At 45.8% G+C, this 288,358-nt stretch overlaps 3 protein-coding genes across 3 annotated transcripts; 1 reads left to right on the plus strand and 2 right to left on the minus strand.

Moving 5' to 3' along the window:
• Window positions 1-95,444: 95,444 nt before the first annotated feature.
• LOC119161158 (uncharacterized) lies at window positions 95,445-227,071 on the minus strand. Its single transcript, XM_037413510.2, has 9 exons — window positions 226,906-227,071; window positions 207,026-207,170; window positions 185,080-185,222; window positions 169,926-170,022; window positions 153,323-153,435; window positions 152,204-152,348; window positions 137,429-137,562; window positions 98,229-98,334; window positions 95,445-95,778 (listed from the first exon to the last, which is right to left on the minus strand). Exons 1-9 carry the CDS (start codon window positions 226,952-226,954, stop codon window positions 95,541-95,543), a joined length of 1,170 nt encoding a protein of 389 aa, XP_037269407.2. The 5' UTR covers window positions 226,955-227,071; the 3' UTR covers window positions 95,445-95,540.
• Window positions 165,029-168,120, minus strand: LOC142777009 (uncharacterized). Its single transcript, XM_075881317.1, has 3 exons — window positions 167,182-168,120; window positions 166,385-166,506; window positions 165,029-165,739 (listed from the first exon to the last, which is right to left on the minus strand). The coding sequence occupies exons 1-3, from the start codon at window positions 168,118-168,120 to the stop codon at window positions 165,199-165,201; spliced, it is 1,602 nt and encodes a 533-aa protein (XP_075737432.1). The 3' UTR covers window positions 165,029-165,198.
• Window positions 227,072-245,689: 18,618 nt separating the features above from the next.
• LOC142777277 (uncharacterized) lies at window positions 245,690-247,778 on the plus strand. Its single transcript, XM_075881592.1, has one exon. The coding sequence runs from the start codon at window positions 245,781-245,783 to the stop codon at window positions 247,413-247,415; it is 1,635 nt and encodes a 544-aa protein (XP_075737707.1). The 5' UTR covers window positions 245,690-245,780; the 3' UTR covers window positions 247,416-247,778.
• The last annotated feature ends 40,580 nt before the right edge of the window (window positions 247,779-288,358 follow it).

Here is a 288,358-nt window from a genome sequence, read left to right on the forward strand (position 1 = left end):
CTCATTGATTCCACATTGCTGATGACGAGTGTAGTCATCAGCTGTCCTACTCTAAAAATGTTTTGATGGCTATACTCGTCAATGGTCGCAAAAAGCTCAAAGAAGCTACGTTTGCAACAGTAATACAACACATTCACTCTCTTCCGTTGCGATTACTGTGAACATGAGTATGGTTACGTGTAATGTTAGCAGACTATGAAGTGCAGTGCCAGCCCATGGCAGCACCCAGTCGCAAAAATCACACATGAACCAAACACTGCTGTAAATTTCTGTTGGATATTACATAATAGTATGCCATCTGCTATTTGACATCAAACAACAGGCCTGAAGAGAGTGAGCACATGTTCCTGTATGAAAAAATGGCAGCTTTGACCTGTGCCTCTCAACTCTTTTTTCTGCGCATGACAGCAAGATTTGGCTGAGTCGTAAACAGCAACGCCTGACATCCACAGCATGTGCTCTCTTACAAAGCCCAAGGGGTGGTTCATGACTCCTTAAAAAACAACTTCTCTTTAATTTGTTCTTTCTTGTACTGTGCCAGCTGTGCATAGCAAACATCAATGTGTACGATGTGTACGTGTCAGTACAAGCAGTGTCTTAGCATGCTGTCCCATTAAATCGTTATTCAAGATATACCAAACATAGCACCTGTTGTAGATATGGCTGCTTTGATGAGCCAACAACACCAAGTGTTTGCTCACTTCCAATAAAAGGTACAGTGTTCAATATCTTTATGCTGCCACAAAAACTATTGCGATGCAGATGAGCTTGAAAACAAAATGTATACTTTCTAAGATGGTGAGCACTGATCGCTGCACCAAACGTGCCAGTTGCCGCCAAAGTCACACTGCTTCAAGCTTTGAGCCAACAGTCAAGACAACAGAATGCCATTATCTGAAATATCATAGGTTGCATTGTCCGAGGAAAGCGAAAGTCGTTCGGCACAGCTTGGACCATATGTATGCCAAAAACAATAAGAGGAAAAATAGCCTCATCAGCAATAAGCTTCATGCTAGTCAAACATTTGCCAAATCAAGAATAATGCAATTTTAACTGCATGAAAATGACAACTTGCTTGCAGAAACAAGTAAAAGCTGAGAGTTCACTACCATCAGCACATTCTTGTGATCTCAGCTACTTTCTTGCAGAAACAAGTAAAAGCTAAGAGTTCACTGCCACCAGCACATTCTTGTGATCTCAGCAACTTGCTTGCAGAAACAAGTAAAAGCTGAGAGTTCACTGCCATCAGCACATTCCTGTGATCTCAGCAACTTCCTTGCAGAAACAAGTAAAAGCTGAGAGTTCACTGCCATCAGCACATCCCTCTGCTCTCAGCAACTTGCTTGCAGAAACAAGTAAAAGCTGAGAGTTCGCTACCATCAGCACAATCCTGTGATTTCTGCTGTGCATAAGGGTACAAGCACATAAAATGAGAACTTTCACAGAATTTTGCAGCCTGGAGGCTTCAGGTGAGACAATCTTTTGGCCAGAAATGCTATTTTTTCTTTAGTTTATGCTGCTTCCTGATGGGACACATACAATTCCATTTGTCAAGGTTGAATTATAAACAACAGCGTTGGTGAAGGTGTGAACTTGTAGGTCATGCCTGAAGCATGATTACTCATGAATAAATCTAGCCACCATTATCAACATTTTTTTTTGCTGCTTTAAATAAACGTGCACCTTGAAAAGTCCACAGAAAAGCAGGCTAGCTTCTCAGCAGAATTGTAGGCTCTCTGCTACCTGGTCTCGATGAGAAATTGCATAATAGCTCCAGTTGTCTCACAGGTCAGATTTAATCACTACCTTTAAAGGTGTTTCAGGGCACCTTTAAAAGAACATATAGGGTTTTTCTTTTAACCAATGTCGATTTCAATTAAAAGTCCTATGACAGCGAGGCTTCTGTTGTTTTTGTATACGAAAATCACGTTGAGGCGGAAGTACTTTGCTGCAGTTAACAAGACACTTGTGTGACTAATTAACAGGTTTGTTCATTAACTTTCAAATTATTGACATGAGGGCTAGTGTTTATATATTACAAAGTTGTACTTATATCGAAATATTCATCATCAAACTCGACGGGAGAAATTGAAATTTATCACGCGAGGCAAGAATAAAGTACGACCGGTCTATGACGTCAGAGCAGACCAACCTGTCACATGGGAGCGACGAATTTTGAATGACAGTGCACCGCGTTCTTACGTTTTTATGAAAAGCTGCAAGTAGTCCTGCTTGTGCCGGTGCATCACCTTACCTTCGTGCATGGTGTTCTGTGCTTATCTATTAGTGAAAAGGGTACAGGAAAACTAGAATAGAAATTTTTTCATCATCTAGGAAGAACAAAACACTGGGGAGTCCACTGCGGCACTTCTTGCACAGAGCAAAAACAGTTTTTCACACCTCTTCACAGTGTAAGCGAGAAAGCGGTTTTCTAAAAGTCATCAAGATTTTCCTTACCAGGTTTAATAAAACTTCACAGGCATTTTTAGTGTTTTTTGCTCATTTCAAATATACAATCATTTTTAAGATATATGAATTAGTTTTTTCAAAATTAGTTAATGTTGTTTCTAGGAATATTGCAGCAATAACTACTCACCATAACCTTGCTTTAGGCTCATAGCCAGTTACTAGGAAACATAAGTTTCACAAAGGTAGAAGCATTTTTTTACATGACAACTATTAACAACTATACAACATATGAAAGATTTCTACCCAAAACGCGGCTAACTAGTTTTTCATGAATCAACAATTAAAATACATTCAAACTGACATACAAAAAGTTCTACCCCTGAGGGCAATACTTATACAGCACAGTACTGCAACAAGATTTGCAATTCTAAGTGCTCCAATTACTTAGAAATCACTTCCAAAAGGTTGCGAAGAGAAAAATATTTGATTTTTCACAAGTTACATAAAAATAAATAATGCCAGTTTTAAAACTCATGTAACACAAGACATCAACAATTTTTTGAGTGGATGGTCAGAAGCTATCAGGGATATAATCTGCATGTCTAATGCTGCAGCATACATCATTCAGGAGCAGAAAAATTTGAATAAGCCCAGTATTGCACTTTTTTCAGGTAGATTATAGGCTATCTTTGTGGTGTAAATTGCTGTTATGGCCCAAATATCAATCCAAGGTGTGAGAAACTGTAAGCACTTGCAGCTATGCCTGCATGTTGCAAAAAGTTGTTTTAAACTATTGACTTTTTAAAGGGCCCCTGACAGAGAAAGTTTTGTTTGCAACTTTTTTTACAGTAATTAGCAACTTTGCATCTGGTAAGGCCAAAATTGAATCACAAATACTCTAGCGCATTCTAAAATTAATCAGAATTATTAATTCAGAACAATTTCGCATCACTCCGAAATACCTGCCTGAATACCATAAGAAACTAGTGTGTCACAGCGGGGCAGCGCCTGAGACTAGGTGCACTAGAGCTTCGGTGATGCTGAACGAGCAGTTTTTAGGAGGAACCGTGGGTCGCGAAGAATGAATTGATATAGTTGCTTTACACATGTCCCCCTCGAAAAAAAAAAGAAAAGCATTCCTTGCGTAAGGAGCCCAAACCACCTTAGGAGCAGATCAACAACAAAGCGATAGTTCTCGCAACCAATAGTTCTCGCGGGGAGCCAGTCGGGTTCTTATGCGTGCCCCACAAACGTTGTATGATGTTTACAATACTTACTTGACATCTGCTACATTAAGGGAGAGGAGGGCCTCTGTCTGCATCAAACCATAGAAAATGTCGATGCGACCTGCCTACTCGGAAGAGCACTCACCCCTTCTGTAAAACCAAATTAAGATATCTAAGGGCAACACCGGTGACTAATAATCGATCAGAACCCCCCCCCCCCCCCCCTGTATGCAGGACTCTAAAACAACATAAGCATCTCGGGTTTCCAAATTTGGTGCCTGTGTTTCGCTGCTCTAGGAGCGTGCGCTCCAGGCAAGATTATTTTGAAACTTCGTCCATCAAGTTCAATTATGAGTATCTCGAACTACGCAGAATTTCAGTGATTTCTGAAAAAAATATATAGGTAGGACTTAAATTGGCACACGCTATAACTTATAGGAACTTGACTTAAATAATAGTTTTTAAGCAAATTTTGTTAATTATTCACAACAGCAACATGTTAACTGCAGGAAACTTGTATTTGTATCGTTGCGTGGTACTCATGTAAGAGGAACAGGAGCATCATTGTCAAAGGATTGTTTAAAACTTTTGTATTCGCTTACAAAAAAACACCCTATCAAACACAGTCAAGACTAAAGGCACAGCACTAGAATGGAGATATTCATCATAGCATTCATGAATAACCAATAAGAATAAACAACGCATGCACCATTCCTCAAAGTAGTGCTAAAATAGATGCCTCCAGCTAGGTAAGAAGTCAACTGCTAACTGCGAAGTGCTATATTGCCAAGGAACATGACAGTTTTTTTCCTCCCTATATTCATCACTATATGCTTTACCACTAATCCTTTAATCTTCTCAGCGCACAATTTTATATATTTTGATAGGACTCCACAAACTATGCAACAAAACTTAAGGCCGTCAAGCAAGAGTATGAGGCAAAAACTTCAGTATGCAACGATTTTGAAGTCATAACATTCTAGCCTTGTGGCTGCCTAAGCATGCTAAAAGAACAGGAGACACTGAGACAGTCACGTGGTTAGCAGCTGAATGTGAACACTTTCAGACACGAAGAAAAATGAAAGACGGTAAAACCTGTGGGATACCTCTGTGGGATGCCTCTGTGGGATGCCTCTGTGGGATGCTTCAACATAACCATGCATGCATGGTAATGATGATCAACAAAGATAAAGATGAGGGTACTGTAGAATGAAGAGCTGTGTGCAAGCAAATGGGCCTTGAACGGGAATAATGATAGTGACAAAAGCTTTGAACATGATGATTAAGGTGATAATAAAGAATAACAATGAAACTTTTGAATCACAGCCATTAACCCGTAGTCAAGTCAATGTTTAAGATGATGATAATAAATGTGCTGAAGTGATGATGAAAAAATTCATTATGTCAAGTAGTCATTATGATAATGAATGATGTGTTGAGATGCTTATTGGCAAGCAAAGTTCGCATGTATGATCAAGGATGATGAACCCAAAGTAAATCGAGTTCTTGATGCTGGGAAAACAGAACTACAGCTAACTTGGCAGGTTTCTGGTTTATTCTCACTTTTGTATTTATGGTTAATGCATATACGAAAAAAATAATTGCCCGACTAGCTTGGCCGGTGGGATACGAAGGGTCAAATTGGTTTCAAATATAATCACGAGTGTGCATATGAGTTGGAAGCACCTAGTGACATTGCTAGTGCTCCTAATGGAATGTTAAAGTTCTCAATACCAGTGTAACAAAAAGAACACTAACTTCTGCAAGTATGACAGTCCAATCACAACCCTCTAAATATCACATTTTTTGGACAAAACCTGCAGCCCAAATTGGTCTGAAAGTGTGACAACATGACAATGTAGAGAGCCGATTCAGTAATGTGAATATATATGTCACCTTTTTTTCTTTCTCTCATATCTTATTCAACCAGGATGATCTCCACACATATGTAATTTCATGCACCTTTTGCTGTGTAGAGATTTGCATAGCAAAAAAACTCCCAAGCATTTCCCCGAGGATGAACTTGGTTAAGTGCGAATACACAGGGTGATGCTATGAGCGGTATTTATGAATTCGAATTATTATATTTATTAATCACACTATGGTGCCTTCATGGTGTAATGGTTCCTGGGAATCGCAATTTGATCACACGGGGGAGTTTACGTTAACTCACTGGCGAATGCCAACGGATTTTAACTTTACTCCCCCTCACGACCCGCTCTCAACGGGAGACTGAGAGAGAAGGCGGGCGCGCGAGAGAGAGGGGTGCGCGCGCAGCTGCAGCGAGTGAGGAGAGCGGAGGAGTGGGCGAAGGGGGAGGGGGTATAAGGCACGTTACTGACACCGATATCAGCGTCGCGTCCGTGGCTTATTCGGTAGAGCGTCACGCTGCGGCCCGCCAAGTCCTCTTTCTTTTAAAGATAGAGAGAAGACTGCGGACGCCGCCGATGGCGGTGGATAGTTTGGGGTCGCTTATAAAGTGTATTCACACTTAAAACAATGAAGCAGTGAAATACTTTTACTTTCCACCAGTGTACAACAGTATGGAGTGTCTGCAGTTGACTAGTTGACTAAGATGTAGAAAGAGTGTTAGAAATCACCATGAGGTCTGTAAGAATTCACAGCCACGGTAAAAAATTTTATAGACCATGGGAGCACATGGCCCCAGAGCTCTTTTTTATGGCAGCTTGCAATGCTCGAGAGTGCATACCCCACACACGCACATCTTTTTACTTGCCAGCCAGCTCATTGCAGGCACCAACACCAGAACACCAGAGAAAGTGTGAATGCAGAAGGAAAACATCCAAACACTGCAGAATAAAAAGGTGTGAAAGCTGCTGATCAGCACAATATAAGTTAATGTTTATATTAATACGAAATCATAAGGGCAGTGATTGGAGTTAACTGAGAAATATAAGGTATTCCCTTTCAGACGAGCAGCGAAATGTACCTTACACTTTATAGCCGCTGTGTTTACTAATTTGCAATATTTATATTTTACACTAAAAATAGGTTACTTGTAATCTGATTGCTATTCCCACAAACTGCCCTTGTTTGGCATAGTTTACTCACATTGATAGCCCCCAGAGGCTATTAGTCAGACTTGAATTGAGACAACAAACCTAATTTTTGCACGATTCTGTTGCATAGCTATTAAATATGATGTATCTTTTGATCATGATGACTGAACTGGTATTTTTTCTTTATTGAGATACCACAGCTGTATTTCCTAAAGCTGCACTAATCTCTAAAGTACAAAGAACATGGGGCCCCTGCATTTTCATCAATTAGTTTACGGCTCTAGGAAAGCTCCCATATACATACACATGAAATATCATGGCAATGTTTTTTTCTTTGGCAGTTCTCGTGAAGCACTTCTGGTTACAAATTATTCTGGACTAGCTTAAATGTGGTGACATATTGCAGGATGGCAATCTTCTTGTGCTACCGTGCAGAGGCACCAGGTTGACAGAATACATGAAAATACGACTGTGTATTTGGTAATCCAGCTACAGCATGCTGTTTGGTTGACAGGCTGCAGGGAAATCACAAACCAAATGCCTCGTGTTTTCTTTGTATGTGTGCATTAGAACAAGCCCAGTTTTGCCAAACCATTTTAATAAAGCTAGTATTAACAGCATGAAAAATAATGTAAAAATGGAGATAGTACATATTACGAAGATACTAAACGATGGATGCGATAGCATGCCTTTGCCGTATTGAACTTGTAATAAATAACATGCAATTAATTACTTGTAATCAATTATAATATATTTTGAAAGCTTTATGACTCGCAATCTACAAATCCCGTCAATCGCATGCTAAAAAGTGATGCGGAAGTTTTCAGTAGTTGAAAATGATGCATCTACACCACAGAACACTTTCAGTCGTCTCTCGATGTGGCATCATGGTTCCACATATAAGAACAAGAAAACTAAGGTGCCCAGTATTTATTTTCTGTAACATCTGTTTCCACTCTCGATATCACGACCTAATAAGGAGCCCTCACTCTTCTCCTCGAGCTTTTAATTGGCTCTTTAGGGAGCACCAATTTTGAGTGCTGATAACATTGAATCGATGTTGAAATCATAATCTTGCACAATCTTCAGTATGTTACAACACCGTTCTTCCCACCAGTGCACATATAAAGCATGTTTTCAGCAACATTGCTGAGGCTTTCGCAATGAGACGGGTGAATAATTTCTCAAAGGACTTCAGTCATCGTATATCACATGTACATGGCAGTTTCTTGACAACCTTAAGCCCTGATTTAAAAAAGCCCCTATCTTGCTTTAGACAGCCTTCAACCTCCTATAAAAAAGTATTATAATATAAGTGAACACACGCATCAAGTTCAGAGTGGCATCATGATCAATGTGAAACACGGCAGCCCTATGAGCCACAGGTGCACTACATATTCAAAGAAATGATCCCTTTTCCTCTCTCAGCCTTTTGATAATTTTCAATGACCAGCTATGGCCATGACGTCAACAAGTCATCTACCCCCACCAAAAAAAAACAAAAAACGTTTGACTTGAACTTGAAGGAATAATAGCATGGGAAGATTGGTATTCCATCTTAATACCTATGGCACAAAAAAAGAGCTAGAGTCCTCGCAATCCTTGTGTTCCTGTCCCTTCTGCCTTCTATGTGCTATAGGTGTAAAACTGTTTGACTGTTCACAGGTATTCATGCTTGTCACTGTTCCTCCTCACTTGGCGTGAAGCACACGGCCAGTAAAAGAGATGAGCCAACAAACAATGGAAGATGTGAAATCAGCGAGGGCCTCTTTTGAATATCATCAAACCCGTGCTACTCCGCTTTTACGGCACCATTTAGAAAAATTCTCGTGGCTAGGTGTTCTTTGTAAACTTGTTAACTGCAAAACCACAAATAAGTTTGTACTTCTAAAAGGTTTTGAAGCCCTTCATGTGAGGATGCTAAATGTAAAAAAAGGTTTCTTTGATTATTCTGAAGCTTCAAGCAATAAAAGTTTTGCTGCTTACATAGGTTTAAAGCTGATTTTAAATATGCAATCAGTTTATTAGTAAGTTGCATACTTATTGTTTTGTACTATGACAATGTGTAACAGAGAGCTCTTTTAGATACACTTCTTCTACCACTTAGTATTCATGGTTATCAATCATTATAGGCTCTTATTGCTCCAAATTAGCTATAGAATGCAAATAACAGCGAAGTGTGCATAGAGCATTTGAATCAATAAGAAAAATTGTAATGTGAGGCGTCTCAAAATGCTCAGCAACCATAGTTATTGCTTACCTGAAGTTCACAATACCTATATAATTTATATCAGCTTTTAAATGAGATAACTGCCCTCATAGCATGTTAAAGAATTTGTGGAAATAATTTCACCCTTGTCTGTTTTCGTCCTGATCTGGCTTCATCCAAACATGATGTCCAAACTCCATCAAAAAAGTACGGGAAATATAGCTATTTTTAGTATGTTGCTTTTGTGAACGCATGCAAAATGCAATGGCAAGTGACCAGGTGACAATTTTTTAGGGGACTAGACAATAAGCTCCTTAGTTTAAGATGGCCATCATGTGCTCTTTCAAGGCGATTTTAACCTACTTTGAGCTTACCTACAACCTTAATTACCTACAACCTTACCTACAACCTTAACTGTTTTGTCATGACCGTAAAGAAACCAAACTTAAGAAAGCAAGTTTAAAAAAATATGCAATTATGAAACAAAAAAACTGAGTAGCTTTTTCACTTAAGCTCTTTGTGAATATACCCATTAAGAAATGCTGAATAATTTTACGCTGAACAATTTTTATTCATGACATTGCTTGTGTATAGACACAAATTACCATGGCCGAAATTCGGAAAGGGGTCGAGTTAGAAACATAGCAAACAAATAATTAAAAATTTAACAGTAAAAGAGATAATAGGGGGCAACAAAGATAATTAACATCACTTGTGCAGGGGTGCAACAGCCAAAGTATAAATTGAAGCAAATTTTTGGAGCAGCAAAGTGTTACTTTTGGAGCACAAGGAGGGTATGGCGAAAAAACATGCATTTTTTCACATAAAATACCAATCCTCAAGCATTATTAAAAAGGCTTCCATTTTTTAAAAAAATGCATAAATCATTCAACATCACCTAAATTGTGCAGTGTGAACATGAGCACTGCTATTACAATGAAAGTAGTATTTAAAGCTACCCCACTGAGAATACAATGATAATGTCCATATGAGCATTTGTTCCACCTGTCAAATCGTTTGAGACACTCTGCGAATTTATACATGGATCTGCCAAGCTCACGACCAGGAAATTCGAGAGATTCGTAAGGCTGAGCAGTGCCGAAAAAAAACTGGTGCAAATTTTTTCCCCTCTTTTATGGAAGTGGAAATGTCATACACTGCTCCAAATCATTGCCAGTGGCTTATTTAGACGTCAAAGATTATACTGTTACTCAGAATGATGCGGTGTACAAATGCCATATGAACAAAATGAACAAAATGTGCAGTGCCACAGGACATAGGTGTGCTGCGGCAAAGGTGGCTTAAGCAGCAGCCTCTGCATTGGTTAGAACTGAAGTAAAAAAAAAACGTCAAATCACTATGTCCCCCCCTTCCCCCTTTACCGGTTCCCATCCTTTTTTTTTTCACGACATTGTTAGGTGCCGCTTTGGCTGACTTGCAAGGCGCGTTCGACCAGGTAACGTAACAATGGCGTGCCCCGTTGATCCGCGGAAGATACCGGATATCTGTTGCCAGAACCCCAGCAAGGACGATGCAACTTCAAGACCAAACTTAAAAAAAAGATGTGTTTTTTGTGCCACTGCATATAAATCAACATGGTCTCTGGCAACACCAGCATTTGCCGCTTGTCAAGTATAACCTTCCAGCTTAGTTGCTAACAAGCCATAGCCGCTTTTTCAGGCTAGGAAATTTACATTTCCTGCAAAGCATTGAAAGCTACAGCAATGCATTTTTGTCTTGAAGGTGCATTGTCCAGCCAATGGGTATTCACTGCAATCAGCGTACCGATGAGAGCTTAGCTTTGTTACTTCTTCTGGTCCATTGCGAGAATTTTTAAGTATATTCTAGGCACTATAGATAGGGTCTGTGCGCTTTGATTGATGGTGCAAACTGTAGGTGGCCATCGTGGTTTGCAATTTATTCTCGTCGAAATTAGTGCATTTGAGAAAATGTTGAGGCTGGCTGGGCATTTTGGTGATGCGTGGTGCAATTTCAGCAAAATTTACAGTTTTGGCACAGCTGGCTGCAACAACAGAGAATTATATCAAATTGGTGCAATAAATGTAGGTCTGCACCCGTGCTAGTGGACTGTATATAGAAGAAGTGAAAAATGCGTGCCAAAGCACTACTACAATAAGCTCTGAACAATTTCAGTACCTAGAGGTGTAACCTGGAACCTGCTCCCAAACTCGAAGCCACATCAAGTGAGCTGTAGGATTCTAAGTGTACAAGCAACATCGTAATAAGCCAAAGCATGACCAATTGAAACTTCAGTAATCTCAGATGCCTAATGAAAAAGACGTACACATCCACTTCTTGATCTCACGTTCTGTCTCTGCAGCTACAGCTACAAGAGTGATATTCTACTTTATACATACTAATATGAAACATCAGTAACTAAAACTGCCAATTAGTAGTGCTTCATTACCCTCATTTAACATTTCTAAAGAAGAGTGATCAAAAATGTTTCAACACATATATTCGAAAGTGACTCCCACAGACAGTGCATGCTTTCTCCAATGCAACGATTACTCAGACATGATGGACACAGCTTTCTTGCAGCGCACAAGAAACATGGAATGAAGTTAAATTGTTAAAACCATAACATGGCACAGACCGCACAAGTGTCAAGGCTGCTACACAGAGGCTCAAGTAAAAAAATATAGCTACCATGCAGCTAAACTTGGTTATTATGACAAGGCATGTGTACAATCTACAATTCATTTAAGCTTTAGAGAAAAACATACAAATGAATGATGAACACCTTATCAACCCTGCATCTCATTACTCTTTTTTTCGTTGAGCTGGCCAATACACTGCTCAAACATATGAAGTGTCAGAAGGAGGCATTCCTCAATGGACCATTTGCAAAAATCTGCAAGACTGGTTTTCCTGCAAGGTTGTTTTTCAACCAAGAAGTCTCGTTCACAAACTGCTTTTCTTGCTCATAGTGCTTTTGCCATTCCCAAAGCCAGTGAAGGCACGCTAACACCAAAATATGGCTTCTGTCCTCATTATTACTAAGGGGTTGCCCCTTTTTGTACAAACCTTCAGCCTTAACGTAGTGGATGAGGCATCTATTTTGTAATTAAGGTGGGAGAGGCAAATGCGTCATGAGCAAAAAACTTTTTAACTTGAACGACAAACCACATCATTTACTATAACCAAATAATGTTTTTTAAATGTCATGCTGCATATTCCTTACAAAGGCTTCCTCTGGATGTCTTCTCTGCATTGCTTGTCAAACATAGTCTACTAGATAGTAAAAGAGGAAAGCAAGGTGTGTGTGGCAACCATCCAACTTTTTATCATTAAATGTCTGTGAGCACTCAAGCAAACCACATTTGTTATAAAACTAGAAATGATACTTTCTGAGTAAACATTTCAACACAGACATAATTCCGCTATTGACTCATACTTTAGCAATGTGGAATGGTGCCTTTGTGAACAATTCTATGCACCTCGACTTTGCACTGCACTTGATGCACACTTTGCCAGCCACAGCAAACAAGAATATAATGAACAATTTCCAGTATATTCAATGAATTACGACGTATGAGAGGTGGCCATCTAATAAAGTAACGAAATTGAGGAAAGAAAATTCTTGTGTTCAGGATATCCGTTTAATTGGAAAAACCAAGCTAGTGTTGTCATCTTTTAGCCGCTTTGCGAGGAAAACAAGGACAAAGCAAGGAGCACACACGGACAAGTAGAACATAACTGGTTTATTTCTGAAAATACATCTGCTCATGTGCCCAACATGATCTACGCGATCTTGTCAAAAACAAAATTACTCGCGCATATAACAATTCACACGATTAAAGTTCCTCGGAGCAGCGTGTACACTGCAACAGACTACATCAAACGCACATCTAGGAAACTAACATGTAGTGTTGGCTACTTGAGCAGATGTACTATTTTCAAAAGTAAACCAGTGGTTAGATTGCACTTAGCCCTGTGTACTCCTTGCTTCATCCTCGTTTCTCTTGTGCTAAATGATGAACTCTTTCCAACTAGGCCGAATATCAACTTCCTTAAGTGTAGCCAGAAACAAACTCATAATATTGCATGCTATGACCTCTCTTTGAATGCACTGCGAAAATCGGCAAGTGTTTGGACCAAACAAATATAGCCCCAGACAAAGAGCAAACTGCAGCATAAATGTTGAAGTTTAAAAGTTCGGGAGGGAGCTGTCTTGCCTGATTTAACATACAGAGAACTTCCTTGGCCATAAAGGTGACAACAGAAGTTGGAATTTATTCTTTTGGAATTCACTGTTGGAATTCACTGTTTGAATTCAAGTTGGAATTCACTGTTTTTATTTCAGCAATTCAGCTTGTTTTTTTTTCTCTTGAGTATTTTCAAATGACCGCCAAATTGACTGCAACGTTTGGTGTAGAATGACCATCATAATCAAGATTTATAAGCAATATTCCTAAGTATAGGCTCAATGATTCACTCAGATTCAGTTGGGAAAATGTCACAGGGTGTATCTACTCATAGAGGATATCCGAAGGGCTGAATAAATAATATTTTTATTTTCGCATGCCATCAAGAGCACCATAACAAATGTTGCTTGATCCACTACAACAGTATCAGAACAAGGTACATTATCTGCAAGTGTGCCAGTTGATGTGGGATCCATAGTGTTGACCAAAGAGAAATATCGTATCATGGGATGAAAGAACGCATGTGGGGCTGAAGCTTGAAGAATAAAGTTAGGGACCACACAATGTGCAAATCAACAAAAATTAGACGCATAGCACGTCCGGAAGACAGCAGGATAGGTCAAGGAACAAGTAGAGATAGCAGATATTTTAGTTGACATTAAGCAATAGAAATGACTTTGGACTGGACATGTACTGGACCAAAGTGATGGTCAGTCAAGCAACAGATTGGGACGAGCAGGCGAGGGCGGCAGCGAGTTATATGGAGTGACGAAATGAAGTAGTTCATAGGGATATAATGGCAGTTGCTTGGGCATGAATGGGTAAATTGATTGGAGATCATTGGTAGAGGCCTTCGTCCTGCAGTAGGTGTATAATAGGCCAACGAACAGATGACTGCTGTCAGCTGTGCTTCAGCATGATTTTCATGAAAAACAATTGTGCATAATGTTTTCCACAGTTTACAGTTGAAACTTTAGTGAACCTTATAGATCCATATGGCAGCTAGCACTGTTGCCTATTCCTTCTCACTGGTGAGACTAGACAGATCAACAACATGCACAACTTCAATATACCCTCAGCTCTCTCAGCTATGAAATGAGTGCCTGCAGACTGGAAGATTACTTTCGAAGAGCAGTATATTGCCCTTGGTAAGGAGTCTTCCAGTCTACAGGCATTAGTTTTATAGCTTAGGGTATAGCTCTTCGAAAGTAATTTTCCTGTATGCAGGCACTCGTTTAATAGCTCAGAATATTGAAGTCATGTGCATGGTTTATCTGCCTAGGCTTTCACCTTCTCAGAGGGAATAGCAAGCAGTCAAGCACAATGTGCAGCAGCCATGCAGGCACATATATACTAAGTTAATTGCAGGTACCATACACAAAGTGGCATAGTACTGACAATTAGATCAATGAGAGGATCAATTATTATAGTCAAATGTGGATTATGAAAACAGCAAATAATATAGAAGAGCCTTTAAAGAAGTAAAGGGCCGAATGCTGAAATTTTGAAACGCAAAAAAAGAAGTGTTTTCTAGCTCAATTAGAAGATCCGCTTAATAGGCCTGCCTATTCCCTCTACATGATTATACCTATTCACTTACGAGTTCAAATCAGACTTCAAGGGATTGAACGCTCCGCGATGGCCGCTCTTAGCAGTAACTGCACTGCAGCGTGACTAACTAAATTTTAGCGTAGCAATATCGTAGCAATATTCTCTCGGCATTCTGCAGCTCAAATTAAGCATACTGCCATCACATGATGGTAAAATAGAAAACAACAAGCTATCGCTCCTCGGAGAAAAAGGTACGAGAAACTCACAGGCCTCTTGAGACTTAGGAAACCAACCATCCACAATAAATTGCGAGACGATGATGATAATGATCCTTGGTACTCTGGCACACACCCACAAAGAGAAACCGGCCAAGAACTGGGTGGCAGGATCTTAAGTAAAAGGCTTATGGTTTTTCAAACACAAAGTAATTTTGAACTAAAAAAAATTATATAGAAAGAAAAGCCAAAAATAAAAAAGGAGTATATCTGAGCAGGGATCGATGCACCGACACCGAAACCGAAAATGGTCCACATAAGTAGAGCAATAATAAAATATTTAGCGCAAGTACACGAATCTTGGGGCGTGCATCATGCTTCTTGGAGCTAGCAGATGTAATTTGAGACAGAGGTAATGGTGGGTACATATTATTGTTTCAACGTAGCTATTGTTTCAATGTTGCCTAATTTTAGGTGTTTCATAAAATACAGCGTTGCCTAATTTTTTTATCCGTAAAGCTGTTTTAAATGTACCCATCTATTCGCAGATCAATCAATGTTTCTCCTTCGAATATTGATTTTTTTACTTTGTATTATGTCAGGACCGACTTCACATTGCAACGTGTTTGCAAGTGTTGCTAGACTCGACCAAATCTGGCTAGACACTGTTTTTGTCGATTGTTGTTTTTCGCCTGTCAATCATGCTAGCGAGTCATGCTGTCAGTGTCACTGCTGTCTTTCTCCGATCCTCCTTTCGACGCGCCGTTTGTGCTACTGCCCTCTGGTTATTTTATTCATTATTCTAATAAACTTGTTTACAAGCAACTTTGTGCTTTAGCGGCTTTTATCTCAGTCCTTTTATTTTAATGCGCCCCTACTTTTCCTGTGGTGCTGGGCCATGTGACGTGCTGCCTTATAGACTGCAGAAAAAGAAAGCGTCATTTCATTGCATAGGTGTCGGTAACTGTCAACCTTTTTTTTTTTGAAATTTGAATGCTTTAAGCAACCTTCGCTCAAGAGCATACACGAAAAATACCTTGTAGCTCCACTTGAAAAATTAGGATTACAATTCAATGTGGCTGTAATTTTATCGTATGGCAGCACTAAATTTGGTTATAGCCACAGGGACGTCTGTTGTGGCTATAACTCTGCTTTGACTATACACACACACACACACACACACACACACACACACACACACACACACACACACATATATATATATATATATATATATATATATATATATATATATATATATATATATATATATATATATATATATTAAGGACCAGGAAGGTTATAGAAAAACGTACTCGTTGTGAATCGCACATTTTTATGCTTAGAATGTATGTCGCGGCGACAAGTGCTCCTAAAGGTTTACAACTAAAACTGCAGCCGGCCACATCAGAGATGTCAAAGAAAAACCTGTCAAGGTGGCACAACACCTTAAATCGGGCGTCTGTTGAACTAACCAGCATACTTATTAGCCATTATGAATCATCAGAAAAAGGTCTGCGGAATCAGGAAAAGCAGCTTGTGCAATCCTCTCAGTTTACGACTGAAGAATTAAAAACTCTCGAATTATATCGGTCACAGAAGTTAGCCGAGCTGGATGCTAAAAAGTCAAAGAAGGTCGCGCGCGACAATTTAGGAAAAAAGGTATGCTCCCGACGAGTAAACATTCTAACTACAGCTGAAATGCGCCAGCCCGAGCTGGAAAGTAAATCTTCTGGACAGGATAACATTATAAATTTGTCATGTTACGATCTATCAAATGAGGAACGTAGTGTGTTATCTCGAGGACTTAATTTTTGCCCTGCAACAGGAGGCTATAGTGAATTTCAGTTGGTGAAGGATCTTCACAATTTTGAACGTAACATGCGCCTCCGTGAGTACTTTTATGATTGGTCCTCGGCTCACAATACCGATATCTCATCACTGCCATCTTACAAGCATTGGACACCCCCCTCCCAAAGAGACAAATATCTGGACCTTTATATCAGAGCTGTACAACGCGATGTCATGCAGGCATATAAAGAACGTACACCATTGCACCGCAACCTTACTGACAGAGAGCAACAAGCAATTGAATCCCTCGCTAGTCGTAATGACATAATTATAAAACCTGCAGATAAAGGAGGCGCCATTGTTGTAATGGACAGAAGCAAATATATCAGCGAAGGCCATAGGCAGCTCAGTGATGCATCATATTACAAGCGGCAAGATCATGACCCATCAAACGAGTTCAAAGATATTGTTCGTGATAATTTGACTGCGCTCTTTAATAATAAAGAAATGAGCTATGTCACTCTGAAATCCCTAATACCGTTGAGCCCAGTAGCTGGCAGGTTTTACCTTCTTCCCTAAATTCATAAGAAAGATAATCCCGGTAGACCGATAATTTCTGGTATTGGAACAGTGACTGAGAACCTTTCCCGTTATGTAGACAGCCTCATCAACACCATTCCGTCAAGCTTTTCTTCTTACATTAAAGATACCAATCACTTTCTATCAGAGATTGTTGACCTACAGGTTCCTCAAAATTCGTTTCTCGTTACGTTAGATGTCATGTCACTATATACTAATATCCCTCACTCAGATGGCATCGAGGCAGTTATCTGCGCGTACAACGATTGCGACGCCAACAAACCAGTTTCTGCATCGACGTTAGCTACGTTGCTTACGCTCATTCTTGAACTTAACAATTTCGAATTTGATGAGATACATTATGTTCAAGTTAGCGGTACATCTATGGGCACAAGAATCGGACCAAACTACGCAAACATATTTATGGGACTCCTTGAAAACAAATTTCTTGCAAATTGTGAATATAAGCCATTTTACTATACGCGGTTCATTGACGACATTTTCCTAATCTGGCACCATAGTGAATCGCAACTTCTTTCTTTCATAGCAGATCTTAACAACGCTCATCCGGCGATTTCTTTTTCGCACTCATATTCACCTGTGAACATAAACTTCCTTGATGTCTTGGTCACTCTACGTAACGGGAAGCTGATAACTAATCTTTACAGAAAACCCACGGATAGGCAGCAATATCTTCACTTTAGCAGTAGTCACGTGAAACACAACAAAACTAGTATTCCCTACAGCCAAGCAGTCCGTTTTAAAAGAATATGCTCTGATAGCAGCGAATTTTCCCGCCACTGCGAACAACTTCGGAGCGCGCTCGAAAAACAGAGCTCTCCGGCCAGCATAGTCACAGACGCCATCAAACGTGCAGAAGAGCTTGACCGTTCAGACTTGCTGAGTACTAACAAAAGACCCAAAGACTGTTCGCGGACTAATCTAATTTTGACACATGGGGCCTCAGCGCCAAATGTGAACCATATCTTAAAGAAACATTTCAACATTTTAATACAGAGCGAGCGGCTCAAAGGAATCTTTACAGAACAACCACGCGTGGTCTACCGGCGGTCGCGGAACCTTCGTGATTTACTAACCTCATCTAAAACCACGTGTTCACATCATGAAGGCTGTCATCCCTGCAACAAACCATGTTGCAAAGTGTGCGCGCACATGACGACATCTAAAACAGTTTTAGGTACATCGTCCAGTTTTTCTTTAAAGATAAATGGGAACTACACGTGTGATAGTATCAACGTCATCTATCTTCTCGAGTGTTCAACATGTGGAGCTCAGTACATAGGTCAAACAGAGACAAGTTTCAGAATTCGTTTTAATAATCACCGTGCACATGCCGTAAGCCTCCCTAATCTACCGCTGTCGAAGCACGTCAGTATGCCTGGCCATGGTTTCGACAAAATTAGGGCCATTATTATTCAGTCCGGTTTCAAGACAAATCACGATAGGGAAGTGAGGGAATCTTTCTTGATCCATAAATTTAACACCATTCGTTCTGGTATCAATGAAAACGTAGGAAAGCTCACCTGCCTCACACTATAACAACACGACTTCTTAGATTAGTAAAATATTTTAGTGTATAATAAAATGTATATTAGTCAACCGTGGTTTCTTCACTTCAGAGCTCTTTTGCATGTCCTGCCAACCATACTGCGCCCCGCGTGTCGATGCGCAAGGAAATTTGAGACTTGTATATTCATGCACCCGTCACATGTCAGTCATGTCAACACAAGGTTCTGACAGATTACCATTTTTTTACTTTGATTGTCCTAGTTGCTATACCGAGAGTTCATCACGTGAGCCTATAAAAGCGGCTGCATTGTATCATACCTACTTACTCTGACGAAGGCCGTGCCACGGCCGAAACGTTAGTAAATACGATCCTTTTCTTATGTGCTATCTGCAAGTTAATTCAATATAGAAAATACCCGGACCTGTCGTGCCTTCCCTTCAAGTTCTATATATATATATATATATATATATATATATATATATATATATATATATATATAGTCAAGTACCGCACAGCAGACGTCCCTGTGGCTATAACGAAATTTAGTGCTGCCATACAATAAAATTACTGCCACACTCAATTGTAATTCTAATTTTTTAAGTGGAGCTACCAGGTATTTTTTCCGCTGATAAGAATATGGCGACAGAATAAAATGAAATGATCTATCGTTTCCATTTCTTCGCAAATATGACATAAAGGAGACGCCTTTAGACCAACTTTATGCAAATAATAATTTAGTTGCGGTATTCTGCAGCGGAATCTTCTATAAGTAACTTCCAGTTGCCGTGTTGCGCACCACTGTCTATTCCAGCAGCATCTTAAAGGTGTGGTGCCACCAAATTCCAAGGCTATCCCAAGCTTGTTGTGAATTTCCTCTGTATACAAGGACTCTCCACACGAAGGGTCGGACCCTACGTACAAATACGTACAATATATCTTAATTCACTACTAAAAGTGTAGCTGAATGCTCGCTCTCGCGATCTAGGCCCATCGCTTGCGCAGCAGCACTGATGTTTCAGAATAGGAGAAGCAACGGCAGTTGTCGTGACGTCACACCAGGTATATACTGACGTGAGTGACCTCCCCCATCTCTGAAACGAGCATACCCCACGTTGCATCGGTTGCTGTATTACTGGCAGAGTTTTGATCGCTTCTTGGCTAAGTGCTACGCAAGGAAACCTGCGAAGGCGTTCTCTTTTGATGGCGCTTGTCTGGCACCTGTGTGTGAGAGCAGACGAAATTCAGCACGATTCGCGTCACAGCCTTGAGTGATCACGTGACCAAGCCACCTATGTATCGACGTCACTGCCCAACTTGGCGCCGCGAAACCGAACCGAAAATGGTCCACATAGGTAGAGCAATATTGAAATATTTAGCGGAAATACACGAATCTTGGTGCGTGCATCATGCTTCTTGGAGCTGAAGGAAACGCTTACAGCAAAGAACAGGCATGCCACAAATTCGGTGGCACCACCCCTTTAAGTGTGTGAAATCTCCAAATTTATCCAATGAGTAGCAGTTGGATTCATGCGAAAAGACGTTTCTAAATCCTATTGTTGTCGCGTAAGTAGTATCAGGCAAAATCGGGATAAGGGGACCGCTAAGAGATACTGTGGCCTGCGCGTGATGGAGTATACGCGCTTCTTTTTCTCCCTCCACACGACGATGTTAAGTTTCGTTTTCAGCAGAAGGACCAATGCTACCAAATAATGAGACTGCGTCCCCTCGACCGAAATCACTACGATCATTTCAGTCGAGAAGTGTCGTGGGGGATGTAGCCTCGATTGTTGGTGGCACTGGTCTTCCTGATCTCCAGAAAAAGAAATTAAAAAAAAACTAAGCAGTTTGTTGCGCCACAATAAATATATTTTGTTTCTCTTGAAGCGCTAACAAATTTGTTTCTGACAGCTACGTCTGTAGGCCATCGGAAAACGTTGGCTGTTACGTCTAATGAATTGGGGAATGAATTGGTGCCATAGGACAAAACGTTCGTGTCTTTAAAATATTGCAGCTTTTTTTGTTTTCTAGCGCATGGCAAGGCACGGCTATGGCCGTAGAAAACACGAACACTTCCTTAATTTAATTCCCGCTATCCGCTACAAGAAATGTCACGCGTGAACTAAGTAAGACCTTTTCACGGCATTTGGCAGCAGATGCCCACGACACTGGAGTAAGCAGACGACGTCAGTCCAACTTGTGTCCCATTTCACAAAAAGCATCTCTTTCCGACTGCTCCTCGATAACGTAAAATCAACAACGCTGCATAAACACATATTTTACGGGTTACTCGAAGCCCCAAAGCTACCACGACCACTTGTTTCGAGGCGACGCGCGCAGCCGGAGCGCACTGTTACCGACGTGCACGGCTGCGTTGCACACTTGGCGGAATAGCTTTCGCCGACTAGCGTTGAGAAAGCCGAGAAAATGTGGCAATGAAATTTTTGATTGCCGTTTTTGTGTCTTCCGTCACAGTTACCATTGATCGGCAACGCGTTCCCCTCATTCTCCCTACAAATCAAATATCACCTATTTTACCTGTTGCTAAAGGAAAAATGCCATACGTGATTCCCTAATGAGTCATTCAAAGGCTTTCCTGAGTTCCCTCTACTACGGTCCCTAGAACATACATCTACTTGGGCCCTACCCCGCCGCGGTGGTCTAGTGGCTAAGGTACTCGGCTGCTGACCCGCAGGTCGCGGGATCGAATCCCGGCTGTGGCGGCTGCATTTCCGATTGAGGCGGAAATGTTTTAGGCCCGTGTGCTCAGATTTCGGTGCACGTTAAAGAACCCCAGGTGGTCAAAATTTCCGGAGTCCTCCACTACGCCTCTCTCATAATCATATGGGGGTTTTGGGACATTAAACCCCACAAATCAATCAATCATTACTTGGGTCCTACACACGGGCCTCTCTGATGGGCGCTCATTTTCGTTCAGAGTGCGCGCAATGTCTTGCCGCAAGTCTTCGTGGAAGACCCAGAAAAGGCTATGCTCGAGCTCAAAACTTGGCGAGAGGACTGCTGGGGTGCAAGTCCCGTTACCAGAGGTAACGCAATGAAAAAAAAAAGTTTGACAGCAGGGCAACAGTAGAGCAACAGTGATTTGATAGTGATAAATGAAATCTGCGATGAAAATTTAATTTCTTTCGTCGTTGGTCGTTCAGTAAACGTTTCTCATGTATGCTTTTGAGCTAAGGTTGTTTACGAGCATTCAAATTTCAAAAAAGAAAAAAAGGTTGACAGTTACCGACACCTATGCAATGAAATGACGCTTTCTTTTTCTGCAATCTATAAGGGAGCACGTCACATGGCCCAGCACCACAGGAAAAGTAGGGGCGAATTAAAATAAAAAGACTGAGATAAAAGCCGTGAAAGCACAAAGTTGCTTGTAAACAAGTTTATTGGAATAATGAATAAAATAACCAGAGGGCAGTAGCACAAACGGCGCGTCGAAAGGAGGATCGGAGAAAGACAGCAGTGACACTGACAGCATGACTCGCTAGCATGATTGACAGGCGAAAAACAACAATTGACAAAAACAGTGTCTAGCCAGATTTGGGCGAGTCTAGCAACACTTGCATACACGTTGCAATGTGAAGTCGGTCCTGACATAATACAACGTAAAAAAAATCAATTTTCGAAGGAGAAACATTGATTGATCTGCGGACAGATAGGTACATTTAAAACAGCTTTACAAAATAAAAAAATTAGGCAACGCTGTATTTTATGAAACACCTAAAATTAGGCAACATTGAAACAGTAGCTACGTTGAAACAATAATATGTAATTCACAATAAAATATTTTCAGTGCAATAAAAAAACATTAAAAACAACTTCACAAACCACAACAATTTATTTTCAGTTTACACAGAAATTTGGCCACAAAAGTTTCTGCGCAAAAATCTGGCCACACCATAATGAATTTCTTGTCAAGTTGCGCAGTCAGAGGCGCTGTGGTCCCGTTGCGGATGTAAAGCTTGTCACGTACGTGTGGTAGCGCCACAAGCGAAACCTTTCCATGCCCCAGGGAATGCTGCGGTTTTGCTGCCTAGCATTGTTATTCAAATATTGTATAAACCAGATGAATAGGTAATAGAGTGCAGTGCAATAAGCAGTCGCCATTGCTCATGACACGTAAATGCGAAAAGCTTCCCTTGTTTCGCTTTGAAAATGTCACTTTTGTCTCCGGTGTACTACGGCCCACATTTTTGCGAAGTATCTCGTGCGTTACTAGAACTTCACTGCACAGTTTCTTAGCGGTGTCTAATTGCAGTTTCTTAAGGTACGCAGACCTTTGTCCTCAATAGCCTTTGTCGGCTTCGAATAAAGTGGGCCGGGCGGTGGATATATGAGTAAACATTAACAAGTCTAAATAAGGAAATACACTCGTCCATACCATACGCACGCACGCGAATTTCCGATTTCCTGTGTCTTTTCTCTCTGTGTTCTTCTAATTCAGGTATATGTAAAAGAGAGGGACGTGGTGACATGAGTTAATAACGTGCGGCCATCATAATATCATAACTGTAAACAATCTGAAAACGTAGCTGCAAAATGACAAGTTGCCAAGTACCGTAACCCATGTACCATCCCACCTTCAACACATTACCGAGAATAGATTGACCTAGTATATGAATACAGGTGTGCGCCGGAGGTCGGCGCACCGCTGCACAAACAGTTTCGCTACACCGCCGCTGCCGACGCCAACAGATTGGCGCACCGCCGCCGCCACCAACGTGCCTTTTTGGTGCGTTATTTAAATAGGATTTTTTTTCAGCTTACCTACTTTTATTTTGCACTTTCTGTCAGCAGTTTGGCCTTGATTCTGTCCACTTTGCAAACGAATCAAAATTAGTTCACCTGACCTTTCAATTTAACTAGGTGGACTATAAAAAAGAGAACTTGTCCAGTGCTCCTAACAATGTTGCAATAGATTTACACGTGACTTTAAAGATACTTTTGAGTTCATTGTATTTCAGTGAATCCCGCTCAGTGACAGTGCCGATGGTGTTGTTTGGTGAGGACTGTCGACATATTCTAGCTGACGAGAATATGTAATATGTGAGGCGGGCTTTGAACAAAGATGAAAAGTGTGGAAAGTCGGTACTGGAATATTCATAATTATGACTGTGGAAGTAAATTGAAGAACAACGGCAGTTCAAATGCGAAGGATGGGGGCCAGAACTGGGGACGGGCAGGGTAGAAGAGCGATGTGTATGGAAGGTATTGTTATAACTGAGGAAGAGCTAGCTGTTTAAGACATATTTACAAAAAAAAACAGTCAAGAAACTTGACCACACGCACGGCCTTTAATAAACAAAGAACGGTAAAATTACAATTTTTACACGAAATACTCTATCAAACAGAAACGAACCCCATTGTATCGGCAGGTTGAGCAAGATCAAACATATTGGACGAAATGGTGATCACCATAAATTAAGTGTGTGTCAACTGTGAAGTAACACACAGAAGATGAATGGGGACAAAACACTGCAGCGTGAGCTCGTGTTTTCAACGTACTTTTTCCTGCTCACTGTGCGATGCTCCACGCCGCACTATCAAACCACGTAATCTGCCTTTTGCTTCACCAGTTTTATCTCGGACCTAATTCAACTAACTATAGATGCAGATTTGTCACAACCGTGTTTCAAAAAAGACACCACATAGGAAGCTTGCTCGGCGAGTTGATTTATAATATTTTTGGAAGAACAAACGGAAGAGCTCAACCTGACAGGACATGAAGCGAAATCTTTATGGCGGAAAGTGCACAAACCCATTTAACAGAAACGCATTGATGAAAAATAGGCTGATGCGTTCCACAGCGGCACACCTAACATTACAAAGGCAAGAAGCGTGTCAAAACGGTACAAACAGCACACTGCCCTGATCAACGCCACGTGCAACCGCTATCTAGCAATGTGAACTCCTTATCTGGCTGTATGGCCAACTCGAGTATCACCAATACATGCGTTGCACTTGGCCCTTTTTTGTTTTTAAGGCTTGAAAATCTTCTGGTTCAATTAATTTGTTTCTTTGCCAATTACACACATATAATGGGGACTCAAAGAGAAGTGAAGAGTTCAGTTTTGTGCCTTAAGAATTTACACACTGCCTATAATTGTGTCACTAGGCGTCGAACCTCTGATCTCTGTAGACACGGCCGCATGACAAAGGAATTTCTTTGAAATCTTTGATTGTCATTGGCAAAGGAAAAATTAAGGGTGAACGCGAAACTCGCGAAGCCTTTGAAATAAAAACAGATTGAAGTTTCATGTGTGAGTGATCCCCCAGCTTTACTCACAGATAAAGAACTCGCAGTATAGATAGCGGGTATACTAGCATTGATATTTTGGTGTTCCATGGAAATAGACAGCTTAATACCACCTCGAAACATCGTTGGAAAAAAATTACGGTTAATTGTGCAGCTGTGGTTTATATAGCATTTTCAAGCATGTTTTTCTGGTTCATTTTTGTAGGCCTTTCTTTATTAACACTATAGCTTTAGGTCCAGCACTTGTCTTTCCTGGTTACTACGCTGCATTCGTGTTTTTCGTTGATTTTTTCTTACGTAGATCGGTAAAGATCATCCCTATTATTGATATGAGGGCATAGCAACCACAATTCCATTCTGCCCCATTCTCCCATATTTCACCATCGTGAAGACACACAAAAGGTTTTCATCAAAGCGTGGTGTGAACGAGACATGTGTTCCGATTATAAGTCGGTAAATTCACTGATTAGCCTATCATAGAAATTGAAAGACTTAGTTTAAGGCGTGAGTCAAAGCGATTGATTCCGGCTAAGTTATACTTAGGTAATCCTTAGTCCGAGTGAGCCCGGCAGAGTTTTGCCACGGTGAGTCTGAGTTAGAGCGAGTTCCTAGTTCGATTCAGCAAAATCTTGGTTATTCTGGTTCCTTGTGAGTCCTACGCGAAAAAAAACCTATTTAAGGAAAGCGTTTTTTTCTTTTGCTGAGCTATGGCTACAAATATTTGTGGTCTTATTTTATGACGTGCCTTGTGATCGTGTAGGTGCCAGCTTGTAAAGCCACAGAATCGATTTTCCAAATGACAAATCTGTATGACTCCCCACACCCTTGGAACTCGTTCCAGTGAAGATTCTTCATAAAAACCACTTGATCATATCTTCGAATAAAAGTGATCACCTTAACACAAAGGCACGCAATGAAATGGCAATACAAAATGCACCACTTAGGTGAGATATCAACATTAAAATGCTAACATGACTAAGAAGACAAGGTATAACACCTACTTCCAAGGTGCAAAACTATCTGTAAATTTGTTTGCAGTGTATTTGGTCACGGAGTTAATGCCGTTCACTTCGGCGTAATTTCATATTTTGAAGTTAGAATTTCATATGTAACGTTAGGGGTTTATCCTAAATAACCCGTAATGTTTTAGTGATGTAATGGTGATATTATGCATCGCACTGGCTTGAATTTTGATGCCTATAGGTAATGCGTTCATAGAGTACACCATTCGCAGACTACGCCAAAGTATACTGAGCAATTTATGCTCATGCATGCTAGAAACCTCGTATGATCTTTTCTCAAAGAACAAATATCGAATAACGAGAAGAACAACTGAATAATAAATCCGTAACTTTTTTATGGTGTATCTGGTGTAATTCACAATTCTTCAAAATAAATGAACGTGGTTTCAAAAGTGCGTGGAAGTGGGTTGTGCAGCATGTTCTGGCTTATATGCAACTCCCGGAAATTTCATTACGCAATATCGTGATTTACATTGAGTTTGATCTACAATTATGTATGAAACTAACGGATCATGAGCACTGTATTCCACCTTCATAAATCATGCGGGTTCCAAGGTGACAGAGCAGCATGATTCGCGAACATCAAGCACCCCTTCGCTCTCTCCTGCATTAAAATGCTTGTTTTTAGACGACGCTTCTATGTTTGCATGAATAAATGTGGCGATTGGAAAATTAAGGAGCGCAAAAAAATATTCACAAGAACGAGAGAGTTGAAATGGGTGCTTGTGAACGCCCCTTTGATGTATTGCTCGGCGCTAAAGAAGTTTCCAATAGCAATGCACCATCTCAACGGATTTCACGTATTTTTAAAAATGTAGTGACAACACATGCTATCAGCTTTTATATCATTTTCTACCATGTGATACGTCGAGTGCTTTCCGAGTGGATTCCAATGAGGAAGGGGGCACAATAAACACACCACTCCTGCCATACGCGACGCTTTGTCACTGACAAAATCGAATTCCTTCGAACTGGAATGCTTTCAAAGATTTTTGTGGCGCCCTAAGAACCTAAGGAGCTTCTAAACATTTTGCCAGCACGCCTGCAGTTAGGGGCTCCGTACCGACATGGCATAGCATGTGTGACAATTGTGCTCTTTTTGTATTTTTTCTTATTTAAACACCTTTCCACTCATAGTCAGATTTGACATCCGGAAGCCCTTTCGGTGGTTCCTCACCCGTCATTGTGTTCGCTCAGTCCATTCGGCGAAATGATTGACGACAGGGGCTTTTCCCAGGCTCAAGGGACTCATATCTGAGCTTTTGCGTTCTTTGCACGCCCCAAGAGGACGACGACGAAATGATTCTCTCACAGAATGCTTGGGCCCGTGTCCTAGTATTGTCAATTTGTTTTCCTGGAAATCTTGGGCGCTGCCACTCCCTCCTTGCAGTGATGCTTCAGGACACACCTGAGAATGTTCCAGGCGTGCAACCATCGCGCCGGGCTTCGTCGTCCAGGAAGCGTAGCAACGCATCGAGCGACACGTACAGTGAGGCAACCGATTTGTACTTGGATGGCTTTGAGTCATCGGATGATGATTTTACGGTCGTTATGAATCAATCTATAAAACGACGACTGCTGCGGACGGCATTGTCGGCAAGCGTTTCCACCGTTAAGATTGCATCACAGCGGTGGCCGCACACCATGCTGTTTATGCCCGAAGACCCTGCATCTAACTGGCGACTCCTCAACAGGCAAGTTCTTTCTGTGCTTCTCGAGGAAACCGCGCCAAATGAGATCAAAGACGTGAGGATCAATGCACGAAAGAATGTCCTTGGTGTAAACGTTATGCACCGTAGCGCACTGCAAAGCTTTCGGCACATAACAGAAATCGGCAACGTGAAAGTTCGGCCAATGGTCGCTACAGGTTGTAATGGCACTGTAGGCGTAATTTATGATGTGGATCTTTCCATCTCAGCTAATGACCTGCCAATACTAATAAAGCCAGCGACTGAAGGCACCCGCATCACGCACATTACCAGACTCGGCAACTCACGCTGCTTGAGGCTTGTGTTCGAGAGAGACAGCCTTCCCTCGTATGTCAAAGTTGGCCATGTTCGCCACTCAGTGCGTCAATACATACCGAAGCCACTGCAATGCTACAAGTGCTTCAAGATGGGACACATAAATGCTGTCTTTGAGAACAAAGTTGTGTGTCCGCGGTGCGCTGAGTCTCACTCAAAAGACATCTGCAGTGCCACCGTGCTACGATGTCCAAACTGCCACGGCGCTCATGAGGCCTCATTCAAAGATTGCCAGCGGGTCCGAAATGAGCACGTGGTACTCAGGCGTATGGTGCGGGACAATTCAACGCACAGGGAAGCTGCTGCTACACTACGCCGACGACGGCGTCGTGGTCGAAGACCATCACGGAAAAACTGCTCTACCGATAGAGAGATGTCATCCTCTATCAAAGAGGTTGACCCACAAACACCGAGCTCATTGAAGACGGATACTGCCAAACAGAAGAAAGGGACAGCAGCCGCACCTTCCGAACAGTAGCCCTCACTTCCACGAAGTCAACGTACTTCGAAGCTGCATCAAATCCCGCCACCCTCGACGACCCCTCAAACCAGTGATGCGATGAATGAAGATCAAGTGATAAGTTTGCTGCAATCGCTGATGAGTACCATGCGTGTCCTACTGAGTAATATGAAGACTTTGGGTGCGCAGACCGCACTGCATGTGCTGGACACCCTGAGTCCGGTGCTTGCAGCTCTAAGGTAAAACCATGGCCAGCGAGGCACCGTCGTTTCGAGCGGAAGACAAGAATGCATCTGTCTTTCAGTGGAACGCCAGAGGACTGAAGTCACGCATGTCTAACTTTAGACAGTTTGTATTTGTGAACCGCTTCCCCATTATTGTGATTCGTGAACCCAACCTGTGTGCTTCAATCAAGCTGTCAGGATATGAGTGCTTTATGTCCTCCACTCACAGAGACTGCAGCAAAGTTATTGTATTCATGCGCCATGACCGCACTTACGTTCACCACAGAGTCTCGCCTGATGAAGGGAATCAGTATGTGTGCCTTACTGTGAAGAAGGATTAGGTTGCTTTCACGATTATCGGAGCTTACTTATCTCCATCAAGCCGCCTTGACAGCGAGCGCTTACGCGGTATTCTGACATCGACTCCAAGGCCATGGGTGATCACTGGCAACTTCAATGCCCACCATTTCCTATGGGGAAGCTCCAGAGACAACTCTAGAGGAAGAAAATTGGTGTCCTTAGCCTCGGAGTACAAACTCTGCGTTTGTAAGGATGGAAGCCTTACATATTTACGCGGATAAGCCTATAGCAGCTGCCTGGACCTTACATTGGTTTCTCGCTCACTCACCAGGAAAGTGCACTGGTTTTCGGATCTGGAAACGTGGGGCAGCGACCATTTACCAACTTACCCGTGTATAGAAGGTTTCACCAGTTCCAAGTCCTCGAGAGGCCTCAAATACACCAATTGGCCGAAATTCAAAATGTTAATGGAAGACTCCTGTACTGACGGCTCATCATATAACCTAGAGGACTCGATAAAGGATGTCTTGCAGAATACCACGCTTACACATTTGACTAGTCACAAGCGCACTGATTTCGACATCGAGCTTGAGAAACTTCCCGCAATACGTCGTCGTGCAGAACGAAGGTACCGACGGACAAAGTGCATGGATGATTTGAGGCTGGCTAAACGCATTCAAAAGAAAATGCAGCGGCACATGGATAAACTGGCTAAGCGACGTTGGACATCCTTTTGCGAGTCGTTGGATCCACGAAAGCCCCTATCACTGATATGGCGATCTGTCCGGGATCTTAGCACAACCTTGGGTCAGCGACACACGTTTACATCTCTGGCACTTCACCTTCAATGCAGAGAGACTGACGTCGCAAAATCTTTCTGTAGAAGAATTGCCGGTGATTCCAATTTCACAGTATCAAGAATGGGAACATTAGATAACCTACCGCCCTCACGTGATCCCCGTATGGAATGCCAGTTTTCTATGGATGAGCTAGAGGCGGCACTGGCACTGTGCAGACGTTCTTCAGCACCCGGACCGGACGGCATTACCTATCGTGCCCTTTGTAATCTTGGAGACGAAGCTCGGAAGGCACTTTTACGCCTATACAACGACTCCTGGCAGACTGGTACAATTCCCCAGGCATGGAAGTCAAGTCGCCTCATTCTACTTCTAAAGGCTGGTAAATCTCCTTTGGATATTGCCTCATACCATCCTATCGCACTTGCGGGTTATGTGGGAAAAACGATGGAACGAATGATTCTAACGCGAATGGAGTGGTATGAGCACTACGAAATTTATCCAGTATCCATGACTGAATTCAGGCGCGGCCATTCGTCAATCGACAACGTTGTTGATCTGGTGACATATGCTCATCACCAGAAAGCCTGTAAGAGACTGTGCGCCACCCTGTTTCTAGACGTTAAGGAGGCTTACGACAATGTCACCCGTGAAGCCATTCTTAGTGCTTTGGAAACAGTAGGTCTTGGTGGCAAGATATATATGTGGGTGTACAGCTACTTACAGCTGAGATTATTTTACGTGATGACAGCGAATGGCCCAACACCTGATTATTACAGCAGCTGAAGAGTTCCTTAGGGAGGAGTGCTAAGCCCTAAACTTTTCAACCTTACTCTCATTGGTCTAGACGAGCAGCTACCTAGCACTGTAAAACTTTCTGTCTATGCTGATGACATCTGCATTTGGACATCAGGTGTGACAAGGCCTCAGCTTCGCGCCCGCCTTAAGAAGGCTGCTACAACGACGTCATGCTACCTTCGTAAACAAGGGTTCGAGATGTCCTGCGGAAAATGTGCAGTGGTAGCGTTCACGTGGAAACCAATGTCTGCTTACAGCATATCGATTAATGAAGAATACATATCGTTCAGCAGAAACCACATGTTCTTGGGAGTCATAATAGATAGAAACCTGTCGTGGACTCAACACGTGAACTATGTGAAGAAGCGGCTGATTGCAACATGCCACATGTTCGAATTCCTTGCAGGAAAGAATTGGGGAGTGCCCATACCATCCATGCTACAACTGTAAAGAGTGCTGTTTATCGGATTCTTACGGTACAGCTTACCTGCAATATCTAACACCCGCAAGACCAACCTGCGCGCAACTCAGAGCATTCAAGCCCAAGCACTTAAGATATGCCTTGGATTACCCCGCAGTGCTTCAACGGCTGAAACCATTGCCATCGCTCAAGATCACTCGATAAATACGCATATTATTACCGAAACAATGCGCACGCTCTCCGACATTATGCCAAGACCCCTCCTCGCCAACTGGCGAGCCTAGCTGCTGAAAGGCCCCGCACGACATACGGCACTATTGCCTACAAGCATCGTTCATCGTTTACTGAGACATACGCACCTGCATCAAAGCCACTGCTTCCTACTTGGAGCTTGAGCCGGCCGCGAGTTCACTTAATGATTCTAGGAATGAGGAGAAAATAGGACTTACCGACATACGCCCTGAAACAACTGAGTCTATTTCTACTGGAACAAAACTACAGTAACCACGTGCAGATTTACACGGATGGCTCTACTACGCCGTCTAGTTCAGGTGGAGCAGTGGTTATACCATGACAAGGGGTAACTCGGTGTTTTAAGACTTCACATGTGACAACGTCAACGACGGCAGAACTCGAGGCTCTGCGCGATGCACTGGAACTCATCAATTCAGAAGAAAGACCAGGTAAGTGGGCTGTGTTTTCTGACTCAAAACCAGCGTTACAGTGCCTGATATCAGTTCTCCGACGCGGATGCCACGACCAGTTGACCTACCAGACCGTGAAACTTCCCCACCTTTTAATACAAATAGGCCCTGACATCGTCTTTCAGTGGTTGCCTGGGCATTGTGGTATAGGCGGCGATGATTCTGCAGATCATGCTGCTCGCATGTCACATAAAAAAGCCTAGAGCGTTCCGATTCCGCTTTCAAGAGCGGATGCGGTGAGGCAGATTCGTCAACTGGCCTGCAGTCTTACACTGGCGGAGTGGAACACACCAAGCATACGACGTACAAGACTGCACGAGCTCGACCCTTCGCTACAATTCCGGCTTCCACCCGGCCTACATCGACGTCCAGCTTCGCTTCTCTATCGCCTTTGGCTGGGAGTTGCTTTCACGAAAGATTATACCACGCTAATCGGAATCACTGACAATGCGGCGTGCGATGTTTGAGGCACCGACGAAAACATCAAACACCTGCTGTGCCATTGTTCTCGATTTGCCTCAGATAAACAAGTACTTGCCAACGCAATGCGGCGACTAGATGATCGGCCTCTTTCTGTGCAGGTGCTATTACAGCAACGTCCACATGCCTCGACAGTCCACAAGACAGTGAAAGCCCTGCTGTGTTACCTGAGAAAGACTGGCTTGTGTGAACGCCTCTGACATGCGGTAGAGTTCTACACGCTGCAGTGAAATTACTGTCAGTCTCTCCCCCATTTCTTTTCCCTCTCTTCTCTTTTTCTCATGTTTCTTGTCTCCTTCCCTAATCCCCCAGTGTAGGGTAGCCAACCGGATGTCTTTCTGGTTAACCTCCCTGCCTTCTCTCTTTTTGTTGCTTCCCCCAAGGAATGCAGACAGGCTACAAAACGCAACAACGTGCTCTACTCGCTGGGTTCAGGGTGTGCAGCACAGATATCTGTATTATTTCCAAGGTGAACATTCTGCAGAAGACTGCTTGGTTGGGATAACAGGAAATGAAGAAAAAGAAACCTGAAAACTTCAGTCAATATTTATATTCAGAAACCTGAAATTTTGAAGCCTGGTCAGCTTTTTTCTACAGGGGTGAGAAGGATGGAGATGTTTGCAAGCAGCCTTTGCAAGCTTTGGAAGTAGAAGGTGAGCAGAGTTCCCAGTGATGTGGTTGTTGTCTTCCACTGCCTATTGACTGTACCAGGATGCAAAGCGGAGCTGCCGGCGAAGGTTTCTTTTTCTTCAGAAGATCACCGCGCCGTCAGGACTTTTAGGGTGACCAACCCGCTCACAATGTTCTGCCACTGCGCTCCGTTCACTGTTCATTTGAGGGAAGTCATTTCTGTGCTTCCACATTTTTTCATAGAAGTTCTTGGTTTAGCCAGCGCACGCGATCATGCACACGATGCCCTGCGCTCTTCCCGCAGCTGCAATGTTTTTGGACCAGCGGATTAAACTGCTGATGGTGGTGGAAGGGTCGGGGCCACCTCGACTCCTGTATTTTTAACTTCGCTGGCGCCCACGATGTAGAAAGGGGATCGACACGTGGCGTTGTTGCGGCGCGGTGGTGTCGTCATTGCACCTTCTTTTTTCTTACGGAGGGCTCTGCGAATAAACGCATTTGTAAATAACTGTTGGTGCCGAGGTCACGGATTATGTTCTGCCTTCCACCACTGTGGTGACGAGTGGTAATTGGATGATTGGTTATTTTTGATTGGAGTTTTCACGCTTGTTCAGATTTAATTATTCTTGCCCAAGAAAGGTGATTTCGAACATTTCTGTAAATTAATGGTTGCTTTACAGGGGAAGCCTGCAGTAACTGATCTGGGAGGCTGGTGGGATTAGCTGAAACGCCTCACCCACAGCTGGCAAGCCCAAAACAAAGCTTCGCGGGGTGTCATGACTCATGAGAAGGCATGGAGATAGCAAGCACAGCAAAGATGAAAAGAGAGGATTTTTTGCGCAATGAAGCGTTGCTGAAGTCTTTGCGGCAACCATTTAATTTACGATCATCCTCACTTTCAGTCGTACAATAAGCCCCCTCCCCCGGCCCCATCACACTTTGATAGGAGATAAGACTGGTGCGCGTCATAAATAGCCCCCATTCGTTGAACTCAATGAGCAAAGGAGCACTTACGCAAAAAAATTCGCTTTTTTGTAACCCACGGTCGTAAATCTCGCATGCTCGATCGCGCAATGTTACTTTTTGAAGTCTTGATTCCAAAGAGCTCGGAGTGAGGCGGGACCCAGAGGTGTTTTCGCATGGAAGAAAGTAATCCTAGGTTTTCGTGCAAACCTAACTGGCTAGGTTGACGCACAAAACCGCGTCAACGTGAATCGCCATGTCGACAAGTCTTTTCAACGAGGTTTTGTGGGAGCTCCTGTGATCTCCTCTCCTGCATTGCATAAATGCGCGGCCCCTTCAAAAAATGCCACTGAAGCTCGACCTCCAGCCTTTGTATTCTCATACAAGTCTGCCCCTCTTTCGGCTGAAATTGTTCGCCAGGAGCAGCCAGCACAAAAATCGTGATGCGAGGTGTGGTTGTTTGTTTACTCGAATGACGAAGGCATAATTAGTATGCCGTTCAAAATAATATTGACTACGTTCTAGGCGACGATATTTGTTTACATTTCGTAGATGATGTGTGTACCTACACAAATCTGTTTGACAGGTTATCTCGCTTTCAAAATTTTGTTGCAGTACTCCTTTTAAGGGATCGAAAGGGTGAGAGCCGATGGGCTGGTATGTAAATAAAAAGTGGTCTCACAAACAAACGACACTCAAACACTGCTCTCCACCCCCACCCCCCTCCCTGCACCTCCTTGCGCCTTACAAGAATTGAAGTCTTTGAAAATGAAAACAAAGAAAAAGCGCATGTGGCCCTATATTCATTTCGCTCTTTTTGTATTTGTTGCGTTGGTGCACTTGCATCATAAGTTGCTGAGCAGTGTCCCCTCATGGAGGACGAATGAGCGCCTTTCTCAAGTGTTTCATGAATCACTATATGCCATTATGACCTACATAAATTACCCACCGGTTTGTTACTAAAAAAGCAGTACATTACGCACGAAGACTGCGAGCTCTACTTGCCCCTACTTACCCGTTGAAAAGAGGCTCCTTCATTATTCAGTTATTTATTACTAGCCTCAAGGCCAGAAAGCATTACACAGGCAAATGGTACAGTTGATAATAAATAAAAGATTCACATTTACTTAAAAGCAAGAACCATACAGACTGTAAGTTAATAAGACATAATACTTAGCAGATATAACAGCAATTCTGGGAGAGTAAAAAGAAATGAAATTTTTTGTGATACATGTTTGCTACTGTAACAAACGGGGTGCACTGAAATAACCAATATTCATTATGTAGGCTGAAAAACAAATTATTTACGGAACGTTTGCCAGTTTTCTTCCATCCACATGCTGTTCTCTCAGGCATTACTAATGAAACTACTGAACTTCAGCTGAATAAGCATAGAACACACAGTAGAATAGTTTTTTTATTTTACTTTCGGTTTACACGCCACCGGCGCCACCGCCGCTGACGAAAAGTGGCCGTGCGCCACCGCCGATCATTTTGCCTGGCGTGCACCGACGACGACACCGCTGCAGTGTACTAGAAAGAGGTAGTGGAATGAACGAGGCGGCCGCGCCACATCTCGGCTGATTTTCCGGCGGGTGACAGTAGCGGCGGTGCTGTAGTCTCATGGTACTGAAGACCTCAGGAGCGTTTGGATTGGGAGCGTGCACGCCGTAGCCTGCGAAAGCGTGGAATCGCTCGTTATTAGCGCGTTTAATGTATTTCTGAGCCTTTATCAGGGTACGCACACCTACTACGTTCCATGGTGCACGAGTGAATGTACACGCACACCGAAATTGCGTCGATACATTCACTGTTTCAAGAGCCTGGCGACCCACAATAGAAAGGAAGAAAAAACTTTCAATCGGAATTTGTACGGATCTCCCTAACTTCTAATTCGAGCAGCGCTTTGAGCTGCGTTACGCCATAAGCCACTACTGGCGAATCACGAAGAGAGTAGAAGTATGAAAACCATGATTAAATAACAAGCTTAATTTTTTCGGCAGTCTCTTCGATATCCAGAGCACAGTGTTCCGCATATCAGCCTACATGCGATCGATTGTTTCATGAGAAACCCGATTATAAGTAACGCTCATATCGGTGACGACTCAGTTTTATCATGCCAGTTTTGCGGAAGATAATAGTTATCTTTTGGGAAGGCTTAATACATATTAAACTTAACTATTATTGCTTTTGGAAAGGCTTATTACGTATAAACTTAATAAACACAACACAGAAACATATTAAAATGTTCCAATTGTATATTTAGCCCGTCTGTTAATCTGCGTAATTCATTGTAAACACTGCTCAATTTGTGTCAACAGCTTAAATTTTGCTGCTTTTCGAATATTCTATTGGCGTAATGCCACTGCAAGGCAGCAAATTTATGACGACGTTTTGTAGGCATAGTTTTATTATTAGGTGTCAAAGTGTAGGCAGGCAGTGGTGCATCTTGTTTTCAGAAATTTAATATGTACAGAGCAAACACACACACACACACACACACACACATACATACATACAAATATATATATATACATATATATATATATATATATATATATATATATATATATATATATATATATATATATATATATATATATATATATATATATATATATATATATATATATATATATATATATATATATATATCATCTCACCCCCTTAACAATACCCATGCAAGGCCCCTTAGCACGGCTACTATTTTTAGGCGGCACATTTCTCGTCCGACTACCTTAGACCTGGACTAAACTTAAGACTTCATACTGTCGAAAAGGTGAAAGTTATTGTGCGCATTTGTACGGAGACATGCTATATTCAGCTTCGCCAACTGTAAACGTTCGGTGCATGGCTACCCAGAATTTTTTTGAGGGGGGGGGGTGCAGCATAACGACTAAGTTTGACAATTGGTGGTCTCTGTGAAAGCGAGTAAATTTTTTAGTATACCCTGAAAAGTTAAATTATGAAAACATTTGCCGGTTTATAAGTGGTTCAGATTCCCTTTCTCTCCCCTTTTTACTTATCTCTTTCTAGTTCTGCGTGCGTTTGACACGGTATTTGTTTTTTCAATCTCACAGCTTTTAGAGCACCACTAACTTCCATTATATCAGCTGCTCAGTTATTCAGAATATTGTAGACACCTAACCAACAAAAAAAAAGATTTACGACAAAAGAAATCAGTATAAGATATGCCCTTTCTGAATTTTTTACATCTCTCAGAAGGGCTTTTATGGAGCTCAAATTCACTAGATTGGCGTGTCATATTTCAAGGGCTATGACATCATGTGCTAGACATGCATGATGGGCAGGTACGAATAAATCTGCACCAAGGAAGCGCGATGGAGGAGCTGAAGCGCATAGCAGTTCCTGCACGCGGTGCGCGGCTCTTTCAGAACTATTCGACTGCTGCGCCCATGCCACGGGCAACGCGGAAGGGATCAGGCGGCGGGGCGCGGTTACGCCACTCAACAATTACTTCACACCGAAGGTGGTGCGGCAAAGCGCGATTTCCGGAGCGGCGAGGCGGCGAGTGCGTGAGCTTGTTCAGACCGCATGCCTCCTTCGTCTAGCCGCACGGCAGAAGAGGCGGGCATCTCGCGATTCTGTACACGTGCCGCCATGACGTGTCAGTGTTTCTACCAAACGTACACCCGTGCCACCACCACGCCTCCGCTGCGTGGCGTTCTGATTGGCTGCGGCTAAGCGGCGAGCCTCGGCAGGCCGCGAAAAATTGCTCCGAGAGCGATCGGCCTTGCCGCCTGTTTTTTTTCTCGCTTTCGCCGCCCGGAGAGGAGATTTTTCTCGCTTCCCGCGTTACCACCTCGCCGCTTTCGCCACCCCGTCTTCGGTGTGAACGAGCCTTGAGATTTTACGCCACCGCCAGTCGAAACCGCCTCGGCGCACACCTCTAAATATGGCGGAGTGTCCAAAGCGCCGTGCCAATACATGTTATAAGTGAGGACCTTTTGCGGTGAACTTCCACGTCGCGGCGTTGTCGTGCCTGAGCCATATACTGACCCAACAGGCAAAATGATCATGAATATGTGTGAAAGGCATGATTGGATCATTTGCAACAGTACTGAAAAGTGTGAAGGGCAAATAACATGGTAGGTAGGAAGGCTGCAATCGAGGATAGATAACGCTCTGATGTCACATTGGATATATGATAGGCTAAGGGGAATGCGCATAGAAGAAAATGGCCCCCGAATTGAAGGTGGTGATCACAAACGTATCAAGCTAAGTATCGGAAGACCAATTAAAGTGGGAAGGAGACAAGATGAGCAACTACAGGGGAATTTTTATTCAGAAAGGCAAATAGAAACAGCTACTAAACAAGTTGAGAAAGTAATCGCTGAGGATAATAAAACAGTGGGGACGTACACGAATCTAGTTAGTCTGTTTGAGGTAGAGCTTGGTAAGGCATGTGATAAGTCACCCCGGAAAAGGAGGCACAAACCGAGGAGTTGGTGGGGTGGAGAAGTTAAGAGAGCCATAGAAAAACGTCAGAAAGCCTCTTGGGAACACAGACATGCTAAGCAGCGGGGTGAACCAACAGATGATGTTGGAAGAAAATGCGACATTTTTCTAAGCTGTAGAAGGGAAGCATCCCTTCTGATCAATTGAAAAAATCAGAAGAAAGGGGGTCCAGTGGCTGGCAGCAGTATATAACAAGGAGAGAAAGGCAGCTGTAAAGTTTTGGAACCACCTAAACTCTGTAAGGAAGGAGACAAGCCTGTAGCAGAAGTTTATAACTATAGCTCAAGGTGTTAGGCTACAAGGGGATGAAGCTATTGAACATACAAGAACATCATCATCATCATCATCATCATCATCATCATAATCATCAGCCTGTCTACGTCCACTGCAGGACAAAGGCCTCTGCCATGTTCCACCAGTTATCCCGGTCCTGTGCTTGCTGCTGCCAACTTATACCCTCAAACCTCTTAATGTCATCTGCCCACATAACCTTCTGTCTCTCCCTAACCCACTTGTTTTCTCTGGGAATCCGGTTAGTTACCCTTATTGACCAGCGGTTATCCTGTGTACGTGCTACATGCCCGGCCCATGTCCATTTCCTCTTCTTGATTTCAACTATGATATCCTTGACCCCCATTTGTTCCCTAATCCACTCTGCTCTCTTCTTGTCTTTTAAGGTTACACCTACCATTTTTCTTTCCATTGCTCGCTGCGTCGTCCTCAATTTAAGCTGAGCCCTTTTTGTAAGTCTCCAGGTTTCTGCACCGTAGCTAAGTACCGGCAAAGTACAGCTGTTATTTACTTTCCTCTTGAGGGATAGTGGCAATCTACCTCTCAATATTTTAGAGTACTTGCCGAATCTGCTGCTCTACCCCAATTTTATTCTTCTAGTTACTTCAATCTCGTGGTTAGGATCCACGGTTTTTACCTGCCCTAAGTAGACATAGTCTTTTTACTACTTGAAGTGCACTATTACCTATATCGAAGCGCTGCTCTCTTCCGAGGTTGTTGTACATTATTTTCGTTTTCTGCAGATTAATTTTAAGACCCACCTTTCTGCTCTCCTTGTCTAACTCCGTAATCATGAGTTACAATTCGTCCCCTGAGTTACTCAGCAATGAAATGTCATTGGCGAAGTACAGGTTACTAAGGTACTCTCCATTAACTTTTATACCTAACTGTTCCAATTCTAGGCCTCTGAAAACTTCCTGTAAGCACGCGGTAACTATAGCATTGGGGAGATTGTATCCCCCTGCCTTACAACCTTCTTGATTAGTATTCTGCTCTTTTATTTATGAAGCACGATGGTAGCAGTTGGTCCCCTGTAGATTTCCTCCAGGATGTTTATATATACTTCATAGACACCCTGACTGCGCAGTGTCTACATGACGGCTAATACTTCTATTGAATCAAACGCCTTCTCGTAATCTATGAAGTCTATGTATAGTGGTTGATTATATTCTGAGATTTCTCTATTACCTGATTGATAGTATGAATGTGGTAGATTGTTGAGTAGCCTGTGAGAACTCCTGCTTGTTTGTTTGATTGAATTGTAATGTTGTCTTCATTTTGTTTGTTAGCAATCACCTTTGTAAATAGCCTGTATACTACGGAGGGCATGCTAATCGGCCTGTGATTCTTTAACTTCTGGTCATCTCCTTTCTTATATATTAAGATGATGTTAGCATTCTTCCAAGACTCTGGTACTCTTCCCGTCAGGATACCCCTCGTAAACAGGGTGGATAGTTTTTCTAACACAATATGTCCTCCATCTTTCAGCAGATCTGATGTTACCTGATCCTCACCAGCAGCTTTGCCTCTTTGCATGCTCTCCAAAGCTTTTCTGACTTCTTCTATTATTACTGGTGGGGTGTCATCTGGGTTACTGCTAGTTCTTATAGTATTAAAGTCGTGGTTGTCCCGGCTACTGTACAGATCTCTGTAAAACTCCTCCGCTACTTTAACTATCCTATGCATATTGGTAGTTTTTTTGCCTTCTTTATCCCTTAGTGCATATATCCGATTTTCGCCTATCCCGAGTTTCCTCTTCACAGCTCTGACGCTTCCTCCGTTTTTCAGAGCGTGTTCAATGCTCTCCATGTTATACCTTCTTACATTGCACACTTTACGCCTAATAATCAACCTTAAAAGCTCTGCCAGTTCTATTTTGTCTTTTGTACTTGAGACTATTGATTTGGCACTTCTTAATGAGATTCTTCGTTTCCTGGGAAAGCTTGCCAGTGTCCTGCCTAACTACCCTGTCCCCAACTTCCACTGCACACTCCGTAATGATACTCGTCAGATTATCATTCATTGTATCTACGCTAAGGTTCGTTTCCTCACAAAGAGCCGAGTACCTGTTCTGAAGCGAGACTCTGACTTCTCGTACTTTCCTTCTCAGTGCTAGCTCATTGATTGGCTTCTTGCGTATCATTTTTGTCGTTCCTTTTTCAAGTCTAGGCGAATTCGACACCGCACCACTTTATGGTCACTGGATCGTACCTTTTCAAGCACTTCCACATCCTTCACGATGCCTGGGTGTGCACTCAATATAAGGTCTATTTCGTTCTTATTTTCGCCATTAGAGCTCCTCCATGTCTATTTGCGGTTTCCTCGTTTTCGGTAGAAGGTATGAAAAGTTCGTAAGGTATTGAGTTCTGCAAATTCTATTAGTAGCTCTCCTCTGGCGTTTCTAGTACCGATGCCATAATCTCCTACTGCCTGGTCTGCAGCCTGCTTCTTCCCTACTTTTGCATGAAAGTCTCCCATCAGTATAGTATACTGTGTTTTTGCCCTACTCATTGCTGATTTCACGTCTTCATAGATGCTTCCAGCTGAAGTGTGATCATGGCTGGATATAGGTGCGTAAGCCTGCACCATTTTCATCTTGTATCTCTTATTCAGTTTAATCACAATACCTACCACCTTTTCAATAATGCTATAGTATTCCTTTATGTTGCCAGCTATGTTTCTGTGAATTAGGAAGCCCACTTCCAGTTCTCTTCTGTCAGCCAAGCCCCGACAGCAAATGACGTGCCCATTCTGTAGCACTGTATGGGCCTCATCTGTCCTCCTAACCTCACTGAGCCCTATTATATCCCATTTAACACCCTCTAACTCCTCGAATAGTACAGCTAGACTGCCCTCACTAGGTGATGTCATATAGTTAAACATTGCCAAGTTCCGGTTCCAATGGCGGCCTGTCCGGATCCAGAGATTCTTAGCATCTTCTGCTGCGTTGCAGATATGACCGCCACCGTGGTCAGTGGCTTCGCAGCTGCTGGGGACTGAAGGGCGTGAATTAATTGACGTATGCATGTGGGAGGTAGTGGCCAGATACTGCACCAGGGTGGCAAATCCTTCTCTGGTGAGGGAGTGCGTTACCGGCGGTGGTTGCCGGTGAGGCCGCACCCCAGGCCTCTTAATGCAGTTCCATCACCATGTTGATTTTTTTTATCTAGTTGGGAACTGCACGGCACCGCGATTAGAACCGCGGACGTTTTGCATGCGAGGCGGATGCTCTAGCCACTACGCCATCGCCGCATACAAGAACAAGGGCGACAGAAAAATTTCAACAAAGAAGTGCCTAATGCACCTTAATACACAAGAATGAGTCAAGTGGCGCAGGGGCTCCATTTTCACAACGAGAGACGGAAAGGGCTAAGAGAGTGTTTATAGTAGTACATCAACAGGCCCGGATGGCATTCCAAGTATGCTGATAAAGACATGGGGTTCCAAGTCTTTGAGAGGGCAGCAAGCTAAACAGTCATTGATGGTGAAGTCCTCAATGGATTAAAACTTCGCAGGATGAGCATGATCTATAAAAGAAAGGGGGGCAAAGCTGACATAAACAACTACCGTCCGATAACAGTGACATCAGTGGTCTACAGGCTGGCGATGCATATTATAAAGGAAAAACTGCAGGCATGAATAGAGGATGAGAGGGTGCTAGGGGAACTGCAGAATGGGTTTCGTAAACACAGGAGGTTGGAAGACAATCTGTTCTCACTGACGCAGTGGATCGAAATAGAAAAGGAACACAGACCCCTGTGGCTAGCGTTTTTCGATATCAAGGAAGCGTACGATATCGCGGTTCGAAAGGACTTGTGGGGAATACTGGACACACTAGGTGTGGAAGATGGAGTCACTAATATTTTAAAGTATATCTTTAAAGGTAACAAGGTAGTTATAAAGTGGGAAAAACAGGTATCCAAGCCCACAGAGGTAAAACGGAGGCTTAGCCAGGGGTGTCCTCTGTCACTCTTGTTATTCATGATGATGATATGTAGGTTTTAATAGCGCAAGGGCCATGTCTTTGCCAAAGAGCGTCATGGAAAAGATGGAGGAGTGACAATGATTCGGAATGTAACAATGACTAAGATGATGCTACAGAGCTGTATAAAAGCCTAAAATTGCTCGCCTTAAGGCGTATAAAACATAATATAATAAAACAATGTGAGTGAGGTGAAATGATTAGCTATAAACTAATGACAATACTCATAATAAAAGAATAAAAAAAACGTTTGCACTGACATGTTATGCAGCACATTTGCCTCGTCAGTGCCCTTGAACACAAGAGCCACGACGCAGGGTGCTGGCTATGCGGCCACCGCAACAGCAACCTCCGGATGGAGGCCGTGCTGTGGGTCACCTCGAAATATAGTATTAAAACCCTGCATTTCTTTTAAAAATGCCATCAATGTTTTTTGTTTAAACAGTGCATCCCTACCAATAAACATAGAAGGGTGCAGTGGAAGCTGCTGTCGATAGGGCAGTAGAAAATGCTTTTTCTGATACCATTCAACTCGCTGCACTGGACAAGGATGTGTAGAACTGTAAGTCGTTCACCACATTTGTCACAGCTAGGTTGTTCACCACCAGACAGGAGATATGAATGTGTGCTATGTGGGTGTCCTATTTGTGGCCTGGTAAGTGCTACTTGTCTGCAGCGTGATTTAGATACCGGTGGCCAATTTAAGTTTGGTTTGATAATATGTAGTTTTTTTTTCAGTCTCCCTGTCCCATAGGCGCTGCCATAATGCTCATAGGCTTTGTTTTAGGAAGTGCTTCTTGTCAAGTGCAGGGACAGTCAAAGATGGATTAGTGGCAGCATTGTCGTGCGCGGATACAGCTAGCTGGTCCGCGGCCACGTTTCCAGCAATCTCGCGGTGCCCTGGCACCCAGTACACTACAACTTGACGTTTGAGGGCGTAGATCGCACATGAAAGCGAGTAAAGTGATACAAGCACAGGATGTTTTTGTTTTTTTATTGTTTTAAAGCTGTTACAACACTAGAGAGTCCGTGTATACAACCGTGCGTTCTAGTTTTATTTACTTACTATGGTTAGCAGCAACAGATAGCGTAGAGCTTCTGCGGTGAAAATGCTTGTTTGTGGGTGCAGAATACCGGAAGCTGAAAAGAATGGCCCTACAGCTGCATAGGGCACAGAAGTGAGAGACTTGGAGGCATCTGCAAAAAATTCAGGGCAAGCGTATTTGTGTTTAAGTTCTATGAAGTATGCGTGTAAATGTGCAATAGGTGCATGCTTCATCACTTCGGCGAAGGATACATCACATTCTATCACCTGCCACTGCCACGGAGGTAGGTGTGCAGCAGGAACCATGAGACACTGTCCAAAAAGCGGCACACCTGTTATCTCGGCTAGGCCCCTCACGCGAAGTGAGTAAGGCTGCCTCATCGAGGGCCGGTTTCCAAAAAGTGCACAACTAGGCAGATCATTAGTTATGGAATGCGTTGGGTGTTGCTTATCGCCGTTCACTTTCAGATAATAGATAAAAGACATGTAGGACCTCTGCAAGGAGAGTGACACCTCATTCGACTAAGCGTAGAGGCTCTCTACAGGGCTAGTTCGATAAGCACCTGTAGAGAGGTGGATGCCCAGGTGATGTGCAGGATCCAGAATCTTCAATGTGCTTGGCGAGGCTGAATGATATACTATTGCCCTATAGTCAAGACGTGAACGTACCAGGCTTTTGTACAGATTCGGCACTTTCTGTCGCTGCCCCAGGATGTGTGCGACAGTAAATTCATGATATTCATTGTTCTCATGCATTTATTTTTAAGGTGTTTGATGTGTGATACGAATGTTAGTGTTTTATCTAAGACTATACCTAGGAACTTATGTTCTGTGCTTACGGGCAGAGGTTCGCCTTTGATGACAATCTGAGGATCAGGGTATAGGCCTCTTTTCTGTGTGAACAGGACACATGTGCTTTTTTGTGGGTTGACTTTGAACCCATTTTCATCAGCCAATTTGGACACTTTGTTTATAGCAAGCTGGACCTGTCGCTCACAAATGCCGAGGGAACACGATTGAAAAGCTATCTGGAAGTCATCAACATATGTGGAGTAAAATATTTTATGGGGCATGTACTGATGGAGAGAGTTCATTTTTTAATAAAGAGCGTGCAGCTCAGTACCCCATCCTGTGGTACTTCGGTTTCCTGTAGAAATGTTCGGGACAAGACATTGCCCACTCGAACTCGGAATATGTGATCAGACAGGTAACTTTCGATGATATTGAACACAATACCACGTACACCCATATGCGAGAGGTCTCTCAATATCCCAAACCTCCACGTTGTATCATAGGCCTTTTCCATGTCGAGGAATACAGATCGTAAAAACTGGTTATGAACAAAGGCTTCACGTATGCGTGTCTCAATTCGTACGAGATGATTAGTGGTGGATCGGCGTTCTCAAAACCCGCATTGGTTTGGGTCTACCAGTTTGTTGGATTCCAAGAAGTGGAGTAGGCGGCAAATAATCATTTTTTCAAAAGCTTTAGAGATGCAGCTGGTTGATCCTATAGGCCTGTAATTTGATGCAAATGACGGATCCCTACCCTGCTTTAAAATTGGAATTATCACAGCTTCTTTCCAAAAGGAGGGTATCACACCAGAAAACCAGATAAGACTGTAAAGGGAAAGGAGAGTTTTTTGTGTTACGGAGGGTAGTTGCTTCAGCATCTCATACGTTTTGGTGTCAGGACCTGGACAATATGTGTAGCAACAGTTCAGTGCTCTTTGCAATACTGCTAAGCAGAAGGGCTCATTATGAGCCTTCATTGTTTTAGATTTCCTTTCTAGATTTTGTTTTTCCAACTGTGCTTTGTATTTTTGGAATGCGTCAGAGTAGTGTGAGGAGCTCGATATATTTTCAAAATGTGCATCAAGAAAGTTGGCTTGGTCCTCCAAGCTTTCTCCGAGGGTATTTACTAATATGAGAGAATATGTTTGTTGGCCTTTAATTTTCTGGACTTAGTTCTACACTTTTCTTTAATCTGTGTACGAGTTGAAGCTCGTAATCAACTTTTTTCAGCTCTCGTATGGCTTGTCTGCGTGTTCTCCTTGCCTGCGATTTGACCACCCTAATATTTCCCAGGTTTTTTACTGTTGGAAAATCAATAAGCAATGCCCACGCTTTGTTCTGGATTGTTCGAGCTTTCCTACAGGCATCATTCATCTATGGTCAGAGCAGACAACTCAGTCCCTGTCATCTGGGTAAGATTTGGGTACTTTTCCCAAACAGCTGAGTCAAAGTCCACCTCGGAACCTGCGAAGATAGTTAGCCTTTATTTGGCACGCTCAGAATGATCGGGAAGTGGTCACTCCCATAGGGATTTTTAAGAACATTCGATATTAAGTCGGCTAAAAGTGATGGTGATGATACGCTAAGATCTATCGAAGAGTTTGAATTGTTTGCGAGGCTAAAATACGTAGGCTCCTTCGTATTTAGGAGACATAGCCTAGACGAATAAAGAAGGTGTTCAATGAGACGTCCTCGGGCGTCACAGTGAGAATCGCGTCACAGGGCATCGTATGCGTTAAATTCACCTAAAATCAAAAAAACTTCTGGCAGTTCATCTACTAATGATTCCAAGTCATGCCTTTTAAGCTGATGGTGAGGTGGTATATAGAAAGAGCATAAAGTGATGAATTTGTTAAAAAGTACAGCTCGAATGGTCACTGCCTCAAGAGCTGTCCGGAGCTTGATCTGCTGACATGCCACACTTCTATCAGCTATAATGGCTACTCCGCCGGATGATACGGCAGCATCTTCATGTTCCTTCCGGAAAGTAATGTATTGGCGGAGAAAGTTGCTGTATTTTGGAGTTAGGTGTGTTTCTTGCTCACACAGCACTTTTAAAATGAACTTGCTGAGAAGTTCTTGAAAATAATCTAGATTTTTGAGGAGCCCTCTAACATTCCACTGAATGATTTTATCAATTATGAATTGAAAAAAAGTGCTGTGTGTAGACAAGATTGAGATTGGTTCATTTTACCGGGCCTTTGTGAGGCCATGTAATTGGTGTTTTGTCTTTTTTGAAGTGGTCGACAAGAGGTCGCCGCTCCTTTGGCGCTACGGGCGCTGTTTGGCTAGAAGTGGTGTCCATAGTCTCCTGTGAGGTACTGGACAGCCACTCCAAAGAGCGATCTGTGTGTCGCTTGGATTTCGCCTCAGTTGGCGACGTCTTTTCCCCCACCGGGCAGGAGGTTGTTTGGGCCTCCTTGGTCTCCTCATTGCTCTGACTGCTGCCAGGACTTGTAGAGGCCACCGTTGTGGACTGGTTGGCTGTGGGTGGGGCAGCGCTGGCTGCTCCCACCAGAGGGGCAGGTGGATTTGACCTGGGCATGCTAGTCGTGGTTCAGGTAGCTGCCCCTCGTTGCACCACTTCAGCGAAGGAAGTTATTAGTGCGAAAGTAGGTGAGACTCGCTGTCGTGCTTCATGGAAGGTCATATTTTCGTTAACTTTTAGGGTGATAATTTCTTTTTCTCTTTTCCACCTGGGCACGCTCTGGAGTATGCGGCATGACTGCCTTTGCAGTTTGCACAGTGAGCTTCATCATATTTGCACTCATCAGTACCATGAACAGTTATGCCGCATTTACCACAAGTAAGCTGACCTCGGCAGGTCTGGGATCTGTGTCCGAATCGCTGGCGTTTAAAACAACGTCTCGGGTTAGGCACGTATGGACGCACACGAAGTTTTACATAGCCGGTTTAGAGTGTCTGGGGTAGAATGCTTGAATTGAAAGTAAGTATTAGGTGGTTTGTTGCGGTTTCAGTGTTGTTGCGTCTGATTTTTATGCGCTGCACATATGTTATGCCTCGGTACTTCCATCCGTCAAGGAGTTCGTCTTCGCTTAGTCACGCAAGGTCTTGATCGGATACTACGCCCTTCACAGTGTTCAAAGTACGATGTGCACTAACTGATACAAGGGTATTGCCAAATGCTACGAGGTGTGAAAGTTTGTTGTACTGTCCTTCGTCTTTTATTTCGAGGAGAATGACCCCACTTGCCATTTTTGTTACCATATAGCCGGTCCCAATGGTGTCTTTTCAGCACTTGGCCACGAGAAAATGTGATATTGCTCTGGCTTTAGTTGATATTTTTTCAGTGTGAAGAACATGATATCTTGGGAGAGTTTCAATGTTCTGGGTGAAAAACAAAGAGGATGCAACGGTGCGTACCCTTTTCAGGGCACGATCAGTTACAGGAGGGTACTGAGGTACCATGAAAAATGACTTCTTCGGCATTGGTGCCTTCCACCCACCACGGAGCCCAACAAGGGGACGCGGCAGGTCATGGGATAAAGTCTGCCCTACGCCAGCAGTACGCCATTGCTACCAACAAATATGGTTTACCCTAGGTAAGATAGCCACACAAGGTTAATCATAGCCGCCAGGAAGCAATGAAGTAAACAGAAAAAAGAAGAAGACAGGACAGATATAAAGAGGAGAAAAGGACGAAGATGTAAGGAGAGACAGGAAAAGGCGACTGCCGATTTCCCTAGGGGGGTCAGCCCAGGGGTGCCGTCTACGTGAATCCGGGGCCAAAGGGGTGTGTTGCCTCTGCGGGGGAGGGGAGCATAAAGGTCCCAGTCAACCGGCGTCGGCTCAACCTCCAGGATCCCCTTTTCCCCGGGCACGGCAGAGCCACGCACGGCTAGGCTTGAGAGGGAGTCGTAACTCCCCCGTTAGCTCGGGTCCGTGGTTTCGCTACGCACCAGACGCCTACTTACGGAGAGGCCCCTGCGGCGCTTGTTATTGATGATGTGCCTACAAGGATTAGAGGCTAAATCAAAGGGAAGTGGACTTGGATCCAGCCTCTCTTTCGTCAAACAAGGAAAACTCATTGAACAGGCACTACCAGCATTGATGCACGCAGATGATATAGTGTTAATGACCGACAGCAGGCAAAATTTGCAGAGATTGACATATCCGGTAATGAGGGAGATAGGTTAGATTTAAGATTCAGTAAAAAAAACAGCAGTCTTGATTTTTATTCCTAATGAAGGTAGTGAGCTTAAGGTGCAGTTGGTCGCGCTAGAGATAACAGATAAATACTAACATCTGGGTGCATGGATAAGCAATGGGACCCAGTACCTAAGGGAACACGAAATATACCTAACGCCTAAAGGTAACAGGAATGCAGCGGTGATGAAAAATAGGGCAGTGTGGAAATAGGTATGATGTTGTGAGAGGAATCCGGAAAGGGGTCGTGGTTCCTGTTCGGACTTTCGGCAAAGCGGTCTTGTGCATGAGTTGAGATGTCCAAGCAAGATTAGAAATTAATCAACGTGGAATAGGTAGGCTTCTTTTAGAAGCTCACAGAAATGCGCCAAATCAGGGAGTACAAGGTGATATGGAATAAACATCATTCGAGGGCAGGCAAGGTAGCAGCAAGATAAAATTTGAGAAGCGATTGAGAGAAAGGGGGGAGGAACGCTGGGCTAGGAAGGTTTTCAACTACTTGTACATGAAGAATGTGGATACAAAATGAAGAAAGCGAACCAAAAAGTTGACGAGGAAACACTTAGAAAAGAGCAGGGGGCCGAACCAAAAAGAACTATTGGTTAAGAAGAAGATGAATGAAACGTAGACCATCATGTGGAGCATTGGCCTGGTTAAAAAGTCTGCACTAGAGATCTATCGGACTCTTAAGCAGGAAATTGCCAAGGAAAGTATCAATGGTAATACTCGGGGTTGTTCTCTACTGGGTGAGGTCACGACAGGAGTATTGCGCACCAAGACTTGTCGGGCCAAATACGAAGGAGTAGACATGGTGTGCTGTGCGTGTGGAGAGGAGGAGTAAGCTGCCCAACACATAATAATGTTCTATAAAGGGCTTCACCCTATAGTTCAGAATGACGGCGCAGAGTATTTTAAAGCACTGGGGTTTGAGGACACCGAGAGCAAAAAGACTTTAAGCGGGTAGAAAGAACGAGAAGGAGGTTGTCTGCATGCTGGCTAAAATCAAGGCACGAGTGAAAATTATATCCTTCGTTTCAAAGTACCTGTCCTCAGCTTCACCATTTAAAGGAGAAAAAAATTAATCGAGGTTTGGCTCACTAAGTGTGACGGCTAGGTGGTGTTAGCCGCCACCCGATGTACAGAGTACAGTCATATCAATCCATCTATCTATCGAGTGCTTCTCCCGCTATGAAAGCCGCGGCAAAGCGACAGGCGTCTGCTACGCGCCTGATATTTTTGGGGCTCTTAGCCAACATGGCGATAATATTGCGATATCGAATACTATGGCCCTGCAACGTAATAATTTATTAACTCACCGCGCTTAGATTGTGCTTTTGAGGTGCGAAAGGGAGATTTGGTTTGTTTACGTCTAGCTTGTATATCACCGCAATGGTGCACACATAGTCGGCCATCTGAGAAACGCTTTCTGGACGCACTTTACCATGAGTTAAGGGATATAATTTATTTTCGCGTGGAAAGACGAATGTAGACATGCAGTAGAAGATCATAAGCTATATAATTGTATAAATACCACTAGAAGGTAGCGGGTGTGTGCGTAGTAAGTGGCTAGCTTATGCTATTACGTTTGAGACCTCTTTCTTGTTGTGCTTGAGATTTAATTTCTAAGTTTTCCTTCTGCCCTATTCTGTTTCTCGGATAGTTGAAAGCCTTTAATAACTCAAACAAAGCGGTATGTGCCCGTGAATGTGGGCGTGGTACTAAAAAAAATAGGTGATTGGTGTGTGTCTAGTGTCTCGTTCAATTGGTTTATGATCGGCACCATAGTATGACTAACATGACTAATCGAAGACGAGATCAATAACTGAACATGTTTCCCTATTACGCCACCATTAACAATAACAACTTGCAAGGTCCCTCGTTGTGCTCTCACCTTAGACAGCTCGATGGGGATTACACGTTGTTGTTTTTTTCAATCGATAAAAATTTACTTTACCCCCCCCCCCCCACCCAAGAATTTTCTGCAGCTTACGTGGTTTTGCACTACCTGTAGGGTCTCAAGTAATTTAATTAAACCTTCTGCAACTTACTTTGTTTTGCACTGCAACCGTGATTGGTTAGCTGATCACTGAGACAGTGTAAAGCGACGATGCCATAATGAGGCGAGATGATGGCGTGACAAACTTTGGCAACGGTCTTGTCAACGCCCGTGTTTTGTATTTTTTTTCAAACGACTTTCCATTTATAGTCAGCTATGAAGTGCCGAAGCACTTTCGATGGTCTGTCACACATGATTATGTTCAAGCAGTTTACACTGCAAAAAACTTCGAGGCACAGTCGTTTCCTAAGGTCAAGTTTCTCCTACCTGTTTTCACGCTCTTTGTGCATCCCAAGAAATTCAGTAAGTCTACAAAACAAGTCTACAAACAAGCCAAACAAGCCAAAGAGTCTACAAACAAGCCAAAGAGGTCGACACCGCACCGTCGGGACTGGTATGGTAGTAGAACTGCTCGCAGTGTTATGCCATTGTGCTCTGGACGCTGTTGCATCGACGGAGGTCATTCTTGTACTGCTGCATTCCTTCATAGAAGTTCGCGGTTTCTTCAACCTACAAAGCGGGGCACTTGTCGCATGGGATTTGGCACACTATGCTCTGCTCTTTTTCTTCAGGTGCATGGTCTCTGGGCCGACGGCCGAAACTGTCTATGGTCTCGATGGACATTCCGTCTCGGTTAGACATTCAGGCTCTTTGGACATTCCGTCTCGATGGACATTCAGTCTCGGTTAGACGTTTAGGCTCGTTAAACATTCAGTCTCGGTTGGACATTCAGGCTTGTTAGACAATCCGTCTCGTTGGGCATACAGGCTCTCGATCCCTCGGAAGGCACGGGCTTTCACCGTCGCAATCACCATCGCTAGTTTGAGGCACAGGCTTGAAGACTACGCAAGAGCGTGTTTTTACGGATCACGTCGTCGCGTGCTCGTACTGCGATTGTAGGTAATTTAGGGGCATCTGTGAAACTTATTAGCCCATGAATTCAAAGATTTTTTTTCGTGGTAAAAAAAAGCTTTCAGTTTTCAGTAATTTGTCCAGCTGTACTTCTGTCATTTATGAAATTGGCAAAGAGAACTGCGAGAGCGAAATTGCTGTAAAATGTTATAGGTCTGCACTAGGTGTCAAACTGCAAAAGTACGTGATTGAGACTTGTTCACCTGAGACCGTCTCTAAAAGTCGTGGCGCTTTAGAATCGACTCACTTCCGTAGCATCGATTGCTTTCATTTTCAAGCGCTAGAATGATCGTCCTATGTCCCGATGCACAATGGTATAAATAATTAAATTGATTATTTCCCTTTCTGTCTTCTACAAGAGGCCGCTAGGGCAAACGGTCCCAGGGCTGTCGTTAATTCCGTGGGTGAGCGATGTGAATTTTTTTATGAAGTATCATGCGGCCTTTAGAACACACGGGATCGCAAACTGCAGGAATTATACTGTTTAAGTGAATTCGAGTCATTCCCCATGAAATTAATGAAAGTCCTGGGCGACTGACGCGCCCTATAGTTGGAAACAGAAAGTGAATTATTGTCACAGAACAAGCGCTCAAAAAGAGCGCGCCGCCAACTCCTCGCGACGAAACGCCAGAGTGACGCCGCGAGGTCAACGATAAAAGAAAAAGAAAAAAGAAAACAAGCTCCCCGGGCACGCTCCCTCTCCCCGCGCAAGCGTGGCTTCGCCGACGAACCTCCTCACCCCACAACGGCAGCCGAGCAAGCTCTCGATTTTTCTAGATGGAAAGGGGCGTGGTCATACCGAGTTGAGTCATCTGCCGCGGAGGACATTCCAACCGACTCGCCCTCTCCCCAACCTTCGCTGCGTATCGCGCCGACGAAATGACGAGAACCTTCTGGAATCTCGCGCGGAAGGTATTTAATCGAGCAGCCGAGACGAGAGAGCAGGAGAAGACCGAAGTTAGCGCCAGAGCGCGTAGGGTATTCCGCCATGTAGTCGGCGAAAAATTTGTCTGTAGGGACAAAGCAGGAGAAGACGTGAGGTTTCTCGGAAGAGAAACTTCGGAGGAGAAGACGGAAGTTAGCGCCAGAGCGCGTAAGGTATACCGCCGTGTAGTCGGCGAAGGTTTTGTCCGTAGAGACAAAGCAGGAGATGAAGAGGATTTCCACCTCAGGGGTGAAGGCTCGAGCTACAGGCAAGAGCGTGTGTCTACCGCTATCGAGCGAAGACGCGCGGCAACAGCTGCGTGTGTGAAGCCGACGTGTTTCCGGCGAAGAAGTTTGAAGCTTGGAGAGTGACCTATTGAAGACGTGAGGTTGCCTGGAAGAGAAACTTCGGCAAGGTTTCCTGGAAGAGAAACTTCGAGGGCTGCGGAATGACAACAACGCTGGACTTTGAGTGAGTGATTCTCGGAATATCATTCAGACTTGTGTTCCAAGAACTTTGGACTGGATAAGTTTTCTATCTCTTTAGTCTTTAAGTGTCTTGGTTGTTAAATGCATGCGACTGCGTTGTAGAGCGTATTGTTGTCTGTGTCCGTTGTTTCGAGTGAGGCTGATTGTACTGTGTAGTACGTTGTTTGTTTGGCGACATATTGTACTCAACTATTGTGGAGTGTGCATACTTGAGTGTTGTTTTGGATCTGCCATTATTAAGAATATACTTCTGTTTTGTTTATCAACTCTCGGCTCTGACTTGTTCTTTGGGCCACAGCCGGCGTCCGCCGGCACGCCAAAAAGGACCACTTCTAAATTGTCCACGCTTTCGTGGTGCGGTTCGGGGGGCCGATATTTAGGCCCTTGGAATTATCCCTGCGATCGCCTCCCTAATTAACGGGACCCGTGTGACAATTAATCTGGCGTCCACGACACAGGACCTTTTGGTGCACAGTGTGTCCAAAGTAGTGAGAAAGAGCCTCGAGATGTTGCTATCGGAACGATTTTGTGTGTTGTTCAGTGTTCTCGTTAACGAGTGCAGGGGAGTGTTCCGATAGGCTGATTTAGGCAGTTAATTTTTGCACACAGCAAGATTTTAATTGCGAGACACGATGGATCTCGAAAAGTTAGTAGCTCTTGGTGAGAAGATGGGTCTTTCTGGTGTCGAACTACAGAAGTGGTTAACCCAGAAGGAAAAAGAAGAAAAGGAGAGGGCCAAAGAAGAAAAGGCAGCTGAGCTGGAAAAAGAAAGGTTGGCGGTCGAAAGAGCCAAAGTGGAAAAAGAAGCTGAATTGGAACGAGAAAGGTTGGCAGCTGAGAGAGCCAAGGAAGAAAAAGCAGCCTAGTTGGAACGACAGAGGTTGGCAGCTGAGAGGGCCAAGGAAGAAAAAGCAGCTGAGTTGGAGAGAGAAAGGCTGGCCGCTGAAATGGTGAAAGAAGAAAGAGATGTAAAGGAGCGACAGCTGAGAGAAGAAAGAGAGCAGCAATTGAAGTTGGAGCTGGAGAGAGAAAGACTGGCAGCTGAGAGGGCGAGAGAAGAAAGAGAAGCGGAGATGGCTGAAAGAAAACGGCAGCGACAGCACGAGATAGAACTCGAGCGGCTCCGTTTGCAACAGCGAAGGGAAACTCCCGTCCAAGCTAGAGTTGAAAGCAGCGAACGGGAAGATCATGGCTTCCGCTTGAACCCAAGTAAGCTGCTCGTAGCGTTTGGTGAAAGGAAGGACGACTTTTACGCGTACCTCCACAGACTTGAGACGATTGCGGGGAGCCAGAATTGGCCGGAACAGCAATGGGCAACTGCTTTGAGTACTTGCTTGAGTGGTGAAGCGCTCAGTGTGTACGGTAGGCTGACGCCGACCGATGCAGCCAACTATGAAAAGGTGAAAACTGCTTCGCTGAAGCAATTTAGATTCACTGTGGAAGGATTCCGGGACAGATTTCGGACAGGAAAGCCAGCTGATGGTGAGACGGCTACGCAGTATGCTACCCGACTTTGCCATTATTTCGGCAGATGGATTTAACTTTCAGGGACAGCGCAGGAGTACGATGAGCTTAGAGAGCTCCCAATTAGAGAACAATTTCTTACTAGTTGCCACCCAAGCCTGTCGCTGTACTTGAAAGAGAGGAAAGCTGACTCACTTGAAGGAATGCTTGAATTAATTGGCTGATCAATTCCTGGAAGCGCAAGGTGGAACTAATTTGGCCAAGGTCAAGAAAAAGTGTCCCGAAGACTCGGAAAATTCGGCACCCGAACCAAGGAAGCGTGCACCGGAGAGTGTTCCCCAATGTTTCCTGTGTAACCGAGTGGGTCATCGCGCGAGCAACTGTCGTACTAACTTTACGAGCCCTGCGGTAGTAAAATGTTTTAAGTGTGGACAGACTGGGCACAAAGCAGACGCATGTCGAAACGGAGCGAGTCAAACTCACCAGGTATCCTGTGTGCAAGCGGCACCGAAATCCGGTAATAATGCCGTCACCGACGGATTCGTAGAGTTGAAAAATGGGGAGAAAATTCCTATTGTGGGTGCTGTAATGACAAAACAGCCAACTGGTGTTACAAAGGGAATGCCAACGCTGCCTGGAAAAATTGCGGACAAAAAGATTATGGTGTTAAGACATACCGGCAGCTCCACTGTTATCGTGCGGAGAAATCTGGTGCGGGAGAGTGAGTTAACAGGCAAAACGAAACCGGTTTGACTAATTGACCGTACGGTTCGGATGCTTCCCGAAGCAGAAATTGAGGTTGAAACCCCGTACTTCAGCGGAAAGGTTACTGCTCTATGCATGACGATCCCCTGTACGACCTCGTCGTCGGATAAATCGACGGGGCGCGAGGGCCGAATGATCCAGAACATTTGGGGGAAGACCCAAAGATAGAGCCCTCGCCAACCCAGCGACCGCGAGATACAGTGGAGGAGCATTCCGTGACGGATCTGACTAGAGCCCAAGGTGAAGCCACGGCGCAGGAGAACGCGAATGAGAAGATTATCGTGCTGAATGAGTTCACGTACTGGGCAGCTGGACTTACGTCGGCACGACCTCAAGTGAGCGACAGTGTAAAGGTGACGGAGTTGGCCAGCCTGGCCACATGTCGGGACGTGAACAAGCGGGTAAATAACCGGGCAGGATCGGTTGAGTGTCATGACCCGTTAGCAGTGTCGGAAGTGACAACGATGGCTGAGACGCTGCCTCAGATACCGTCGTTGGAAGGGGCTCGCCGGAACAAAACGAGCAAAAACAATAGGAAGAGATCGAGAGAGCACCGCAAGAAAGGGCCCAAGCGCCGCTCGAAATGCACAGGATAGGTGCTGAGGTCAAATCGGAATGTGTTTGGCAGGGCTGAGTGCTATATGTGTTGTTAATGCTCTTGTTATCCTGTGTCACAAGTGTCGAAGTGTTTGTGTTGTGACGTGATGTATATAGTATTGTAGAATTGTGGTAATGAGAACATTGTACATTTGTATTGATGGAATATGTGATGGAGTATTGTACTCATGTACCTGTGGTTATATTTCATGTGTTGTGAGATTGAATTACAATGTACAATTGTCTTGAGTGATCTGTTGTGAATGTGAAGTGTCATGAGCGCCGGATTGTGTTACAGTCTGTGAGAGTGTGTGGTCACTGTTCGCGCTCGTTTGTGTGGTTGTGAATATTATGAGATAATATTCTTAAAGTGGGGGCAGTGTCACAGAACGAGCGCTCAAAAAGAGCGCGCCGCCAACTCCTCGCGACGAAACGCCGGAGTGACGCTGCGAGGTCAACAATAAAAGAAAAAGAAAAAAGAAAACAAGTTCCCTGGGCGCGCTCCCTCTCCCCGCGGAAGCGTGGCTTCGCCGACGAACCTCCTCACCCCACAACGGCAGCCGAGCAAGCCCTCAATTTTTCTAGATGGAAAGGGGCGTGGTCATACCGAGTTGAGTCATCCGCCGTGGAGGGCATTCCAACCGTCTCGCCCTCTCTCCAACCTTCGCTGCGTATCGCGCCGACGAAATGACGAGAACCTTCTGGAATCTCGCGCGGAAGGTATTTAATCGAGCAGCCGAGACGAGAGAGCAGAAGAAGACGGAAGTTAGCGCCAGAGCGCGTAGGGTATCTCGCCGTGTAGTCGGCGAAAGTTTTGTTCGTAGGGACAAAGTAGGAGAAGACGTGAGGTTTCCTGGAAGAGAAACTTCGGAGGAGAAGACGGAAGTTGGCGCCAGAGCGCGTAGGGCATTCTGCCGTGTAGTCGGCGAAGGTTTTGTCCGTAGAGACAAAGCAGGAGATGAAGAGGATTTCCACCTGAGGGGTGAAGGCTCGAGGTACAGGCAAGAGCGTGTGTCTACCGCTATGGAGCGAAGACGCGTGGCAACAGCTGCGTGTGTGAAGCCGACGTGTTTCAGGCGAAGAAGTTTGAAGCTTGGAGAGTGGCCTATTGAGGACGTGAGGTTTCCTGGAAGAGAAACTTCGGCGAGGTTTCCTGGAAGAGAAACTTCGAGGGTTGCAGAACGACAACAACGCTGTACTTTGAGTGAGTGATTCTCAGAATATCATTCAGACTTGTGTTCCAAGAACTTTGGACTGGATAGGTTTTCTATCTCTTTAGTCTTTAATTGTCTTGGTTGTTGAATGCATGCAACTGCATTGTAGTGCATATTGTTGTCTGTGTCTGTTGTTTCGAGTTAGGCTGATTGTACTCTGTAGTACGTTGTTTGTTTGGCGACATATTGTACTCAACTATTGCGGAGTGTGCATACTTGAGTGTTGTTTTGGATCAGCCATTATTGGGAATATAATTCTGTTTTGTTTATCAACTCTCGGCTCTGACTTGTTCTTTGGGCCACAGCCGGCGTCCGCTGGCGCGCCAAAAAGGACCACTTCTAAATTGTCCACGCTTTCGTGGTGCGGTTCGGGGGGCCGATACTTCAGCCCTTGGAATTAGCCCGGCGATTGCCTCCCTAATTAACGGGACCCGTGTGACAATTATTTAATTTATTTGTTCAATTCAATTGTTCATATATACATGAATTCGGACACACAGGACAAGTAGTCAAGCGCTTGAAAATAAGCGCAAGCGGTGCTATGGGCGCGAACGGGGGCATGTTAGTATAAAATATATATATATATATATATATATGAATATATATATATATATATATATATATATATATATATATATATATATATCTCGACACCGCATCGAGATGTACTGGTATGTTTTTGCAGGTTGCTCTCTGCTGGGCGTTCTGTTCTGGTCTGCCCGGCAATTTCCGATCCGCAGCTGATTCACCATCTTTCGACGAGCCATCATTCTTGCTTAGTGAGAACAAAACGGTCCACCTTAGCGAGAAGCCAACGTCTACTACAGCCACCTGGCCCTTGTGTCTCGACGGGATTGGCTCTGGCCGACTAACTACCGTTTCACTCGAGCTGAAAGAGCCGCCTCGAAAGCGACCAATGCCAAATCTTGGTGCTACAGGCTACTTCGTCTGGCAACGAAAATCGACAACAGCGACGGTGGAAGTGCGTGCCACGGGATAAAAATGCCGGTCTGCTGCCTCACACTTTGGGCTCGACACCGCATCGAGAATGTCTCGTTTACGACCCATGTTTTTGCAGGTCAGTTATCTCAATCATGCTACCAGCATAAAAAGCAGCAATTATTGTCTTCTCGCGGTGTCGGGCCCACCAAAGTGTAGTGATCTAGTGAAACGGGTGTCATTTTGTCTGTCTTTTGCATGTTGTACTTGGTCCTACCTTTTGTTGTTGCTTGCGGTTGACGTTGAGGTAAATCCAGGGCCTATGTCGAAGGCGGAGGCTGACGCATTCGCCCAGGCACTGGAAACTGTACTGGAACTCAAAGATGAATACGCTGCTTTGGTAACGCAACATAACACAGTCCTCGACGAAATGAAGCAAGTAAGGCTAAAGGTTGATGCGTTATAAAAGGTTCAGGCCACCGGAATTGCGGCCAAGGACAGTACAGAACCAGCTCTTCACGATATGTCTGAAAAGCTGAAGTCAACTGAACATGAGATTAAGCACCTAAGTACAAAAGTGGTATCACTTGAAGAGGCACAGTCTTCGGCAGGTATGAGTTCTAAGGCCACACCTGCAGACACACTGCGAGGATTTACGGATCAGCTTACATGAATATTTTCACGATGTGATGAAGCGGAAAATCCAACCTACTCTTTTTCGGTTTGGAAGACAATGCTAATGAGAATTAGACAGCTTCTGAACAAAAAATTATCAAGTTTTGTTCTGAAAAATTGCAGGTTACACTCACTGGTACTCAGTTTGAAAGGGTTCATAGATTGGGTAAACATGATGAAGAAAAGTGTCGACCAATTCTTGCCAAACTTACCTTTTTTAAAGATAAAGACCAAATCTTGTCGCGTGCCCGAAATCTGAAGGGCACTACGTTTTGAATACGCGAAGATTTTTCATTGGCAACGCGAAAGACCCGCAGAAAGCTAATAGAATTTGCCAGAACTCAAAATAAGCCATTTAGGCTTGTAGTGGACAAGCTGCGCATCGAAAACGTTACTTACGTCTATGACGCCATCTATAAGTCAGTTAAACGCTCAAGCAGATAGCTAGAAGGAAACGTACAAACGTTTAGGAAGCCGGAGCTGCATAAGCCTTGCACTCCTCTATCACTAACAATATCATTCACTAATATTAGAAGCATCTTGTCCAAACGTGAAATAGTGTCATCGTATATCGATGATAGCCTTTCTGATATTCTTGTCTTCACTGAGACATGAGTTAACGCTGACGTCCATGACAATGAGATTTTTACGTATGCTTACAAATACAACGTCTATCGAAGCGATCGTACAGACAGAAGGGGTAGTGGTGTTCTTATAGGTGTTAAAAAAACTATCACGTTTTATGTCGTCGCTTCCCATTATGAGATTGAAATTATATGGGTAGTTTGCACAATTCATTCCACAAGGATGTTGCTCGGCAGCTGTTATCGTCCTCCCGATTGTCATCATTCTTTCTTAGAAGAGTTGCGAAGCAGCATTAATTCTGCCATCGAAATCTGTGAGGCTCGCATCGTTTATTTATTCGGTGATTTCAATCTACCATTTATTGATTGGGAGCAGCTGCCATCTTCTTGTAAGTACTCAACTGACTTCATTAACTTAACTTTAGACTTTCATTTGGCTCAGGCTGTCACTCACTCAACTCGTGGTTCAAATACACTTGACCTCGTTCTTACAACTGCACTTGAAACTATCGACCACATAAACTATTTGAATGGCTTTAGAGACCACAAACTGCTGCAAGTTGATCTTTCTATCTTGCCCCCTTTTGCAGGAACCGAATCAAAGAAAATTAGAGATTATAATAAAGCCAATTACGAAGCCATTAACATAAAACTCTTGTTTTTCCTTGACAATGTGCTATTGCCTTCTTTTACAGTCGCTCAGTTGAGGAAATCTGGGTACTTTTCAAGAATGCGATTTCAGCCCTAATGGAAATACACGTGCTGTTGATAACGATTACGAATGATAAAACTAATCCATGGTTCACCAAGTCTTTGCGCAGGCTTAGAAACAAAAAGAAGCGGCTTTATCGGTCTGCCAAAAAATTCGCGTTCACATACGTCTTGGGATAGATACGAGAAATGTCTAAAGAAATATTGCCACGAAAAAACAACTGCGAAAAATAAATACTATTCCCAGGATTTGCCTTCATTCCTAAAATCTAATCCGGAAAAATTCTGGAAAGTAGTAAGTCCTGATCGGGATGATAACTTCATTTCATTACACGATGCAAATAACACTCCTTTTACCGACACTGATTGTCCTCATGTCTTTAATTCATTATTTTCATCCGTGTTTACTAGCGAGCATGCTCATCTTCCAGAAATTGTTGAACGCGATTACTCATTCATATCAACTATAGATATCACAATTGAAGGCATAGTTAAAATTATTGAAAATCTGAAGATGTCATTATTTTCTGGTATTGACGCTATCAATTCAAAACTATTAAAGAACACTGTTTATGTGTCTGGCAATATTCTGTTTCACATTTTTCGGCAGTCGCTCGCTACAGGAATGTTGCCTTCTGACTGAAAGATAGCAAAGGTAGTGCCAGTTCATAAAAATAAAAGTGGTAGTAAAAGTTCACCTGAAAATTATCGCTCCATTTCCTTGACGTGCATATGTTGCAAGGTGCTTGAGCATATCATAGCTTCTAACATTTATGCGCATCTAAAATCTAACGATTTCTTTTTCTCAAACCAGCACGGGTTCCGAAAGGGTCGTTCTTGCGAGACTCAGCTCTTTGAGTTCACTACCGACCTACATTCTAACATGAACAGCAATCTACAGACAGATTATTTATTTCTTGATTTTGCAAAGGCATTCGATCGTGTTGCTCATTGTCGCTTGATATTAGAACTGTCATCACTAAAACTTGATTCACTCACGCTAACATGGCTGAGAAACTTCCCAACTAACCGCCAACAATTCACTATCGCCAACAATCACTCTTCATCACTCTGTTACGTTTCCGAAGGTGTACCACAGGGCAGCGTTCTTGGTCCCTTACTTTTCCTCATCTACATTAACGACCTACCTGACAACTTATCCTCATGTATGCGTATATTTGCCGATGACAGCATTATCTATCGTCCCATCTGAAACAATAGCAATCATCTAACTGTTCAAAAAGACCTCGAGCATATAATTGAGTGGTGCAAAACATGGCAGATGACACCTAATGTTTCCAAATGCGAACTAATCACCATAAGTCGCAAACGTGATAACTTTAATAGCCAATACATAATTGATAATAGCATTGTAGAACGCACTGATCATTACAAATACCTAGGCATAAACTTGACTTCTACACTTTCGTGGTCCACATATATCACTTTTATCGGTGCCAACACATCAGGATCACTAGGTTTTCTGTGCCGAAATCTATACAGTGCTCCCTTCGATGTGCGCAAACTGGCTTATCTTGCTCTAATCTGTCCTCAACTGGAGTTCGCATCCTCCATTTGGTCACCATATCAACAATACCTCATATATAAGTTAGAATGTATACAGAACAGAGCTAGTCGACTCATAGCGCGTAATCACAGCTACCCGTTCAGCGTAACACAGATTAAACATAGCCTTGCACTCGAGCCACTGAAAATTCGCCGCGACATCTCACTTTTACCACTATTTCACAAAATCATCCACACCAGCATGATGCCATCTGTTCACCTTAATCTAGCACATCGAACTTCGAACAGACTACATAACACCTTTAGCTTATCACGCATGTACGGCAATACTAACGCTTTCAACCAGTCGGCTCTTCCACGAGCTATTCGTTTGTGGAATGATTTGCCAGATGATCTAGCGTCACAACAAGACCACACAAAGTTCTATCATACTCTTAAAAAATATTTATGCACCAAAAACTGCTCTATCGCATCTTCGTAATCTTCAGTGTTTATAGGACTGTTGTCGATGTTTTTTCACTATTGCTAGGTTGTAGTTACTGCCATAAAAGTATTTGTTTGTATTTCACCTTCACATACTGTAACTCACTTTTTTAGTATGTATTTTGCTTACATGTTCATAAGTTGAACTGCATTTTCTATTATATTCATTATTTGCCCATGTATGTGTAGATATTATGTATATATATTTTTTAACATATTATCTGTACCGCCCCCCTTACACAATGCCCTTCGACGGCTCTGTAAGGTACTGTAAATAAATAACAAAATAATATATATATATATATATATATATATATATATATATATATATATATAGATATATATATATATATATATATATATATATATATATATATATATATATATATATATATATATATAGCGTTACACAAGGCAGCGATCGCGAGGTAGCGTTGCTACTGATAGACTGAATATTTGACTCTTCGCACCCAGCGTGCTCCCGTTTAGTGATTTCAATTACCATGTTGCCAAACGTGGCGGGTAGTCTTCAGCCACCACTGCTCATAGTCTATAAAATGCTTGGTTTGCAAATGACGCCTACACATTAGAGTAAATGTAGTACAAAGATTTATTAGGAGACCAATTGTTCTGCCTGAGTACTGCGAGAGCCCCGCCGTGGTGGTCTAGTGGCTAAGGTACTCGGGTGCTGACCCGCAGGTTGCGGGTTCAAATCCCGGCTGCGGCGGCTGCATTTCCGATGGAGGCAGAAATGTTGTAGGTCCGTGTGCTCAGATTTGGGTGCACGTTAAAGAACCCCAGGTGGTCGAAATTTCCGGAGCCCTCCACTACGGCGTCTCTTATAATCATATGGTGGTTTTGGGACGTTAAACCCCATATATCAATCAACTACTGCGAGCATGCTCCTCCGAACACCAGCGGAAGCTAAAATTTCGTGAAGCTACAGCCATACCGTGCTATAAGGCGATAGCTTTAAATGTCTCATCAAAAGCAAAAATTGATCACCGGTGGTGTCCGGCATCTTGTCGCGTCGACGACGCGAACACGAGTGATGCAAGAAGTCATCATTGCGTTGAAACATCATCATATGACGTCACATATCCCAAATGTTCGTGACGTATCGGAAAGTCACATAACTTGACCGCATCATTAAAACATCTTCACTTGGTTGAAATGGGCCGATCATGAGGGCAGTGCATAACCACCTGAGGGGCAGAAAGTTAGCTTTGTCTCCAATAATCGAGGCAGTAAAAAAACCATGTTGAGCGTAGCAAAAGCTTAGAGGAAAGTAGGAAACACTTCGTGCACTGATTCGAAAGAAAACGAGAATAGTTTTTGCGTTTGAGTCGTCTCAAATTTCCATGAAAATCTTAGTGGGCTCCGTCAAAAAAACTTGAAATTATTATATGCAGATTGCGGTCCGGTTTTCACCAAATAAATAACACGGGCAGTACAGAGAGTAGAAGGGTGAATCATTGTTCCCTTGGCTGTAACAGTGTTGGTCCTCTTTTAATATTATGAAGTCTTGGTTTGGAAGACCTTTGTTAGGCACGAGGAACCGGCAGCCGACAGTTGAGATGAACGAACCAAGATGATAATGTGCAGATCGGTATACTAAATGCCCACAATATTTCAATAGAAGGCCTCCTTTAACAAATACTCAAAAAAAAGAAGAGTCAGGAAGTAATTTTCAAAATGTTAATAATTATCAGACATACGTCCCGAATTAATCGGGTTTGGCACTATCAGCTGTCTGTTCAGCTCCCAAAATCAAGGTATAGTTATTACAATAGTGATTGTTTTTTTCTCACTGTCTGAATTTTGGTTTTTGATAATGCTTTTCTTCTTTATCTTTTTTTTTCTATTTTTTGTAACCAACAGATAGTTACCGTCTATAGCATACTACATGTTTTTTGGCCGATCTGCCTTGGATTCCAGGCTACAAACAAACAAGTCGTCTCAGGTGAATCCTTAAAAGAACCGGCGAGTTTTTTTTTGTAACTAATGAGAACTGAAAAAAAAAAGACAATGTGTATTTTGTTCGTCGAAAAATCAGAGTGGTACACAGGAGTACTATATACTGAGGATGTGTAAATAATAAGGTATCAATAGCTTGAAAAATAAAATAGAACACAAATGCTATAAAACTCGAATGCATATATCGAACCAGTCGCACTGCCTGACAGAGCCTGGTGAAAACAGCGCATTGCTAAGTTCGTATTACTTTTCATCTTCCCCGCATCCGGGAAGACGTCAGGGTGCACGACTGTACGAATTCGCGAGGTTCCTGATACGTGCGGCCGTTTAGCGCCAGCATCTCGTAGTATACTCGCGCAGTGCCACCATGCGGCAGCAGCGAGCGGAGGAGGAGCACGCGCTTGACGGCCTGAGAGAACGTTCGCCCGGGCACTAAAGAAAAATAGAGGAGGCGCTGTCCGGTGCCCTCATTTTTCCGCTGAGCGTATACATGTTCTTTGCCACTTTCGTAGATTTCATACTCCGGGCAGGCGGGACGGCCATACATAGCACGATTTCCAGTTTTGTCGCGTGAGCTTCACTGGCTTATGCTGAGCAGTTTCGCGGGGCTTGCAATGAGCAGCGCTGTGCATGCGCGAAGAACAATGACGACACTTGGTGCACAGCGCTCGCGCGCACCTCACCGGCTTGTGTAACTCAGAGGACTCACGTCATAGGTGCGACCGACGCACTTCTAGAAGTACTCCTTGCTGGGCTAGTTGGTTCGTGACTCTGCCTAGGCCACACAAGTATGGCGGTTTTTGCACGACGAAAAAACGAGCGAAGTAATCAAGGGGAGTGAAAAGATACGATTGTTTATTGATCATATTCTGCATCCAAAGTTATAGGCACATACATGTGCTTAAAGCCAGGCATGAGTCGACTGCAAACCACCCGAATCACATCCTGTGAAGTGAAAGAGCTTGCTCTCTGTCTGCGGGAGAGACACTGATTTATCACTGACACATAGAAATCTCATGTTTTTATTTAATTTATTATTTATTTTTTGCATACCTGCATCGCCACATTGCGCAGTACAGCGGGGGTCATATAAAAAAGTATACAAAGCTAACACACTCTCAAAGTGTGGTGTAAGAGATCGTTTTCCAAAGTGTTTACAACGTCAGGCGATAGGCCGTTTCATTCTCTAATGGCTCGTGCATACTAGAATGCCTAAAAACGCCAACCTTAAAAGGACGTTCGTGAACTTTCACTACAAGGTCGGTTCTCGAGCAGATGTAAGTAGTTACCTTAATATACTGTTCTCGCTCAATGCCGGTTTCAAAATGGTTTACAGCGTAAAAAAAGTTTCACTACAAATTTTTTTCGGTGATTTTGCAAAGCCTGCCATGATAACTTACGTTTGCTTCAAGTCATGCTTAATGTTCTGTAAGTGTTGAGTACAAACCAAACCGTTTTATCTTGCACCCTTTGAAGCTGCTCTGTGAGATCAGCTGTGTGGGAATTCCAACAACCGTAATCAAGTATGTTCCAAAGATTCGTGAAATACAGTTGCTCTTTCAATTTCTGTGGTAACTGGCTGAAGTTATGGCGAAGAAAACACAGTGCTCTCGATGCTTTATTCTTAATGTTCTCACTGTGTCTATTCTGCCCTGAATCAGACGTTATAAATATCCCTATATATTTATATTCTTTAGCTTTCTTGAAGGTCAAATGAATCAACGTATGGACTTGTTTGACGATGGTGTCTACGACGGGGGCCCGCTACCCAACTGAGACCCGTAGAACCCGGAGTCGCAACAATACATAAACAAATACGGTCAAACTCGCCGAAGATAACTAAGAAATTCTTCGCATTTAAATATCAGGGTCAAAGTTTCATTTTTAGATTTTGCGCTGAAACCTCCAACGTATGACGTCCCTAATTTAAAACGCGTTTTACGTATTTTCACAACATAAGATCAAATATATTTTCTAATGTTGTCATTGCTTGGCCGATTTCGAGTGACTGATGAACTCTGCGGCAGAAGACTTCACTCTAACCCAGGACGACGGGAGGATATCTACCAACAAAACACACGCGCTCCCTCTAGATCAAATGGCAGGGTTAGGATGGAATGAGATAAACGCGGCTCTTTCTGGCATGAGTGAGGACGCTGGGTAAAGCAACACCACGCTAGCAAAACGTGAGCTCCAACGCGAGGCGCAACTGACGCGACCGGTGTTTGTTGGCGCGCCCAAACAAGCATCGTGTCAAGGCAAGGGGATATTACTACTTCCGGTCGAGTGCGCCAATTTTCGTGGAGCAGATAAAGTAGCTCCGTGGAGTGGATCTCACGACGGAGCTGCCCCAGATCTGCCAATATAACATACAAGGAGCACCCTCATTCTGCCAATGAAACGGACTTGCTTCGCATGAAGAACAAGAAACAATTGCAGAAAATTTTCTGAAATCCGAATAGACGACCCAATAAATCATGTTATTTTAGGTATATGCCACTCAAAGATGACAATGTGCTTTATTTTAACTGATCAGAAACTACGTAGCACGCAGTCGACACCGTCCACTTCTCTAACGTCACCAGGTTTGGTGCTGGAATGTAGAGGGCGCGTCTCCATGCGCAATTCTTTTCGCGCGTTTCTCTATGAACAAGCATGGTGTCCTGGTGCAAGTGTTGTTTATGAAATCATTAAACGGTACTTTACTTACAGGAGAAAATTGCTTTTCTTGCTTAAGTGTTTTTAACACTTCGCATGAAATTTTATTATGTAACCACCCAATTAAAACGATCATTCTGCCTCAAAATATTCGTCCCAAGTATAGTGAACTAGGTATCTTCGCTGCTTGCTATAAAGCTACATTTGGAGCGGAGTTATTACAGGGGCACAAGATATAATTTAAATTTTTTAAAATTAACATAGGCAGAAAATTTCAGAACCAGTCCACAAGCTAAAATGATTCCTTGACGTGATTAATCCAAATTTTTATGTTTTTTCAGATTTAACAGCGGATATCTTTGTCATTGCTTCACCTGTAACCACACGAAATAGCATCTTTCCTCAATGAGAAGTTGGGTCTGAGCTAGTTGGTACAGCAAAACCGTGAAAGCGGTAAGTACACGAAGATGGTGTATCGTCTTGTCCCCGTCGTCGTGGTCTTGTAGCTTTCAAAATTCATCACCTTTCATCTTCGCACAGGTGTCACACGCCTGCAGTACCGGCAGCGCGGTGGCTTATTCTCTCTATAGTGAGATCGACTGGCGTTTGCAACAGTGCGTGGTCGGCAACGCGTGCATCAAGAAGCGGCCTTCTGAAACGGTCTCCGAGGGAGTTCCGCCACGCCTGATATTTCACCTGCTGGCTGCTGCCAAACAGCGCGGAACTGTTGCTCCAAAGTCGTCGAATCGGCGACAACTGACGCTGCGAGAGTTTACATGCTTATAGACGAAGCGACGACCTTTGGACGCCTTGATCGAGACCTAGAAGGCGATAGCTCCTTTCAGTGGTTGCAGGGTTCTGGAGCCGTGAGCGGAGGCTGAACATGGTCTCGTTCCTGCCTCCAAGACACTCACCACCCCTAAGACCTCGGAACTCGCTTTAGGTTCCCAGAGCACCTCACGGCACAGATTCTTGTCGGATAGGTGCCTTCGCTGTATTCGTAAAGCAGCAAGATGGCGACAACCGCCTTTAGTAAAAATGAGGTGTTTGGATGCCAAAGAGCTGCTGGCAAAGCATGTGTGCTTTGGGGTCATCATTCGGAACAGCAGTTCCTACCTCATGCTCTACAGTGCCATTGATGAGGGGGCACGGAATCATCTGATGACCATGATAGCAGCCTCCATGGTCACCAATGCTGAACCAATCGCCTTTCGTAACGAAACGGCAGCCCAGGTTGCGGCGAGCAGCTGCCCCTAGTATGAGTAACCTTTAGAAGCTTGTTATTTAAATATGTTGCGCAATATATATTTTTGCATGATTGATATATTGTTGTTTTGATTTCATAAGTGAGGCCTCGAACGATATAGCGTTAGGAGCCGGCATCACAATAATAGTTTTGTAGGTGTTGATGTGGACGCCGTTAGTTGGAAGTGATAAATTGTGATGGATTTATTGTCAGGAGTTTAATCTGGAAAAGAAGCCATTTTTTCTGCGTGGCAGTTGGATGTTTCACAGTGTGCAAGCTCCTCATTACTTCTGAGTGCTTCGACAAAAAAAAAAACATCATGTATGCGTCATGTGGTACCAGGAGAAAAGTCAACGCATGAAGTATTGTGTACGGCCACTCGAGAAGGCGCACCACGTTATTTACGCATCTGGAGGGTCACGTGAAGACGCAGCCGTGGTAAACACTCACATCAATATTCATCAGCAAAAGACTCACGAAAAACTGGAAAATTTTTAAGATTCACCTTTAAGAGTTAAATGAAATAGTCGTATCCTGTCCTCTAGTACGTACTTGAACACTCAGGGCACAAAATCTGTTCGAACTTGCTATGCACCAACTACTTAGCCCTGTGGTAGTAAACACAGTAACGTGTGTGTCTATTGCAGTCAGTCACTGGCATTAAATGCTGAAATCATTTAATAATAGCATACTATGACGCCCGATGGCAATTTACCCTTCTACCACACATTATTACTGCCTTATTTCATGTCGTATTGTAAAGCATCTATACATGATGCGTGCGTTTGTAAAACATGCTAGCTACTTTCACTGCATTTCCAAGCAGTAGTTGTTTTCACTGTATGCATAAACAAACGCGGGGTCATGTGTTGGAACACCCGCTAGCCACGCAGACTAACCGGTTTCGATCCCCACTCGGACACAAAGCCATTGTATTACCTCGAAAATATTTCATACCAGGTTTACCCACTTCTCATTTACCCATTTTCATCACAGGTATGACAATGTAAAATACTGGCAGACAGCAAAGAAAAACTGCGGGTGGATCCTACGTCAAGTGAGAATGGATGATATGCGAAGCACAGATAGAAAGGTTGATTTGTTAATTTAAAATCACTACAAGGTTACGAGGCGCATGTATTTAGTACATGGTAAACACAAGTAGAAATGTTATGCGCCCTCAGGTATACGAGTAAGATACACGTATGTTGTTTATAGTTAAGTAACGATGCCATCACTAACGTTTAGATGCCAGCCCCAGTAGTAGTAGTCATGTAAATTATGTCATACACGACTTTCATATCATGAGTGTTATGTTTACGCCTGGTATTTGTGTCCGTCGTTAATTCACGTCATGTAATACCACATATTGTATATGTGAAGGTAGCAAAGTCGCCACGAGCGCACTATCAGCATAGCACGTGGGCATGTTTTACGTGACACGTGTATCAAGATTATTATGATTGGATATGTGTCATTTACTATTGTCATATACCCATGTCACGTGGTACCAAATTTCGTATATGGAAAGGCAGCGAAACGGCCGCGAGCTCACTATAAGCGTCGAATGTAGTCATAATTTACATGACACGCATATTACATTTATCATGTTAGAATGTATCATTTACCTTGGTCGTCCACTCACATCTTGTGACACAAAATTCGTCATATGTGAAGCTAGAGAAACGGCCGAGATCGAATCATGAGAGTGGTATGTAGTAATGTTCTTTCCTGATACGCTTGTCATGACTATCATGTTTACACCAGTCAATCACCTTCGTCGTGCGTTCGCGTCACATAATGCCAAATTCGGTGTATGAGAAGCTAGCGAAGCGGCCGTGGACGCATCACGAGCGTAGCCTGTAGTCATGTTTTACATAGCACGCATGTTATGATTTTCATGTTTCGTCGAGTCATTTACCGTTGTCGTTTGTTCGCCTCACATAATACCAAATTTGGTATATGTGAAGCTAGCAAAACAGCCACTAGCGAATCATGAGCGTGGCATGTAGTCGTGTTCCTAAATGACACGCATTTCATAAGTCTCGTGTTTGCACCCGTTGTATACCTTCGTCATTCATTCACGTCACGTATTAGCAAAACTGGTTTATGTGATGCTAGCGAAATGACCGCGAGTTCACCATGAGCGTTCGGTGTGTAGTCATGACCTACATAACAAACATGTCATAATTTCTATGGCCTGCCACCTATGTTTGCCGAGTAGTCATATCACACCATACCAGTTTTGAAATATGTCAGGTGAACAAAACCACCGCAAGAGCAGCAAGACTATGACATATAAATTATAAAAATTATGACATACAAGTTAATATTTCCATGTTATGACTAGACACTTATTCTCTTCTCACAATCGTGTTATCCCGTAAAAAAATTTGGTATAGCTCTTCTCATTAAAATGGCCAGGAGAGCTAAAGTCGTAGGCGGCTAGATAGATAGATAGAGATAGATAGATAGATAGATAGATAGATAGATAGATAGACACGCTCGAAGTCACTGATGTTTGCTAAGAAATGCATCGAATTTCAAATGCGAACGTGAAGTTCCACAGCATGGCGTCGAAACGCGCGACGCTAACCAATGCCCCACAGAGAGATTGAAATGCAACATGTTAACGCTCAGCTCTTTATATATACCATGTACCGCTCGTAGTTTTGAGAGCTCACCAACTTCCACGTATTTTCGTCATCAGTAGTGAAATGACACAGTGGGCGTGCGTTAGGCGCATGCCATCAAGGTCGCGTGCCACGCCAACATGCGCGTCGATGTGCGGGCGCGCCTCCACATGGTGTGGTCAAAGTGCGTACAGATGTTCTCCAGCGTGGCGGCTCATTCGCGCGTACGCTTATCACGGTATTCTGGAGCTCTGTATACCTCTTGTGCTTCCAGCGCAAGTTCGCTTTGAAGTTACAGTGGTTAAAGACAACATGACTGGCGTTTACGAAGGTGCGCGCTGCTTACAGACGAAGTAAAAATTGGGAAATTCGTTAGAGCTCGTCTTGTTTATGATTGTGCGCTTGTTTGGTGCGTGTTTTTTCTGTTTTGAACAGTGTACTTAAGTGTCGGGCTGTGACAGTTTGCCCGCGCTTGTTCTGTGTATGCTCATTTCATGCGTGATTTCTACTTGAGATATGCGCTTCAAGTTTGGAGCTGCTTGCCGTTCTTCGCGTGATATTGCAACTTACTGCTGTACTATTCATTCCTTCGCAAATGTGGTGAAACAAGGCGAAATAAATGCTCAACTACCTCTGTGAGGACACGTTTTGAGTTTGTGCTACACTCATTCCTAAAAAGAGGGACCAACCACGTTTCTTTGGATCTTTCTTGATTTCTCGTGGTCACGCAAAAGATGATGATTTTTTTGCTCACAAGCAACAACGCAGAGACCGACAATGATGCCGGCTCCGGGACCGGAATTTCCGTGAAACTAGCTCTGCAATCGCCGCGTTAAAATCTGCAGCCTCGTAGTTGTGCCCATTGCCTAATGATGGCGTAGAGGGTACTTTGATAATTGGTGAAATAAGTGTCACGGCATAGTTGGGACTTTGCAGCTGTATTTGTTGCAGTAATTTTCGCTATATAGAGTACATATAGAGAGTTCCGTGCTGGAGTACTGCCTGACCGTGGGATTGATTAGCGGGAGGACCGCATCAGTCTGAGCATGGAAAGCTGTCTTGGTATTCGTGTTTGCGGCCATCTTAGCAGGCTGCAGACATCAATGATATCCATCTGGTCTTTTGCCGTGAAGTGGCAATGCGTACTGTTTGATGTAGACTGCAGCGATTAAATGCGAATGCATTTCTTAGTCGGGCTACGTCAGGCATTCGGCGTTGTTCATGGCGCCCGCATTCCGATAGGTGTTATTTCTCTGCTCTCACTCCCTCTTCTATGGCAAGAGCTGCGAGCGCGCGCGCGCTTAACCTCGCCCCTAGCAACCTGAGCATGTGGTCCTTCCCTCAACTGCTCCTTCCCTCACACACTCACTCTCTCATATTTCTTCGCCCCACTCCCCCTTTCACTAGCTCCTTACACTCACCGTTCACTGGCTGGGTCCCTCTTAGGAACTTTGGGAAATGTGTGCTCGAGACGCCACTGTGAAACGCCTACGCCGAGCCGAAAACATTGGTACCCCACTCTCCCGTCCACTCGGTCCTCACTCTCGACCGTTCACCAGCTGGGCGCCTTTAAAAGGGACACTGAAACACTTAAAAAACAAGATTATGGTGTCATGATACGTAATTTGATGCGGCGAACTTGAAAATCAAGTCGAAAATTTGCATAAACCAATGCAAATAACTTTATTTTGCCAAAAACAAGCAGCAGGTGCCACGGCCGCCATCGCGAGTCACACCACCACTGTGATTCGTAGAAGCTCCATGACGCCACTGTCAGAAAGGTGAGGACAGCTGACTGTGCTCGCCGGCAGTCAATGCCGTGTTTATCTGTTCAGGCGCTGCGCCGTGCTCCCTACCGGGCTGCACAAATTAGGCACATTTTCTTCTTCTAACCACCACTACCACCATTACTACTAATTGTTGCTATGCTACTATTTGTTGAAATCGGGCCGTTGCTGTAAGTATGGCGAACTGTGAAAGTCGGACCGCGTTCGCTGTGCATCCGTACATGTTCGAGCCGGTCGCCACTTTTAAGGGCGACGACTGAAGCGGTACAGGAAAGCGAGTGCCATCCAGCCACCTTCACCCGCGTTGGAAACATAGACTGGCACGTGAAAGATGCATGCCAGTGCCTAATTTCAGTGTAGTAAACTGTTACAAATATACGCTTATCAGTGGATATCAAAATCGATAAAAAACAGCAGGATGGGCAATTGCTTTTAGCCTATTGGCACAGTCTGCGCTGCGCGCGGGCAGCGTGCAGAAACATCAGCTATTAGTGGATTTCACAGCTCAGCGTGCAGCGTTGTTAATGCAGTGAGTATCGTACTTCGCAGTGGGCAAGGCGCCCTTGACGACGAAGTATACTACCGCGAGAAAAACAAAAGCCAGACGAGTGCCGTTCTTGCCGCAGTGGTGATATGTGCTCTGACCTGCGCTGAACATTGCACAAGAATTGTTTGTATTATATATTGCAGTTCCGTTCTTTTAATAATACCGACACTTTTTCTGAATTCTGCCAAGTATTACATTGATGAAGTGTTAAAATGCAAACGGCGTATTAGCTGCGCTAGAAGCATGTGACTGTCGTGTAGAATAGCTGATTTAGAATATGCGTACTGATATATTTGTACACGTGTTTTTGCTATATGCTCAGGCACGCATTCAATGCAATCGGGGAGAGAGGAGGAGTGCTGCTGCTGCCTCGAAATTCGGCAGATTTGCGACCACCACAGCGCGCTTTATCTTGTAGGTTTGAAGTATTTTCTTTTAGCTGCATCGGCCCATATAGGAGGCATATTCCGATCCTGAGGAAACTTGTGAAAAGCGACCTCATCGCCACCTTAAGTGCTGCGGCAGCCATATACCGCGCTGTAACTCGGCATCGCTAGTCCCCTCAACCTTGCAAAAACACAATTAGTGAACGTGAGATGGCGAAAAATCTCTAATCAGAAGAAGAGAACAGTGCAATGGCTAGAAATCCCTATGAATTGGCAGAACTGATGCTTAGCCATGCAGCAGATTGCAGCTGAAACAAGGCACAACCGCGAAGTAAACAAGCCACGCTGAGTGAGCGACGCAAGCGGCCTGGCGCATAGTTGCCCGCCGCGCGGCGGCTCAACACTGAAGTTGACGTCGCCTCCCCACAGAACACCTACACCTCCCCACGTGTCTGTTTCTCCCGTGCACCGCCCCTGCGCGCGCGCGTGCCGCAGAAGGGGGGGCGTTCCCTCGGTGGAAGTTTGCTCGCTTTTATCGCCGTTGTTTATCGAACCTCGCGAAAAAAAAACGTCAGCTGACTTGTTGTACAAGGGTGTAAAAGGTCGCGGATACCGAATTCACAATAAATTTGCGAATTCAAAACCTCTTAAGTTTTCTTTAAGGTGATGGCAGAAGGCGAATGTCTGACGGCAATGGTGCCCTCCCTCGGCACAAGAAAGGCATTCGCATTTCCTTACGATTTTCTTCGGGGAGGTGGGGGCAATTTTCCAGTGCGTAATTTATATGAACTTTTGATTGAATTATGCTCTTGAGTAAAAATATACGCCACAGATGTGTAGGTGCATGAATTGAATATACAATTTTTCATTGCCCGTGATAAATTGGTGCGATGTGAGGCAGGGTTCTGTTTGGGGTTGGATAAGCCGGTTGCAAAACCTTGGCGTATTTTCCTCTACAGTCCCAGTTTTCTCATACGGTTTCTGTGCAATTCGCTTTGCTTGTGCAGTCTGTGGCCATCGGCCATCTAACGAAACGGCCCCGCTGTGTCACAGAAGTTGTAGCCCCTGTCCCCTTTTCGCTTCAAGTACCTTTATACAGTTAACAGATCGGAATAGCGTCGCTGAAGGCCTGCCGTTTCTCTTAATAAAACGTGCTCGATCTTACTCCCCGGTGTTACTAAGGCTTGTCACATATGCTGAAAAAATACCGAGAACCACGACACGGTACGTACGTTGCGTACTGGAGCCCCAGTGGCATGCACACTGGCTGAACATATTTGGGTGCACGTTAAGAACCGCAGGTGGTCGATATTTTTGGAGCCCTTCACTACGGCGTCTCTTATAATCATTAGGTTGTTTTGGGACGTGAAACCCCCATATCAATCAATCAAACACTGGCTGAACAATGGGAGCTGATCAGAAAACCTTACTGGAAAGCTATAACTGCGGGGGCCAATATAGCTGATAGATTTTGCGGCAGTTTAGCAACACTGTCCTCCATCTGGCAACAGTCATATAGGAACCTAACCAGAACTCAGTCTGAAATACAACGAAGTCTACATAATTTCAATTGCTTTCTTTTACGAATGCGTGTTTCTTTCAACTGTCAATTACATTTACGTGACTCTAATCGTATAGAAATAGGCAGGACACCTTATGCATTCGCTTAATACGACATAAGGCAAAAGTTATCGCATGTGCCTACTTAGTCCCATACTTTATTCGTTTATTTATAAATACTGTGATCTTTCAATTGAACGATCATTGCATGCTGGAAAAATTGTTTGAGTATAGGCACATACATTCAAACATTTAATAACAAAATGAATGTGAATATACAAGACTAAAGTATCGAAAAACGCTGATTTCAATATATTTACACAATAACACAATACAGCATAACCTAATGCCAAGTAACATATTAGCATAACACAATAATTACCATAAGGCATATACGATACACTTACAAGTGATCGTTTTGTTGAGACTGCATCGAAATAATGAGCAATTTGTTGTGTAGTACGAAATCATTTGCAAGGTTATTCTACTCATTAAAAGTTCTAGGGAAGAATGAATACTTGTAGCAGTTAATCCGGGAATTCAGCGGAGTAATCTCTTTACTGTGTCGCTTGTGAGGGCCGTAACCTCAAGAGTACTGAAGGATGCCTGTTGTGCTAACATTAAAATGGCCATATAATAATTGAAAAAAAAAACGTTTTAGATGGCAAAGGGGGTTTCCATCACCAAGAGATTGTTGGACACTTAAAAGCTCAGATGCTTATTTCTACCATAAGATTTTTAAATAAAGTGTAAGCCTTTGTTTTGCACATTTCGAGTTTATCAATGTTGTGATCTGCTGTTATTACACCTATTTCAACATTGGACGAATGAGTGTTTTATAAGCTAGCACGTGTATAATCAGGGTAGAATACTTTAAGGATCGTTTAAATGTTTACGTAGAGAGTTTGGCGTAATGATGTCAACGTGTTTGTTATAGCATAGTTCAGTAGTTATCAATAATCCAGCGTATCTATATCGAGGTACTTCTGTTGGAGCTACGCTACTAGTGTCGTAGTGAACGTAAATGATTTTTTTAGTCAAGTTTATATGGACTGTTTTATTTTCTTTTTCGCCGTTTGCCCTTCCTGGCATGAACATTCATATATAATTTATATGCAGATTCATGCTTCTCCTCGGTTTCCTAAGTTTTGCCTCCCCTGTACGTTAGTAAGATGAGCCACTGGAAGTCCTATGAGAAGCTCACACGTAGCTTGCCCCTAAGAGTTCTGATAGGTAAGCGCAGATATACCTCAAAGGAGTTTCTCATCTGAAACAACGATGAAACTGGCGTAAGTGTCACGTGGGGCTGTAAGCAATATAAAGCAAAAAAATCTTTCAGGCTGTTAGTAGTTGTTATTCTTGATGTTAGAGCATTCCACCTTTTTACAGCAAAGTATTTTTTATGCCAAACGCTTCTCCGCTCATGATGTAGAGATGCAAAAACAATTATCATCATGCCAGCATGCTCTCTTTGTCTTTTACATCACTGTTCCTCAGCCGTGGATGCTTCGGGGACTCATTGCAAAAATGATGAAACAACCCTTCCGGAGGGAGAAAGTTAGAAAAGGGGGTCATAAAATACCACAGCATGCAGCATGATATATTCGCATTTTGCTGTTTCTTTTTGGCATAAAATGATCACTTCTAAAGTACCACGCACATTCGGTCTCCACTGCAGCTTTTTAGGAAGTTATGTGGTCTGCAGACAAATTTGCCTGTTTCTAATTGCTTCGTTTTTCAAACATGCAGGCTTACAAAAAGCCTACTGGTGGGCGTATGTCGTCGTAAACGGCAAAAAAAATATCTTTACGACCAGCTCATGAAGAAGGGCAAAAAAAAGTCAGCTCCACTGCAATGCAAGCTTGTTATGTAAAGATGCGTACCAACTAGCCAGACGGCACTGCTGCCTCTGAATATTGTGTGCCTTGTTCGCTGTCGTAATAATGATAACTAACAGATTGTTGCACCACGCGAGACTTGGCCAGCTGACCGCGCTGAAAAAAGAAAGCGAGCCACGTGGCTCGGGATGCGCGAGCCACGAGGAAGGCAGAACGGCGTAGCTTCCGGCCTGTCTGGATGCTGCAGCCAGGACCTCACCTACGCCTGCGTCCCCAATAAAAAATAAAAACCATGACCAAGGCATCACCTCGTGAGTTGCTGTCTCGTCTCTCGTTCCTCAACAAATAGGTCACCACGGAACAACGGACAAGCTACCGGTGCGGCACCGTTGCTTCCAAGATTTTCGGCCAGCTCAAGCCTTGCAGCTGAACGTTGACCCGCCTCTACCACCTATCCGGACCTCTGATATCGAGTCGTGGTTCCAAGAGTTCGAGGCGGCCTTGGAGCTCAATAGCATTTGGCTACAAGAATTCATGTTCGAGGTTCTGGAATATGTTCTCCCACCTGGCCTCAAACGACGCCTCACCGATTTTTCTTAAGCTCCCGCCCATATGAGGGACTACACCACGCTGTCCTACGGTTTTATGGCGCTGAACAACACCTCTGACAAGGAACTGACCACACGAAAGATGTTTCTTCATCTACGCTGATCAAGCCTTCCTCGCGGTTCCCCTTGACCACATTTAGTCCAGCGCTATGCCACAACAATAAGGTAGGTGACCATCATACGACAAATGACTCCACTGACGTGACGCAGCATAAGCAATGATCGGCCTTTCATCAGCATAAGCCAGATCAGCCTTTGGTAGGCGGTTGACACCTGTGGACACGTCGGGGAGCACAATGACTTCAACACCTACTGACCCCGTGTGCCACACCCAAAATGGTGTGACCTGTCACTTGTTCGCTTACGCCATGGGCGGCACCATAACCAAGCCAGCTGCCACCTCCCAGGCCAGCAGCAAAGCTACCACACGCATGGTTATGACTGCGGACGACACTACAGTTATGGCCGTGGTAAAGCGACCCAATTATGACCCACCGGCCACGCAAGCATGGGGCCAGTATGCCGTGCCCATCCCAAGATCTCTTGTGGAGGCTGCCATAGGTGGTGAAGTAGCCACATACGTGGCTTGCCATGGTCTGGTGCAGCCCAAGTCTTCTTCAGATCTCGACTTGCTTCCGACCATCTCTGAAGGAGTCAGCGCTGAAGAGCTTGAAACCGATCAGCACTTTCCGCACAACTATCAACGACGTACCGGTTCTGATCAGTGCTGCTCGAGTCGGGGCCTTTTCCTTCAGCACGCGACAAACATGTTCCAGCGTCTCTGCCATCCATGTACAGCTTGCGATCGTGTCACCAGTCCGTCACTGTTCAACACACCTGCCTGCGGCCGCGTCTACTGCCTTTCGGAAAATGCAGTGTACGTTGCAAAGCATCGTTGCTGGTAGGGTGTTTCGGTGACTATCAGTCTGCGTGCTTATGTCCGCACCACGCACAGGAAGCGTCGAGCTTGCCACTTTCGACGACTGCCCACACGAGTCATCCCAGATCTCTCACCGAACTCCGCACCATCGTCACTGAGCCGTTTTCTGCGTGGCGACCGCTGCTGTCGCCCATGTTAGTGACGTGAGGCGTCACTGTTGCCTGCAACATCTGTTTGGCGCGTACCTCACCCACTCCGCGGCTTTCAGTGTCATCCACTGAAACTTTCGGATGCCCAACGTTTTTCCTCCATCATGACTCGGTCTTCCCCACGGGCAATCCACGCGTTGTCGCTTATGTTACATAATATCTGTCTCTTTTTCTTTTCCTTTTGTACATATGCTTAAAATTGCGCAAAACGCTATGGTTGGGGGGGGGAGTCCCTATGTAGCGCTACGCTAGATTTGGCCAGCTAACCTTGCTGAAAAAGAAGCGAGCAGCGTGACTCGTGATGCGCGAGCAACGAAAAGGGCAGAACGGCCTAGCTCCCGGCCTGTATGGATGCTGCAGCTGCGACCTGGCCTATGCCTGCATCTCAAATAAAAGCGCTGACCACAGCACTGCCTCATAAGCTGGCGTCTCGTTTCTCGTTCCTCAACAACGCAAAAATGCCAAGAGAAAAAAATTGGCCCGGACTGCAAATGTCGTCGAAAGACAATAGTCTTGCATCTGGAGAGAGTGAACGAAACGTTTATTCGATGTTCTGTGCAAGAAAATTGGTGAATGGTATTATGGAGGTGCTGCATTAGAGTGCCTCCAGCATGCAGCGGAGTTGAACGAGCGCATCAAGTCACACTTAAGACATGAGTGCTATCTGGCAGTTATCCTGGAAAATGAAGCGTGCGGCGTGCGTGCCCGTCTCTGAGGTGATGAGGTGTAGAACGCAAGGCGACGGGTAGGTGTCACCACCGTGTCGTCTTAGCAAAGTGTTGGAAACACTTGACTTTTTGAGAAAGCGTTGCATGGTCAGGGCAGGGTGATAAAAGCTATGGTCCTAAGAATAATTTATGTATGCCTTTTCTAATAAAAAATACACATACATACTATTGACGTGTTGTTATAGTGCCTTAGATATGCGCAATAATGTTTTAATTGGCAATTTCACAAGTATGAACGCTGAATCTTGAGCAATATTGGTTGGCGCTGCCGAAGGGGTCGGCCGTTTGGGGTGTCGTTTGGCCACGTTGGTTCAGTTCAGGGTACCGGTAAGGGTTAACAAACAGACAATTGTAGAGACACATAGACATACCAAAATTCTTGCATGAAAGGTCCCCTAGACAGACTATCGTCTTTTATATAAGGGCACCAGCCCTTTGAGCTTACCACCAGCCACCTGCTATAAACCGGTGGGGGATAGCCGTCACCGTAGCTCCATTGGTAGAGGATCGGCCGCGTTATTTGATGGTCGCAGTTTGGTATCCTGTCAGTGGCACGTTATTTTTTAGTCCACTTTACTTTATTCACATTACCATTTCGATTGCTTCAAATACCAGATCTTATACTTTCCTTGGCATGTTTGTCTGTTATTTCTCTGTAATCTTGTGTCTAACAAAATATATTCACAGCATATGCAGGAAATGTATGATGATGAGTGGGCCAAGCTCCAGGGCTCATTCGGGTAATTGCGAATTCCCCATACATTGTCCACACAAATATGCAAATGAGTGAGAACCCATGTGTTCACTATAATAGTACAATGTTGTTTTAATGATCATGATCAGGGTCAACTCCGCCAGCCTTTCGCGGATGTGAGTGCTCTCACAATCGTTTTCTCGATGGCAGAAAGAGTGTGTCGTCTGGAACGCAGCTGTTCTTCATCGTCATCAGCTTCGAGGGACGACGGCGGACATGGCTCGACCATTGAAAAGCTTCGCTCAATAACAGCCCTTGTTAGACAGCTGTCAGAACAGTGTGCAGGGTGTTTTAGTTTTTTAATATTTATTTTCCGCGGTAATCATGGGAAGGCCTGTCAGATGTGCTGCATTTGCTCCAGAACGCAGCGATGGTTTGATGGCACTCACTCGAAGTGTACGACCGGATCAGCCCTGACCCCAGAGACACTGCGGTACTCGCACAGCTCCCCGCGAAGTGCAGTGGTGCCTAAAACTACAGAGCGCTTCTGGTTCCTGCTAACTCAGCAGAAAACAGCGTTAGCGATGGAAATGTCATTGTGACAACCCCATGTTTGCTTCAGGAACTTTTGGCCTATGCATGTATTGGCCTCTTACGGGATGCAGCGTGTCGGTATGACCCCTCGCATCGGTTAGGCTTATGACCCGAGCATTTGCTGCTCGCACGCCTACAAGTCGCCACCGAGACAAGGTGGCGTGCTCAGCTACACCATGAGATTGCTTGCGACTTGCAGTCACTGCTCGGTGCATCAGGTAGTTTTCGGAAGCGGGTGAGCTTGCGACGCGGAAAGGTAGGCTACGTTGCGGTAATAGAGCGCCCTTTCGGCACCTTTGATGAATGCAGGCGCACTGGCTGGCCTTCAGCTATTTGAGCACTAATCCTTTCAAATGAACTCATAAGTAGAACCTCGTGCGGAGGGCGAGCGGTTTCACATAAGCGCACAGGGGACAGGTGGATTACTGTCCCGTCGGCAATAGAGAGAGAGAGAGAGAGATAAAGATGCAAGGAAAGGCAAGGAGGTTAACCAGACGCACATCCGGTTTGCTACCCTGCACTGAGGAAGGGATAAAGGGGAGAAAAGAGGTTGCAGAAAGATGAGAAGGTGCACACAATCACGAGCACACTCGGGGAGCACACACAGTCTACAGGCGGTCGCTCAGGTTTGTTAACTTTAGGCAAAGTAGCAGTGCTTTAGTTGCTTTCTGCGCAACTGAGGCAGATGCCCAAGGTCCTAGTATCTTCTGCACACAAAATGGTCTAGGGTCAAGTCGATTCAAAACCATCCGGAGCTGGCATCGCTGCGTGTCGTAGCAAGCGCAGCTGCACAGGACGTGTTCGATGGTCTCTTCAGCTCCGCAGTAGTCGCATGTAGGAGTGTCTGCCATACCAATGCGAAAGGAGTACACCTTTGTAATTGCAACACCCAACCAAAGGCGGCATAACAGTGTCGCATCGGAGCGGGAAAGTTGTGATAGTAGCTTTAGCTTGAGCGAAGGATCTAGTTCATAAAATTGACACCTTTGGAAGCTGGTAGACGACCAGAACGTGCGTGTGAGATCTCAAGCCAGCAGGTAAAGTTGTCTTGCTGCATCATTTCTTGATAGAGGAATCGGGACTACACGGGTTTCTTCATGGGCTGAGCGGGCTGCATCATCAGCTAATTGATTTCCGGTAATACCGATATGTGCAGGTAGCCATTGATATATAATATCATGCCCTCGTGCTAGAGCTTCATGATGGCAATGTCTTATTTCTTGTACCAGTTGGTTATGAGTCCTCCAACGCATGGCAGACTGCAAAATCTGAAGCGCTGCCTTCGAATTACAGAATATGACCCATTTTCCTGGACGTTCTTGAACGGGATATTGTAAAGCAGCCCTTATAGCAGCAAGCTCTGATGCCGTAGATGTAGTCATATGCGACAACCTAAACTTGATTGTCATTTCTGCAGCCGGAATTACAGCGGCACCTGATGAGCTGCTGGACGAGACGGACTCATCAGTGTATATCTGCATTTGGTCTAAGTACAACTCATGTAATAATAGCAGTGTTGCTTGCTTCAATGCTACACTGGAGCGACTCATTTTCTTTTTGATTCCCGGAATTTCTAGACGTACTTGCGGCTGGTCGAGGCACCACAAAGGACATGCCGTTCTCACAGCTGGCGTATATCCTGATAGAATGCTGTTTAGGTGCTTGGCTATGACGTCTAAAAACGTAGCACGTGGTCTTCCGGAAGGTAGAAGGGCCAAGTGGTGGTCGGGGACACGGCTAGCATGTCGAATGTGCGCTCTGAGGCAATCCACAACTATATATGTCCTGACCGGATGGTCTTTGGCAAGCATGATTGTGGCATAAGTAGAAGCGCATCGGGGCAGTCCTAGGGAGATACGCAGTGCCTGACCCTGCAAACTCTCCAATGAATGAGTATTCGATTTGCAAGTGTTAGTACCGGCAAGCTGTAGCGCAATAGACCCAGAAATAGGGCCCTGTACAGCTGTAGCATGGAGGCCACAGAAGTTCCCCATGCTTTACCGCACAAGAATTTCATGATATGCACAATAGATAGCAGTCTCTTCTTTAAGTACGCACAATGTGTGCTCCACGAAAGACTTCTGTCGATTATTATGCCCAGGAAACGATGCGTCCGTGCATATTTGACACTCTGCCCATTGATGTAAACAGGGTATGGCGTCATTGGTTTGCGTGTAAACGCCATCAACGCGCACTTCACAGTTGATATAGTTAGGCCTTGTTTCTAAAGGTAGGCTGTTGTGAGGGTTGCTGCCCGCTGTATTCGTGCACGCACCTGAGGGCGAGTAACTGCAGCACTCCAGAGGCAAATATCATCGGCGTATATGGATAGGCACACCGACTTTGGCAGAACCTTCACCAGACCAATGAGGGCCACATTGAACAATGTGGGGCTTAAAACACCCCCCTGAGGTACTCCGCAGTAGGTGTAATGTAGGGCAGTTGTACCCTCATATGTTTGTACAAAGAAACCCCTGCCAGTTATATAATCTTTTATCCATTGAAACATTCGTACACCAATTCCCATTGCTGCGAGAGAAGTGAGGATGACATCGTGAGCTACATTATCATATGCACCCTTCACGTCAAGAAAGAATGCCACTGATATGCGCTTGCGACTTTTTTCTTGTTGAACAAATGTCGATAAGTCAAGGACACAGTCAATGGAGGAGCGGCCCCGACGAAAGCCTGTCATGCAAGAAGAGTATTTGGTGTATAGTTTCAAGTACCACTCGAGACGAAATAGAACCATTCTTTCCATCACTTTTCCGAGGCAGCTCGCGAGGGCAATAGGGCGATACGCTGTCAAATCCAATGGTGATTTTCCCGATTTAAAAAGTGGTATTAATCGACTTATTTTCCATTCTCGGGGAACACTGCCGCTGAGCCAGGAGTTGCTGAAGCATGTTAAAAGTTCTTTTCTGGCTTTTTGTCTAAGGTGTCCCAACGCACTATAAGTAATACCATCAGGACCTGGCGACGACACGCGCTTAGAAGCGACTAACGCCTCTTCCAGTTCTTCCATGGTGAACGGAATGTCAATTTCTGGAAATCGCGTCTCAGGAACAATAACGGCGTCGATGCTCTCGTTCATAATATTCCCGGCAACTCTCGTGCAAAATTCTTCAGCCACCTCGAGTTCTGTTTTTCCATGATGGAGTGCCAAAGCTTTAAAAGGGTGCCGTTGTTGCGGAGAGGGGCGAAGACCACGAACTGTTCTCCAGATATATGACAGCGGTTTATGAGGGTCTAGAGATTCGCAGAAGGCTTTCCAGCGTTCGCTCTCCAGTTTGTAAATGCGTCGTTGAATCTTTTTCTGGAGCCGCCTTGCTTCCCTCAGATCGTAAATTGATCTTGTGCGTCTGTATCGTCGTTCAGCACGTCTTCGTATAGCTCGTAATTTTTCCAGTTCGATGTCAAACTGTGTTAGTTTAGACGAAAATGGTAATTTACATTTGGACGCTTGCATAGCTTCCGCTATGGTATTTTCCAGGCTGCAGGCGAGGCCTTCTTGGCAAGCGTTCTCAACACGCGATGCAAACATTGACCAGTCAGTGCCAATTGCAACACCGGAAGAGATATTTTTTATGATACCATCGATCGTCACGTAGGTGGGTATGTGATCACTCCCATGAGTCTCAATATCGCAAAACCACTTAACTTTGTGAGAGAAGCACCGTGACACTAATGTCAGGTCAAGGCAACTGCCATACGTGAGACCCCGCAGATATGTGGGGGTACCATCGTTCATGATGGAAAGGTCGTAATCGGAAGCGAATGTAACAATGTTCCGGCCCCTGGCATTTATCCTAGTGCTCCCCCAAAGCATGTGATGGGCGTTGAAGTCACCGGTGATGATCCAAGGCCCATCGGTTCTCATTAAGATGTCTTTTATTTTGTCGCAGTCAAATCCCGATGACGGAGATATATATCCACCAATAAGCGTGAGCGAAACTGCATTCTTCTTTACACGAAGACACACGTACTGATTGTCGTCATTTGAACTTATTGGGTGCGAAAGATAAGTCAAGTCTGTGCGAATGTAAACAATCACTTTGCTTCGTTCTTCGCAAGCGGCTGAACAAAAAGCTTCATAACCGGACAATCTATAAGGCGTTGATACGTTAGGTTCACATATGACAAGTATAGGGAATTGATTGGCCCGAACATATTGGCGAAAGTCCGAGATACGGGACTTCATGCCTCTTGCATTCCACTGAAAAATCGACGCACTTTTGACTTCAGTGCGGAAGATGAGATTTTGTTGAGCCATTGTGCTTATACGAAGTTAGCAAGAACTGGATTCAGTGCATCCAGTATTTGCAGTGCACTCTTAGCAGACGGAGATTGTATGCTGCTCAGTAGCGTGCGAATCGTGGCAATTATTGATTGCACGATTGCAGTAACTTGCCTGTCTTGGTTGGAAAGATCTCGAACCGGGATCGTGGACTGGCCGTCATGAAACTCCTTCGGTTCGCTTGATGCTGCTTCCCTTTGAAGTGCAGGCCACTCTGTCGCAGTTAGGGTATGCTCACTGGCTTTGTCCTTTACAGCCTTTCCCATGGCATGTGGTCTCGGAGGCAAAGGAGGTGGTACTGATGAGGGATCTGACAAACGTGTCGAGGAGGTAGCGGGCGTCCTCGAAGACCGACGTCGACGTGAACGACGCCTTCTGACTTTAGCTGCAGCTTCTCGATGAGATGAGTGATCACGCACCATCTCCTTCAAGATAGCAATTTTCTTCTGAATCCGCGGGCAGTCCTTCGATGTGGCTTCATGGGATCCATTGCAATTAGAGCATTTCTTGACAGTTGCGACGCACTTATCCACTTCATGGTGCTCGGCGCAGCGGTGGCATACCACCGAATTCTCGCAGACGTTGCTCACATGTCCAAGTTTCATGCATTTACGGCACTGGAGAGGCTTTGGAATGAAAGGCCGCACAGCATATCTTAAGTACCCCACCTTCACACGAGAGGGGAGTGATGTGCTCCTAAACGCAATCTTCACACAGCGAGACTTGCCTAGCCGGGTGACATCAACAATTGGAGTATCAGTTGTTGACTTGACAAGAAATTGTAAGTCATTATTGGAAATAGCGACATCAATGTCGTAGATCACGCCGGTTACTACATCAGATCCCAAGGGAACATGAGAGCGCACCTGGTTGCCGTCCAAGTCAGTTACACTGCGCAGAACCCGTCAGCAATAAGTGGACATGTTACCAGGGATGTCTTTCTTATTGCTGAAAATTCGAGAACGCGTAGCTTTAGGTTCACATTGTTGTGCGCTCGCTGAGCTGGCTCTTGCTAGTATGAACTTGGTTTTGTTTTGTTTCATTTGCTTTTTGTTGTTCTGTTTTCTGTTATTCGGAGCGAAAGCATGAGCTCTGGCACGTACACGAAAATGGCGTTCTTGTGGTGGGTTTCAAATGCCAAGCATTTCTTGGTGAACTTCGGTGAGTTTTACAGTATATATATATATATATATATATATATATATATATATATATATATATATATATATATATATATATATATAGGAGCACCCCTCAGCGCATGTGGTGTCGGCATGTAACGATCCGACGATCATCACCACGAGCGCTGAGGGGTGCTCCTCATAGATCAAGAAGCAAGAGCCCCTACAACACAACTCGGGGCCACCCAGAGGCTTCCGATGACAGTGCTTCTCCCCCACGCAGGGACTGACTCAACAACCCGTCAGGTACGGCCCGCTCCAGCACATATTGGTCTCGTGATTTCATGGCCTTAAGAAAGAATGTTGATAAGGGCGTGAGGTTTGAAATGCATGCTTCGAACCTTAAGACATATATTTCATCGGGATTCGCACCAAAGGGTCTCACTGTTCAACTGCAACCCGCAATGAATAAATTTAACAAAAATGAGCAGCGGCAGTGGAGCAATATCTTAAAAGATGCATCTATTAGGCTTACACAGATTGTAATACAATACAGTACACGTAAGGCCGCGGAACTTAAAGAGGAAGAAAAGGCACGACTAAAACAGTCAAGTTTGACGCAGTCAGAAACAGAAGAGCTGGCCAAATACGAAGGAAAAAAGAGATTGACCATTCAGGGTAAGAAGGACAAGAAATTGAGGCGAGACGGTGCGTGGCCGACTTTAAAATACTCCGCCAGCTATCCTCCCACAGATCAGCCTGTTACCAGATCAGCCTGTTACCTCTCATCAATCTCCACAAAACAGCACCGATGTCACCAATGTGGTTAACCTTTCCAGCAAATCTTTGACACCTGCGCAAAGCTGCTATCAAAAAGCCTAACGCTCTGCCCCGCCTCTGGCAAAATTGATGAGTTTAAACTTTAGCAAGATTTGGACAACTTTGCCACAACCATGCGTCTAAAAGAATATTTTCATGATCGAAGCAGCACGCAACAAAATCAATTTTCAGATAAATCTTGGACTCCAGGTGAACAACGAGACAAATATCTAGACATGTACATTTCAGCCGTCCAGGGTGATATAATCAGGGAATATGAAAAGCACCGACCCATTTGCAACAATCTGTCCAAAGAGGAGCGGGAGGCTTTGCGCAGTTTAAGTGACAGCCAGAGCATCGTTATTAAACCAGCTGATAAGGGTGGTGCTGTGGTTGTACTCGACAGGACTGACTACATCAAAGAAGGGCTTCGCCAACTGGCAGATGAAAATTTCTATAAACAACTCCCTTGTGATCCGACAGAGGAGTATGAAAGTACTATTAAGGCCTCACGAACATCATTACGTAAAAGCGGGAAGATAACCTACCCTATGCTTAAAATGATGTCCCCAGGCAAATCGTCTCCCGGGCGTTTCTATTTACTACCCTAAATTCACAAGATTAACAATCCCGGCCGACCCATAGTTTCCAGCAACGGTACTGCTACTGAAAAAATTTCTAGTCTCATTGACTCTCTGATTAGGCACATCCCACAATCATTCCCATCATACATCAAAGATACCAGCCACTTCCTTCGAGAAGTCTCAAAACTTATGGTACCTCTAGATTGCTATTTGGTCACCATGAATGTATCATCACTGTACACTAACATTCCCCACACCGAAGGAATCGCCGCCACAGTCGCCGCCTATGGAAAAAGTAAATCTACGAGTGAATTCGACGAAAGCGCTTTAGAGGTGCTCCTAAATCTGGTACTTAAACATAATAACTTTGAATTCGACCAAAAACATTATCTGCAAGTAAACGGAACTGCCATGAGAACTAAAATGGCCCCAAATTACGCAAATATTTTCATGGCCTCTTTGGAGATTCCTTTCCTCGAAAATTCTCCATTCAAACCTATATTTTACCGACGCTTCCTCGATGATATATTCTTCGTGTCGGCCGATAGTGAACACAATCTTTCCAAATTCATTTCCGGTTTCAACTCCGTGCATCCTTCGATAACATTCACGCACACGTATTCGCAAAAGAGTGTTCACTTTCTGGATGTCACTGTATCACTCAGTGGCACCGCCACATATACTTCCCTGTATAAAAAACCAACAGACCGCTAACAGTATCTGCATTTCCATAGCAGTACTGCAAAACAGGTGTTCCTTACTCTCAAGCCCACAGATACAGAAGAATTTGCTCTGAAATCACGCAATTTGACACCCACGCACAGGAATGTAGAACAGCCTTCTTGCGTCAAAAGTACCCCGAAAAACATAATTGACAATGCAATTGAGCGCGCTCGCTCTTTGGACCGAGAATCAACAATGGGAGAAAAAGGTGGGAATGAAGATGGTATAACTTCAGGGGCAAATTTAATCCTCACGTACTGCACCGCCGCCCCTCGGGTGAATTCTATACTAAACCGCCACTTCAACATACTTAAACAGAGTAGTCACCTCTCTGCCATTTTTCAGACTCTGCTCAAGGTGGTTTACCGAAGAAATAAAAACCTGAAAGACTTACTGGTCAGGGCGAAAACACACGAATCCGACCACCATCAGGGCTGTAGACCGTGCGGGAAACCTCGCTGCAGGGTGTGCACACACATGGTGACCACAGATACGGCCGAAGCTTCCTGTTCAGACTATGTGTACAAAATTAAAGACGACCTTAACTGTGACTCAGCCAATGTGGTATACAAAATTCGCTGTGAGGTGTGGAAACAGGAATATATTGTGCACACGGAAACCGCGTTCCGTTTGCGTTTCAACAACCACAGGGCACACGTAAAGGGCCTCCCCAATTTGCCGTTCTCCAAACATATCAATCTTCCTGGTCACTCTTTCGAATGCGTAAGTGTCATACTCCTAAAATCCGGCTTCCAGAACACACGGGAGCGCGAACAGCGGGAGTCATACTTTATAAAGAAATTCAGATCACTTACCCACGGAATAAACGAAAGCCCTGGGCGACTGACGTGCCTCCGCGACGTTTCGTGAAACACAGAAATTGAATTACTCAATTAATTTATTTATACATACGGGAAGTCACACACGCAAGTTGGTCAATATAGCACGTGAAACTAAATGAATTCGATGCTACGTGAATCAAACGGCGTGTGTTAGTATTATTAGACTTTATTTTCATTTCTGAGTACTTTTTTAGTATTCTTTATTTTTATATATATTTTGTTTACGTTTTTGTTTGTTCATCCTTTACAAGAATACCCATTCATTTATTTACAGTACGACTGGTTGTAAATTTTTCTGCAAGAGAGGGCAGGTGGAGGGAGGGAAAGAGGGCACATTAGCTTCCCAACGTGGCCATTATATTCCGAAAGCTGGAGCGGGTCGTATGCTTCTTGTGTGTGTGTGTGTGTGTGTTTGTGTGTGTGTGTATGGCCCGATGCCACGGGCCAGCCACCGAACCACGTGAACTTAAACTCGATCCATGTGTGGGATGCGAGTAAGCGGCAACATGTTCCACATTTTTCCGTTTTTTGTGGTCGCCTCCGCTGGCGGCGCGTCTTACCTATACCCAGTAACAATGCCAGAATTACCCGCTCGTTTCCGGCGGCTCTCCGTCACTCCTTTTTAGTTCCTCTCCTTCTTCTGCTTCTTGTTGTCTGTTGCTACCTCGTTCGCCCGTTTGTCTTTTTTTAGAGGGTCTTTAAACTGTGAGGGTGACCCTCTGCTACGGGAACTTGTATCATTTCACTTACATCCTCCGAAGAAGGCTGGTCCACCAGCCGAAACTGTTAAGATTAAATTAATATTTTATTGTTTTGTTTCCTATACTGCACTATTCTCGAAGTTTATAACTATATATATATATATATATATATATATATATATATATATATATAGTTATAAACCACCTACAGCATTTAGCTATCCTGGCCGTTTGAATAATACAATGTATGTCCAAATTGGTATTGCCTAACACGACGAGCTTAAGTAAATAGTCATGACATGAAATCATGGCGTGTATGTCACGAAGGTCACGATTTACATGTCAAGGTCATGCTGCTCCGGAGGTAGTTTCATTCATAGGACATATGGCTGAACTTTTATGGTATGACATGACTGCAAAACGAACGTGACACATCCTCATGTGGAAATTAGGCACGCGTGTAATGTGACAACATGTCTATATGTCATGCTCATGACGCGCTTGCGGTCGTTTCGTCAGCTCACATTCAACAAATTTGGTATTACGTGACGTGAAATAATGATGAAGGTATATGGCTGATGCAAATATGATAATCGGGACATGCGTGTCATGTAAGGACGTGACTACATGCCATGCTCATGATTCTCTCACGGCCCTTTCGCTAGCTACAGCTATACCGAATTCGCTAATAAATGACGCGAACGGACCACGAAGGTAAATGACACGTCCAAACAAGATAGTCATGACAACCACAGTCACCCTATCGCACCAATAAATGGACACACTTCTGCAATGATTACTTCCTTCTTTCCCAATGGGATAACACTGTGGAATAAACTACCTGATAATATAGTCACGTGTAATAACCGCCAAATTTTCCGCAGTAAGCTAAAATGTCACATGTCGCAATCTAACTGAATGTGCTGTTTTCCCTGCCAATGTTTAAATACTTTTTTTTAACTAATGTATAAACTGTCGTCACTTTTCTCTGGAAGCTTACCTTTGTACCATTACTTTTTTATTTGCATTTGGTAATATTGGCGTTTTACTTTGCATATTGTACCTTTTTTTTTTCATTGTTCTTTGAATGTTTACGTTTTGGAACCCTTCGAGTTTTGTTGAGTTGTTCGACATACCTTGTACGCCGCCCCCCCTTATGTAATGCCTCCGGGCCTTTAAGGTGGAATAAATGAAATGAAATGAAATGAAACATGCATGTCATGTAAAGCATCACTACACGCTACGCTCATTGTCTGCTCGTGGCCATTTCCCTAGCTTCACAAATACCAAATATGGCGTTACATGACGTGACTAGTTGACGGAGGTATATGACTGGTGTGAATATGATAATGATGATATGCGTGTCATGTAAGAACATGTTTACATGCCCGGCTTATGACGCGCTCACTGTCTTTTCACTAGCTTCACAAACACCAAATTTGTTATGACATGACGTGAATGGACGACAAAGATAAATGACACGTCCAAACTTCAAACTGGTGACAAGCGTGTCACGTAAAACATGACTACATGCTACGCTAATAGCGCGCTCGCGTCCATTTCGCTAGCTTGACATATACCACATTTGGTATTACATGGCGCGAATGAACGACAGAGACAAATTCTAAGCGCAGACGTGATTATCATGACATGAAAGTCATTTACGGCATAACTTACGTCCACGTCGTAACGTTGTGCTGATTTTAGTGTGACATTTCAGCCTTTGTCATTCATGCTTCGCATATGCTCAATTGCCATTGTACGTGGGATATACCATTTTTCCATTTGCCAAGTGTACTGTCCTATTGCAGGACAAACAGGTGACGACTCGCAGAGAGTTTTGTGAAGGCAGAGCATCGAGGGAATAAAAAGCCCACCGGTGTTTCACCAAGCGTTATGAACCGGGCTTAAGGTGTTATGCGCCATCGGCTCTGCTGATTCCCGTAGGGTCGCCCTACAGACGGTTCGTTTCTGAAGTGCTTACTTTTTCTGTAACTTGTATGTCCGGGACTATGTATTACATCCTCTCCAGTCATTAACTATGAGTTTTTCCTCAATTTTATTAAAACTTCTACAGTTTTCACTTCCTCTTTCATCGACCAGCGAGTCAATCGCTGCTATTTGCATAGCGGTAGTACGTCACTTCCTCTCGTTTGCTATACCACCTCGGGTGGTGCGTCTCGGGCGCCGAGTGAGGGGCGTGGTTCCCACAACACAAAAAAAACCTGATTTTTTCTTGCCGTCAAATTTACACTTCTTTTTTCCCCCTTCATATCCAGGGTCTCTTTCTGGCAGACTTGACACCTCAGGTAGTGTTCGAGGGACTGCTGGTGAGCTGCCAGCTCATAACAAAATCACATGCTATTCGCAGTGTTCATACAATGTCCCGCCACCTAGCGGAATTCAGGACCGTCTTCTCAAGGTTGATCAGTAGGCAGACGCTCCCAACGCTCCCTTGTTAGGCGGTGCTAGTCTTTGTGTTAACGCATTAGCAAGAAACGAACACAAACCACTTTCTATGTTGCGTGCATCAGTGAATATACGAGACCATCCATGACACGGCAGATCTGATTCATTCTTGCGAGAGGTGAAGTTTTTGTGGAAATACGTGGCAACTTGCAACTTCGATTATAGCACGCAGAATACACATATAAGCTTTGCGAGATTTTCTGCATCCACGTTGGATAGTTAAATCTTATTGTATAACCTTTGCAGTTGACACTCACACTGTTTTACGTGCGTATAGCATTCGTCAGTGCTTTTGTAGTGCATGAATCCTGTAACATTCATTGCAAGCGGAAAGTAGCGTGAGCTCACGATTTTCGCTTTCAAACCTTGGTCTACACTGTGCCGCTTGGTTTTCACGTTCGTTGATAGATGGCAGCACACTTCAAGTGATTTCTTTCTTGCCTGGTATCAGAGCGAAATGTTTTCACCACTCCCAGATAAACGTGGTGAGTGACGCCGTGACCGTGTCGGGGTTGTGCAATGATGCGTCGTTGGTGCTACCAAACTCATTCGGCAGAGAGAACTCTTCAGAATACTTTCGGCAGTGATGTTCAAAGAAACTGTTTTGACGTCGAGGATTTGCCCTGGTCGTAGATACTTGTCAATGCGCTGAGAGTGATGCGACGATGAACGATCAGCTGCTAGTTCAAGAGCAGCAAGTTACACTCCCCGTCCCGTCTTGCGTTAATGTTCTTTTTCACGCTCGTAAGACACTTTGATTGTATTTATTGTATATTTTTCTTCAGCGAGCTCAAAATAAAAACAAAACATTGTTTCTCTGGTGGATTACCTGTAGCCCAATACAACGAATATTACAAAACGCCGCATGCCACCAATACGCTCCAGCTCGACCAGCGAAGCGAAATGGTTAGAGCAGTAAAATATGCAGTTACGGGTCCAGCTAACTTCTCCTGCACTTCACTGGTGCCGTCTGAACGACGCTGTCGCTCGACGACTTTTCAGAATTTTGACGTTGCAAAAAGCGCACGCGTGTATTCGTTTCGATAACCTTGTTTCGATCACGCTGATGAAACCTGCAACATCCGAGTGCAGCGAATTGCGCACTTTTAGAGTCTGATCATGGCTGTTACACAAGCGCTACTTAATGGGAAGTTAAATGCATGTGTTACGTTAAAGAAGTAGCTGCATGATGCTTGCAGCGCAAGTAATGACGACGACATATTGTGTTTGCAAACCGTTGCTGCGGTAAACATTCGGTCCTGTGCAGCCGCGACGGCGTTGTACTCACTACTGGCCTACTACGGCGGCTAATTTGCCTGGCAGCCTCGGCTCAAAGTCTTGGAGTGTCGTTCAGTTAATACGTGGATTCTAGTTCGCACAGTTTTCTGTAGCACGCACAGGATTACGCAAATCATCGTTGATACACGGACAATCAGCTGACACCACCACCCTTCACGCTTCGGCAAAAAATGAGGTTATGAGCATTCAACAGTTTTGGAAACCAGCCATTTTGGAAACCACCTCAAGCGTATTTGAACAAAAAATCTTGCTGATTTACAGCAATGAACTCAGTGAATTGCTAGAATATATAGGTGAGAAAAAAATTTTTGGTCACGTGGCTTCCTTCTGAATTTCCCGCAATATTGTCTGAATGTTGTTTGTGGAAAAACCTATTTGCAAAGTACCACTCGTTCTTTAAATGCCAAATTTGGTGTACATGTTAGGTAAAGGACTTCTGTAAGGTGTTTCAAGCTGAGTAATTATTGCAATTTTTCTGTCCCATACGCTTTCAAGAGTTTTCCGAAAAAGTGTAATGTTTGAATTTTTTCAATTGCAATGCTGCAGATTGTATTAATACCTGAGCAGTGAATACTTAATCGACAAAAAGTGTCTTTTCAGGATAAAATATACTGAAACCTCTGAAGCTGCTGAACTTTACGAGAAAAAAAATAAGTTTTACAAAATCGTCGTTTTTTTCATATTGAGACGCAATTTGCACCATGTGGTGGTCCAATAAAAGATCAACTTTATACCTCAATTGCATGCAAATAAAGAGTTCGTTCTATGTGAAAAACCGTATTTATACAATTTGTGTTTTAGAGAAGAAAAAAATTTCGAAGTTTCCCATTGGCTGTCTTCCCAATTGGTCATACGACAGCTGCCACTTTGAAATTGCCCATTACCGTCAATAGCAAACTTCGTTTATTGCTGTGTTTCGATTTCGTTGCGAAAGAAATAACAAACCCTTTTGAACTACTTGACTCGATTTGAAATGGTAAGCCTAAAAAATTAAGATAGTGAAGCGCAACCACTGAACATTCGCTGATTTTTGTTTCGTGAGAAAACAGCTACAAGCCACTCGAACACACACGGAGCCAGAAGTAGGAAGATTAGACGAAACCGCCTACTACCTATCATTTCCATGTTCACACAAGCGCCGTGTGTGTCAGCTTCCATAGGCCATGCGCCAAAGTTCACTCTAGTGTATATTTAAGAGATTATGCCTGTGATGACCATTGTGTATAGCGTGAGCTTGGAGTGAACTGGTATCCAAGAAAAGCTCGGGTGATCCTGCATAGCACGTTGACTAATTTGGATGAACAGACTGCCCGAACATATCAAACAAACGCCGATCCAACATGATTTTTAAAGAATAACAAGTAAACGAAAGTCGACGTTTTAAACCTTCAAAAAGATCATGTGCATGGGTTCGCATTGATTGCAAGAAACCGCTGAAACAAAATTGATTTCGACACAGGTTCATGGCCAAATACATGATGGGAAAATATCACTAGAATGGCAACAACCGCAGTGGTAAGTGCCCTTTCACCCAAATGTAATGACTGGGAACTTAGGCTTCGTACCACTTTATGGCCTGTGATAATTGAGACACTGGGTCATGCATTAATTCTCCGCATATCACCAACACCTAATTTTCAGCCCCAAGAGACGCTGAGTTGTGTCTGAATAGTACTGGACATTATCGTTCATACACATTTCAAGAAGGCTATATGAGCACAAAAATGATTATATAATGTCATAAAAGGTTTTTTGAGAACTGTTTGTGCCTTCACGTAAAAAAAGGACCTGCGCGAGTGAAAAATTAATTTTTCTTCTAATTATCAGGCTTCCCCATATCTAACTGCACCACCTGCTGCATTTGTAGAAAAACTTTCGCCGAAAACGAGTCCAGGACCCAGCCTGTGTGTTACGGCTGGTAACGGTGAGAGCTGACATTTAAAACGGCTATCATATAATATATAGACGACCCTATACTGTGGCCAATAAATCCTGATTGGCCACACTAAAGGGTAGTTATTTATTTTTTTCTAAAAAAAGTGACACAGGAAAATGGCGACAAATGATGAGCAAATCAATTTAGGTGCCAACAAAAATGAATTAAAAAACAAAATTTGGCCATGGCGAAATTAGTATAGCTCAGAAAGAGGCAATAACGCATCATCTTTTTTTGTACCGAACTACTCTTCCTTCTTCAACAAAAATATTATGTCATAGGGATGCACGCATAATCTGAGAGGTGCCTCAAAAACGCCTTGATTGCGATTATACCCGCTGGTATTTTCAAGGTGCACAGTTATCAAAGCGCACGACTGTATCTTGCTCTGCATGCCCCCATCAAAATCAAACAACGGCTTCGAGGAACGGAACATCCGAAGAAAGCTTTTGTTGTAGAAGATAACATCCTCCAGCCTAAAGAGCAAGACGGGGACCATTTTTTGTGTCCAAAATCTAGCTTCGTATCGCTAGTGCAGTGACCAGAGCGACCGAAACAGTCAATGGAATGGAAGAAGCCAGGCTGGGGCAACCGTTGTTGCCCTTCGGCTTCTCCGCAGGGATCTCATCCTGCTCTGAAGCGCAGTTGTAAGCGCCGAAGAAGGCCGATGGCAGCATGCTCACACTCTTGACGTCATGTTTACATTGCTTGCGGCTTTTCCCGATGCACTTGTGAACTGACGATATGTAGGAGCTGAGAAGAAAAAAAAAGAGAAAGCGTATGCAGAGAGAGAAAACAGGTCACTGAAAGTACGCACAGTACATCTGTAGGCAGAGACTTGTGATGTCAAATGTTTGTGGCCATCGTGAAAAGAGGGCCTATGGTGAGATTGGTGAGACGGAGAGTGGTTACTAGCAAGGATTACGTGCTCGCCAGTGTACATATAGCTGCATCAGTTTAAAAGGTAAGGGTTGCTGCCAGGTCTCTTTAGTGGCCGTATGTCACCATTACGGTGGTTATGGAGGCATAGAAACATTATGTCAATTCGTAAGCTATAGCCAGCACCCACCACGAGCTAATGTAATAAGAAATCTTACTACGATAATATTCGCTTTTAAACACACTTGCATTGTCAATAAACTTGAAGCTGCTCAAAGTTAAGCCATGAGAATAACCTGCCCTAAGTATTCTCGACAAGATTCAACAAAAACAATTATTCTCTTTAGCATTCATTATAAAACACAATGCCAGTCAGCTCTCTATAATTGCTCACTACTGTGCTTTTTATTCCAAGACCTTCTGAGCTTTATTTTTGTAGCAATGGGAAATATATAACCTCTCGAGGTGCCTGATTGCAGGCACCGTCATCTCATGCTCTGAATAAAGTTGCAATTAATAACATCTCCGCGCTCATTGTATGTCCTATGTGGGAGGGGAAGAAGGTGAAGGCTGCTCGCAGGCAAGTGTGACTCAAGCAGATATAAAACGCGCCGACCGACTCCATTAGCCGAAGGGGCAAAGGGGTGCCATTGGCTGAGGAGAGGCCGCGTCGTTCGAGTAGCCTCTGCTACCTTTGATCAAAAGGGCATGGTCAAGTGCGCTGCATGCGAGCTATCTTTGCCGAGATCAAAAGACTGCTCACACCTTTGTCCGTGCTGTGCTCACGTCATTTACTTCGAGTTCAAGCGACAGACAGCACGAAAACCAGTTGGCTCACAGGAGTGTCTGCATTCTCTTAAGCCGGCGTTTTGTTGGGTGATGCCAGATCGAATTCCAACAGTGTTAACTGCTAGCCAAACTTTCTATAACTTACAATTCATTGATCATGCATTTATCGATTCATTCTTGTGGGGAAACTGGCTTTTTCTTATTCAATATTAAGAAAGAGTGGAGCTGTTCACCAAATTTACAAACATTTACGTTGTTTAACATGCATGCATCATTCTTGATGCTTTTTTGTTTATTCTTGTTTTTAATGTACCCTTTTTTTCACCCTCATAGTCTGCCATTATTAGAGCTCTAAAATTACCCGGTCAAAATAATATCTAAGACGTACTTCTGAAATTTTGGCGTAAGTTTGTGAGCAGCATACGGTTTTGAAATCTTAGCACGTGAAACAGGTAAGCCCAGCTGAATTGACGAGCTATGACTGCATATTATATCTTTCTTTCTTTGAAGCTGTCAGAGGAGTTCAGAAAGGTCGTACTCATTTATGATATTTTCAACTGCTGCTCGTCACGTTCCTCAAATGGTGCTATAGCTATTCATTTTACTTTTATCAGTCGCCTAGTCACAATGCCTCTTAAAGAATCAATGAGACTTTTGTGCCATGACAGGTGATAGGAAGCCCCGCCGTGGTGGTCTAGTAGCTAAGGTACTCGGTGGTCTAGTGACTAAGGTACTGACCCGCAAGCGCCGGGATTGAATGCCAGCTGCGGCGGCTGCATTTCCGATGGAGGCGGAAATGCTGTAGGCCCCTGTGCTCAGATTTGGGTGCATGTTAAAGAACCCCAGGTGGTCGAAAGTTCCGGAGCCCTACACTACGGCGTCTCTCAGAATTATATGGTGGTTTTGGGACGTTAAACCTCACATATCAAATCAGGTACCAGGAGGAGGAGGAGGAAGAAGAAGAAGAAGAAGGAGAAGGAGAAGAGGAAGGAGGAGGAGGAGGAGGAGGAGGAGGAAGTGGAGGGAAACTTATATTTAAGGCTTTTCTAAGCGATGCAGGGAAATTAGCGGCAACGAAGATTTTCTTGTGCACTGGAGCGTGGCATACATGCATATGTGGCTGCGTTAGTCTTATAGTGAGCGAAAAATTCTGCCAAAATTACGCCTGCTTTGTGTTCACGTTTCATATATGCAATAACACGAAAACCTCATCATCATTTTGTAATGAGTGGGAATAATGATATAGTCACGGGTTTCCCAAATACCGAAAATGAGGGATTCTACAAGAAGAGACCAGGCCGGCTTCCTGTGCTCCGATGCCACTCGGAAGAAGGAAACTCGTGAAGCACCACATGATGCGTGCGTTATAGGAACTGGTATTCACAAATAGGTTTGTATGCCCACGATGTGCCCTCGCGAACGGACCCCACCGTGTGAACAAATTGCACAATGAAACCGGTCGGTCAACGGTGGCTAGCTTTTTACCTCTTAACCATAACAATAGCTGCTTTATGAATGACGTCTCGGATACTGACCTGCACTCCTCCGTAGAGAGTAAGGCCTTGCTGAGGTCGATGGGAGATTCGGTCACACAGCGTTTAAACTCTTCCACATTCCAACAGGAGGCCGCGAGGCGGATATCTGGACAGAAAGTGGTGTGACATTTTTGTTACAATAATAGGGAAAGTTGGGCTAGTTGGTGGTTCATATTCGGGAAGTGAAAACAGCGCAAAAATATAGACATTGAGATAAGTGCACCAGGGAAGTGATGGAGGCATTTTTCATTGAAAAGGAGGGGGAAAGGTGTGTAAGCAAGCCGTCTTTGACCCTTGGTGAAAAAGAAGTTCGGTATCTGGGTTTAGCGCTGCCATGTTAAAGTGATTGTTAGTTTGTTGGGGATCGTTCCGTAAGTTTTTGGCAAGTAGGAAGGCATGTTTTGTTGTGTTTTTTTGTGGTTGTTACACACGTGTTAATGATCAACATGCTTAGGCTTGTTTTATACCTTGTTTGCTTTGATGCGCAGACGCCTTTGGTTGTTCACGTGACCGGGTCAAATGCTTGATATATGTAAGTGTACCTTTCAATAATATTTAGTTGCGAGTTCAGCGTGGTGTCGTCTCTTCCTCTGTCGTTGTCTTTATTTTTGCGCTGTTTTTACTTCCAAAGCATTTTTATTATCTGGCAAAATACGTACCACAAATATGATAGAGCACAAAGGAAGTGTAAAGGCTGAGAAATGGCACACAAGGCCGGGGGAGGCGCACATATCAATCCCTATTTTTAGTGAAGACGAATTCTATAATTAAAAAAATAAAAGTAGGAGGGTAAAACTGGGAAAAATTAGTAAATAAACAAACCCCAATTGAGACAAAAATAACGCAGCAATATATATATATATATATATATATATATATATATATATATATATATATATATATATATATATATATATATATTACCAAGCGTGTTCTTCGGAGGAGTACAGAAAACAGGAGGCCGAGAGCACGCCACACGAACGTCGTCTTTTTTTCTCTCACTGGCACAGAGCTACTGCCGAAGTGCACCGGTACAATTTTTTCCCTTCACAAAGAGGGGCCATCCTCGTGACGGCGATTTCAGGAAAAGACGCTATATGTGGGTCATAGCATGGTTTAAGTCGCGTGACGTGAACTGCTTCACGGCCTCGGCAGCGATGATCGGGCGATGAGTCGACCAGCTCGACGACGTAGTTTACGGGAGATGTCTGTTCCAGCATGCGGTAAGGACCGTGATACCATGACAAAAATTTGGTGGAAAGTCTGAGAGTTGTGGACGGAACCCAGTGCCAAAACAGCTTTCCCGTGATGTAATGGGCATCAGACGCAGAGGTGTCATGACCAAAGTTTCGGCGCGACTGATCTTGCGTGGTTTAGAGCGAGCCAGTTTACGGCATTTTTCAGCGTAAGCAGCAGCTTGGGAGATGGGTTTGCCCTCAGAAACGTCCGGTTGGTACGGCAGAATGGTGTCCATAGAACGTGAAGGTTCACGTCCATACAGGAGAAAGAAGGGAAAGTAGCCAGTGGCAGTTTGAGACGCAGAGTTGTAGGGGACGAAAGGGAGTACGCGGTCCCAGTTTGTGTGGTCTTCCGACATGTACATCGCCAGCATGTTGGCAAGGGTACGATTGAAGCATTCTGTCATGCCGTTAGTTTGAGGATGGTATGCGGAAGCGGTGCGGTGTACAATCCGGCATTTTTTGAGCAATCTAGATGACATTTGAGAGGAAGACGCGGCCACGGTCACGAAGTAATTCACGTGGGGCCCCATGGCGCAGAATGAGATGACGAAGAAGGAACCACGTGACGTATTTCGCGGTGGCGGCTGGTAGCGCAGATGTTTCCGCGTACCGCGTGATGGGGTCGATGGCGACTACTATCCAGTGATTGCGATTAGTAGTGGTGGTAAGTGGAACAAAAAGATCAATTCCGACGCGGTCAAATGGTCCGGTAGAGCGGAGCGATGGCTGTAGAGGACCAGCGGTGCTGTGAGTTGGAACCTTGCGTCGTTGGCACGCAGGGTACGACTGAACGTACTGGTGAACGTATTGATATATGCCTCGCCAGTAGTACCTCAGGTGAAGATGCGAGTACGTCTTGAACGTGCCAGCGTGACGGCACTGATGGCCGTCGTGGAACGCGCTGCAAATGTCTGCGAGCAAATGACGGGGGATCACGAGGAGCCACCTGCGGCCGTCGTTCAGGTAATTTCGACGATACAGCAAATCTTCACGAAGTGCGAAGTGTTGGACTCTACGACGTAGGGTGCGTTAGGCGGAGTTCGGGGCCCGTTGAGACAAAATGTAAAGCAGGAAAGCAAACCAGGGATCCTTGCGCTATTTTTCCGGCATGTCGGTGATAGTTAGAGATTATGAAAAACAGTTGGAAGCTGGTGAGCCGGCAGAGTCGGAAGGCAGTGGCGATTGAGATAGGGCGTGAGCGTCCAAGTGTTTTTGTCCAGAGCAATAAATCACGTGTATATCATACTACTGGAATCGTGAAGCCCAGCGAGCCAGGCGTCCAGTCGGGTCTTTCAAGGACGACATCCAGCATAGCGCGTGGTGGCCGGTAATAACATCAAACTGACGCCCATAGAGGGAAGTTCGAAATTTACCAATTGCCCAAACAATCGCCAAACACTCCTTTTCGGTGACGGAGCAATTTAACTCCGCCTTTGTGAGGATACCACTGGCATAGGCAACAACGTACTCGCCAAAGTCTGGTTTTTGCTGAGTGATAACTGTGCCAAGGCCGACACCGCTAGCATCCGTGTGTATTTCTGTAGGCGCGTCGAGATCATAGTGGCGCAGAATTGAAGGAGACGTGAGGAGTAGGCGAAGTGTCGTAAATGACTCATCGCAATTGGCATTTCAAGCTAGACAGGTCGTTGCTGCTGGCGAGAAGCTTGGTCAAGGGGGACATAATGAACGCAAAATTGTGGATGAAGCGCCGAAAATATGAACACAGCCCAATAAAGCTTCGGAGTTCCTTTAGAGTGATGGGTTTAGGATATTCGGCAACTACTCGAAGTTTGGCAGGATCTGGCGAAATTCCTTCTTTTGAGACGACATGGCCTAATATGGTAAGCTGACGGGCGCCAAAATGACATTTATTTAGGTTTAACTGCAAGCCGGCGTTAGTGAGGCACTCGATAACTTGTTCAAGGCGAGTGATATGAAATGGGAAATCTGCAGAAAAAACCCCTATGTCATCCAAGTAGCATAAACAGGTCTGCCATTTGAGGCCTCCGAGAATAGTGTCCATCATCCTTTTGAAGGTAGCAGGTGCGTTGCAAAGGCCGAAAGGCATTATGTTAAATTCGTATAAACCGTCAGGGGTGACAAAAGCTGTATTTGGACAGTCGGTTTCAGCCATGGGCACTTGCCAGTTGCCTGAGCACAGATTCAGTGGTAAGAAATATTCGGCTCCTTGAAGGCAGCCCAGGGCGTCGTCGATGTGGGGTAGGGGATAAACATCTTTCCGCGTAATCTTGTTTAGGTGGTAATAGTCAATTCAAAATCTTATCGTACCGTATTTTTTCCGCACCAGCACGACAGGAGAGGCGCAGGGACTGTTTGATTCTTGAATCACGCAATGTTTTAGCACGTCATCGACATTGCCGCTAATAACGCGGCGTTCGGCGTGCTATACTCGGAAGGGACGCTGTCGCAGGGGAGCATGATCACCGGTTTCAGGACGATAAACGCCTGCAGACGTGAGCCCCAATAATGGCTGGCCAATGTCGAAACAGGCATGAAAGCGTTCAAGCAGTTGAACAACCCTTGTGCGCTGGACTGGCGTAAGCGCCTTATCGATGCTGCGCAGGAGGATGTCTTGAATAGGAGAGGTGGTAGCCGCGGCGTATGTGACGGCATTTGTCGTCAACGGTGTCTTATCGGACTTTGCATCCAATGAGAAGATGGCGCTAAAAGTGCCTAAATACCTAACAAATTTGCCGCGTAACAGAGTTGCTGAGCAAGGAAAGGGATTGCACGCCTAGGCCACACCGGCACCATTCACAAAGGTAACAATGGCAAATGGAAGTATGAGGTTCCGTCGGCGTTCACAGTCTTCAGACGGCGCAAACAGGGCGGTGAAATCACGAACAGTGTCAGAGGAAACGGACACCAGGGTGGCAGAGAACGAAGAAATGATAGCGTCAGCAGCGACAACCAATTTAGGCACTGGGCTCGGGACGCCGATGACTGTGGTACTGAAAGGGGACAAAGCGAGTCGAGCTCCAGCGCAGTCAACGACCACATCATGTGTAGAGAGGAAGTCCCAACCGAGGATCACGTGATGGGACGCATGTAGTTGGACAACGAACTCCACAATGTAGAATGCGTCATTGATAAAAAGACGTGCCGCGCACGCCGCCACCGGTTTAATGCGCTGGGATCTTGCCTTCCGTAATAAAATATCAGAAACGGGTACCGCCACTTGCTGCATTTTGCGGCACAAAAGCTAATTTAAAACAGAAACATCAGTTCCTGTGTCGACAAGAGCGTTCGTCGCGACACCATCAATAACAGCCGCGATCTCGTTTGGAGACGAAAGATGAGGCCTTGAAATTTCTGAAGAGGGTGCAGTTCGTGCCTCAGGAACTGCGGCTCTTAGTTTTCCTCTTGCGTGGGGTTGGTACGGTGGAGCATAAGAGAAACGGAGCGGCGCCGAGGAGGAGGTAATCAACGTGAGGGGAAAATGGCACGGTGCGAATAAGCGGCCGATGAGTCGGCGAAAATAGGGTGTGCTGGTTGCTGTGACACGTATTCAAAGTTGGGGATGTAATCATTGACATAAAGACTGCGCTGACGACGGCACTGACGTGCAACATGGCCAGGAATGCTGCAGGCGTAGCAGATGGGCCTGTTGTATGAATGGCGCCAAGAGTTGTGAGGTGGTCCGGGAGGCGAGAGAGGTTGCGCGAGAACAGGGCGTGTTGGGTGAACAGGGCGTGGTGGCAAGTAGAAGTTGGTGACTTGGGCGGATGGTGTTGGCATCGGTCAAGCATAGGAACTGGTAACGGCCTCAGCATAGGTGAGAGGCGCTGCAGGCTGCAGGAGGTGGAACTGCCGATGCAACTTGAGCCTGAATGACACAACGGAGCAAGTGATGGCGAGTGCCATGGGACTCTCGGCGACAGATCGGACAATAGAGAGATGACGAGCTACTTCTTCACGGATGTAATGCTTAACTTGCGGCAATAAGTTGAAATATTCAGCGCCAGTGCTCTTGGCGTCCACAGATGAGAGGTCCACTGGGGGAATTCCGGCGCAACAGGTAGAAAGGCGCACTTTGCGCAGTTCGTCAAAGCTTTGGCACAGTTCAATAACTTGCGCTACTGTCTGAGGGAACTTGGCTACCAGCATATGAAATGCATCATCATCTATGCCTTTTAGTATGTGCCTGCCTTATTTTGTCAGGCTTCACCATAGATGCATTAACGTGCTTACACTAATTGATGATGCCCTCAATATAACTCGTAAAGGTCTCACCAATCCTTTGGGCTCAGGCGCGGAGGCGATGTTCAGTGCGAAGTTTGCGCAATCCAGGCCGACCGAAGAACGAAGCGATGATTTGCTTGAATGCCGACCAGGTGGCAAACTCGGCTTCATGGTTGTAGTACCATAGCTTCGCCACATCGGTCAGATAAAAGCTGACGCGCGTCACCTTAGGAGGGTGATTAATTTGTGGGGTTTAACGTCCCAAAACCACCATATTGTTACGCATGCCTTGGAAGAAAACGAAGATGGGTAAACATGCTGGCTACCCCAAGCTGGAGGAAGAAAGAAGACGACGAGACTGCGATCATCTACCGGCCGGCCGCTCCGGCGCTTCTCTTCGCGACCAAAATAAACGGCCCTCTTCAGTCGTATACGTCCTGGTCCTCCTTGTGCGTAACAGATTGGTGGAGGTGCTGGGTAAGACAAGCCCAACGACGGGAGCTTCACTACCTGGACTACGCCGCAGCCGCCGCCTTGCTGGACTCCCGCCTGCGCCGATCGTAATGATCCAAGATCAGCCATCTAACGCTTCAAGGCCAACTCCAATGTGTTCCGTGCCCTACTACCGAGTACCGCCAACCTTTTGAGGAAAATCGGGAGAGGATGTCGACGCGTGGCTCGTCCAGTACAAGCGAGTCAGCAAGTCCAACGGCTGGGATGCCGACGCTCAGCTCAGCAATGCGGTCTTTCGCCTTACGGATATTGCGCTCGTGTGGTACGAAAACCACGAGGACACACTGACGACGTGGGACGTTTTTGTTGCAGAGCTGAAAGCGTGTTTCGGCGACTCGAGCGTCAAAAGGAAGCGGGCAGAGCAGACATTGTCTCAACGCGCGCAGCTTCAGGTGAGACATGTACCACTTATATAGAGGATGTTCTGAAGCTCTGCAAGGTGGTCAATGATCAGATGTCAGATGATGACAAAGTAGGGCATTTGCTGAAAGGCATAGCCGAAGATGTATATAATTTTCTAATCGGAAAAGAGCACCTGAGCTCGGTGTCCGACGTGATTCGGCAATGCCGAACTATCGAACAGCTGAAAATGCGCAGGATTGCTCCAAAGTTCGGCCGGCTCACAAATGATACAACGGTTGCCAGCATCGACACGAGCACCTGCCCAGACCTGTCCTCGACGATTCGAGAGATTGTTCGCAAAGAACTTTTTCGCTATAGAGAACAGACGTAATCAGCAGTTGATCACCATTCTGTAAACGACCAACATTCGGTATATGTGCCACGTGAGGCTGTGACTGCGCCGCCGCCTTCTACGACCCCTTGGCAATCGATGGTTAGTGCAGCAGCTGTTGAGTACAGCGCACCCCCACAGCCAAGAAGAGCATCACGGTTGCCAGCTCCTCGCCATGACTGACGCCCCCAGCGTCCGCCTTCTTCGCGACGCCCGGTCTATCCCTATGATATACGGAACGAACCGACCCACTCCGCCAGAGACGACGATGTTCGATTCATCGACGAACAAAGAGAGTGTCGACGTCTCACAGTTTGCTACACCTGTGGTGTACCAGGACATATTTCGCGATTTTGCAACCGTCGACGTGTAGCCCCACGGTATGGCTACCCACCACACTTTGCACGGCCTTCCCAACGACTTGGCGATGACCCGCGAGCAACGTACTATGGCCCACCACAACACTTCACGCGATCGTTTGATCGACCGTACGACGACCCTAATGCAACACACCTGCTGCCTCGCGACAACTACTGGACACGCAGCTTCCGGAACCACTCCCCTACATCTGACAGGAGCTTGACAACTCCACCGCCTCGTGTTCCCCGTTCTCCTTCCCCAAGGCGCCGCAACACGTCTCCTTTGCCACAGGAAAACTAGCAAGCGCAGCCGATGGAGGTGAGGTCGCCGGAGACGTGCTAATATCAGAAATACCTCCTGTGTTGATGCTCAAGAACAAAGTACGTGTTTTTGTTGACGGTGTGCCTGTGATGGTTTTGGTGGAAACGGGGGCAACCATTTCGGTCATGAGTGCGTGTTTTAAAGGTACCTTGGGGCGGAAGGTATTCTTTAGGTGGAATCAAGCTGCGAAGTTTTGCGGAGTGAGTGGTGAGGCACTGAATCCTGTTGGTGTGTGTCAAGCTAACGTATTTCTCGGAGGCCGCGTTATCCCAACGGAGTTCGTGATTATTCCGCAGGCGACACATGGTGTTATTTTGGGTATGGACTTTTTGAGGGAGTGTGGTGCGACTGTCGACTGCCGCACAGGGACAATAGTCTTGAGTGATCACGTTCCGCCAGCACTCTTGGAAAACCCTGTGGATGGTGAGACGGCATTGTGTGTCTGTGGCGACACTATCATACCACCGTTATCAACCGTTCGTGTACCTGATGGTTGCAGCGACAGCTATTCCGCCAACTTTGATGCCAACGTAGAACCAGTGTACACCAACTGCATGAAAAAGAATGTGTTGATCCCATATTGTGTGGTGTCGATCAGACGTAGACGCGCTGGTTTATGGACTGTCAATTGCTCTACAGAACCCGTGATGTTACCAGATCGTCTAAAGTTAGCGGTCGTGAGTGGACAACACGAGGCCTTACTGGTGACCGAGCTTAGAGATGCGCCGGAAGAGCATCGTAGTCAGAGTTTCGAAACGGCTCTTCTGTCAATGGTGAATAAGTCGCTGAGCACAAGTGAACGCCGAACATTGGTCAATGTACTTTCGACGCACGTCTTTGCATTCGACTTTGCGCAGAAAAACAAAGCGCCCCTAATCCCTGCTTCTCGGACATGTCACACTATCAACACGGCTTTGGCCAATCCGATTAGACAAAAGCCATACCGTGTTTCGCCATCTGATCTGCGGATTATTAATGAGCAGGTGAACGAAATGATTGAAAACGGTATCATTAAAGAGTCGGTAAGTCCATGGGCAGCTCCAGCAATTCTCGTTAAAAAGAAAGACGGATCCTGGAGATTTTGCGTCGATTATCGCCGTATAAATGCTGTAACAAAAAAAGACGTGTACCCACTTCCACGCATTGATGATGCCATAGACTACCTGCATTCGGCCTCTTACTTTTCCTCTGTAGACTTAAGATCGGGCTACTGGCAAATTCCCATGCATCCTGAAGATAAAAAAAGACAGCCTTTGTAACCCCTGATGGCCTTTTTGAATTCAACGTGATGCCATTTGGACTGTGCAACGCGCCGGCGACGTTCGAGCGATTTATGGACACTGTTCTTCGTGTCTTGAAGTGGAGCATTTGCATGTGCTATCTCGACGACGTCGTCATCTTTGGCCGCACCTTCAGCGAACACAATTCACGTCTGGCTACTGTACTGACTTGCATAAGAAACGCTGGCCTTGTTCTTAACTCAAAGAAATGCCACTTCGGAGACCGACAAACCCTTGTTCTCGGGCACCTAGTCGATCAGGAGGGCATCCGTCCAGATCCCCAGAAGACAGCAGCCGTTGAAGCATTCAATGTGCCGCGCTTTGTGCAGGAGCTCCGCAGTTTTTTGGGGCTTTGCTCCTATTTTCGCCGCTTTATACCCAAGTTTGCCGATGTCGCGTATCCGCTGACATGTTTGCTACGGAAGAATACTCCCTTCGAGTGGACTCCGGAGTGCGACTCCTCTTTTCGCCAACTGAAGTTCCTCCTGACGTCGCGGCCTGTTGTTCAACACTTCAACCCATCATCTCCAACCGAACTGCACACAGATGCCAGCGGCATAGGACTTGGTGCCGTCCTAGTTCAACGCTGTGGTAAACGCGAGCACGTGATTGCATACGCAAGTCGCTCCTTGAGTAGGCCCGAGCAGAATTACACTGTCACAGAACAAGAATGCCTCACGGTAGTATTTGCGATTCAGCAGTTTCAGTCTTACTTATACGGAAGCCCTTTTACAGTCGTCACCGACCACCACTCATTGTGTTGGCTCGTCAACCTTCGGGATTCTTGCGGCCGTCTAGCGCGCTGGGCACTTCGGCTCCAAGAGTATAACTTCATAGTCTCGTACTAAAGTGGTCGACGACACGCCGACGCAGATTGCCTTCCGCGCATGCCACTGAGCACTACAGAGTGTGACGCCGATGACCTCGATCACCTCGTAGCTTCTGTGTCACCAAAGTTTCCCGACCTCAGTACTTTCAAAGATGAACAGCGAAAGGACACCAGGCTATCATCGCTTTGCACAGCTTCTACGGCATGCCATTTCTGTGTACGCAACGGACTCCTATATAAGAAGAACTTTTCCAGCACTGGCACACGTTTCCTCCTGGTAGTGCCAGAAACCCTTCAGACAGCGATTTTAGGTGTGATGCACGATGATCCTACGTCCGGACATTTAGGTTCTGCGCGGACGCTTTACCGTGCTAAAGAACGCTTTTATTGGCCAGGAATGCGACAGTCAGTAGAGGCGTATGTGGCCAGCTGCACACAGTGTCAACGCCACAAACGCCCGTCTACGGCTCCGGCTGGTCTTCTACAGCCCTTGCCACCTCCAAGCACACCTTTCCAACAAGTGGGCATTGACCTCATGGGCCCTTTTCCAAAGTCGGCTAAAAGCAATCGCTGGATAATTGTATGTGTCGATTACCTCACGCGCTACTGCGAGACGGCTGCCATACCAACCGCAACTGCCAGCGACGTCTCTGTGTTCCTGCTGCAGCACGTTATCCTCCGACATGGCCCACCTCAGGTGATCATCAGTGATCGTGGGCGACAATTTACGGCAGACATAGTAAAGAGCTGCTTCGATTGAGTGAGTCCCGCCTTCGTCACTCGTCGCCATACCATTCGCAAACAAATGTGCTCACGGAGCGCACCAACCGAACAATTGTAAACATGCTCTCTATGTATGCGGCATCCGATCACAAGAACTGGGATGACGTGCTACCATTTATAACGTACGCGTTCAACACCGCTAAGCACGAGACAACAGGCTATAGCCCCTTTTTCTTGATGTACGCACGACCGCCACGGCACACACTCGACACAGTTTTGTAATTCTCGGCGCACGAGAACCTCTCAGTCACCGAAATCCTCTGCCTTGCAGAAGAAGCGCGTCGTATTGCTCGTCTACGCACTTTGGCATCACAGGAAAAATCGAAGGTACGCTATGACGTCCGCCACCGGCCTGTAACTTACCGCCCAGGCGACTTAGTGTGGCTATGGACTCCGGTACGAAGACGCGGGTTATGCCAAAAGTTCTTGGCCACATACGACGGACCGTTTGTCGTTCTCGACAAAATCACGGAAGTCAAATACACAATAGCTCGCCTCACGAGAAGTGGTAGAAGAGCCGCTAAAACCCAAGCAGTCCATGTCGCTCGACTGAAGTTGTACACACCAAGGTGAATCGGTTACCTCGCCCGGCGGGCTTCGTCTGCGAGGGGAGGAATGTTACGCATGCCTTGGAAGAAAACGAAGATGGGTGAACAAGCTGGCTGCCCCAAGCTGGAGGAAGAAAGAAGACGACGAGACTGCGGTCATCTACCTGTTGGCCACTCCGGCACTTCTCTTCGCGACCAAAATAAACGGCCCCCTTCAGCCGTATACGTCCTGGTCCTCCTTGTGCGTAATATGATTATGAGAGACGCCGTAGTGGAGGGCTCCAGAAATTTTGACCACCTGGGGTTCTTTAACGTGCACCCAAATCTGAGCACACGGGTCTCGACATTTCCGCCTCCATCGGAAATGCAGCCGCCGCAGCCGGGATTTGAACCCGCGACCTGCGGGTCAGTAGCCGAGAACCTTAGCCACTAGACCACCGTGGCAGGGCAGCTTAGGAGGGTCATCCCATTTGTTGGGACCGCTAACACGCTCAAACTCTACCAGGCAGTCTTCGACGTCAAGTTCGACGGTGCCGTTGAACATTGCAGAGTCATGTTGACGAAGCGTCCCAGCACACATGACCGTAGGTGGTGCTTGGGAAGAAGCGGCGTCCACGGCCATTTCGGGGGCAGATAGTAAAGTCCGGTTGCCGAGCTACAGGACACAAAGAGGATTGACCCAGCACCTCCACCAAATGTAACAAACGTCGTCTTCGGAGGAGTTTCAGCAATAAACTCGCCAGGACAAGCAAGACAGCTGCAGCACAGAAAACAAGAGGCCGAGAGCGCGCCACACGAACATCGTCGTCTTTTCTCTCACTGGCACAGAGCTAGCGCCAATGTGCGTGCACCAAGAGACCGGTACAACATATATATATATATATATATATATATATATATATATATATATATATATATATATATATATATATATATATATATATATATAAGTTTGTATGCGAGGGACTTTTAATCAGCTGCCCGCTCATAATAAGTTCACGTGCAACGTGACGCCAAACATGTGCATAAAAGAGTGTTTTCACACTCGTCGCCTGGCTTATAGATGGCGCTGACTGCCACTCCTACTTCTAAATTCACATATAAACCCAAAAAGTGGATGGAGGGAAGGCCGCTGTGGTAGCTCAGTGGTTAGAGCATCGAACGCGTTATTCGAAGGTCGTAGGTTCGTTTCCTGCTCACGGCAGGTTATTTCTTCCTCCACTTTTCTTTCTTTTTATTTACATTCCATTGGTTCTAATAACTTCCCCTGTACATTCCTTGGCATTACTGTCTGTTAGATCTCAGTATATATATATATATATATATATATATATATATATATATATATATATTCACACGTTGGGTGAGAGAAAAAATGAAATAAATATATTCAAAAAATATACAGGGAGAGTCAGAGGCCGCTGCAGCCAAAATGGAGGACCAACAGCAACAACAACACGAGCACGGTCGCTTTCATCGTCTTCGTCGCCTATGATGCTTTTTTGTTGCCGAGGTTGTGTAACATATAACCCCCCGCCACTGGCAGCGCCGTCTTGGCACCTAAAGGAGAGTAGGATTATATGCGGATATGTAGAGTTTGAGGCGGGTCACGTGGACGACGTCAGTAGCGAGTGCGGACGACGACGACTGATGTCCAACGGAGCAATCTCGTATGTGACCTCGGTAAGCCGGCGTAAAACCTTGTAAGGCCCGAGTAGCGAGACAGGAGCTTGGATGAGAGGCTAACGTGGCGGCATGGTGTCCAGAGGAGGATCATTGAACCTGGAGAGTAAGAAACTACTCTGTGATGGCTATCGTAGCAGGTCTTCTGATAGAGCTGCGAGCAAAGACGTTCCCGTGCGATTTGGCGGGCCACTTGAGCCCGAGCAGTGGCATCCCGGGCGTACTCTGTAACCGTTTGCGTAGTTGATGGGAGAAGAGTCTCGAAGGGTAACGCTGGATGGCGGCCGAACAATAAATAGAAGGGGGAGAAGCCAGCGGTGTCGTGGATTGACGAATTGTACGCGAATGTCACATAAGACAAAGTGCTATCCCAATAAGGTGGTCTTTGGAAACGTACACGGAGAGCATTGTTGTCATGGTTCGATTTAGGCGCTTGGTAAGACCATTTTTTTCTGGGTGATAGGCCGTAGTGAGCTTGTGGCGTGTCGAACACGAGCGAAGGATGTCACTTACTACTTTTGAAAGAAATGAGCGACCACGATCAGTCAGCAGCTGTCGAGGAGCACCATGGTGAAGAATTACGTCATGAAGCAAGAAGTCCGCGACGTCAGTGGCACAGCTTGTCGGTGGCGCTCGTGTGATAGCGTATCTTGTGGTGTAATCAGTGGCTACGGCTATCCGCTTGTTTCCAGTGAGAGAAGTAGAAAATGGTCGAACGAGATCAAGACCGACGCGGTAGAACGAAACGGTGGGTATGTCTATTGGTTGGAGCGGACCAGCTGGTGGCAAGTTGGACTGTTTGGAGCGCTGGCAGGACTCACATGGGGCAACGTATCGGCGCACAGAATAGTAAAGGCCTGGCCAGAAGAATCTACGCCGCAAGTGATCGCACGTGCGCATGACCCCGAGATGTCCCACGGATGGGGCGTCGGTGGACATCGCTGAGCTGCTCCTTGTGTATGTTGGTGAAAGCCGACATGGCGAAGACACAAGGGTCAGAATCATGTGCTGAAAGGTCAGGTGGGTCCACGGGGTGACGAGATAGACAGTCGACATCCTGGTGCATTTAGCCAAATTTGTATGCCACGTCGAAGCTGTATTCTTGTAGTTTCAAGGCCCAAGGGCCAAGTTGTCCAGTTGGATCTTTAAGAGACGACAGCCAGCATAAGGCATGGTGATGTGTAATTACCGAAAAAGTGCGGCCAAACAAGTATGGTCGAAATTTTCTGACTGCTTAGACTAGTGCGAGGCACTCACACTGTAATTGAAAACTTGCTCTCCAAAGGAGAAAGGAGGCGACTTGCATAAGCAATGACGCGATCCTGCCCCCTTGCCACTGGGCGAGAACAGCACCAATTACATGTCCGCTGGCATCGGTACGAACTTCAGTATGGGCTGACGGGTCGAAATGGTCCAAGATGGGTGGGGAAGTAAGTAATGTTGTAAGGGTGCTAAAGCCAGCTGCTCGGTCAGTACCGCAATAAGCTCCGTAAGTGGTCGGGTAATGTCAGCAAAATTCTTCACGAAATGTCGAAAGTAAGAACAAAGGCCGATAAAACTCCGTACATCTTTTGCTGAACGTGGTATGGTAAAATGTTTGACAACTCGAATTTTGTCAGGATCAGGTTGCACGCCTCGAGCACTGACGAGGTGGCTTAGCACAGTGATTTCCCGACGGCCAAAGCGACATTTCGAAGAGTTGGGCTGAAGTTCTGCTGCCCGAAAAACCTCAAGAACAGCCGTTAGGCGGCTACGGTGTCTTTCGAATGTAGGTGAAAATACGATGACGTCATCGAGATAGCACAGGCACGTGGTCCATTTGTATCCACGCAGGAGAGAGTCCATCATCCTTTCAAATGTAGCTGGTGCACAACACAATCCGTATGGCATAACCTTGAACTGGAAAAGTCCATCCAGTGTGATGAATGCGCTTTTCTCATGGTCTCGATGATCGACAGAAATCTGTTAGTATCCTGATCGCAAGTCGATAGATGAAAAGTAGGCAGACTCATGTAGGCAGTCGAGAGCATCGTCAATCCGTGGCAGTGGATACACGTTCTTACGTGTTACTTTGTTTAAGTGACGGTAGTCTACGCAGAAGCGCCAGCTGCCATCCTTCTTCTTAACTAGCACGACTGGCGATGTTCATGGACTGCAGGAAGGTTCGATGACGTCTTTTGTGAGCATTTCTTCTATTTCGTGCTGGATAACTTGTCGCTCAGCATGAGACACGCGATAAGGACGTCGTCGGATGGGGCTGGCGTCTCCAGTGTTAATCCTATGAGTTACAAAGGATGTCTGACCCAAAGGGCGGTCATCAAAATCAAAGATGTCGCGGTAGGATTTCAGCAGGTGCCGGATGTCATCTGTCTGTGCTAGAAGGTCCGGAGCGATCATCTTGTCGATGGTGGCATCCACTGCGCTCTTCGAGGATGAGAACGGAGCAGAGGACGAAGAAAATTCGGCGACGAACGCCAAAATGGCAGCATCTCTACAAGAAACTTTTGCCAAAGTCATACCAGCTGGGATAACTTGAGCGCACCAGTTGAAGTTTAGGATCGGAAGAGATGCTGTATTTCGCGTGACTGTCAAAAGTATGTGAGGCACGACAACATTTTTGGTCAGCAGAACGTCAGCAATAGGTGTCAACTTGTAGTCACCATCGGGAACACAAGAGACAGATCTCAAGTTCACGTAAGTAACGGCTTGAGGTGCTAGGCGAACGTGATCTGCAGAACACAGACGGGGTTGAGGTGGTGTTGGGTCGTCCTGGTAACACGGTAAATCAAGTTGAAGCATGCCGGTTCAACAATCAATAAGGGCAGAGTGGGCAGATAAAAAGTCTATGCCGAGGATAAGTTCATGAGAACATTTCTCGAGCCCAGCAAATAGCACTGTCGTGCAGCGATCAGCCACACTTCTATGCGTGGAGCACACTCCAAGCACTGGAAACGTGCCGTCGTCGGCGACCTGGATGAGTGGCACTGTGGGTGGCGTTAAAACTTTCCTAAGGCGGCAACGAAGTTCTGAATTCATCACTGATACTTGAGCCCCTCCTTCCACAAGTGCAACAATGGGTGTGTCATCTACTTCAACGTCAATAAGGTTGCGTCGAGTCGGCAGCATGGTCAGAGAATTGGGCGGGCTAGTGGTCGATGCAGCATCACCTCCGGGAGCTTCATCATCTAGTTTTCCCGTGGCAGGTGGTTACTCGGCGACGTTGGTCGGCGAAATCGGGGCGAGCGAGACGATGGGCGACGGGAGAGCGGTGAACGGGACTGGGGAGCATGCGGAGATGGAGAGTGACGACGATATGGCGGCATAGAAGGAACGTCTTCACTGGTGGCCTGAGGTGACTCCCGGTAAGTTTGAAAGCGTCCATGATCCCTCTCTGGCCGATGGGGGTACCCATAGGATGCCTGATGCCAATACCACCGAGTGTTACAATGGCGGGCCACGTGTCCGATACGGTGGCAGTTGAAACAAATCGGGCGATCGTCAGCAGTCCTCCACTCGGCTGGATTGCGAGGGCGCGCCAGAAGGTTTCGGCTTTGAGCATATGAAACAGGGTGTTGACGACGGTCGATCAGCTGAGAGGGAACTGTAGTGCACTCAGAGGCCAGTCCAGCATTGGAAAGCTCTTGTCGCACAATGGCATGTACCAGTGGCACCATCTGTAGGCTAGAGTCAAAGGCATGGGAGCACGTGGACGCAGGAGACAGAGCTTCAAGTTCATGTATGATAATCTTGGTCACGTGCTCTGCAGTTAACGGTGTCCGTAGTGCAGGCCCATTTTTGCACGAGCAGGTTGCTGCTGTGTTTGGTAGTCGAGTGAAATTATGGGTGATACGTCGACTTTTCGCGGCCTCAAAACGCTGGCACTCCTTGATGATGGCACCGACCTTGTTGCAGTCCTTGCATATGAGAAGGTTGAATGCATTATCTGTAATCTCTTTTAATATTGCCACCTGGTTTTCTGTGCCAGAGAACAGTGGGTCAGTTCTGTGCCGGTAAACGAGGAAGACGAAGACGAGCAACCCGTGCCAGCGGAGACGTCCTTCTTTATCTCTGAGGTTTTCGACAGTCGCGTCCTTTCATACGTTCTTTCGAGCTCTTAGCGCGTGACAACTGGTGAAAGTGCTGGGTACCCTATGCACCGAACCCCTCCTAGTACAAAAAGCTCCAGGCCCATACCGGTGGTTAGGCCTGTTCACCGTGCTAGCCGCAGGATCCGTGGACTGGACCCTGAGTTTGGACTTCTCTCAGAGGAGATGACGGCCCCAACTATTCCGGGCAGCGCCATCCCAAGCGGCTCCAACCCAGCTGGTATGGAAGGCGCAACGCCATTGCAATATACACTGTTCAAACCACGAACGCCGAATCCCTTTCATGGTGCTGTCCATGAGGATGTTGAAGATTGGCTAGTCCACTATGACTTCGTTGCCGCTCATAACATGTGGGATGACGCAGACAAGCTCCGACATGTCTACTTCAGTTTGAATGATGGGGCACGTGTTTGGTACGAAAACCGGGCAGGTGTGTTCACGTCATGGGCGGACTTCAAACGCCGGCTTCTCGAAACGTATGCAAGTCCCGATCGCCGAGAGCGAGCTGAACGTTAACTCCAGTGCCGTATACAAATGCCAAACGAAGGCGTAGCAATGTATGTTGAGGACATGACGCGTCTTTTTCGACGAGCTGACCCTTACATGTCGGAAGAGAAGAAGGTGCGATACCTGATGCGTGGAGCGAAGGAGCAGTTGTTCGGTGGTCTTGTACGCAGCCCCCCCCCCCCCCAAGACTACGTCAGAGTTTCTTGCTGAAGCCATCCTGATTGAAAGCACGCTTCTGCAACGGACCCAGACGTACAAGTGACAAGTAAACTTTGATTCTGCTAAAGACTACATGGGTGGTCTTGGGGCCCACGTCGACTTATTCCGAGAGCTCATACGCTCTGTAATTCGGGAAGAACTGCAGAAGTTATCTGCACCCTCAGCGCCCACTGTCAGTTGTTTGTCCGGCATCGTCCGAGATGAAGTTCAGCAGGCACTACGAGAACCGTTCTATCAGACAGAGCCACGGCCCCTAAATACTTCCCTCGCATGTCGTATGCGCAAACTCTGCTCCAACCAGCACCACCTTTGGCTTCGCTTCCCACCGCGGCCCCTGCCATGCTTCCGGCATACCAAACTCTGCGCCAATCTGCACCAATTTTCACTCCGCCTTATACCACAGCCCCAGCCATGCTTCAGGCAGTCCAAGCGGGCCCGTACCTCAGTGACCACCGACCAATTCCGCGAAAATCAGACGTGTGGCGGGCCCCCGATCGACGTCCCCTTTGCTATCACTGTGGTGAACCTGGGCACATCTACCGACAGTGCATTTATCGACAGCTGGGACTTCGTGGTTTTTCGGCCAACTCCCCACCTCCTAGGTTCGGCGAGCGGCCTCCAGAAGTCGCTGACTACGTTGCTCAGCAGCGCGGATCGACATCACGGCACCACTCACGCTTTCCATCACCGCGGCCGTTCTCGCCGAATCATCGCACCTATGCGGGCGTGGCGCAGGGCCGGTCACCTAGCCCGCGTCGGGAAAACTAGCCTCAGCGACCTTCAGGGGCAAGGCCACTCTGACTGGTCATGCTCAAGGCTCCCTATCGACGCGGACGGAAGATACCAACGATACATTGACAACGACACCACCGGCTGATTGCGGAAGAGTTTCCTTAGATATTCATGTTCTGCTAGATGGTCGCGAAATCAGCGCTTTAGTGGACACTGGTGCGGACTATTCCCTAATTCACGAAAAGCTGGCTGCCCTTTTCAAGAAAGTAACGACGCCTTGGAACCGAATGCCAATTCGTACAGCTGCCGGGCATATCGTCACGCCACTCGGTATGTGCACGGTAAGACTGCAAGTCCGCGGTTGTACATTTGTTGCTAGTTTGAGCGTTCTCCGGCAGTGTTCTCGAGACCTGATCCATGGCATGGATTTTTCAGGAGCATGGTGCTATAATTGACATTCGACGACGTCTAGTCACTCTCGCGACCACAAACGCCACAACAGCTTACACCGACCCCAGCCACTGCCGAGTGTCTCTTCGCGTCGTCGACGACGCTGTCACGTTACCACCCCGTGCAACTGTTGTGATTCAGGTGGCGTGGGACGGAGTGATGCACGGCGAAGCAGACGTAGAAAGCAATCAGTTGATTTTGCTGTCTCAGGGTGTCTGCATAGCGAGAAGCCTTGTTGACCTTCGGGATGATCACTGCAGTGTTTTTGTCACAAACTTCATCTACGAGCACCGGCACCTTTTCCCTGGAACTGTCATTGCCTACGCCGACCCAGTCGCCAATGTCACCGAGTGTTTTGCTTCCGAGGCCATCGGCACTGCTGAATTGCCTTTCCGCAGCGTCGACATCAATCCAACGCTTTCTGAAGCGAACAAGCAGCGTTTGAGCGAGCTGTTGCTGGAGTTCCACACATGCTTTGCACGTTCTTCGAAGATACGTCAAACACCGATAACGAAACACCGTATTATCACCTACGACGACGGGCATCTCATACGGCAGCAGCCTTATCGTGTTTCGCCAACCGAATGGCACGCGATTCAAACGCAGGTTAAGGAAATGCTTCAGGATGGCGTGATACAGCCTTAAAGCAGCCCTTGTTCATCACCAGTCGTTCTTGTGAAAAAGAAAGATGGCACACACTTTGCTTTTGTGTCGACTACAGAAAGTTGAACAATGTCACAAAAAAGACGTGTACCCGCTGCCCAGAGTCGATGATTCTCTGGACAAGCTGCGACGTGCGAAGTATTTTTCGTCCGTCGACTTGAAGAGCGGTTATTGGCAAATAGAGGTCGATGAACGTTACCGGGACAAGACCACTTTTTTAAAGCCGGATGGACTTTATGAATTCAAAGTGTTCCCTTTGGGCCTCTGTTCCGTTCCAGCCACATTCCAGCGAATGATGGACAACGTCCTGGCAGACCTCAAGTGGAAAAGCTGTTTCGTCTACCTCGACGATGTCGTTGTGTTTTCAGAAACGTTTGACGAGCATCTTCGTCGTCTTCGGAATGTGCTCGAAGCCATTAGATCGGCCGATCTCACACTCAAGCCTGAGAAATGCCATTTCGGCTACGAAGAATTAAAGTTTCTTAGTCATGTCGTGAGCGCCGTTGGTGTTCGGCCTGATCCTGACAAAACTGCTGCCGTCACCGCTTTTCCTTCTCCAACTGACAAGAAAAGTCTTCGACGGTTTCTGGGTCTGTGCGCGTATTACCGGCGCTTTATTGAAAATTTCTCTAACATTGCGGAGCCACTATTACGCCTCACGCGTGATGACACACCATTTGTCTGGGCTGACGACCAGCAGACTGCCTTTGCGGAACTACAGCACCGGCTCTCTTCCCCTCCCGTGCTCAGCCACTTCGATGAAGATGCTGACAGTGAAGTACGCGCTGATGCCAGCAATATTGGTCTTGGAGCTATTTTGGTACAAAGACAAGATGGTATTGAACGGGTGATAGCCTATGCAAGTCGCACACTGTCTCGCGCGGAATCTAACTATTCCACAACAGAAAAAGGATGTCTCGCGGTCATTTAGGCAATTACAAAGTTTAGGCCATATCTCTATGGAAGACCATTTAAAGTGGTGACTGACCATCATGCTTTGTGCTGGTTGACTAATCTACGAGACCCTTCAGGACGACAAGCACGATGGAGTCTGCGCCTACAGGAATTTGATGTCACCATCGTGTACAAGTCAGGCAAAAAGCACGAAGACGCCGACACGCTATCACGAGCACCTCTTCAATCCGCCAGTACTAGCGCAGCAGAGGACGGCGCCTTCGTGGCAACTGTCAGTAGACCGGATCTGATGTCTCATCAACAAAATGACGCCGATCTAAGAATAATTATAGATAATTTAGAAGGTGGCACCGCGCCCATTCCTCGTCCAATGTCGCGAACGTTGCCATCATTGTGCCTACAAAACGGCGTCTTATACAAAAGGAACGCCGGTGCTGGTGACAGATCTCATCTTGTCGTCGTGCCTAAAGCCCTCCACGATGACGTCTTATTAGCTTGCCACGACGAGCCTACATATGGCCATCTGGGCTACTCGAGAACTATGAATCGAGTGCGACAACTCTACTACTGGCCTAAAGTGTCTGCCTGTGGGATGCCGTGAATTCCAGCGTCGCAAGACACCACAATTAAAGCCGGCGGGTCATCTACAACCGATCAATCCACCACGTACACCGTTTGAACAAGTGGGGATGGACCTCCTAGGCCCGTTTCCTTTGTCGTCTTTTGGCAACAAATAGATTATTGTCGCAACCGATTATTTGACGCGTTACGCTGAGAAGAAGGCGTTGCCAGCCACGAGGGACCGCATCTGAAGTTGCCAGTTTTTTTATGCATCAAATTGTGCTACGGCATGGCGCCCCGTCATATGTCATCACTGATCGAGGGACATCATTCACAGCGAAACTCTTGGGTGATATCTTCAGGCTGAGTTACACAACCCATCGAAACACCACTGCGTATCAACCTCAGAGTAATGGTTTAACAGAAAGGCTAAACAAAACGCTAGCCGACATGATCTCTCTGTACATGGATGTGCAGCACAAAACGTGGGATGACATCCTGCCGTACGTAACATTTGCGTATAACACTGCAACGCACTAAACTACACGCTTCACGGCATTCCGACTCATTAATGGTCTAGATGTTAGAACTAGACTGGACGCCATGATTTCATATGAGGACATCGACAAGCTTGACCCATTAGCCCCCGACACCAATGAGTACATTCAGCGCGCTGAGGAAGCACGTCAACTGGCCCATGTGCACATCCAAACTCAACAGTGCGCAGATGCATGGCGGTACAACATCCACGATCGAGAAGTTAACTATGAACCTGGTGATCAAGTTTGGGTTTGGACACCCATTAGGCAGCGAGGTCTCAGTGAGAAACTCTTGAGGAAGTACTTTGGACCTTACAAAGTACTCAGGCGTGTCAGCGACGTGAACTACGAAGTGTTTCCAGACGGAGGCTCACCATCATTCCAGCGCAGGTTACCACGCCTAGAGACTGTACACGTAGTCCCCCTAAAACCGTACTTTACGCGGTGATGTGAATCTTTTTCTTGTGCCAGTGAACTTTTCATGTGAACAGTGAATGCCGTTTATTACCGATTGCCAGGCCCAGGACGCATTTTCTCTCGTACACTAATTTGTTTATTGTTTTTTTATGTTACCTACTTTGACCCACTGCTGTGCACACTTTTGTTTGAGCATCGGGTCGATGCTCTCTTGGGAGGAGGAGTAATGCCACCTGGTGTTCTGTGCCAGTGAACAGTGGATCAGTTCTGTGCCGGTGAACGAAGAAGACGAAGACGAGCAACCCGTGCCAGCGGAGACGTCCTTCTTTGTCTCTGAGATTTTTGACAGTCGCGTCCCTTTATACGTTCTTTCGAGCTCTTAGCGCGTGACAATATGTGAGCTACTTTTTTGGTTTCTTCCATACCGTTGTCTGCTTTTCGGCCAAGGGCAAGCACGTCCTGTATGTAAGTCACGTATGACTCTGATGACATTAGCGCACGAGATACCAGCTCCTTCTTGGCCGCTGCCTTTCTACCCACAGACTTGCCGAAAAGGGCGCGCATCTTTTCTTTGCACGCATCCCAGCTTCCAATCTCATCTTCATGGTTCTCGAACCACGCTTTCGCTGTTCCTTTCAAGTAGAACAGGATGTTGGCTAACATAAGAGTTTCATCCTAGTGGTATTTCTTACTTGTACGTTCGTACAACGGCAACCCTTCTTCGATGTCGACATCATCTGTGCCACAGAACGTGGAAGGATCTTTTAGCTGCGGAAGGACAACAGTTGTTGTAGTCGCCTCGGCTGGAGCGGGTCCATGGTTTGCCATGGTGGAAAAACCCAAGCGTCCGCCACTGCGGAGCTCCGTTATATTGTGTTGTACCACGCAACACCACCAAATGTCACGGGGGTGAGAGAATGAATGAGATAAATATATTTACAAAATATGCAGGGAGAGTCAGAGGCAGCTGCAGCCAAGAAGGAGGCCAAACAGCAACAACACGAGCACGGTCGCTTTCATCGTCTTCCGTTGCCAATTTCGTGTAACAGTATATATATATATATATATATATATATATATATATATATATATATATATATATATATATATATATATATATATATATATTGTCGCGAGAGGAAACGATAGGCAGGAACTCGAAGTAGAGGACTGTTTACTCAGCCACAGCTGCCATTCACTTCTTCGCTCTCTTCTTCTGCTACCAACACAGCGCGTGGCATTACCCTCTCTCCAATGAAAAAAAGAAGCATCGAATGAATGCCATGGCTCCGAAAAACAACGAAAAGTAGCAAGAAATGTCTGTGTCCATTGAAAAGAAAAAGGACGAGATGAAAAATAAAGAGGCAAGAAAGTAATGTGTAATTGTCTTGAAGGATATTGTCACATCACAAAGTCTTGCAGTCAACGAGAATAGTACGGCTTCATCCTGGAGACGTGAACCACATCCGAGGAGCGTGGTCTGCGAGAACAGTGTGACGTGTCTGCTGGGACAACTTCGTAGTTCACTTCGCCGAGGCGATGAAGAACTCGGTAGGGTCCGAAGTACCGACATAACAATTTTTCTGTGCGTCCACGTTGACGTATAGGAGTCCAAACCCAAACTAGGTCACCGGGTTCGTATATTACTGCTCTGTGGTGGGTGTTGTACCGGCGAGCATCTTGATTTTGCCGCGATAAAATGCGAAAGCGCGCCAGCTGCCGGGCATCTTCGGCACGCTGAACAAATACATCTACGTCCGGGGTAATCGTGTCCGGCAGAGTTGGTTGCAGCATGGTGTCAAGCATTGTGGTGACGTCGCGGCCGTAAACCAGACGAAAAGGAGCAAAGCCGGTGGTTTCCTGCAAAGCCGTATTGTAGGCAAATGTTATATACGAGAGGATTTCATCCCAATTCTTCTGGTCTTTGGTGACATACATCAAAAGCATATCTGCAATCGTTTTGTTAAGATGCTACGGCAGCGGGTGTCGCAGTATGAGCGTCAGACGGCCATGTCCGCTGCGTGCTCGCTTGTACCAGGAGGTGATAACAGGGAGGTGCTCACAGAACTCATACGGCAAGTTGTACGCGCAGAACTTCGGAAATTTCATGCAGCGTCTCCTCCCAGTAGTGCTGCTCTTATATATATATATATATATATATATATATATATATATATATATATATATATATATATATATATATATATATATATATATATATATATATATATATATATATATATATATATATAATGAAATCTAACAGACAATAATGCCAAGGAAAGTATATAGGAGGTTATTAGACTGAATTCTGAGGTAAATTTAAAGCAAGAAAACTGGGTGAAAAGACAACTTCCCGTGGGCAGGAACCAAACCTGCAGCCTTCGATTAACGCATTCGATGCTCAGCCACTGAGCTACCACTGCGGCTATCCTCCCAGCCACTTTATTGGGTATATATGTGAATTTAAACGTGGGAGTGCCAGTCAGCGCCATCTGTAGCCATGGCGGTGAATGTGGCACAATCATTGTGAGCCTCCGTGGCGTCACGTAGCACGTGAACTATTAAGATCTGGCAGCTGACCAATAGTCCATCGATCACGTCATTCGAAGGTCGCAGGTTCGGTTCCTGCCCACGGCAAGTTATCTTTTCTCCCTCTTTTCTTTCTTCGCATTACCTTTACAATTTCGGTCTAATAACCTCACTTATACTTTTCTTAAAATTATTGTGGGTTAGATTTCATCATTATTGTTACCGAAAAAAAAGACGCCGTATCGACCAGGCTGGGGATCAGACGTATTTAAAACCTGTGGTAATGGCATGACCTGTTCACCAGTGATCGATTGGAGACCACGCTTCGTCTTCCTCGCCAGGCATACGTGCGCGTCGTTCCATGGAATGTCAATATGCATGCATGTAATAACCGCGGCGGCACAAGTGCAGTCTCGGCGCAGTTAAATGTCAACGTCACTAGGAGAGTGGTAGGGCTTCAAGAGCACAACTTGTACAATATCGGTAGCCTGTTAGGAACAGGAAGGCGACGGAGTGGCAGGACCTATTTCATATGTTATAGGAGTAACCACACGAAGGACTCAGTATGGACCTGTGTGGCGAGTAAGCAGTTTTTTCTGAGAAGCCAACTTGACTGTTCGGAGACCGGAGCAGGACCAAAAAACCGTTCGGGAAGTGTATGTCGCAGTGTCGTTGGTCATACAAACGCCGTTGCTTGTTTCGAGAGGTGAGAAGGCGAGTACGGGTGATTTCGCGTGCGTGAATGGCCCGAGTGATAGAGTCCATGGCATATTCAGTGGTCGCTACTGCAGGGGACAGTATGACGGTGTCTAGAGGCAATGTTGGTTGTCGGCCTAACAGCAGAAAAAATGGAGAATAATCGGCAGTGTCATGGCACGAAGAATTGTAGACAAACGTGACGTGCGGCAACGCGAGATCTCAGTCGGTGTATTTGATAGAAACATACTTAGCGAGCATATAAGAGTTTGATTTAGATGCTCCATGAGTCCATTGGTTTGTGGATGGTATGTTGCAGTCAGCTTGTGTCTCGTTTCAGAGGACTGCAAGATGTCGGCTATGACCTTCGACAAAAAGGTGTGGCCATGGCCTGTAAGCAGCTGTCGTGGGGCTCGTGTGATGGCATAGCGCGTCTCGTTGTCGGTGGCCACGGCTATCCACTTCTCACCCGAGAAAGACAAGGAGAAAGGGCCAAGTAGGTCCAAGCCAACGCCGAAGAACGGTTGTGACAGAATGTCAAGTGGTTGAAGAAGTCCGGCGGGAAGTGTCGATAGTGTTTTGCGGCGCTGACATTTCTTCAAGCCGCAACGTATCTTCCGACTGATTGTGCAAGCCCTGGCCAAAGGAGCGTCGGCGTATTCGGTCATGAGTGTGTGACACACCAAAGTGACCAGCAGTCGGAAGATCATGAAATTCATTTGGAACTTCAGAGCGAAGCTGTTTCGGAATCACAAGCAGCAGGACCGGTCCATCTGGCTCAAAACTTTGACGGTATAGTACACCATCCTGGAGCACGAATGAGCGATGGAACTGATTGGAAGTTGGTGATTCGAGGCGCTCAAAGACAGCACGCAAGGACGCATCAATGAGCTGCTAGTCAACGATGCACGTCAATTGCGAAAGGAAAAAGACGCAATGCTCGGTGTCGGTGTTAGGCATGGTGCTCGACTCAGCAACCGGGTAGGGGCACAGGCAGTCTGCGTCTTGATGTAGGCGTCCAGACTTGTACGTCACCGTGTAGGTATACTCTTGCAGTCGTAGAGCACAGAAACCGAGCTGGCCAGTAGGATCCTTCAGTGACGTAAGCCAACATAGCGCATGATGGTTAGTTATCACAGAGAAATTTGTACATATAAATATGGGCACAATTTTGAAACTGCCCAAACAAGAGCAAGACATTCATGCTCTGTAATGGAATAGTGGAGTTCAGCCGCTTTGAGGAGGCGCCTAGCGTAGGCGATAACTCGGTCGTGTCCCCGTTTGCATTGGGCTAGGAGGGCTCCGATTCCGTGACCACTAGCATCGGTTCGCAATTCTGTAGGAGCGGATGGGTCAAAGTGAGCCAATATAGGTGGAGTCGTCAGTAGCGTGATTAGGTGAGAAAAAGCAGCAGCTTGGCTGGTACCCCACGTAAATGTGACGTCTTTCTTCGGAAGCTCAATGAGGGGTCGAGCGATGGTTGCGAAATCTTTCTCAACCTTCTAAAATAGAAACGAATCCCTAAGGAACTCCAGACTTTGACTGACTGGGCTACAGGAAAACAGCGACTGCACGAATTTTCTCGGGGTCCGGCTGCACACCGGAGGCGTCGACAAGGTGGCTTAGCAATGTAATTGGCCGGCGTCTAAAGTGGCTCTTCAAGTTTATTTTAGGGCCTGCCGTGCGAATATGTCGAGAATAGCTGACAAACCCTGAAGTTGGGTCTCAAATGTTGGGGAATATACAACGACATCAGCAAGATAACAAAGATGATTTGACCATTTGAACCCTTGTAGCAGAGAGTCCTACATGCGCTCGAACGTGGCAGGGGCGTTCCATAGCCCAAACGGCATAACCTTGAACTGATATAGGCCGTCTTGAGTTGAAAACGCAGCCTTCTCTTGGTATTTTTCATCGACAGCAATCTGCCAGTAGCCGGAACATAGGTCTATTGAAGAAAAGTATCGGGCACCGTGGAGACAATCTAGAGCGTCATCGAAGCGGGGTAAAGGGTAAACGTCTTTTTTCGTGATTCTATTCAGACGGTGGTAATCCACGCAGAAGCGCCACGTGCCAGTTTTCTTTTTAACGAGCACAACGGGGGACGCCCAAAGGCTCGAAGAGGGCTCAATGATTCCTTTGGCTAGCATCTTGGTGACTTCTTGTTGAAATACTTTACGCTAGGTGGCAGACACCCGGTGTAGTCGCCGGTGAATGGGATGAGAATCACCTGTGTTAATGCGGTGCTTGACGAGTGAAGTCAGGCGGAGTGAAAGGCTGTCAATGTCGAATATGTTGCGATAAGTAGCCAGAAGGCGGCATAGCGCGGCTGACGTCTCAGGTTTGAGGCCCGGGGCGATCTTGGAGCGTAAGGTCGCATCGAGGCACGTGGCATCCTGCGTGTTACGTGGCTGATCGGAACATACGTCTGCCGTAAAACAGGTGATGTGGTCGTCATTTAAGGGTCTTAGCGTGGCAACTGAAATTTCTTGGGGTAGCACTTGTTTTATAAAACTAAAATTGATAACAGGTAAATATGTTTTGTTAGAAGCCATGGTTACCATGGAGTGTGGAACGGTAATGTCACGTGCCAGGAGAACATTAGAAATCGGCGTCACGATGTAATAACCATCGAGCACGGGAGAGGGTGTTGACAATTCAACGAATGTGAGGGCTTTAGGTGGTATCCGAAAAAAACAGTGGTGCAGAGGCGATTCGGGAGTTCAGGGTGAAAATTCGGGAGAAGAGGAAATTCTAGGCAGAGAGTACCAGTGGCACAGTCGATCAGGGCAGAATGCGTTGATAGGAAGTCTATGCCGAAGAGTAGGTCGGGAGGGTAATTCTCAAGCACCGTAAATAAAATCGGGGCATGACGGCCGGCAATGCTAACACGTGCTGTACACATTCCAGTGATGGCCACAATTTCACCAGCAGCGACACGGAGGGCTTTAGTCACTGCAGGCGTGAGTACGTTTTTCAGTAGGCGACACAGATGAGCTCTCATTATGGACACATGAGCTCCGGTATCAACTGACGCCGTCAAAGAAATACCGTCCACATACACATCAATCAAGTTGGTATTATTGAGAAGCGTCAACGGAGGATTCGAATCAGTCGCAATTGATGCAGAACTATCTCCCGGAGCTGCATGATTTAGTTTTCGGTCCTAGAGGATCCATAGTTGATCGGCGACGGATAACGGCGTGGTTGGGGCGTTGGGGAACGGTGGCGTTGAGGTGACGGTGAACGAGCGGTGGAGCGGCTGTTAGGGACGCCGGAAGAAGGGTACACATGACTGGGCAAATACCGACGGGAGTCCTCGTATGGCCGAGAAGAGGTAAATGGGCTCCAGTTTCAGGGCGTCGAAGTGCTGCGGCAGTAGCGGGAGATGTGGCCAACACGGTGGCAGCGGAAGGAGATCGGTTTGTCGTCTGCAGTTCTCCATTACGTCTGATTGCGGGATTGCGGAAGAAAATGTGAGTCATGGCGTGGTGCATTTATTGTCATTGGTCTGGAGGTGGGTCGGGAGAGAGAGCAGGCCACAGGAAAACCGAGGTTTTCAATTTACTGTCTCACGACGACTTTAATATCGGAGACCGCCGGAGGCGTTTGTAGGGCGCCATGGTCGATTAGAAGTGGAGCAAATGGTGCCTGACTTAACACCTCAAGCTCCCGTCGAAATATACGTGTCACGCTATTCTGTATGGGTAGTGCGGCACTAAGATTGGTGCAAGTTGATGCAATAGCCGTGTTTGGTAGCCGCGTAAATTGAGACAGAACACGGGGGCTTTTGGCCATTTCGAAGCGGCCGCATTCCTTAATAAGAATATCTACGGTCGTGACGTTGGTGTACACGACCAAGTTGAAGGCGTCGTCCGCGATGCCCTTGAGTATGTGGCCCACCTTGTCACTCTCTGTCATTTGCTCGTCCACTTTCTGGCACAACGCGAGCACGCCCTGTATGTACGAGACACACGACTCAATTGAGGACTGCACACAAGTGGCGAGTTCTTTTCGCGCTTCCATTTCGCGACCGGACGGGTCCCCAATGATGGCGCGTAGTCTCTCCTTGAAGGTACCCCAGCTAGTGAGCTCGGTCTCATGGGCGTCGAACCAGACACGTGGGGTGCCGTCCAAGTAAAATATTGCGTTGGCGATCATCATGGTAGGGTCCCATCGGTGTGTCTGGCTAACACGCTTGTACATACGGAGCCAGTAGTCAACATCAAGCCTAGGTTGTGCGGAGAATGTGCCGGGATGACGGGGGTAGGGCATCGTCAGGTATGTAGTGACTGCAGCTACAGGATGAGACGCTGACGGATTGTTGTCATTGGTAGCCATGACCGGAGACTGAATTCTGCGGCCACTGTGAAACTTCGTTGGTAAGACGCGGCACGTTCCACCTCCACCAGATATGTTTACGGAAAAGAAGAGACGCCGTATCGACGAGGCTGAGGAATTGATGTATTTAAAAGCAGTGGTAAAGGCGTGACCGCTTCACCAGTGATCGAGCGGAGACAACCTTTTGTCTTCCTCGTCATGCACACACGCGCGTCGCCCCCTAGAATATCAATATGCATGCAGGTTGCAATATTGTTTCAAAACACAAAAAACAAGCCCTTAAGGATAGACTCCTTTCCCTTATCTATCTATCTATCTATCTATCTATCTATCTATCTATCTATCTATCTATCTATCTATCTATCTATCTATCTATCTATCTATCTATCTATCTATCTATCTATCTATCTATCTATCTATTTATATATATATATATATATATATATATATATATATATATATATATATATATATAGTTGAAAGCACCAATTTTAAATCCCAACGGAGTGGTATTGCGTGACATTGGTGACATTGAATGTTTACTTCTTTTCGTTTTCACTTTCAGTATTTTTGGCCTTACGTAAAAGTCAGAACAGAAATTGTTGCAGGTTCATCATTTTGTGGGAAAAAGCACAAACTTTTATTGTGCGTATCATATTCACAATGTTGATTTTATAAGTTCCGATAATAAATGACACAAATACTGCGTGAGCGACTGAAGCCGATACATTGCCACAGTGCTGCGAGAAAACTGCGAAAAATTGTATTCTAATCATTATAACTGTTCCATTTGACATTGTTGTGTAGTATGCTTTAACGGCTGGACAAAATGAAAGTTTCAAAGAGTTACTGTCGCTTGATGAGAGAGGAAAAAAAATTCCTACTGAACAAACACAAGGTTACTGCATTGCGTATGAGCTCAAGATTCTAGCGATGACCTTTTCGGAGCGAATGATGCAACTCATACGATGGCTTGCCACCCATTTCAGTAATACTGCTGTATGAAATGTTGAAAAAGGCAATAAGGCTAAAACAGGGCGTTCCTTAGTTGTGACATGCTTTTAATTTTGTCGGCACCCAAGGACCATTAAGGTAAAGAGGCACGAAATTTATAAATGCCATTTGGAAATGATGGCTGACGGGCCATTTATGGGCACAATATTTATTCATTGCGAACATTTACTTCTGCGATACATTGCTATATCAAGCGAACCCGTGTAAGTTTTTCTGCTTCGTCCTGTTCGTGAAATATAAAATTGTTGTTAGTTTTCACGTAAGACCAAGTATCTTTATTATTCGAAACGAAATATGCCGCCCTAGAAGTGCCTTGCAGCTCTTGGTTCTGTTATACTTCTACCCCTCTCGACTATAGGCCGTTTTCCGCAGCGGTGAACGGGCGCTGACACGTTTGAACACCTGATCTAAAGGCCTTTTCCTTCCCACCATCGCCGACGGACGGCCGATTAACCACTGCCGCTCCCGAGTTGAAGGCCAGCAAAGCAGACGCAGTGATTATAGGGTGAGTGTTGACGGGGAAGACAGTACAGTGAGCGCCGATATTGCACATGCTCTCACATCGTTGCCCAGCCGCGCACCGGGGTCTCGAAACTGCTGACGAATAGGCGCTTAGTCGTGTCATCGATACAACAGAGAGAAAGAAGCATCTTCTTTCGTTTTTTTATCTTCTAACAAATAGCCATTTATAAAACGAGACATTCTTTCTACGCTCACCCACACCCAGAGGCTGCACCACCTGTTTCTCGCCGTAGGATGCTGGGAAACGTCCGCCACACGCCACATCATGCCTAGACTGCCGAGTAGCAGGCCATCGCGCTTCAGTGTGGTGGAGCCATATAGTTTTGCTTAGAAAACTAGCTGCCAAAAAGGGTCTATGAAGCTGGTTGAATGTTGCCCAAAGCATGTATGCTTGAATGGTACACACGTGTCATTCCATAATTTTAGCTCTATTGCTGAATTTCACACAGTTAATCTCTGATGAAGCAGTGATCCACCACAGTTATCACTAGGTTCAGTACTCCATGAGCGGCACACGATAAGGCTAGCACTGAATCAAGAATAACCCATCTCTACAAAATGCCGATCCACGTCCGTGCACCACGAAGCGATTGATTGATTGATATGTGGAGTTAAGTGCTCCAAAACAAAAATAATGATTATGAGAGATGCCGTAGTGGAGGGCTCCGGAAATTTCGGCCACACAGGGTTCTTTGACGGGCGCCCAAATCTGATCACATGGGCCGACAGAATTCCCTCGTCCACCGGAGAGCAGCCGCTGCAGCCAGGATTCGATCCCGCGTCCTGCAAGTCAGCAGCCGAGTACCTTAACCACTTCAGCCACTCGACAACCACGGTGGAGCACACGAAGCGAATATGTGCGTTGACATATTACCGGCGACTTGCTTTTCCGTAAAAGCTGTCCTTCACGCTTGACGTCTGTTAGGCGTTCTTATCGCGGATGCCGTTATATCAGTAAGTTTGCGCCTCGCGTTATCGGGCTGTGATAGAAGAAAGCAAAATGAAAAAAAAGAAATCAGAAAAGCAACACAAAGAGTGATTTCGGGACTGGGATAACACAAACGAGTGAGCTGTGTGAGCCATATGCGGTCTGTGCGGCGAACAGCGCTCATTATTCGTTCTTTTCGGACACTTCCGCAGAAGCTGCGCTATCAGCGTACAGCCAGACTGTGACTAGTTTTGTGCTTAGTGCGATATGATTCATTGATATGTGGGGTTTACGTCCCAAAACCACTATATCATTACGAAAAATGCCGGGTAGTTAGTGCTTCCTTCATTATCATGCCGTCACCATAAAGAAACATACTTACGTAAAGGGCGGACACTCTCGTTGGGGCCCTGCGACGAGCTACTTCGCTGCTTTCAGCGCCACGAGTGGCTCGTGAGACTCGATAATGGCTTTAATATAAATAAAATTAACCAAAAATTCTGATGCAGGGATTTGAACCCGTACTCTCATGCACCGAAAAAGCGGGTCTTTAACACTAGGCTGCACACTCATTTTTTTTACTGCCTGCTTAGCAAACAGTACAAATCATTACGAGTGTACAGTGCAGTGTCACATGTTAAAGTGCTGTCTCATATTCCAGCATATGGGGGTTACAAAGACAGACGCTTTATCCCAACCCAATAATCTAAGCACGGGAGCCACTCTGGCTTATCTTGTGCCTCGTAGGCAGCCATAAAATATTGTACACTTTCTCTGAAGTACTTTCGAGTGGACTGGAGATTAACGTCTCCATTTCGTATTTCGTACTGCTATCCATGTTTGCCACACACTGTGGAGAACCAATACCATGATTATATAGTAGGGCACACCGCCTACGTTTATGACAGGTAGAAAACAGATGCCATACTGTGCAACTAACAGTGTTTTCTTTAGGGCTCTATGAAGGTTTTCCCAGAGAAAGATTGCATCAGTGCAGTCTAGAAAGATCTGGTCAACTGTCTCTACTTTTCTTCAGATAATGCAATCCACTGAAGGGGTGCATATTATTTTTTCTCGCATTGAAGGATTTGTAGGAAGTGTGGCACTGTGAAGTTTAAAAAAGAATGTCTGCACTGATGGCTTAACTCCATGCCATCTTCTTCACTCTACTTATGACGTCTTCCACGGGGCCATTAGGGTATAAGGTTCTATACAGATCTGGCAACATAGCTTCGACAAGGTCCTTGTACAGTCTTTTTCGCAAAACCCCAGAGAGACGCTCCATCGAAAGCCGCACTCTCCATATCAACAAAGCAGCAATCACTTCTTTCATGTACCTTTTAGACTTTCTTGTCACCCTGTTGACTGTGGTTACAATAAAACCAGACAAAAACTTGGACAGCTGCACATGTATCAACCGTTCTCAAAAAAACGATCTAGATTTCGTAAACATACAAACCTTTTGCAACTATCTGCGTCAGAAACAAGTGTACAAGACCAAACCCCCCAACTTTCCCAGAGCGGAACTGATTGGTTCGGCTTGTCCTTTCCACGTCAAAGCCCAGACAAATGCTGCCATCACTCTGTGTAGCTTTTGTACAGCAACACGTGACATGAATAGAACTTGTAGACATACCATACTCGTGAAATAAAAATTATGTTGATTACTGTCAACCTCGTAAAAATTGAAAAAATCCCGCCCACTCCACTTTTTTGTCTTGTCTCTTAGTTGTTCCGTCTCTTTTTTCCAGTATTCTGTTGTGTGGCCATGGTGTTGGAGAGGTACTCCTAAATAATTGTCAGGTATGACCTTCCATGTATTGCTTTCAAATACTGATGGTGTACTTTGCCAGTTTCGGTGCCATATCCTAAAACATTTACTCCAGTTGACTTCACTATCGGTGCAATCACAGGACTTTACATCATTTAGTACTTTTCTGACACTCCCCCGATCTTGGCAGAACACCGCAATATCGGCGGCGTAACTAAGCGTTTTTACATCTGCAGTCAATAAGTGAAACTTCCGTACCTGATAATTCTGTAGCACTTTCTGACATATAGGTTCTAAATAGATATAAAAAGCAGTGCCAACGCAGGAAATACTTGTTTTGCACCCGATAAAACTTGTATATTACCGCTAAGCTGTTTGTTTATTACAATCCTCGTAGTGCATCCCATGTACGCGATTCGGACTCCTTGCAACACCACAGGCCCTATATTGACATAGCCAAGGTTGCTGAAAAGTACATCATGTTTCACACAGTCGAATGCCTTCTCGAGATCAATTTGTAGCATAGCTACTCTAAAGTCAAACTCATCGCAGCATTCTAAAATATTTCGTGAAATGTGAAGGTTCGTAGTAATTGATCTGCCTTTTTGCCACAGGTCTGATGTGGTCCGAGTATTTCCTTATACATGGTTTGGATCCGCCTGGCTAAAGTACACATGAATATTTTATAGTCTAAATTCGCTAAAGTTATTGGCCTGTAGGATGTGACGGACAGCTGTATCGTAGGATCTTGTGTCTTCGGGATTACCACGATGTGTTTTCTTTGAAAAGATAATAATAATTCTTTCCTTTAGTACGCCTCGTCTAGCACCTTCCACAAAGCTTCTGCCAGAAGACTTTTAAATTTCTTACACAATGCTACACTTAGTCCATCTGGACCGGGTGTTTTTCCGTTCTTCATTTTTTTCAATTGTAGTTTCAATTTCTCTGCTTGATATGAGTGCTTCTAATCTCGCTTTTACGTCTTCCTCAAGCTTCAACTTAAGTTGAAAGAAATGCCGACTTTGCGTACTCATGTCCTCTCTGACGTCCCCGAAAAGGTCTTGGAAATATTCCAAAAACGCGTCCTCAATCTGGGATTTATCTGTGGTGACTTCATATTTGTATTCTATTGCCCTTATTTCGTTTCTTGTGAAGTAGCTCTTTTCCTACTTGACTCACTCACGCGCCATCAAATCGAACACCAAGGCACTATAGTTACGTACAGGGGTTTCGCATGCCCTGTCTTCGGCATTACACACACAGTTAAAATCGTCTAGAAATATAACTGCCTTCTCGCATGATAAATACATATCAAGATTTTCAAAGAATACATTCCTATCTTGTTGTCTATTTGGCGCATATACGCAAACAACGCGCCAACTCACACCAGAAAAAAGAAAATCACACGCAATTATTCATACGTCATTATCACCCCAGTGTACGCTTTTTTCGACAATACCAATTGTGTTATTTATATAGCAAAGACATCCACCTGAAGGACCTACAGAATGACTCACACAAATATTGTAGCTGGAGCGGAAATTTGAACATATCGTGTCCATCTGCTTTTCAGATTCAATTTTTGTTTCCTTTAGAGTGGCAATATCAGTGTCATTTTCAACAAACAAATGACGTAACTGATACTGTCGCCTCTGTGAGCGTAACCTTTTAACGTTGAAAGTTGCGACGCGTAGTGCTGATCCTATATTGTAAGCCATGATATTTTTTTTTCTTTTCGAGAGTACGAAACAGAGTGTTGCATTTTTTGGGCCACCCTCTTGCCGCGGCTGCCAAAACAGAAGAAAAGCAGCCGCCTCAATTTGTGGAGATAAGGAGCAGCGCCGAGACGCCCTGCTGTTGTCATGTAGTGGGCACTGCGTGGTTAAAATTACTCTACGGAGCACCGCTGTCCTTCGCGTCCACGCAGAGATGCCACAAGTGGTGTCTTCGTGCCCCGGTAGCGTATTTGGAATTGCTGGTCCCGCACCGCCCGAAAGAGAGAAAAGAAAGAGTTCAAAGAGGACGCCAGCGTCAGCGTCAGGATCGCTCGCACGCTATTGGTTTGTCTCTGAAGGTGACGTGCTGGTGACGCAGCGAGACCGACTAACTTGCACACCTGCGCCTCATTTTCAGCCATGCTCCCCACTCTGCCATTATTCCTGTCCGGCTAAGCAGTGCAGCCCCCGACATAATTCATGGTAACGAGGGACAGGGTTGGGAATACACAATAGGGTGCCGAAGAAACGACTTCCGTTGGGTGCTCGAGCTGCCTATTCAGACGCCGCGGAAGCCTCAGAGAGGGCATTGGTAACCCCCCAAGATGGCTCGCTTCGTGGTCGTTTGAAGCAAAAACATGGGGCGAAATTTCGCTCAGCCGCCAATCTCTCGAAGACACGCCGACAGTCACTGACGTAGTCGCGGAGTCACGAAAACACAGAGAAGTGTTTATGGCTGTTCCATCGTGCGGAAGCGCCCTCACCACTTCGGTGCCTTACATAGATCGCTACCGTGCGGCGAGGGCGCGAGCGAGTGGGTTTCAATAAGATGGCGATAGCACAGTGATAGTTTCAATGAGCGAAGAGGTTCTGACTGTCAACGTGAAGTGCCTCCGCGATGCCTCCAGCACAGACAGCAGCAAGGCAACTAATGCGACGTGGATCGTCGTATTAGTTGCCTTGCTGTAGCTAGCGAGTCACTCGTGCGCATCCGTCTGTGCAGAGGTCGACGAGGAGACACTTCACATGAGATGGGCAGGCCGGACTGGCACCTACTTCGCTGCACGTGGCTGCCATGCCATTCGGAACCACGTCGTTCACCAAAACATTCTTCACGTTTGATGGGCTGGCGCGTTATTCAAGCATGAGCATCTGCTATGACAGTCGGAATCGCGTTTCTGCAAGGTGAGTGACAGAAGCGCGATGCACGTATTGCGGGCGCGTGCATGTGTCACTTGACCTAAGCACGCGCCCGCGATAGAATTTGCGGGAGCGTGCGTACGTCAAGAGACAGATCTTGGTGCCGCGAACCGTGGTTGCAACAGTGTCTACTTCAGGTAAACGTTTCTCAAAAAAGCTTTAGTTTTATTGCAAATTTTGCGGCAATCCATCCAGCTTTTACAAGGCATAATGTGCAAATCACGCTCCTTTACGGGTTACTTTCTGTCCGGAAAAAAGCCCAAAAACTGAAGTCCCAGGAGGCTTTAGCGAAGGCTGCTTGTCCTTTGCCGGTGGAATGGTCTGCAAGTTCGGCCGTTGCTTCTTCGCTGGTCGCCTAATTCCGGGGGTTTCTGTTGGTGGTTATCCTCGACCAGCGTCTCCCGAGGCAGTCGAATTTTCACCACTAATGTCTCTTGGTGGCTTTTCATCTAGTCCACAGCCGGCGCTGTCGCTGACTTCCATGTCATCTTGCAGTGTCTTTGCGTCACTGGGAGCCTTCACTGTCGGCAGGAGCTGTTCCGGCTTCCGGCTTGTCTGTCGTTTCCGGATTCTTTGGCTCTGGTTTGGATGCCTTGTTCTTGAACTTTTCATTGTCCATCCTACTGACCCTGCTTAGTTTCACCAATGCCGGTGCCACTTGTTCTTTTCTCGCAGTCGTGCTCGCTGCCTCTTCAGCTTCACGCTCGTCCGTTAACAGCTCATCGTGGTCGTAGCCACTCGCGGGTCCGGTGACACTGGCATAAGAATGCATGCACTCGTTCTCCTCGTGGCCAAATCTTCGGAAGGCACCACAGCGTGTGACACGGCAATCTCACCGTATGTGCCCCTTTGCTCGACAGCGTAAGCACACTGGACGACTGCGCCTAACAACCACCAATGCATGCTCACCGCTTACGTTCAATTGGTGAGGCAGGTCATCAATTTTGACGGCTACTTTCAACCGAAGTGTCAGAATGCGGGTATTGGAGCCTTTCTCGCTGGTGCCTTTTACACGCCACCACTCCCTGCTGACGTCAGCCACTCAAACTTAAGGCTCGAACGTGCGTCGCACACCCTCATCAAGAACGTTGTGCAGCAGCCAATGCACTTTCATACGCACATCTTGGTTTGCCGGATCTATGATCAGACAGTGACAATTTCTTACCTTGATATTGCCCTGAGAAAGAATCTTCTTGACAGTGTCCATGTTTTGAACGTTACCGCCCACACGTAGCTCATCCTAGACGCCCCCAAAGCAACAACTTCCGGGTGTAGTCGCACGCAGGCCAGAGTGTCACGGTAACCTTCCACTCGATAAGGTCGGGCTCATACATCAGCGTGAAAAAATACCGTATTTAAAGCAATACGTCCTGTAGGAAGGGTTGGCAACACAGCTTTACGGTCCTTTTTATCTTAAAAAGACCTGTTTCCGCGGCTCAAAATGTCGCTGATGCCGCTCCACTAGAGTTCACCATCACACGTCCGTTCACTTCAGTGGCCGAAGTGGAATCACCTAGGCGGCACACTCATGCTTCCGTCAAGTGAATAAACCTACAGTGCATCTAAACCACATGATTTTGCACCCTTTTCGCAAAACAACTGCAGAAAGACAACACTTTTTAGTCAGACAATACAGATTTTTGTGGTAAAGCATTGAACGTCCTCCGCAGGACACGATACAGAGCGGATATAAAAAAATTGCACAAATCAATAAGATTTCTTCTTTGCAGAATTTGGGTGCCAATTTTGGTTTTGAATGTCCTTCTGAGGTGGCTATTACATGTCTTGAAAAATGAGTAGAAGCTATCATGGGTACGCCATCAAGCGGTTGCTCAGACCCTTTGTTGCTGGGCCGCAAAATTGCTCGTGTGGCCACTTTTTATAGTACCTTTCTTTATGCAGTCATGCACACTTATGAGTAGTAAGGCACCTAATGTTTCTTTCTTTTCTAGCAGGTTTCATGTTTTTTAGATCTAAAATAATTTTGAATGTGGAATTAAACAAAAGTACGGCTATGTACTGACGTTTCCGCACGTCAGTGCACAGTCACACATGTCAGTATATGTGTGTGCGTTGCCTAGAGCTCATTTTACACAGATGACATCACAGTTACATTCGCTTGCAAAATTTACTCTTATAGGTGTGTGGAGCTGCAGTGATTTTTGATTTTACGCGAGAAAGATAAACTAAATCAGCTTACATTTACTGGTCTTTATCGAAAAATTAAGCTTGCAACTTACCATCACCTTTACTTATTTCGGTGGTTCACTCCCCCCCCCCCTTTTTTTGTTGGGGAGTAGAAAATTTTAAATAGGAAAGTTGAAAGTAAAAGTGAACCCCACAACTTTCTGCATCAGACGGTGACATCTCAGCGGTAGCTCACATGGCAACGAATGAGGGGGACTGAAAAGAGATAGAGTTAGATGTAAAGATTAAGAGAAAAATAAAACATAAGGTGTCTCAGAAAAGTCTGAGGGCAGGATCGGCAAGCAGTCATCGAAGGGAGCACACATTGGACGAGACAACTGTGTGGCCCAAATCCACCGAACGACATCTGGTTCGTTTTTTGTGCGCTAGCCTACTGTTCTGTAAGATAGTGTTTAGTGTACCGTAGTGTTTACTTGTTTACACGGAAAATTTGGAAAACCATAATAACCTTCAGGATCATCTGCGATGGCTTGTCCTTACGTTTTTTAGTCTCTTATATTTTCCCTATCAATGAAAACTTGCTAAAAATATACGCTTTTTTTATGCGCGCTGTTCGGCTTTGTGCGACAAAACTTTTTGCACAAGGGGCGCCAGGATGAAAGCACGTGGACTGACAAAAAAAACCAAGTACAATATTAACAATGACAGCTCGTGCAACACGTTTACTTACACTTCAGAAGCTTCTGATTGTCCCCGCAGGCAGCCGATCGCACGTTTTCTATTGCTCTTTGAAGAGCAGATAACTCCATTATTTCTTCGTGGGAGCAGCCATCAAGCAAGTAGTTGTCGAGACATGATGTCGGACTGCACAGTTTGAAAGAAGAACGCATGAAATCTTCTTTGACCAATCTTAAGGAATAATGGCGTGATCATTTTTTGTGAATAAATGTAGTCACGCGCACAGGAGCTGCAAGCGTGCGTAAAGGAAAGTGATGCGGAAGGCTGAGTAGGCTTTTTTTCAGTGCTCTAACGCGTATAGTGTGTAATCAATATATATATATATGGGGACTGTACAACAAGTTAGTGCCCACCATTCTCAGATTTTTTCCACCTGCTATGTAGTACCTCGTCAAATATAACCAGACACAGTACTCTGTCTCTTAGTAGCAGGCCTCATAATAGTATTGAAGCGATGAAATGCCACCCAAACTTCTCGAGTTCCAGTGAATATTTTTGCGGAGTCTGGCCAACCTTCGATTGTTTATGTAACACGACCATGTGTTGACTGCTTGATTGATATGTTGGGTTTAACGTCCCAAAACCACCATATGATTATTAGAGACGCCGTGGTGGAGGGCTCCGGAAATTTTGACCACCTGGGGTTCTTTCACGGGCACCCAAATATGAGCACACGGGCCTACAATATTTCTGCCTCCATTAGAAATGCAGCCGCCGCTGCCGGGATTCGAGCCCGCGACCTGCGGGTCAGCAGCCCAGTACCTTAGCCACTAGACCACCGTGGTGGGGCGGCCACGTGTTGACTATTTGAACACTTGTGTGTGGAATAACTAATCCTATCAACGTCTATGCATGCCAAACCTCTCCAGTACTCATGCACCTTCGTTTCCGGACGGCGGAAATAGTGTGCAGAAAAGTGTAAACTTTTAATCCATTGAAGGCTCAGTTCAGATTTATGCAGCTTGTTTTCACCTAAAATGACATTTTGTATAAAAACAGTTTTCGAACCGTCCAAATGGTGCGATATATATATATATATATATATATATATATACATATATATATATATATATATATACATATATATATATATATATATATATATATATATATAATCAGCCCGACTACGTCCACTGCTGGACAAAGGCCTCTCCCATGTTCCGCCAGTTGACGCGGTCCTGTGCTTGCTGCTGCCAATTTATATCCGCAAACTTTTTAATCTCATCTGCCCACCTAACCTTCTCTCTCCCCGTAACCCACTTGCCTTCACAGGGAATTCAGTTAGTTATACCTTCATGACCAGTGGTTATCCTGTCTGCGCGCTGCATGTCCGGTCCATGTTCATTTCCTCTTCTTAATTTAGGCTATGATACCCTTAACCCCCGTTTGTTCCCTAATCCACTCTGCTCCCTTCTTGTCTTTTAAGGTTACACCTACCATTTTCTTCCCATTGCTCGCTGCGTCGTCCTCAATTTAAGCTGAACACTTTTTGTAAGTGTCCAGGTTTCTGCTCCGTAGGTAAGTACTGACAAGATACAGCTGTTATACACCTTCCTCTTGAGAAATAGGGGCAATTTACCTGTCATAATATGAGAGTGCTTGCCAAATGTGCTCCACCCCATTCATATTCTTCTATTTAGTTCAATTTTGAGACCATGCTTACTTTCTGATTGGCTCGTACGTGCAAAGTTGCTTTTTTGTTTTTTCTTCTTTTTCTTTCTTTTGTACGTCCCCGTACAATTTGAAGTGCTTAGGCTCTTTTACTACTTGAAGGAAATTGACACAAAATAGGCGGAGATGGAAGGTGAAAAGCTGACCAATTAGAGGAAACTCTCTCCTCACGAACGGCAGCGCCGGCTCCTCTCGTCTAGCGCGATGACAATTTTGGGTGACCCGACACGCATCGAGAGCCGGTCAGTACAAGATCAGAACAAAATATTTACTTCCGCTGACGTTTGGCTGCGCACAGTGTGGTTTTGTTGTTTCCGGTCTTCTTCGTTAATTCAAAACTTTTTGTAACATCGATCTTTTTTCAGTTTTCCTACTTTCCTCTCACTCCCGCAAACATCTTTCAGGGCGAAAGGAAGGCGATGAGTAAAAATTCTGAACGCAGACGTTAGTTTAACTCTTCCCCTGACGAAGCAAGGACCCCTCCCGAAACTCTGTGAAATAAAAAAACGTAAGTGTATAGTTAACAGCTCGCACTTCCGTGTTTTGACACATTATTATTGAGATATAACAGACAATATTGCCAAGGAAAGTATAGGGGAAGTTATTAGACAACACTGTAACGTAAATATGAAGAAAGTGGGCGAAAAGATAACTTGTCGTGGGCAGGAACCGAACCTACGACCTTCGAATAACGCGTTTGATTCTCTACCATTGAGCTACAACGGTGGCTATCCTCCCAGCCACTTTATTGGGTATATGTGAATTTTAAACGTGGGAGTGTTAGGCAGCGCCATCAGTAGCCATAGCGGGGAGTGAACACTTTTTAGTAGCCTGTGTGGCGTCACGTAGCACATGAGCATGTTACGAGCTGGCAGCTGAACAGTAGTCCGTCGTATACAACCTCAGGCATTACGTCTACCAGTACGCGACCCTCGTTAATGGAGAAGGAAAAGAAGTGTATACTTAAGGGATCGCGTTTTCGTGTTTTGACACAATATAATGAGATCTAACAGACAGTAACACCCAAAAAGTATAGGGGAAGTTATTAGACCGAATTGTAATGTAAATATGAAGAAAGAGAAGGAGTGGGTGAAGAGATAACTTGCCGAGGGCAGGAACAAAAATGTGTATACACACACACACACACACACACACACACACACACACACACACACACACACACACACACACACACATATATATATATATATATATATATATATATATATATATATATATATATATATATATATATATATATATATTAGAGCGTTCTGGTGCAGAACATCATTAATAAACCGTATGGTTCGTCGCAGAAGTTTTGAGGGCAACAGCCGAGCAGGTACTAGCATGGCGATGCATCAACTACGAACGTCGTCGTCTTTCTGCCTGATAGTGGTTCCCTCTACCTTTCGGAAGAGCACTGATTTTCTTCATTACATTTATCTACCTTCCTGAAAAAGAGCCATCTTGGCGACTTAGGGACAGGAGACTACAGTAGGGTTGTAGCAAGGTTTGAGGCGGTCTAGATGCATTGTCTCTCGTTCGCGGCGTCGTTGATCAGGAGACGCCGCCAGCGGCTCAACTATATAACTGACTGGTGATGATTACTGTACTACGTGGTAAGGGCCCTGGTACTTCGAAAGAAGTTTTGATAATGGGCCAGGGCTGAATGAAGGGATCTGATTTTGATTTGTGGGGTTTAACGTCCCAAAACCACGATCTGATTATGAGAGACGCCGTAGTGGAGGGCTCCGGAAGTTTTGACCACCTGGGGTTCTTTAACGTGCACCCAAATCTGAGCACACGGGCCTACAATATTTCCGCCTCCATCCGAAATGCCGCCGACGCAGCCGGTCAGCAGCCGAATACCTTAGCCACTAGACCACCGCACCGGGGCTGAATGAAGGGATATAGAGCCACACAAGTGAACCAGGGATATAAGACGCTAGAGCCCTGAAGCTGTCGCGATGGTGTTTCTGACGTTGTTGATCAGAAGTGGTGCGGAATCGAGCAAGCTGGCGACACTCTTCCGCGTACTTAGCTGCTTCGGAAATGGTTGTTGCCTCAATCGCATCGTTACGGTAATGAATTATGGTGTCGAGCATGCAGGAGTGCTCGCGTAAATAAAGTGGAAAGTATGGGGAGAACGCCGTGGTGGTCTCAGTCGCAGTATTAAGTGCAAACGTCACGAAGGTGAGAATGCGGTCCCAGTTTGAGTGAGCGGAGTCGACGTACATTGCCAGCATATCACCCAGTGTTCGATTAAATCATTCTCTCAGGCCGTTAACTTGAAGATGGTATGCAGTGGTGGTGTGGTGAATGATGCGGCATTCTTTTGGAAATGATTCGACGACTACGGAGAGAAATACGTGCCCTCGGTCGCTGAGTAGCTCACGTGGTGCACCATGACGTAGAACGAGGTGGTGTAATATATAGGAACCGAAGTTACTGACGCAGATTGCAGAAGTAAAGTTTCTGCGTATGGCGTAAATGATCGATTACTACGTTTATATATAGGTTCCCAGCAGGAGTGATGGGTAACGGTCCATAAATATCAATTCCCACACGTTCAAACGGTCTGGTAGGGTAAGGTAGAGGCTGTAGAGGAGCAGGAAACCGAGGAGAAGTATCTTCGCGCTGTTGATAAGCGAGACAGGAGCGGATGTAGCGGCGAACAAAGCGGCACATTCCACGCCAATAGTAGCGGTGGCCCAGACATGTATAAGTTTTAAGTATTCCCGCCTGTCCACAGTGTAGATCAGCATGAAAAGATGCGCATATATTGGACCAATGGTGTCGGGGAATAACCAAGAGCCATCTTCGCCGTTCGGAAATTTAATTCTGACAATAGAGCAAGCGATCTCGAATGACAAAGTGATAGGTTGCTGCCGCAGTTCTTGAGGTATGGTGTGCGAAGGAGGCCGACTTGACAAATCTATAAGAGAAGCGACCCAGGGGTCTTTTTGTTGCTCCAGAGGCATGTCAGTGACAAAGACTGAGGACACGTCATAGAACGATGTAGACGGGGAGGAATCGTCAGGTGGAAGAGGTGACCAGGACAGAGCGACGGCATCAGAATGTTTACGTCCAGACCGGTAAATTACATGAATGTCGTACTCCAGCAGACGTAGTGCCCAACGAGCAAGTCGGCCGGGTGGATCTTTTAAGGAGGAAAGTCAGCATAAAGCGTGGTGATCTGTGACCACGCTAAATGGGCGTCTTTAAAGATAGGGTTTAAACTTGTCTATGACACATATGATGGCTAAGCATTTCTTTCCGTCGTGGACTAGTCGGTTTCGGCTTTCGTGAGCGCAAGGCTGGCGTGAGAGACGACGTACTCATGAAATCCAAGTTTACGTTGTGCAAGCACAGCGCCGAGACCAACACCACTAGCGTCCGTGTGCAGTTCAGTCCGGGCGAGAGGGTCAAAGTGTCGCCGTATCGGAGGTTAAGTTAGAAGGTGTCGAAGTGTGATGAATGCATCGTCGCATGCTGATGACCACGCTGCGAGGTCACGACCGCCGGGAAAGAGTTCAATTAAATGTTTATGATGGATGCGAAGTTTCGGATAGAACGGCAAAATTACGAACAAAGGCCAATAAAACTGCGAAGTTGTTCATTTCATTGGCTTAGGGCACTCGGCAACCGCACAAAGTTTTGTCGGATCAGTAAGAACACCCTGTCTGGAGAAGACGTGGCCCAAACTAAGGAACTTTCGAGCACTAAGCAACACTTCTTTGAATTCAGCTGCCGACGAGTAGATTTGAGGCAAGTGAGGAGTGCATCCAAGCGTTGAAGATGCGTCGGAAAGTCATGCAAAAATATTACAATGTCATCCAGGTAGCACAGACATGCTTGCCATTTCAGGCCTCGGAGGATGTTATCGATCATGCTCTGGAACGTGGCAGGCGCATTGCAGAGCCCAAATGGCATGACATTAAATTCATTTATGCCATCGAAAGTAACAAAATCAGTTTTGGGGTGGTCAGCCTTCGCCATCGATAACTGCCAGTAACCGGAGCGCAGATATAATGAAGAGTAGAACTCAGCTCCTTCGAGGCAGTCGAGGGCATCGTCTATGCGAGATAACGGGTAGACATCCTTGCATGTTATGCTGTTCAGCCATAGGTAGTCAATGAAAAAAAAGTATTGAGCCGTCTCTCTTTCTGACCAGAACTACCGGCGACGTGCACGGGCTGTTAGAGAGCTGAATAACGCCACGCTTAAGCATATCACCAACTTGTGTAGTGATGATCTGACGCTCACCTGCTGACACACGATACAGGCACTGACGTAAATGGGCGTGGGAGCCGGTGTCGATGTGATGAGCTATGGTTGAAGTACGGCTCAACGATGTTTGTTGGTAATCGAAGCTGGTACGAAAATGTTCAAGCGATACGGTGATGTTAAAGCACTGCAGGACGTCAGTTGACTTTCAATGCATTGGGAAAGCGCATCGGTAAGTGATGGTAAGGAAGCTGGAATGAGACAATCGATGCTAATATTCTGGAGAGAAGTCTGCTCCTCAGGCACGAAACTTGAGGGAAAAAAATCGAGGTCATCAACGCTGCCAAGACAATCTCCCTTCTGTAGGATGGACGAGCAGGGAAATGGGTTCGAAACATAAATTGCACTAGAAAAGTCTTGAATCGAGAGGACGGCAAAGGGCAGCAAGCAGCACTTGCGGCGAATAGCTGTTTCAGCTGGTTTAAAAAGAACAGGTGAACCAACAAGGGTGCCGCAGAAAAGTGGGTCTGAATTAGATGAGTAAGGGGGTAGCGTGGTGTCGGCGGCGATGAACACTTCGCAGGTAGACATGGCGAGTCGACTAAAACAGAGTCACACAGCAGCGAGAATTCGACCTTGAAACGAGCACAGTTTATATCAGCATTGTGAGCACGTAGGAAGTCGCATCCTTGAATGATATCGTGGGAACAATGCTCAAGCACGACAAGTTTTACCGTATAAAAAACTTCATCGTTTACAACCCGTGCAGTTCACGCAGCGAAAAGCTGAATGTGTCGCGCATTAGTACTGCTCAAAACGAAGTCACGAAGAGGCGTCGTTACTTTTCATAGATGTCGGCAAAGCTTCTCACACATGACAGAAACTGCGGCTCCTGTGTTCACAAGCGCTGAAACTCGTACACCGTCAACAGAAACAGCCGTAACATTACACGGTGAAAAACGAGGCCTTTAAAAGTTCGAAAGCTGCGCAGTTCTTGACTCTGGAACTGCGGTTCCTAGTTTTCCTCTGGATCAGGCGGGAAACGTCACCTCATGGAAGAAAGAGAACGGCGTCGTGGTGACGGCGACCGGCGTGCGTTGAAGTGCCGTTGAGTCGAAGAATCAGGAGCGTCGTATGGCGCAGATGAAGCAGCCTCAGGTCGGGGCGCGAAATTGTAACCATGTAGCCTCATGTCAATATGGTGCATAAACCCACGTCGCTGGCAAAACCGTGCTACGTGGCCCGGGAAACTGCACGCGTAGCATATGGGGCAATTGTCTTGAGTGCTCTATGGATTGTGGGAGTGAAGTGTCAATCTGCAAGGTGGTCGAGTAGCCTGATGCACAAACTGAAGTGATGGTACGAATCGGCACGTGGGGATGTAAGAGTTGGCAGCGGGAAATCGTGGAGGGGTGACCAATGCTTCAACATAAGTGAGCGGAGCAGTCACTGGTGGTGCAGTGGCTAAGGGGAGCCCCTCGGCAACTTGCTCCTCAGCAACACGTTGTATTGACGTCGGTAGCAAATGTGGGGCGAGATCAGTGACGCAAGGCAAAAGGGAGAGCTGGTGGGCAATTTCTTCACGCACAAACTGCTTGATGTCGCGACGTAACGTTGGAGGGTTCTGCGCAAGGCCAGAAGACGTGAGAGCGGCAATGGTTACACCTGCTACAGTGGCGCGACGAGTAGATTTCCATTGCTTCAGGAGTTCGTCACAGCTTCAGCACAGCTGTATGACGTCGGCTACCGTTGGCGGATTTCTAGCGATGAGCATATGGAAAGCATCGTCAGACACACCTTTCAGGGTATGCTTGGTTATCTCTGCCTCCGTCATTGAGGAGTAGATGCGCCCGCAAAGAGCGACCACATCTTCAATGTACCTGGTGAAGCTCTCACCGCCTTGTGCTCCACCTCACAGGCGTTGTTCAGCAAGCGATTTCCGAAGTTCCGGACAGCTAGAAAGTTGAACGAAGGCCGTTTTGAACGCTGATCAGGTAGGAAGATAAGTGCTGTGATTACGGAACCACAGTTTGGCGACGTGAGTCAAGTTTGGCGACGTTAGTCAAGTAGAAGTAGAAGCTTGTGCGCATATTCTCATTTGTTGTGCTTGCTTGCCAGGTCGTACTCATCAAGTCAGTCTTCTGCGTCTTTGTCCTCAGTGCCACTGAAGAGAGGAGGGTCACGCTGCCAAAGAGGGCTGGAGCAAACAACAGCTGGAGGATTGTTGCCTGGGGGTCAGGTTGCTCGTCATCGTCCGGTGCCACAAAATCAACTGGGGGCAACATACGGTTGCGAAGTTTTAGGACTACGGTATTGTAACCCGTATCTCCACCAAATAAAGTAAGGCGTTTTGGCACAGCACGTCTTTAATGAACTGCATGGTTCGTCGCAGAAGGTCGGGGGCAACAGCAGAGAGCAGATACAAGCGTCGCGATGCACAAACCACGAACATAATCGTCTTTATATATATATATATATATATATATATATAAATATATATATATATATATATATATATATATATATAAAAATATATATATATATATATATATATATATATATATATATATATTGTTAAGACGAAGAAAGACGCTGGGGCTCGGGCACGTGGGCAGCTAAGGGAAGGTAGAGGAAGAAGACAGAATAAGAGCAGCTGACCCAGGATCGGATTTTGTCTATTGTTCTCTGTCTAGTACATTGCAATGGCGCAGTCGACGAAAAAGAAGTCTTACGTCCCGGCTTCGTCATCCAGGACTGCCGTGATAACCGCCGCTTGAGGACGGCGTGAAGGCCTCCTCGGCAGCTCTTCACCTGCGGCCACTGCCACCACCGTTCGGGGACGGCCTCAAGGCCTCCTCGGCGGCTGCAGTACACGCTACCGGTACCATTTCACAAGGGACGCCGTCCACGCGTCTTTGGCTATGGATTCTGCCGTAAGCGCAAGCCGACAAGTGAACCTTCTGTGGGAAGCCACCGATACGTTTCTTAATGGCATGATTTGGCCGCAAAAGAGACACACACAAGAAAAGGAACACTCAAACGACAAGCACAGGCGCCTGTGCTTGTCGTTTGAGTGTTCCTTTTCTTGTGTGTGTCTCTTTTGCGGCCAAATCATGCCATTAAGTAAATACCAACTAGGCCAACAATCAGCATTGATACGTTTCTTCATGGTTCGTCTGCAGTGCGGGCTTCTCCATCCAGGAACGCCGTTCACGCTTCTTTGGCGATAAAGGCGACAACCCGGCCACCGCTTCAGCTGCCCATCGGACCATCAGTGGACGGTGTCCATGCCTCCTCTGCGGTACCACGGCATCACCCAATGGACACTATGCTACCGCTTCGTGGCCGTAATATGCACGGGCTCATGTCCTTTGGGAATGCTGTTCAAGCTTCCCACGGCCTGCATTTCTTGTCCAGTACTCTTCCAACACATGAGCCGCCAAGAAACGCTGTTCATGCTTCTTTGGACGTGCGTGTTACCACCGTAAGTACTACTAGAACCACGTACTTCACGGACGCGAACCAAAGCGGCTCAGAAGCCTCGTGCGACAGTGCCGCGGAGCTGCGGCGTACCATCGCACTGCTCCGCGCCGAGACTAACAAACTGACAGCGTTGATCGCCGAGCGAGCTCCTACAATGTTGCCAGCATTGTGTGACAATAACGCAGTGTTAGATGTAGCCGCCTCATACGACCTTAAGGCAAGCACATCGGAGCAACGCAGGGAGCTTCGGTCTTCTGTGATCGAGCTCTCACACCAGCTCGACTGCTTCGCGTCGGTGATCTCTGCGTTGCCACCTGCCACCTCACAATCACCAGCCATCTGCGAACTACCGGAATTACACCGTGTCCGGACCGACGCCGACAGCTGGGTGGCAACCGTCAACACGATAGCAATGCGTGAGGCCTAGACGGAATCTCAAAAATGGACCGCGGCTGTAGACCGTCTTCGGGAAGGTGCAGCAGCGTGACACCGGTATGAAGGTTGGAAGCAGCAGTCATGGGCGAAGTGGAGCTTCAAGCTCATAGCTTTTTTCGGTCCGATTCCCTGTACCACCTGTCCATGCAACTCGACCTTCCCTCAAGACGGAACTCGGGAAAAGCCCGACCTACAGGATGCAACTCGAGCCCCCACCATCCGGTCATCTCTCTGTGACCAAGATGTAGGGAACAATAACGATCGTGTAATTCTGCCTTGCACAGGCACTTCTGCTGTCATGGAGCAGCGGCCCGATGGTGCACCTGTGTCCGGTAAGACTCTCACGGCAAGTTTTGCAAAACGCCCGGCGACAGGCTTCAACGAATGCCATCCGGAGTCGTCAGACCATTCGGTAGGTGCTGAGGCGCCAGCCTCCATCTGACTGGACATTTTACCACGTCATTGAACGCACGTGCCTGTGGATTTCACCATGCTCATCCATGACCAGAAGAAAGCGGGTCTGCACGCTTTACATGATTCAATAACTGAACATGAGAGCATTTGCCCCTTGCAGAAAGACGCCTCTCGAAAAATGTCGTATATCGAAGAGTTTCCTGCTGCTGACCCTTACCAAAGTGACCACAGTCCTCCTCTGCAGGTTGTGAACTCCGCATTGGTATTAGACCCGGGAATATCACTACCAGACCTTCCTCAGGAGATGCTGTCCTCGCGCTCGTTGTCGTTTGAGGACATGGAGGTGCTCACATCTATCGTACCAGACACAACTGAACACCACCAGACCATGATCGTCAGAAACAAAATGGACTCCTTACCACTTCACAAAGCAGGCCTTTCTGAGGATGCGAACAAGATCAGCCATAACCTGCCACAGTAATGTTTGCAGACGACTCATACATTCATTTTCGCAGACGCACATACGCTCAGTCGCGCAGACACCTCGCTCCCAAGGGATGTTTCTTTTGACAAAATCCAGACACCTAGCCAGGCTGAGGCCACTGCCATTGAGAACTTGTCGAGGACCAGCCCTCGTGCTGTTTCCTCTCAGCACGCCAAGTCTGCACGCGACAGTTCGCCAGAAGCCACCAGCTGGACAACTTCAGAGAGTTCTGCTGTGGTATTGATGCCCAACCATGAGCTGCGTCGCAACTAATTTCGAGAAAAAGCACAAACGTCCACACGGCTGCCTCATAGAGCGCCCATTGCAGTTCAGTCCACCAAAGGCGGTGGGACAAACAACAGCATTTCCATGTTACTCTGCGACCTTGCTGGAACAGTCAGGGCCGTCCACCTGAGCGGTATTCCACGAGTTGTCAAGAAACGCTGTACCATGGACGAGTTCAACCGCAGCGACAAAGCCATTTCCGCCCACCTGAGTACACACTGACAGATCGTCAAGCAGAGGCGCACCGTGGCGTTCACCGACCGGCTCGAGGCCGCCAATGTCGTCCACCAGAGACGCTTCCGCCCGACCGCCACAACGCAGTTGCATGTGACGGTCTGGCAGTTGCATGTTGCATTGTGGTTCGGGATGACCACCACAATGCAACCAAGCCCACCCAGCAGAAACTTTGCCGCCAGCTCCACGCGGCAATGTTTTGTTTCTGACGATCATGGTCAATATATATATATATATATATATATATATATATATATATATATATATATATATATATATATATATATATATACCTGTGCGTGTGTATGTGTGTGTGCATGCGTGTATACTGAAGGGCTAGCCCATCAGCCGAAATGTTTGTTATAAGTAAAAGTGTTTCGACGTATTCATGGATTTGTGGGGTTTAACGTCTAAAAACATCCATATGTATATGAGAGACGCCGTAGTGGAGGGCTCCGGAAATTTTGACCACCTGGGGTCTTAAATATGCACCAAAATCTTAGTACAAGGGCCTACAGTATTTCCGTCTCGATCGGAAATGCAGCCGCCACAGCCGGGATTTGATCACGCGACCTGCGACCTGCTGGTCAGCAGCCGAGTACCTTAGTCACTAGACCACCGTGGCGGGGCGAAGTGTTTTGACATACGACACGCTTTCTCACTTATATATATATATATATATATATATATACCTATTGTGAACAATAACCATGCATTGTTCTTATATGCAATAATTATTAGTTCTTTCATGTTTTTTGTGTTGCCGAATGATGTGGCTCGATTCTCTCACTGTTTCCTTTCCTTGGTACTGTTTTCTGTTTACAATACTTAAAATATATGTATTCATGTAAATACCCCCCTCCCAATGTGATGATGAAAGTATTGACTTTAAAGTATTGGCCCATAAAGTATTGACTTTATATATATATATATATATATATATATATATATATATATATATATATATATATATATATATATATATATATATATATATATATATATATATATATATATATATATATATATATATATATATATGTTCACAGATTACGAGAAGGCGTTTGATTCAGTAGAAATATCAGCCGTCATGCAGACACTGCGGAATCAGGGCGTAGATGAAGTATATATAAACACTCTGGAAGAAATCTACATGGGATCAACTGCTACCATAGTGCTTCATAAAGAAAGCAACAGAATACCAATCAAGAAGGGTGTAAGGCAGGGGGACACAATCTACCCAATGCTATTTACCACGTGCTTACAGGAGGTTTTGAGAAGCCTAGAATGGGAACGGCTAGGGATAAGAGTTAATGGAGAATACCTAAGGAACCTGCGCTTCGCCGATGACATTGCATTGCTGAGTAACTCAGGGGACGAATTGCAAATCATGATTACGGAGTTAGACAAGGAGAGCAGAAAGGTGGGTCTTAAAATTAATCTGCAGAAAACGAAAGTAATGTACAACAACCTCGGTAAGGAGCAGCGCTTTGAGATAGGTAATAGTGCACTTGAAGTTGTAAAAGACTATGTCTACCTAGGGCAGGTAATAACCGCAGAGCCTAACCACGAGATTGAATTAACTAGAAGAATAAGAATGGGGTGGAGTACATTCGGCAAGCACTCTCAAATTATGACAGGTAGATTGCCAGTATCCCTCAAGAGGAAGGTATATAACAGCTGTATCTTGCCGGTACTTAGCTACGGAGCAGAAACCTGGAGACTTACAAAGAGGGTTCAGCTTGAATTGAGGATGACGCAGCGAGCAATGGAAAGAAAAATGGTAGGTGTAACCTTAAGAGACAAGAAGAGAGCAGAGTGGATTAGGGGACAAACGGGGGTTAAGGATTTCATAGTTGAAATAAAGAAAAGGAAATGGACATGGGCCGGGCATGTAGCGCGTAGACAGGATAACCGCTGGTCATTAAGGGTAACTAACTGGATTCCCAGAGAAGGGAAGCGGGTTAGGGGGAGACAGAAGGTTAGGTGGGCAGACGAGATTAAGACGTTTGCGGGTGTAAATTGGCATCAGCAAGCACAGGACTGGGTTAACTGGCGGAACATGGGAGAGGCCTTTGTTCTGCAGTGGACGTAGTGAGGCTGCTGCTGCTGATGATATATATATATATATATATATATATATATATATATATATATATATATATATATATATATATATATATATATATATATATATATATATATATATATATATATATATATATATATATATATATATATATAGGGCTCGTTTTTCCGCGTTTTTGACACAATAATAATGAGATGTACAGACAATACTGCCAAGGTATGTATAGGAGAGCTTATAAGAACCAAGGTAATATAAATAGCAAGAAAGAAAAGTGGGTGAAAAAATAACTTGCCGTGAGCAGGAATCGAGCCTACGACCTCCGAATAACGCGTTCGATGATCTACCACTGAGCAATCACGGCGGCTGTTCCCCCCCCCCCCAGCCACTTTAGTCGGTTTATCTGTGAATTTAAACGTGGGAGTGTCAGTCAGCGCCACCTGTAGCCATGGAGGTGAGTGTGGTACACTCTTTTTATGAGCCTCTATGGTGCCACGTACCACGTGAACTTATTACGAGCTGGCACCTGAGCAACTGTCCCTCGTATACAACCTAACGGCACCAAGTCTGCCAGTATGAGACCCTCGTGAATGAATAAGGGAAAGAAGTGTATACATAAGGACTCGTTTTTCCGTGTTTTGCATGGTCAGCGCAGCATGATAAGCGCTACGGTCCTTAAAGTTACCCATTTATGCTTTTTTTAGTAAAAGATGCACAAGCAGATTACAGACGTGTTTTTATGGTGATTCAGACTTGCGCAATAATTGCTTACTAATTGACAATTGCACAGGTGTGAACGCTAAATCTTGAGCAACATTGGTGGGCGCTGCGGATGGGGTTGGCCGTTTCAAGTACCCAATGCCATTAAGAGTGGACAAGCAGAGAAACGTACAGACAATTATACAAACAGCCAGACAGGCAGGCAGACCAAAATTTTTGCGTTGAAAGTCCGCAAAGAAGACTATCGTCTTTAAAAAAAGACGGTACTTTCCCAAAAATCTCGAGAGGCTTTACACACGCCACGATTCTGGTGCTCCCTGACGTTCCGCCTACGAAAGATATGCTTCCTTTGCACCGGATCATGATAGCGGTAAGCAGTCACAGCAAATATCAATTTCGTAGCTGTTAATGAAACGTGTGAATTGCAAAGCCACCACCATCGTTGCGCCCCTGTGAAGACAGCACAATCGGGCAAATGCTATGTCACTCGTACGCAGAACGTTAGAAAAAACTTGAACTGGCGCGCAAGTGGGCTTGTCACTTGGTATTTTCGGCATTTCGCGGGCACTGGCAGATAACTAAAAAACACTAAAATTTGACGGATATAAAGCTGCAAACTGTCTACTCGGTCGTTTCGCAAATAGAAGAACAACTTTCTCAATGGAATGTCGGGCCCATTACTGTTGCCTAAAGAAGTTCATATAAGTGACCGAATGTTCTCTTACGTGCAGCCACTCTGTCCAGCCTGAGCGCCGTCGTCGTTGAACCCCATCGAAGTCTCTAGAGCTTTGGCAGCCACCCAGAGGCAGCGAGTGGCGCCGTCTTTATCACATTTTGGATCTGCGGGAGGAGGCGCTGCTGCCTGGGTTGCTGGGGAGAAGATGCAGTAGCAACAGTGCACTTTCTTTAACCGCTGGCATGTAGAGGTGGGTGACCAAGATGCAAGTCAACAGTTGCCGCAGAAGCTGGAGCTGTCGCATGTTCTTAACGTTTTGAGGTCCTTATAGTATACGTTAGTAGTTGAAATAAACACATTTTCAATGCACCCCTCCTAAGCCACCCTTCAAGATATTCTGATTATGAGCCAAGTGATTGCAGTTTAAAGCAAATACCATATTAACAATGCAACGCACACTAGAAAAGAAGCTAGGCATTGCAATATTCCAGAAAATAAAGTCATGCCAGGACAGATATTATCGACTATTCCTGGGGAAGGGGCACATTTACGAAACTAGAAAGACTGTATATGATAAAGGTTTCATACGAACCAACTATGTATGGTATGCAAAACTAATCTTACGCTATTGCAGATTTCTCAAATAGTCATCCCACCGTTATAAACGTGGTACAGGAAATGATGCACATGAAACACTTAAAAAAGTTAAATTCATACCTAATTTCAAAACAAGAATAATTCCGTGTTTTACCTTGCTGCAGTCTATACTGTACATATACTTAGAAAACCTTTACGTTTTATGTGTAAAAAGAACAATGTATATATCAATAAAATCCAGCATTTGTTTTGTCTAAAGATGTATCATGTATGTAATCTTCTGTACGTATTTTTGTTTATCCAACTGCCACTGATGCTTAAGCTATGTGTGTCTAGAAAGGGGTGTGACACTCAGTCAGGCACTCATGACTTTTTGTCACCCCTCCTAGACAGGACAATTATACACATTATTTGTCTTTGTCTGAAATAATGTTGAAAGTTGACAGTTGAAGTTACAAAAAGCTGCTTGTATATTTCATCGATCTTTCGAGTCAATACTATGATGTGATAAAGCTCGATCAACTCTACGGTTAGAAAGACGAGAGTATTACAAGACTGTTCGCGTACTTACTGGTACTGACATGTTGCTCTTGTGTGCAGCCGAGAAGCTCCATAGACAATTCCAGAATGTCGGGCTTCAAGCGCTTCTGAGACAAGCACTCGGCGAACAGCTCTTTCACTGTTCTAGAAAAATGAAGGATTCAAGATAAGTGTACAAGAAACTACATATTTATAGCTAAATTGTACAAATTATATTATTCCGTGTGTTTTACAATATGTGCCTGGGAATCCCCGGAAAAAGAAAAGATGAGAAATTTTTCCACCACCTTGATAATTACTTTCCCTGTGGCGACAGATTTTCTAGGATAAGCAGAATTAATAAATGTGACTGTAAAAAACTAATTTAACTTAATTTTTCAATCAGTTGAAGCAGATTGTCGGCTCCCATAAAAAAGATCAGGCCTTTCTGCGAACACCCTGTTGCTGCTTTCAGATTTCGCAAAAGCAGCCACTGGCTATTATCAACAAATAATAAAAACTGAGCAATTTCGCCAGAGAAGCCGGAACCAAAACTTGGAAGAGCGCATCTTGTATAGGCTTCAGAGACGTCCACATGAGTGGAGCGTCGTTTCAACAATCATCGATTGACTTCGCTTGATAATTCTATGGGTTTAGTTTGTGATTAGAAAACGTATAGCACACTGATCTCAACCAGTGCAGAACTAACACCAATAAATCACCGGCCTGAACAGTGGCATTATTCTGGACCGTCAGCTGTAGTTGCGTTCCCAAGAGCTTCGGGTTTGGTTTCACCGATTAATTTGTTGGAATTTCAATGCTGCGCAAAACTCACTAGTGGAGAATTTTTCAATACGTCAAAGCGGCAATAAAAGAGCCATGATTCACTATTGATTTCCGTGATTTCTTCACTGAAAGAGCCATGATTCTCCTATTTGACCCGACCGCCTGTAACCGCTTATGGAAAAGGTTATTTATTTCACTTAATTACTCAAACAATTGTTTGTCTAGTCACCTTAAAGTGTATTTCCAGACATAAACAGTTATTATTAACACCACGAGCAAATATTGTAATCCCTGTACTTTTGATGATTTTCAGACACATTTATTCAAATCATCTCTATTATGTCAGACTCCGTGCTACTTCACGGTCACGAGTATAAGCAAGAAACAGCGCTGAATATTTGCAAGTGAGCTGCGTTTGCACGTCGTTATTTACGAGCAAAGTATGACTTCTCCCACAGCAACGTAGAAAAGTTTTGTAAAGCTCCGTGAAAGCGTACACCATATAATAAAGAACTGTTAATCAGTAGCACATCCCGAAGATAACACGTAGTGAAGGCACTTCAGTAGAGTAGCTTCCGGTACTGTTTTCCGCGTTTGCCTGATTTCTGAGCATCTGTAAGTTGGGTGAGACACGCAACGACAAAAGATGTTGAGGCAGCGCCGATATCAGGGTGTATGCAAAGGCTAGCCGCCATTACGTGCTGTTTGTTGTGTCGAGCTGTGCAAACATCGCGATTTTATTTGCGATGGCTGCATTGACAAACATTTGTTCTCGTACATGTCAACGTCTTTCCTCCCGTGAATGAATCACACTAGCGAAACTTGCAGTAGGGAGTAGTAAAAATTACCAAATAATGTGTGTGCTGAAAAACCGGCAATTTTTGTTGTGAAAAAATTATCTTTAGCTCACACTATGAACGCGAAGGGGCCAGGTTTAATCAACCTAAATCGCGGTGAAGCTAGTAAGCTAGTTAAAAGTAGACGCTAACGTATTCGTAAAATTCTCTTGCAACTTGTTCAATATATATATATATATATATATATATATATATATATATATATATATATATATTGTGAGCGCTGATTGTGTTGCTCATCATTTTCACTTTCACCTGCGCATACAAAGCACCGTGATCATCATCATCGTAGCGGCTCGCTGCTTGCTCGGTGGCTGGCTCGCGCGTCTGGGTTGACAATAAAACGGTCGCTCCTTCGTACCTGACGTCGTCTCACAAGTGGTGGAGCGTGCTGTGATTCCCAAGTCCTCGTGCACTACCGGTCACCCCTGGAGCTCCGATCAGGTCGACGGCTGTGCTTGCCAACAGTGATGGCGCAAAACGACCCACCCCCTACCGCCTTCTTCGCACCACCCGCTCAGCCTGCTGGGCCTCACCACACCGTGAGTACCTCGCAACGAGACCCTCCAGTGTTTTCTGGCCTTCGCGGTGAGGACGTAGAAGAATGGCTGGACAGTTACGACCGTACCAGTGCTTGCAATTACTGGGATGAGGCACATAAGCTGCGCTATGTACCCTTTTATCTGAAGGAGGTTGCTAAGACGTGGTATCATAACCACGAACGCGACTTTCCTGATTGGTCAGCATTCACGGTGCAGCTGCGTCAAATATTCGGCACTTCTACAGGACGCTCTGAGGTAGCTAAACAGAAGCTCGCTACCCGCATCCAGGGGCCTGACGAATCGTACACATCGTACATTGAAGACGTTCTGGCCCTCTGCCGCCGCGCCCAAAAGGACATGCCGGAGGCCGATCGTATTCGGCAAGTAATGAAAGGCATCAACTCCGTCGCCTTTAATGCTCTTGTCATGCAGAGCCCGACAACAGTTCAGGACATTATTACCACCTGCCAGCGCCTGGACGCACTTTACTCAATGCGCCTTCCACACGCCTCCTATGACACTCGTCTTACTGGCGAGCATGAGCTGCGAGCTCTAATTCGCACCATAGTGAGAGAGGAACTTCACAGCCTTGTTCCTGCCAGCGCACCGACTTCACCTGCCCGCTCACCCCCTCCTAACCTGCGGGAAATTATAAAGGACGAATTGGCGTCGATGACGAGCGTCGCACGTGCCCCGCCTCCTGTGCCCTTACATGTGCCTACGTATGCCGAAGTCGTGTCACGGCCTCCTCCACCTACTCCACCTGTAACTACGGACGTCGTATACGACCATTTGGCTGCGATGGCAGCCAAGGCACCACCACAACCACACTTCCCTGCCTGGCGCCCTACGCGCCCCGTCTGTTACTACTGTGGCATAAGAGGACATATCTCCCGCTTTTGCCGTCGGCGCCAGCAAGATGAACGACGAGGTTATTCTTCGTACGAGAGTGACCGGGCTGCGAGGTCTGACCCCTACGTTCCAAGAACCTACATTCCCTCGTCACGACGTTCGCCTTCGCCTCCTTTGTCCCACGGTGAACCTCGTTCTTCCCGCTCACCCCGCCGTCGTTCACCATCGCCCTTCCGCCGTACTACTTCGCCTTTACGTTCTGCCCTGATGCCCCTCGACAGCCACTCGGAAAACTAGCAGCTGCAGTTTTTGGAGGAGAAACTGCCTGTCGTCGAATTGTCCCAATTCCTCCTGCGCGCCCTGCAAATTTACTAACTGTTTGTGTAGAAGGCATTTCGGTTGACGCACTCGTGGACACTGGAGCAGCCATTTCGGTCATTGATCGCGAACTATGTCATCGTCTACGAAAAGTGCAAACTCCATATGTTGGTCCGGTGTTATGTGGTGCTAATGAAAATAGAATTTACCCTATTGGACAATGCACTGTTCGTGTTCTGATCGACGGAATTCGTCACCATATACAATTGGCTGTGCTTTCTTCATGTGCTCATCCGATTATATTGGGCTGGGACTTCCTGTCAGCCGCTTCCGCTGTCATTTCGTGTGGTCCGCCCGTTATTCGCATTACGGACACTGAAAATTCTAGTGCTTACGATTTTTCGTCGCCTCACCTTGTTGCAGCTGCAGACTTTGTACTGCCCCCGGCCCAAGAACGTATCCTCACCATTAGATCCAGCGATACCATTGACGGTGACGCAGTGGTTGTCCCCGATCAGCGCTGCATTTTCCGAGGAATCGCCATCGCATGTTGTCTAGTGCGGTTTTCGCGTGGTCATGCCAGTCTCACCGCCTACAACACGACAACAGAGCCACAACTACTGCCAGAGGGGTCCACTGTTGCCAGCCTTATCGACATAGCACCGGTATGTGTCGTCACTGTATCGTCTCCGCCGTCAGTCGCTAAGTGTACGCCACCAGGAGGCTCATCTAATGCGCTTAAAGCCACTTTGAGTCCATATCTCACTCCAACGCAAACTAATGACTTAATGGCCCTTTTAACAAAACACAAGACTTGTTTTGACGTTTGTTCGGATGGCTTAGGTCAAACTACGGTGACCTCTCATCACATCGCCACAGACGGTTCTCGTATTATCCGCCGTCGCCCTTACCGCGTGTCGTCTTCAGAACGCAAGGTCATCGAGGAACAAGTCAATGACATGCTCGCACGCAACGTTATCAGACCTTCCACAAGCCCTTGGTCTTCTCCTGTTGTCCTAGTTAAGAAAAGGGACGGATCAGTGCGATTTTGCGTTGATTACAGGGCACTAAACAAAATTACGCGCAAGGATGTATATCCTATGCCTCGAATTGACGATGCACTTGACACCTTACAGGGTGCAGAATATTTCTCAAGTCTCGACCTACGATCTGGGTATTGGCAGATCCCGATGCATGAGTCTGATAAAGAGAAGACAGCGTTTGCTACTCCTGATGGTCTCTTCGAATTCAATGTGATGCCTTTTGGGCTCTGCAATGCCCCAGCCACATTTGAGCGGATGATCGATACAGTGCTGCGTGGCCTAAAATGGAAGACCTGTCTTTGTTACCTGGATGACATCGTCATCTTTTCATCCAGCTTCTCGCAACACCTAGAACGTCTAGACGAGGTGCTCACATGTCTAGCCAAAGCCGGTCTCCAGCTAAATACCAAGAAGTGTCGGTTTGCGAGCCGCAGCATCAAAGTGTTAGGCCACGTTGTCAGCAAGCTTGGCATCGAACCTGATCCCGACAAAGTGGCCGCTGTGCTGCACTTTCCTAAGCCCACCACGCTCAAAGACCTTCGCAGCTTCCTCGGCTTAGCCTCTTACTTCCGCCGTTTTGTCCGTGATTTTGCCACTATCGCGGCTCCTCTTCACAAACTCCTGACCACAAGTGCATCATTTCTTTGGACAGATGACTGTGAAGCTGCTTTCCAGACCCTGAAGCGATGCCTCACGTCAGGGCCAGTTCTTCGCCATTTTGATCCCACAGCCCCTACTATATTACACACTGACGCAAGTGGGCACGGAATCGGCGCTGTTCTGCTGCAGCGTGACCAGGCTTCACAAGAGCAAGTCGTGGCTTACGCGAGCCGTACTCTCTCCCCAGCGGAACGCAATTACAGCATCACTGAACAGGAATGTCTCGCTATCGTATGGTCCGTGCAAAAATTTCGCCCCTATTTGTATGGCCGCCGCTTCACGATCGTCACGGATCATCATGCGCTCTGTTGGTTGTCATCATTAAAAAACTTGTCAGGACGCCTCGGTCGTTGGGTGCTCCGACTGCAGGAGTATGACTACAGTGTCACATACCGGTCGGGCCGCAAACACCAAGATGCCGACGCTTTGTCACGCTGTCCGCTGTTGCAAAATCATGACGCATCTACCTGCTGCGCAGCACCTCCCAGCCAAGAGACCACGCAGATGACCAGTCTTAGTCCCATCGAGCCCACTGCACCGGATGACTTCCTTCAATCCGCAGACCTCACCTCGCTCCAACGTGCAGACACATACTGCCGTACAATCATCGATCGGCTCACCGGCTCATCTCGTGCTCCCAACAGCCGCTTGCGACGACAACTCACGCGTTTCAAACTTCATGACGGAACGCTACTTCGACAAACTTACCATCCTCTCGGTAGCCGATGGGTCCCGGTCATACCTCGCTCACTTCGACTCCAAGTCTTAGAAGCCTTTCATGACGACCCGACGGCTGGCCACTTGGGTTTTCATAAAACCTACGATCGCATTAAGACTCGCTGCTTCTGGCCTGGCCTCTCCACTAGTGTTTCCAGGTACGTCACTTCCTGTTCATCATGTCAGCACCGAAAACGTTCGACATCTCTTCCCGCCGGCCCTCTACAGCCTCTCCCGTGCCCATCCGCTCCCTTCGAGTTCGTCGGCATAGACTTATACGGACCCCTTCCGCTTACCGCCGCCGGTCACCGCTGGATTGTTACTGCCGTAGACCATCTTACTCGCTACGCTGAGACGGCAGCTCTTCCTACTGGAGCTGCCAGCGAAGTAGCCGACTTTGTTCTGCGTGCCATTATCCTGCGCCACGGCGCCCCTCGTGTTCTCCTGAGTGACCGTGGCAAGACATTTCTTTCTCGTGTGCTCGCTGAAGTTTTACAGGCCTCTGACACAATCCATAAGACCACCTCGGCATATCATCCGCAAACCAATGGTCTTACTGAGCGTTTTCATAGAACTTTGTCAGACATGATCTCTATGTATGTCCAACCCGATCACAAGAACTGGGACACAATACTACCTTTCGTCACGTTTGCCTATAACACTGCCATACAACGCACTACAAGTTACAGCCCGTTTTTTCTTGTGTATGGCCGTGCACCATCTTTTGTTCTAGACACCAGCTTTTTGTCCACGCCTTCTGTCCCATCTGCGTCCCTTCCGGAAGAATTCGCTGCCCGTGTCAACCACTGCCGCACAATCGCCCGCGCCAACACCTCTACCATTCAGGCCCAGCGAAAAGTTCGTTGTGATGCGACACGTCGAGTTGTGTCATTCTACCCAGGCGACGAAGTGCTCCTCTGGACACCTGTTCGCACACCCGGCCTCTGTGAAAAATTCATTCACAGATACCTGGGTCCTTACACCGTGCTTGAACGAACATCGGCCGTAAATTATCGCGTCGCGCCGGTTACTTCGGCTTCTGATCGCCGTCGTCGCGGGACCGAGATCGTCCATGTGTCTCGCCTGAAACCTTATATCCAGCGCTCATACACTTACTAAATGAACGTCTTGCAGACCGCTTTCGTGTAGGGGGGAAATAGTGTGAGCGCTGATTGTGTTGCTCATCATTTTCACTTTCACCTGCGCATACAAAGCACCGTGATCATCATCATCGTAGCGGCTCGCTGCTTGCTCGGTGGCTGGCTCGCGCGTCTGGGTTGACAATAAAACGGTCGCTCCTTCGTACCTGACGTCGTCTCACAATATATATATATATATATATATATATATATATATATATATATATATATATATATCAGCGATATGTATTGTAGATGACAAACCTTGCATCAACACAATTGCTAGGACGTACGCAAACATAAGTAGAGTTACCCCATGACCGTCTAGCTTAGGGGCTAAGGCGTTCGTTCGCCCAAGTGGATCTTAGTAGAGAGGGTTTGTTTACATTATCTGTATGGCGAGCTCTCTACAGGACACTCTCTCGAACGTGGCATTCTTTGCGAGTAAGCAGTTTTTCTGACAAGCCAACTTGACGGGTCGGAGAGCACAGCAGGACCAAAGAACCGGGAGGAAAGTGTACGTCGCGGTGTCGTTGTTCGTACAAACACCGTTGCTTCTCTTGAGAGGTCAGAAGGCAAGTACGGGTGATTTCGCGTGCGTGAGCGGCCCCAGTGGTAGCGTCCATGGCATATTCACTGGTCGGTACTGCAGGATATAGTATTACGGTGTCTAAGGCAATGTTGGTTCTTGGCCAAACATCAGAAAAAATGGAGAGTAACCGGCAGTGTCATGGCACGAATAATTATAGGCAAATGTGACGTACAGCAACGCAACATCCCAGTCGGTGTGGTTGGTAGAAACATACTAAGCGAGCATGTTTCTAAGAGTTCGATTTAGACGCTCCGTGAGTCCATTTGTTTGCGTATGGTATGATGTAGTCAGCTTGTGTCTCGTTTCACAGGACTGCAAGATGTCGGCTATGACCTTCGACAAAAAGGTGCGGCCATGGTCTGTAAGCACCTGCCACGGGGCTCCGTGTTGCAAAATCACGTCATTAAGGAAGAAGTCGGCGACGTCTGTGACGCAGCTTGCTGGAAGAGCTGGTGTGATGGCATGACGCGTGGTGTAGTTGGTGCCCAGAGCCATCCACTTGTTACCCGAGGAAGACAAAGGGAAAGTGCCAAGTAGGTCCAAGCCAACGCGGAAGAACGGTTCTGACGGAATGTCAAGTGGTTGAAGGCGTCCGGCGCAAAGTGTCGATGGCGTTTTGCGGCGCTGACATTTCTAACAAGCCGCAACGTATACTCTGACTGAGCGTGGAAGCCCTGGCTAGAAGAAGCGTCAGAGTGTTTGGTCGTAAGGGTGTGACACACCAAGATGACCGGCAGTCGGAAGGTCATGAAGTTTATTTAGAACTTCTGAACGAAGGGGTTTCGGAATGACTAGTAGCAGGACCGGTCCATCAGGCTCAAAATTTTGGCGGTATAATACACCGTCGTGGAGCACGATTGACTGATGGGACTGATTGATAGATGGGTATTCGAGGCGCTCAATGATAACACGGAAGGACACGTCACGACGCTGCTCGTCAGGGATGCATGTCATTTGCGAAAGGGAAAAGATGCAAGGGTCGGTGTCGGTGTCAAGTATAGTGCTCAACTCAGCAAGCGGATAGCGGGACAGGCAGTCTGCGTCCTAATGGAGGCGTCCGGTCTCGTACGTCACCATGTAGGTATACTCTTGCAGTCGCAGATCCCAGCAGCTGAGCTGACCAGTAGGATCCTTCAGTGACGAAAGCCAACATAGCGCATGGTGGTCCGTTATGACAGAGAAATTCGTGCCATATATATGTGCGGAACTTAGAGACGGCCCAAACAAGAGCAAGACATTCGCGCTATGTTATAGAATAGTTGCGCTCAGCAGCTGTTTGGAGGCAGCTAGCGTAGGCGACAACTCGGTCGTGTCCCCGCTGGCGTTGGGCTAGGAAGGCTCCGATTCCGTGACTACTAGTATCGGTTCGGACCTCTGTCGGGGCGGATGGGTCAAAGTGAGACAATATAGATGGAGTCATCAGTAGCGTGATTAGGTGAGAAAAGCCGCAGCTTGGTTGGTACCCCATGTAAATGTGACATATTTCTTCAGAAGCTCAGTGAGGAGTCAGGCGATGGTTGCGAAATCTTTCACAAACCTTCCAAAGTAGGAACAAAGTCCTACAAAACTCCGGACGTCTTTGGCTGACCAGGGTACAGGGAAATTGTTGACAGCACGAAATTTCTCCGGGTCCGGCTGCACACCAGATGCGTCGACAAGGTGGCCCAATACTGTAATTGGCTGACGTCTGAAGTGGCACTTCGACAAGTTTAACTGAAGGCCTGCAGTGCGGAATATGTCGAGAATATCCGGCAAACGCTGAAGGTGGGTGTCCAATGTTGGGGAATATACAACGACATCGTCAAGATAAAAAAGACATGTTAACCATTTGAACCCTTTTAGCAGAGGGTCCATCATACGCTCGAACGTGGCTGGGGCGTTGCATAGCCCAAACGGCACAACTTCGAACTGATATAGGCCGTCTGGAGTTACAAAAGCAGTCTTCTCTTGGTCTTTTTCGTCGACAGCAATCTGCCAGTAGCCGGAACGTAGGTCTATTAAATAACAGTATAGGGCGTGGTGGAGACAATCGAGAGCGTCATTGATGCGGGGTAAATGGTAAACGCCCTTTTTCGTCATTCTATTCAGATGGCGGTAATCCAAGCAGAAGAGCCATGTGCCAACTTTCTTTTTAATTAGCACAATGGGGGACACCCAATGGCTCGAAGAGGGTTCAATAATTTTTTTGGCTAGCATCTTGGTGACATTTTGTTGAATGATTTTACGCTCGGAGGCAGATACCTCGTATGTTCGCCGATGAATGGGATGAGAATAACCTGTCCTAATGCAGTGCTTGACGAGCGAAGTCGGGCCGAGTGAACGGCTGTCACTTTCGAATATGTTGCGGTAAGAAGCCAGAAGGCGGCATAGCGCGGCTGACTTTTCAGGTTTGAGGCCCGGGGCGATCTTGGAGCGTAAAGTCGCATCGAGGCACGTGGCATTCTGCGAGTGACGTTGGTGGTCGGAACATGCGTCTGCCACAAAACAGGTGACATGGTCGTCAATTAAGGGTCTTAGCGTGGCGACCGATATTATTTAAGGTAGCACTTGTTTTATGAAGCGTTAATTGATAACAGGTAAATATGTTTGGTTAGAGGCCATGGTTACGACGGAGTCTAGGACAGTGATGTCGTGCGCCAGGAGAACATCAAAAATAGGCGTTACGTTATATTCACCGTTGAGCATGGGAGAGGGTGTTGCCAATTCAACAATGTTAGAGCGATTGGTGGTATCCGGAAGAAGTCAGTGGTGCACAGGTTCTTCGGGAGTTCAGGGTGAGAATCCGAGAGAAGTTGAAGTTAAAGGCAGAAAGTACCGGTGGCACAATCGATCAGGGCAGAATGCGTCGATAGGAAGTTCATGCCGAAGATTGGGTCGTGAGGGCGATTTCCAAGCACCGTAAATAAAACGGGAACATACCGGCCGGCAATACTAACACGAGCTGTACACATTCAAGTGATGGTCACAGTTCCACCATCAGCGACACGGAGAGCTGTGGTCGCTGCAGGAGTGAGGATTGTTTGAGCAGGCGACGCAGATGAGCACTCCTTATGCTCAACTGAGCTCCTGTATCAACTAACGCCGTCATAAAAACACCGTCCACCTACACCTCAATCAAGTTCATATTAGTGGGGAGCGTCAAGAGAGGATTTGGATCAGTCGCAATTGATGCAGCACTACCTCCCGGAGCTGCAAGATTTAGTTTTCCGCCCGAGAGGATACATAGTTGACCGGCGACGGATAGCGGCGTGGTTGGGGCGATGGGGAACGGCGGCGTTGAGGTGACGGCGAACGAGCGATGGAGCGGCTGTTAGCGACGTCGGAAGAAGGGTAAACACGACTGGGCGAATACTGACGGGAGTCTTTGTATGGGTGAGAAGAGGTAAATGGGCTCCAGTTTCAGGGCGTCGAAGTGCTGCGGCAGTAGTGGGGAATATGGCCAACTCGGTGGCTGCGGAAGCAGATCGGTCTGTCGTCTGCAGTTCTCCAATCCGTCAGATTGCGGCATCATGGAATAAAATGTAAGTCATTGCGTAGTTCATTTGTTGTGATTGGTCTGGAGGTGGGTCGGGAGGCAGAGCAGGCTACAGGAAAACCGAGTTTGCAGTTTCCTGTCTCACAACGGCCTGAATAACGGAGACTTCTGGAGGCGTTCCTGCGGCGCCATGGTCGAGCGGATGTGGAGGAAATGGCACCAGACTTGACGCCTCAAGCTCCCGTCAAACTATACGTGTCACGCGTGTCTTGCGTGGGTGGTGCAGTACCGAGATCGGTGCACGTTAATATAACAGCTGTGTTCGGTAGTCGAGTAAACTGAGGTAGAACAGGGCGGCTTTTTGCCTTTTCTAAGCGGCGCCATTCCTTAGTAATCATATCTGGGGTCGTGACGTTGGTGTACCCGAGCAAGTCGAAGGCGTCGTCCGCAACGCTCTTGAGTATGTTGCCCACCTTGTCACTCTCTGTCATTTGCTCGTCCACTTTCAGGCACAACGCGAGCACGTCATGTATGTACGAGACATACGACTCAGTTGAGGACTGCACACGAGTGGCGAGTTCTTTTCGCACTTCCATTTGGCGACCGGACGGATCCCCAAAGATGTCGCGAAGTCACTCCAAGAAGATATCCCAGCTGGTGAGCTCGGCCGCATTGGCATCGAACCATACACGTGGGGGGCCGTCCAAGTAAAATATTACGTTGGCGAGCATCATGGTAGTTGTAGTATCGTAAGGGCGAAGAATAAGACGATGCATGGCCAGAACAAGAAGGAACAATGTTTATTCACGAGGCTGCTGTCTTGGTTTTAATACCCTGGCCCGAGGCCGGAGCATGCGCCGTGGCGAGGGGTGGAGGCACGTGTTATCGGTATGTTCTTCGGCGCGTGCACCTGATAATCTACGATATATCACTTCCTCCCCTCTGAGCTAAAACCTATCCGGCGGCTTGCGGGCACGGGTGGAGCGTCGGAGTGGGAGTGGTTCTGCCGTGGACCTTGGACTTGCTGGCTCGATGCCACCGCCAGACGCTTCCTCACCAGGCTCGGACAGACCGGCCTGAAGGGCTTCGCTGCTAGTTGACTGGATGCCGCTGGATGAGAGTGGCAATTGCTCCATGGCCATTGGCGTTTCGCATGGTTCTTTCTTAATCGGTGTCGACGAGTCGCGTGGTCGTACTTGATCGACGTGTCTACGTTGCACCCCCCTTGGCGTGTTAACGGTTAACAATCGCTTGCCTTCGACTGTTGTCACGGTTCCGGGTAGCCACCTTTGACCTAGCTGACTGTACTGTCGACTCCACACCTCCCTTCCTGGTGCAAACTCTTTCTTTCCAGAGTTCGGAACTCCGTTGACGGTAGCCTCCCTCTTCGCCCCGTCTTCCTCTGCCAGGTAGGTGCTCAGGCGGGTCCGTGGTTGGAATCCAAAAAGCCTTTCCGCGGGCGACTGCTCCTCTCGGGTCGGTGTTGTCCTGTAACGCAACAAAAATTTGGCAAGCCGACTTTGCAGCGTTTCCACCCGATTTTTCTTCAGGCCCTCCTTGATGGTGCGTACTGCCCGTTCCGCCAAACAGTTGGATTGCGGGTAGTATGGGGCCGTCGTTACATGGCGCACCCCATTTTCCCGGAAGAACCGCGCTGTCTCTGCACTGGTGAATTGTGGACCATTATCCGACACGACAGTCCGTGGTATGCCAAATCGCGCGAAAATGCACCTAAGTGTGTCTACCGTAGTCGCTGCTGTCGCCGTCTTCAAGGGCACTGCTTCGATCTACTTAGTCTCGGCGTCGACGAGGACGAAGATCTTATGCCCTTCCACGGGACCAGCAAAATCCACGTGTAGGCGGTACCACCGTCTGTTGTTCTTTGGCCAGTTTTCCGGGACTTGCGCTGGGGGCATGGGCAAACACTGCACGCATTGGGGACACCGTTTTGCAAGCATTTCAATTTCACCGTCTAGCCCTGGGTACCAGAAAATTGAGCGCGCGAGGTTCTTCATTGCCGTCATGCCTGGGTGCGTATCGTGCAACTCTTTCAAAACAAATTGCCGGGCAGCTGTAGGCAGAACCACACGGTGGCCCCAGTAGAGTATCCCGTTACTCACGGCCAATTCATGCCTCCGTGCAAAATACGGTTGGTACTGCTGTTCCTCTGAACCGAGACGCCTTGGCCAGCCTTGCAAGATCCAAGTCTTCACTTGCTGAAGTACGTCATCTTTGCTGGTGTGGTCTGAAATACTCTGCGCAGACAAAACAAAATCATCCATAGCCTGCGCATGCAGGACATATTCGGCTAGTTCATTTTCCCAGCCATTATCGCGAACCGGTAATGGCAACCGGCTTAGAGTGTCGGCATTTGCATTTAGCTCTCCTTTTCTGTATTCCAAGTCGTATTGATAAGCTGCTAAGAGCAGCGCCCAACGTTGAATGCGGGCCGCTGCCATTTGCGGAATGGGTTTATCTGGACCTAGCAAACCAGTCAGAGGCTTGTGATCGGTCACCAGAGTGAACTTGTTGCCAAACAAATAATCTCGAAATTTTACAACGCCGAAGACCAGCGCTAGTGCCTCCTTTTCCAATTGTGAATAATTATGTTCCGCCGACGTTAGAGTTCTCGAGCGGAACGCTACGGGATGATCCACTCCGTGTATGCGGTGCGACAAAACTGCGCCTATACCCTCGGCCGACGCATCACACTCAAGCCGCAAGGGTTTTTGGGGGTCGTAATGCACAAGAAAGTTCGCCATTCTCATGGCGTGCTTGGTTTCTTGGAATGCTGTTCTCTGTGCGGGCCCCCAACACCACAGTGCTCCTTTAGACAAGAGTCGGTGTAACGGGGCCAAAGTGGACGACAAGTTCGGTAGAAATTTGGAATAGTATGTGACCAGTCCTAAGAATGATTTAAGCTGGCTTACCGAAGTCGGTGGCGGTGCCGCTAGCACTGCTTCCAAATTGTCCTGCAGTGGGTGGAGGCCTTTTGCATCGAGTCGGTGCCCTAGAAATACCACTTCTTTCTCCCGGAAGTGGCACTTCTCCTTGTTCAGTGTTAGGCCGTTCGCCCGAAGTCGTTCGAACACTTGCCGCAGTATCGTTGTGTCATACCCTTTTTCTGCTACAATAATGTCGTCCAGGTAAACTTTCACCCCTGGTATACCCTGCAGCACGGCTTCTATGCGCCGCTGAAACAGCGCAGGCGCTGAGGCAATGCCAAAAGCCAAGCGTTTGTAGCAGAAGAGGCCTTTGTGTGTATTCAACACAGTTATCTTCTTAGCATCATCATCCAGGGAAAGCTGGTTGTATGCGTTTCGTAAGTCGAGTGTGCTGAACACTTCGCCTCCTGATAGCGCCGCAAAGATGTCGTCAATTTTCGGAAGCGGGTACTGCTCTGTTCTTGTCGCTGGATTAACTGTTAGCTTAAAGTCCCCACACAGCCGGATGTCTCCGTTCTTCTTTACTACGGGCACGACCGGTGTTGCCCATTCAGCCACGCTCACTGGGGACAGCACGCCCACTTCCACCAGTCGGTCAATTTCGGCGGAGACTTGCGCTCTCATGGCATACGGGACTGTCCGAGCCTTCAGAAATCGAGGTTGCGCACTTTCCTTGAGGTACAGCTTCACCGGTGGTCCCTTACAGCATCCGAGGTTCTCAAAGAGGTCCGGAAACTCGTCAAGAAGTGCGGTTAGCTGGCTGTCGGCGTGAACAACATTCACCGAAGACGACGTGCCTTCTACTAGCAACATGCCTGCTTTGCGAAATTCCTCTATCATGTCCCTTCCGCACAAAAGGGGCCCTCGATGGTCCACTACTATCAACGAACTGCTCACCGTTACTGGTCCAAGCTGTACCTGCATGTCTACCTTGCCAACGACCGGCAACGGTCCCAGGAAACATGAAAGGCGTAGTGGAGTTTTTTGCAGAGCCGGCCACCACTTGCGATGCTTCTTGTACAAGCTTTTGGGAATCACGCTTACTGGTGATCCAGTATCGACAATCATTCGCAGCCTACGGCCTTCCCACGTTAAGGTGCGCTCGATTGGCTGCACCAAGTGCTTATTGGCAGAACTGTGTGCAACGAGAGCATACAACCTCTCTTCTTCGCTTTCACATTCGGTTCCGTCGAGAGCGAACGTTCCTGACCTGGGGGTGTGGGGTCTTTTGCAAGCCCTAGCAAGATGCCCTCTTTTACCACATTGATGGCATATGGATCTGCGATGTCGACAGGACGCCGTTGCATGTGCCCCTTTGCATCTTTCGCATGAAAGGCTGCAATTCTTCCTCCACTGTCTGTCTTGTTGCTGTATCACGTTGACGCCGCCACTTTCGGTCCGGGCGTATGAAGTACGCATGCCCCGAGCGTCTTCGTTCGCTTTCTCAGAAGCTAAGGCGAATTCTTCGGCTTCTTCACGAGTCAAGTTCTTGCGGCCCAGCAGGCACCGGCGCGTTTCCTCATCCCGAATCCCACAAACGATTCGGTCCCGCAACATACGGTCCAGTGTCGCCCCGAAATTACAATTTACGGCCAGTCTTCTCAGTTCAGCAATGTAGTCCCGGACGCTTTCTTGCTCATCTTGTTTTTGCATAAAGAAAGAATAGCTTGCTGCTATTTCGTTTGCCTGAGGGTTGAAATGTTCTTCCAAGCATTTCACAACGTCATCGTACGTCAAGGAGTTGATGGCGACCCCCGGCTGGTGCCCTTGCAATATCCGGACGACACTGTCGCTCAACGATGAAACCAGTAGGGCCCGGCATTTCGCTACGTCGGTAATATCATTGCCCTCAAAGTAGGCTTCCAACCGGACACGATACGTGCTCCAGCTACTCACGGCGTCGTCGAAGGCAGGAGGTCGGGATCCCATTCTTCTGGTCTCAGCGTCGGAGTGCAATTAACCGAATCCCATCCTCGTCGCCACTGTAGTATCGTAAGGGCGAAGAATAAGACGATGCATGGCCAGAACAAGAAGGAACAATGTTTATTCACGAGGCTGCTGTCTTGGTTTTAATACCCTGGCCCGAGGCCGGAGCATGCGCCGTGGCGAGGGGTGGAGGCACGTGTTATCGGTATGTTCTTCGGCGCGTGCACCTGATAATCTACGATATATTAGTAGTGTCCCATCGGTGTGTCTGGCTAACACGCTCGTACATATGGAGCCAGCAGTCAACCTCAAGCCCAGGTTGTGCGGAGAATGTACCGGGATCATGGAGGTAGGGCATCTTCAGGTATGTAGTGGCGGGAGCTAGAGATGGAGACGGTGATGAATGGTTGTCGTTGCTAGGCGTGACCAGAGACTGAACGGCGCGGCCACTGTGAAGCTACGTGGTAAGGACGGGGAACGTTCCATCTCCACCAAAAATGTTACGGAAAAAAGAGGCGCCGTATTGATGAGGCTGTGGACTAGATGTATTTGAAACTAGCGATAACGGCGTGACCAGTTGACCAGCGGTCGAGCGGAGACAACCCTTTGCCTTTCTCGTCAGGCACACATGCGCATCGCCCCCTAAAGTATCAATATGCACGCATGTAGCAATACTGCGAACGCTTCTGTTCTTCCAGTTGACTACTGCGCATATTGCTACGAAGATACGTCCACAACCGGAATGACAAAACGTTTCTCCTCCCACGTCTGTACTTTTCAATGAGGCAACAAAACATACCTACCCACATTTGCCGAAGTCACCGTTGAGTACTTTTTCTGTAACATTCAAGGTGCCTCGGCAAGGATCATTGGTCGTGGAGTACAGGATGCCCATGAAACCTGAAAAAGGTCAATGGAATGGACGATCTTAATCAGATCAAATAATTTCCCATTGTCTCGTATTTGTTACGAATGAGTGGGTGTGGTGCGGCAAATACTTTGACTATTCGCTTTATCTCGGTTAAAACATGAGCCAAATTCTAATGACGTGCCTTCACACGCCTAACGCAAATAGAAGAATGGCTGGAGGCGATACTAGATGAATATATGTTTCAAATATGAGCTCGTAACCTAAACAGAGTCTTAGGAAGACGAGAATTAGGACTTCTGAAAGTTTATTTAAACAGCATTGATATCTATCTATCTATCTATCTATCTATCTATCTATCTATCTATCTATCTATCTATCTATCTATCTATCTATCTATCTATCTATCTATCTATCTATCTATCTATCTATCTATCTATCTATCTATCTATCTATCTATCTATCTATCTATCTATCTATCTATCTATCTATCTATCTATCTATCTATCTATCTATCTATCTATCTATCTATCTATCTATCTATCTGTCTATCTATCTATCTATCTATCTATCTATCTATCTATCTATCTATCTATCTATCTATCTATCTATCTATCTATCTATCTATCTATCTATCTATCTATCTATCTATCTATCTTATAAGGAATCGACTCACCAAATCCGCCGCTTTAACAAGGTATTGATTAAAATGTTGTAGGCCCAGATGCTCAGATTTGGGTGCACGTTAAAGAACCCCAGGTGATCGAAATTTCCGGAGCCCTTCACTACGGCATCTCTGATAATCATATAGTGGTTTTGGGACGTTAAACCCCAAATATCAATCAGGGTATTTATTAGCTCACTTGTTGTAGTTGCAATAAAATGGTACGAGGGTGGGCATCTAATTCCCAATGGTCTCTACTTTTTACCCGCAACTATAAAATGGGAGAATGATATGGTCCACTACGATTTAGCTGCAATTATGGGGCTCACCACCTGACCCGAAGAACGTGTACATTTCGATGGAGGCGAAATAGTAGATGCTCTTGTACGGTGCGATGCAACTGCACGTAAAAAACACGAAATGGTCCAAATTTCTGGAGTTGTCCCCTATATGGCCTCTCTGATAATCGTGATATGGCTTTCAGACATAAAACAACTGATAACGTTATCATTACCATTAATGAAAATAAAGAGTAGCCATGCTGTCAAACTTGCTATTATAGTACAGGGCCTCAAATAAAAAAAACAGTAGCTGTTCTTGAAGCTGCAAGTCGTTCAAATTACACTATCTGAACGTTGTGGGGACAGAATTAAAAAAAAGCAATGGTGCATTGTTGATAACAGAAAAGTTTATAGAAACCAATTTACATCTTGTTATAAGAAGCAAGACATTCCCACTGCAACAATTGCTGGGATTTTACATTTCAAAACCATCATTTGATTATGAAGGACGCCTTAGTGGAGATCTGCGCAAATTTTCTCCACCTGGGTTTCTTGAACGTGCGCCTAAATCAAAGTACACGGGCCTCAAGCAGTATTTTCCTGCGTCAAAACGCATCGGCCACCGCCAGCATTACGTGGCGCAACTTTCGGGTCAGCTTATTCTTGTTGTACTAGTTTATTCTGTTACGGAAATACTCAAGCGTCCAAAGGCCTCTGAAGAAGGCTGAATGCGTTTCTGCACGCAAGCAGTGCACCAGCTATCTTTAGTAACCCCTTGATTGAATGCAAATAACTATAAGCAAAAACTCTCACAGATGCACGTAACTGCATATTTCTAACAATTTACCGAGCGCGTTGATCATAGAACAGAAAGAGAGTAGGCAGAAGGGGGGGGGGCACAAGCATCAGTTATCCCTGTGACGTGACTATCTACGGTAGTTTGACCGGATTGTGTAAATGTATGAAGTCATGAAACTCCCCTTCCCCCTTCCCCACGCGTAAGCTTGTGAAGAGAGAAGAGTAAGTTAAAGTAAAGCAATCGCAGTAAAGCACAGTAAACGACAGGTACAGTGACCGTTTGGAGAGAGGATCTCTCGTCGCACCATTTATTGGAGCAGCCTTCGGAAATGCATCAATGCGATGACACGCCCTATCGGTGAAGGAAGGAAGGAAATTAACTTTATTTCCTCCCTGTGATACGCGACCCGGCTTAGTCCCACGTAGGGACCGGCATGACGAGCCTGCCGGCTACCTCGTGGGCCCGCTGTGCAGCCACAAGCTGATCTAAGAGAATGGGTCTGCGTAGAAGCATCTCCCAATCCTCGAATGTAAAGCTGGAGTCCATGTCTTGACACGTGCTGAGTATATGCTCTAATGTGGCTGTCTCACCACATGACGAGCACGGGTCCTTCGGGAAGACGTCATGGAGAAGCGCAGGATTTGGATAAGATTTCGCCTAGAGTAGCCGTAGGGCGACTGCTTGGGGTTTGTTGAGTTCAGGGTGCGGAGGATGGTAAGCCCTTCACGCAAGATGAAAGCACTTAGTCACTTCATTATACAAGTTCAGTGCGTCCATGTGACCAGGGTAAATAAGTATATCAGAAGCGGTGCGGTGTGTCTATCCTCGCGCGGCTTCGTTCGCGACCTCGTTCGTTTTCGCGGGAACTCCTATTACCTCCCCAATGTGCGCGGGGACTCAGCGTAAAGAGTGACAGGAAACGTGGTCACTGGTTTGTAGTACACGGAGAGCTAACCTGGAGATGCTACCCCTCTGCAAGGCCCTGATGGCTGCTTTTGAGTCACTATACACGGCCTCTAGATGGTCATCGAGTATGGCGAGTGCGATGGCGACCTGCTCAGCCTTTTCAGGCTTAGATGTTTGCACTACTGTACTGTTGACGACGTAGCATGGCATATTGACGACTACAGCCAAGAAGGCGTCTTGTTCTTTGCAATTCGCTTCATCAACGAAACTGACATTGGTGCCTTCTTGGAACAAGCTTCTCAGGATTGCGGCGGCTCAGCCCCTGCGCCTGCCGAGATGGTGGTCTAGGTGAACATTGCGTCAGATGGAAGTGACGTGATTATTGCTTCTAATTTCTGTAGAGATCTAGGCGTAGTTCGGCTTGTGATTTTGGGGGTTGAGCCCAATCTCTTCGAGTATTCTTCTGCCAGCCGGTGTACCAGAGAGCCTTAGTAGTTGGACTTTTTCCTAAGCCTCGGCGTTCTCTTCCAGGGTGTTGTGTATTTCCAACTTCATGAGTTCCTCGGTGCGTGTCTTAATTGGGAGACCAAGCGCCTCCTTGATGATTTTGCGTATGAGTGTGCTGAGCTTCTCTCGTTCGGCATGCTCCCAGTTGCGAATGGCCATAGTGTAAGTGACACGACATGCCGAAAAAGCGTGGAACAATCTGATCAAACTTTGTCTTTGAGGCCTTGGTGCCTGCTGAAGATTCTTCCAATCATCCTTAGTAAATTTCCGGTTTTCGCAACAATATTTTTAGCGTCATGCCATTAGCGTCTTTTGACTCGGTGAACATGCCGAGTACGCGTATAGAGTCAACCTTCGCAACTGAAGAGCCGTCACTAGTGTGGAGTTGAATTCCAGTTTCGGAAGCTGGCTGACGATCCCGATAGCCACCTTCCCGTGGCTTCTCATGTACAGGAGGAGATCGGACTTGACCGGGAAGCATTTTACGCCCGTTAGAAGCAGGAACTGCTCCGTAACGTCAATAGCCTCTTGCATGACTGACTCGTGTCGGTCCTCACTGCCTCAGGTGCCCCAAAATGTAATATCGTCGGCCCTCACTGCCTCTGGTGCATCAAAATGTAATATAGTGGGCATAAATACAATGACCGATTCCTTCGATTTCAGAAAGTTTCTTGGACAGGCCGATCATGGTAATGTTGATTGATTCATTGATATGTGGGGTTTAACGTCCCGAAACCACCATATGATTATGAGAGACACCGTAGTGGTGGGCTCCAGAGATTTCGACCACCAGGGGTTCTTCAACGTGCACCCAAATCTGAGCACACGGTCCTACACCCATTCCGCCGCCGTGGGAATTGCAGCCGCTGCAGCCGGGACTCGAACTCGCCACCTGCGAGTCAGCAGCCGAGTACCTTAACCACTAGACCACCCCGGCGGGGCCATGGTAATGTTAAATACCATGATCCCTGAGGCTTTCGCGGGATGCGAGGACGACTTCATCTGACATGCAACTCTCGATCTTGAGACGGGTGATTCTTCTACTCAAGAAGGATCTAGTAAAGTTGTAGACCCTGAGCCCGAGCTCTAGTTTCGGGATGGAGCTGAGAATAAGTTCGCGTGAGATGTTGTCGAAGGCTTTTTCAAAGTCACGCCCGAGATAGCTCTCGTGTCTCTCGTTCTGCCGTCGAGAAACTGGTGCCTAATCATATCTATGGCATACTGCACCGAGAGGCCAGTGCGGAAGCCGATCATATTGTGCGGGTATGCCGCAGTTTTCTGGAGCTGGCGCATGAGTCGATTCAGAAAGGCGTGCTCCGCAACCTTCCCAATGCAGGACGTAAGAGTTATTGGCCTGATGTTGTCTATACAGGGAGTCTTGCCTGGTTTGGTAATGAGAATAGTGCAGGGTGTTTTCCACCAGGGTGGGACGCGTCCACTCTTCCAGATCTCGTATATTCGTCTGCAAGTACGTGATTGACCCGTCACCGAGGTTCTTGAGCATCTTGTTTGTGATGTCATCCGGGTCGGGAGTAGTCTTCCGGGTCGGGAGTAGAATTGTTGTTAAGGGCAAATATGACTTGCTGATCTCAGCCTCGGTAAAATCACGGTCGTGTTCTGGAGATTCCAGAGTTGCATAGTCTAGACAATCCACTTCATAGTCTAGGTAATCGACATCAATGGCGCTCTGCTAAAAACTCCGGCCCTTGCGAGTATTGTAGGCATATCTGCATATCACCTACAGAGCATTCAAGTCACCGAGGACAATCAGCAGCCGTGTGCTAGCTAAATCAGCAGCTTTCTTGAGGAGAGTTGAAAGCGGCTGTAGGGCTGCGTGGACTACAATAGGTGTTATGACGTAAAGACTGTTCCTGCGCAGGCATCGGCATGGTGGATAGAGAAGAATATCAAGCATGACGTACTTTCTACCACCGTTCGTTTGCCCAAGACAACGAGATAGGTATGCAAGCTTTCTGTCTACAAAGATAGATACACCTCGGCTCCCGGGGGGCCTGAAAATGGCTTGATAGCGGGTGGGTCCCAAATCCGGGATGATGGCCGCTTCCTTAAGTGTAGTGACGTGTGGTTTGTTCGTGAGCGACCTAAGATACTGCTGTAAGGATATCTTGTTTGAAAACCCCCTACAGTCCCATCACAATATTTTGAATTGCACAGTGCAACTATTCGTGATGGGGCTTATCTGGCGCTTGGCAGCTTTGTGCAGCGCGTAATATAGCACCAGCAGTGGGGGGTGCGATGATGCAGCTTGGTGAAGTTCTCAGCAGTCGCTTATCAGGAGACTGTCCAAGCGCAGGGAGGGAGTTGTCTTACCAACACTCTCAAGTCTTTTGATACGTTGGTTAATTGCAAAGAGCCCTCTTTGCAGATCACTGAGCGCATTCTGTATTTTTAAGCTGGTCTGCATTGCGGTTAGAACAGTTTCAATTACGGCAAGAGTTCTGTCCGTCGTGTCACTCTGCTTACTTTCTGTCGCACGGCGTTTGGACTCGCCGGATCTACTTGCACACGCCTCCGGCATGTCCATGGCTATCGGTTCTGGAGAAAGATCGGAAGCCTGCCTAAGCGTGAATTACTTGATTTCCAAGATTTCACTCGTAAAATTTTTCATAGCTTCTTTTACCTGCGACTATTTCTTGCGAAGCCTTTCGAACTCATCCACGTAATGCGAGAGACCGAATTATTTGAAGAGCGAACGATTACCGGCTCTCTTTTGTCGCCCTAGACCTTGCTGGCCTAACAAAGCGCTGGCTTCTGTCGGTGACGAGGGGTGGAAAAACTAGCCCTGGAGCGGGTTCTCGACCAGGAGCGGGCCCTGGCTCGGGATCTAGAGCACCCTCTGGACTTGGAATGCGCTCGAAATCTGGAGTGGTCTCGAATGTGAACGACCATGTGAAGCGCCTTCTATCCCTGTAGACATGGTCGGGAACTGGATATTTTCTCCGATCTTCAGGTCATGAAGTCACAGTGCTGCCGGGGACTTGCTATGAGTGGCACGAGCACGCTCGCCACGTCTGCATCGCAGGACGTATGGAATTTCGAACCGTTGGGAATATTCCTTGCTTGCAGTTAGGTGCTGGCCGCTGAACAGCCTGCACCTGGGGGCACACTGGTGTTTCTTGTCTGGCTTCGATGCACCACATTCACGGCAGATGACGTCACTGGGGAAGGACGAACGTCGCAGTGGCGCCCGAGGTGGCCGCACGCGTAGCACTTGTCGACCTTTTTGCGGAAGAGTGCACAGCGTACTATAAGTGGGCCGTATTTGACAAAGTTTGGTACTTGGTTCCCATCAAAAGCGGCAATGACGGCACTGGTCTGGACAATTCTCTTGGCGGTGAGAACCAGTGTTCTTTTTCAATTACAATCTTCACGTCAATCACATCAGGCCAATTTTGGATTGGTATACCATGAACCACACCTTTACTCGTGGAGTGTGGGGCAGTTTCATAGGCACTCAGCTCATGCGTCTTGTGGAGACAACAATCTCACGTATGCGGACGTACTGCACGGTATTTTCTCTTATGAGAGTGCTAGCCACCATAATATTGTGCGGCCCGTTCGGACACAGAATTTCCTAACGTAAATCATTGTAGCGAAGCGCTAGTGGCGGCCAGCCGACTAGGGAAAAAGATGACGAGCGCCGGTGGCTAGTGGCGAGTGGAACCTAAATTTTTCGGGTGCTTCTAGCTGGCTGGACGCCATGGCTACTGCTCTACTTCGGCAGCTCGCTTTCTCCTGTGCGTCTCGTCTGCTCATTTAATCTGCAACGACGGCACGTCTACGTTGAACGCTGTCACGTCGCAACTACAATTGGTGACCACGGACAAACCGACTGGCGCTACATAACTTCCCCCGAGCTCCGCGGCTATGTTCCAGCCAGCGCAAGCCTGGCAGCCGCAATTCGACCAGCAACTGCCACCATTTCGAACCTCTCGCCTAGAGTCTTAGTTCGAGGAGTTCGTGGTGGCCTTGGATCGCAACGGCATCTGAATACAAGAGTTCATGTACGAGGTATCAGGATACCATCTTCCACATGACCTCAAACGCCGCGCCTAACATACTTCTGCTGGAGTTCTCGCCCGTACGATGACTTGCGAGATGCCGTCGTCACGTTTTACTGCCGCAAACGTGCTCCTCCTCCCACAAGTGACAAAACGTCATCTGGCTCATTATCTTTTAGGACATTTCCCACACCACAGCCAGTCCAGACCACAACTGGCCACACAGGTAATGGAGAACAACCTTCCGCACCGATCGACCAGTCGTTCGAGAGACCCACTACTCTGGGGTTCACGGATCCTGCTTGGGATGTGCCGGTTCTTCCAATAAAGGAATTGCCACTTCACTCCATTGCATATTCGACACCCGCCGCTGCTCCGTTCGCCGTCGGATTTGCAGGCAAGCCAGCTGACCGGCCTGCAGACTCCACCCCTGTTTCAACACCTGTCGAAGCCAGCGACACCACTCACTCTATGGACCCAGAGCCTGCTGTAGCACGACACGCCATCAGTTTCTCCAGCACACCAGTGCCTGCTGCTAAAACTCGCGCACACTGCAAGCCCAATCACAACTTCTCCAACGTCTCAAGTGGCAGCCAGGGTTTTCCAGACGTGCCTGTGAAAATTTCCTCTAGTCTTTCTGATGAGCCACGCCGCAGGCCCTTGTGCCAGCCCACAAGCAATATACTATCCGCTCTCTTGCACAGCCATTCGCCTACGCACCCGTTGTGTTGTCGCCATTTGATGGTGGGCTGCAGCAGTTATATGCACAGTGCTCGACTCGCGGTTCACCCAGGATGAGCATCAACTTTTCGACAGATTCACTGTTGTTGGCGCTCAGGAAGCCGCAGCAGATGACGGTTGGCGTTGCGTGGACCACAGCATTCGCACTACTGGTACCGACGCTATTTGCAAGGCGCCTCGCTGCTTTGCTCACTGCTGCTATCGACGCGCAAACATCAAAGTCCTCCCCGCAGCGCCATTCCCAGTGTCGTTCGACAGAGAACCACTGATTGCAGACAGTGCCTTCTCGTTGACGACCTGGACTGCTCACGAACCCTTTCGATTCACGGCCCGGACACTCTTGTACATTTTGTTCATTTTATCGCGTAAAATGCTAGGCGGGGAGCCCTTGTAGCGTAGCGCTAGTGACGGCTGGCCGGCTAGGGAAAAAGATGACGAGCGCCGGTGGCTCGTGGCACGCGGAGCTTAGATTGTTTGGGTGCTTCTAGCTGGCTAGATGCCATGGCTGCTGCTCTGCTTTGGCATCTCGCTTCCTCCTGTACGTCTCGTCTGCTCATTTAACCTGCGACAACGTCGCGCCTATAAAGGACGCCATCACGTCACAACTAAATAATCATTGCTGATGCTGGTGGCGGCGAGGATTGCGTCAGCCATTACGACTGCACCAACTTTGGCGATAACTAGGCCTCCACAGGGGCGAAGAACAGCCTTGATGTCTTCCCGGGGGAGATTTAGGATCCTCTCGGCACGTAAAACCTTGGCCTTGAGCATCAGTGTTTTGTCTTTAGAACACGGGGCATCGGCCTTCAGCGGCTTGGTGTGGTCCACATTTGCCTTTCGGGCGTCAGTTCTTCTGGTGCCGGCGGACCCCTGGTCCTGGGAAAATTCTTCTGGAGTGATATACACCCCGTACACTTGATATTCCATCTTGAATCATGCTCTGAGGCACTGGCCTACATACTTGTGAATGTGGCCAGGCCCCGAACCACGCGTGCGGTGGGCGTTGCTGGTTAGGCTTGCCTGAAGCAGCGGCACGGCAGCGACGAACTGGGCCCAAAAACGGTGAAATTCCCTTAACGGAGCTCGTTGTTAGTATTGGTACAGTCCTGACAACTTCGCTGATCAAATGCGACCAAATTTCAAGCAGATGCAGAGAAAAATACTTCGAAAAGGCGCAAAAAGCAGAATCCAACACTTACAGGCTCTTGTAGCCTGACGCCACCTTGCCTTAGTGCCATGTCGGAGAAGACATCGTTAATAGTTGATCTCTGAAAAGTGTTCACGGTGTAGTGCTCGTCGGGCTGTAGTGCATTTCACAAGTCAAGGACGACTCCGCTTACAACGAAGAATTGGAGGTATACGGAGAATGTATTTGTACATTTGTTTTACATTTTGGTTTTGCTCATTTTGCTGAGCAAATACTTTCTTACAGTAGACATTTGTAACTTCATTCCTATGAGAATGATTTTAAATGCGAAGCATTTGTAGCAAACTTCGGCTACTTTGAGCATATCTATATACCTATCTATCTAGCCGCTAACATTTGAGTGCTCTCGTGGTCACGCCCTTAACTTAGCGTAAACCAAAATTAGGATGGGACGGTCAGATAGCTTGACAATTATGATGCACTGGTTAAGAAGTAAATATTGTCACAATCCCTTCGCGTAAGTCATCAAACACTTCCTTCCAGACAGTGGCGCATACTAACGGGGGGCCGCTGGTATGCGGGTACGGGCCATAGGTAATTGACACTTGGTATCTACTAAAAACGACGAGAACACACATGGGCCATCTTAACGCATGAGCGTTAAGAAATATCCGACATCAGTAGCGTCAGCCCGACGATCGCAAGGAATAAATTTGAGAGTCCCAGCTGGAATCGAACCCAAGCATTCTGTGTGACAAGGAAGCATTTTAACACTGAGCTACGACAGGTCTAGGAACTACCTTTCAAATAGACACTAATGTTCATGGAACATCAATAGTGGTTGCAGTGCTGCTTAGCCAATTTTATAAACATTACTTATGTACTCCTTTGATACAGCCATCACGTCGGCTGAACGTCGATTGTGGTTATTGCCATGCGCTGAAAATGATTTATGTCGCAATATCCAGGGCCAGCATACTCACAAGCATCAGCGCTTCATATCAGCTTCTGGTGCTGCTCATACACATGTTCCAGTTTGCATCGTTGCACAAGTACAAACAACTGGTTATATAAGCATCTGCAACTCTTCTACATATATCTGCTCGTGCAACAATTGTACATATATTTAGTGTCACTTCATGACGTGTCGCTCAATAACAAAAATTGCAACCAGCTCACCTTCCCTCCACATGCTTCGCATAACCTCAATTCCCAGGTACGTATGATCTGCCAAATTTTTTATGTTAAGCTCTATAAAGCAAGCAGCTCGGACGCTGCGATAGTGTTAGTCAACATATTTTTTATTTTACTGTGCGCATCCAATCATGCCCGCTGTACGCAATCAGTAGTTTTTTTGTAAGTTCTGCTGCACGTTTGCCACACGATTTTGCATGTGTTACTTTTCGCACAGATTTTCTCGCAGCCTTGGTTGACATTACAGCAGCACGGTGACTTTTCATAGCGATAAAGTAGTGCAGTCGTCATGGTTTTAGCAAGCAATATGCGAGGGCAAGGTAATCAATGTTGAGAAATGTTCACTCGGACTCAATCGTAAATGCACCGGGCACAAGACTATACCTGCTCACATAGAAACAGCTTGTTCACTGTGTATATGCGCTAGAAAAAGCTAAGTACACGCAAAAACGCGTAATGTTTTCGTTTTTTTTTCTCGTAGCTTTCGCCACTCTAATTTCTAAAATGATAGCGTTGCGGCAAGGTGTCCTCGTTGTTTGCAAGCGAGCAGCCTTCATTTCTCTTGTCGGGCCAATGGGTCCTTATCTGCAGCACGCTCGGTGTAATCAAGGCTAGGAGAGCACATGCGCATTGCACATGTGCGGGACGAGCGTCAGTATCCAAAGAAGCCACAGGGGGTGGAAAAGTGGCTGGTGGATAAAAAGGGAAATGAGGTGAGCGCCGGGTTTTCTCCGGTGGCAGACCAGCAATAGCATGTGGTGTTGGTCGCGTTAGGTGCGATGGATTTCTTCTCCGTGCGTGCTACAGAGGAGAGGCTACGCCGGTTTGGGGGCGTCGGCAAACGCGAGTCGATGGCTGATATTCTACGGCGAGTTGCGCGTGAGTTTGATTTCCTGCTGTAAAATTTCGCGCGGGCTTTCCTGCCGTTGTTTTGCTGCGTATGTTCCATTGACCGCCAGTCAGCGGGGGTTGCTGCTTCGAGATATTTGGTCCTCCTGTGTATGTTAGTGTCGTGTTGAGCTGGTCTGGACGGCTCTTTGTGATTATTTTGAGTCGCGCATTAAAGGCGGTTCTTGTTCCCTGCTTTGCTGGCTCGTGCATTGCGAACTTTGGCTCACTGACTCTCCTGGGCAGAGGCGCGCCCTTCACCCTTTACGTCAGTAAGTGACATGCGTGTAGAGCAGTGTAGGGCACTGCTCTACACGCGTGTCAATGTTCGTGTCAGTTCAAGAGGATAATCAACACCATTCCGCAATGTTATGTGTTTGTTTGCTGCGTGAAACATCGCTAGCGCAGATTTTATTTGGTTTCTTGTAAAAAAAATTACAGTTTCTATGTATATTGTTTTCAATTTTACATGATAGCAAGCCCACCCATGTTTCTTCATTTTGCAAATTTCTTGTTGTGCGTTAAGTCGCTAGTTGCCGAAATTGCTCGGTGTACCCTTTTAGTCATGTCAATGTAAAGAAACGCACACATGAAGCGAATTCAATTATATATAATTAGTCGTTTATTTTTCCAGCTTTATGTTCCTCATTCCAGCACTGTTTGACACACTGCTGAATATTAAAACTTGTGCTCACTACAGCGGCCCACAATGCATTTTTCATTGCGCTGCTTTAGGTTTACGATCACCATATTTTTATTTATCGGCTCAAGTTACACGATCAGTATGTTAGTAAGTCTTCCTGAGGTTGTTATTGGCCTGCATGTTCGTTTGTGTTGCATTTCGTTATTAAACAATGCTTCGAATTGGATGGCATTTAGCCGTTAGAGCATAGTAAAGAATATGTATCAATATATTGTACACTCGCTCAGAAGTTAAGTTTGGGGGATAAACCGAATAGTCGTTCCCATCACGCATGTGCGTGTGCGTGTGTGCGTGTGTTTGTGTTCAGATGTTAGCAGATCGGCCGAAGGTTTAGTACAAATGTTATTATCTAGCTTCAGTATATGTTAGCACACGTATGAAGAGTCACTCTCTAGTATGCTTGAATGCGGCTTATCAGACTTTCGACCTTTATCTGGTTTGCACCATCAAAGCGAATTTGAGAATTATCCTAATGATTGACTACGGGGTGATCTGTTTTCGCGGGTACAAATGTCACCACCGCTGCAGCAATATTCTCGTCGCCAAGCCAACTTAAAAAGCTCGCGGCCAAAAAATCTCACTGAGTGCCAACTGAGTGCCAACACCACGACACTTTTTTCACGTGTGCAGGCATTATTCACTGTAAAAGCACCCAGCAATGATAGTGTTATAGACTAATAGGAGGACCACCACGTAGTTTCTAAATCTCTGAGCCTTTCGCATCAAATCAGTTGATAGTTTGCGCTTGTCTGTCTCTGGTCCTGATTTCCAGCTAAAAGCTACCGTAAGAATGAACCAACTTGCTCAACAAGTCACTCTACTGAAAAATAAAAGGTGGTAAAGTGGTTCGTGGGGAGGGGGGGGAGTGCACCTAAGAAATTTCGGGGGAGACATGGAAGATCGATCGAGAGTCGCTTTTTTGTTATTGTTGTTGTCCTCGAGCTAGTTGTCCCCAAAATGTTTTTTATGTTTTCTTGTCGCCATTAAACGGAATTGAAGTAATCTTAAAATATGCTTTTGATATCATAATACAAGTCGTCACTTACATATATAGGATCATTTTGATCAGGAGCGTTTTCTTTTCAATGCCTTCCTTTTCTTATGGAGTACATTGTACGCGTGGGGCCAATGTATAACAAGTGGCAAGAATTCGTTTAATAATGAACATCCTGATTATATCCAACAAAAGTTTTTCATGTGTAGAGAAAAAGGATGCATTCTTTCCTGATGTTATATCTCAACAAGCCAAACATTTTTATTAGAATTGAGTTCACATTGTTTTACAAAAATGGTGCTACCAAAAAAGAAATTATCATAAATTTATTCAATAACACAGAATTCAACCTAGGCGTCTTCATAGGTTTTTCTAAATTATTTAACCTCATTGATGACACTGTTCTTTTTTTAAAGATCCATAATTTTCGCATCTACAAATAGCTCACGCGCTCATTTAGCCATGCCTCACATACCTAACACGTAACGGTATCGCTCACAATATTGTACTAGGAGCATTATTTTTTTCAGAGTAGGTTTTTTACACAGTACTTAGTTAATAATAAAAGTATTGACAGCAACGATTGGGTCGTATTCGCACACAAGCTTTCGGTCTAGGCGGAAATTATTTGGCGCCCTTGAAGTTAGACTGAATCGACTAACAAAAATTGTCAAGTATTCAATCAGAAGTTTTAGGGCAGTTTTTAAATTGAGAAAAGGTAGTTTAAGAATATTTATTGCTTACTTATTTTCAATAAACCACAAAAGTTGCACGTAATTTGAGATATTCATTGTCTAACTTAAAAGCCGATATTTAGATTGATCGCATGTGCTGCGCATGAAACGCGACAGCTCTGTCATATCAGACCGGAACCGCCCGTGCTGATTTCTGATTTTACGAGCAATGAAACATACAAATTCTGACATGGCTACTCGGTCTGTGCAGAACACGTTATCTATTTTTCAAATTATATCTCAAGGTAATGCCTCTGCAGAATTCTAATAGCGGTACTTCTGCAGAGTACTTTCAAACACAACTCCATTTTTTCATCTTGCTGGTTTGCTTGAGGCAGTATTTTAAGCTTAACACATAAAGAAGAATACTCCCAATGATTTGAAATTGTTGTATGTTTCGTTGCAGTAGGCTGAACTCATATTGGCATCAGTTTAGTCCAATACGGAGATGGAAGGCAAGAGCAAGAATCAACGCTTGGTTCCACCCCCCACCCCGGCAATTTTTGGCTTAAAACCGACAGTACTTTTTCTGGGTGTTGTTTGGTATAAAATAAATAAATACGTAAAAAATAAATAAATAAACAACCAACTAAGATCTGATGCGGCCTAGCTTAATCAGACAAACCGCGTTACTTTTGGCCCTTTTAAATTCTCTAAGTTCGTCGTACTCCAGCAAGATGCTTTACCATTACCGAGTCTTACAAGTCAGTTTTATTTCAAAATAATAAAAATTTAGAACATTCTTAGTGTTTTTTCTATCTTCTGTATGCTTGCAGATAACTTTAAAAGAAATCGTTGAATAGAAAAATTTTCAATCGATCAAAATTGATCAGTAGACAATGGCTCATTTCCGTAGTCAGTTGAGTGAAGTTTCACGCTGTGCATTAGACACAATGAATTTTTGCACGTTTAGGCGAGCCTGCAGGGTGTGTCAGAAGGTTCTCAGACTTCATGTGGCAGCAATAAATTGTGCCAGAGGAAGTAATCGAATACGTAGACTCTGTCGATTACCCTGTCGCTTGCTGCTTTTAAAAGCACCAGAGCAAGTACATTAAAACTGCTTATTACGACAGCAACACCACTGTTACGAAGTTGGTATTTATCCGTCATCCATGTACACCACTCTATAAACTGCATTTCACACGTTTGACTCGGTGTCTGCTGCATGTGTTGCTCTTCTATATTCTAGCCAATATTCAATTGCATGAGCATTCAGTTAGGTGAACTATTTTGTTGGGTTCCTTGAAGTCAGAATTCACCTGCATGTAGAAAAGCGCACCACAGGGCTGAAACTATGCACCATGTTTTGTCTCCTTAGTTCACAAGTGCACTTCACATTATTCCTAAATGCACAGCAATGGTGCTACATTTCGCTGACCACACTTGAAAAAAGCCACTTTCCCTTTCTTCGACCCTGCCATTTATGTTCTTCATTTTTTGTTATGTCACGGGCGCCTTCTGCCCGAGACAGATGAATGCTACAGAGCCTACTGAAGGTACATCACTCACGCTCCCAGGTCGTTTTGTTGAAGCATACGAAGTTCCAGAGTTCAGTGTACACCTTTTCTCGCGCTTCAATATCAGCACGCTTGAAGCAAGGCTTGTAATCTTCAAAGGTGCTGCAAGGCGAGTAGGGGTTGCGGAAAGATAATCTGTAAGAAAAAAAAGGCAAACAAAGAACTGAGGTTTTCATTTTTGCTTGCGTAGGCAAAGAAGCACACTTGTTCCACGTTATTGCTGTAAGCGAGATGTTCTCTGGAGTTTCTCAATAAGCGTAACATTTCAGGATATCATAAATAGACAACGTTTTTACAAACTATTCCGATGTCCAACCTGCTTACTGTATGTGTCACACGCTTCTTTTAACATACTAAGGAGGTAACATAAGGGTAACTAATCATAAACTCTCCAGTGAAGTTATAGTCCAAAGATAACTTTGATAGAAAGTTTATGTTGTTATTAGGATGAAAGTTCACCTGGCCAGACAGATACCTGTCGAAGATGGTAAATTTTTAATGCGTTGGTTTTACCTTGATAACATTAATTTATTGAATATTTTCAGCCCAGTGTGGCGAACGCTTCATCTCCTCGAGAACCAAAGAGTAACTGTCGCCTTATTTATTCGAGAACATCCCCTCAAATACCATCAATTCAAATAATTTTACTTTTTGACGTATGTGCTATATTGGTCAAGGCGTTCAAAAGAACAATCAAATTTCTATTGCGAGTTGACATGAGACCTAACCTCTGCGATGAGTTTAGCCATCTCACATTCTCTTTAAGACAGGCGCAAGACGCATCTTCGCAGCCAAAGTAGACTCACAGATAGCGAACCCAGGATCCGGTAACTTAGTGTTAATAAAAGTGTGGAGCAATACGCACATTTTTAATATACGCGAACGAAACGTCCTGGCTGCATGTAGAGCTGCCACCTCCATAGACAAATTGGCACAACCCTGGTGTTTGGTCAATGGCAGGAAGATGTCTTATCTCCTTGCATATTTATTTATTTATGCGCACTGCCAGTCCAAAGATACTATTGCGCGAGGGCTGCCGAACAAGATGAGAAGAAGAAAAATTGAAAAAAGTAACAAGGCATGAGTACTGTTCTTATGCAGCATTAACTAGATTGGATATAAGTGTTGAAATTATGATAGTAAACAATAAAACATATAGAGCACAATGGTCATATTCAGGAGGAGGAAAGTTTAAGTGGAAGGACAAGGAGGTTAGCCAGTTCTCAGACCGGCTGGCTACACTGTGCTGGGAAAGGGGTGAGGAGAATAAAAGATAATAAAAAGAAATGTTGCGAAGAGAGAAAGAGAGAAATTACAAAAAATAGCGACAGAGGAAAGGGAACATCAAAGAGTATATATAGGACACTAAACTCTGTCTCTGAGGCCAGTTGTCCGCAAAAAGCGCAGTAAAGCTTCCAAAGCCTTGTAGGCTGCGCATGGGTACGGCCAATGACCCAAAATCCTCTGTTCCGACAAAGGCCAATCATCCAGTCTATCCAGAGCTGCAGTCAGTTCTTGTCTTGGCGTGTAGAAATGGGAGCACATACATAGAAGGTGCGCGATGGTTTCTTCGTAGCTGCAGTAAGTGCATGTATAAGAGCTGTCCATTTCAATGAGATAGGAGTATGCGTTCGTGAAGGCCACTCCAAGCCACAGGCGGCGCAAAAGAGTCTCCTCAGCTCGAGATATCCCTGAGGGAAGACGAAGCTGCAGATCAGGATCAAAGTTATGCAGACACGCGTTTGTGAATTCTGTTGAGATCCATTGTACCAGTGTGAGGTCACGTGCAGGTGAACGAAGTCTTGTAGCGGCGTCGGTTCGTGAGAACTGGATGGCTATGTATTAGGTACCGTCGTGTGCAGATCTAGCGGCCTCATCTACGCAGTCATTGCCATATATGCCGCAATGACCGGGGTATCCACTGATACAGTATGCTGTGCTGTTTCTCGATTGCTTGGTGATGAAGAAGCCTTATTTCAGCTACTAACTGTTCATTAGGTCTATGGCGAAGTGGTGACATAAGACCTTGAGGAGCCGCTTTCAAGTCCGAGAAGATAGATTAAGTTCCCGAAGGTTCTTCAACTATAAACTCCTGAGCTGCACGTATGGTGGCGAGTTGTGCAGCTGTCGACGACGTCAAATGCGATGTATTGAATTTAATTCTGATGTGCTTAGCGGGAATAACCATCGCTCCTGCTGAATGTACTAAAGACACCGAGCCATACATGTAAATGTGAAGGCTTCCGTTGTGCTTCTTTTGCAGGAAGAGTAATCTGGCCTGTTTCAGGGCTAGATGTGACGACTTTTACTTATTTTGGATACCAGGAATCGTAAGAAGGGCTTTGAGTGGGTGTAGGCACCATATGCTGAATGCATGAAGTGCAATGGAAACACTGCGCAATGCTGAGCTACAGTTGTACCGAAGGCTGGGTGGGGCCTAGAAGGTCGAAGTGAGGCGAGGCGATGAGCTGGAAGGCGAACCAATTGTCTTAGGTACATTCTCAAAGTGTCTACGCGGATGTATACGTCGACTTGGTAATTACGCGCAATGATGACTGTCACTGCTGTAGACGCGCATCTCAAGAGACCAAGACATTATCGCAGTGCTTGGGCTTGGATCGACTGGAGGACGCGCAAGTTTGTTCTTCAGATCCCTCAAAGCACGGGTAAGCTGTATCGCATATAACCGAGGAACAGGACCGTGTAGAGTTGAAGCAATGCTCGTACTGATGCACCTCACGTTTTTCCAGCAAGAAACCTCGGCACATGGGTGATCATGGTGAGTTTAGTTTTCTTGTGGGCGATATGAGGGCTCCAGGAGAGGTCGCGATCAACTATGACTCCGAGGAACCGGTGGGTGTGCACGTAGTTGATCGTGTGTCCATTGATTTTAAATACATATGGACTCATCGCCTTATGCGTGAATGCTATAAGTGAGCACTTCTCTGATGACAGCTCTATCCCCGTTCTTCAAGGTACTTTGTCGCTAGTGTAGCCACTCTCTGAAACGCAAATGAAGGCGTGTTACGCCTGATGCGCAGATGCAGATGTTATCTGCCTATATTGATAGATGGACTGATTCTAGAAGTGTGTAGACCAGGCTGAGAAGCACTAGATTAAAAATGTGGGGCTAAGAAGACCACCTTGAGGCACACTACGACGGATGTGATGATGCGTCGTTGTGCCATTCTCTGTGTGTACAAAAAAAGTTCTGCCTTTCAAATAGCTATCGATCAATCGGTAAACCCAACCCTTTAATCCAACATTTTCCATGACATCCAGAATGACTTCATGTGATACATTACCGTATGCACCTTTTACGTCCAAGAACAACGCCGCAGATAAACGTTTCAGCCTCTTTTGATGCTGCACCGACGAGACCAGGTCAATAACGTTATCAATTGCGGACCGCCCACGTCAAAAGCCCGTTATAGCATCAGGGCATACCTCGTCGTGCTCCAGGTATCACTCTAGGCGAATCAAATTCATCCTCTCCATCACTTTCCCGAAACAGCTAGTAAGTGCGATGGGGCGATAAGAGGTCAAGTCTAAAGGATATTTACCTGGTTTAAACACAGGGACGAGTCGGCTCGATTTCCACGAATGAGGGACAAATCTGCTGCTCCACGAGTCTTTGTACACAGATAGAAGGGCCCGTCGAGCTGCTTCACCGTGGTTGCAAAGAGCCATGTACGTGATGCCATCCAGACCAGGCGATGGAGATCGTTTGCATGCTGTCAAGGCCACTGGGAGTTCCTCTAGACAGAAAAAGGTGTTATTCTTGAATTTCTGGAGACAGGAGTGTTTTATAGGTGAAGCGTGATGCACGCGGGCGCCTGACCAGCAACTTTTATGCAGAAAGCTTCTGCTACATCAATTTCGGTGTGACCTAGGTGAAGAGACAGACACTTGAAGGGGTGATGTTGATGTGGCGATGTTCGTAGGCCACGAACAATCCTCTGTGTCTTCGTCAAAGGCTTTTGTGGATACGACAATTCGCACAGAGATTTCCACCGAAAGGACTGAAGTGAATCGGTTCGCCGCTGATTTTTTTTTTTCTTTTGTCGCTTTGCCTCCTTTAAGTCGCGAATGAACTTTGTGCGCCTATATCTTCGTTCTGCACGACGACGTATCGCTCTGAGCCGTTCCAATTCCGCTTCATGTTGATAATATTTTGAAGTATGTTCATTAAGATAAGTCGCTTCTTGAAAAGCACCTCTGATCATATCCTCGAGGGTGTCGAGAGGAGGTGCTTCATTTTCTTGACACCTCTTTTCCGTCAGTTACCTGAGCTTAGTCCAGTTGAAGTTTTGCAATTTTTCCAGGCCCTTGATCTTTAAATATGTTGGTATGTGGTCGCTTCCATGAGTTTCATAGTCTGAGAACCACTTAACTTTTCCATTTAGGCTTCATGACACAAATGTCAAGTCAAGGCAGCTGCTGTATGTCGTTCTGCGTAGAAACGTTGGCCTTCCTTTGTTTAGACAAAGTAGCTGCTGCTCCAGAGCAAAGGAGAATGCTTGCCTGCCGTGACGGTCTATCTTCTGACTTCAAGATAGTGGGTGGTAAGCGTTGAAATCTGCGGTGTTGATTCATGGTCCAAGTGTGGCTGTTAACAATGCACGTAGTCTTTCAGGTTTAAAACGGCTTGAAGATGAGATATATGCGCCTACAAGAGTGAAGTTGAGGTCTCTGCGTTTTACTGTCAAGCAGGCATACTGATTGTCATCGTGAGGTGCTACAAAGCGCTCGATATAGGTAAAGTAGCATCTGATGTATTCATTGACCTCACTCTGTTTGTTGCAGGTACCGGACTTGAAGGCTTTGTAGCTGGATAGTCGTATTGCTATGTGTAGCTGTGGCTCACAGATAACAATAATTGGAAACCGGTTTTTAAACACAAATTGTAGGATATCAGAATTGTGGTGCTTGAGGCCTCGGACATTCCACTGAAAAATCAAAGCTCCTTTGACTTCTTTACGAAAGGCTTGCAGAGGAGGAGCCATGATACCTTTGCAGGCTTGATAGCACCGGCTTCAGCGAATCCACTTTCTGAAGTGCACTCTTAGCAGCCGGACTGTCAGTGCTCGTGAGGAGCGTACGAATGGAATTCATGAGGGCCTTTACCATGGCTACAATTTCCTTACCGCGACTATCACCGCATTCTCCTTACGAAGTGATTGTAAAAGAGCTATGCGGCGGCTCAAACGGCGGGTCTATCGTTGGCAGCACTGGCCATGCTTCAGGCGAGCCGGTGATGCTCTTGTCTTGCTTGAATGATTTGCTGACGGCATGTCTGGACACTTGAGGTGGTATGCCAGCGATCATTTGGTGAGGTGCAGTTCTTTCTTCGGCACTGGGCCTCCTCAGGGGCCTCCGGCGACGAGACCGTCGGCGTCGTACTTTGGAAGTGGCCTGCCTGTGAGTTGAGCTGTCCCGTACCATTTGCCTCAACATTTCCATTTCCTTTTTCATGCTTGGGCAATCTTTCGACGGTGCTTCGCGAGGGCCATGACAGTTCCAACATTTTCGAAGTTCTGCCTGGCAAGCATCTGCGCTATGTGATTATGAGCATAGCGAGAACACAGCCAGGTTTGTACAAACAGCACTGACATGTCCCAATCTATAACATTTCCGACATTGAAGGGGCTTTGATACGAAGGGTCGCACTGTGTGTCGAAAATGGCCGACCTTGACTTGCGAAAGAAGGCTGTCTCACTTGAACACGAGCTTCACGCAGTGAGATTTGCTAAGGCTACGGCCTTGCATATGGTAAGTTCTGCAGACACCGGTTTGGTGAGAGCAGCGAAGTCCCTTTTGCTGATGGAAATGTCGACATAGTAAATGACGCCTGCAGTGGAGTCACGGCCATCAGGTATGTATGCGTGAACACTGATGTTATCCAACATCTTGACGTTTCTCAACACTTCCATTGTGGTTTGTTAAGTGACGTCTATGGCGAGGATATTCTTACGGCTATTGATTGATCCGCACGTTCGCGATCTGTTCCTGGGCGAGTACCTCTAGAGACCTAGATGAGGCTAGACGATTGAGCCGGTTGAGACTATGAGCCGCATCGACTGGCACAAACAGAATTGTGTACATCGTAGGCCCTCGCGTCTTTGTAGCATTCTTACTTGTTGATGAAGACGGCATCACTAGTCATCTTTTCGGCTGCCGCCTTGTCGAAGGCATGAAATCGCCTTCGTCGGAGCTTTCGTCGGTGGCCGTAGAGTAAATCAGTCTGTCCTCGCTCTCAGCATCACTCGGGAGGCCCGTACGCTTTCTCGTGGTAACTACAGACGACGTCGATGGTTGAACTTTAAAAAGTACAGATACTGACAGCAGTGTTCTACCTCATATTCAGTAATATTGGCAATATATATATATATATATATATATATATATATATATATATATATATATATATGAATAATATCGAAATTTCATCGCGTACGTCGTCAAACACTTCCCGCCAGACAGTGGTACTTTCCACTGCTATGCGGGTAAGTGCCGCATATGATTAACACTTCTTATCTACCAAGGAACGATGAGAGCACACATGGGTAATTTGAACGCGTGAGCATCGGCTGCGTCGCCCCGAGAATGCAAAGAATAAATGGCAGGGTCCCAGCCGGAATCAAGCCCCGACATTCTACCACAGAGTGACACCAGGTCTTGAAAGTACTTTTCAAATGGACCCGAATGTTCGTGAAACGTCAGTGATGGTTGTAGTGCTGACAATTCATTTTTTTAACAAAACATATGCACTTTGTGATACATCCGTCCCGTCGGGTTGACGTAAACTGTAGTTAAGTGCCATACGACAGATCGATATGCGGGGTTTGGCTTTCCGAAACCACAATATGATTAGGAGTAGTGGAGGGCTAAGAAAATAAGACCACCTAGGGTTGTTTAACGTGGACCCAAATCTGAGCACACGGGTGTACAACATTTTTGCCTCCATCGAAAAACGTGGCATACGCTGAAGTTGCCCTAAGTAGCCGTGTCGAAGGCTACCATCCTCGCGAGCATCAGCGCTTCATGTCAGCTTAACACTTCTAGTATTGCTAATACTCATGTGTCTGTTGGCATAGTTGCGCAAGTGCGAAAAACTGGTTATATAAACATCTACAACAAGTAAACATACGTCTGCGCGTGCAAAACTTCTACATATATTTAGCACCATTCTATAACGCATCGCTCAATAAACAATTTACAGAACGGTCACCTTCCCTCGCATGTTCCGCATAACGTCGATTCCCAAGGTACGTAGAATCTGCCGAACTTTTCTATAATGTACATGAATGTTTGTGACTGGACTGTCTGGTTTCCGAATTGGATATCAACTTAGAGCTATTGACCTTAGGCTGTTTATGAATGAGATTAAATACAGTTATTTGGCACGATTGCGTTCCGTTAATAGCGTGACTACAAAGTGTCGTTAGTCCAGTTCTTGCAGTTACTCAGACAATGAATGGAATGAACTGTATTCATTGAATATAATTAATTCTAGTGATCATTTGTTGTACACCTTCCTGCTTCATTGTTAAAATATTGGTGGCAAAGAACCAGCCTTTGATAACGTATTCTATTATGCCTCAAATAAAAGTATATAGGCTAAGGTTTGTTTCAAATGCACGGGATCTGAGAGTCACCTTAAGGAAAAACTAGTGCATTGAACAGTGGTGACCTAACGTGCATGAAATTCACCTTCGAAAAGAGTTCATTAGGGATCTATATTTCAAGATAGTTGTGTATGTTAAGTAACGTTAGTTTGCGCATCCTAAATGGTGTAAAGAAATTTTATCTTATGTTTGCGGACAAGCACGATCTTTTCTGTTTACACTGAAAGTCGTCGGCCACTTCGCGTCACACTCTGACAATAAAAGTAAGGCATTATAAAGAATAATGTCATAGGAAAATGTGTTAATTTCTTCGTCAACAGTAAAATCACCAACGAAAAGTTTTGTTTGTTTCGAAAGGTGAAAATAGATTGTTATAAAAAATAAAAAAAATAAAAAAGGAGACGAGGCGCAACAATGCAGTACATCTGACAAAACTTTACTTACTGCCGATGTTTTTATAGATGTGCGCTAACCCAGTTTATGATTGCTCCTGTTCCTATTGTCACTCATAATTTATTATTAGCTTTTCATATGATATTCTGTCAAATATTTGATTTTTACAGTCAAGCCGCAAGAGAAAAAGACACAGTTTCATCGCAAGGGCAAATAAATGAATGCGGTAGCAAAAGATTGATAATATTTGAATTGGTATGTCCCAAAACCACAACATGGTTGTGAGAGTCACCATATTGGAGGGCTCCAGAAATTTCGATCATTTGGGGTTTTTTAACAGGCTCTGACATCGCACAGTTTACAGGCCTCTACCATTACACGAGGGGCGCTAGGTGAAGCCACGCTGAGAGTCTGGATCTGCACAAAACTTCGTTGTTTTCCATATTTTCACCAGTTTTTCTCACGATGTGCTGAATTTAGAGTTTGATACATGATTAGAAAACATATAAAGACTCTACAAACACCACAGTTACGGATGAGCTCTTTGCCTTCTCGTAAACATGGGCCAGCACGTACCCACCACACGAGAATGGAGCGCTAAAGTGCCAGCCCCTAGCACACGTATGCTCACGTCTACGCGTCAAAAGCGTCAAATGCGCCTCTCGGCGTCGGCATCGCAGGGTAATGCGTGAGGAGGCACGAGGCATAAAGCCGGGCTTGATATTTTTGCCACGCGTACACCACGTCACCATGCGTACAGTGGCATAGTGCGTTGCAACATGAACTTTATATGCGACGCCCGAAACCTCGCTTATGGCATACAGAGGTTTTATTTGCACTGTGTTTGTTTTCAACATCAGTATTCATCATCGCTGAAAGCGAACCTCGCACTAGCCAACAAATTTCGGTGATGTGAAAATGTACATACTTATATAAGCGTATTCGCGGAATGTACGACGCTGAAACATTCGCGGGCTTCGGTGCAAATCGTTTTCGTGTGTTGCAAGCTAATAACAAGCGTGCGCTGGTTGGTAGCCGTGTGATGTGACTTCGTATCACGTACAACCGACGCTGACACATTCAGCTGTCAGCGGTCTCATTTCCATTCACGTACAAGATAGAAACTTGAACGTGCATTGCTGTGGGGATCGAAAAAGAAAGTTGCATGATTATAAGTGCTGCTGGTATTACCTGCTATTTCACTTCTCGCTTGTTCTGCTTCTCTGCCATGCTTAGTAGCCCATACGTTGTTTGGAAGCATTCGAGCACACACATTCGTAGTTTCTAGTTGATTCTGATACTCATAGCTACAGGCATACAATGGCGCTTCTCCGGCGTTTTATAGTTTACTATAACACGCGTTTTGTTCACAGCTGGACAGATAACTGAAAACATTGTGAGAAGCACCTAGTTAGAAATCAGCTGCACGCTCACACGATAGTAGGAAGAGAAGTTCATCACATGTATGCAGAGTAGGAATGAAGGTGCACTAGTACTGTACTGCACTTTCTTTAGAAGAATTGCAAAAAGTGCCTCATGTGACTTATGAGACCATTCAGAACTGTGCATGTATTATCTGTTCCTCCAGACTGTAATGAGCTGAAGATATTATTAGATGGTTTCAAACATTGAATCTTTGTATGTTTCTCCAAGGACTGCTTCATTTCTCTTCAGTTTTTTAGTATACGCATTAACATGGACTAATAAAAATATCAAGACATTTACTTTAGCTACGTTAGAAAACTTGCCAAGACTTCTGTACTGTGCTCTGTTGCCATCCTATGACCGGTATCTGTCCTATCAAAAAATGTGGGCATGTTTTATTGCATTATAGAATATTTCGACCATTGTTGTCATGTGAAATTTCTACGCTGTGTTTGGCTGCAATCTAGAAACCATATCTGTCTGATCAAGAAGTGTCAGATGCACTTTGTAGAAGTTAAAGAATATTTAAACTACTAGCAAAGTGCAGAAGCCTTCAACACAGCACTGATTCGCAATTCTAATATAGCTTATAATCCAGATGTAGTGCCCTCTAACACGTTCAAATAAAGTTATCAAACACTGGAATGATCTACTTGGTTTGGTTCATGATACCAGTGTGTTGGCTTTTTGTAGGCACTTGTTCTATTTCTCTCATTTTCCTATTTCTCTCATTTTTACCGGGCTTCACTTAGCAGGTAGTGATATTTCTTTACGTTGGCACATTTATTGTGATACTATTGTTTCACTGCTTTCAATTTGCATTTATGTACATAACTCCTGCAGTAGCCATGCATTGGGCTGCAGTATTTGAAAATAAATGAGTATATTATCCTGAAAGGATTCCACGCAGTGCTCTGTTCCAATCTTATGACTGATATCTGTATCATCATCGAGTGTCGGATGTGGTTTATTGCGTTGGCGAACATTTTGGCGGCAGAAAACTTTCAAAAGCCTTCCACGCAGGGTTCAGTTGCAATCCTATGACTGATTATCTGGGACTTCGTAAAGCGTTGTGTGTGATTTGTGTTTATGGGGAATATTTTGACTACAGACAACGTCCAAAAGTTGATTGATTTCTGGGGTTTAACGTCCCAAAACCACCATATGATTATGAGAGACGCCGTAGTGGAGGGCTCCGGAAATTTCGACCACCTGGGGTTCTTTAACGTGCACTCAAATCTGAGCACACGGGCCTACGACATTTCCGCCTCCATCGGAAATGCAGCCGCCGCAGCCGGGATTTGAACCCGCGACCTGCGGGTCAGCAGCCAAGTACCTTAGCCACTAGACCACCGCGGCGGGGCCAACGTCCAAAAGTCTTCCATACAAGACTCAAATGCAGTCTTTTGAGCAATATCTGTCACATCATAAAGTGTCAGGGTTAGTTGCGTTTGAGCAAAGGTCGTTACAGGTACAGGCAATGCTCAAAAGCAGTCTACGCACTGCTTGGTTTATATCTTACCTCAATATCTGTTGCATCATTGTGAGCCAGGTGTGCCTTCTTGCATTAGAGAATATTTAAAAAACACACATCATCAAAAGCCTTCTACACAGGGTTCAGTTGCAATCTTTTGATTGATATCTCTCACATCATGAAGTGTCAAGTGTGGTATGTCGCTTTAGAGAATAGTTTGACTACAAAGAACGTCCAAAAGCCTTTCATACAGGATTAAGTTGCAGTCTTTTGAGCAATATCTGTCACATGATGAAGTGTCAGGCAGAGTTAGTTGCGTTAGAGCGTATTTTGACTACAGACTAAGCCCTAAAGCATTCAATGCAATGGTTCCTATACATGTCAATATCTGTTGCATCATTGGGAGCCAGGTGTGCTTTCTTGCATTAGAGGGTATTTCTAGAGCATACATCATCAAAAGCAGCCTATACAGGGTTCAGTTGCAATCTTATGATCGATATCTCTGACATCACGAAGTGTCGGGTGTGGTATGTCGCTTTAGAGAATATTTTGACTACAGAGAACACCCAGAAGTCTTTCATACGAGATTTAGTTGCAGTCTTTTTAAAAATATCTGTCACATGATAGTGTCAGGCAGAGTTTGTTGGTCAACTACATACTATGCCCAAAAGAATCCTATGCAGTGCTTGCTTCCTATCTTATGGCCAATATATGTTGCATCATTAGGAGCCAGGTGTGCTTTCTTGCATTACAGAATATTTCTAAAACACACATCAACAAAAGACTTCTAAGTAGGGCTCAATCGCAGTCTTATGACCTAAATCTGTGACATCATGAAGTGACGAGTGTGGTTTATTGCATTGAAGAACATTTTGGCTGCAGACAACCTTCAAAAGCCTTCCGCGCATGGTTCAGTTGCAAACTTATGATAAATATCTGTGACATCAAGAAGTGTCGGGTGTGGTTTGTCGCTTTAGAAAATATTTCGACTAATGACAATCAAAAGCCTTCCATGCAGGGTTCATTTGCAATGTTAGGATTGAGATCTGTGACTTCATAATGATCTGGGTGTGAATTGTGTGTTTAGAGAATATTTTGACTACAGAGAACGTCCAGAAGTTTTTCTTACAGGATTTAGTTGCAGTCTTTTGAGCAATATGTGTCACATGAATAAGTGTCAGGCACAGTTAGTTGCGTTAGAGCATGCTTGGACTACAGATTGCCCAAAAGCGTTCTACACAGTGCGTGGTTCCTATCTCATGACCAATATCTGTTGCATCAGTAGGAGCCCGGTGTGCTTTCTTGCATGAGAGGATATTTATAATACACTCATCACCAAAAGCCTTCCATACAGGGTTCAGTTGCAGTATTATGAACGATATTCGTGACATCATAAAGTATTGGGTGTGGTTTGTCACTTCAGAGAATATTTTGAGTACAGACAATGTCTACAGACAAGACAGAGTACAGACAAGTCTTCCGGACAGGATTCAGTTAGTACAGTAATATAACCGATACCTGTCACATCATGAAGTGTCAGGCACAGTTAGTAGTGCCAAAGCATATTTCACCTACAAAAAATGCCCATGAGCATTTTACGCAGTTCCTATCTTATGACCAATACCTGTTGCATCATTAATAGCCAGGTGAGGTTTGATGCAATAGAAGATATTTCTATTGCAGGCAACATCCAAAAGCCCTTTACATAGAGCTCTATTGTAGTGTTATGCCTTTTCTCTGACGCATCATGAAGTTTTGGGACCGATTAAGAAGTTGTTGAGAGCTGTAAGTTATGATGTGTAAATGTACTGAATACCGGGATATTCACAATATTAATGGATTTGGTAGTGTAGGTGTAGCAACCTGGTGACTAATATACCTAGGTTTTTTATAAACCTGATCTATAAACATAAATAAGGGGTGACTGCCCTTTGTCACCGAAGAGAGGGGGGCGCAATGTCCACATAAGGAGAACCATGCGCACGCCTATGATAAGTGTACATTCTACTAGACGTGAATTTTTGTTCGCGGGAGTGGCACACGCACCACTGTTCATTTCCGGTGCATACCGCTGTAGTTACTTTGCTCACTGCGATGTGAATTACTTCTAAAATAGTCAAAACTGTGGCAGGTGAAGCACTATCACTATTTTAACGCGCAGTCATATTTTCGGTGTCATACGAACCCGCTTCAGTTGAGAACGCGCCGTTCTGTGCTGAACAAGGACAGTTTTAAGTCAAAAGATCAAGTAACACTGTGCATCTATTTTGGAGGCGTGGGCGTCAACGTGGTTGACGCGTGCCAGTTGTTGCGCGCCCTTTTCCTCCACAGGTGCGACTAGACGCGTTTGACGCGTAGGCGCGTACGTACGCGTGCCAGTGGTTGGCACTTAACACCACCTATGGCAGTGGCGTTGGATGCTGCGTGGCAGACGCCGATGCGTAGCCGTGACAGATGGTGACACTGGCTGCTGCCGGAGTTGCGACGCCGACGGGGCTCAATGCTGAAATGATCATGCCTAAAAACAGCAGCCCTGAAGCTATAAGCTCACATTAACCACTCAATGCATACGCAGTGCTCTAGGTCTTCGATCGCGATCAAATAGAGTACTATGTGACCAACAAAGGGGGCGACAACAGCCTACACGACACCGATTAGCCCACCTCACGCGTAGAGCAGGAGGAGGACAAAGAATGAGACTGGCGAATGGTACTCACTGTTCGCCAGAAGAATACTCTCGCAAGAGCCGGAAAAAAAAAGAGCGATTACAACAGTGAGGGGCAAAGATTTGTGGAGCCAGCATCCGGAACCCACTAAGGCACTGCTAATGAAGAAAAAGCCACGAGCTGCTAGAATACCTCCTTCGCCAAAGGACGATTTAAAAATAATACTCCGACCTCATCGAGGGCTCCCAATCAAGGACTTGACCACACCGAAGGTTTCGACGCGGTGGTCATGGCTACGCAAAGGAAGGTGAGAGGCGAACACTTCCTTTTGCGCCTGAAGCCTGACTCAAATATCAATATCGTATCTACCCACAACCAAGAGGTAGCAGACATAGTTAGAAGGACAGTGATGCTCAATTACAATAAAAATCAACATATAGTGAACGCTTATATCATGGCAGGAGAACATACAAAAAAGGGCGCAGTGCATGGTCTTGCGCCATGCACGAGTCCAGAAACACTTCTAGTCAACCAGTGCGTCACAACGCAAGGCGTTGGGATCCTCTGACCACGAATGTTCGGTGAAACAAAGACAGTGGTCATTACTTTCTATGGCCAAGTAGTACCACGCTTTGTGTACTACATGGGAGGATGATTGCCTTGTTACCAAATCGAGGCATACAGTACATTTCTCCATCGCGTGCTTACAAGCAGTACCAAGGTCCCGTTTGCCCTCAACCTCAATTTTCAGTGTGCAATCATTGCGGCACTAAGGAGCCAGAGGCGGAGCACGACTGTAAGTCCACTAGCACCACATGTGCGGAAGAACATCTTACTGGCTCAAATGACTGCAATAAGCGCTACAAACAGTCGCAGCCAATTAAAAACCACTATGAAACCACCCGAGCTAGCCAAAGATCTCAGCAAAGAATCTCGACTAAAGCCGCATCAATACGACACGGAAGACGAGGATGACGACGCATGGCCGTCTTTAAGGCAAGAGCAAGACCTACAAGCTGCATCACCAGAACGACAACTAAAAAGGTCACGGAGGCATCGAGGTCAAGTTAAGAACTCTGGCCCGTATTCACAAACCAACGTCGGCCTTACCTCATGTTTTCGTCAACTTCCTGTACTGTCTACATGTGTTATAAATGCACAAAAATGGTAACAGGGCAAAAGATTAGGACAAGATTTCTTTATTATTACTGGTTTAATTTGCGTATCATGCGCAATAAAAGTTTAAAACCGATAAGTAAAACTCTAGGAAAGGTTGAGGTTGGTTTGCGAATATGGGCCTTTGACTCTTGAGGTCAACTTCCTTCCAAGTCCAAGTTCACGCCTGCAGGGTGCCCGCCGAAATTTTTCACCCCAATAAGAAAGAAGGCTACCTTCAATAACAAGGTGAGTTGGGTTCGGGAGGTTCCTACCACGGCTCCCATAGCATCAAATCCTGAATACCAAAAACTTGTATACAAAAACAAGGAGCTAAAGCAAAGCATATATGAGAATAAGCTGGAAATTGCTGCACTCAAAAACAAACTTGCCAATACTGACGTTGAAATAAAACCCGCTCATGCGACTCTACCGGTACGCACGCAAGACGCCCAATCTTCAGAGAAAACTATACAAGTCGTAGCACAGCACATGAATAGCATTCAGAATTTCCAGCAGTAATTATACGCTGATTTACAGTGGCCTAAATGGTACGTAGTAGAGACGCTTACCCGACAAAGACCAATGCACAGAAAGCGAACAAGAACTCCAGCACATCAATAGCGAGCATGGCTAAAAATGGTGCAATCTCGGATTTGACAGAATCAAGAGTATGATCAACAGTGGCTCATAAACCATTTCGAACCACAAACACCGCGGTATGTGGCAATGAAACTGCCGCTCTTTTTAAAGAAGACTAGTGCCATTGCAGAAGGACATTGATTTAGTAATGCGTCAGCTTGATTTTATATACCTTTAGGAAATAGGAAAAGGTGCAGCTAAGCTTATGGATTACTACACAGTCCCAAGTCATCAATACCTGCGTGTTGCTTCATTATTGCACTAAGAGATAGCATTGGGCGCGCACTACGCCCTTCAATGCACTACAGAGCATGAAATTAGTGAACTACATGCTACAAAGGAAGGGAAAGCGAAGATATTCATTTGCAACACTTGCAGCCCTCCCGAAGAACGTTAGCCAGACTTTTCGGCCATTCTTGAGTATGTTATGAGCTACGTACAGTAAGAAAAGACCATTTAACACTTCTAGGTGATTTCAATGCTATGCATACTTATTGGGGATACAGACGAGATGCGCCCTAAGCCCAAAACCTGGTAGAAGTTACAGAAATATAAGATCTTGAACCGGCATATCTGCTGCCAACATCCACCAAACTAGGTAACAGTGTCTGTGAAGACACCTGCCTTGACCTTACGCTCACGTTGAACATATCGTAAGGACAATGGAGAAATCTAGATGAAAATCTGGGCAGCGATCACTACTTTATAAGGTTTTCAATGAGCCCCGCCCAGCTCAAACACAATCCAAAGCAAGCGGTAATCACAAACTAGACAGAGTTTGTGATTCCCACCAAAAACAGATGCTGGGCGAATGAAATCAGGGACGCTCACGCAGCAGCCACAACAATAACAACAAAAAAATAACCGCCACAACGAAAGCTCCGGCAGTTGACCCACATCTATTGCTCCTAGGGGAGGCTCGACCCAGCTTAACGAAGCGTTGGAAAACCCAGAGGCTGAACAGAAAACTAATAGAAGCTCTTACGCACCAGACGAATGAGTATTTCAGGCAGCTACAAGCGGAGAACGGGCTTCATTTTTGCAATTTGCTGAGAAGGAGGCTGTGAGCTGCTAAAACATGGCGATTCTACGCAGCGTGCTAGATCCAGACTCGACAAAGACGTCTTCAGTGAGAATAACCCGTACCCTAGTGGGTGAATATAAATGTGACAGCCGAACACTGATCGATGCTCTTAGAGACAAATATATGCTGACAGGGGTGACAGTGTCAAAGCACTCAGCTACTCAGCGCCACCGAACGACACTCTCGATGAGCCCATCACAGTAGTGGAAGTATACGCAGTGGCACATGACTTCAGACAAAACACCACACCAGGAGAGGATAGTATCACCAACGTAATTTTGCGGAACCTCATGAATGAACAACTTGGACAAATAATTGACTGCTTCAACAAGAATATTTCGAAAACAAGGTGCCGTTCCACAACAATGAAAGAAAGCCATCATGGTCCTAATTCTCAAACCTGGAAAACAGAAAACACTTCACAACCTGAGACCGATATCGATTACGTCATGTCTCAGGAAGCTGTTGTCAGGTTAAGTGATGAACCGTGTCATGCGTGTCAGGTTAAGTGATTACATCGAAAGGCACAAACTTCTATACATTTAAATATATGGCTTTCGCAAACATCTGCAGACAGAAGATGTTTTCCTTAGACTCCCAAACGAAGTAATTAATGACGTTCTGTTTGGAGCGAAAAATATTGTGGTGGTGGTGGACCTAAAGAGCGCATTCGACACTATGTCTCATAAACTTGTCATACAGGAACTACAGCTAATGGGCTGCGGACAAAGAATTTTCGACTATGTCAATTTCTTCCTGACTGGTAGAAGTGCCACAATAAGACTACAAGACAGGATCGCTGAAAATAAACCTCGCCAACAAAAGAACTCCACAGGGAGGTATATTCTTGCCATTACTGTTCTGAATGGGCATGAATTATTTAGCTAAAAGGGTAAATGACGTTCAAGACATTATCAATATATGCAGATAATATCACGTTATGGATGCATAAAGACTCATTATGCCACAAAGAAAGTACCTTGCGAAAGGCCGTTAGCACCGCTGAACAATATTTCGTGGACCTCGGCATGGCCTTCGCACTGCAGAAGTCTGAATAAATCAGGGTTTATGGAAGAAATTACCGTAACAGACCAAATGTGACTTTTCGATTAAAAACAGCACTCTTCCAGAAATGACCAGGAAGAGTGTTTTGGGCCTCTAGATCCAAAGCAACAGGCGAGTGGATTACACTGTTAAAACTCTGAAAACGACAATGAAGCAAATAGCTCGGCTAATTTCAAGAATCGCCAAGTAAGAAAGAGGCTTCTAAGAAAGCGAAACAATACGACTGCTTCAAGTTTTTGTGATTAGCAGAATAACATACGTTCTACCCAATCAAAGCCTAAGTTGCTGAGAAATCAAGATGGAAGATTTGGTCATACAGGGCACTTACAAAGCGGCTCTACAACTGCCAGTGAACGTTTCGAATGAAACACTTCATGACACAGGTATATACAACAGATTTGAATAGCTGAAGGCTGTGGTTATAATAACTCTGACAAAACGACTGGGTGTAACGTAAACTGGACAACAACTATTATCCGAACTGAGCTGCCCGGTCCAACCTCCATACTGCAGTGACAAAATTCATCAAACTACGAGTAACATCACGAAGAAAATACCAGAGACACCTATACCGAAGAAAATCAATGCCAAATATCACAAAGGCAAAAGGCAAGCCCGAGCCAAGCAACTCTTTAAAACCTTCGGACACAGTCTGGAGGTGCTGTACCCAGATGCCACTCGAACTGTCAAAAGAAACATCATAATAGTTGTTCGCAGCCCACAGCGCAATCAATCTAACTGCCTCAGTCAATAGCAAATGCACAGCCAGAGCTGAAGCCTCAGCAATCACGATGGCAATCAAACATTCCGACAACGTTGGGCAGTGAGCCTTGGTTATCCCCAATTTTCTGGCAGCGTGCAGAATGAACGTACATGGGAGACTACCACGAATCTCGCTATTATCGCATGGTCTTCTCGGACAATCACTCTGAGAAGACCATGGTGTTTAGCTCATCAGGACATCCCTGGGAATGAGAAGGCGCGCGCCTTTGCTCGAGAGCTTACTAACCGAGCGGGGCGCCACAGCCCAAGTCAAAATAGTCCGCTTATGGCGCAAGACATCCCTGAACCCCAAATGAAACATGAGAAAATGTCTAGCCCGACCACATCCGAAGCTGGGAACTGCAGAAGCTCGTGCATATAAATAACTAAAACGAACACCTCCCCACTTGGAGAGGGCCCACCACATGAATTCCACAACATATGGCAAAGCATGTCCTTGTTGTAGTGAACGGCCTTCACTTTCTCATGTGACGTCAGAATGCGCAGGAAGACCACATGAGGCAAACTCGCCTGGGTTTCGAGCTTATTCTAAAGAGCCGTGGGAGACCGTCCTCGCTCGGCTAGGGCTTGAGCTCGAAAGAGGCTTCTTGGACAAGGCGGAGCGTGTAGAAAGGATCACTGGAGTCCTTGAATAGGGACCCACCTACTCGCTTTTTCTTCTTTCACCACTTCGTCTGAATAACCAAAAGTTTTTCCACCACACAATCATCATTACACCTCCATTGAAATTCGAGTGCCGCGTTCGGGAGCAAGCTCATGACCGTCGGTGAACCAGCCGAGCACCCCAGCCACTGATCCACCGAAGTGGACGAGTGAACCATATGTTAAGAGACACGGTGGTGTCTGACCCAGGGTTTTTCTAAAGTCTCCTTCTTACTGGAGCAAGGCAGGCTCCTTAGCCTCGCACTATGGCCTGCGAGATGGCGGGTGGGTGCACACCCTGCTCGCCCGCCATCTTTGAGGCTGTGCTCACACAATGTCCATTGTCACCATCGTCGTCGTAGGTCTCCGTCGACCATCGGCACACCTGCGGCGCCACTCCGAAACCTTCTCTGAGCAAGCGTATTGATAAAGAACATGGCGTCGTGTGTAGAACCGTACCCAGGGTAGTGTGTGCCTAGAGCGCAAATAGCGCGCATACTGAACGTGCAGGTGTAGCGCTGACGCCGCTTCGCCCGAATTACATAACCTGTGTAAAGAGCGCTACATTGCTCGCAAGCCGCTCGCACTTGGATCGTGCAGTGCTAGAGCATCGATCAATGGCCGTAAACTTAATAACATTAGAGTGTATAGAACCGGGGAGTGCCCGCAACGAGCTTCGAAAAGTGAAGCACATATATAATGAATACTTTTGTGGCGCTGCTGTCGGCAGTATACAATGGGTCGTGATTTTAGGAGTTGTGTGCGGCTCTGCCAAAGAGGTTCAGGAGTATAAATGCCCGCTTTTCATTTAAAAGGGCTCATTTGAATCGCACATGTAGATGTTGGATTTGTATTCCTAGTATTAATTGTGACAGCTTCATTTGGTTTGCCTTTAATTATTTGCGGGAGAAATTGCATGGACACTCTTAGGTAGATTTTGCTGCTCACGTTGACGTCGCCATCACTCACTGTATATGTATACGTAGTTATATATATAAAAACGCAATAAACAAAAATAAAATAATCAAGTCAAAGTCTCTGGCGCACTGAATCAAACTTTGGTCCTCTGAATCGTGAGTGCGAGGCGTTAACTACTGAGCCACCAAGGAGCACGCACTTCAATGTTCAAACGGTTAACTATTAATATCTACCACTTACCACCGATGACGAGCATCTTGGGGGGGGAGATTGTGTTTTCAGCATTACTATCAAAATGATGCAATGAGCACGCGTAGCCACATTGTCACGACAGGTGCGCGCTTTTATCTCTCACGCGCACTTTGACCCGCGAGGAGTAGGGGGACGACGCTCACGCCCGAGCTTTTATCTTTCAGTGGGGATGATATCCTGTGCGCGATCTTCCTATTTGTTGCTATCACGTTCATTGCTTTGCTTTTGTGGAAAAGCTGTCACTTCATGAAACATACCTTCACTTGCTACGGGTTGCTACAAAAAGTATGCGAAATGTTAAGTGAATAAGATGAAATTTGACAGAAAGCCTGTTTATTTATTATAAACGTAAATTATGCCCCCTAATAATTTAGCGACTACGAGACGCGTCCTGAGCATGCTCGGTACGCTGCTTCCTATCCCCGGCCGCTGGCTTGCTTCAAAAGAAAAACTGAAAGTAAATGAACTTTAATCAGCGGCAAACCGCGAAAGTCTGAATACTGAAAAATCAACTGTTCTGCCTGTTTTTTTAGTGTTCCTCCGGACACTAAAGAAAAAGCTATTTGGCTGGTAACTTGAATAAAATGATCAAAATGTGTACGCATATTGGTGAACGTGTTGACAATGTGGATACAAATGCCACATCCCGCAACTGATATTGCGATCACATAGTTTAAATGATAAATAACGACGGAATATAATGTTGTGCTCATGGCCAGCTTGAGTAAAACTAAATGATGGAAACCACTATTAGCGCTTGCCCTAAAGACGCTCGCTGTCCGATTTCGTCTACTTCAAGTTTACAGCTGATTTATGTAGCATTACATGCAACTACCGAAGCTACATTTAAGACAGAAAGGTAAACCAGTTAGGCTGTAACAAGTGATACAAAGAATGAAAATTCACCACACACAGGTGCGATTCAAACCTGGGTGTCATGAGTGGAAAGGGGGCATTCTACATCTGCACCCCTTTTCAGAGCCACGCGCAACTCTTAAACACGTTTAAGAATACTGACAGCAACACTTCAAGCAGATCGACCCTGTTTGGGCATCCCTTTGTGTACATTGGGGCTGCGGCCGTTCCGAACACTCCTCAGTTTTAGTACATTCTAGTAATCGACGAATCACGTAGACTGGCTTCCAAAGAGCTTCCCCTACCACCAGAATTCATGAAGTGAATACTGATGATGAAGCGAGAATATCAGCCGAGAGTGACGACGGAATTGCTTTCGCTGTAAAGAAAGACCATTTGTACAAAGCTTTGTATCAGGGGTCTTCTTTAGTGGTACAGGCTGTCACCGATTTCTTTGTCTCACTATACAAAAATAGGGGAGTTTACGTGCCATACCGCAAAATTATTATGAGGCATGTCGTATTCAGGAGGATGCTGAGTGTAGTTTCCAGACGCTGAATCGGCTGGTGCTAAACTGTATAAGCCAAACAATTTTTCATATTGCATGGTAAGGGTCTGACCAAGACTGCGTCGCCCTACCCAGAATTTCGCTTTCGAGAAGAGTGAACAACCACCCTTCCTATACATAATGTCTTGAGTGTATGCATGTGTGTGTACAGAGATAGATAGATAGATAGATAATTATATAGATAAGATAAATAGATATGCATACACACTGCAGAAGTTGCAATAGAAGAGTTAAGTCCGCACCTTCACCCACCTATCGCTCGCCTATACCCTCCGCAACAAGTGCCTCTGCACAGGTGTCTGTTGTAGTGAACCTCAAGCTTTGCAGAACAGTGCCAATTGCATAAACTATCCTGTGAGTTTTGCTGGTGATCAAATCATGAACATACGTGCAGAATTGCTTGTAGGTGTCAAGATTCTTTGGTGTTTGTTCCGGATTTGACAGAGTGTAGAGTTTCTCCACCACCTGTTCTCTCAGCTTTGCAAAGCACCGCACAGCGTTGCTGCAGTCATAGTCTTCAGATGCCGATCGCCCTGCGAGAAGAGAAGAAATAGTAAACTCAAGACATATACATATCAAGTCACACCACTGTATATACAAGGCCTTTCAGCTAACTTGCAACAGGTATTATAAAAAACAAGCTTGGTCCCTGGGTCATAGGAATGAGTAATTTATGCAAGTAAAAGGTGTTCTTACAGAAGTAGTTTAATGTTTATTGTACATTGATATAAGAGTACTTGCGCAAAGTATATTGACGTGTGCTCAGATTTGGGTGCATGGTTAAGAACCCCAGGTGAACGAAATTTCCGCAGCCCTCCACTACGGAAAAATTGATTTGCCGCACAAACTTGAAGAAAAAAACAAAGGAGACGGGAAAGAGCGCAGACTACCAACTGTTTATTGTCGTTTTTTGAAGCCAACATGTACGCATGCTATGCTGCGCTTCCACAATGCGCACAAAACCAAAGACGCCGCAAACAAAGCCGACCGAAAACAAATCAAATCAAAATTGACTGCCACCACAATGACAAAAGTGAAAAATGGCGAAATACAAAAGTGGTACCCACCACAATCTAAACTGCGTAATCCCAAGGTGTGCGCTCATCTTTTTTTATTTAGCTTTTATTATTTATTGCACCAAGCATCAACAAAGGCATGAAAAAATGAAAACGTACTCTAGAGAGTTTTGTTTAAAACCCCTAAAAATAGCGCTTAGCACCAAATAAAACAATAAATTAACATTTTTATATTCACTCCAAGCAGCCCTAATTGAGAAACTCGAAGAAGCAGTACGCCGAGAGAGGCTTATTGCCTTTTGATAGCGCGCACTCGAAGTTGATTAAGAGGGGTATTGTGTTGTCAGCTTGTGCAGAAGCCCTCGACAAGTCTTGCCCTCATCTGATGTTTCAAAGCTTCGAGAATCAGGTAGCTCGTCTGGGTGCGGCGTGATACCCAGCAGTTAATGTTGAGAGCTTAAGCAGACAAAGCGATAGGACAGTCTGGTTAAGCTATCTCACTCATGAGACTGACTTCTTGGACGCCTAACGTAGGCTAAGGTCACCTGCTCGTGGCAAGTAGGAGTTATTGAGTTCCACCAGAGGGGAATGCAACGCATGACATTGTATCTCTTGGGCTGGTCACAATTATTTCCAGGACTAGTGGGATCGCGGGAAGGTAGAGCCCGGCAAAGCCGGTGGGTGCCACTGAGCAATTTTCGGAAGAAAGTGATGCTATGACTGACGCAGGCGCTTGGGGTATAGGGTCGCCACCGGTGGGTGTGATAAGAAACACGCTGAAGAGACCGGAAGCTTAAAAACGACGCATTGAAGGAAGTAATCGCGGATGTCACGGTTAAGATGCATGACTGCCTTTTACAATGAACGGTGTGAGAGGATAGTGGGAGACATAAAAGACGTATTTTCAAAGCTTACAAACTCTGTGAATGTGGCGCGTTAGATAGCGTGCCCGGAGTTTGTTGTCGTGCACCTAGAGGTAATGAGGTCAACTCCCGTTGACGGAACTTTCTGTCTTCTGATAGTGCGTATTCTTTCGACATCACTTCTGCCGCGGAAATCCATCATTAAAGTCTTGGTGCACCCCGGCATAAAACACTTTCGTTTAAAAAAAACGAACGTAGGCATTACGTGCCGGCGTAGTATTGCTCCAAACCACATAGCACATCATGATGTTATTTCTAGCCCCGACACGATGGTCTAGTGGTGATGGCGCTGTACTGCTAATCCGATAGGAAATCAAATCTACAAGACAGCCCCATTAAGCTGATCGTCACAAGATTCGTCACTGAAGATTAACTTGATGAAAAACAAGTTAACAGCAAGATCGCCAGTGTACACAAAACTAAAAGTTTTTTTTTGTTTGGTTCGACTGGGGATGGAGTCTCCTTCTCCTGCACATCCTTCTCTCTAGAAGCCAAGTTCTACTTGGATTTTGTTAATTTTTTTCTAATTGGCACTGCCTTCTATATGCTTATAATGCGGGCCGGGAACTTGCTTAATTTTTTCTTACCTCACTTTAAAGAAAGCTAACCCGAAGGTAGCGGGATAGAATTTTGGGTGTGGCAGCTGCATGTTTGATGGAGGCAAAAATGTTGGTGGTCCATGTATATAGATTTAGATGCATGTCAAAAATCCCCAGATGGGTTAAATTTCCGGAGCCCTCCACTATAGCATCTCTAATATCCATATCGTAGTTTGGTGACATTAAACCCCAAATGCCATTATACGTTTTCCACTCGAAAAACTTCAGCAAATACCAAAGTCTGCCTGATGAAATTTCCAGCAGTAAACCTGAGAAAATAGCTTCCTTACAAAAGCTGAAGAGTTTGTTTAGAAACACCCGATTTTTCTGCCTATCCAAACTGCCCTGCTTCCGTTTCTTTTACAGCGTTTCTTTGGAGCACGCGAGCTGAAAAAAAAGAATACCACGTGAATATCACTTTGTCGTGGCACTCTGAGTGCCCTGAAAGTCAAGTTGAACAAATTATCAAAGGCCTGTCCACACAAAGAAGTCGATTAATAAGGCTATGATTGATTTGTGGGGTTTAACGTCCGAAAATCATGATATAATTATGAGAGATGCCGTAGTAGAGGGCTCCGGAAATTTGCCGTAGAGGAGGGCTCCGGAAAGTGCACCCAAATATGAGCCCTTGGGCCTCCAGCATTTTCTCCTCCATCGAAAATGCAGCCGCCACAGTCGGGATTCGACCCTGCGACCTGTGGGTCAGGAGCCAAGTAACTTAGCCACTAGACCACCGCGGCGGAACTAAACAGGCTATGGGGGACTGCGATGGACCTTAAGGGGTGGTAAGACCTACAAAAAAACTAAAAAAAAAAACGGTTCTGGGACTTAAATGCGGCTGCTACATGCGCTTCATTCACTTTTTTATCTACGTTCATTACCGCACTGCCATCGTGATCATCTCCATTGTTCCTCATCAGGCATTTGGTTATGGATGCTGTTTTCCCGTTCGACAATTTTCTCTGAAACGGTACACCTGTTTTATAGCTAATGTTCATACCAGACACCAATATGTTGTTCAATCTACCTCAGCGTTCGCAGCAGCCACTGGCCCTTATTTCAAGCTACATTTGAGGGTGCTAAATGCACTATGCGATAGGCGGCAGTCGCACGCTATTTTAAGTTCGTACGCTGTGAAAGAATGTGCGAAAAAATAAGCAGGAGAGTTAGCGCAGATTAAAAAAATCTTGTATTTCAGAACAACCTATACACTTTGCGTTGAAGATTTTTATGTCAAGGTACTATATTTCAAATGCATGGCATTTCTTAGCGAACTTCGGTGACTTGGAGCGTATCTATCTATCTATCTATCTATCTATCTATCTATCTATCTATCTATCTATCTATCTATCTATCTATCTATCTATCTATCTATCTATCTATCTATCTATCTATCTATCTATCTATCTATCTATCTATCTATCTATCTATCTATCTATCTATCTATCTATCTATCTATCTATCTATCTATCTATCTATCTATCTATCTGTCTATCTATCTATCTATCTATCTATCTATCTATCTATCTATCTATCTATCTATCTATCTATCTATCTATCTATCCGCCTACGATATTTAGATCTCAACCCCTGGGATGATGGTATTGATATTCAAATTGATATGGGATAACATGACTGTATGAAGAGTAGCAGTGACGAGTCATAAAATGAAAATCAATACATGTGTGTCATGAATGTCATAATTTACAATTCATGGTCTTGCAGCTGTAGCGGTGGTTTTGTTTACATGATAGTGCAAAACTAGTATGATACGACAAGACCGCATGGCGAACATAAGTGACGGACCCTAACAAGTAGATCATTACATGCATTTCATGTCGGTCATGACTACACGCCATGCTCATGGTTCACTAGTTGGCGTTTCGCTAGCTTCGCATAGACAAAATTTGGTATTACGTGAAGCGAACGGGCGGTGAAGGTAAATTGCACGTCAAAACATGATAACCTTGTCAGGCGTGTCTGTAGCAACATGACTACAAGCCACCCTAATGACGTGTCACAGTCGTTTCGCCGGCTTCACATAATACACTAATTTTGGTATTACATGGCGTGAATGTATGAAGAAGGTATGTGACTTGTGCAAACATGATAATCATGACATCATATGTGTCATGCGTGTCATGTAAGCACATGACTACTTGCTATGATCCTGACGTGCTCGAGGCCGTTTCGCCAGATCCACATATATCAAGTTTGGTATGACGGGACTTGAATAGGCGACTAAGGAAAATGTCGAGTCCAAACATGATAATCATGAGATGCGTGTCATGTAAAACATGCCCACATGATACGCTCATAGCGTGTTTGCGCCCGTTTTGCCAGCTCCACAAATACCAACTTAAGTATCAACTGACGTGAATAGACGAAGAAGGTAAATGACACTTCCAAAAAATATAAACATTACATGCAAGTCATGTTCGGTCATAATTTATGTCCACCTGGTAACATTGTGCTGATTTTAAAGTGACATATTAACCATCCTCATTGGTGCTTCGCATATAATGATTACCATTGTGCATGCGATCTGACAATTTTTTTTTCAAATTAATCAAGCTGTATTTTATATTGTGGGGCTTGGCTGATTGGATGAAAATATTATGCCGTGATGCTATGGCTAAGAACAAAAATCTCCCAATTATATACGTGTTTTGCCTATGTTTTTTTTTGAATACTTGTCGCAAGTTAGCTGAAAACACCCTTTATACGGCACATCTCTTCACTGTGCTTTCAGCCCTTCTACCCTACCTTTTTTTCTTTCTCAACGTGTATGCATCCTGGCTGTATTCCAAGTGCAGAATAATAATTAGAGTTAAAGTCATGCAGGTCTGTGCGCATTCTCCAAAAAATAGATCGTTCATTTTGTTTCCTTGCAATTGAAATGAAAATAAGCTAGGACTTATTCAATTATGAAGTTAGTATGAGATCGCCTGCTTGCTTATTACTGCACTTAGTCTATTCCTTTTTGATTGATTTCTTCTTTTCTGTCTGTTTTTTTTGTAACATTTTATCTTTGACTGGAGTTTTTAACGGTAATTAACGTGATGCTTTCCCATATGAACCATACACGCACGATTTTCCTCACTTTTGGCTCACAGTCAGGCTTCTAAAGCCTGTTTCACATGCAAGTGATTTTTCCCCAAGAATGAAGGAGCAGCATTCGTGCGTGCCCAAATCAGGTTCTTCAAGCGGAGACTGGACGCTGCGGTGAATATAGCCAAAGTTGGAAAACTTAGCTTGCGGCTAAGGTGGTCAGAGAAGGGAAGTGTGATGACCGGCCTCCGAGGGCTGGACCAAAAGCGCGTTCCTGCCGCGTGATAGCGTTGTCAGTGGGTCAGCCGTGTTTGACCAGCGTTGTCTTCTTGCCTCTGGGCCGGCAAGGGATTCGACTGGGCTCATTTTTAACACTAGAGTGTTTACGGTGCTGATGGGCCTGTTTATTTAGTGGTGTATACGTCTAGAAACTATGAAAATCGTAACATGTAAAAAGCAGCTTAGAAAAATTACTCCTGCAGACAGACTGATTGGAACGACCCTGCGTGTGTCGCCCAGTGGATAGTTATAGAATTTGGATTGTTATAGTGATTCAAAGAGTGGAACTCAATGAAGTTTTTTTTAAATACAGTAGGATGATGTATCAAAACAGAAGAGTCGTGGTTTGATAGAAGTTTATTGGAAACAGTACATGAAAATGTTACATAACCAAGGGCTTCAGCTTCCTGACTTTTTTTCTGCGTAGCATGCTGGTTGTGCCCTCTAAGCAGATAATGGACATGCGTAATGCTTTTTTCTGGCTCTTTCCATTGCAGCTCTGCTGCTCATGAGGCGTGTTGGCGTGTTTCCCATCAGGCCGTCGAACGCGCTAATGTGACGAATTGTAGAAACCTCTATACGCACCACGTCTTCTTGTTCCCTTCATCAACCTTCATCTCTCTTTCCTTCCCCCTTCCCTTATCTCCTGTGTAGAGTAGCAGGCTAGAGCAAACTAGCTCAGGCCGACCTCTCTGCCTTCTAATAAATTCTTACTCACTCATTCACTCCACTTTTATATTGTCTTAAACATTTACGAAATACATACCCGCTTTGAGTCAAAATGCCTTTCGTAAACTGCAGAATTATCTTGCAGCGCCTTTTCTGGCCTTGGTATGAAAAGTGCTTACTTTTCTAAATTATTCTTGTGGGTATGGTGCCCGAAACAGCTAGGCATAGTGTAGGTCTCCTAGATTTTGCTTGCACCACTGCCTGCACCAGTTCTGAAAAGTGTCACAGCAGTGCCAGCAGTGCTGTGGGCGCGCAGCACCGGTTCAGCAAGTGCAGGTGCAACTGCGATACTAAAGTGCGGCGGCTACTGCCAAAATGAACATGCAAGTGCAGGAAGCGTTCGTGGTGTGCATCGCGGTGTTGTTTACCGTCGATACATCCGGCATGTTTTGATGGCGTTGTTTACCAAGACACTGCCCTGCTGACTCTCTTCATGCCATTAAAAAAGTGGCGCGAGATTGACTCAACTATTTTTTCGCACGCGCCCTTAACCACACGGAGCGTGATCTGCTCCAACCTTGAAGGGAGGAAGCGGCGCACGCAATGCGGCACCTTTTTGCACTTCCTTTTGAGCAAGTGCAGGCCGGCGGAGAGAATTCATGCTGCACTACGCTTGTACCAAGAGAAAACGAAGGAGCCAGTGCAGAGCATGCGCGTGGTACCAGTGAATCGAGGAGAAAGGTGCTGCACCCGTTTAACTGGTGCCACCAGTGCAGCAAAAACAAAGGGTCTCTATTTCAACGTAGGACTTGTGGCCGCAGCCACAACCTGGCACAAAACACCACCTCTGCGTCTTTTTCCTTCCCCATTGACAGCATTCTTCAGGGCATTTAAAATATCGACGACATGCACAGACGCCATCTCCTTCAAGCGATCGGAAAGTGATAGAGAAACAGGCCGTACTTCTCTGAACACGACCGCTAACTTGCGCTCACGGAGACACGAAAAACGTATGCTCACAGTGACCCCATGAAGTCACAGAGTTTTATAGAGTAAAGGCCGTGGTCGCTTGAACTGGCCATATTCCCTGGTGAGAGCAAGGACATGCGTTCCGGCCGTCGACTTGAGAAGTAGAATTCCACGCAGGTCACTGAAAAAGAATTTCATGATGTGACTCAACAAGGAAAGAGCGCGAAGCGTCCTGCCACGGCTAAGAAAAATAAGGCATTCACCAGGGTCTTCATTTTTGTACTCCCCATTAGCAACACCTCTATCTCTCATTGTTACGCATGCTCATTTGTCCGCGTCTTTGGTGGTGCTTTTCGCGCGAGGAACCATTGCGCTGCACAGCGCGCGAGATTGCAGCCTGTCAAAAGGTCCTGCCACACTGTCCAGCTGCTCTCTGTGACACTCAGTGCCAGAATTCGTGGCATGCTGGAAAAACATACATGTTCTTCGGCGAGAACAACATACAGTGTGCTGTTAACAAAGAACAGCAGTTGATTTCAGACACCCCTGCAGCAATGCACGCCTAGAGGCATGCACCTAAAATACACGGTCAGACGCAACCAATTGAATTTCACTGCGTTCCAACGGCAAAGGCGTGTTGTTTGAAAAGATGATTGATTGATATGTGGGGTTTAACGTCCCAAAATAACCATTTGATTATGAAAGATCCCGTAGTGAAGGGCTCCGGAAATTTAGACCACCTGGGGTTCTTCAACGCGCAACCGAATCTGAGCTCATGGACCTACAACATTTCCGCCTCCATTGCAAATGCAGCCGCCGCAGCCGGGATTCGATCTCGTGACCAGAGAGAGGGGCAGCAGCTGAGTACCTTAGCCACTACACCACCGTGGCGAGGCATTTGAAAAGATGTGATACTTTGGCTTTCCTGCTCACCACCGCAGTATTGATGGACGCAAATTTTCGCTACAGCAAGAATTGCTGCGTAGTCCCCGATCTGGGCCACGAAAATTTGTATATACAGTAGCCAAGGAACCGGGACAAAGAGCGTATCATGAATACCATGCTACCTTTCGTTGGTGAAACTGTGCCTAAGGTGAGTTACTGAATCATTGAAAAATCAAAGAGGCCTGCTATTTAGACTGAAAGCATAAAAATCCGAGCGCTAGAAAAGATGTAGGTCATTTGGAAAATTTCCATGAAGAGTGTGCTCACAAAGCCACAGGATGACTAGAAACACGGCCAAAGTTTACCACTGAGGCTTTTTATAATAACATTTGTTGCGACCCGAGCGAACAGGACATCCTTTCTTTTGGGGACCTTAGCAAGCGTAGGCTTTTGCTAATCTCGTCGACCTACTCACGTCGCCTCCTGTGCTAGCCCATTTCGACAATTCTGCGCCTCCCGTAGTACGTAGCGATTCCAGTGGTCATAATATAGGCGCTACCCTCGGCTGAAGTGAACGTGGTCACGATTACGTCATCGCTTACGCCAGGTGCCGTTTCCCCCCACGATACTTCGTCAAGGTTTGATACCTCAGAATACTTGCCTCGTACTAGTGATTCTGGCACACCTTCGTTCGACTGTTCTGGCCCAGCTTCACGACATGCCGGTGGCGGGGAACTTCGGCGTTTCCCACACCTATGATCGTGAACGCCACTGGTTGTGCTGGTTAGGATCATATAGGTCACTACGTCGTTACGTCTGTTGTGACGTCTATCAGCCACGCGAGAAGTCAACACTCCCACCTGCTGGCCGTTTGCAATCCCTCGATGTCCCTTATGAGCCGTTTTCGGGTCGGCCTCGACTTGCTTGGTCTGTTTCCTACGTCAGTCTCGGGAAATCGAACGATTGCCGTTGCCATGGACTATGCCACACGGTTTTCAATTACTCGCGCACTTCCGACAAGCTGCGCGACCGACGTAGCAGACTTCTTGCTCCACAAGGCCACCCTTCAGCGCGGAGCACCGTGGCAGCTAATAGCGGACCGTGGCAGGCACTTTCTTTCTAGGGTCATCAACGATGTTTTCATGTCTCGCTCAACCAAACATGAACTAATCACGGCCTAACTAAGTCATTACAGACATTACACACGAACCAAATCTTTAGCTATTGTGCATGAGTGGCAGTTTGTGTGTGTATTTTTGCCATTAGACTCAATCAGATTTCAAAAAAAGGTGAGGATGAGTGTATGCTTAAAATAACATGTCCACAGAGCAATTTTCCTATCTTCGTCCCATATTATGGTGCTGAGAGACAAAAAGTGGCCGCTGCACGCAATACTCAAAGTTTTGTCCGACTGTGCGCCGACCACCGGGATCGAGATGCAGCATCGCCTTTTGTCACTCATGCCTATAATACGTCATGGCGCGAGACGGCCGGCTATTCGAATTTCTTCAAGTTATTTGGCCAAAATCTAACCTTGCCTAAGGACACGATGATGCCTTCTTTGATGTACCCAGCCACTGAATACGCCCACGAGGCTATAGCCCACGCCGACCATGGACGTCAACTTGCACGCGTTCGGCTAACCGACTCACAAGCAGGCCAACGATCTCGTTATCAAAGCCATCACCAAAACGCCCTCTTTCTTCCAAGATCTCTTGTCCTCCTGTGGTATCCAGCACGCCGTGTTGGGCTTTCTGAGAAGCTACTGTTCTTGTACACCAGATCATACCATGTGCGTTTCCGAGTGACCGACGTCACGTTACACGTATCATATTGAACACTTGTCTTGGTCCTCGTAGACTCAACCCCGCACTGACATTATTCACGTTGTCTGTCTGAAGCCTTATCTTATACACCACACTCGACCAATGCATGCGTATGGTGACCACTTTTACTGTCGTATTTCTCCGCCTGCACCGAGTCGGTGCTTTTTCCGCCGGAGGGTAATGTTGTGCCGCTTACCTAGAGGACAAAGAAGTGAAAATAGGTGGTTCTTGTTCTCGCCATATTGCTTGTTTTCATCCTGATTGCTGTGACTGTAAATATTGTAACACACCCTTTTTTCTTGTCGTCTTGCCACAACAATATAAGCCTAATAAAGTCGCCACAAGAGCACCATGACTCTTACGTGCAAACTATGCATTTCGTGACATCTCTGCTATAATTTTAATGTTATGACGTTTCATTTATATTCCTCATATAGTCATGCAGTCCTTATGATCCGTGCCAGTTTGGTACTCATCAGTGTTAGCGCTAACATGTAACAAGTAACGCCATTAGCGGCAACGCGCTACCACTCTCGGTAACCTAGTAACGTACTCGTTACAATGTCGTAACTATAATGGATAATGCACTTACACTTGTTTTTAACGTGTCGTGTCATGTTACTCGTTACTTTTTCACCTCGTAGGTGCCGTTTTCTCAAAACTAACCCCGAAGAATTTGGTTGTCGCAATGTAGGACAGCTGTCCACCCGTAGGCTTTGACAAAGAAAGCGAGTGCGGAATCGCGTTTTTGTTTCAGAAATTGTGGAGAAAAATTTGTTAAACGCACTGACTTCATGTGGCGAGTTACGGCAATCGCTAAATAAGCTTAGAGGCATCCGCGGAATCCACCATGACAAACTGTAGAGACACGCTTTTTACGGAAGTGGATCGCAGAAGGTGGATTACTGGCCCCTGCGTCTTTTTTGCATGTCTAAAAGACAGGCTGCCCGAAAGGAAAGCGCCTCGACTGCGTTAATTCATACCACGTTCTCACTGTCGCGCTTCGTACGTGGGGGAAGCTAATAACTTCTCCGAGAGCCGACAGCAACATAAAACCGGTGTTTACAAGTCCGATTGACAAAGGAGTGCACTCGCGGAACACAGACCAATTTATGAGTGGCTTTTCATGGATTGCTGGCCCATCGAGGAGACAGCCGGTAACTTAACTGGTCTACAGGTGCCCTACCAATTGCGAGCGTGTCCAAACAGAATTCTGCACACCATAGACAATACGCGTGACCCCATAGTGGGAAGAACATCTAAAAAAACTTCCTTGTAAAAGTATGCGAATGGAGAACAACACTTCAATTTTCTTCTTATGGAGGAAAAAAAGCCTTTTATTTTTTTACCTTGAATGGCTCATTTTCTTCTTACCCTCTATTTATACTAAAGCTGCTAATCAAGCTGTATAAGGTAACTATTATTGCTACTTGGAGCTACGCGATTCATTCTGCAGTTCTGTACGCTCCTAATGACCAAACTTTTGCATAAACTAGAATAAAGTTGTTTCTCTATCTTGCGTAAACTATAAGTCAGGCTCTTTCTTTTGTCCCTCTTTCGTCTTTCGAACTCAAGTGACTGTTGCTTGCAGAAAAAATTATTTCTTGTATACTGAAATAAACACTTCATTCTTAGGTTTTGTTTATAATAATTAGAGCTATTACAGTTTCTTTTACGTACACTTTCAGGATACCAGTGTTTGCTGACTCTATGTTGCTCTGGCCTATGCCTCTTCTCTGAGTGCAGACTGAAACGGGGTTATTATGCATGCATTCCTGCAACAATGCGTTCGTACGCCCGCGTGCTGCAGTACACGAGGTGAGCCAATACTTCCACGAGCAGACAACACTCCGCTGGCGCTCCGGATTTCCGTATAAGGCTTTGCAGCCACAATAGGTGGCGCGGTCAATTTCAGGAAAGGTTCATTGAGCCCATTGAGACAACCTACCACACTAGCAGTTAAACTTACAGTGTTTGAGGCGGTATCTAGAAATACAATAACCAAATATACATGGCATTTCCCTCGATTACTTTTTGTGCGGTAATTGGACATTAGCAAACTTAAAATTTGCGGCTAACTGAATATGGGTGTGACTCACTTAGTGAGTTGTTATAATCTGCTGATTCGCTACAACGTCAGCATCAGGAAGGCACTAAAGCAAGAGCGTAAGTATTGAGACCAGCTTCTGAACGACTATATCACGCGAAAAAGAGACAGTTATCGATTATTATTTCGAACATTTGGAACATTCACCCAGCCCATTATTCTTCATCGTATATTTCCGTGATGCCTCGGTACATGTTAATGCGAATTATATAAAAAAAAGCGCTAATGCCAAAAAGATGCGCAATAATTCGAGCTATGAATTGTGATAGGGAACATCATGACTGTATAGGCCCATCAAGGAGCGACAATTGGTTTTTAGAACTTAAAAAAACATTGATTTTATCTTTTTACCATGCATGTATGCTTCTGATTTAACTCAACCCAGTAGAGTAGGGTGGGGTGAAATGCGAGACAAACCTTAAAAAAAGTGAACACCAAAAAAACATCATTGTAACAACTTTCCTTTTGGTACAAGATATGTGCTACATATTTATTACCACGTTGTTACCATTAAAAATATTTCAAAAATAAGTTTTAAAAACACTCAGACGCATTCTGCCCCAACCTGCGGGGCACTAGGAGACGCTGCGTGCGGAAAAAAGAGACGCTGTGAAAAAAATTGATCCCTGCAGATTTTGTAATAAAAAGACTGCTAATTGACTCGGGGGGCCCTCACGCAACCTAATAGAGCCCAAGCCTTGGACTTCACGCATTGAATCCAGACAGAACGTGGTGTTTTCTTGCTCGAAAACTCCTTGTAGATAAAACGCCACCAGTAATTTCTTGTGCTAATGTTGTGTTTTAATTGTTGAACGCTTCAACCTTATTGACTTATACATCAATTGGACTCTAGATACGTTCCGACGTATCTCTTTGCCTATTTTTGCCGTTTTGATGCAGAAACTCTAAGGCATTTCATGGCTTTCAACTTCGTTTGCTGGGTTTTGCCAGATAAAGACTTTAAAACTGTGCTAAATTCAGATTTAGAACACTCGTTTTTTTGATGGGGTTATTGAAGAAATGTTGTTAAAACTCAATCACTAGACGTGTATGTGAACGACTTGACTTTGAGACTCCGTCATTTTTTTATGCATCTCTTGCGAGCATTCTTGGAAACACGGAAAAACCTCGATGCAGCGCGAACAAATAGAGTGATGTTCGGAATGGCAATCAGCGCTTTTTCATGTCATTTTCCTCCCAGGAAGCTTCATAATGTCACAGGGTCGTGACGTCGAATAAAGCAGAGACTGTACGTCAAAGATGAAACTGTTTATTTGAACTGAACTTCTGGTCAATTCGATGAACGTCTGATTACAGCGATGAACATTGGCACTGATAGCGGCGAACAGAGCGTTGGCCGTCAATCAACTGAGAAACGGTAAAGCGCGTTGGCAATGTATGCAAGTGCCATCGATTATTCCAGCCTTAGGCCCGTATTCACAAACGCTCCTCCACTCGACCCTTCACTCGAAACGCTCCTTAAGTGGCATTTTCCGATTCACAAACCGCCCTTCACTTGAAACGCTTCCTTCACTTGAAAAAATCTTGAGCGTTTCCTCGAGATTGTCAAGGAAGCGATCGAGCTACCTTGAATCGTCCCTCGAGTGAAATATTTGCGCCAGCATCGCATCCATGGCGGAGCCCGTCTCACTTTGACGGCGTTTCTCGATCAAGTAGGCTGCCACCGCCGCGTTCTTTCGACAATGACTGCGCGCGTTTACTACGGATCTGTCTTCGAACGGTTCAGCAATGGCTACTGTGGCGCCGGGACAAGCGGGCGTGGTGTCAAAAGAAGCACTCACCAGTGCCGTGATGTGTTGCGTTCCGTGCATGAGCCAGTGAATTACCTGCCTTCGGGTGTGCGTATACTCTTCGTGCGAGTGCTCCATGACTTACTGCGGATTCCAGTGCTTTGAAGTGTTTTGATGAAGCTCGCACACCGCATCAGTTCAAGCGTGGTGCGAAAGCTTGACAAGCAAGCGGCATAGCAAACTTTTGATGCGCTGGGTTCACCGTACTTTAGAGTTGCTTTCTCTCCGGTGAACCTTTGCTGCCCTAGCCGAAATTTACGACGAAGCACACCTCCGTTAGACGACCATCTGTACCAATGAGAAGGTAAGTTCTCCTGTGTTTTTTTATTTTTTTCCCTGCTTTGGTCAGATTACTATTAAAGACAGTTTAAGAAAAGCAGAACACAATACATTGGGCGCAATGAGTGTGCTGCTGTAGCTACTACGCGTGAAACATAGCTTCTTTATACAGTGTCTATGCAGCTCACAAAACCAATGGACAACCAAGTACACATTTAGGGAATCAAGCACATGATCATGCTTGTGCAACCTGCATGTACGCAAAAGTGCGTCGAGTGTCGTATGAAAACGCAAACATATGAAATATAAATACAGCAGATACATAATGAGAATGTTTTTTTTTAAATTTAACCCCATTCCTACCCCCCGAAGAAGAATTGCTGGCTATGGCACTGATTCGTGCAATTAGATAATAAAATCATATACCCATATGCCTGGTCAGCTGCCCAAGTGCCTGAGTCAAACATGTGTCAAAATAGTCAAAGCTCAATACTTCAACCATGTCTGTTCTTGAACGCGAGACATACTAATGATTGTGTGCACAGCTAGAATTAAAGAAAAATGCGGCTTTTGTATCCAAGCTATTACGTTTTTCTAATATTATTTCTTGCCTCTTTTGTGCACGGGACCAGCTGCCGACAGAAGAACACAGAGAAAAGGCCTCCTAGAATCTGTCGTATTATCAATGCATTGCAGAGTTTGCACGACTGTATACAAAAGCACAAAAACAGCAGTGAATGCGTGCAGCTACACTGCACTAGGCGCGCTATGGTGTCTACTTCCTTAATCTTACTTATGATGTCCTCCGAGCTCGTTCTTTATTATTACAGTGTGTAGGTTGCATATGTTTGATTGATGAACACTTTTCATTTGCATTCTTATGTTTGCCACGTTGCTCCTCATCAGCCACATGTAATAAAGGTCCATTTTCCATTCACAACTTCTCTTTTGTTCATTTATTATACATAATTATCGTCGTGTTTGTCTTTTCATGATGAGACAGGACTGCAAAAACCACTTCTCCGATTCTACAGGAAAGCAGTTCTAGAAAAATTAAACTTGTTTTATATAAAGCAGCACCACTCCTCTTCCACGGAACTGAGATGGCGTGGTTCTAACTGGTAGACTTGCTAATGATGCAGCAATAGCGGATATTTTATTTACAGGGTTCTGACCAGATGTATCCGCGATGGCTGCAATACTCTTGAGCATTTTTCACCGCTTTGTTGCACTGGTCTTCAATAAATCAGCAGAATAATATACGCTGCTCTTGACGACACTTTCTCGAAGGTTGAGAGAGCCCACAGGATAGTTTTTAAAACAGAACAGTGCCAAAAGTCAGACGCGGCTTCAATTTTATGATTCCCCAAAAAATAAAACATCCCCTATAATTTATGTTGTGCCGGGGCTTTGGAATGCAGCACAGACACCACGATCCTTTTTAACAGGTATTTACAGTAGTTATATTGCAAAATAAAATCCAAAACATTAGTGCGAAGGTCATTCATGCACTAACGATTGTGCTTCTGAGCATGCAGATGAAGGAGACGGGAAAAAATTTAAGACGTTCCCGCTGTGTGAACTTGGAGACGGAAGCTACACAAATTTAAAGGTTACTTCTATGCGAATCTGTCAAATTAGACGCATCCACAAATGCAGGGCAAATAGAAAAACAATGCAAAAACAATAACTTATTCCTTGGAAGTTTAAAATGTTAAAGTTGACACACACACACACACCAGTCTCTGTTAACCAACTATATATGTTACTAAATGAAGAAAACAACTTTACAATGTATTTTTCGTCAATAGTGAAAGAAAGGCACACGATCGCTTTTCTTAACTTGCGTAGCAGTCTAATACGAACGCTCAGTATAACATGCCTACTTTTTTACGCTACCCTGGTATAACCTTGAATATCAGTTGCGAGCAATGTCTTTCAAATTTCCTATTATACGCAGAGGAACAACTACGAAAGCGCCACGGTGAAATTCGCAGTAAATGAGAAAAATAAACATTGCACAGGCCCCTGAAATTAGGAACTGTGCACGTACTCCCGTAGCGTGAACGAATTTACGTACGAGTAATCCTTATACATAATGCGGTGGTGAATGCTAAAAGCACGCCAACATACTGCGATATATAGTAAAAAATACTCATTCCACCGCGTTATACATTGGGTGGCTACATAAGGGATCAGAAGGCTCTCAGTAAGCGAAAGTAAACAAAGCAACAAGTCATCTATTGCGCTTCCTGTCATCACTCACGTAGTTCGTTAGTCACCCCGGCGAAAGTAGGCTCTCAAACGACACACACGCACACACTACCGTAAATATAAACTGCAATTAATAGACGCATACAAGACAAAATAAACTAAGCAGGTGGACACGTTCAGCAGCAGACGAAATGCCATCAGCTGTTCGTTCAGCTGCCTGGGTTCGACTGTTTCTAGACTTGAAGGAGGGTTTCGCTAACTCTATCAGCACAAGGCTTAGGGAAACAACACTACTACTCTAAATGCACGTATTTTGCTGTAATGTCAATTTAGAAAAAAGAATAACTAGAAAAGGTGTTCTCTTAATGTACATGGATAGACAATTCTTTACCACAATTGCGCATACTCTCGTTATCAGGCGCTTTTCTCGGCGCATGCAGTTCACTCAAGTGAAGGGAGCATTGCCAAGGCCTCCTTTGGCAAAGGAAGTGTGGAGGAGCGTCCATGAAACGCAGCGGCCCCTTGAGTGGAGGAGCACGCTCCACCTTGAGTTCGTCAAGTCGAGGGTAGCCCTTGAGTGAAGGAGCGTTTGTGAATACGGGTCTTATTATTGGTCACCGCGCAAGCTCTAGAATCCTCTAAGAGTTTGTGTCTTGCGCGCAATATTAACAGAACAATCTACAATAATCGCGAACCTACGAGAACATTTAGGCGCAGGTTGCGCTAAGCATTCCCGACAGACTTGGCGCAAAAACGGATTGAAAGACGAGGGAAAATAAGGAACCCACGTGGCAATATGAAATACTCTTGCGTTTACAAACCTTCCTAAACTAGAAAAATTTTATATATAGCAATTGTAAGTTAATGGTTCAATTATTAAGACACTCTCTAAGGCAATTGGATGCATGTTCGCCTCGTTTGCTCTTTTCACATGCCAGAATAAAAAAAACAACAACAAAATATCCGCTTTCCCCTAGCCACAACACGAACAAGGCATTTGGTGCTATGTAGTTTGTATTCTAAAGTAACAAAATAGTCATTTAAGTTGCTGCACTGATGCAGGAGTACTTTAATGCAAGGATCCGAAAACTTGGCCAAGCGGAATTTACACCCCCCCCCCTCTCAACGAGTCACGAACAATCTCACACCAGCCTCGTAATTTTTCCGTACGCAATCATCGACTTTTACACTTTGAAGAAAAAAAAAACAGCACTCACTGCTGAAAAAAGGAAAAAAATAGTGTTTGTGTCACCTAATGATGATATGCGGGGTTTAACGTCCCAAAACCACTATATGATTATGAGAGACGCCGTAGTGGAGGACTCCGGAAATTTAGACCACCTGGGGTTCTTCAACGTGCACCCAAATCTGAGCACACGGGCCTACAACATTTCCGCCTTCATCGGAAATGCAGCCGCCGCAGCCGGGATTTGAACCCGTGCCCTGCGGGTCAGCAGCCGAGTACCTTACCCACTAGACCACCGCGGCGGGGCGTTTGTGTCACCTACAGAGACCGGTAAAATCAAAATGTCGCGTTTTTCACTGTGTCTCTTTTTACCCCTCCTTACCCTACTTAGACAAAAATTAGGCTAGTCAGACAAAAATACTTTTAAACGAAGGAGTCAGACTGATTGATCAGAGTGCAAGGCCTAACTTACGTAACCTTTTAACCACTTGCAGAAGTGCAACAAGAGTACAGCACTATTATAATGCAGCGCAGTAACTTCCTGCCAATGGTCCACCTCGGTGTGTCAATGGCGAGGCTGCTCGGCTGCTGACTTAAACGTTGAGGGTTCGATCGCGGCCGTGGATGTCATATATAAGTGGAGCCGGAACAGTGGAAGCCCATACACTTTGCAATGCTATTGCGCGTTAAAGAAGGCCACATGATCAGAATTTCCGGAGCCCTCAGCTTCAGCGTCTCTCATAATCCTATCCTGGTTTTGGAATTTAGAACTCCCCATATTATTATTACCAGCCAATATCGCATAGAAAATAAAAGCGTCCATTCGAGTATAGTGCATCTGTCACGCCCTTAGTTGACGCACATGATTCAAGTGACGCTAACGCCTCACTCCCGGGCGAGCATGAAGCGAGCGATATTGGGGCCTGATGTAAAATTCCTCTTCAAGCTCGTTGAGGCGTATTCAGTGATATCACTCATAAATGAAAACTAAGGGCGTGATAAGTATTGTTCTCGCAGTTTGTTCCGCTTTGCTCTTTTGTCTTAGTCTAAGTGGCCGGAATTTCGCCGCAGAAAATTAAAAAGAATGACAGCAGTACAGACATTGTGAACTTCTGTGAGCTGTTACTAGTCTCTCTTATTCTACTCTGGTGCTACTTTGATAGCAATATTCTTTGGTGTAAAAGGTAATTATGCTAATATACACATTATCTCAGGTGGTTTTCAGATGCATGTATGTGTTCACACAGATACAAGAAAGAATATTTGTATATCACCACAATTCATTTATATCATAAAAATAATAATAAACAGGTATAGTTTACCGTTAGCGTTATAGTGGGCTTTAAGGGTGTAGCGTTAACGTGCAGCAAACGTTCGTTGCCGACAGCGGAATAGCGTTTACGTGGTTTACGTGCCCCAACTGGGATGGTGCCGCCATACATCGAACATAGAAGAGCTAATAAGTTAAAGAACAGTGAGAACTAAAGAAAACGAGAATATTTGACTGTGTCGCAGCTGGAAGCAATGCTACAAGTTAATTTTAGTGGAAATAAAAGTACGTTAATATAAACCACGCACAAAACGCGAAAACACTTATGTTTCGTATTCATTCCCATAGACCTTTTAATTAGGCCTAGAGACGTTAAAAACAGTTTATCTCCAAATTTACGCCAGCTTATTCGTAATACTCGGTCATCAAAGCTACCTGAAGGCAGGCCAAGCTATTTTAAAGAGTCGTTTTCTGCGAATGAAGTGAATGTTTCAACAACAACAACAACGCGAACACGTTAACGTTAAATATGAAAAATAGCGTGCGTACGGTAAGTGGTAAGGGGTGACATACGCCTCTGCCTGCGCGCACAATGATCCCGCTATCACGGTAAGCCCGCTATCCCGCTAAGCGCGGTATGCTTACGAGATCGCCGCAGTGAAGGGCTTCCGAAATTTTGATCAGCTGGTGTTTTTTATTAAGCCCCATGACGTCACACAGTACATGATCCTCTACCTAGTCGACTTCATCAAAATGCGACCGCCGCTGCACTAGGTATATCATATGCGTAACAGAGATTAGCGAGGCCATTAGAAACAAGCTGATTTGGTGCGAATACCTAATTTCAGGAGCTGTCTATTGTAAACCTTGAAACTATATTTGCCTGTAAATTGACAATGCTTTTTGTATAAGGTAGCGTTGCAAAAGTCCTTTGACTAAATGAAGCCGTAAACAGTCCACAAAGATAAAAAAAAAATATTGACTCGCGTTGGTTTGACAATGCCGAGACTCGTATGCCGTTAGAGAAACATTTTCGCCGTCAAGCGGATATTGCGGCACGTTACATTCATGAAAACGCTGGGCGGTATGATAATGTCCGTGGACGGCTACGGCTCAAAAGATTGGCTTTCAATAACTGTTGCTGTTTGAAGTGAAACGTTCTTATTCCTGCAATGCGTTCCCACCTGTAAACAGCAGGATGAGGAAGGTGACGATGACCGTTGGAATCATCATTGCGTTTTGACGTGTAGACCTTGCCTCGCTTCTCTCTGACCGGATTACGGGCGTTCCTCGGTCGCAGCTGCTCTCTTGTCGACTCTTTATCCTCTTGTGCTGCAACGCGTTGGGTCGCACTCGTAATTTCTAGATAACGCCCAGGCACGATTGTACATATATACACGCGAGCGCAGGGCGATATGGATGAGAGGCACTCGCGGTGACGTGCAACCAATTGATAAGAAACTTTGCCGTTGCGCTCAAGCGTCATACCTCCTCGCTAAATACGTTAGCTCCACAATAGGCAATCTTTTAATTAACACGCCACTTTGGTACGGAGTGTGTGAACTATCAGGTCAAGTTAGAGGGCACATTTGTGCATCTTTACTCTGAAATACATCTCTGAAATACCCTGAAATACATGAAGTGCATCTTTACTCTGAAATAGTTTTCAAAAAACTTTTGGGTTACCTTTCAGCATGTTAGGAAGTGCAGTGTTAAAAATTAATGCCTAGAGGCTTTTAGCACTACTTCTAAATTTCTGGAAAGCTGCATTCTCATAAGCGTCCCATTTATGTTGACATTGCGAATGCTTTTTATTGCGAAAAAGGCATTTTTTGTGAGAAACACGGTTCAGTTATCTGTTGTATTATGGTGCTTTGCTCTTTAAAAAATTTTAATGTAAGTGAATTGATTGTATAGTTTCTTTTTCTCTTGAACATTTGTCAGTTCAATTCAAATGAACGGTTATCGAAGTTTGCCAAAACTGATATAAAAATGCTGAAAGGGCCCTGTTAACAACCTCTATGTTCCCTCTCCTGTTTTTCTAATTGTTTTAAAGCGGTTGTGCGCTGGCGACAATGACAGAGTCATGGAATAATGTAAAACGTTGTGATCACTTAGTTAGTCCTGGTAGTGAACTACACTAGAGGAGATCAGTAGATAACGTGAGTACCGAATCCAAAAGCGATGACGTAGTTTTTGTTACGCGTGTTGGTGAACTGACGGCCTCGTGCAAGTGGAAATAGGCGCATGATTCAATGAAACGATTAGCTTTGGATGAGAAAGGTGACAAAAATGGACATGATTCTGACCAACAGATACTTGGGAAATTGAAGTCACTGATGATATTATTTTCAGCCGCTGGAAACTGAACTATCACTTGGTTGAGGCAATCGTACAGGTTGTCGGGAAATGACGGAGCATTTGATGGAGCGTGGTAACAAACTTCGATGACAATCTTTTTGAAATATTACTCAGACAACACAATACAGGTTTAATGTCACACTTTATTGGAAGAAAAAAGACTCGTAACACTTGCTAACAGCCAGCAGAGCACCCCCGCCTATCGTGTTAGCGTGGTGACATCGGTAAATGTTATACGATTTTTTGCATCTGAGTGTTCCAGAATTCTATCCTTAAGAATGTAGCCATGTTTCGGTTACAGAAATAATATCAGCTTCATAGTCATCTACTAGGCTGCACAGTTCACTGTTTTTCGACAAGTACATAAAAATGTTAGTTAGCAACGTTGCCAATTCTGATTTTTTTTAATAGAGCACTTGCCTCTCACATCATGCTGTCGGCGTGCTGCCAAACCGCACGGCCGAACCTTAAATAACTTGTAGAAGACTCACTAGAATTAGTGACCCTGTCAATCAGCGTCCTTTCGTACACAGTGCCATCGTTGGCGTTGTAAGAGTAGCACCTACCATCGATTGCTAGGTTCTTATGTTTTAGCTTGACAAGCATGTTCAGAGATTTTGTATACTTGATAAGTTTTTTTCTTGCATGACGAGTTACTGCACCATATTCCTCACTGACGGCAATTCTGCTATCATTAGGCTTTGCGCATTTCATAAGTTTTGCACTTTGATTTTGTACGATTCATAATTACCAATAAGTGGACATGGCCTACTTGAGCTAAACCTACCAATACAATGTACACAGAATATGTGCTCTCGTGTAATACCGAGTGTCATATTATTTGCGAGCAAGTCAAGAATTTTTTTATTGAGACATTGTTTCTGCAGCGATATTTATATTGTTTAGAAAAAAGGGTATTATTACAGTGAGAGGGGTCTTCGGCATTGTCTAACCGCGCTTGCATAGTAGCTGACTTTTTCGCCATGCGGTGTACCATTTCACGAAGTTCGTCGACTTCACTGTGTATTTGTCGAAATTAGTTGTAGGATTTCTGCGCCCTCTAATGGTATGTAGGGTTTAACGTTCGAAGACCACGATATGATCATGAGAGATGCCGTAGTGGAGGGCTCCTGAAATTTGGACTACCTAGATTCTTTAACGTGCACCCAAATCTGAGCACACGGGCCTACAGCATTTCCGCCTCCTTAGGAAGTGCAGCCGCCGCGGCCGGGATTCGATCCCGTGACCTGCGGGTCAGCAGCTGAGTACCTTAGCCACTAGACCACCACAGCGGGGCCTTCTACGCCTTCTACGTTCACTCTGATATTACATTTGGCAATATACATGATTTGCTGTACTAATTTCAGCTCTGAAACAGTGTATATATCTGACTTTTGGTTGTCTTGTACTCATAGAGACCGTTTATTTAGGTCATGCATTGTTTTTGAAACTTTGACAAGTGCCTCAGATTGCTGATCTTTTTGAGTACCGGCTTTACATCCAATGTCACCACACAGCATTAAAAGCAATGACTAAAAGAGTCGCACGATAGCTCCAGGGCATAGAAGCACGATCAAAAATCTATCATTGGATTTAAAGCAGGCGTATGCAAGCTGGGAAAAGCAACTCACCTGCAGGACGAAGGCATAGGTGCGTAAGCGTTTCATTCCAGACGTGTGTCTATGTCCACCGTCACTAGCGATCAACAGCAGCACTACGTGGAAGACGCATCTCTCCTCAAACCTCGGGCCTGTCTAAATTCACTGTCTGCGCAAATATAGTCTACCTATATCTTTGAAGGTGATGCGTTCTTTAATAGCCAGGGCTACTTGCTTATAGTTTGAGAGCAGTATATAAATATGAGTCATCAGAAAGCGTATTTTTGGGCTGTTATCAGTTATATTTTCGCTTAGCCACGCTGTTGCTTTTTTTATACAGTGCATAGGTGAGTAGTGAAGCAGCCATGGGACAGGTACTTAGTGAGTATGGAGCATTTTCGCGGCACCCGTTCGCCCCTCGTCGTAGTCGTAGTGCGTAACAAGTCTTACGCTTTGATCTGCAAGGTGGTGCCGGTGGTAGATATCTCCTGTGCGTTATTGAACAATAAAAATTCGCAGCGTGCGCGCCAACTAAAAGCCGAATTCTCCTGTCTCTCACTCCCAATTATCAGCCATTCGCATGTACATTTAGCCCTATCTGTCAAGAAAGGCTTGCTAGGTTATACTCCCTGGGTGTAACCTCCTTGGTTTTAGAAAGGTTTAGTGAACGTTGGGCCGCAGTGCCACGAATGCAGTGAACTAGTATATAGAACTAGAATGCAGTGAACTAGTACCATGAACTCGAGGTGGTTAGAGGTGGGAAGTGGACACGAAGCGCAAGCCGTAAGAAAGTGTGCGTGTGCCACCTCTCGTTCAGTCCTTGGAATGTCCGCTCGATGGCGGTGCTTCTATATACGGAATCTATGATGAAAATATGCGAGATGGTGGTACTTGCAGTGTTGGCTAGATGGACGAACGGACACACAGACGGATGCATGGACGGACGCACAGGTGGCTGCACGGACAGATGGACGCATGGACGGACGCAGGGGCGGACGCATGGACGAACGCAGGTACGGACGCACAGATGCACGTGCGAACGCACGAACACACGCACGCATGGACGGGTGGATGGACGCCTGGACGCACGGAAGCAAGAACAAATGGCCGTACGGATGCTTCGCCCCACTCTCCAATTCACCCTGTGGATATGCTGCCATATTTTTCTTTCTTCCCCCCACCTCTCGCTAAGTATTAGTGGTGGCCGGGATTAGCACGCATGCGCCCCGGTTTTCCTGCGCAAAGCCCAATTATTGCGCTGCTCTTGCGGTTACATTTAGAAATATAAATAGGCAGGGGTGATGGCTTTTTTTTGCAAATTTGTTCGCAAGACATTTACATAGGTGTCATGAAACATGGATCTCTCCTGGACTTAGCAGGCAGTGTTGTCTCCGCCATTTTCTAGCACCTTATTGATGAATGTGGGCATTGATTGGTACAAAGATTTATTAACATCCGGTCGACCGCGCAGGCTTTCCCATTCTTGTACGATCGCTTGCCATAGGGTATCGGCCGTGCGCCCACGGTTTGCTCGTACGGGCAGTCACTTCTTCAACATACCCCAGAGATATTCCATGGGATTTAAGTAGGCGCCAAAGGAAGGCCACTCAAGCTTGCAAGTTCTTCAAGCAATGACTGCACGACACGTTCTTTATGTACGGTGCTGGGACAGTGTTAAAAAAAGTAGCAGCCATCGCTGAAGGAAGCATCCAGCGCATACGGAATGAGATGTGTGATGATGGCGTTGCAATAGCGTGATGTGGTGAAAGGACATTCCAGGCTCGGAAGGAAACCCAGGCCGTCTTCGATAATCACCACACATCCACGAAACATCGTCCACTGGATAGAACACTGTGTGTTTAATTAGGCAGATATCTTCAAGCATACAATCAGGTTCCAGCAGCGCGTCTAAAAATGTTGTGATTTCTCTTGTAAATGAACTGTATACTAATATTACAGAGTTTGCAAAATAAAAAGTGCGAATGTCATTAGATAGTACCGAAAGACTGACTAGCAGCTTTTAATTAGCTTCATATCATTACAGAAGAGAGACGCCCTATCGACGAGGCTGTGGATGAAATATATTTCAAACCAGCAGCAGCAGCGGCGTGACCGGTAGACCAGACACTGAGCGGAGACCGTTATTCGTCCTCTATATCAGGCACACACATGCATCGTCCCACAAAATGTCAACATGCGTGTAGAATAATCCCTAGCGGCAGAAGCGCCGTCTCAGCGCATCTGGATGTCAACGTCAGTGGGAGAGTGGTAAGGCTTCAAGCGTGCCACATGTACAATATTGGTGGTCTGTGGGGCAGTTGAAGGCGATGAGGCAGCAGGGGAAATTTCGTTTGTCGCAGGAGTAACCTCACAAAGAACTCGATATGGACCTGTGTAGCGGGAGAGATGTTTTTCTGACAAGCCGACTTGAGGGGTCGGGGACCACAGCAGCACCAATGAACCGGTTAAGAAGTGCACGCACGATGCCGTTGATCGTACAAACGCCGCTGGTTCTCTTGAGAGGCCAGAAAGCGAGTGCCGGCGATTTCGCGTGCGTGAGCAGCCCGAGTTATAGCTTCAAGGACATATTCGCTGGTCGGTGTCGCGGTAGACAGAATGACTGCATCTAGGGGTAATGCAGGTTCTCGGCCGAACAACAGAAAAAATGGGGAGTAAGCGGCTGTGTCATGGCGAGAAGAATTGTAGGCAAACGTGACGTACGGCAACGCGAGATCTCAGTCGGTGTGGTTGGTAAAAACATACTTAGCGAGCATGTCTCTAAGAGTTCGATTTAGACGCTCCGGGAATCCATTGGTTTGCGGATGGTATGGCGTAGTCAGCTTGTGTCTCGCTTGACAGGACTGCAAGATGTCGGCTATGACCTTCGACAAAAAGGTGCGGCCAGCGTCTGTAAGCAGCTGCCGTGGGGCTCCGTGTTGCAAAATTACGTCCTTGAGGAGGAAGTCGGCGACATCTGTAGCGCAGCTTGTTGGAAGAGCTCGTGTGATGGCATAGCGCATGGCGTAGTCGGTGGCCACGGCTATCCACTTGTTACCCGAGGAATACAAAGGGAAAGTGCCAAGTGGGTCCAAGCCAACGCGGAAGAATAGTTCTGACGGAACGTCAAGTGGTTGAAGGCCTCCGGCGGGAAGTGTCGATAGTGTTTTGCGGCGTTGGCATTTCTCACAAGCCGCAACGTATCTTCTTACTGAGTGCGCAAGCCCTGGCCAAAAAAAGCGTCGGCGTATTTGGTCATAAGTGCGTGACACACCAAGGTGACCAGCAGTCGGAAGGTCATGAAGTTCATGTAGAACTTCCGAGCGAAGGTGTTTCGGAATGACAGGCAGCAGTGTCGGTTCATCCAGCTCAAAACTTTGGTGGTATAATACACCATTGTGGAGCACGAATAAGCGATGTGACTGATTGGAAGATCGTGACTCGAGGCGCTCAATGATAACACCCAAGGACGCATAATGGCGTAGCTCGTCACCGATGCATGTAATTTGCGAAAAGGAAAATACGCAAGGCTCGGTTTCGGAGTCAGGCATAGTGCTCGACTCAGCAACCGGGTAGCGGAACAGGCAGTCTGCATCCTGATGTAGGCGTCCGGACTTGTACGTCACCATGTAGGCATACTCTTGCAGTCGCAGAGCCAAGCGCCCGAGCCGGCCAGTAGGATCCTTCAGTGACGAAAGCCAACATAGCGCATGGTGGTCTGTTATGACAGAGAAATTCGTGCCATATAAATATGGGCGGAACTTCTTGACTGCCCAAACAAGAGCAAGACATTCATGCTCTTTTAATGAATAGTTGCGCTCGGCAGCTGTGGGTAGGGGGCTAGGGTAGGTGATAACCTGGTCGTGTCCCCGCTGGAGTTGGGCTAGGACGGCTCCAATCCCGTTACCACTCGCATCGGTTTGAACTTCTGTCGGAGCAGACGGGTCAAAGTGGGCCAATATATGTGGAGTCGTGAGAAGGGTGATGAGGTGAGAAAAAGTGGAAGCTTGGGCGGAACCCCACGTAAAAGTCACGTCTTTCTTCAAAATGTCGGTGAGTGGTCGAGCGATCATTACAAGATCTTTCACGAACATTCTAAAATAGGAACGAAATCCCACAACGATGCGGACGTCCTTGACAGACTGGGGTACAGGGAAGCTCGTGACGGCACGAATTTTTTCCGGGTCAGGCTGTACACCTAATGCGTCGACAAGGTGGCCCAACACCGTAACCTGCTGGCGGCCGAAGGCACATTTCGATGAGCTTAGATGAAGGCCAGCAGTGCGGAAGATGCCGAGAACCGCTCACAAACTCTGGAGGTGTGTCTCAAATGTAGGCGAATATACAAAGACATCATACAGGTAGCACAGGCATGTTGACCACTTGAACCCTTGTAATAGCGAGTCCATCATACGGTCAAACGTGGCTGGGGCGTTGCATAGCCCAGACGGCATCACCTTAAATTGGTATAGGCCGTCGGGAGTTACAAACGCAGTCTTTTTTGGTCTTTCTCGTTCACCACAATCCGCCAATAGCCAGAACGTAGGCCGATTGAAGAAAAGTATCGCGCGCCATGAAGACAATTGAGAGCGTCATCAATTCGAGGTAAAAGATAAACGTGCTTTTTCGTGATTCGATTAAGATGGCGGTAATCGACGCAAAAGCGCTATGTGTCATCTTTCTTTCCGATGAGCACAACAGGAGATGCCCAAAAACCCGAGGAGGGTTCAATAATTCCTTTGGCTAGCATCTTGTTGACTTCTTGAATTACCTTACGCTCTGTGGCAGACACCCGGTATGGTCGGCGGTGAATGGCAGGAGAATCACCACTATTAATGCAGTGCTTCACGGGAGAAGTCTGACCGAGTAGACTGCTGTCGATGTCAAATATGTCGCGGTAGGAAGCCAGAAGGTGCAATAGGGCGTCGGATTGCTCAAGTTTATGTTTCGGGTCGATCATAGGGTGCAAGGCCGCATCGAGGGATGTGGCATCCGGCGGGCGACATGGAAGATCAGAGCATGCGTCTGCCGCAAAAGCGGTGACATGGCCGTCTATTAAGAGCCGAAGCTTGGCGACTGGAATTCAGTGCGGTAGTACTTGCTGCGTGAAACCGAAATTGATAATAGGCTGACGTGTTCGGTTAGAGGTCACGGTTACGACGGAGTGTGGCACAGTGATGCCGCGCACCAGAAGACAATGTGGAATAGGTGTGACGACATAATCATCGTCAACAAAGGGTTAACTTGTTGCGAATTCAATGAATTTGAGGGCTTTTGACGGTATCCGACTGAAGTGTGTGGTACAGAGGCTTTTGGCAGCTCCGGGCGACAATCTAGAAAAAGAGGAATTTCTAAACAGAGAGTGCCGGCGGAACAGTCAATCAGAGCAGATTGCGTCGACAAGAAGTCCGTTCCAAAGATGAGGTCATGAGGGCAATTGTTGAGCGCGCAAAATAAAACAGGAACATGGCGGCTGGCAAGGCTAATACGAGCGGTACACATTCAAATGATGGCCACAGTTCTCTCATCGGCGACACGAACGGCTTGTGTTGCGGCAGGCGTGAGTACTTTTTTGAGGCGGCGACAGAGACGAGCACTCATTATAGACACCTCAGCTCCAGTGTCAACAAAAGCCGTCAAAGAATAACCGTGCACATGCACTTCCGGCAAGTTCTTATTAGTAGGTAGCGCCAATGGAGGATGTGGGTCAGTCGCACTTGATGCAGCACTACCTCGAGGAGCGGCATAACCTAGTTTTCCATCCGGGAAGATCCATAGTTAGTCGGCGATGAATAGCGACAGAGAACGGTGACGTTTCGGTGAAGGTGAACGAGCGGTAGAGCGGCTGTTAGGCGCATCGAAAGCAGGATACTCACGGCTGGGCGAATACCGATGGGGGTCCGCGAATGGCCGAGGAGAAGAAGAAAATTAGCTCCAGCGGAGGGGCGTCCAAGTGCTGCGACAGTAGCGGGAGACATGGCCAACTCGGTGACAGCGGAATCAGATTGGCTTGTTGTCTGCTGTTCTCCATTCTGTCGCATTGAGAGATCTGGGCAGAGAGTCTGGGTCGTGGCGTGGTGCATTTATTGGCATCAGTTTGTAGTCCAGTCGGGAGAGGGAGCAGGTGGCAGGAAACCCAGGGTTAGCAATTTTTTTGCCGCGTGACTGCCTGAATACCTGTCACCGCCGGAGGTGTTTGCACGCGCTCGGGTCGAGTGGAAGTGCATGAAACAGCACTGGACGGGCCGCCTCAAGCTAGCGCCGAACGATGCGTGTGACATTCTCGTGCAAGGGTGGTGCGGCACCGAGATTGGTGCAGGTTGACGTGAAAGCCGTGTTAGGGAGCTGTGAAAATTGAGGCCAAACGCGATGGTTTTTGGCTATTTCGAAGCGGTGGCATTCCTTAATTATGATATCAACGGTCGGGACGTTGTTGTACACGAGCAAGGTGAAAGCGTCGTCCACGAGGCCCTTGAGTATGTGGCCCACCTTGTCGCTCTTGGTCATTTGCTCGTCCACTTTGCGGCACAACGCGAGCACGTCCTGTATGTACGAGACATACGAGTCGGTTGATGACTGTACTCGGGTGGTGAGTTCTTGTCGTGCGGCCGTTTGTCGACCAGACGGGTCCCCAAAGATGTCGCGTAGTCGCTCCTTTAAGAGTTCCCAGCTGGTGAGCTCGGCCTCATGAGCATCGAACCATACACGTGGGGTGCCATCCTGGTAAAAAAATACTTCGGCGAGCATCATGGTTGGGTGCCATTGGTAAGACATGCCAACGGGCTCGTACATGCGGAGCCAGTAGTCGACGTCAAGGCCAGACTGGTCGAAGAACGAACCGGGATCACGGGGGTGGGACGTCGCAAAGTACGTTGTAGCTGGCGCTCCAGCTGATGGCGGTGACGGGTTGTTATCATTAAAAGCCATGGCAGGAGACTGGACGGCGCGGCTACTGCGAAGCTTCGTGGTAAGGACGGGAAACGTTCCACCTCCACCAAATAAGTTACGGAAGAGAGACGCCATATCGACGAGGCTGTGGATGAAATATATTTCAAACCAGCAGCAGCAGCGGCGTGACCGGTAGACCAGACACCAAGCGGAGACCACACTTCGTCTTCTTCATCAGGCACACACGCGGATCTTCCCACAAGATGTCAACATGCCTGCCGCAATATTAATTAGTATCATGAAACAATCGTCAACTTAGTGTTTTCAACACCAATACAAAGAAATTTTGTAAATTGCGGCACTTGAATTAACTTAAAATATTTGTGAAGCAGAATAACTTTCGTGAAATAATTGCGAATACACTGTAAACACACCGCAGTTCGTTGGACACCAGACCCGCTTCCATTGGTCCCAGCACTTGTAAAAAGTCGACTATCCGCTAAAACGGCATCGCCCCAATTTTCCGTTATCCACGCTTTCATTGTTGTAACATCGATCTGTAGCTGTAACGTCGACCAATGCTGTGAAGTCGATCTGTAGCTGGCTGTCTGAAAGGCAGGGCTTCTGAGCTGCTACAAAACACTGTAGGCCCATCTCACTCAGCCTTCTTTTTACAATCTCAGACATTATTATTAACGAGAGCGCTTCGCGGATATCTTCTGCACTTTGAAAAGGGTCAGCCATGATGGCGGCCTAATCAGGGGGTTTTCTTCTTCAGTCGTGGCCCTAGGACACCCACTGCGCTCCATATCTGTACATCTGCCGTCTTCACAGAAAGCCGGAATAGTTCTATTTCACGGTATTCTAGCTCCTTCTGGTTCGGCGGCAAATATCACGCTGAGGTATCTATGAATTGACGCACAATGCGCCTCTTTCGTCTAGTGGAACACGAAGTGGCATCTTGCCGAATAGGCAATCACCACGTGGCGTCAAGGTAATGTTACGAAGATATGCCTATGTGTTCAAAAAAACTTTCTATGCATCCGCCTTTTATTTTGATGACAGTGAAACACCTGCCTACCCTTTTACTCGAGACACAGAAGCAGCATCACTCATTGGATAAAGATACTTCCAAACGAAAATGTACCAATAAACGTTACGTGAAAAAATTGTCGCAGCAATTCCTGAAACTTATATACACACTGGACGGCCAGTCGAAACAGGTTGCAGTGAATGCTCTGATACTGCTATGAAAGCAGATATGTGGCAGTCTTATATCAGGCAGCATTCTGTGTCCAGACGATGATTCAATAATCTCATGCACAGGAATAGAAAACTGGCATACAGGCGAGTACCAACACTGCTGATATCCGGAGTGACCTTGTCGCCGCTAGGTGGCGTACCGCTAGGTGTCGCGGATAGGCAGTTTGGCACCCGGTCGCGTGGTGCGCAAATTTTATGGTCGACTGTGCATTGTTCTTCTTCTGCACTGATTCTTGCTTTATGACTACGCGTACTAAGGCAACCCAACCTCGCTTCGAACAGCACAGCGCTTCCTCTTGAATTATTGTAAAACCTCCACTGCCTTATTCAGTTATTGTCTTTTCGGTAGTTACTGAGAGCCGGCTTCTTTTTCATCGCTGTCATCCCATAAATCGTCTCCGTTTCTCTGACTTTTCGCTTAAGGTTTTTTGTGGCTGTGTCGCCAAAACCGCCAGCCCTATAAATACTGGGGTGAGACTCCTAGTTTTCTCTCCACTTTTTGTCCACGCTCTTCCTTTACAAATACCTGAACACCTTTCCTGCTCATCTACTCTCCTTTATTTTCCCAAGCCTCTCTTCAAATCTCATTTTGGTCTGAGCTTCCCTTACTTCAAAGCCTGATCATTACATATCCCCCTTTAAAGCCTCATTTGTCGTCTTCCCGCGAGCACCCAACGTCAGCCGTCCAATAGTTCTTTAATTTACATCCATTCCTGATTCCATATCTAACTTCATGCACACCACTGAGTTCCCAAATGTAATTCCTCAAATCATTACGTCTTTCCGTGTACCTCTAGGCGCTTCGTACCTATTATATCCCTATGAGGCATTGTGCTACATTAATGCAGCAATTCTCTTTGATGCAGATGCTTTTTTTCCTCTACCTCCATGTATATCTATCTCCCTCACTTACCTATACTCCGAGGTATTTGACCTCACTTACCCGTAGTAAATCTTGGCCCTCTATTGAGACCACCTGATCTTTGAGATCCTTGAATACCATCAATTCACATTTTTTGCAATGAATCCTAGTCTTACAGCCTCCCCTTGCCTTACCCCTATATCTACCAGCCACTGTATATTGTCAAAGGGTCGTGACGTGGCCGAAGACCGGAGATTTTGCATTGGAATTTAACTCTTTATTTGCGCGAACCTGCGCCCGGTGAACGGAAAGTCTGATTGCAGTAGCAGTCTTGGACTGATAGCGGCGAACGGAGCGTCGGCCGTCGATCAACTACTGACGAGCGGCGAAGCACGTCGGCACGTATACTCTTGCCGTCAAATGTTCTAGCGTTATCGCTGGCGGTGGCGTAGGTTCCAGAATAATCTGTACAGTTCGCAGAGTAGGCGTGATCTTATCGAAATGATCTACTACAGTTTGGAAGCTTCTCGAAAACTGCAGGCGCTGTTTGCGCTGAGACTTGTGTAGTGTTTTGAGACGATAACAAAACTTAGGAAATGGAACGTGGCATTGCCCCCTCTGAAAAAGGCATCGTCCCGATGCTTTAACTAAATCTGATGGTACAAAAATAATGCAAGAAAGTACAATTAATAAATTGCGATACAATAATAATACAAAAAACAGTTTCAGTTTGTTAACGCGCTTGAAACGGCTTGAGGCGCGCGACATGGACGACTTCAGGTCGCGATTGGCGTCGTTGAGAGTTCATGATGCCGTCGGGGACAACCTCGTAATCAAGTGGGCCGAGACGTAGAACCACCCTGTACGGTCCGAAGTACCGTCGGAGAAGCTTTTCACTTAGTCCACCTCGGCGTATCGGCGTCCACACCCAAATACGTTCACCGGGCTGGTATTCCTAGAAGCGTCGTCGAAGATTCTAACGGCGGCTGTCGGTCGTCTGTTGATTATTGATACGGAGACGCTCGAGCTGTCGGGCTCCTTCGGCGCGTTGAAGGTACTCACTCACATCGAGGCTTTCTTCGTCGGTGACGTTGGGTATTATGGCATCGAGCGTCGTTGCCGGGCTCTTTCCGTAGACCAATTTGTATAGAGATATCTGCGTCGTCTCCTGCACCGCCGTGTTGTATGCGAAGGTCACGTACGGAAATATGCGCCCGACGTCTTGTGTTCGACATCGACGTACATTGCCAGCATGTCGGGGATCGTCTTGTTAAGCCGCTTGGTGAGGCCGTTGATCTGGGGGGGGGGGGCACGCTGTCGTCCGGTGGTGGTTCGTCTGACTGTATGCCAAGATCGCTTGAGTTATGTCGGCAGTAAATGCCGTTCCTCTGTCGGTGATAAGGACCTCCGGGGCGCCGTGACGTAGGATGATATTTTCGACAAAGAACTTAGCTACCTTGGATGCACTGCTTTTGGGAAGGGCTTTTGTCTCGGCGTAGCGGGTGAGGTAGTCCGTAGCTACCACGATCCACTTGTTTCCGAAAGCCAACGCCGGGAACGACCCCCGTAGGTCCATACAATTCTGCTGGAAAGGTCGGCAAGGTGGTACAATTGGCTGAAGAAGTCCCGCTGGCCTTGGCGGTGGTGTCTTGCGTCGCTGACAGTCCCGGCATGTCCTCACATAACGAGTGACATCGGTGGTAAGACGTGGCCAGTAGTACCTTATTGTATCCTCGCGAGCGTGCGAGAAACTCCGAGGTGCCCTGCTTTTGGATCGTCGTGCAGGGCCTGCAGGAGTTCTGGTCGCAGAGCTGAAGGCACCACAAGGAGGTACTTAGCTCGAAGCGGTGAAAAGTTTTTCTTTTGTAGAAGACCATTTCGCAGGAAGAACGACGCAAGTGCGCGCTTGAATACCTTCGGGACTTCGGCGGTCCTGCCTTCGAGGTATTCTATTAGGACCTTAAGTTCTGGGTCGACCCGCTGTCGTTCAGCGAAGTCGTCGGCAGTTATCGTTCCCAAGAAGTAGTTGTCATCCGGGTCGTCGGGTGGTGGTTGGTCGACAGGCGCAAGAGAGAGACAGTCGGCGTCGGAGTGTTTCTTGCCGGACTTGTAAATGACAGTAATGTCATATTCTTGAAGTCTCAGGCTCCATCATGCGAGGCGACCTGAAGGGTCCTTAAAGGTGGCTAGCCAACACAAGGCGTGGTGGTCGCTCAGAACTTTGAAGGGCCTGCCGTAGAGGTAGGGGCGAAATATCGACGTGACCGAGATGATGGCGAGGCACTCCTTTTCTGTTGTGGAATAATTGGCTTCTGCTTTGGATAGTGATCGGCTGGCGTAACTATTAAGCCTTTCAAGTCCGTCAGCCCTCTGCACAAGAACAGCGCCAAGACCTACGCTGTTTGCTTCAGTGTGTTTTTTTTGTGTCTCGGCGAATTCGTCCAAATAGGCAAGTAACGGAGACGTCTGGAGGCGATGTTTGAGCTCCTGGAAAGCGTGTTCCTGTGGCGTTTCCCACTTGAACTCCACGTCGGCCTTGGTATGGTTAGTGAGAGGATCGGCGATGCAAGCGAAGTTTTTCACAAACCGCCTATAATAGGTGCACAGGCCCAGAAATCGGCGCACCGCCTTCTTGTCAGTGGCCGGCGGGAAGTCAGCGATGACAGCTGTTTTCCGTGGATTGAGACGAACACCAGACTTGCTAATAACGTGCCCCAGAAACAAGAGCTCCTCGTATGGAAATCTGCACTCTTCTGGCTTCAGTGTGAGTCCGGACATCTTGATGGCTTGAAGTACAGCTTCAAGGCGTCGAAGATGCTCGTCGAAACTCGAGAAAAACACGACAATGTCGTCCAAGTACACAAGGCAAGTCTGCCACTTCAATCCTGCCAGTACTGTATTCATAACGCGTTGAAAAGCTGCAGGCGCTGAGCAAAGACCAAAGGGCATCACCTTGAATTCGAAGAGGCCGTCCTGTGTTACAAACGCAGTCTTTTCTCGGTCTCATTCGTCGACTTCGATTTGCCAATAGCCAGTCTTGAGGTTCATTGACGAAAAGTACTTGGCGTTATGGAGCCGATCAAGTGCGTCGTCTATTCATGGGAGAGGATACACGTTCTTTCTTGTGAATATGTTCAGGTGGCGATAATCGACGCACAAACGTAGGGTCCCGTCCTTTTTCTTCACTAACACCACGGGGGATGCCCATGGACTCTTTGACGGCTGGATAATGTCATGCCGCAGCATTTCATCAACTTGTTTCTTCATTGTCTCACGTTCTCGCGTCGAAACCCTGTACGGACTCTGACGAAGTGGTCTGGCATTTTCTTCGGTTATGATATGATGTTTCGTGATTGGGGTCTGCCGAATTTTCGATGACGAGGAAATGCCATCTTCGTATTGCAGGAGCAGGGCCTTGAGCTGTTCTTGCTTATCGTTCGGAAGTCTGGGATTGACGTCGAAAGCTATGGGAGGGGCTTGGTTCCTCTGAGCAGGTTCCGCAGAATTGGCGAGGGCGAAAGCACTGGTGGCTTCGACAATTTCTTCGATGTATGCGACCGTTGTTCCTTTGTTCACATGTTTGTACTCATTGCTGAAATTCGTGAGCATAACCGTTACTTTGCCTCCCCGCAGCTCTGCAATGCCTCTTGCGACGCAAATATTTCGGGTGACCAACAGATGCTGACTGCCTTCAATGACGCCTTCCAAGTCAGGTGATTTAGGAGTGCCGACTGAAATAATGATGCTTGAGCGAGGCGGAATGGTGACTTGTTCTTCAAGCACATTCAAGGCATGGTTTCCTGATGGCGTGCGCGGCGGTAGTGCTTCTTCTGTAGATAACGTTTTCGACTGTGTTTTTAGTTTGATGACAACACCCTGAAGGCATAAGAAGTCTATGCCAAGGATGACATCTCTCGAGCAACGCTGCAGGACTACGAAGTCTGTAGGATAAATACGACCGTTAATGGTGACTGTCGCAGTGCAGATTCCTGCAGGCGTTACGAGATGACCTCCGGCTGTGCGGATTTCAGGGCCTTCCCAAGCAGTCCTAACTTTCTTTAACTTCGCGGCGAACGACCCACTGATGACGGAGTAGTCGGCTCCAGTATCGACGAGAACGGTCACGCTATGGCCGTCGATAAGAACGTCGAGGTCGCTAGTTCGCCGTCTCGCATTACAGTTAGGGCGTGGCGTTGGGTCACGGCTGCGTCGGCTTGTTCCGCTGCTTCCATGTTGCGTCGTCAGGTCACCTTCGGTAAGTGAGGTTTCGCCGTCAGGGCTTTGCCTGGTTGGCGTTGTGTTCGGAAAGCTCCGTCGCGGCGTCGACGTCGTCGGAGGATCTTCGGTAGCTCGTCGCACAGCAACCGCACCTCCATAGGTTGCTGCCCTTAGTTTCCCGGATACGGGCTAAGAGACCGACCCCGCGTTGGGCCAGAGTACTGCTGGTGGTGTGGTGACGTGTGGCGGCGGGGCGACGGCGAACGGGAAGGGCTTCGTGGTGTCCACTCAGTTCCTGTCAGGTAGTCGGCGACGTCGCGTGGCCGTTCTCCTGGCTGTGGACGCGGTGCATGGACGGCGAAGCCACACAGTCCCATCTGTCGGTACTGGAAACGGCGGTATTTGTGTCCGGCCTCACCGCAGTGGTAGCAGAGCGAGCGGTGGTCAGGGGTGCGCCAGACGCCAGTCTTCCTCGGCGCACTGCGGTGGGCCGCTGGCGAATGGTAGGACGTCGGTGGGGGTGGTGGTGGCGGTGGCGTCTGGCGACGGAAGTGCGATGGGGCAGTGTTGCGGTGTGCTATGGAGGAGGGGCGTACCATGAGCAGTATAGCTTATGGCTTGCAGCTGAGGCTCTTGAGGCTGAGAAACGCCCAGCAATTTCTGGATCTCCTGGCGTACGACGTCCGCGATATATTCCACGTGAGGCTGCGCTGAAGGAAGTAATTTTCGCAGCTCTTCTTGCACGATTGCACGGATCGTCTCACGCAAGTCAGTGGTTCCAAGTGCTTGAATGCCGGCGTAGCTTGTAGACGAGAAGCTACGGTTGTATTGCCGCGTGCGCATCTCGAGCGTCTTCTCTATCGTAGATGCTTCTGAAACGAATTCGGCGACCGTCTTTGGCGGGTTTTTGATCAGCCCGGTGAAGAGTTCCTGGTTTACTCCTCGCATGAGCAGACGGACCTTCTTCTCCTCGGACATGTCGGAGTCAGTGTGGCGGAAAAATTTATTCATATCTTACGTGAATAGCACCACGTTTTTGTTTGGGATCTGCATGCGGGTTTTGAGAAGAGCTGCGGCCTTCTTCTTGCACACTACACTTGCAAAAGTAGTGAGAAACCTGGCGCGAAAGACGTCCCACGTTGTAAGGCTTCGCTCTTGATTCTCGAACCAGGTCCGAGTAGCATCTTCTAAGGCGAAATACACATGCTGGAGCTTGTCATCGTCTGTACAGTAATTGAAAGCAGCGACACGGTCGAAACTTTCGATCCAGCTTTCCGGGTCTTCCAGTGGCGAACCGCGGAAAGTTGGCGGCTCTTTGGGTTGCCGGAGCAGGAGTGGGGCAGGTTGCACGGGGGTGGTCATGGTTGCAGTAGTTGATGTCAGGATCCGGGTCTGCCTGGATGCTTCAGCAAGGGGCCCGTACTCTGGTTGTAGTCGCCTCTGCCTGCGGCTTGTTCGCTGTTCAGGGTTAGCGTCCGTGTCTTTTTTGCCACTTGGGCTGGGGTCGCGGCTTGAAGGGGGCGTCCGGAACATCAAAGAAGCAGAAGCACCACCAGATGTCACGGGGTCGTGACGTGGCCGAAGACAAGAGACTTCGCGTTGGGATTTAACCGTTTATTTGGGCGAACCTGTGCCTGGCAAACAGAAAGTTCGATTACAGTAGCAGTCTTGGACTGATAGCGGCGAACGGAGCGTCGGCCGTCGATCAACTACTGACAAGCGGCGAAGCGCGTCGGCATTTATACTCTTGCCGTCGAATGTTCTAGCGTTATCACTGGTGATGGCGTAGGTTCCAGAATAATCTGTACAGTTCGCAGAGTAGGCGTGATCTTATCGAAGTGATCTACTACAGTCCGGAAGCTTCTCGAAAAAGGCCGGCGCGGTTTGTGCTGAGAATTGTGTAGTGTTTTGGGACGATAACAAATCTTGGGAAGTGGAATGTGGCAATATCGTCTTGACTGTCCGCAAATAGGACAATATCGTCTGCATAAAATAGGCCTAAAAGCGTTTGCTCAAATATCGTGCCAGCCTGTTTTTGTGACAGATTTTAACCAGTTTTGCTACCTGATTGATTGATATGTGGGCATATTGCAAGATGTTTCAGCGCGCGAACAAAGGAAAAAGGACAGGGTAGACAGAAAGAGCGCTGACTTCCAACTAACTTTATTTGACAGAGTGCCAAGAATATATACTGCTAAAAAGGATGATAACAGAGCATGAAGGTAAAGGCACGCCTAATCTACACATCAGTAACAAACACGTGTGACAGGTCCTCTATTGCCTCAAAGCCCAGCTAGGTAATCACGTTCAGCCTGTGATAAAGCAATCGATGATGTGCTTACACATTTATCTCCTAGCAAGTGTATTTTTTCGGCTTCAATAATTTCTCGGGTAAGCTGATCCCTGTGCCTTGCCAATATTGAGCACTGATCAAAGAGAGGGGTGCACCCACAATCTCGGCAATGAATGCCAAGATGCCCTTGTACCACATTGTGCACATTGTTTCGGTGTTCTCGGAGGCGGTCATTTATGCACCTGCCGGTTTGCCCGACATAGGTGCACCCACACGTCAGTGGAATCAAGTAAACGACTCCCACTGCGCATGGGATGTAGCGTGTCCTGTGCGCGACAGAGCACGAGGCAGAATTTGCACGAGGTGCATTGACCCGTTTGCAAAGCCTCTGCAATTTTTCCGGGGCAGAAAAAACCACAAAAACGTTGGCGTCTCGAGCAATCTTTTTTAGCCTGTGTGATACGTCGTGCACGTAAGGCCGTTGTCAATACAGGAAGCACTGTCGCGTACCTAAAGGCACATTCCTTGTCACTTCTGCCGGCTGACAAGGAAGGTGGTTTTGCGGTTCTTCCTCGTTCAATGTTTAAGGTGAAAGCTATGCAAGCAATGCAGTCTCTTTTCAACGAGAATGATGAGATAGGTCTGGATAAGCTTAAGAAGCGTGCAAAAACTCTTACCGGGGCCCTGGGGTTTCAAAAGCTTGCGAAGGCGATAGATAGTTGCAAAAAGCTTAGCCTTGACCTGTTCTTTTCTGCGAAAACTCACAAAATTGACTGCCCATTGAGGGTCATTGTAACAGAAAGGGGGACCTGGCAAAAGTCTGTAGCGCTTTTCTTGCAGGAAAAGCTAAAACATATAACAATAGACGATCCGTTTTTGGTCAAGAACTCTGACGCTGTTATTGACATCATTGGACGAACTAACACAGGACTCCAGGCAATGTCTGTGGATATTAAGGACTTGTATTACTCTTTGCCACATGACCAACTACTTAAATGTGTAGAGGAATCCATAGACAGGTTAGGATCAGCAGCGTTTCAAACGCGTACTGGAATTCACAACAGCAACTTATTAGAATTACTCAGTTTTTATTTGAAGGCCACTTTTGTATCATGGGAGGACAAAAACTACTTACAAAAAAGTGGAATATGTATTGGTTCATGTTTGGCACCCATTCTTAGTGACATATTTCTAGCACATCATGATCGTGTCTTGTCAAACAAGCTTGACGACTCTGTAGTTTTTAAAGTTTGCCGTTTTGTTGATGATTACTTAGTGTTGTTGAAAGGTGATAGTCAAAATTTTCAGACCATTTCCTCTGACGTGTTGACTGTTTTCCGAGAGTGCCTGAAACCACTAGTTCTAACCCATGAATCACCCACTGATAACAACCTGAAGTTTCTAGATTTGAAGCTTTTGTTAGACTCCCGACATGTTTGCTGGATGTATGAACCAAGAAGCGGCAAGCCTCTTCTGCCTTTCAGCTCGGCTCACTCTAAATTGGTCAAGCGGGGCATCGCTAACCTCTGCCTTGTCAATGCCTTAAAGAAGTCATGCCCCCACATGGTACACCACAGCTTTGCTCTACAAGTAGAGCGGCTCACCAAAGCTGGGTACCCCGCGCATGTTCTCGTTTCGGTGGCGGAAAAGCTGGTCACTGTCTTGAAGCGAGGCGACAAACCGGATAAGCGAAACAGTGTCCGAAAGAGCCGGCTTGTCGTACTGCCTTACGTGCACGACGTATCACACAGGCTAAAAAAGATTGCTCGAGACGCCAACGTTTTTGTGGTTTTTTCTGCCCCGGAAAAATTGCAGAGGCTTTGCAAACGGGTCAATGCACCTCGTGCAAATTCTGCCTCGTGCTCTGTCGCGCACAGGACACGCTACATCCCATGCGCAGTGGGAGTCGTTTACTTGATTCCACTGACGTGTGGGTGCATCTATGTCGGGCAAACCGGCAGGTGCATAAATGACCGCCTCCGAGAACACCGAAACAATGTGCACAATGTGGTACAAGGGCATCTTGGCATTCATTGCCGAGATTGTGGGTGCACCCCTCTCTTTGATCAGTGCTCAATATTGGCAAGGCACAGGGATCAGCTTACCCGAGAAATTATTGAAGCCGAAAAAATACACTTGCTAGGAGATAAATGTGTAAGCACATCATCGATTGCTTTATCACAGGCTGAACGTGATTACCTAGCTGGGCTTTGAGGCAATAGAGGACCTGTCACACGTGTTTGTTACTGATGTGTAGATTAGGCGTGCCTTTACCTTCATGCTCTGTTATCATCCTTTTTAGCAGTATATATTCTTGGCACTCTGTCAAATAAAGTTAGTTGGAAGTCAGCGCTCTTTCTGTCTACCCTGTCCTTTTTCCTTTGTTCGCGCGCTGAAACATCTTGCAATATGACTACGCACCAACTAGCCCAAGTTTCCACTCTTGTGATATGTGGGGTTTAATGTCCCAAAACCACCATATGATTATGAGAGACGTCGTAGTGGAGGGCTCCGGAAATTTTGACCACCTGGGGTTCTTTAACGTGCACCCAAATCTGAGCACACGGGCCTACAACATTTCCGCCTCCATCGGAAATGCAGCCGCCGCAGCCGAGATTTGAACCCGCGACCTCCGGGTCAGCAGCCGAGTACCTCAGCCACTAGACCACCGCGGCGGGGCCAATTTTTTTTTGCTACCTTCCAGTGCTTTTGTTATCCTTACCATATACAGAATGAATAACAGCAGGGAAAAAGAATATCCCTGTCTCAGCCCCGTGGTAATTTCAACGCTGTTATGATTACTTTCTATTCTATGCAAACTCTTTATGCCCTACTCCTTCCCATTCTATGCAATGTGCATTTTCTCGGTATATTTCTCTCAAAACTTGTATACAATCGTCGCCTATACCCCTTTCTTTCAATGTGTACCACAAACTTTCCTGATTAACGTTGCCATTGACATCCCAGTGGTGTCCAGATAAGCTATGTATAAAGGCCTCTTTTTATTTCGAATATTTTTAAACACTGAGTAAGAGCAAACAGGATATCGTCTAACCACCTGTTAATACGGAATTCAATCTGAAGTTCTCCCAAAACCTTATTTTGCTGTGCCTACGTTTCTATTTTTAATTTAACTTCCTGCGTCGCCAACCTGTATAGCAAAGATGTAATGGTTAGCGGTTTATACGAACGAATGTTAACCTTTTATTCTTTGCCTTAATTGATTAAGTTTATTCAACTTTTCCACCAAGTGTCTGGTATTTAGTTTTCTTGTAAGCACTTTTTCTACGGATTACTGAAGTGCCTCTTTGGTGCTATGCTCCAGTTCGTTAATGAGGTGCACGGGAACCCCATCTAAGCCCGAGGTAGAGTGCCAAAGAATTTTTATTTCGTTCTTTTTCCACTTGAAATTCTTGAGTACTATCTTATTCTAGGTTGATCTTTTTCATACTTTTGCTTACTGGGGAAGTCTCCTGGGTGAGCAACCTTTTTAAACAAATCTGCTATCTTTCGGATATAAACTATTGCCTCGTGCTCTTCCAATTCAATTCCTTTTTCATCTACGATATGTTGTTGCATGGATGGATGGATGGATGGATGGATATGGCTGTACCCTTTAGATCGGACGGTGGCTAGCGCCACCAAGCCGTAATACCAAATGAACCAAAAACTATATTTATTTTTTTTCTTAAAAAAGTTTGAGGATTCGTACTTTGCAGTGAAGAGTTTAATTTTCACTCTTACCATGACTTTAGCCACCAATCAGATAACCTCCTTCTAGTTAAGTCTACCCGCTTAAAGTTTATTTTGCCCTCCCGGTCCCTAAACCCCAGTGCTTTGAAAAACTCTGCGCCATCATCCTGAACTATAGGGTGAAGCCCTTTACAGAACATTATCAAGTGTTCGGCAGTTTCTTCTTCCTGTCCACACGCACTGCATACTGTGTCTACCCCTTCGTATTTGGCCCGATATGTCTTGGTTCGCTGTACTCCCGTTCCGGCCTCAAACAGTAGAGAACTACCCCGAGTATTATCATAGATACTTTCCTTGGCAATTTCCTGCTTAAACGTTCGATAGATCTCTAGTGCGGACTTCTTAATCATGCCCATTCTCCACATGTCAGTCTCCGTTTCCTTCACTTTCTTCTTAACCGATAGTTCTTTTTGGTTTGGCCACCTGCTGTTTTCTAAGTATTTACCAGTCAACTTCCTGGTTTGCTTCCTCCATTTTGTATCGACATTCTTCATGTACAAGTAGCTGAAAACCTTCCTAGCCCAACGCTCTTCCCCCATTTCTCTCCATCGCTTCTCAAATTTTATCTTGCTGCTAGCTTCCCTGCCCTCAAATGATGTCCATCCCATATCACCTTGTACTCCCTGATTTGGTGTATTCCCGCGAGCTCCTAAAGCAAGCCTGCCTATTCCACGTTGCTTAATTTCTAATCTTGCTTGAACTTCTGATCTCATGCACAAGACCGCATTGCCGAACGTCAGCCCAGGAACCATGACCCCTTTCCATATTCCTCTCACAACATCATACCTATTGTAATTCCACAGTGCCCTATTTTTCATGACTGCTGCATTCCTGTTACCTTTAGTCGTCACGTATATTTCGTGTTCCCTCAGATACTCGGTCCCATTGCTAATCCATACGCCCAGATATTTGTATTTATCTGTTATCTCTAGCGTGACCTCCTGTATTCTAAGCTCACTACCTTCGTTGTCATTGGAAATCATGACTGCTGATTTTTCCTTACTGAATCTAAAATCTAACCTATCTCCCTCATTACCACAAATGTCCATCAATCTCTGCAAATCTTCCTTGTTGTTGGCCATTAGCACTATATCATCTGCGTACATTAATGCTGGTAGTGCCTGATCAATAAGTTTTCCTTGTTTGACTAAAGAGAGGTTGAAGCCCAGTCCACTTCCCTCTAATTTTGCCTCTAATCCTTGTAGGTACATCATGAATAATAAGGGTGACTGGGGGCACCCCTGCCTAAGCCCCCGTTTTACCTCTGCAGGCTTGGATACCTGTTTTTCCCACTTTTTAACTACCTTGTTACCTTTATAGATACCCTTTAAAAGATTAGTGACTACATGTTCCACGCCTAGTGTGTTCAGTATTCCCCATAATTCCTCTTGAACCACGCTATCGTACGCTCCCTTGATATCTAAAAATGCTAGCCACAGGGGCCTGTGTTCCTTTTCTGCTATTTCGATGCACTGCGTCAGTGAGAACAGATTGTCTTCCAACCTCCTGTAGTTGCGAAACCCATTCTGAAGTTCCCCCAGCACCCCCTCATTCTCTATCCGCATTTTCGGTAATGTGAGCGCCCCCTGTCGTGTAAACAGGAGAGCTCTGCTCGCGCTTTTTCTCCTCTAATAAATTTAATATAAATAGAAAGACTAATTTTGTTAGGCATCACAAATAATAAACTGTCTAATGATAGTGTACTGCACTTTTAAGTCACACCTAATGCGAGTCTAGTAATAATTGGACACCCTGAGTCCACAGAGCTCTCACACTGGAGTTTGTAATGAGAACCTGATGCATGAGTTTCTATAGCTTATTGGCCACCATTAGTCTATAGTGATCTCACGCAGGAGTTTCTAATGTGCACCAGATGCATGAATTTCTACAGTACAACGACCACCGTTAGTCTATAGAGCTCTCACGGTGGACTTTAAAATGCCCACCTGATGCATGAGTTTCTATAGCACATTGGCCACCGTTAGTGTGTAGAGCTTTGACGCAAAGGTTTCTAATGGGCATCTGATGCACAAGATATAACGTATTAGCCACCGTCAGTCTCTAAAAATTTGACACAGGAACTTCCGATGGATGTTCTCAAGTGACTTCAATGATGTGTTTGCAGAGATTGAAGACTTTAATGTATTCCATGTACCAAAAGGACATTGTTGCACTTCTAAAGCTAACAATTTGTTTCGCCTGCTCATTCACACGTACATGCCTGTAAACGTCACATCTTATATACCATAAATAACCAATATCAAACAGCGCGCAGTAATAATTGTTGACATGTAAGCTGTAGCAGAGAATTTCCAATCATCACTAGCCATATATAGTCAACGATCTGCACACACAACCATCTACCCATGATCACGAATCATGTGAAGTTATCGGATGCACTGCGAAACACTGTTGTGTTGCAATGAACTACCAATAAGTTAAGCACAGGGTGTAATAAATAGTTTGTTATTTTTATATCTTCAACAAATGTGCAGAGTTACGATAACAAATGCAATTAGGCCAGATCACAGGCTTACTTGAAAAATACAACTATTATTTTTTCTACTCAGCATAGAGGTCAAGCTGCTCTTCAGCTGAACGGTGCTCTTACTGTACTTGCTGCATGTGTACCCTACAAAAAAAAAAAACTTTCAGCACAGCACCGAAGCATAAATTTGCTTAGTGCTACCTTTCTATACATTGTAGTGGAGCACGTTTGACGAATGTTGGTCGAGTTTATGATCAGTATATGTTTTTAAAACACCGGAGCATTTTTTCAATTCAGCTTTGATTAAATACACATAATGAATGCAAGTAATTAAAGAGAGGAGACAACCTATGCCAACTGTCCAGATTAGTATGCTAGATGATCTCTACTTTAATTTTAAAATAAGACACATTGTACCTCCGTAAAAACTTCGACTCACATAAAGTATGTTTTTACCTCCCTAATTCAAAAACATCGGTGGTTTTATGCGCAAAAGCATGATAATATTGCGAGGCACGCCATAGTGAGGCCCTGAAATTTTCAACCACATACAGTTCTTTGATGTACACCTCCATCTAATTAAGTAGGCCTCTTTCATTTCTTTTACCACTTGAGCACACACTGCATTGTACAATGAATATGCACCAAAATATATGGGAGGGAAAATGAGAAAACTTTCCGTTGTCTTCAGATGTTACAATATTTACATCTTTGCAGTTGGCTTTAATGATTTATTGATGTAAGTAACAGTACGGTATTTTTTATTTCACTATCCCTTACTGCTTGAATTCTTGTGAAAGGAGTAGGATGGCAATAGTTCATTAGACTGTTCATTTTTTATGGAAAAAAATGGCTCATAGCAGAACTGTGAAAAGTCTGAGTAGGGTTGTATAAGCGTGACTATTTATCGCACTGCAACTTCGATTTCATTTCTGGGATTTTCTTTTATAAACAATACAAGTGCAGCCTTTTTCTGAAAGCTTTGCATTTTTCCAAAAGGACACTGTAGATTACAGCAGCCCAATACAGAAGTTGCATAAATGCTAAACATTTGGAAATGTTTCACTCTGCTTGTCTGTATTCGACTGCCATGGTAGAGGTCAAATTCCCAATCCACATCGTATGTAAGCGTTTACAAGACTATATTACCAATGCATCATAGCAGCTAGCTTATTTATTTTAGAAGGTTATTTGATGATGGGAACAAAATGTTTGACTTTGAGAACTAGCATAAACAGTTGGGTCCAATTTCACTTAACACTCTTACGATAGGGGCACAAACTGGAAGGATGTGCGCTACCCTGAAATACAAAACGTAGGTTAATCAGAACTAACAATGAAAAACAATTCTCGAACTTTCCACTTTTCTCCTTCAAGATGTAGGTAAAATTTCAGACATTTGTTTCAAGACTGTCGAGCCTAATCTATAAAAATTATGAAAGCAATCAACACTGCCCAAAAAATGCGACTTCTGTGCACAGTACTATTCTCTCCGCAGATTGAAAATAATACGTATTAATAACTGCATTTACACGCGCTGGATCAAGGGCCTCCTTCACTGGGACCTCTGTGTTTGTTGGAGCACCATCTGTACTAGCTCTTCCCTTTAAACTTCTCTTCTGTGAAGAGGTGCAGCTGCAGGTTCCGTATGAATTTTGTTGGCGACCAATGACAGTGGTTGTGCAGCTGGTGTAAAAGTGTTTTTTTCAACAAGAATACCTTCACCGAAGTTGACCTTCGGCGAAGGCATTCTAGTTCAGAGAACAGCCCAAAATGCAGGTTGGTATATCGCCAGCCAAAGCTTGAGTAACTCAAAAACATATTGCTACCATGACAAAATAGAATGAAAAAAGATTTCGAATAGAATGAATAATTGAGAAATGAGTACTCGCATTGCAGTGGTCACACCCTTTCTAAAGAACTTCCCAAAATAATTGACAGCCAGGGAATAAATAATGAATATAAAGAATACTGCACTGAATATACAGTACTCTCAATGAAATAAACCTGGAGGGACCGGGAAAATGTGTTTCATCTGACAGGAGCTTTGTTTACTGAGGGGAGAACTGCGTTGCAGCATTCAAGTATGAAGCCAATAACGTCTGAGACAGTTGTCTCATATAATCAGCAATTTCAAATAACAGATTTTTATTTACTGTGTCCGCTGCATCGGACTCAGTAAATTTTCATTAGGTGGGTAGTGTTCACAAAAAGTACCCTACACGACCACAATTTGTAGTATTGGGGGGAAAATATGCTCATGGTGTGCTCCACCGAAATCTCATCCTGTATATTGATGTCAAAGTATTGTAATCATGCCCATTTCCTATGATTTAGCCATGACACTTCAGCATCATGTGAAAAAGTTTTAACAAAAGGCTTAAATAGCATGCCTTTTGCCCTGAATAGTCCACATTTAAATAAGCCGGATAGGCTCCAGCGCAGTTTAGACGAAGACAAATGAAGGTACACAGAACACAAACGAGCGTTCGTCTGTGTTCTGTGTGTCTCAATTCTTCTTCGTCTAAATTGCGCTGGAGCCTATCCAATGATGTACCAACTCACCCAAGTCAAAGTGCTTTTGGAACAAATAAGCCGAGCTTAATTAAAGCAATATCACAAGAAAACTGGTTCTTTATGTTTGGTTCGTCACTGCTAATGTATTTACCTACCATGTTATCTATGATGTAATTGTTTACTTACCCTTTATAGTCCGACCCTGTGGTTGGCTGCTGTTAAGGGGGGAAATAGAGCTATACAGCGTACTAAACAGTGTTCTGATTGTTCCTTTTTGACTGTGTATTCTGAAAATACATAATTACGACTAAAACTGCATTACTGAGGTGTTGAGAATTTCGCATTACTTCACGTAGACTGAAGAGAAAATGTCTGATAAAGACTTCGCAGCAACTAATTTCTTTCTTCTTGACTCGTGCTATTTGCAAGAATGTGTCGACACGGTCTCACTTGCATATCGGCCGATCTGAGGACATCACAGTTCAGGAGATTTGGAATGAGTGTAGAATGAAGGCATAGTAAAAGAAAAGTGGCACAATTTTATTTTCTCTTGCAACCACAGAAACCAGGCAATATCTGGAGTTTCACGTCCCGCTACCATGATATTGTTATGAGGGACACCATCGTGGAGGGCTCCGGGAACCTTACGTTCATCCAAATGCTGCCACCGCAGCCAGGATGGAACATGCGATTTTTGGGTAAGCAGCCTAGCACCATAACTGCATGCATCACCACCACAGTGGATGCCACAGACCACTCTGAATGCCCCATCATGGAGATCTAGTGGCTAAGGTACTTGGCTGCTTACCCGCGAATCACGGGATCCAATCCCGGGTGTGGTGGCTGCATTTCTGAAGGAGGCGGAAATGTTGTAGGCCCGTGTGCTCACATTTGGGTGCATGTTAAAAACCCCAGGTGGTTGAAATTTCCGGAATCCTACACTACGGCGTCTCTCATAATCCTATGGTGGTTTAGAGACGTTAAAACCTACATATTATTAATCACACTAATCTAAATGATGCCTACATAAATTTTTAAATATTTGCAGTCATGCTGGTACATGCAATTCATGGCGCACGCACGAGTGTGTAACTATCCGGCAAAACATTACGTGTCATTTTTCAGCTGGTAGCCCCTTCTTAATGTTGGTACAGAAATGTGCAGCTGCATAGGTTAGTGAAGGTATATTTTTTTAAAATCATATTTAAAAGTGACAAAAACTGGTATGAGACACAGTCTAGCAGAACAGCCTTGAAGCTGGATCATGGAATTATTCACTTTGCTGTACAGCGTCCGATTCTTTCATGCACATAAAAATTATTTCCCAGATAGCAGCTTCTGTATTATTCATACCTGCTCAGTTGCGTACTGTTTATGAGGTCAAAGGATTTGCAGGCTGAGAAGCGGTGCTGCCTTCACATGCATGCATCACAGGTTGACACGTTGCAATAGTGCGAGTGGAGTGCACACATCCACAGTAAATCGCCACACATAAAGACGAACTGCTCTGACACTCACCTCCCGTAGTTTGCAGCATGTTTTGTGCGGGTAGCTTGATATCGCCGCAGATAGAAAAATCTGATTATAAATGTTGCCATTTCAAATTGCACACTCCCACTGGAAAGTTCTGCGTTGCACTAAAGAGAACAGGGATCTCAAAAGTTGTAGTAAGTCCCTTTAGGAAGCATTCTGCATGCTACAGACCAAAGCTAGCAAAATTTAGAACCACATTTCTTCGTTAATTTCATCTTGTGTTGTCCTTAGGAGACTGGCTCGCTCATCTTCAGACCCGCCAAAATTTTCTAAAGCCAAAGTCGCTCGTACTCGCGTTTTGTAAGATTTTCTTCAACTGTACCCACTCGGCCTTACCCTCGCATTCATAAACACTCCTTAGCTTGAACTGAACTTGCAACCGCCTTCAATGCAGCACATTTAAAATGCATCTGTGCGTTTGTGCCGCCTTGGCAGAGCCTACAGCAGCGCATTCCCAACACGTTCATGCTGCATTGAAGGCGACGGTCACTCAAGTTCAAGTCAAGTAGCCTTTATGAATACGGGGCTAAAGCTCACCAAACTATTGTCCCTCGAACTCCCTCAGACTCGCGGCTTGACCTGAGTGAGTCGACTCATGAGTTCGCCAACTATGGTGCCTGTTCTGATTGCTTTGTGGACAAACTGACAGGGACTTCATTCTCTGGCATACAATAAATACAGGTTTTTATACTTACTTGAACATATTTTCCCAAAATTAACACAATATACTAAGCCAATAAAAAAACTTATTGTTTAAAGTTGACACGTTCTCCAAGGTGAAAATGTGCCACACATGAGTAGCAGAACCCAGACACCAGTATATTGTGAAAAAGTATTATTTGACAAATCCCCGAGGCCTCTGCAACTGTATAACTGGTGAGAAATTTTGACGTCACGTTATATGTTATTAAAACTATTATGCCCTGCATGAACGTTTCTGAAAGTAAATGAGAAGAAATAGTACTAATCATTTTGTAAAGCTAGCGAACTAATTAAAGATGGCCTATTCAAGAACGTGCTCTTACTATATGTAATATTACTACCAAAACTGAGTGATAGACTATCATTCTACAAAATCCCGTAAATCTAGACAGATGACTAACTCATGAAAATTTAATACATATTTGTACTCAATTTAAAGTGTATTTTGGCTCAACATATTGATGTAATATCACAGTGTAGGCAAGTATCAGCAGAAAGCACGGTATAAGCAGTAGGGTTAGTAGTAATAGTTTTGTTTGCACGGGTGAGCCCTGCACCTGCCACGTTGTCGTATCGGCCAACCCAAACTTTTAAGCCACACACTATAAATTCAGTATTCACCAGCTAAACTGCCTATAAAGAGTCGACTGCTGGAATGAACTTTGCATAAACTTAATGTTTCCACTAGCCCCGCCGCGCTGGTCTAGTGGCTGAGGTATTGGGCTTCTGACCCGCAGGCCGCGGGATCAAATCCCGGCTGCGGCGGCTGCCTTACCGATGGAGGCGAAAATGTTGTAGGCCCATGTGCTCAGATTAGGGTGCACGTTAAAGAACACCAGGAGGTCAAAATTTCTGGAGCCCTTTACTACGGCGTCTCTCATAATGATATGATTGTTTTGGGAGAGTAAACTCCACATATAAATCAATCAATCAATTAATGTTTCGTCTAAATAAATTTGTATGTTGTAATGCCTCCCTCTATAACAGCAATTATGGCTTCCACCTTCCTTCTCAACCCTAACCACTCAATTCGAGAGCCTTGTCATTTCATTTAGTACATGCAGGCAGAGCCTTCATCCTTGATAAAATTGTGCTACATGAGAGCTTCCATGTATTTCATGTACGATGAGTTGTTTCCATGAAGCAAGCATTCCACGTAGTTTGCTGCAAAGTCATGGTGCCGCAGTTTACAGCAGAACACACACTTTAATTCTCAAGTTGCCATTTACAAGACTGTGTGGATGTCTATGCAGCTGGGCAAGGTAGTCGCCACAAACATCACTGCAGTGTGACCATTTAGGTATGAAGATGTGACAACTTGCTCGTTTCACCAGTGAATCAAGGGAGCTGTCAGGGGATGAAAACGCAGTTTTTGGTACTTTAGAGAATTCTTTAACTGCACTGACCTATCTGGTTCAATGACTACTGAAAATGCAGTCTTAATTTAAACAAGAATTTCAAGCCCCTGCTGCCTTGTTTTTTTCTCTGAAACAAATTCTTTAACTGCACTGACCTATCTGGTTCAATGACTACTGAAAAGGCAGTCTTAATTTAAACAAGAATTTCAAGCTCCTGCTGCCTTGTTTTTTTTCTCTGAAACACAACAAAAAAGAAACGGAATCTGGACATACATTCCATAAAAATTAAGCAATGCTTGCTGAAATGTAGCAGAATATAGAAGTTTTAACATTTCAGTGCAATTTGGCGCAACTGGCACCGCAATCTTATCACTGCGACATGTACTTGAACCATAGTTGATAAGTGCAAGCTCAATGTCTCCAAAACAAGTGTTACACATAAATTGATGATATCAAGAAACTATGAAGTCAATGTAAGCATAAGGCTTATTATTTGTAGCCTTTCTAACTGCAAATAAAAAATAAATTGAAGTCGCTAATAGGAAACATTTCCCGTTAGTGGGACCCTACAGCTAAAGTTCTGGATTCAAGCCCCACCAATAGCAGAAGTGTTGGGTTGTTCATTTGAAATATTATTTTTCATTCATGCCATAAAAACACTACAGTTAGAAATAACAAATTACATTTCCTATGCTTATTTAGGCTTCTTGGTTAGTTGGCTTCATTAGAGTCTGTCTAACAAAGAAACAAGCTTTTTGAACCATTCTCTTGCTTTCATTCTTCCAGTGCCTGTGTAACAGTGGTAAAAACAATTGATAGTTCACATTACGCTTTAAAACCACAAATATGCTTAAAGTCTACGTACATCACTTCTCTAATACAAGCCATTGTTGGTACGTGTATGCAGAAATGTGCTTCTAAATGCAGACGTACCTTTTCGGCTTCTACAAAAGGCTCTCTTAGCTGCTCTACAAGACTCTCCAGCCGACGCACCAGTTTCCTGGATTTTTTCGGCATGGTGAGGGTGTATGAAGCAGGTAGAAAAAGAAAAAAGCAAGTTATTGTCCCAGTGCAAAACTGAACTGCCGTATTTATTTACCTAAAGATTCTATTCCTGAATTTTGTCCCAAAAATTGCTCTTTCTCTTTCTTTTTAACCCTTAATAATCGAAATTCTAACTTAGGCATTGGCAGTTACCTGTGTTTTGATTCAATATGTTTATAGTTTTGTGAGGTGGCCACTGCACAAAAAAGCGGCGTCGCGCCGTGCTTTGCACAATTGTGCCATAAATTCAGTATACAAATCAAACGTGCCTTTAAAGACTATTGAGCATGCACTAGAGGACCGAACTGTTCCCCATCGTTTCTCCAATGGTAAAAGTGTAGGCCCATGTGCTCAGATTAGGGTGCACGTTAAAGAACACCAGGTGGTCAAAATTTCTGGAGCCCTTTACTACGGCGTCTCTCATAATGATATGATTGTTTTGGGAGAGTAAACTCTACATATAAATCAATCAATCAATTATTGTTTCGTCTTAGTAAATTTGTATGTTGTAATGCCTCCCTCTATAACAGCAATTATGGCTTCCGCCTTCCTTCTCAACCCTCACCACTCAATTCGAGAGCCTTGTCATTTCATTTAGTAGATGCAGGCACCGCAATGAAGTAACAAAAATGGTAGTTTACACCTGCCTTTTTTGTGCAGTATTCGTGATCGCCTGTGTAGATGCTGTGCTATTCATAAAATAGGTCAACCAAAGCTAAGCGAGTGTGTCCTTTCAATGCAACGATAGGCCTTATTTGTCCTAACCCTTTGAATATGCATATGCTAGCCATTGTTAGAAGAGCAAACTGCAATAAGGAAAAAAGGAAAGTAACGCAAAGTGCAGCTCTGCTTTTTGCAATAAAGTTTTACGCACATAATAATCGCACTCCCAAACGTGGGACGACTCTTCCGAAAAAAACTTACGATCATTGCACAAGCCGACACAGTGTACTAATTGAGGAGTCTCCAGAAAATGTTCACTACACATCTTGCTGTGTGCGTTGGCCTACATTGTGATATTCTTCCTCAACAAACATAACTATAGTGCCGAAATAAATTACCAACAGAACATATGTAAAACAAAATTCTAATGGCATGCGTGTATTGGCATCACTGCGGAGATCATAGAAGGCTGTCACCAGATCAGCTACAGAAAAAATTGCAAATGTGCATACATTCCGGCATCATACTCATTGACTATTGCTTATTTCTTGAGCACAGCTTTTCTTGTGGTAATACTTGAGCATTAAAATTTTAGTCTTCAGTATGAGAACATCATTGACCCCTCTGATACAATGCTGTTAACACTATCGTGACAGACATTGATTCTAAACAGCTGGCATTCTTTAACCTACACATAAATAAATATTTGATTTTTTTCACATTCACTGGTATGAATGTATGACCACTGCAGCTGGGAACAAAACACAATCATTTGCTTATAAACGGAAAGAAGAAAACCACCCGTTTGTACCACAAGACCAAAAGGACGGGAGCACCCACGAAAAAGCTTGTTCGTGCCGATTCACACTTAGTATTATTGGTGGCTTGCTTAAATGTGGTTGTGCAATCGCTGACATTGTGGAAAACTGCCAATGATCGCACATTATTGCATTAGATCGAGAAGCTATATAGTATACGAAAAGTTTGTAGCCCTTCAAATTCGTGCTTATCGCTTGTGGGACAATGATGACCTTCTTGGAGATGACGCACATTTTACTACGTCGACTGCGCACTCATAAGGCGCAAAAGGCGCAGTTGTAGATAATGAACCTTCTCAGACAAAAAAAAAAAAGCTGTGCGAGATGTTATAAGCCTGTGCCAAGGTGGCGGTAACACTCGTCGAACACAGAACGACACACACATGAACACACTGGCTAAGTGACAAGGAGAGAGAGCAGTACAGTGTTTAGGACCTTCCAGTGCACTGAAATTCACTTGCATGCGCTGGATTGATTAGATATTTGGGGTTTAACGTCCCAAAACCACCATATGATTATGAGAGACGCCGTAGTAGAGGGCACAGGAAATTTCGACCACCTGAGGTTCTTTAACGTGCACCCAAATCTGAGCACATGAGCCTACACCATTTCCACATCCATCGAAAATGCAGCCGCCGCAGTCGTGATTTGAGCCCGCGAACTGCGGGTCAGCAGCCGAGTACCTTAGCCACAAGACCACCACGGCGGGGCAGCGCGCGCTGCAAACACTCTTCTTCATGTTTATCAGTTCGAGCGTCTCAACAAACAAATGCAGTGCGTTTTATTGTATATATGTGTGGGTATTAGGTAAAACTAATCACTCACGGTGTGCTGGCGCATCTAAAAGTAATCAAGAGCAAGAATATTACCACGTTTTACTCTCTCAGGCCTGAAGAGTGTATGGTCATTTCACGCTCTCGAAAAGAGGAAGAGTAGAAAGCTGTTTCACGCTCTCGTTTCATACTGTGATGCGGGTTCTTGTTGCTGATTTGTTTCTCCTGGTTCAGCCCCGGAGAGTTTTTCTAATAAGGACAAAGCCGTTTGCTTAACAAACAACACCTAAACATTTACTGCAGAATTGAAGCAAAACTCAAACACAAACTACAAGAAATGAGTAGCTGGCTAAAAGCGGGATTTAGAAGGAAAACAAACATCTAAAGTCCCGAAACTGCCGACGGAAAGTCACAGCTACATGATGCAGTTCTGCCGCGGTGATTCGGCGGTGCAGGGAAGAGAGCAAGTTCGATCTCACCAAAACGTTGCTGCTGTAATGGTGGCGACGGCGTGTACCGATGCTCGCTGGCGGCGACGATGGAACGGGACTCGCTCGGTGATGCCTGTGGCGGCCCAGATTCGCCCGATGAGGTGGCTGGTTGCAAGGCTCAGGCCCGTGACCCGAACTGCCGTTGCTGCACCCGCACCGGAATCTGCAGGCCTTGGTCTCGACCGTTGAGGCAGCTCGCCGTCCTTGGAAGGCGTTGTCCGGAGGTCCAGACCGGGTGAAGTCCAGAAGGCTCAGGTCTGCCACCCGACTGCCTGTCTTCAGCTCCCAGCTGTGACCTTCCTCTTGCCTCGTTCACCTCGAACTCCTAGCTCTTTTGCCCTTCAGGATTGGCTTCCTCTGGGGCACACTTGTCTCGTCCCGATTGGCCTTTCAAAACTCCGTGGTGATCAGTCATTGGCCCTTGTTTGCTTTATGGTCTTGGATGCTTGCGCTCCACGCTCTCACGTGTACCGGTCCTCGGCGTCGTCGTTGTTCAGGCGACCCAGCACGTGCACTCGGTCATCCTTTAATTTCGCGCACTTTTCAATCATTCACAATTACGCGCACCAGTCGCATCACCATCGCATCACAATGGCCCCCTTTCGAAGAAGTTTTTCCCGTTGAAAAACTGTCGTTCGATGCGCACCACACAAGCTATCACAACACACCGATGGCACCACACTGCTTCTTCGTTGACATGTCTCACGTCGAAACACCGAGTCCACAGAACGTAACATTCAACCAACAACAATAAGAAAAGTTTTTGGCAGCAACTAAGAACAGTACAAATACAGTCATTAACTCCAGTAACAGTCCACCACACAAGCATAACCTTGTAATAATAACACACAGAACATATTCACTGCAACCTACTCATGTAGTCGGCTCCAACATTCTCGGATCCCTTTATATGTTCTACGTGAAAGTTGTACTCTTGCAGTACTAAACTCCACCGCAGAACTCTGCTGTTGAGGTGTTTTGCTCGAGATAAGTACTGCAACGGTTGGTGATCTGTTTGAACCGTGAAATATGTCCCATATAAAAATATGTGGAACTTTTCCACTGCCCACACCAACGCGAGACACTCCCGCTCGATTGTTGAGTAGTTCTGTTCTCGAGGCAGTAGCTGACGACTGGCGTATTTTACCGGGTATAAAACACCGTCGTGCTCTTGCATAAGGACTGCACCGATGCAAGAATCGGAGGCGTCACTGCGGAGTACAAATCCACGTTTGAGATCCGGAGCCTTTAAAATAGGTCCAGACGCCAGAGCTTGCTTTAGTGTTTCGAAAGCTGTCTGCCCTTCAATATTCCAATTGATCTTGTTACTCTCCCTTTTCTTTGTCATCTCTGTCAGAGGCAGTGCCTTCTCAGCGTAGTGAGGGATTAGATCACGATAATATCCTGCCAAGCCAAGAAACGAACGTAGTTGTTTCTTCGTAGTGGGTAATGGGGCTTTGGCGATTTTTATGATCGTGTCCTCTACCGGCTGAATTGTTCCATCTCCCAGTCGATGACCCAGGAACACAATCGACGTCATTCCAATCTCCGATTTCTGGGGCTTAATTTTGAGTCCTGCTTCTCGAATCCTATTCATCAGTTCACTCAGAGTCTGCATGTGTTCCTCCCAGGTTGTCGTAGCGACGAGAACATCATCGATATAATGAACGACGTTCGGGATGCCCTGAAGGAGACGTCTCATTAGCCGGGTAAACACTGCGGACGCTGTTTTGATACCGAATGGCATATAGAGGAAATGGTAGTGTCCCGATTGGGTGGAGAATGCCGTTTTTAGCCGGGATTCTTTGTCCAAGGGCACCTGCCAGTATCCCTTCGTAAGGTCAAACTTGGAAAAGAATTTTCTAGTGCCGATCTCTGTAAACAATACATCCGTTCTCGGAATTGGTTCTGCGTCGGAGACCAACACATCATTGATGCGACGGAAGTCGATGCAAGTACGGTAACTCTTATCGGGCTTCTTCACCAGCACCAATGGTGAGTTGTAAGGTGAGTCGGACCTTTCAATCACTCCGAGTCGCAGCATTTCTCCGACTTCTTTCTCAACTACCTCTTTCATTGCGAATGGTAACGGATATTGTGGAGTGTTGATAGGCTCGGACGTTGTCAGTTTAAGACGACACTCTAACAAGTTTGTCTTGCCGGGGACTTCGGAAAAGACGTCTTTATGGGTGGCTAGGAGCTCGTCAATTTCTTCCCTTTGTCTATTCCTGAGGTTAGGACCAAGCTTGATAGCTTCAGTACCAAAGCCCTCAGTAGCTTTAAAGGTAGGCACTGGCGTGTCTGTCTCTTCCTCTTCCACTACAATGAAAGATGCGGACTGGGGTGATATTTCTGGAGGACGCTCTTCGTAGCGTTTTAACATGTTTATATGGAACAGCTTGGTAGTATGTCCCATATCCAGCCAGTAGTCAGAGTCACCCTTCTTTCCTGTGACCCTGAAAGGTCCTTTCCAATGCATCATAAGCTTGTTTTCCGTCGTGGGAAGTAGTACGAGGGCGCGGTCTCCAACCTTTAGCCGACGCATCCGACTTCCCCGGTCATAGTATTTCTTCTGCGTTGTTTTAGCTCGTGACAGGTTTTCTTGTGCCAACTGCAATGTTTTTTCTAGGCGATCTCTGAGATCCAGGACATACCCATATGTTGTCTTCACTTCCTCGCTTTGATTGTCTCCGGTCCATAATTCTTTAAGTAGACTGAGAGGTCCTCGAACATTTCTACCGTAGATCAGCTCAAAAGGCGAAAATCCCAAGCTGGCTTGCGGGACTTCCCGGTACGCAAACAGGAGTGGGGCTAATAGTCGGTCCCATGTCTTGGGTTCCTCTTGGCACAATTTACGCAACATTTGCTTTAGTGTGTCATTAAATCTCTCCACTAAGCCATTACACATGGGATGATAGGGTGTGGAGCTGAGATGCTTGATCGCCAACAAGTCATTGACCTCTCTCATTAGCTCCGATGTAAAGCATGATGCCTGATCACAAAGTACCTCACGCGGGAACCCGATTCGAGAAAACATCTCTACCAGTGCCTCGGCTACTGTGGCTGAATCGATGGATGGCAGGGCTATTGCATCTGGGTATCTAGTAGCGAAGTCCACTAGTGTTAGTATATATCGATTACCCATGTGTGATATTGGCTTTAAAGGCCCGATAATGTCCACTGCCACTCTTTCGAATGGGGTGTCTATCAAAGGCATTCGACCTAGTGGTGCCTTACCAACTCTGCTCTTGGGGTAGGTTCGTTGGCATGCGTCACAAGAGCGCACGTATCTCCTCACTGCCTCTTGAACTCCTGGCCAGTAAAATGATTGTAGAACACGATCAATCGTTCTTTTTATTCCTTGATGCCCCGACATCAGGGTTTCGTGCGCCAAAGTAAGCACTTGGCTGCGCAATCTTTGGGGCACTACTACTTGTTGAATCACCTTACCAGATGGTAGGTGATAATAGCGGTATAGCAGCCCCTTTTCTATCTCGAACGAATAGGACTTTGATCCTCCCTGTAGCCCTTGACCTACTTTACTCCTGCAAGAATCTAGGGTCTTGTCCTGTTTTTGAGCGGCACTAAGATCCTTTCGGGTCGTCTTCAAGGTGGGTACATCGATTTCAGATGAGATTGACCGTTGCTCTCGGATTTTGATACCAACCACTGAAGACTTCAGGGTACCATCCTCTCTATCTGCTCCTTTTCCACTCGCTATATAGTTGGGGTAGGTTTTTACCGGAATCCTTTCCTCCCACTTGGTATCGGGGTCATGGACTTCACGTGAACCTGGTACATTTCCGACGATAAGGTCGTAGAGTGGGTTTGTCATGCATTTGACAATAGATGTACCAGAAAAATAAGGTGAATGAATTTCCACCTCCGCCTCAGGAACGATGATGCTACTGCCATCGGCTAAGAATAGCGTAGCGGTAGTACCTATGAGGGCTTCATCGGGTACCAGAGAACGACGCACCACCAGTGTATTGCTACCCGTATCCCGCAACACTGAGACGGTTCGGCCAAAGATTCGGCCCTGTAACACGGGCATTTTGTGTGTGGCAAACTTCGGGTGAGTATTCACGGCGCCCGCCATGTCCTCTTCTTTGTCCGGTGAAAGCTTCACTTCCGTTGAGTGCTCCTCTGGCGACAAAAGACATGACGTCTTGTTGGCTGAACCGTTCTTCTTTGAGCAAGTTTTGGAATCATGCCCCGCCTTCTGACAATATCCACAGAAAGGTTGTTTTGGCCTTGATCGGCACTCCGATGCCCTGTGACCCATTTTGCCACATACAAAACAACGTACTGCTCCTCTCTCCGAGTAACTACCACTTTTTTCCGTATTGCTTTTAGATTCCACTTTTTCTCGGAAAACTAACAGGTTGACTTGCCTCTGAGCTTCTAAAAAGTTATCTGAGGCCTCGGCCATGTCCTCTAGCTTGTTGAAGTTCTTTTCTCGCAGGAAAAGTGCCAAACGGTGATGACAGTTTCTTAAGAACTGTTCTGTAACTATCAAGTTACGAAGAGCCGAATATTCTTTTCCGGTCCTCGACATTTCGACCCAACGATCGAAAAAACTCAGTAGCCTAGTTGCGTACTGCTTGCCTGTTTCGCCGTCCTGTGGCTTGCTTTGTCGGAACTTTTCCCGATACCCTTCGGCCGTAAAACGGAAACGCTGGAGCAACGCCAACTTGGCTTTATCATAATCGAGTGAATCCTCCGGCGAAAGTCTTCCAAACACCTTTAAGGCTTCTCCGCTCAAACATAAACTTAAAGCTGTGGCCCATTTGTCCCTAGGCCATTCTTGACCGATGGCGACTCTCTCGAACCTTTTTAAATAGGCGTCCAAGTCGTCCCGGCTTTCATTAAATCCCGGTATCAACTTATGAGGATTCACGCTGCATGAAACACTCCTTTCTTGTGCTGAGCCTGGTGCTGAGTCAACAGTTCTTGTCTCTACACGGCTATTCTCAGCTTCGGCAAGTCTAAGACGCAGTTGCAGGTTTTGGTTCTCTAATTCCAGCTGCTCCTTCTTTGCGCGTGTCTCCAGTTCGAGCTGTTTTTCTTTTTCGCGCGTCTCGAGCTCAAGCTGCTCCTTCTTGGCCTGCGTCTCCCGTTCCAACTGTTCCTTTCGAGCTTCTCGTTCCGCAGCCCGTTCCTCTCGTGCTCGTGCCTCCTTCTCCTCGTACCATGCTTTAAAATCCGCCCCATCAATTCCCATGCGATCCGCCAAGGCCATTAGCTCTCGCATATTCGACATGATGTCAACCGCGTCAATAAATGAAGGTGTCAAACCAACGGCTTTGTCCTGTCGCTGCGGACGCCAGTTTGTGATGCGGGTTCTTGTTGCTGATTTGTTTCTCCTGGTTGAGCCCCGGAGAGTTTTTCTAATAAGGACAAAGCCGTTTGCTTAACAAACAACACCTAAACATTTACTGCAGAATTGAAGCAAAACTCAAACACAAACTACAAGAAATGAGTAGCTGGCTAAAAGCGGGATTTAGAAGGAAAACAAACATCTAAAGTCCCGAAACTGCCGACGGAAAGTCACAGCTACATGATGCAGTTCTGCCGCGGTGATTCGGCGGTGCAGGGAAGAGAGCAAGTTCGATCTCACCAAAACGTTGCTGCTGTAATGGTGGCGACGGCGTGTACCGATGCTCGCTGGCGGCGACGATGGAACGGGACTCGCTCGGTGATGCCTGTGGCGGCCCAGATTCGCCCGATGAGGTGGCTGGTTGCAAGGCTCAGGCCCGTGACCCGAACTGCCGTTGCTGCACCCGCACCGGAATCTGCAGGCCTTGGTCTCGACCGTTGAGGCAGCTCGCCGTCCTTGGAAGGCGTTGTCCGGAGGTCCAGACCGGGTGAAGTCCAGAAGGCTCAGGTCTGCCACCCGACTGCCTGTCTTCAGCTCCCAGCTGTGACCTTCCTCTTGCCTCGTTCACCTCGAACTCCTAGCTCTTTTGCCCTTCAGGATTGGCTTCCTCTGGGGCACACTTGTCTCGTCCCGATTGGCCTTTCAAAACTCCGTGGTGATCAGTCATTGGCCCTTGTTTGCTTTATGGTCTTGGATGCTTGCGCTCCACGCTCTCACGTGTACCGGTCCTCGGCGTCGTCGTTGTTCAGGCGACCCAGCACGTGCACTCGGTCATCCTTTAATTTCGCGCACTTTTCAATCATTCACAATTACGCGCACCAGTCGCATCACCATCGCATCACACATACACAGTGAAAATAAATTTCACTCTTTCTGATGATTTGCGAGAGTAGAAGAACACTCCGAAGACTAACTTGGCCTTTTTACTCCTGCGATATCCTCCGCAGTTTTTAGAGTGTAGCAGCACAGGAAAGAAACAAACACAAATGTTATCCAATAAAGCAACATGTTCTAATCAGCTGAGAGACCAGCTACGCCACAAGCACAGGGATATGAGAATGTGACACCTGTTACAACTTATATAGGCGTACGAAGGGGTGAGGGATTATCGAAGCGCCCCCCTCTCATCCCCCCTCCCTATCGGAAAGGCATAGAAAAAGTAATGATATTGCCGCGTGCATAGCTGCATTTAGGGCGAGATAGCGACGACAACGAAGATCACGGATTTGCTCGAGAGGCGCAGCGCAGGCGAGTGGCGAAGACGACAATCTTAGCGACTTTCTTTTGAGAGTCTCTCCACGAGTTCCACTGTCCGTGTTTTTAAATAAACCCTGTGTAATTTATAACCCACGACAATATGATATGTGGTGTCTAACTTTACAAAACCACCATACGATTATGAGAGACGCCATAGGGGAAGGCTCCGGAAATTTCTACCAGTCGTAGAGAAGGTACCAGTAGTTATTCAGCACTTGCTGTAGCCCTGCCGTGGTGGTATAGTGGCTAAGGTGTTCGGTTGCTGACCCACAGGTCACGGGATCTAATCCCGGTGGCGGCGACGGCGGCTGCATTTCCGATGGAGGCGGAAATGGTGTAGGCCCGTGTGCTCAGATTTGGGCGCATGTTAAAGAATCCCCAGGTGGACAAAATGTCTGGAGCCCTCCACTATGGCATCTCTCATAATCATATGGTGGCTTTGGGACGTTAAAACCTACATATCTATCAGCGCTTGCTCTGTCAGGAGAGGCCGATACAAATGCGTACACTTTAATAAGTTTCAACAATTGTGTTAGCATTAATTCTTTCGTGCTTTCAATAACTGCTATTCTACTCTTAAAAATGGCCCCTTCGCGGTAGTCTAGTGGATAAGGTACTCGGCTGCTGACCCGCAGATCGCGGGTTTGAATCCCGGCTGCGGCAGCTGCATTTCCGATGGAGGTGGATATGTTGTAGGCCTGTGCGCTGAGATTTGGGTGCACGTTAAAGAACCGCAGGTGGTCAAAATTTTCGCAGCCCTCCACTACGGCATCTCTCATAATCATATGGTGGTTTTGGGACGTTGAACGCCACATATTAATCAATCAACCCTTGCAAATGAAACTGGCCATGTGCTGTAACACATCACAAATGTTCTCTCTGTGCTTATCACTCCTATGAGTAACGAAAAGCAGATAAGCTCTTGTGGTGAACAAGTTATGCCCTCGTATCGTTACTGCGTTGACTCAAGCCTTGCGGGGGGGGGGGGGTGCACAAACGACGGTCGGCACGCTGCTACTAGTGCAATCTGTCTACATACTCTCTCACTGCATGCCATTTGCAAAATAACCATATAGCTACATGCCTGTCAGTCGTGCAACTAACAGTTCTTCACTATTGCGCCACAATATAATTGCTGAATGGCGTTTTCCCCCAGGTTGTTCACTCGCGGTCGAATGCTGATGTTGCCACACGATGCAGGTGTTCCTTTACGGGCCGCTAACTTCAAAAGACAGTGTAAAACGCAACGTGCAAACCAATTGGTAACGATATTTTGAAGGGCGTGCAACGCGGAAAGTTACCTCTCTCTGCGTCTCTGCTGGCGCTTTTTCAGTGCTACTGCTCGCCGTTGCCATGGCGGTTTTTTCTAGCCGGGCACGCTTCTGCTCCATGCCTTATTGGGTGCATGCGATTATTTGCCGCGTTGACTATCTCAGGAAAAACAACTGCTTGAAGCTACACGTCTCAACACACACAACGCACTTACCAAAATCCAGAAGCTTCACCTCCGTTGGCTGTTCGCTGCCATCCCAGTCAACTAGTACAATACTCCCACGCAATTTTCTTATGCTTTTCGTCTCGGAGATGACCCGAAAGGCTACGCTGGTAGTCATTATCGCGGGAACTGGGTACACATCTTACGATTCTTCGGTGATTCGCTTCACCAGAACGTGGGTCATCATGAACTGCTTCAACTGCATCCGATTGAGTAAACTTATGAGCACTTCGCAAATGGCGCGCCAGCAAACAGGTAAACAAAGAAAAATGATCTTCAGCATATGACGATGATGATGAATGACCGGCAGGGACGTCGCTTTAGAAAATTGTATTGTGTATAAGCATGGCCTTAGAGATCTGTTCAGATTTCAAGTTTTTGTTTGGTTTTTGAATGGGGTGCGTGTTGTTAAAGAAAGTATAGCCTTCAACATTAAATCCTGTCATTCAACTGGTATTACAAAATGCGGAGTTGGACACACTTTATATCCACTAGCAACGTCTGATTTGTTCACATATTTTCATTTCCATTTGCACCAATTTAAATGCATCACTGCGCTGCGAACATTGCCCCGCCATGGTGGTCTAGTGGCTAAGGTAATCGGCTGCTGACCCGAATGTCGTGGGTTCGAATCCCGGCAGGGGCGGCTGCATTTCCGATGGAGGCGGAGATGGTGTAGGCCCGTGTGCTCGAATTTGGGTGCACGGTAAAGAACCCCAGGTGGTCGAAATTTCCGGAGGCCTCCACTACGGCGTCTCTCATAATCATATGGTGGTTTTGGGACGTTAAACCCCACATATCAATCAATCAATTGCTGCGAACATTGGCTTAAATCGTTGGCGGAGGGGCCAGGGGATCCAGACCCTCTCTTGTTGTGGCTGGCAAGGTGTCCTCCTTGGCATTTTGCCTAAGAACGGTGTATATTTGAAATGGTACCAAAACCCAGCCCTCCTTGAGACGCGTTGGCTCGACGGTCTGGCTGGCTCAGAATTCGAAGACCAAATTTGGGACATCCAGCAAGGCCGAAAAGCGGCAGAAAGGGTAAACCTTACCGGGATCAATGAAAATAGCAGAAGCCGCTTGACCTGTATAATGAAGATGAAGATTTATTAGTGAATGCAATTGCTCGATCTCGGACGCAATGCTCGATTTGTAAGGTTCATTCTAAAGCATCATTTTATGTACAAAAATGGCTGTCATGGACTGATTTGTGTCTATGTGTCTCCCCGTGTGATTTATCTAGATTTACGTCACTAGCTGCGAGTGACCTAGTTGGTTTTAAAAAAAACTCTTTGCCCTTGTTCATTGTGGTATCTCTTTGTTCCCTGCCAGCACCTAGACGGACTGTGCTCCCTACATCTTTTTCTTCTTGTTGACATTTAGGCCAGTCAGTCGAAACTTGGTGCCGTTGTCAGGAAATTAATAAAGTATTTCTATTCATTGTCGTCATGGTCCGTCATCTCAATGTGTTAGCTGGTCACGGTGAAGAAAGGGTTGAACAAGGTAGGCCCGCAGCACAAATACGCATTCACTTGCACGGCCGCTGCTGTGGCCTTCGTAGCTAACCCGTATATATATATATATATATATATATATATATATATATATATATATATATATATATATATATATATATATATATATATATATATATATATATATATACGGATGCTTTTCTCAACAAACAGACAGACACAATAATTGTTTTCCTTCAGGCTGGGTGGTATGCACACTTCAAGCACGTTATAGTCTGTGCTCTTCACAGCTCACTGGCAGGATTGCCTAGGTCACCATATGCAAAACTAGGCAAAGGTCTTTAGCACTCGCAGTGAAGGAAGTGAAGTACCGGGAAGAAGTGCAAGGCGCAAACAATGTTATACATGTTTGTAGTTACAAACAACACACACCTTCAATGTATTTGCACGCTCAGTGGACCAATCGTGCTATTTCTCCTCGTAACTGTCACTTAATTTGACTGAAATTTATTTATTTAATTATCACGCAGCGGTGAGCACTCTTAGGTGAGGGCTCACCACTGCGTGATATGTCGCCTGCAGTGGTGAGCACTCACCTAAGAGGTTCACGTGATTCGATAGTTGAATGCATGCAGCATTTAGAACAAACGAAACAGTCCGACTTCTGCATGTGTACCATAAATTTACACAGAAGATTACGTAAACGAACTTGCTAACGTTTCGTTTTTTTTTGAACTTCTAAATGCTGGTAGCATGCAAAAATGTGATTATTTTGCTGACTTCCATTTAACAAGGAACATAACTGAAACAGGATTGAGTTCGTTAACAATGCGACACTGTAAATACATTGGAAACAACACGAGACTATCTGATCAACCCAGTTGACGAAATGTGTAGCCCTGATTTGTGATGACAGAACCTATTTGTGCGCATTAAAATATTACTATGGCATTAAAGCCACTTAGAAAGTTCCAGTAATAGGACGAAGCCCAGCTCATGACAGTGCCAATCTGCATGCTTACATAACAATATGTGTGTTGGTGTTTTACATCCCAAAGCCATAATAAAATTATAATATATATATATATATATATATATATATATATATATATTGCTACGGTATGAGTCGGGCTGTAGTATGTGCCGGGGAGGTAGAAGAGGAAGACGACGCTGTCTGGTGCGGCCTGAAGACTCCATCTTTACCGCGACTGCCGAACTTCATCCTCACCCTGTAAATAAAGCCACCTATCCTTTAATTCAACCGTAACAGTTTTGTGGTGGAGGCGCTGGGTAATCAACCAAGCAACACGACGCTTCAAGCGCCTGATCTACGACGAAGCCGCCGCCTTGCTGGACTACCCCCGTTACCACTGGCAGCTGAGATGTCTCACGGCGAAGAAGGAAACCGGATCCCCGCAGCTGCAGACCTTCTACCAGTCCCAGCAGCACCGCTAGTACCAGGTTCGCGGGCGGCTGGTCCCTGGTTGCGTCAGGATCTGATAGTGCCTCGCACATTCGGTGGCGAATCTGGCGAGGACGTGGATGCCTGGCTCACACACTACAACTGGGTGAGCAAGTAGTGGGATGCGGCGACCCAGCTGGCCAATTTAGTATTTTTCTTAACGGACACAGCACTCGTGTGGTACGAGAACAACGAAGATGCCCTGACGTCATGGGATCGCTTCGTTTCTGAAATAAGAGCGTGCTTCCGAGACTCCGTAGCTAAGAGAAAGCAGGCAGAACAAACGTTACTGCAGAGAGCTCAGATCCCCGAAGAGACGTGCATGACCTATGTCGAGGCAATCTTGAAGTTCTGCAAGATTGTCAACCCTTCTATGTCAGAGGAAGACAAAGTTGGCCACCTGTTGAAGGGCACTGCCGACGACCTGTATCAGTTCCTCATCAGCAAAGACAGCCTTGCTACGGTGACCGACATCATAAGCCACTGTCGCACATTCGAGACCCTGAAGATGCGACGTATCACCCCCAAGTTCGGTCGCCTTTCGAATGTAATCACCGTGGCAAGTGTTGACAAATACACGCCGCTTAATCTCGCGTCGACAATACGCCAGATCGTTCGAGAAGAGCTCATTCGACACGCTCGCCTGACGCCGTACGAGCCTACACCCGCACCGCCTCCCTCTCGCCCTTCCGTGTCCATTGCCGCAGCAGGCAACAATGACTGCAACTACAGGCCACCCTCACCACCGAAGTCACAGCGCAATAACTACCCGCTGCCGAGGTACGAAGACCGCTTCAGTTACCCCCATCACCCAGCCAACACCTATTACGACCCGAACGAAGATGCACCCGTACCACCACCACGTCGGCGCAATGCCTTCCAGGAGTACAATGCCTACCGCCAAGCCCCTGTGTGCTACCGTTGCGGTATCGCCGGGCATATAGCTCGGTTCTGTCGTCGACAGAGAGAGCCAACATTCTGATATCATTGCCCCGCCACGGTGGTCTAGTGGCTAAGGTACTCGGCTGCTGACCCGCAGGTCGCGGGATCAAATCCCGGCTGTGGCGGCTGCATTTCCGATGGAGGCGGAAATGTTGTAGGCCCGTGTAATCAGATTTGGGTGCACGTTAAAGAACCCCAGGTGGTCGAAATTTCCGGAGCCCTCCACTACGGCGTCTCTCATAATCATATGGTGGTTTTGGGACGTTAAACCCCACGAATCAATCAAACCCGATATCATTCCCCATCAGAGTTTCCGCCAGCGGGCACTGGTCACAACAACGGTTATTGGCTCGCCTATTCCAGGAGTACCTCACGGCGGGGAAATCACCGTGGCAGTTTTCCCGCTTCTGACCGTAGTTTGACGCCTTCATCTGGCCGACTGCATCGTTCCCCTTCGCCGGGACGACGCCTGTCATCACCGCCGCCACCGGGAAACTAGCCAGCGCGACCGATGGAAATGAGGTCGCACAACAGGATTTGCCTCAGATGCCTCTGCCAGTTAAAATGTCCAAGAACACGATACGTGTGGAAATAGATGGCTTTTGTACAAGTGCTTTGGTGGACACTGGTGTTACGATATCAGTTATGAGTCTTTCTTTCAAAAGTCACATTGGCCGCAAAGTTATGTTTACTAGGGGCGAATCAACAAGGTTTCGTGGTGTTGGTGGGGGAGTACTTCATCCTGTCGGAGTTTGTGCCGTCAATGTCTTATTGGCAGGAAAGGTGTTCCCAACAGAGTTTCTTGAGCTGCAACATTGTATCCACGATGTGATTCTCGGTCTTGATTTTCTCCAAGGATGTGGCGCTTTCGTCGACTGTAGAAGCGGTGAACTTTCCGTCAGCGGTGACATTGTTCCTGCCCTCGTCGATGAGGCGCCGGAGGCCACGAAGGATGCTCTGATTGTTTCCGATGAGCTGACAGTGCCGCCATGGTCAATGAGGACAGTTGCGGTGTTCGCCCCAAAATCTGACACATCTTTTGATGCCATCGTTGAACCTGCCATCGTTCAATGTGCTAAGAAAGGCATACTCGTCCCTCGTAGTTTGGTATCTGTTGATTAAGGAGCAATCTTTCTGTGGGCACTGAACTGTTCGCCAATGCCGGTTTTGCTCCCTCAAGAAATGAAGCTTTGCGCCTTCGATGATTCCACTGAAGGTTCTGTAGCGGTCGTTAACAACGATGAAAGCGAGAAAGGTACAGTCTCTGGCAAGCGCAGTTGCTCTTACGAGTTGCAGATCCTAGGCATGATTAGCGCCAATTTGCGGTCACACGAGCAGCAAATATTACGCCATCTGTTGAGGCGACATGCTTCTGTGTTTGACTTTTGCCAAGAGGAGAGGCCACTACCTTTACCATGTTCTCGCGCTCACCATAGGATTGACACCAACACTGCCCATCCGATCCGACAAAAGCCTTACCGAGTGTCGGCATCAGAACCAAAAGTTATTGCCGACCAGGTTCAGGAAATGCTGAAGAAGGCTGTTATTGAAGAGTCGTGTAGCCCGTGGGCAGCACCGGGCATCTTGGTTAAGAAAAAAGATGGTGCCTGGCGATTCTGCGTTGATTACAGAAGACTCAACGCCATGACCAAAAAAGATGTATATCCGCTGCCTAGAATTGACGATGTTACTGACTGCTTACTCTCGGCTTCGTACTTTTGTTCAATAGACCTACAATCAGGATATCGGCAGATACCTATGCACCCTTCAGACAAGGAGAAGACCGCATTCGTGACGCCTGATGGACTGTACCAATTCAATGTGATGCTGTTTGGGCTTTACGATGCCCCCGCCACTTTTGAAAGGTTTATGGACTCTGTCCTTCGTGGTCTTAAATGGGAGGTGTGCTTATGCTACTTAGATGACGTCGTCATTTTTGGGCGTACCTTCGAAGAGCACAACGTCCGTTTAAGCCTTGTTTTAGACTGTGTCGGAAAGGCTGGCTTGATTTTGAACTCTAAGAAGTGCCGGTTTGGTGAACGACAAGCTTTAGTCCTCGGTCAACTAGTTGACAAAGATGGTGTCAGGCCGGATCCCTGCAAAATCGAAGCAGTCGGCACATTCAAACCACCCCAGACACTGAAGGAACTTCGCAGCTTCTTGAGCCTATGTTGCTACTTTCGCCGATTTGTGCCCCATTTCGCAGGCGTAGTACACCCACTGACGAGCTTGTTGCGAAAAGACAGCCCATTCAAATGGACACCTGATTGTGATGCCGCCTTTTTTTAACTGAAATTTCTACTAACATCTGAGCCTATTCTTCGTCATTTTGATCCTTCTGCTCCTACAGAAGTGCACAGTGACGCAAGTGGAATTGGCATCGGAGGTGTGCTTGTTCAGCACCATGATAATGCAGAGCATGTTGTTGCTTATACGAGTCGATCTCTAAGCAAGGCTGAAATGAATTATACGGTGACAGAGCAAGAATGTTTAGTGGCTGTATTCGCCATTCAGAAGTTTCGATGTTACCTCTACGGTCGTCCATTCACGATTGTGACAGACCATCATTCATTATGTTGGCTTGTTACCCTCCGAGACCCTTCTGGCCGACTTGCTCGATGGGCTTTACGCCTTCAAGAATTTGATTTCAGCATTTCATACAGAAGTGGACGACGTCAGTCGGACGCTGATTGCCTTTCTCGCCTACCTATGACCACGACGGAGGACAGTGCAGATACCCTTGACATCTGTTTTGCTGCGGTCTCTCACACGTTTCCTGACGCCAATATCTTCAAACGGGAACAATTGAATGATTTATATTTAGACCCATTGTTCGTTGACGCTCGGAATCTCAAAGGCAGTGGTCACTTTCGCATTCGTGATGGATTGTTGTGCAAAACGAATTACCCAGGAACCAGCGCTGTTATTCACTCGTTGTACCTTGAAGTCTTCGATGCGACATTCTCCGTACTATGCACGATGATCCAACGTCAGGACACCTTGGGTTCATTCGCACCCTGCATAGAGTGCAGCAGCGTTTTTACTGGCCCTGAATGCGACATTTTACAAAACAATACGTTTCGAGCTGCGAGAATCGCCAGTGCTACAAACGACCTACCAGTGCACCGCACGGCCTTTTTCATCCCGTAGAACCACCTACAACGCCTTTCAAGCAAGTGGGCATCGACCTATTGGGCCTGTTTCCGCGACCTTCGAACAACAACCGCTGGATAATAGTGTGTGTCGACCATCTCACCAGATACGCCGAAACCGCTGCGATATGATCTTCTACAGCAGATGGCGTCGCTGCCTTTGTGTTACGCTTCGTTGTTCTTCGCCATGGTCCACCTCAAGTAATCATCAGTGACCGTGGTCGCCTATTCATCGTGGACTTTGTGGAAGAATTGCTTCGCCTCAGCACTTCACAGTTCAGACATTCGACACCATACCATCTCCAGACGAATGGTCTTGTAGAACGTACCAATAGAACGCTTACTAACGTGCTCGCAATGTACGTCGCGTCCAATCACAAAAACTGGGATGAGATCTTACCATTTATTACTTATGCATACAATACAGCGAAGCACGAGACCATGGACTTCACGCCCTTCTACCTGCTCTACGCTCGATCACCACGCAGCTCCCTTGTTCAATCCTCCCATTTAAGCTCCATACCGATGAGTCTGTGGCCGAAACATTGTGCCGGGCTGAAGAAGCCCGCCAAATTGCTCGCTTGCGAACACTGGCATCACAAGATCGCTCCAAGCAACGATACGATCAACGCCATGATGCCATTTCGTTCCGCAAAGGTGAATTCGTGTGGTTGTGGACCCCCCAACAAAAACCTGGTTTATGTCAGAAGGTTTTACCGCAGTACACCGGCCCCTACGTCATTGTAGATCGCTTGACTGACTTGACGTACGTTGTGGCACGCTTGACGACTCCTTCTCGTCGGTCAAATGGAACGCAGTTGGTGCACGTGGCTCGCCTCAAGAAGTTTCATCCCTCCAGTGACATAAACTCGCCCAGCGGGCTTCGTCTGTGAACGGGGAGTTGCTACGGTATGAGCCGGGCTGTAGTATGTGCCGGGGAGGTAGAAGAGGAAGACGACGCTGTCTGGTGTGGCCTGAGGACTCCATCTTTACCGCGACTGCCGAACTTCATCCTCACCCTGTAAATAAATCCACCTATACTTTAATTCAACCGTAACAATATATATAACGAGCCCTTAAGTATACACTTGTTTCCCTTATTCATTAACGAGGGTCTCGTACTGGCAGACTTGGTGCCTCTAGGTTGTATACGGAGGACTATTGGTCAAATGCCAGTAAGTAATAAGTTCACGTGCTAGGTGACGCCAAACAGGCTCATAAAGAGCCTGTTTGGCTCTTACAATACACTCGCCGCCATGACTACACTTGCCGCCATGGCTACTAGTGGCGCTGACTGACACTCCCACGTTTAAATTGACAAAGATACCCAATAAAGTGGCAGGGGGGATAGCTGTCGTGGTAGCTCAGTGGTAGAGCATCAAACGCGTTATTCGGAGGTCGCAGGTTCGGATCCTGCCCACGGAAAGTTATCTTTTCACTCACTTTTTTTTCTTATATACATTACAATTGGCCTAATAACTTCCCCTATACCTTCCTTGTCATTATTGTCTGTTAGATCTCAGATCTCATTAATATTGTGTAAAACACGAAAAACGAGCCCTTAGGTATACACTTCTTTCCCCCATATATATATATATATATATATATATATATATATATATATATATATATATATATATATATATCCTGACGAAGGCCGTGCCACGGCCGAAACGTAGAGTAAACAATTATCAAATTTTCGTAAGTGTGCTCCTTCATTCTTAATTATATATATATATATATATTTATATATATATCGTGGCAGGCTCTCACCAGATTTTGGTCATCTGGTAATCTTATCTATAATTGACGTGCTCTGGCATCGCACAGCATACAGGTCTCTGGCATTTCGTCTTCATTGATATGTGATTACTGCAACCAGGATCGAATCCATGACCTTCGAGTCAGAAGCTGAGAACTATAAGAACACTATAGGAATTGCTCCGCAGTAATGGAGAAGCTGCATTCTTATTTCCCATATTCAGCAGATCAGTTCTGCAAGAAGCTGTGTGGAAGAAACTGTGTGGAAGAAAACTGTGTGGAAGAAGCTGTGTGGAAGAAACGAATAAGAAAAATTGCCATCCACCCATTTGCTTCATGATGCCATAAAACACTGAAAGCTTCTTTACAATTTGGTCTTTTGATTGCCCCAGAAAGACTTTAGCTCCATGTTTATAAAGATGTCTGCAATTTTCTATGCCAAAACTACGATATGATTATGAGGCATGCTATTGGAGTGGGCCAGTAATGGTAAGCACTTGAGATTTGTAATGTGCACCTGAATTACGCAGCATATGATCCTTTTATATGACAATGAACCCTGGACCCCATTTGATGCCGATGTGCCATACAAACCAATTCATCTGAGCATATATGCCAATTTCTCTACCTGCGACCTCATCAAAGAATGCTGTTGCTTGCCCATGTGTTGAGAACCCTCAATCAATGATGAAAAAGTTCGATGGCACGATGACCACTGGTATTCTCCCTTTCTGCTTAATTCTCATATGTGGCTATCGGTTCCAGCTTTTGCTACCGGCTCGTTCTTCAAACTTGTTTCCGAACAGTCTATTGTGTAATTCGCTAAACATCACCTGGGTAGAAACTCGTTACACTACCTATGGGCCAATTAGGATTGCAGCTAAGTGAAATGCCCTCGTAGTGCTGCTACCGAATCGACCGCCCTTTGCAAGGCACGAGCTGGATATCATAATAAGTCTCTTGGTAAGAGAAGTTACGTGGTAAAGCTTTGTTACATTTTATTAAAATGTGTGTGATACCCATTTTAGGATCAAAACTGCTTATGAAAATTTTGTCACATGTAGGTCAAGTGTTTTTTAATGGTAAAAATTGTTTTGAAATGAAGAAGAACAACTTAAAGATAAGCAAAAATGACTACGCCCCTTAGCGACAGAGTCATGGAAACTTGGTACAAGTTCGAAAGGTTTTATTTATGACAGCATAATGACTGTGTGATACCAGAACATATGAGGCTGCCAAAAAATGCTGTTTTGGAAGCAGCTTCTTGTAGCTTTGCATTGCTGTTCATGTGCTGGAGTTGTGTGCATTTATTGCTGTATTTTTTCGCAAGCATGACCATCGCTCTGCGTTTCCTGTTACCATGCACTGTCCTTTTCATTATTTTTGCAGCTATTGAAAGGTTTTTAACACTGCCTGTAACACTTTTACAAGCACATCATTACCTCTTTGGTTACTGGCTACACTGTTTTAGGGGGCGCTTCATGCACTCTGAAATGAGTATGTGGACGCTTTTCTTCAATGCTCAGCTTTGGGAGCCTTACAACTGGAGCTTCCCATTGAGTGATACTGCCAAGTGCCCGCTTATTCAGTTTGCAAAAGCAAAGGCTTTGGATTGGCTGTGATTCATCTAATTGATGCAAGTGTTTGAATAGTTGTGCAAGGACAAAATTTGCAAGTGGTGTAGAGTATCTACAGGCAGTTATATTGAAATAAGCAGCAACGAAAGGAGCAGAAGGCTGACCATTTTTGATGAAGCAGCCACAAAGGTTGACAAAATTGTGCGTGAAAATTAGAAGCACCACTTCACATGCTTTATGCACTACAGTTTTTAATGTTTCCCAGGGCCCCATTTATAGTATTGCAGTGAAAAGCAGCAATATCAAAAAGTTGGCACAATATCGGTTGCACATACTCTAACAGAAGAGTGTAAACGAGTTGATTTTTCGCCATCGTGCAATTGCACAGGACTTTTTGGACTCTGTTTTAATAAGTGTCGAAGCCCAGACATTTCACTTTGAACCTAAAACATAGCAGTCATGTAAGTGTTGGCATTCATTTTTGCCCTAGCTACAAAAATTCAAAGTTTCTGGTGTGAGTAAAGTCATCGCCAGAGCTATGAAACTACCAAGCAGTAGTATGGGAGGACTTTCTGTGTGCTGGCACAACAAGTGCTGACAGATACTGAAAAAAAACTACAGAACTGAAAACAGCAAGGAGCAAAGGTGTAGACATCGTACATGGTGACGCCCTTTCACACATAATTTGTTAAACTGGCCATCTGCTGCAAATATTTGATAAAAATAGAAGCGCCAACACGCCATACAATCAGGACTTGCTACCTAGAGACTGCCAAGTTTTACTTAAATTGCCAGAATATTTGTATGCAGAATAGTTCTGTTCTAATGAATATGACGTTTAGTGCATTTTGAAGCACAAGGAACTGAGCAGACATGACACAGGCAGGTTAAAACCTCCACAGCATTTACGAATTTGCGTCGAACGATATGGCTTCCCTATCGAAAAAACGTCCACCATCCACCATTTTGGTGAATTATGGTGGTGGAAATGGTGGCAGATGGTGTATGGTGGCTATCGTGAAGTGGATGGTGGATGGCGCGCTCGAGCCGGCAATGCTGGAGCACGAAGCAGCCTCAGAACCACCGTTACGAGCTGCCGCTAAAGAAATAATAAAAATAATTGTATAAAAAAGAATGTAGTAAGGACCCGTAAAGAAACGCGCGCCAGCGTAGAATTGAACCTGACACCTCTGTATTTCGAGCGGAGTACACTAACCACTACGCCACAATGACTGATGGCGGTACGGGTGTTAAAGGAGTAGTCAACCGACAAAATCACTGTTTAACTTCAGTTCTGTTTGTCGTTTACTTGAGTGGGATGGGATCTGCACCTGCTACTAAGATTTGCACATTTGATAAACACGAACAACTGCTGCCTGTAACGATTGCCACTGCGATAATGGCAACAGTGCTATGTTTTTGTTACAATTTACAACCACAAGGAAAAAAACAACACAGTTGACTGAGGAGCACGTAGAGTTCATTTGCGGTTACTGCCAAGTTTATTATCCGTTTCTCGCTCCTTCCAAAGGGCGATATCGGGATATCAGTTCAGGCTTTATAACGCTTCTATGCTCAATTGATAGCTAAGGCCACACAATTGATTTGGATGTTTTTTTTCGCGCAACGCACACCGCAGTCGTGCCAGCACACCGCTGTTGCTCTGTCGTTAGGAACAGCTACATAACGGCTTGTCCAAAACGAATGCAGTGCACCAGAAACATCATGCCATCATATTGATTCAGTAAGCATACGAATTGACGTGTCTATGTTCTCGCATAAGAGCCACCCAAGCGCCGGCGAGTGCGACCGGCGGCTGTCGGTGAGGCGAGGAGTACCTTTGGTGGAAGTGTTGCAAGCGCGTCTCATCGATGTTTGTCGCTTCTTGTGCGGACACCGTACACAATAAAAAAGGCTTCATTTAGGGTGAATGATGCCACAGCTGAGCTGTATTGACATTTTTACTCGTCAAAATTGTGTATTCTGAAATTCAGAAGCGCCGATAACACTTGTACGGGCTCGGTCGGTATGACTAACCTTTGGTGGAAATCATGGTGGTAGAACAGAAGGGTGAAAGTCAAATTCGCTGGGGCTCATCTTGACGCATGTCGAAAGTGAGAGTTTATACATATTCGCACGCACTTTGCTAATCTAAAGGTACGGCTCAAACAATAGAGTGTGCAAGAATTACCAGAGTTGCGTTTCCAGCGTGGCGATATCAAGTGACTGCTGTGTTCTGCTCTAACACTGAAAGGGGCGATTGTGAACTGGAGCCCATTTATTTGTCGACAACTGCTCGCCGATGTAAAACATTTATTGTCATGTTCAAAGTGACAACTCTAGTCTTCTAAATATCACAACAAAGAAACACATCGCGGATGTCAAACTGGTGTAAGTACGTGCGCGAAATGTAAACAGATTCTCGGCCGCATAATCTATGCTCCACAAAAATTAAAGCGTTGTTGGCACCACAGGAATAAAAAAACGTACTAGAAAGCATAATGAGCAGCGTTGGGTACTTTTGGTTTAAACATTTATCTCTGCGTATTCAAAAATGAAACACTACAAATAAGCGATTTCACATGTATACTGTCATGTGCTTTTCTTCATGCCACCGTCATCCACCAAGCTTCCGTCATGCCACCGTCATCCACCTTGCTCACCAAGCCTTCCACCAGACACGTTTTCTCTCACCACCATGAGCCGGCATTTACCACCGTCACCACCATTGGCTCGCCACCACCACCACTATCTGCCACCGTTTTTTCCACTCTCGCCGCCATCAGCCATTATGCCTACAACAGTTTCCACCACAACCACTAACATTTTCACCATAACCACTATTCTTTCCACCCTATCCACCAACGATTCCAGCATACACCAAACCAGAATTTTCAATAGGGTTACGTTGAAAAACAAAGCATTTTTCAGCCTAATGATGGCACTATTGCAGTTGTAGAGATGCCTTGAAACCCTGAAATAGGTCACCCTCGCAGTTGTTAAGGAAGCCAATGTTGCCTCGTTCCCCGCAGGGGTACCTGCGCAAGTAGTCATTGCGTGTGTAGCGACACAATGAACTAAAGCTAACGGAGGGGTTTCGAGTTTCTCCCACGCCGAGCCATGCAGGTTTTTTTTGTGTCTGGGGAAAAGGGGATCCTGGGTGTTGAGCCAACGCTGGGTGAGTGGACCTTTAAGGCTCCCCGACAGAGGCAACATACCCTTTTGGCCCCGGTACGAAGACGGCACCACAGGGCTGGCCCACCCAGCGGAAATCAGCAGTCGCATTTTCCTATCTCTCTCCCCCCAATTTTCGTCTTTATCTCTCACTTTTTACCTGTCCTGTCATCTCTTTTCTGTTCACTTCAAATTTCCTGGCGGCGAGGGTGAACTTGGTGTAGCTATCCAACCAAGGGTACTTATAACAGGTTATATCGGCAATGTATGGCTGGCGTCTCCAAGTGTTTGCTTGCAACCTTGTAGCGTCGCCATGTTGGGCTTGGTAGTAAGTGGCCACCATCGCCGCCGAACTTTACAGTATTTTAGGGCAAAAGCTTTCACCCCCCTCCTAATTGCTCCATGAAAACTGTGGCGCACCCAAGGCGATTTCCTGCCTAACACACCAAAGCCAACATTCCCGAAGTACCATGTTATTTACAGTCAAAACGAAAAGAAGACAGTTCGAGCCATTTCACCTTTCCTCGTGTCTAAACCTCTCACAGAAGCAATAGGCCAAGGTCATAAGATAAAGATGGCAAGTGGATATCATTTTCTGGAGGTTCGTGACAAAGCTTAGTATGAGAAGCTTTCCAAATTTGTAGCGTTTGGGGAAACCCCTGTTTTGGTGGGCCCCCACAGGTCAAATAACACTTTCCTTGGCGTAATTTCCGATGATAATCTTACTGAACTTTCTGAAAGTGAACTGCTCGAAGCTTGGTAGGACCAGAACGTCCTCTAAGTCCAACAATTAACAATAAGACGCAACAACAAACAGACCCCTACAAAACACGTAATATTTACCTTCAGAACCAGTGGCCTACCATAATCAATCGAAACAGGCTATTGTAAGCTCCATGTAAGACCATACATTCCTAGCCCTTGTCGATGTTTCAAATGTCAACGTTACGGTCATGGATCACCGAGTTGGAGAGGGCGTGCCACTTGCGCAAAGTGTGCATCCATTGAACACATATCCGATGAGTGCACCTCAAAAACAACAGATTGTTGGAGCTGTGTAGGAAATCACCATGGCTACCCGCGATTATGCCCCACATTGAAAAATAGCAGAACAAATAGCAGAACTTAAGGTCAAATTCAACCTGTCATTTCAAGAAGCACGTCATCGTTTCGCACTACACAACCCATCTTATCCCTCCTTCGCAGATGAGACACGCCGGGGCGCCGTGCCACATGTTTCTGCTCCCGTGAATGTCACGTGAAGTGTGGCCGCGGTCGTACCACCAGCACCCCCAGCTGAAGCGGCCTGTACTGCTCCGCCAACTGAGAAGCAGGGCCGGCAAACCCCGTGTCTGCTGAGCCTCGGACCACTGGAAGAGCAGTTAGGTCCGAAAGTTCTGTGAACATGCCTGCCGAGCCGCCCCCATCCACCGCCTCACGAGAGTTGATGAATACAAGACCCATTCCTCGGGCGCCTGACACGCCGAAAGTTGGGCGTAGCTCTTTGGAGCGCACTAAAAAAGACTATGACTTACAGGGCGTCATAAGAACCCTGTAATCTAAGGCAACATTTTTTGTACACAGAGCACCATGCAACCTAAAAAGGACACAAATATTACATAGAACGTCAGAGGACTGCAGAAAAACCTCGACGATATTCAAGAAATTTTACACAAACATACACGAAAAGTGCTGTGTGTACAAGAGACACACTTGAAACCGAAACACACAAACTTTCTATGCCATTACGTTACGTTTCGAAAGAATCGGAATGATGCAGCCACGTCATCTGAATGTGTTTCCATTGTTGCGAGTCCAGGAACTGCTTGTGCACATTTACCACTTCAGACTTCTCTTGAGGCAGTAGCCGTTTGAGCCGTTCTTGGACAAACTGGTCACAATTTGCTCTATTTATATACCTCCTCAGTAGCAGCTTATTAAACGATAATTCCAGGCATTAATTGATTAACTTCCAGAAATGTATCTTTTACTTGGAGATTTTAACGCACATAGATTTTAATGCGTCTGTAGGGTGACTCGCACTGCGATGCGCGTGGTCGTCTGATTGAACAGTTCCTCTTCTCTTCAGGTGCATGTCTCTTCAGTAAGAAAGAGGCAACATATTCTAGCCTCGCTAACAATACCTACTCATAAATCGACCGAAACATTGTATTTCCATCGCTCCTTCCCCTACTTCACTGGAAAGTCATCAATAATACTTTTGGAAGTAACCACTATCGTGTAGTTCTGAGCTCAGCAGTACAAAATGAATTCCCTCTACAGGTTCCCAAATGGCTGATAGAAAAAGCCGATTGGTACCAGTTTTGCAAGGCTGCTAGCTTATGTGGGACTGACATATGCGGTTAGAGCTTAGATGCAGCTGTACAATACTTTACTGCTTTTCTGATTGAAGCTGCAGCTAAGTGCAATCCGCAAACATCTGGACTGGGCAGAAAACAATGATTCCCCTGGTGGAGCAGTTAGTGCCGCAACACTCGCAAACAACAAAACAAAGAAAGGAGACTGCTCAAGACTCACAGATCGCTGAAAGTTCTGTGAATTTTAAAAACATCAAGTCCCAAACCAGGAGAACGCGTCGACAGGTCAGGAGTGGGAGCTAGCAGATGTTTGTATCTGTAATCAACTCATATACACATGAAGCAAGGGTCTGGAGCATGAACATTAGGGTAATAGGACGACAGCCACATCCTCTCCCTCTAGAACACACAAAGCAACGGTTTAGAAGACCAAGCGAACTACCTCGGTGCACACTTCGAACAGGTCTCCGGCTCATCTGATTACAGTCCAGCGTTCCAACGATACAAAGCAAGAATAGAAAAACAAAAAAAATAGTACGCAAATTTACAAACAATGAGGCATACAAAGAACCTTTCGTCAAAGCTGCGCTACAAGCATCGTTCAACTTCTGTAACAGTATCGTTCCAGGCTCCGACCATATATTTTACGAAATGCTTAAACTTCTGCCTCCCGAGACCAAAAAAGCTCTTCTTTCTTCGTAGAATGCCGTTTGTTTTCCGGTGAGATCCCTTCAACCTGGAAAGAAGCAGTCATTATTCCGATTTCTAAACAAGGCAAGAACACATCTTTAGCATGAAGCTACAGGCCCATAGCATTGACGAGTTGCCTTTGCAAGGTTTTTGAAACAATGGTAAACAGACGACTGATGCATTTCCTTGAAAGAAATAGCCTGCTTGACCCATGCCAGCGCTGGTTTAGAGTGCCTAAGTCCACTAAAAACCACCTTGTCCGTATCGAAGCGCGAATTGGTGATGCTTTCACTCACAAACAATTCTTTCTGTGACTGTTACTCGATATAAAGTAGGCTACATGGCGCTTTGGCATACTCTGAGACCTCTCGTACCTAGGTGTGCGGCACAGAATGTTGGCAATAATGGCAAGCTACCTGTCTAATCGAACACTCAGTGTTCGAGTGGGCACCGTGTTGTCCCGTAAATTTGTTCAAGAAACAAGAGTCCCGCAAAAATGGGTATTCAGTTGTACACTTTTTATAGTCAAATGAGCTCCTTCTGCCTCGTTATCCCACAAAATATGTTTTACTGTACAAAAGTTGACGACGTGCAGGTCGGTTATAAGTTTTGTTACGTCTCAATGTGTGAACGTCAGGTTCAATTAGGTTTGAACAAGGTCTTTCATTGGGCAGATAAGAATGGTTTTAAACTCAACGCGCAAAAGAGCACTTGCGTCTTGTTTTGCTTAAAGAGGGGCCTCTATCCTGACTCCGACATTGACCTGCATGGTCAACACCTTTCTATAATATTAGACTCAAAATAATTCTCAGACTAATATTAGACTCAAAACCAATCTTTATACTATATATCAAGTATTTAAAGAATAGGTGCTTAAAAGCCATGACTATTTTGAAAGTGTTGTCACGCACTACGTAGGGTAGTGACAATAAAGGTCTGATGAATTTATATAAAAGCATCGTACGCGTGCGCCACCATTACGGTGCTATATTCTATCAGTCTGTGACACCATCAGCTATGAAGATTCTTGACCCTGTCCACCATCTAGGCATTCGCTTCTCAACTGGTGCCTTTCGAACTAGCCCTGTAGAGAGCCTGTACGTAGAATCAAATGAAGGGTCGCTTTATCTGCGGAGATGTTACTTGTCTTTTACATGCTATCTCAAAGTCAACTCTGACGAAGAACATCCCGCTCGCACCATAATTAATTACGTGTCCAATGCTGCCTTGTGCAACAACCATCCTTAACTGAGACACCCCTACTCCCTCCGTTTGAGGAGCCTCGCTGAAGAAGCTGACGTGCCACTTTTACAGCACCGGTTGATGGCTCCCGCTGCATATCCACCGTCATGTCAGCGGCTTATAATTGACTGCGACGTATCTTTCGTGGAGGTTACTAAACACGCACCTTCAGCACACATTCGCACACACTTCCTCGGACTTCAACATGAATACACTTGCCCGCAATTTTTTGCAGATGCGTAAAGTCTCGTGCTGATGTGCCCTATGTAGCTATCGGCCCATCCTTTTCAAAATTTGGTATTCTGCACCCACAAGCAAGCATATTCACTGCGGAAGCCCTTGCGGTAACTGTACCATCGAGCATATCAAGGAATTAGAACTGCAACGTACAGTGGTATACACAAATTAGCTGAGTGTACTAATAGCTTTGAAAACGCTCAAAAAACAAAAAAATCGTGTCTCAATATCAGTTAACTCTCTTTTATTCTCAATATGCGCTCTTAAACGACAGGTCGTGGTGTGCTGGGTACCAGGGCACCCAGAGATTGTTGAAAAAGTAGTGGCAGACCAGCTGGCTGGGTCTGCGCATGACCACGCACCCGCCAATACATCCCTAGTCATCCCTGCCATTGACATGAACGGATAACAAATTGCACGTTAACTAACCGAGACTTTAAAATTGGACAACAGTATCTAGATCTGGCTACACACAAGTCACACTTCAAAGAGTTTGATTGATTGATTAATATTTGGGGTTTAACGTCCCAAAACCACCACATTATTATAAGAGACACCGTAGTGAAGGGCTCCGGAAATTTCGACCACCTGGGGTTCTTTAACGTGCACCTAAATCTGAGCACACGGACATACAACATTTGCACATCCACCGGGAATGGCACTTAAAAGGCTACAAATGGGAAATACTCACTCAATACATACACACATTTAGCCTGGTAGTGATCGGCGATTGTGTGAGAGATGTGGAGAACCATTTACGGTTCTCCATATCCTTGTACAGTGCGATGAGTTAGATGCTCTGAGAAAAAAGCACTTTTCACTACCCCACCGAAAGCCCCTCCCGCTGGAACCTGG

The sequence above is a fragment of the Rhipicephalus microplus genome, chromosome X, assembly GCF_043290135.1.
Source record: "Rhipicephalus microplus isolate Deutch F79 chromosome X, USDA_Rmic, whole genome shotgun sequence".
Lineage (NCBI taxonomy): Eukaryota > Metazoa > Arthropoda > Arachnida > Ixodida > Ixodidae > Rhipicephalus > Rhipicephalus microplus.

Coding starts and splice junctions, on each gene's coding strand:
- LOC142777009 (XM_075881317.1), bottom strand. CDS start 168,120: ATGCAGGTACAGCTTGGACCAGTAACGGTGAGCAGTTCGTTGATAGTA. Junction 166,507..167,181: donor CGGCACCGCCACCGACTTCG/GTAAGCCAGCTT, acceptor TTGTCTGCGCAG/AGTATTTCAGACCACACCAG. Junction 165,740..166,384: donor CAACCGTATTTTGCACGGAG/GCATGAATTGGC, acceptor GTTGCGTTACAG/GACAACACCGACCCGAGAGG.
- LOC119161158 (XM_037413510.2), bottom strand. CDS start 226,954: ATGATGATTCCAACGGTCATCGTCACCTTCCTCATCCTGCTGTTTACA. Junction 153,436..169,925: donor GGTGACTTCGGCAAATGTGG/GTAGGTATGTTT, acceptor TCATTTTTCTAG/AACAGTGAAAGAGCTGTTCG. Junction 137,563..152,203: donor GCTGGACAGAGTGGCTGCAC/GTAAGAGAACAT, acceptor CAAACTGTGCAG/TCCGACATCATGTCTCGACA.
- LOC142777277 (XM_075881592.1), top strand. CDS start 245,781: ATGTTTAAGGTGAAAGCTATGCAAGCAATGCAGTCTCTTTTCAACGAG.